This window comes from Gymnogyps californianus, chromosome Z (assembly GCF_018139145.2).
Source record: "Gymnogyps californianus isolate 813 chromosome Z, ASM1813914v2, whole genome shotgun sequence".
In the NCBI taxonomy this organism is placed as follows: Eukaryota; Metazoa; Chordata; class Aves; order Accipitriformes; family Cathartidae; genus Gymnogyps; species Gymnogyps californianus.
This window is the reverse complement of record NC_059500.1, coordinates 58,059,220-58,340,482: the sequence shown is the minus strand read 5'-3', so window position 1 is coordinate 58,340,482 and position 281,263 is coordinate 58,059,220. Positions and strand designations below refer to the sequence as shown.

The 281,263-nt window shown below is 42.4% G+C and overlaps 6 protein-coding genes across 8 annotated transcripts; 1 reads left to right on the top strand and 5 right to left on the bottom strand.

The window, feature by feature from the left end:
* Nucleotides 1-33,164: 33,164 nt before the first annotated feature.
* Nucleotides 33,165-41,627, bottom strand: CRHBP (corticotropin releasing hormone binding protein). The gene is made up of 7 exons (XM_050913419.1): nt 41,547-41,627; nt 40,995-41,088; nt 40,189-40,346; nt 37,894-38,104; nt 36,411-36,559; nt 34,909-35,026; nt 33,165-33,399 (listed from the first exon to the last, which is right to left on the bottom strand). The coding sequence occupies exons 1-7, from the start codon at nt 41,625-41,627 to the stop codon at nt 33,242-33,244; spliced, it is 969 nt and encodes a 322-aa protein (XP_050769376.1). The 3' UTR covers nt 33,165-33,241.
* A 13,462-nt stretch (nt 41,628-55,089) lies between these two features.
* Nucleotides 55,090-69,716, bottom strand: S100Z (S100 calcium binding protein Z). The gene is made up of 4 exons (XM_050913607.1): nt 69,637-69,716; nt 57,414-57,517; nt 56,441-56,598; nt 55,090-55,248 (listed from the first exon to the last, which is right to left on the bottom strand). Exons 1-4 carry the CDS (start codon nt 69,714-69,716, stop codon nt 55,090-55,092), a joined length of 501 nt encoding a protein of 166 aa, XP_050769564.1.
* A 10,158-nt stretch (nt 69,717-79,874) lies between these two features.
* F2RL1 (F2R like trypsin receptor 1) lies at nt 79,875-86,627 on the bottom strand. The gene is made up of 2 exons (XM_050913307.1): nt 86,552-86,627; nt 79,875-82,395 (listed from the first exon to the last, which is right to left on the bottom strand). Exons 1-2 carry the CDS (start codon nt 86,625-86,627, stop codon nt 81,290-81,292), a joined length of 1,182 nt encoding a protein of 393 aa, XP_050769264.1. The 3' UTR covers nt 79,875-81,289.
* Nucleotides 86,628-120,341: 33,714 nt separating this feature from the next.
* On the bottom strand, nt 120,342-128,861 carry F2R (coagulation factor II thrombin receptor). Its single transcript, XM_050913606.1, has 2 exons — nt 128,774-128,861; nt 120,342-121,794 (listed from the first exon to the last, which is right to left on the bottom strand). Exons 1-2 carry the CDS (start codon nt 128,859-128,861, stop codon nt 120,599-120,601), a joined length of 1,284 nt encoding a protein of 427 aa, XP_050769563.1. The 3' UTR covers nt 120,342-120,598.
* Nucleotides 128,862-133,169: 4,308 nt separating this feature from the next.
* On the bottom strand, nt 133,170-262,378 carry IQGAP2 (IQ motif containing GTPase activating protein 2). Of its 3 annotated transcripts, XM_050912721.1 has the most exons (38): nt 262,334-262,378; nt 240,348-240,447; nt 196,672-196,828; nt 195,296-195,373; nt 193,423-193,499; nt 188,193-188,260; nt 187,716-187,829; nt 183,568-183,746; nt 182,836-182,923; nt 182,115-182,278; nt 181,501-181,588; nt 178,864-179,027; nt 178,169-178,329; nt 175,661-175,785; nt 173,355-173,518; nt 164,846-164,936; nt 160,152-160,313; nt 158,794-158,936; nt 157,633-157,803; nt 155,999-156,082; nt 155,231-155,302; nt 154,998-155,067; nt 154,469-154,677; nt 153,575-153,724; nt 152,631-152,794; nt 151,759-151,983; nt 151,010-151,150; nt 150,588-150,672; nt 148,726-148,958; nt 146,427-146,559; nt 143,663-143,765; nt 142,621-142,762; nt 139,174-139,261; nt 138,100-138,312; nt 136,559-136,719; nt 135,582-135,725; nt 134,579-134,687; nt 133,170-134,098 (listed from the first exon to the last, which is right to left on the bottom strand). In XM_050912721.1, the coding sequence occupies exons 2-38, from the start codon at nt 240,410-240,412 to the stop codon at nt 133,985-133,987; spliced, it is 4,899 nt and encodes a 1,632-aa protein (XP_050768678.1). In that variant the 5' UTR covers nt 240,413-240,447; nt 262,334-262,378; the 3' UTR covers nt 133,170-133,984. The 3 variants fall into 3 exon arrangements, with proteins under 3 accessions (XP_050768678.1, XP_050768680.1, XP_050768679.1); XM_050912723.1 differs by lacking the exons at nt 181,501-181,588; nt 182,115-182,278; XM_050912722.1 differs by lacking the exons at nt 175,661-175,785; nt 178,169-178,329; nt 178,864-179,027; ... (1 more) ...; nt 182,115-182,278; nt 262,334-262,378 and having other exon boundaries at nt 240,348-240,439.
* On the top strand, nt 167,051-169,889 carry F2RL2 (coagulation factor II thrombin receptor like 2). The gene is made up of 2 exons (XM_050912724.1): nt 167,051-167,117; nt 168,802-169,889. Exons 1-2 carry the CDS (start codon nt 167,060-167,062, stop codon nt 169,887-169,889), a joined length of 1,146 nt encoding a protein of 381 aa, XP_050768681.1. The 5' UTR covers nt 167,051-167,059.
* Nucleotides 262,379-281,263: the final 18,885 nt, after the last annotated feature.

Genomic DNA, 281,263 nt, shown 5'->3' with positions numbered 1-281,263 from the left:
AGAGGGTGGCCTACATGAGCAGGCAAGAGGCAAATCTACATCTATTCATATCCTAACTGAAAGGAAATGGGCAAAAAAATATATGTGGCTTGTCTTCTTTAAAGCATTTTGTAAAGAGGGTAAAGCTCTAGTGTGGACTGTTGGTTGTAGGAGAGGTTAAAACAAAAAACACAGTTTCAGACCTCAGTTTTGCTCCTTCATAGTTTCTCATCGGAAAGGTATGTCTTATTGGCTGAGAATTAGTGTATTGTCTGTATCAAAAAGTGTTTCATTTCAGGTAATGCTTTTGTTTGTATCAAGATGGCTTCACTTAATGTATATAAATAAACAAGGACCTGAGTTGCAGGAAGATACTTTCTGAAAGAGCAGAGATTTCATCCACTGTCTTATATTAAATTGTATTAAGTTCAGGGAATCACACTATCTTCTTATTAAAAGATTGGCCTAATCTCAGGCCTTTGATCTGCAAGTCATATATTTCATTGTAAAAATAATGGATTATAAAGTTTAAGCAGAGAAACGAGGATGAAAAATGATGCCAGCACTTCAAACAGTTCATGTTCCTAAAGGTTTGCAGCAGATGAAAATGGAGGGGGTGGAGGAGATGTACATCCCTGCCAGCTGGGGGAAACATGTTGGGGTGCCTTGGCTGTCACCACAGGCTGTTGTTCCACCATGCCTTGCTGTCAGGAAGCAGCAGATGGGAATAGCAGCAGACCAGGTGGAGGAACAGGGTATGCAAAGTGTGATTTGCATCTCTGTGCAGTGGCGTTAAGTTTGAAGAAGAAGGAGGTGGCAGCTGTCACCACAACCAGTCAACTTCCAGACAGACCTCTTGGTTGGTGAATGGTTCAGCCACAGGTCTAAGGTCTCAGTTCTGCTCATGTTTGATCTCATGATAAAGCCAATCGGCTGGTGCCTCTGAATGTGCCCCTTTGCTGCTGTCCTGGTTTCGGCTGGGATAGAGTTAATTTCTTCTTAGTAGCTGGTACAGTGTGTTTTGGATGTAGTGTGAGAATAACATTGATAACACGCTGATGTTTTAGTTGTTCCTAAGTAGCGCTTATCCTAAGTTCAGGACTTTTCAGTTTCCCATGCTCTGCCAGCAAGCAGGTGTGCAAGAAGCTGGGAGGGAGCACAACCAGGACAGCTGACCTGAACTAGCCAAAGGCATATTCCATACCATGGAACATCATGCCCAGTATATATACAGGGGGGAGTTGGCTGGGGTGGGGGCAGATCCCTGCTCTGGCATCGGTCAGCAGGTGGTGAGCAATTGCATTGTGCATCACTTGTCTTTTCTTGGGGTTTATTTATTTTTCTTTTTGTTATATTCCTTTTCATTAGTACTATTATTATTATGTTTTATTATTATTATTGTTAGTATTATATTTTATTTTACTTTAGTTATTAAACTGTTCTTATCTCAGCCCACGAGTTTTACTTTTTTTTCCAATCCTCCTCCCCATCCTACTGGGAGGGGGCAGGGGGAAGCGGCTGCGTGGTGCTTAGTTGCTGGCTGGGGTTAAACCACAACAGCTGCCCATGTTCTTGGTGGGCCCTTGACATGGACTGATGAGCTGCTGTTGCAGCCTCCCCTGTCCATACTCCTTGCTCCTCTGGGATGGGGTAGTTTTATGCTTGCAAGTATAGGTGGCATCCCAGTCCAGCTAAACAGAGAACATATGCCTGGTTCTTGAACATTCTTCATTAAAGGGAGGGGAGGACTTCAGTTGCAGGGCGTTTGCCACCAAAGGGCAGGAGATAGTGGAAGGAAGATGAAATGGCTTGTAGGAGGCGTGGACAGCAAGGCTGCTGAAACACAGACTGTCTGGCTAAGGGCAAGCTCTCCAGGAGAGCTCTCGTCCCCACAGAGCTATCACAGGCCCAAACCTGCATGAAAGAAAATGCCACTGTGCATGCTGCATGAGCGAAGTACAGGAGCCCAAAGCCTGCAGGGAGGGCCTGGAGGGGTAGGAAGCATGAGGACACAGAGCTCTATCACTGCCTGTTCTTTCCCCAGGCTGATGCCATGCAGGAACAACCAAGAGCTGCAGGGAGATGTGCCAGCCCAGCATGCATGGCTCCGGAGTTGCTCTCCTTGCTCCCTCATTCCCCTACCCCAGTGGAGGATGTGGTCCTCATCTGTGGCTGTTTCCAGGTTCCTCCTTCTCCTGAGGGGCAGCACAAAGGGATGAAGGAGGTAGGGAGTGCTTGAAGCCATCTTTGCCATCACAGTCTTCATGGCCTGGTCAAACCACTGTCCTTTTACAGCAGCAAATCATTAAGGCCTTTCCATCTTCCTCTACAGTGAGTTGTAAAAATGGACCTGCTTGGCCCTCTCTTGCTGTCTGCCACTGCATGTCCCCTACAATCTGCCTTTGCCAGTGAACCGTGGAGCTCCCCCTACTCCCTCACAGCTCAGCTGCTTTGCTCAGCTTTCTGTCCTTCCACATGTTCTGTTCTCTCATCCAGATACAGCCTGCTTGACTGCATTAGCTGTCACTTTATGTGTAACATCAAATTAGCTGCCCTGACTGTGCTCTGTGCTGCTCTGGATGAACAAAATGAGGGAATCTTTGAAAAGAAATGGGTCTTTATGGTTTTGGTTGGTGTTTCAGTAGAGGGGTCATATGTCTGATCGAAAGTGCCTCTCTTGACTGAGGCAATTGCTTTGTCCCACGTCTGAGATGTTAAAGGCTTCTGTGAGTGTGATTTTATGTGTATGGCAATGCGGATGTTCTCTGTTGTAAAAGTGAGTTTAAACATAGCAATACTCAGTTTCATGCGATTTGTAGGCTTGATGCTCGTTATCCTGTATCCTTGTGCATCTCCTTCTCCATGTGGGTTGCTGGAGCCAGCCCCACTGCATTGAAGGTTTGGGGGTAGATCTCTGGCTGGTCTGTTCTGGTTTTGGGTTTCTTAGGAAGTGGTCATGATGGGCCTGACTGATACTTTTTTCTAGCCTTGTAACGACATGGAGATTCTCCAAAAAGTTCAGGTGGTGGTAAAATGCCTTGAGCTGTGCATTTTCACAGGGAAATCCTCAGAAGTCTTCCTGGAACTTAATGATTCTTGCATCAGCATATCACATTTGATCAGGCAATGACATATGCCAAGTTCAGTGCCCTGACAACCTATTTTAGTAATAGTAACACTACTGCACATGCCACCAGCTATGCGCGTGTCTTAAAGAGAACTCAGCTACAGGGAAAAGAAAGAGAAAACCAGCTGCAGCAGATCAAGCTGCAGCTCTCTTCAGCAGGGAATCGAGACTGGCTTGTTCTCCCCTCCCACCACCCTCCTTTTCATATGGATGTGCATTGCTTGAAAAATAGATGCCTCCAAAGCTGATCTAGACTCTCTGGTGATGTCCTAAGCTTTCTTAAGGGTGGGGGCATTGGCTAGAGTGGCACTGCTCGGACAACAAGTGCTTGACCTTAGTGCATCCACTGGGATCACGTTGTCTACCTCTTGCCATGGTGTAAGCGACTGAAAGAGCTAGCGCCTGCCAATGTCTCAAACATTGTAGCAAACTGAGGTGCGGTCAGCATAGCAACTGGGGACTTCAGTGAGGGTTCGGCCGGCATGGACACAGGGGCCGGGCCGGAGGGTGCGCAGATCGGTGTTCTGGCAGACCCTGCATGGCAACGTGGCCAGAGGTCACACAAAGTTTATTTGAGGAAGGGGCTTGCAGCTCTTGGAAAGTCCCAAAGACCACCACCCCAATAAGCCGCACATGCTCAGTAGATAAAGAACCAGCTGGAACACTACCATATATGTTGAGAACTGTCTAGAATGAACCCATATAAGTCTTCAAAAGGTGTGACTGCGGGGGGGAACACGCAGCAATTGGACTATAAAAGGCACAATTGCAAAGAGCCCGTGTGCGTGTGCACCCGCCACCGAGGAACTGAAGACTGAAGACCAACGGGATGTTGCTGGATCCATGGTGGTGACTATCCTTTGCTTATCTGCCTGAACGCTTGCTTAGATTGCTCTGTTTCTCTGTGTTTGTTCAATAAACAGCCTGATTGGCGGCATTTGACCTCGTTTGTGTCTTAATCTCACTCTTGGGATCAGCACGAACTTTCCCCAGTTCCGAAATCTAAACTGGAACCTGACACATGGTGCTGCCTTGGAGGAGGCAAATTGCCTGGGGATGGATTAAAGGCTGCTCTGCTGTAATATGGAGCTGAAAGTACAGGAGAGCAGTGTGTCTGTGTCGTGCCAGAGGACTCCACCCAGTTCCTCAAAGTATGGGCAGATCACTGGCCCAGCCTTGATCTGGTCTTGGGCTGGCCAGGGGTCCCAGCGGTGTCCTCTCAGAGACACAAGGAGTATTTCTGCAGAAATGCAGCCCCAAAACACTGTGTATCCAAACAGGAGGCAGTTGGTCAGTGACCTCTCTTCTGATAGGTACTGAGGACATTGGGGCACAGATTTTTTGCCAAGCAGGACCAGGAAGTGTTTGCGAAAGGCTGCAAGGTACCACCAAGGGGTCAGTAATTTTAGTTGGAATTCATCCTATGTACACAGCCAACGTTGACAGCTTGTTCTGAGCCAGCACAGGGATTTTAAATAGAATCGGTGAACTACATCTTGGTGCTTTGCTTGGTACTGCTTGCTACAGTCTTGCTGCAGCATCTTTGAACCAGTTTTAAGATACCATAAAGCATATCTTGGCTTTAAAGTTTCTGCATGTGAGGTTCCTTTTGTCCTTGCACAATGTGTAGCTGTCTCCTCTCCCAGTGTCCTGAGGCTTCTGGGTTCACATGCAGACCTGCTGCATGTAGGAGACCTACCTGTTGTCCTACTGCAAGGACAGGCTCATTTGCAACTAGGGATCCTGCTCCCGTGTCGAGGCACTTGAAAGTGAGACACCACAGTATACAGCACTGCAGATCTTAAGTCCTGTGAACGTATTTCCAATATTCCTAATGCTTCTGACCTTACGACATTCAAGGATAAGAATGTGAAGGAAATTCAAAAAATCCAAACAGGTCTAACCATGACTTTGCACAGTGCTCCTTTTCCAGTTGCGTTTCTCTCTAAAGTAGAAATGTTAAAAGAAAGTAGCTTTTACCACTAGATGGCATTTAAGGATTGTTTTTTTAAAATGCCCTGAAACACAGTCCTGAAAACTGCCTAACTAGGCAAAACGATGGATTTCTAACCTAATTTTCTTCCTCTCTCCATGCAATTTGGGCTTGGGCACACAAGTGAGTTATCGATACAGAAGCACACAAACAGGGCTATAAAGTTGACTTGAATGAGCTGTGGAAGCCTGCCTTACGCTCCTCAATCTCACCAAAGTTTTCTTAAAGAGCTGGACAAAAGCAGTGCATGCAAAAAAATAGCAAATCTTAGCGTTCTTGAATAAGCTGGTGCTGGAGACAGCCACCGAAAAGGGCTTGTTGCTGTCCCTTGAGATGATCTGATCTAAGGGCCACCAGCACAGTAATAGAACAAGGCTTGCCTGTTGCCTCTATAGTAATTGGTACCCTAGAGAGAGTGAGTCACCTGCGTTGAAGAGACAGTCAGCTTCTTTGTACTCTTCTCCTTAGGAATCGCTGCTGCTGGGATATCTGTACCTCTAGTGCTGTAGAGTGAACAGACACCTTAACACAGGTGCCAAAGTTGCTGCAAAGTTGGAATGCTCTTCTCTGAACTTATTATTGATGTTAACTGCAGAGGAATAAAGATGGATGCCCCTTTCTTGCTGTACAAGCGATAGTGTTGGCTGCATTTTCTCATTACCCGCCCCCCCCCAGCAGCTTGTGTCAAACAGCACATGCACATAAAGAGCTGTTGCCGTGAGTCGCCGTCCACCTGCCAGCAGGGGCAGGTCACAGAGGCAGCACCAACCTAAACTCCTTGGCTTAGATGCTAACTCTGCTTCCATGTTTTATAAAGGCTATTCAACTTTTTTCCAGTGGCATAAAGCTGCCAAACGTCTGGCATCTTCGCTTAGTGATTACAAATAAACTCTGACAACTTTGTGCAGTTGCAAAGGCAAAAATAGATAAATGCACGCAAGAGTCAAAGTAGTAAATGTAGGCTGTTCTCTGAAGAGAGCAGAGCTCAGTACCAGGCTGGAGATTCCAGAAAGAAGAACATCTGCTGCTAATGATGCCAAAATTATTGCAGCTAACCGTCTCTGGGATGCTACAGCCTCCTCTAACAAGGATGCCACTGGCATGACCATCATGGTGAATTTGTTAGCTTGTGTCATGCATGCCAGCAGCAGAAGAGATTGGTCTTTCCTTTCTTGGGGTATGCTGTTCTGGTGTCCAACGCCTGTGATACACTTGCACGCAAGGAACATGCCTTTCCACTCTGCTCTTTCCAGGTACCCATGTGCAGTCCCACTTCCATCCGCTCCATCTGCACTTCTGCACCAGCCCTGCTGACGCTCCTGCTCCTCACCCTGGCCTCTGGCAAGCCTGAAACTTACAAGGGCTGCTCAACCACATAAGTGTGTGGTTTGCCTGCACGCTGTGTACAGGGCCTTTCTCTGCCTGTAGCACGCCCCAGAAATCAAGATGCCTGTGGTTGTTAAAGGAAGAGAAACAGTCACACAGGCCAATATAGAAGCAGATGGCTCAAGAGCAAGAAAACTGCCTGTGACTTAGTTATCATGTGGCAGCGGGGCAGGAAAGTGTGCCCACCTCTCCGTGACCAATCACACTGTGAGAACATGTGGGTGTTACACCTATTTGATCAGCAATACTTAAATATTAGCTGTGCAAGTTGCAGTCTTCCCACTTCCCCCCATCATGGGTGGGAGATACAGGTTGCATAATTTGTAAGTTCTGGTTTTAATGAAGAATCGAAAGGAACACAGAAATATTGGATGGTGTGCAGGTGTGAATTTGTAACACATTGTAAACAAATTGGTGACAATGAAAAGGCTCTCTTTAAAGGAATTTTTCTTGCAAATGCAGTCCTTTTTTATCTGGGTCATTGTGGCAAAAAAAAAAAAGATGGTTTTGTGAGGAAAGGTAGGAAGCAACCTCATCACCGGGTTAATTAAACTGGCAGCTTTGTTCAGCTGACTCATATTTCATGAGAAATTCTATAGGTGTGTTGTCAGTTAGTTAAAAAATAACTGGAGCAGTGATCACAAAACTACTGTAGTCATTTATAGCCATGGAGAGATGCATGTAACTATTCATATTGCAATGTATTACGTTGAGACTCTAATTAAGAGCAAATCAGGTGTGACCTGTTTTAATAAGTATGCCATATGAATTACCTGATCTTCCACTGGAAGCCTGATGAATTAAAATGATCTCAGTAGCTTTATTATCTGAATAAGAGCCAAATTGGATTTAATCTAGTTAAAACAAAAATCAATTATTTTTCAATTTTTACTATTAATTATTAGATTATTAAATGAGATCCAAATGAAACTCAATGTCCAGGCTATCAGGGGTTTTGATATGAAGCCAGATTTTTAATTTTTACATTTCTTTGGGCTGAGACATAGGCAATACATCTGACTTCTATCTAGTATGTACTTTTTTTCTGCAAAAATTACTATCTTTTCTACTCTGGGGTAAAGTAACATTTAGGATTGTGGGTTTTTAGCTCTTTTTCATTCTCAGCAGCCTCTTGAGTCTGATTCATTCCTCACATCCAGAACAGCCTCCATCTCTTTGGAACGGAACAAAAGTTGTGTCAAATAAGCAATGTTCAACATGATATCCTGTTCCCAATTATGCCCCTGTGATTCTCCTGTGGTTTCTCCTCTGGGGGCTGGTGTGTCCTGGAAGAGAACATTCAGGCTGTAGTTATTTCAGTTTTTCATCTGAAACAGGGTCTTTCAGCATAAACTTTAGAAAGGTATTTGTGGATGAACTGTAGGAACTTGTCTCTGCATTTGACTGTAAAGTTGTATTTGCACGTCACACACACATTTGAATCTAAGAGAGTTTAGTGCTTTTATCATGCAAAATGCAATTTTTTGGAGGCATTCTACTTAGAGGGACATACCTTATTTCCCCCCTGTAATCCTCATTGGAAATATTTCTATCATCTTCCCCAAATATTCCATCAAGCTCTAAAACAAATCAGGAAGAGTATTTGTAGCAAGGAGGACATAAAGTGTCACTAGGAAGGCCATGCTCTCAAAGGGGCACAGCCTACTTTGGGTCAATAGCTGAGGTTCGGCTCACCTCTAAAAACACTGCTGAAGAGCCAGAGAAGGGAGGTGTAGCAGGTGTTTCAGAGGGATCGCTCTGCATTGTGGTGAAACTTGTGGTGTCTTTCTTTTCTCACCACCCTGCTTAGTGGGCTTCCTAAACATCAATAATCCACAAAAATCAGCGTTTCTTTAATATGAGCAGAGCCCCTGCAAAAGTTCTCTTCTTGCTGTCTGTTAGAAAAGCACAGCAAGTAAGCGGGAATGCATCTGTGTTTTGAAAGCAGGAAGGTTAGCAGTGAAAATTCCCCCAAGACCATGGTTTCAAAGCAGTTCTCAACTCAAACGTTTTTTCTCTGCCTCAGAAGCTATTATAATGGTTTCTTTCCACTTGGAGATCCTTCTTGCAAACCAGCTGCTTCCAAACCTTTGGTTTAACCAGGCCCTTCTCTTTAAATGGTATTTCTTGGCTACCTTTTTCTCAGGCACTTTTCCTGGGTTTTTCACAGAATCATAGAACAGCCCAGGTTGGAAAGGATATGGAAAGATCATCTGGTCCAACCTTTCGTGGGAAAGGGAGCCTAGATGAGATTATCCAGCAGCCTGACCAATTGCATCTTGAAAACCTCCAGCGACAGGGGCTCTACCGCGTCCCTGGGAGGTTGTTCCAGCGATTGATTGTTCTCAATCCATACTTACTAATATAGGTGGCTCTTACCTTGGGTATAGTGGGGTCCCTCACACCAGAACTTTGTAATCCTTGTTAAGTCTTCCTTTGTCATTCTGTCTTTTTGGTGACATACAGCAGAGGCATAGCACAGTGGAGGATTACTTCCAATGGAAAAAAGGAGGTGAATGCAAACTTTGTACAAATTTATTGCAACAGGTAATGAGTTTACCATAAATATATCTTTTTTTATTAAGACTTAATAAGTTAAGACTTAAATAAGCCACAGTTCTTGTGCAGATGTGTACTGTGCCGTAGCTCTCAGTGGAGATTTCATGGCCTCCAAGCTCGCAGAGAAGGGGACATGGCAACTCAGGGTGACTGTGAAAAGGAACATGTAGGAGAAAGCTGTTCCCCAGGTGGTAATGGACACTTTTCTCTCTTTTCCAACACAGATGCACTAAATTCCTTTGTTAGAATTATCTTCATAATGAATAGCCTATACTGCTTGTTTTCTACTATATTGTTCTCTTAAATCTCCATTGTGATTTACATATGCATATATACACACAAGTCACCACAAAATTTCTCTTAAGACCTCTGTCAGCTGAAAAGCATTATAGCTGCCTCTTGTTATTAACCACACCGAAACTCACTTTTTGGACTTGTTCAAATTCCAGAGTGCCAATTTGCATGCCCAGTTTTTGAAGGAGTATGAGACTGGCTGCAAGTGAGACCAACAGAAAACCAAACTTCTCACCGTTACTGATGTGTTTGATACCTGATCCAGCTACTGAATTAGTGATGATGAAACAGCTTTGAAATAGTACCAAAACTGAATGAAGGCCTAAATAATATACGACGCCGCTAGCTTTTTTCTCCCTCTTTCTTTACTCTCCTGTTCCCTGCTGCTAGTGTTGACTATGCCGACTCTTTCAGCAGCCCTCTTTTTCACTGCAGATGGAGCACAAACACTTCTAAAAGTTGCTATTCATGCCCGTAATGATGCTCATAACCCCGCTACTCATGTCAGGAATGCTGTAGTATGAAAGTGTAATGCCACTCACTGTCATGTCTCTGTTCAAATGGCTTCTTGGTCATTAACCAGTCCCAGCACCATAATTCTGGGGCAAACATCTATATTTTCCTCTGCCTAATGAGAGGGCTTAGGGGCGAGTTCTGTTACTACATTGCCAATACAAACTAATCACCTCTTCCCTGAGGAACATACTAATAGCTTTTCAGATGAGAGGAAAAAAAATCTGCTGTGCTAACTTGATTTTTCAAGATATTTTAGTAACAAATAATTTATCTTTTACCAGAGTAGCCATCAGGGACAGAGGTATAAAAATATTGCTTTACTTTTTGGGTAGTTTTGAATGTGAAACTGGGTAAGAATTAGGAACTTATTTCAACAGCTATAGTGTACTGAGAAATAAATATATTCTCAAGCCATTAAAACTCTCAGAGGGGCCAGAAGGCTGCCAGTGGCAAAGGTCTGTGACTTTGATACATGCACCCTTGTTTAATGACTCTTCAGAGAAGTCTGGAAAATCTCACAACACAAAAATTCTTCCTTATAATCAAGCCTCTCAGAGCACGTTGTGCCACGGGGTGGTGAAGTTTTCTCCTGACCACTTTGATCCTTTTTCTCTCTTCAGTCTTTCTGATACCCTACAAGGTTGTCTGAAGCAGTTGGAGATGGACTGCCAGGCCTGACTATAGGTGGTGACAACTAATGGAAAAGACCTTCTCTGAACTGCTCAGGGCTGATACCTGGGGCCAGGGGCTAGCTCTTTCAAAAATCATTGTCAGCAACTGGGAATCCTCAAGCTTGGATTTGGTGAATGAAAACTGGGTCTGAGACTGCCTGATAGGAAGAAGAAGGGGCCAGATGGGACATGGCATCTTCTGAGGTCAGGTCCTCGGTGAAACTGGTGCTACATGGAGGCAAGAAATATTCTTTAGGGTACGGGAAGGGGGACCTGTTATGCTCTCAAGTGACAGTGTCGCAGGGCTACAGTGGCAAGTAAAGCAGAAGTAGCAGGAGTGCATATTAGCATAGCAACTGACTGGAGCACAGGGCAAGTTGCCACCTTCCCAATCACTTTGTGGTTGGTCATAGCAAATGCAACAAAGTGCACAAGTCTGCTCACCAAGACTGACATCCTCCTCGATTGCTTCGCCAGTAGTGCCCAGGAAAGTGCCTGCAAGGAAAGGCAGTCCCTCTCGCAGCAGTAACGGGGCAGCTGACAGAGCAGGAGGAGGCCACAGCTGCAGCAGTGGCCACATCCTGCACAGCCTCAGCCCTCAGCCTCAGCACAATCCTGTGACTGCCTCTTGCACATGCAGAAATCAAATGGGGAAGGGAAGAGCAGCTCCTCGGTGGTTCTGTGCCCCTCATGCTCCCACCTCTGCCATGGCCAGAGCCGAGAGGCACCAGCTCCTCTGCCAGCTGCTCACCACCCTGGGACAAGGGTGGCCAGCAGAGTCCTGCTCTCTTGCGCAGGAGCAGTGGAGCCACAGGCACAATCGGTGCAATGTGCAAGGGTGCTGTCCTGGGGAATTGTGCTTCGGACTGTCCCTAGGTATGATTGAATTTATTAGGGTCAATGCAGCTGTGCTGTATTGCTCTTCAGCCTCCCACAGCTTCTCCTCAGCTTCTGGAGTTAGACAAGCAAGCCTTCTCCTTCCCTCCGCCTGCATAGCCATATGCAAATACTGAAGGTATGTGAGGGGACTCTTCAAGACTCTTGTGACTCTCCCTTCTTGACATCTGTTGTCTTGAGAGATTGTGGTAAAATTGAGAGTAATGAGAGTTTTTCAGGGATTTCTAACGAATACAATTTGTCAGGGGGGAGTGTTTGAGGACTCACATGGGCTGCTGAGATGCTCTGTCTCTCAGAGGAAAGTACATTGCTCCCTAAAGCTACAAGATCTTACCAGTAGGGTGATGTGCAGGATCTAGTAGCTATGAAGAACAGCAGCTAAGACCTGAGCATGGCAAGGTTGTGTATCTGGACTTAGGAAGTATCTGGTCTGCCTGCTTCGTCTGTGACTAACCCAAGCTTTTAAGTGAAGAACTGTAGTTCTTCCTAACTTTTTAACCTCAAAACATTACAGACATAACCAGTGACTAACTGGCTTTAAATAATTAGCATAGTCTTGTACACATATACTCCAGATCTTCATCCAGGGGAAAAAAAAATTATGTTTAGCTGAAATCCACATCCTTTAGTGACAGGTTTAAGGTAGAGATAGCTCTTGCTGCTGCCTGTAATGTGCCTGGACCTGGACCAAGCACAGAAATGTAATTTAACCTGGACAGGTATCACACTAACACAGCTGAGCCACTCCTAAGACTGGTAACAGACACCACCAGGGCTAGAACTGTGCTTTGTAAATAAACCTGCTTGCTAGCAACCACTATATAAATCGCTAATGCAAGACACACTGCACAGCACAGATAAAGCTTCAGAGGCAGATCTTACAGAGCATCCAACACACACAAGCAACAGCTGCAATACCCTTTCAGTTGCTCCCCTAATCAGATTAGAAAGCCCATGCTAAAGTATTGAAGACATGTGACAGAATGTGTGTCTGTCTTCTGCCTTTGCTTACCAGTTTAAGCACATTGTGAAAAGTTTTGCATACTTCTCTTCAGAACAGCAGATTAAGTATAAAGTTACATATATGGATCTTAATTCTTTAAGTTATCCCTACACAGAATTGATATGCAAAGGTGGTAATATTCACAAAGGACTGATGTTCAGAGTTGTCTTGTAAATAAAATAGAAACTTCTTTAGTGTGCAAGTACATGGTATTTCTTAAGATACCTCTGAGATACCTGACTATGGTGGTTGAAAATATGGTCATTCCAGGCAGTTCAGAAAGACCCTTTGATCCTGTTAGGTGCTGGTAGACTGCAGTCCAAGCACTTGCTGCTGACAGCATGATTTTCCAAGGTGATGTGAGCTTGCTTTGTCCCTCCGGGTAAACCCCAGCCCCTGGCCTGTAAGCCCAAGTAGGACTGCAGCAGTTCTCATGGGGTCACAACAGGGAGAGTCATTTGGTAGTCACGCTCGTATTTTCTATCATAGCCAGAAAATCTGGTAGTCACTAAATGAAAGAGGAAAAAAGAAGGCTGGGGCAGGGGTTGGAGGGAAAAGGAGGTTGCTATTCGTATGATCAGTGGCCTTTGATGTGCAAAGATCTCTCAGGTCACAAGAAATCAGAAAGACCAGTTCCCCTGAGATGCCCCACAGATGCAGGAGATGATTGGCAAAAACCCAACACGACAATATGTGGAAGAACACATCAGTGCTGAGTGAAGGTGTCAGTAGCTGAAAGCAAGCATGCTCTACGTGCGTAGGGCATGGCCAATCATTGCACACCTTGTACAAGCCCACACGAGCTGATGCAAACAATTCTGTATGTTCTAAGTTTCACTGAAAACATTTGTCTCCATTATGTAAGATTCCAGCTCCAGATTGGGTTTTTTTTCAAACTAAAAATGGAGGGCAGCTTGAAATCCATCTTTGCTATAAGAAGCTGCAAATCGTGAATGTTCAGTGCTCTGTGCCTTGTATTTTCAGCCATCATGGTAATGGGACATGGTAGTGTCCCACAAGTTATGTATTCTTTCCTATGGCTAAGAAGATGACTTCAGTAACTTTGCTAATAAAATGCTCCATAGACATAGTGGAAAATCCTGATCAAGCAGATGCCTACAAAGCCCTTTCCCTCAGTGATTTCTCTGTGAAATCCTTTGAAATAAAATTTTTTAAAATTGAGAGCCTCGGAGGGTTCTTTAGATGATGTTTCCCCTTGGAATCCAGTAAGGCAGCATCTGCATTTTTCTGAGAAGGTTTTCAGGTGAAGTGAACCATAAGATTGCTCCCAAGTAAACATTCATCTTTACCTAGAAATGGCCTCATTACTCAGCAGGTCATACATTCATTACTGGTTCTTGTCTCGAGAGCTTGCAGAGTCACCTGGCATCTCGTCTAAGTGTTTTAGCACTGGTAAAAATGGGTATTAATGATTGGCCCTAATAGGGCCACATTGTAAGATTTGATTTGAATGCCACAGAGTAACTGGGCCATCTAGAGTTGACCTGCCCGAAAATGTCAGCGCAGCATGCGACTATTGAGAGAGTTAGGCGCTGCTGGTTCGATTAGTCATTTTATGACTCTGTCCCTAAATCCATCCATTCAGCGTTTTTTTGGCTTAAAGCCAACACCAGCTGCTTAGGCTGGGAACTGCCTTCTCTTAGGAAGACCAAAGGAAATGTGGATTTGTGCTGTGTCTATTTGAACCAAAGATCAGCAGGGGGACTTTCTTCCAATCACAAGTGGATTTGAGGCTGTGGGTGACAGGTAGGCCACCGCTGTAGCTTATAATGACTCTAGTTAAATCCCCAGCTGCATACTTTAATTGCAAGTTAAATTAAGATATTGTACAAAGAGGGTTCCAAATGTAGGTGTCTTCCTTTCTTAAAATAATCCTTAAAAAGCAGTCACATGCCTAAAACCCTGTGATGTGGTAAAACTTTTCTGTCAAGCCATGACAGGTACTGATGGGCTATGCAGTATTTGAATGCAAATCTGACTCCAGCTCCGACATTAGCAAGATGCTGTCTGTTGAGGTAGCCATCACTGGAGTCGTCACTGTTCTCAGAAGTGTAGTTGCACGCTAGATTAAGTATAAAGATCACAATTATAAATACAGTGAAGTGGTTATCAATTGTGGTGACTGATTTAATAAAAATGTGATGCTCTCCACTTTTCAGCAAGGATATCCATATAGTCTGTGTCTGATTATAGCATCGTAGGATAATTCAAGTTGGAACGGACCTTCAGAGGTCTGTAGTGCAACCTCCTGCTCAGAGCAGGGTCAGCTATGAGGCCAAAGTAGGTTATGCAGGATTTGTCAATTTACTGCCATGTGCATCAGTCTCTGCAAGAGTTTTGTGCAGCTCCTCCTTAGTTTTGATGCTTGCCCTCACCTCTTTTCCTCCTGCCCAGTCTGGGAATCACATACAGATGTTACAGTCAGCAAGAGAGTCTCCTAAGTTTGCACTAAATTGTTTAATATACATGTTAGCAAAATACTGGAAAACACAACTCAAAATGCCTCTGTGCTCATTCATACCTAATTAAGTAAGTTTGGTTCATCCTTAGTTTTCATTCTTGCCTCGCCACCTTTCTTCAGGCTTAGGTAGGATCTCACACAGTAGCTTTCAATTTCTGCATTAAAAAATGTTTAGAAAAATGTACTATATTTCTTGGCATGTAGCTGTCACTTTAATATGAAAGTCTCAAAAGAAATATTTTTTTTTAATACAACATAATTATATTTCTGAGCTGCACACTAGCAGCAGGTCTGGAGCAATTGGCTTGACAGCTCTTTCACATGTCTTTTTTATGTCCTCAAATACAGACTTCCAGTTTATTTTCTATGTGATCAGAGGTGTCTGTTGTTGATACCACAGTCCAGCTTGGCAGTTGGCTACAGGATTGTATGAATTCGCTGCCCTATTTCCACCAGAGCCTGCCACATCATTGATTTTCCTTGGAAAGATCTTAAACAGATGATTTTATCCTTTTAGGCACTTCAGAGAGATACCTCCATTTATTAAGCTACAGATGGTACATCTTTAACATTATACCAGCACAAACATTTCCAATCAACACCAGTCCTTCCTGTCTGTGCAGGAATTGGTCTTTGAATAAACTGGGGAGGGAGCTTCACACTGAAGCAGCCTGGATGCCCTCCCCTCCCGCCTCAAAGAACTCGGCTCCTGTCTGCTTGCAAATGGTAGTGCTAATGCTGGAAGTTACCAATGCTGGAAGTTAGGAGAAAGCAGTCAGACAACTTCTTTTGCCTGTTCTTCAACTTCTGTATACCAAGCACACTCTCCTCTTGGGCTGAAAGTATGACTCAGACCCGTATGAGGAAATATTTCAAGATCCTCATGAGTCTTAATCATTATCCTCCACCAGATGTCAGGGAGCTTTCAAAGTTTTTCAGAGGCAAAACTCCAGTTCTTATCCATCTGCTCAGGACTAATTAAAATATGGTCTGGACAAGACCAAAATATACCTAGAATGACTTAGCACAGGAAGAAAAATTGATAGCAAGACAACTTCTATGAAACATTTACTGCTCTGCAGACCACAAATGTTCAGAGCTGACATTGCCACCCTTTTGCACAGTAACTTTAATAAGCCACCCTTTTGTCTCTGTGCTTATGAGGAATGTCTTTAAATGATGGAATTACCTTGAATATCTATCTACAGGCCCCACAAGGCCATTTTGTACAAACAAGGCTGAGCTGCACTGGTGGCTTTTGTGTAACTTTGCTGCATCCTGCTGCAGGCTGGTATGGAGAGGTGTGGTAGATTTGCTGTTGCGCAAACAAAGACTGCCTTTGCCACCATTCCCTAAAGTCAGGAAACGTAGGAACAGTGTCCAGGAAAAAAGAACAGTTGCTGAAACAAGTCATCTACAGCAATTGCATTCAACAACAGGATGTCTGAGGGATAAGGCTTTTCTCTAATCAGAGTTAGGAAGAGTTTTTTTGTCATGGTTTGTTGGTGAGAAATCAAAATTATACATTTTTATGGATACCCGAGAGACTTACTAATCATAATAGAAATCCTTACATAAAATCCAGCTTCTATGAGCGTTTAACTATTCAAAGTGAAAACAATATCTACATTATTCTGTACAGTGGGTAAAAAAGAAATGCAAATCACACAGGATTCAAGCTGAAATCTCATTCTGGTGACTAAGATAATTGTTTCCAGAAGAAGCCTGTACATAAGATGTATGATAACAGAAACATAACTAATAATTTTTAAAACCTGTAAATTGTAGAGACTCCTTTTCCCCCCCCTTATCTGCTTCACCAATGCCATCACAAAGTTATCATCCAGCCAGCAGAGGAGGTAGCACCGCAGCAAATATGTGCAAGGAATTGGTAAGCAGATACTATGATAAAATGTAATTATGCTATATAAAAAATATATTTATTTGGAGACATTCATATTGAAGTGACAGCTACATCCCAAGAAATACAGTACATTTTTCTAAATGCTTTTCTAATGTGGGAATTGAAAGTTACTGTGCAAGATCCTATCTAAACTTGAAGAAAACAGGCTCGATTTCAAACTAGCTGACGAGTGTATGTAGCGGTTTTCCAATTTGTTCTGTAGAATTGTGAGATTCTGGCATAAAAGAGCAAAAATGAAAGATGTATTCAGTAGCTCTTGGGAGAAGTTGGTGTGAGGGCCGAAGAAGGGAAGTAAGGGAAAAGCTCTCCATTCCTGATGTGAGCTCTGGGCCTTTTTCTTTGGATTCTGACTGAGCAGATTTCATACTTTCTACCTGATCCTTCATCTTAAGGTACAAGTTGCTAAACCCAAAGGCTTCACAAGGCAATATATGAGTAAATTATGCCTTCAGCCGTAGAACTTATGTGATATATTCAATTATGTGCAGTAATAGTCTTAGCTAATTAGTTGACAAAAATACCTTTTTTTAAGGCTTTTCCTCAGTATTTTTTCATGGAACTGAGGATGTTTGTTTCTTTTTTCTTTAGTCGCCTAGTAATAAAAGGCTTCAGAAAATGTTCACCAGGAGAATAATGACTATTTGGAATTTGCATTTTCCTTTTGAATGATCTTTTCAAGGGAGACTCACAAACATATTACCAAAACACTTCCCATGATTTCTCTTAGAGTAAGGTTCACTGCTGCATGTGCTGCCTGTAGACATTTGTTTGTGTTCGGCTCTTTAGGGAACTAAAACTGAACAGACCAATTTCAGGGATACCTTGATGACTGATAATGCCTGAATATCAATAAATAGTGGTCTGATTTAGTTTTTTTGTCTTAACACCTAAGGAAAGAAGCAGCTCTTAAAAAACCCAGACACTGTGAACTCATGAACAGTTAGTCTGCCGTGAACATTTGGGTGCATTCAAGGAAGGACGTCGGAGAAGTGGGCTCATATTATATTTGCAGCATGTTATTTCATTTCAGTCCTCATCAGTCCTTGATGCTTCAGAGAATGCAAAGACATGAGCTGGGATCTGAGGACTTTGTCATACCTACAGCTGAAGTTATTAATTTGAATTTTGGAAGGACTTTCTGGTTCAGTCATAGCTTCCAATGACAACTCTGCTGCAATGCCAGTGTAAAGCATTTCCATCTTCCACACGCAGCCACACATTATCATCCCATTGTGCACCCCCGTGTTTGAGACTGTCCAATCTTTTCTGGCAATAGGTAGGAAAAAAAAAAGGTTGCTTTTATCCTGCCTCGTTTTCCTGTTCTCCTGTACAGTGCCACCCCATGAAAACCTGTGTCAGCGCAGCTGGGTGGTGGGAAGTAACCGGGTGAGATCTTCAGTACTGCCATAGGTTTATGTCAGGGGTGATGAACTCAGTCAAACCCTCCCTCAGCAGAAAAAAGGGATTTCAAAATGATTTGCCCTAACAGCTGCTGCTGCTGTGATGCAGCTGGGCAGGAGCTCAGATATGTGGCTGGACCAATGGTTACAGGAAGCCCCAGAATATGCTCATGTTCCCCAGGAGAGGATTTGGATTTACTTCCGTAGCCTTGTGGGGGAAAGCAGGGGCAGGTGCAGTGGCTCTCAGCTCGGGGGGCCATGCCAATCATGAGGGGATTGGAGCCGGGAGCCGGGAGCCTGCCTTGCTTGCTGAGGGCGGGCAGGAACCTCCCAGAGACCTGGTGAGGCTGGGAAGAAACTGGGAAGTGCAGTGATTCTCAGCTCTCAGGAGCTGCCTCCAAATATCATCCCTAATTTCTTAAGGCTTGCCTGTTTGTTCAATAAACTAATTTTATTCAACTTTAAAGTGTATCTAATATTAAGATCTGTTTCAGGTGCAGAAGGTAGCAGGTCCCTGAAGTTGCCTTACTTGGGGAGGCATGATTCTGGAACAGAAAAGCTGGCTCCTCTCCATCACCAAGTGCTTCTCACTAAGTGCAAAGGTTGGTTTGCAACCCAGGAAGATGAGGTGTTGGTCAGAAAGAGGATAAAATGGCCAATTTCCCATCACTAGTGGCAAGGCCGCGGCTAACATTTCCCGTTCCAGGGTTATGGCTTATCTGTGTCCTGTTTCTTTTCTATGTCTGCTCTAGAACTATTAATGGTGATTTCTGGTACTCGATTAGTGACTCAGTGGCTTCAAAATGGGGCTTTTAACTACAGTGATGTTATACTGTAATCTAATTGAAAATGTTTTAATTCAGACCTGAATTGTGTTGGCTTTTTAACTCCACCTCTGACTAAAATAATTAATACAATAAATGGGCACTGAAATATCATGCACAGCCAATTTAGAAGTATTTTAAATTGAAAAAAAATAAGAGCTAATTGAACATGAAATATCTTTCAGCCATTTGAAGTAACAATTCAGATGCACTCAATACCAACCCTCTTCCTTCTCCTGAGCACAAAAAGTATTTGTTTCTTTTAAAGATCAAAATGTCATGAATGTGCCTTTCAACCACATTTGTTAAGAAACTCACTGAGGGGTGGTTAGAAAGAAACACAAGTTTTAAATGTTCTTCATTGTTTACGCTGCTCATTGTACTGGCTTGGAGCTCATTCACCCCAATTGAGTAAAAGAAACAACAGTTATTTCCATGACTCACAAGCAGTCAAACAAATATGGAGTGTTTAGGTACTAACCTGAGGTTTTCTTGCTCCTTAAAATAAAACATATTCACAACTGGTTAAAAAACCACTTTGGTCATAGCTCCAATAATAACGGAGTAGTAGTAATTGCGTTCAGGAACTCAAAATGTTGGCGCAGCAGTCAGCTGTCTCTGCTCTTTATCCCAGGCTTTATCTTCGCCAGGTACTGGACAAGACACAACCAAGTTTTTCAATAAGACAAATTAGCCTGACATAATCACCTCCTTTGAAAGTTAAGTAAGATTTAGCAGTTCAAGTAGAGACCTCTACCAGCTTTGTAATTTGAAAACAATTAAATTTAATGAACAGCTTTCCTATGAAAGACACAAAACACTTTCATTCCCATTGCCTATTCTGCCAGTGCAGTAAAAGGCATCTGAAATGTCAAGGATTGGTTTCATTTAATCAGCATTTGTACTTATTCATTGGTTAAGAGATTTATTAAGGAGCAGTCTGTTGTTGGCCACTCCCCAGAGTGGCAGTATGGGTGATACTGGGCATTTTTGAAGGAACTATTAGGGAGGCAGCTGATGCATCCTTTTGACTGTGAAGCCTGAGACAAGACAAACATGCAGAGACTGTGAGAGAAAAGAACAGCAAAGACAGAAACCCAAGCTCTGTTTCTAGTGATGAGTCTCTCACTCTCAGCTTCACTGCAAGCAAAATGCAGGTGTAAAACACTTAACTCTGTTAGACTTTCTGTGGTCTCTCAAGCTCATATGGAGCTTTTAAGGTCACCCATCTTACGGTCTTCTGGGTCACAGGCTCCCAGCTGACTGGCAAAAGATACAGACTAGGGCATGCTCAGAAGAAAAAAAAAAGTAGTAACATGATAAAGAAAAAAGATCTGTGAGGAGGAGGGTGACTCAGATAGATCTCCCACCCTGTTGAGGACACAGCTGTCTCCACAAGAGCTGGCAGCATCTTGCTGACCACAGCGGCCAGTTCTGGGTGGCTTTGTTTGGTCACTGAGGCCACCCCGGTGTGGGAGCTCCCAGGCTGGAGCAGGCCACCTGGGTCTCCAGATCTTGGGGCCCAGTGACTTCTCCAGAGCGTACCAGGTACCCCACCACCACATTTTACATACATGGCTCAGCACATGACATCAGCTGCTGCAGCGTTCTCAGCAAGGCTGGTATAAAGGGGACAGCGGAGATGGCACAGCATGGAGGTAGCACCTCTCACTGACCTCAGCTGGATGAGGTCTTTCAGCCACATGTTTGCTTTCTTTTTTACTACTGGGCATGTTAGTTTGGCCTGCAATCATAACATGGTTTTACAGCTCCCAAAGGTGGTGTCTGAGGGACATCTGAGGGTACAAATCCTGCTGGAGACTGATTTTTGGCAGAGTAAGCTAGTCCCATGCAGGCTGGTCCATGCTGCGTGGGGGGACGGGTCCCTGGAAGAAACTGTCCTCTGAAACATGCCTAGGTTTTGTACTGAAGAGATCTGGTCCAGAACAGAGGCCGGCAGCAGGTCAACAATTGCCCAGTGTGGATGGCAGATGGTTCATCACCCCCGTTTGGTCCCTGGCACCCTCTTATTAAATGATATAAATATTTCCAGTGAATCCCAAGAGTCAACATCCAGGATAACAAATCTATGCCATTCCATTCACATATCCTCCTGCTTTATGCACTTAACTGAATTTCCTAAAAAGGGAAAAATGGCTTCTCTGTGTTCTGCCCACCAAGGAATAGCTGTATTTCAGCATACAGTTTTGGCCCATAGGTTTTTCCATCTTGCAATTACCTTATTTGATGGAAGTGAACTCAGGCTTTGGCTTGAATTAATTCTATGTTATCTATCTGAAACATCTTTGCTATTAAAAATAAAGTCATGTACCATTGGACTCCAGTTCCTACATATATCTTAAAGTACTAGCTCCTTCCACTTCATCCAATTATCAGCAAAAATAAATGGACTGAAAAACCTAATACAGTTACAGCTAAAAGATGATCTCACTTTGTGTCCCTGAGCTCATTCTCTTTAAGTCAGCATGGAGGGAAGAAGGGTGGGAGATTTTGGACCCTTGCCAGGGTCCCTATTAAAGACCAATTTATTTTTCATTATTTAACAGACAATGTTGAAAATACAAATACCAGTGGGATAAAAAATGGTTTATGTAAGTAGCAGTGGGAAAACTCTGTGGTAAACCAGAGGTGGGACTAATCCCTTAACAGAGAGAAGTGAGTAATAGCAGCTGAGTCAGACAGAGCAAGGTCTCACTGGGTGCTGAGTATGTCCGTGAAGAGCTGAGTGTTTCTGCTGCCGTGACAGTGGTCACTACAGGCAGGCAGGACCTACGTGAACAGTGAATGCTCCATGCCCTGGAACCTATGAGGATGGTAAGAACTAATAAAGGCAATTTGGAGAAGACAAGAGAAGTGAAGGGACTGCTTGAATTTCTAATGAAAACTGACCAAGTGGCTTTTTAGCTATCTGTGTAATTAGAATTATCGCTGAGCAATATATTACTGGGGTTAAAAATACTCCATGGCAGTCCTGCAAAAAAGAAAAAGAATCATTACTATGCACTTATTTAAAAAGGCCAGATAACCTGTTCAAGAGTGCTATTAATCCAGAAACAACATTAGCTAGAACAAGAGACCTATTTTCAATGCTCAATTAAGATCGTGCAACTTGATAGCTCTTGTTGAAGGTGTGCAACATCAGGACAGAGTTAATATGCCGTGTCTCAGTGGAGCCATTTGCCTTACGGTATCTGCAGCTTGTAGCTTCAAGTTGCTCCTCATTTCTCCAGCTTTCCTGAGAAGGCCACATAAATAGAGGATGAGAGGGAAGTTGATTCTGAGTCTTTTTCCTAGATATTAATACTGAAGAAAACAAAACAGATGGATGGCTAATGCCCAGATTCTGCTCTGAGGCTTGCAAAGGGAAGTCATCTCCTTTAACATATTCCATTTACAACCTTCTGTCTCATGGGTTGTCCCTGGAAAGCAAAGGTTACCCACTGTGTGATCCCAAAGCACTATCAGATTGTTAATTAGCTATTGTTCCCTGTTCTTCCCAACAAACCAGGAAGGGCTCAGGCTATTCCAGTGACTTGCCACTGCCAGAAAGGGGAGATCAAGTCTCCACCCTCTCCCAGCCTCAGCTACCTGTGCCTGCCCCCAACTTGCAGTGGCTCACTGCGTCCTTCGCTGAGCTGAATCGTCCCCCTGGCTCAGCAGAGGACTGATGTGACAGGTTAGCCAGGCGAGTGGCACAGAGGAGGGTCAGACACACGCTGCAGAAGGCAGAAAGAGGAAGAGGAGGCAGAAGAGGAGAGGAGCAGTGTGACGCCAGCTGCAGTCACTAGCACCCTCTGACAGCTCAGCAGAGCAGTCAAAACTTACTCGTTTCCTGGCTTCTTTTATTTTTAGAGGAGAAGGAAACAGCTTTAGACCCTCCTTTCCCCCCTTGTCTCCACTGTCCTGAGGGGATGATGATAAGATGAACAAAACTCACCCGCCTCAGTTGCTGGTGTGTTTGTGCAGGCTCCTAGCACCTCACCTTGGGTGGTTTGGGGTCTCTGTGCTCCCCGGCAGAGTCCTGGTGCTCGCCTGCCTTCATACTGCTCTTGAGGCTTACCCGATCTCAGGAGGAAAAAGCAAAAGGGTGAAAATAAACCATGCTACAGATTCCAATCAGATGTTCCCTTTTAAACACAGACTTGACAAATAATGCTTTATCAGTATCAATGCACATCAGTGACCACATTGTTCAGTCTTGCATTTGGGAGTGCTTTCCAATTAAAAGCAAATCGCTGAAAGAGACTTTCAAATTGGTTTCATTGAAGAAGAAGAAATGAAGGGAAGCTACTTGAGATCTGACAATAGCTGAAGTGATTTGTAAGCATGAAGCACGCAAGATAACATTTAATTAACAGCAGCAAAAATAGAACATCGCTTTGAATTTACGTAAGTTCTCTTGTTCTATGTATGCGCAATGCCCTTTCTTTAAGTTTCTCTTCTCAGAAAACTGTATTAACCCTCCATTCCTATAGAAGATATACCAGTCGCAGGTTGGGCAGCATTTCCCATCCCTTTTTTGGACATTTCAATACTCACTTGTAGGGTTTGACCCAGGCAGTATTTTCCAAAAATCTCAATCTGGAATAATTTTCCTTAAAGCAGTGAAAGTGACTGTTTGTGTAGAAGAAATGACAAATAAATCCTTATATTTATTATGGCTGTGCAGAAGCTTACTTATCAACTGCTGCCTGAATTTGAAACATCTCTGTGGCTTAATCAAGTAATATCTTCAGAACACATGGAGAAGCTAGGATGCCTGCAACTCAGGTGATGATCCTGGGTCCTCTGGTCAGCAGAGCCAGACAGGTTTTTGGTGCCACTCACCTGATCCATTTTGGATGCCTGCTTCAGGGAGACCTGAACCGCAGTTCCTGGACTCCGCTTCTCCCTGCCAACCAGTGAGAGGGCCCTGGCACCGCGGATGGCTCCAATTGCAGATCATTCAGTGAGGCTGATCTTGAGAAGGTCTTGGCTCAGAGCACATCTCCCGACCCCAGCGTCACTCCAGTGGTCACTGCAGGTGGGAAACCCCTTCCCACAGCCTCTGCTCAGCCCATAGCGTGATGGTGTCACTGTCTGCATCCAGTTTCCCATCCTGCATCAGGATGCCAATGTTGAGATGCCACAGAAATGGTCATTATGTTTGCACTAGAGCCCTCTCCAACCCCTCTGTCAGACTGCCTCTCCCTTTGTCTTGAAGGTGGGCAAGTTGCCGCTCCCCAGGGACGCCATTGCTGCCCATCTGCTTTGAGACTCTATGGTGCTAGGCTGATGCGAGGATGGCAGCTGTCTGGTGGGATGCATGGTGTTGGCCAGGGTGCCTCATTCACTGGTGCCCCAGTCCCCTTGTGATGGAAAGGGTGTTTTAGACCCAGGAAACAACTGGAGGGGCCGTGTAATGCTGAGCAGCCAGGTTGTGGCCTCTCTGTCCGTGGGGTACTCCAGCCTCCACTGGCCAAGGCCCTGAGCAACTTGGTGCAACTATGAAGCAAGCGTCCGAATGATCTGCTGAGATCCTCTCCAACCAGAACAATTATGTCAGCCTGGGGACCACAGTGAGCACACAGCTGTTGTCCGTGGGGCCAGGCCCCCATGCAAGGCTCCCAGCAAGGGGCTGGCATTTGCACCTGACCCCATCTCACTGAAGGTAAAGGCTCCCCTTCCTCTTACATGAAGAACCAGGATTTCTCCATGGCTGTGATTCCCTCTTTCCCTGCTCCATCATAAACCTTCCCACTAGTCTGCCCTGCTGATGTTCTGCTGGAGTTTGTAAACCAGTATGCAATCTGCACACAGCATGTGCTGTGCCCGCTAGATCAGGCTGCTACTCTCTTGCTTTTATGGCAAACATATGCTAGTTTAGCTGTGGTGTCCGCTTTCGCTTTTTTGGTGAAGTTACCCTGCTTTTAGTTTTACTCCAGTTTTGAGTTTTACAAGCTTACTGCATACCATACTACACCACTGTGAATTAGAAAACATCAAAGAAACTGTATCCCAATATGAAAAATAGCAGAATTAATAGTAATAGTAAATTGTATAGGAATTAGTATTTAATCCACTAGTAATCAATAACTAATTACGCACAGCAATTAATCAATTGTACAAGAAACATGAGCATATGTACGATCTATTTATGTGATCTTATTATGCAGAGTTGAGCAGTGCTCCAGTTTTTGTGACAGTTGTTTTAAAGTCAGTGGGAGAACTGCAGGCTTTTCAATGATGGGGTCTCCTGCATCTGTGTAGTAATACAATCGTACCCCTGGGTTATGATGAACCAGCCTGGCCTTTTCCAATTGATTTTCCTTTTGTGTTTGATGCAATGCAGGCTCCAAAGTCTACTTGACTTTGGTGTGTCCTCTGTAAAGTATGTGAATACACACTTGCCAGAACTTTCCCCTCCTGCTCCACTTTTCCCTGCTAAGACAGTAAGAACAACTGTCCAAAAAAATCAAGAGATGGGAACAAACTCTGATGGATCATGTTCCTGAATTAAGCTGGTTTGGAATAAGAACAAGCCAAAACCACTGGGGCAAATCCCTCAGGATTCAGTCTAGCCCATTCTTCATTTTAGATTGGATCATCTAAACAGCATTTCCACTGCATCCTCAGCTCCTCAGAAAATTGTACCATCTACTGACTGTAGAGATTGACAGCTCAGATGGGCTGAGAATGAGCAGGTTTCTTATTTTTGTAATCCCCATTATCTGTGTTCAGACCAACCAAATTATGACAGTAACACAGAGCAATTTCCATGTTTTGTGAAGAATCTATTTCTAACATAAAAAATATTATATTCAGACAGGTAGGGCTGATACTGCTGTAGTGAAAAATGGATCAGCCAAAACCAATCTCCTTCCAAAGATAGCTATATGTTTTGATGTAATGAGATGATAAATATGTGTGTCAGCTGCATTAAGAATGGACTCTATTATGTGGGGATGGCTCTGTAAAGCTTCCCAGATTTACTTCTTCTCTGCCTCTTATTTTGAGGATCCAACTCTTACTGCCTCTAAACTGGTCTTTTCTAGTTTTTGTCATCTCCCCTGCTTAAAGGAACCCAAGTGTACTTTAACAGGAGTCTTTTCTCACCAGTAATGCCAGTAATGTTCCTTCTACTCAAAGCTTCAGCTCAACCCAGGAGCTTGCAGCAGCATGAAGACACAGGATGTTTTGTACGATAAGAAACTGCCTGCACATTCTCAAAGGTGAGGCTGGAACTTGACTGATTAAACAGTCAGAGACCCCATTTGGTTATCTCTTCATTTGGGACACTTCATTTTGGCTTCCAATTAATTGTTGTATCTGACGGGACTGAAGGAGAATTTACTGTAACTCTAATTAAATTATGGCAGAGTTAGAAGCATGCGGTATCGATCTCCTTTGCCTTGCAAAAGAGCCAGATTTCCAAACCAAAATATTTTTAAGAGAAACCAGAAACTTGGGTCTGTGTTCAGACCTCCTCCAAGAGGTGCCCAGTTTAAAGCTTAGTTACTACAGCACCTAAATTTGAGGGAGATTGAAACCAAGAGCTACTTAGAGATGTTGCTCATTTTGTCATGTCTTGTAGTATCCTCACAGAAGCTACAAAAAAATGCTTTAAACCTGCTTGTTGTGTTGTCTGCTGGATGTAGTCCTTGGGCCCACAAAACTCACTGGAAGAGTATCTTTTCCTTGTAAATATAGACTTCCTAATTCAAAAACTTGTGAAACCTTCCCAGAGAGTTTAGGTTTTAATGGTTTCCTCACACACCCAGCTCCATACTGAAGGGCTTTTTGGGATCTGCAAAATCCATGTCCAGCTACTTCTGATGTCAGGAGGTGCCTGGTTTGGCTTGCAGTTGGTGGCAGCTGCAGGCTGTGGAGCTGCATATCTCCAGCTCCTGTTGGGCCAGGCACCTCATGCGACTTACCACCGCCAGAAGTGGTCTGGGACCAAGGGCAGCAAGGTAGGATCAGCTGAAACTCTCAGCAAGTTCCCCCATCAGCCTAAGTGAAGCTCTGACATCTGAAACAAGAAGTAAGGAGTCATCATCACCCAGCTTTCGTGTCTGAGTTCAGCCAGCTCTACTGTGCTGGAGGTATTTGCTGATATCTGTGAGTTAATTAAAGCTGAGTTTTCCAAAGACAGAATAATTGTTCTTCAGACAAATTGTTATGATCTTTTATCACCTACCATTGTGATGATGCTGTAATTTTTATTTTTGTTGTGTGATAAATACTCAGTCATAGGCTTTACTATTGTCTCAGATTGTTTTAATAACTGAGCTTTACATAATGTTTTATTTAAATATATGCCAGTGCCTGCCTGCTGCATGTGTCCAAGGTAAGTGGAGTGGCCAGTGGGCCCTGATGGCCAGACTGGATGACAGAGCAGCTTCTGCTGCTCTCATGCACAAAGGAGAGCCCTCCCCAAGCACCTCATCACCACCAGCAGTCAGAAGTGTCCCAGGGCAGGGGGAGGCTCAGCCTGGACATTTCCTGTGGGAGAGGAGCCAAGATTGCCCTTGCTTGACAACAGTTTGCTCAGACTCACCAGGAGCACTGGGGAGCAGGAGGCTCTAATGCTGTAGCCTCCTACCGTGGGGCTCCAGGACCCTGGGCATGGCAGAGTCGGGGATGTGACAGCAGGGAAGGAGGAGAGCTGGGGGGCTGTGTCTGTGAGCTTGAAGGCCAGGAGGTGCTTCTCCTCCAGCTCTGGGGGTCTCAGCTCCTGGCAGGACGTGGTGCTGCTGAGCACCATGCTGCTTTGGAAAACCTCCAACCACCAGCCCCAGGGTGGGACTGTGAGTGGTGGGACATCCGTGAGCAACGTGTCCTGCATGAAACCGGCATTATGTGCTTGACCTGAAGGACATGCTTGGGTCCTTCAAAACGCTGTGTGAGTCCCGACAAGGGGCACTGAGTCCCAGTGTATAGATGAAAGGCAAATTTTGGTTATAAAACTGCTTGCTTTCCTGTTGAGGGGCAAAGTTATAAAAAAACTATTAGTCAACACTGTAATTGATGGTTTGATGGTAATTTGCAGCAGCACGGTACCATGAATATCAATTTTATTCAAAAGAACAGATAATGAAAACTTTTCATTTTGTAGTGACTCACGTGTAATACACTGCATTTCCTTTAATAGGAAATGATGTGCGTACAAAATCCATAGTTGCTATGATTAGTTGTTGCTGATCTTTAAAGATAAGAAGCAAAGTGGGGAAAAAAAGTGAAAACTGTGTCAATTTATCAACAAGAAAGTTACTCAGATACCAGAAGTAATGAGGCTCTGAATAAAAATGACTATAATGAATCACTTCCTTGAAGTATAATTTAGCTTGTGTTTAGAACTGAGTAAGTACAGCTTTGAGGTCCTAAGAAGTGTGCATTCCATGAAGGCAAGTGACATTTCTTTAAGCTCTTAAAAATTAGTTTGGTCCCTGTTGCATAATTGGTGCTGCATATATTCCAGTGTGGGATAACAGAGTTCAGAGCCTTTTGTACCCTATGTGCACAAAATAATGTGGTCCCTGTAGGTAGCATAAAATCTACTTGGTGTGTGAAGCCAGTGCAGTGTGATGGCCCTGGAGATGTATTTTAAATGTGCAGGAGTACATATTCAGTGGGAAGCAGGTTATATGCTCAAGCACCTAATGTGTTCTGCAAATCTGCTTCCCTTACTATTCAGCCTCCGGGCGACTCCTTCCTAGCTGTTGATCAGAACTCCACCACAGGGAAAGCAGGGCACGATTTCGTAGAATCAATGTTAGCAGAGCAGATATTTCAAAGATGTTTTAAAAGTCATTTAGACTACCATTCAGAAAGACCACACTTGTCTTGGTCTGAGGGTTTATTTTCATTGTCTGTCGTGAAAGATAAAAATCAACATTAGTTTAGCAGAACAACTCTACCTTAAAAAATGATTGCATATTGTTATGGGGAATTGCACATTACTGCCAAGAAGTCTGTGATTTTTTGTCACTGCTTTAAGAACAAAGAATCTAATTTTGGGAACAGACGGTCACCTCACAAAGCAAGAAATCATTGTAACATCTCACTATCATCAGTCTTTCTAAGTTACAATTGTTCTGCTGAGTTTTTACCTCCAAAGGCAGCAATTCTAACTTTAATAAAACATTCCTACTGCACCTTTACTTATTGAAAATAATCCTTAATTCCTGAACAGTTTTTTTGCTCTTAAAAATCCCAAAGAGCTTGAACAAGTCTGTATCTATTCCTGTATCAAGACCTATTTTACACAGCTCTTGGCACATGCTCTAAGTTGGTAGGTCCCATAACAATGTTCCCCCTCCCATTGCCAGAAAACTCTTGACAAACGTTGCTTCAGCTGACTGATTCTTTCAAATGCCCAGGGGTACTTCTACAGGGACAAGTGCTCTAGCTTTTCTCCTACTACCTCCAGAGTATTTCCATCTTCTCTTCTGGGTAATTTCAACAACAAAGACTTACCACTCTCCAATAAATCTCTGCAATTGTTATTAATTTATTTCATTTATACCTGGTAAAGATGGAAATAACATTTAAGCTGAAGATTTATTGCATGATCTTTAAGTAGAAGACTTTTAATCGTTAAATCTTAATTAAGGTGGGAAATTCAGCCTCTCTCTGGGCAACTCACTACATTAGTTTTTCTGAACAGCCACCCTGGATTTCATGTTAGTACAGAAATGCAGGAGTTGACTTGTGTCCTGTATCCCTGTGTTTTCCAAGGCTGAGATTCCAGTAAGAATTGCTGATTTTTCCCTTTCCCTGCAAACAATTTTTAACTGTAGGCTCCTTTGTAGTTTTTGTGGTGCTGAAGAGTTTTTCAGTTGTTCCTTGAGTGTTGGCTGACTCATCAGTTCAAGTTCAGTGGTTTTCTTTCTAAATCTAGTATGGTGCTCCTATGCTGTGTAGTGCTGTTGTGGTATCATGTCACCTTTTACATCACTTCTCTAGGGGAAAGTCAATGGTGATGCCAAATAAAAAATATGAAGAAAAGTGGTTCATTCTCAGACATCAGAGTCTGCACTAAGCCTGTCACTCACATCTTCTCCTGACAATTTTGTGGGTTTTAACATTAATTGCGAGTTTTAGTGATTTTGCCTACAATGACAGGTGTCAGAGTGTCTAAATCCTGGACGTACAAGTTCTTCTCAAAGCCAACATTTCCATACAGTGCCTCTTCAAAGACTTCTGTTCCGTTTTTATTGTTAGGAGCTTGATTTTTTTTAATTCTTAGGAGGCTTTCCAGCTCTTGTAAGCCTCCAGGCTACAACCTTGTTAGTTGATAAGTTCTTTTCTTGCTTCTTTCAACAGATATTCATGTTATTCGCATATTTCTTATCTTGCTTGCTTTTTTTTCCTTTCACAAATTTTCAATTGCCTTCCCCCCCCCCCCCCCCCCCCCCCCCCCCCCCCCCCCCCCCCCCCCCCCCTGCAGTGCTTTTATTGCCTTGGTTTCCTTTCTTTTCATTCACAAGGATACTTATTTTCTTACTTCTCCAGAACTAAACCCTGGAGGATTTGTGACATTTGACATCTATGAGCTGACTTCTTGTAGCTGAAGTTCTGCAACTCCTGAAATGACACGTGCCTCCATAAATACAGGTACACAGATTGAAGTGACTATTGATTTTCTGCATGAGGTAGAGCTTAAAGCACAGACCAAAGAATGCTTACCTGGCTGGGGTCTGGGTTTTTCCAAGACAGCCAACAGAGTGGAGTGATGTCATTGATGGTGCTGCCTGAATTTATGTTGATTAAAAGGAGTAGGTAAAGTAACAACCAGTTCTGGGAAAACCACAATGTGCTTGAGTATTACGCATGGAGCAATAGCAATAGATGGTGCTGTCCTATGCAGAGTGTTGTTTTTCATTCTCCTTCGTCTATAACAGTAAGTTTTCTTAGTAACGGAGTCCACTTCTGTATACTCTAGAAGAAGAAATCTCAAATCTCTGAACATTAAGTGTGTTTTCTATAAGGCCTTGGTGTTTTGGAGATATTTAAGTCATGTTAGGATTGAAAAACAAGTACCACATAAAGCTGAAATGTGGGAAGTCCCACTATGAAACTGCACCGGGCAAGAGATTGTGAGTTTATCTTCGTTGGTGATCTAGTCCTGAGCTGTTGGACCTGAAATCTGTTGTTGATGTTTCAACTCCTTCCGTGTTTCTTAGTGACCAAGGAGCAGCATTTTGAAGACCTCTACCTGTCCTGGTTTCGGCTGGGATAGAGTTAATTTTCTTCTTAGTAGCTGGTACAGTGCTGTGTTTTGGATTTAGTGTGAGAATACTGTTGATAACACACTAATGTTTTAGTTGTTGCTAAGTAGCATTTATCTTAAGTCAAGGATTTTTCAGTTTCCTATGCTCTGCCAGCAAGCAGGTGTGCAAGAAGCTGGGAAGGAGCATAGCCAGGAGAGCTGACCCGAACTAGCCAAAGGGGTATTCCATATGATAGAACATCATGCCCGGTATATAAACAGGGGGGAGCTGGCCGGGCGGGGCGGATCGCTGCTCTGGCATTGGTCAGCAGGTGGTGAACAATTGCATTGTGCATCACTTTTCTTTTCTTGGGTGTTATTTCTCTTTTTTTTTGTTATATTCCTTTTCATTACCATTGTCATTGTTTTTTATTATTATTATTATTATTATTATTATTATTATTATTTAGTAGTGTATTTTATTTTACTTTAGTTATTAAACTGTTCTTATTGCAAAAAAACCCAAAACCAAACAAAAACCCAAACACCCAAGGATGCCTCAGAGCAGCCAGCAATGGTTCTGTCTGATTTTTTTTTTGGAACAAAGCAAAACATTCCCACAATCCCCACCTTTTCCATAAACACAGCCCTGCAGGGTGGACGCACTTGCCTGAGTCTGACCAGGCTGCCAAACACATCCGTCTGTTCATGAGTCAGTCACCAAAACTGGGCTCCCAAAACCCTACAGAGAGAGAGTCTGAGGCATCCTGTAGTTTTCACCCGCTTCAGTTGGAGGGGATTAATTTCAGAGTTGCTGAATACTCAAAACACTTGATTTTTGGTGACTATGAGATTAAGAGCCAGAAATCAGCGCTGAACATCTCAGGCATACAGCTGGATTAATCAGTGTTGACCGCTAATTGAACATCAGAGGAGGAACAGTTTGCTCTCATTATTGCCAGGTAACACACCCAGAAAACATACGAATCAGTCCAGGTGCCTCCCTCTGAACTAGGACACAACTCTGGTCCTCTGCTGCGCTGTGCTTCCTAGAGCTCTCCAGGCTTACATTCCTCTTCTGGGTCACCAAAGGTCTGGCAAAAATTAATCTATATTTGTATATCCCTGCCTCCATGGGTCAGCAGGACATCTGACCAAAAATCTTAAACAGGGAAGGTGCCAGTAAATGGACAACTGGAACGTACTCCATGTGAAGGTGTATGCAACATTGGCAAACCAAATTTTCACCCATAATGTTACTTTAATAGTCCACAGTTTTACGGCAACATATGTTCAAAATTATCATTTCCAGAAAACTGCACAAGACTTAGGAAGTTTAACCAGAATGTCAAAAGAGCTCTTCAGAAAAATACAACATAATAACGTTTTGCCAACTCTTTGAATGTATTTATTTATGTTTGGATTTGTGTAAGGAAGTTTCCATGCTATAAATTTTTATTAAAAACATGTCATTAGAAATAAATAGTACATTTATAGTCATAAACAAACCAGTAGTTTTTACACACGCTAATGTTGGGTTTCCTCTTACAAAACTGGAAGTGTATTCCACCATCTAATTTTTTTGTTTACACCTGATATAAAGGGATAAAGTTTATGCTGTTTATACTTATTGTGGGTTTCATATATCCTCAGACTAGATACACAGAGGGTTTGTGTCTGTTTTCCTAATAATATTTATATGGGAAACATAGCCTTCTGTTCTTGCTATTGATTTTGGATGCGGTAAATGAGCTTAAATACTGCAGAAAAAATATAATGATAATAACAAAGATTAATATATTGGTTGCTTTTTTCTGCTTGCTCATGGGAATGACTGATTTGTATGAAAAAAGAAATATGCTTGTACCATAGAAAGGCTTGATAATGCCAGCTGGTTAAAAGAAAAATACATTTTTTTAATTCACCAGAACCTTATTTTCATTAGCTATGTGAAAATGTGTGGCCTGGTTTCTCAGATGCTAGGAAAGCAGAATTCCTCAATGCTGTTCTCCTTTCTGTTTTCTGTTTCCTGCAGATCAAGTTGATGATACTCAAATGTTACACGGTTGATGTGTTTGCCACTGGAGACCATTCGCAGCACAGTATTGTCACAGCCAATCTTCATTTGGGCTAGTTAGGGAAAAGAGATATAGATACACTTATATGAAAGTGACGGAAAAGAGATATATAGTGTTGGGAATTACAAAGCATTGATACATACAATTTTGGAAACAAAGCAAATTTGTGTGTAGTAATGACCAGCCAGTGGTGGTATTGCTGACTAAATACCTTCTTTTGTATTTGTTAGTTTTACTTTACAATGGCTTGGGTATTTAGTCAAGTATTGTAACTTTTACTCATGCAAATGCCACTCACTTCCCATCCACCTGCAGTCTCACATACGCATAGATAGACATGATGCAGAGGTCTGTACATGTTTGCACTTGGGAAGGTATGCTACTGTTAGATACCACGAGTGATGGGTAAAGGTAATGGCACCCTATCGTGGAGATATCAAAAATTAACAATATTGAAATGTTTCCTCTTAGAGAGATGAGTGGTTTTGTGCGTAAGGATGTTCTTCATAGTAACAAAGGCATATGAGAGTCCCACCAAGACAAACTAAAATGGCAGTGCCCAACACATGGACTCACTCTGGGGGAAATCAAGCATATCACTAACCACTGCTTTAGATGAGCCATTTGAGCAGGGTTTTGGCAAAGCCTGTTTCATTTGGGGAACTTGGAACACCTTCCTCACTGGAAGAGAAATCTGGTGGGTCATTGGGAGAGCAGGGGCTGCCGAGATGGCATTTTCCTTCTTTCACACTGCCAGGAAAGCACATTTTAATCTCATCGCAGTGCTGAGTATTCATTCGGCACCAGCGCTTGCCAGTTAAAGCTTTGAATAGTGCCTGGACCGTTAAGTTGTGGTGCGATGAAAGGCAAGGGAGACCGCAGGGGGGAAGTGCCAGGCACATTTCTGCTCTCCAGCCCTGCAGAAACACCACTTCTCTGGTGCACCCGTTCATAATCCCGAAGTACCACACATGTGCCACAGGGGCTAGTCTGTCACATCACTGCAACACTTCATACTTTGCTGTATTTAATATGAGGGAAACTAGGAATTCTTATTTTTATGGCAAGAAAGAGGTCACTGACCTGGCATGACAGTGACACAGGTTCAGAGCTCCTCCAGGATTCAAAGCAGAGAGTGGGAGCTCTGAGGCTTTTGGGGTATGTGTTACTCCTGCAGCAGAAAAGGAGGCTTTGGAAACACTGAGTACGTGCGAAAAAACTCCTTTTAACTGAAAATGTAACCACTCTGCCTTCATTTGTTATGAATTTCCAGGCTCATTTATCTGTTGACACTCTAATGACATGTGTCATAGGACAAGCATTTTAAAAATATGTATAACCCAACCTTGTTATAATGATTACTGCAGGGGCAAGTGAAGGTGGTCGTGGGTGTGCTGAACCACACAGCCCAGCTGCATGCTCGAATAGCTTTAGCTCTCATGTTCTGCTACACGTGAAGTTCGCCAGTCTAGCAGGAAATCTGGGTTTGGGGGAGCTCTGCACGATTCCTTCTGGTTAATTATTTTATCACGTGGAGGTAAGTGGAAGAAGGCGTTCTTACCAGACCCGTGAAAGGAGTGACAGAGATCAGCTAGTGGAAACATCTTGGACGGGTCTAAGCCGGTTCCTCCTAGCAGCTCTACAAAATCTCCCACTCCTGCACAGCCTGCTGATGGTTTCTAAAAAGGCATAGAATAAAAGTTATTTATCATTTATCTGCAAAAGGTAGCAGTTCTCTAGACATGAGTGCAGCCAACAGTAGGTTTTAGAAGTCCTCTGTGCTCAAACCTGTGTGAAATCAGACTGTTCTCACCCTGAGCAATACTACTTCAATTTGACGTTAGTCAGTTAATTTCCTTAAGGGACTCCAAAGAAAGGCCTAAGTAGGCTCTGAAAATTATTGACAAGTAGTTAAGGTGTTGATTCAACTGCTTTTAGTGCAGATAAGCAATCTGATTCTGGACACTTAGACATGTAATCTAATTAATACAGGCATGGGCTGCATGTGTGCCCACACTCAGCTGGCAGGCAGGAACTTAAGTTCCACTATACCATACTTATTCCTAAGCAAGAAGTGTTACTAAAATGCACTATTCTGGCAAAGTTTAATTAAAGTAGGAATTAACCAAAAGAGTAGTTTTGTATGTCGGCAATGGCTTAGTGTATATTAGACCCACAAGTGTTCTTTTCCTGAAAACTAATGCTGTCTGCCAAAATCAAAACATCTTACATGAACACCTTGTGCACCTTTGGGCTGTCACCCATATGCTGCTATTTCAGTGCCTGATTTCTTTATCATCCTCCTGCTGTTGTCCCTTTTCTGCCCACTGCTAAATAAGTCAACTCACTTGCCCATTTCTCAAAGCCTGGTTTGCTCAGACACTGGCAGTCCCCCGTGAACGACCTAGGCTGCCAGTTTCACTGGCAGCAGGAAACAAAACTTTCTTGTTCCTGTCCTTCTGGATATTTTGGAATTTGCACCTTCTTACACCTCCCAGGCACAGGGTGCCACCAATAGCTCTTGTCCTCTCCTGTCTGGTTGTCACCAAGCACCAAATGCTGTGGCCAAACCCCAGCCCCGTGCTGTGCATCAGAGCAGATGGAGCAGGGGATACTCAGCATGCTGAGCAGGAGATCAGTTGTGAGCACATTTGTATTTTCTCCATGCTACTACCTCACTATCTAACCCACGTCTCCTTTCTCTGTTCAGAGTGGTTTGCTGCTTTCATTAGTTTAAATACAGACAGATACCTCTCCAGGAGAGCACTCCTTTCTTTCTAATGAAATTCTTACCCTTTGTTATGGCAAGCAATATTTACATGCATTAATGGTACTTTGCATAATTTGATTGCCTCTGCAAGATTACAGAGACAATAGCAACAGAGACAGACACAGCTCTCGTCTCTGGGGGGAAACTAGAGCCCTCAGGATGCGTGCATGTGGTCTGGAGCGCACATGCACTAGCAGCCAATGCCAGAGGCTATCCCCGCTTCACCCCCTTCCCTCTCCTGTGCCCAGGAAAAGTGCATATGGTAGTAATTTCTTAGGAAACAAAGAACTCACCTTTAAAAAGAGGCCATTTAAATGTCCCAGGGTAAGATCAGATATTTTTATCACCACTGGGTAGATTATGGAGAAGCTGCAGTTTCTGTGCTGATGAGGAATGACCATGGTAAACCTTCCCGAGGGAGTCTGAGAGATGACATTGCAAGCTGGGGCATGGGAGAAGGTACAAGAGTTACTTGTGCAGTCATCACTGCATGTAGCAAAATGATGTACTTTCAGTACTAACAAAAACCAGATGATTTAACTACTGAGAGTTAAAACCAAATGCTGAAAAATATGCATATGGAATTTTCTGGGGTTCTTGCACAGCATTTGTTCCCTAAAAATTCCCTGCCCATTAGTTACCACGTAGCATGACGTCTGGCAGAACTGGAGGGTGAAGCGGTCAATAGGAGAGCTCACACCCCAAATCCATACATCAGGGGCTTATGTTGTCAAGGGCTTGTACTGTTTGCCAGTTTGAAGGAGGCTAAATATGGATGCAGGGCTTTTGTTTAGCTTTGACTGGTTTTGCCAGCCTGATTATTGCCAGCAAACCTCTAAGTCCTATTCTGCTTCTCTTAGCTGGAGTTCCTTACCCTGCGAAACATCCCATTGAAACTAGAGCGGGTACATGCTGATTTTATCTTTAAGTTCAAACTTAACAGCTCAGGTAAGGGAGTAGCTTATCATCTGCGTGTGTAACCCAAGGGATCCTCTACGCAGACCTGGATGCCTGCAGCTGCTTCAGCAGGCCGGTGAAGGACAAAAGCCACCTCCAGCAGCTGCACACAATAAACACATCAACGGGCAAGAAGCCACACCAGTGTGGAGACCCAGCTTGCAGGCTTGTGTCTGAACAACTCGGAGTAAGGACAGGGCAGACATGCCATCATCTTCATCCTTTGCATGGTGAGGCAGATAAATCAGGCTAGCCTGAACAATAATTGTTAAATGTCCTGTCCCCTCTTTGAAAAACGATGTAAGTGACCATTATTTGTGTCTTGCCAGCTCACAGGCTTAGGGAAATAACTTGCAAATAGATCCTTGGGATCATATATCACTCATAACTATCACATAACTATTAAATACACTGTTTTTGCTGTTGAACTTTTTCAAATATTTTTTCCTTATTGTTCACCCAGATCTAGAAATTACTGAGATTAAACTCTCTAAATTAATACTATTTGTTCTAGCTAAATGTGTTGGAACATGACAATATTACATTGGAGGAGATCTTCTTTGAAAGAAAGAGCCTTCTGGTCCTGAATATTGAAGCCATGCCTAAGTTAACTCTTACACCTCACGTACTTTTTTTCTCTTGAGCACACTGAACCTGAGTTAAATCCTCAGGCGTGCAGGTGTGCCTGGCTCCGCTGGCATTACTGGAGCCGTGTCAGCGTAGATAACGCCAGTGAGAGAATTCAATGCAAACCAACATGTTCATTTTGCTTCCCGCCCCAAATGCAAGCACATTTGACAGTATAAAACGCAGACTTACGAAAGAGGTTGGTGTTTTTCTTGACTGTGACGGTAAATCCATTGCCTGGCTGGTGAATCCTGAAGAAGATCATTGCCACATTCTGCGATGACCTGATGCTCCTCTGAATATTGCCGCTTTCACAAAAGTCTGCGTATCTTTGGGAAGTGGGGAGGGGATGGTCCAAGGAACTGGGAAATTTCTCTCCTTTGAGTATCCAGCCATCAAATACCTACAGGTGTTCAATAATTGAAAACAAGGCTTTTGCTTATCGCTCTGTTAGCAGAGAACAGAAACATGAAGTATTACAGACACTGTTTTATTTTGACACCAGATGGCCTGTTCAAAGCCACCAATTAAAAAAAAAATTCTTTGTATTTATCAATTTCCTAGCATTTAACTAATTATTCAAGCTTCAATCCATATTTAGGAAAGGATATATATAAATTTTAATGTTGTCTTTATTTCCTTCTGGTGAGAATTTTGGTGACCTTTTTTTGAGGGAAGCAGCTATTTTTGCTCCAGCATCGTAACATTGGCATCAATTTTTTTATTTCTTACTATTGCAATTTCATTGTTACTAAGAAGAGTTTTTGACCAGCTTAATTTGGAAGCCACATGAAACATAAGTCACCCTCTCAAACTCTGGGCATTAAGTCCATTATCTGGCCTGTAGTTTTCCACCATCCATGTTTTGCGGCTTGTCATTAATGGGCCCAGAGGCCTTCCAGAGGTATTGGAATATAATGAAGCTTTGGGGAGGAATTATTGGCAGAGGTATTGCTCTCTCCTGCATCTGTTCTTTCAGCTTGTCCTAACCAGTAGGAAGCAGAACAAATGCTGCCTGTTTGGCTGGACCTTAAGCAGCAACCTCTACACATCTTTTGTTCACAGCAAAGATAGCAACAATTTGCCCTCACCATCTTCAAGGAAATGTGTCAGAACTAGAAATCTGTATTAACTCTAGCATAGCTGTGCAGTTGCCTGCCTTGCCGTTTCAATTCCCTCCTAGCTGCTCTCACCCGGTAATTCATTCTGTGCTCCAGTCAATGCTTTGAAAATCCAAGGACTGGATCCTGCCATCGCTTCAGTGAGTAATCCTAATGTGAGCATGTGTGGGACTTCCTCATGGAAAAGCTGCAGGATCAGTCTCTGAATTTGCCAGAACTGTAAATTTTCTGAAGTAAGGAGACACGGGTGCTAAAATTACACCAGGGAAAAGCTGCCTGTATAAATACAATAGTATAATGCAGAAACTGGGGACCCCATGATCAAAGGAAGGAAGCCTTTATAAAGCCTCAAAGATCTCTTGGCATTTTTCTAGCCTCCATAAGTGGCTGTAAGTCTAGGTACAAAATCCTTGGACCCACAAGAGGCTGAAATCAGCCTCCTTGTGGCAACGTGGGGAGAGATCCCAGCCAGGGGTATGGGATGGAGGGACAGGATTCCCCAGGGTAAAGCGAGCAGGGGGACAGCATCTCTCCAAGAGAGGGAGACAAAGAAAGGGCTGAAGGGCAGCTTTCCTCTTCCTCCTCCCTGGAGCTCAGCTTACCACCGGGCAGGATGGGGTCTGTGCTGTGCTCAGCCACCACGATGCAAAGGGCAGAGCGCAAGGTGCGGGGAGCAGCCAGGGGCCGTTGAGCCTCCCCTTCTCTCCTGAACTGAGTTCAGATCTTGGTCAACGCTTCTGCCTGCTAGCAAAATGCGCTGGTAAAGTTTTTTGATACTGGAATATAAACGGCTCTGAGTCGTGAACCTCTTTCTGTTCAGAGCCAATGTCCTGAAAAGCTCTAGCGGGGCCATTTGAAAGGAAGCCTGCAACGATCCACTCGATAAGCTGATGCTAAGTGACCTGCAAGTGGAGGTCCTGGGGCAGTAACAACCGTTCAGCAAGCTGTATCATTATCTGCAGGACTCATGTGATTCATGCTTCAGTGAGAAAACCCTCCCAATGGGGCTGAGGGGCTCGGCTTGTACTGACCAAACTTTTCAGTCGGTCCCCCAGGTATGGACAATCAGTAGAGGTGCTCCTGGAAAAGTTCAGAAGAGCCAGTGCTGCAATTTGGAGAGGGATCTTCAGCCTGCATCCAACTTTGCTTTAGGGGGGTGGTGATGGGGGGGATGTACCCAAAGTGCCTCAGGGAGGAGGAACAGCCATCCCAGAAAAGGCTGCTTTGTGAAAGCCTGTTCTGCACACACAAACACACACATGCTCGTGCACACACACGTTCGCCTGCCTGTTCTACATGTAGCAAATGTCTCACGTCAGATGTGAGCAGGGAAGGGGAAGCACAGCAGGACTTGCCAGCTTCTTACCTTCAGGAAATCGCCCCCTTGGCAGTCGATATTTACAAAGTTGTAGTCTACCGTGATGAGCTCCTCAGGCTCTCCGATGAAGAAGGTTGCACAATGCAGCTGCGGTTGGTCTGCAGTGAAGGTGAACTGCCCCTCTATACTCAGCATGTCGATGCACCCTGGAGAAACAGAGACATGGGGCAGCTACCTCAGCCTGCTGGGGAGGGAGACACTGCACCAGCTCCCACGGTGCAGGGAAAGGGGGGAGCGAGGGGAGACCCCCACACTGAGACCCGGCTGGTGGTGAGGAAAGGGAGACCCAGCAGAAGCAATTAGGAGCCTGCTGAGCATTGGAGGATGAATAGTAACTCGCAGGTGTGTGCACAAGCGTGCGATGGGGGGTGCAGGGGGAGATGACATGCCGAAGCATCTCTGAGCAGAAAACTCCATGTGTGTGTATGTGCACAAGTGCACAAACACTCCATTCCTTCAGCTTTCTCTCTAATTACAGCTTTTCCACCTGCCCCATCCCCTGAAGATGTGACCCTTCCCAGGGACATGGGTGGATGATCCCGATCCTCCTCCCATTATTGGGGACCCTCAACTCTGAGCCCCAACCTCTTTTTGGAGCCCCGTTTCGATCCCTCTGCCTCAACCACAGTTTTTCTGAGATTTTAACACTTTGTCCCTCTTTCCCCTGCCTCCTTGCAAAAAGCACCTGCAGCGCTGTCACTCCCAAATAGCTCCTTTCCCCTTCCTCAGCCCGAGCTCCCCCCAGGACTCTTCCACCCACCGATGGTCCCCAGCAGAGCACCAAAGAAACTCACGGAGTGACCGTCGGTAGATCTGCCCTGCAGACAGCTCTCGCTTCAGATCTTCGCTGAGGAGTAGGAAGGGCTCATCTTCACCGGCATCCCTCACCTGGTGAATGAAAGAGGGCACGAAGAGGCTGAGGCAAAGTGAAATGCAGCCCTCTCCCTGCACCTCTCAAGAACAGGCACCAGCAGATTAAATCCCTCCTCCAGAAACAGTGCAGCCGTGGAAGAGCTCAGTCAGAAAGCTGCCAACCTGCAGTAGAGGGGAACGAACCTGGCACCTAAGAGGTGAGCCCAGCAGCTCAGTGCACAGTGAGTCTCTTAAATCCTCAGCAAAAATGCAAGTTTGAGAAAAGGAAGGATAAACAAATGGGGGGTGGGGGGTGGGGTGGACACGATGACACACTGTTGCATTAATGTTACCCAGGTGTAGGTTTAATGCAGGAGGAGTGGGAATAGGAGGGGAGAGAGAAAAAGCCTGATGCTCGAAAGCTGGGAGTACAAGTTAGAAGACAGCAGCTAAAAGCACAGCAAGGTGCTTTAGTCATCAGCCCCATTGCTCACCTCTAGGTACCTGGTTTCCCCCTTGGAGGCTGCCAGGAAGATGAGAACGAAGTGGCATTGAAACTGGAAAGCAGACGGCATGCTGACACCTCCTCTGGCAGCCCTCCCTCTCTCCCTGTGGCGAAGTTTCTCCCGGTCTGCGCCGGTAGGCAGGAGCCGCTGGGGTATCTTGGAGAGACTCTTTTTATAGAGCTGTTGGGAGGGGAGGCACTTGGTCCCCGTACTGATAGGGTAACCCATGGTAACTGAATTCCTCTCGCAGTGACACAGTACGTGGGCATGACAAGGGTCCAAATCACAGCCACAAATTTTCAGGCTGGTCAAACTCCCCTCGCTGGCAAATGTCTTTGCTACTTATCTGTCCGGTGGAGCTGAAAAGCTCTGAGGAGGAGACCCCCTTGCAGCTGGGGCACTTGTGCGGTGTGTTTATTTCCATTTACTCCAAAGCAAGGAACGAGGATCATCCCTCCCTCCTCCTCTTCTCGGTCTCAGGGCATTTCGGACCTGCAGGGCTCCCCGCCTCCCTCCTGCTGCTCCGTGACATGCAGCTCTCAGCAGCCCCTGTGCCAGGTGCTTCCCACTGGCCAGGCCTGGGTGGGCGTCCCTGCATCCCAGCCAGTCTTGCAGCCTGGGGCCAGCATCCCCCCAGGGTGGGGGAACACACTGGCTTCCAGGTCCTGCGCCTGCAGCTGGGGCACAAGGGCTCTGCAGCAAGTACACAGGCAAAACCAGACAGCTCTCCCCACCAGACACGACTTTCATATAGAAATTAGGAGAACTTCGGGTTCCCAAGGGCATATTCCCCACAGAACAGCTGATACTGCTCCAGCCCTGATCCTCAAGGGAAACCCGAGAAAGACCTTCAAAAGATGAACCTGGGAATGAAAATTTATAACTCTGCAGAGTACCAAAAATCAGGAACTCAGCAGAGATATTAGTTTTAGAGTATATTTTTGTTTTCCCCTGACCTGGAATGAACCATCAATACTCTGTAGACAATAACTACCCTTTCCCCATCTCAGGCTTCTTGCTAATGTCTCCTTCTGCTCTATGCTTTCCTGTCAAATTATCACTTTGGTTCAGCAAAACTTAGAAATAGTATGATCTGGACCTGCAAAGCTTTAAGTTTGCTGCTTCGGATTTCATTGTTAGGGCTTGTGGACAGAAACATTTGCTTGCTGTTTCACCCAACTTGTTGGTTGAACAACAAATAAATAAATCTTATTCTGTCTATACACCTGTGGCTCTGACCTTATTAAGCTGTAATTCTTATTCTTATGGTTTACTTTAATGTAAACTATAATATTGCTCCATATCTGCACGGCACTTCTGTGAATTTGCCATATATGTGTGTGTTTCAAGAGCATAAAAATACTAAGGAAATGGAAAACATTATTTTTTAACTTTGATATCAAGTTGCATTCAGAGGTTGTTAAAACTGCTTTGGAGAACTGAGTAGTTAATTACTGCATGAACCAAGACTGAATTAATTCATCTTCATGTACTTGCCTTGAATTGTTTAAATACTGTGATTTTAGGCAAGGATTATCAGAGGATTATCCAAGGGAGTTCGGAATCTGAAATCCATTGAAGTTCTTTGGGTATTACAAGTTTTGTTGGAAAACTGCAGAGTTTAGCCCCAACTTGCATTACAGGATGGCTGGGAGGTTAATCAGGGTGGTGAGAGGTGTCCTGGAGACCACTGGGATCCTGCGGGACCAGGAGGGGCTGCAGGGGAGCCCAGCCTCATTCGCTTTTCTTGTCACACGTTCACTTTCTGAAGAGATGAAGAAAGTTAGAATTATAGCATGACCCCTGCACTCCCCATCTTCAAGGCACTTTGCAGAACCCAGTCCCAGTTCTGGCTGGGGAGTCCCAGTTTGCCCTGCTGGCTCCCAACGTAGACCTCAGATGCGGAGTCCTTGAATAGCTTCAGTAAAGGAGAGAGAGTGTTTGATTGTGTGAGAATTTGACCAGTTACTGAAGATTTGGTTAAATTCAGCTCCAAAAATGAGCGAAGGACAAATGACACTGCAGCTAAATCAATATGACTGTCTGTTAAACCAGCTGCGAGGTGATCTATTCCAAATAAAACATACCAACAGTGATGTCAACATATTTTAAACTCTTGCCCATGAATAGCTGAGGTCTGGGCTAGCATAGTATTCGCTGGTGGAGGTGCCCAGACAAGCAGGTAGCCCCAGGGGCTGGAGAACGTCCCAGCAGATGAGGTGTGGGGACTGTCCTTCTCCAACCAACAAGGTGGTGGGAGGGAGGATAGGAGCCACCTCCACATCTGTTGCAATTTCTTACTCACGTGGGACCTAAGGCAGCTTTGCATTTCCTATGCAACACCTGCAGGAATTTGCTTTGAGCGTTACAAATATTCTGTATAACGTTAGTGCAAAACTTGAACTCAGATGGCCCTTGCTGTGGATGTGGAGCTTGATTTTAACAGAGGCGCTAAGGCAACCTGTCATCTACTCTGTGTCATCTTCTGCTTTGTCTTTCGGCTCTGGGCTCAGTAGGAGCTGATGAAGCACGATGACATCCTGCCCAGCTTCATTGCAAAGCCTCCCAGTGCCTGGGATAATTCCCTGTGTCCTCAAACACAGGGCTGCCCTCAGCCCCCAAACTTTTATATGCTTCTCTTTGCACAGCTCTAATGCCTATGGAAGGCAAGTATTTGGGATGTGGAACCACATGCAGAGAGGTGCAGCTGCTGCTACTGGCAGGGGCTCTGCCCTGCAGTGCCTCCATACCTTACTCAGGTGGAGCCTGGGCAGATAGACCCCCAAAGGGGACCACTCCCAGGTGAAGGAGGGAGCTCATCTCCCAGCCCTACATCCTGGCTGTCAGAGGGCAAGAGAGGATGGGGGACCACCTCCTCACTCAACGCTGCTGCATCCTCACAGTGTATCACAGGTCCCCTTCCCCTCTGCACCTCCCTTTGCCCACTCCAGCGCTGCTCTTTTTTAAGGCCGCTGGCAGCAACTGAGCTTTTCAGGAGATGAGATTGCAACTAACAAAGCAAAGAAAAATCAGCAGTTTAAACAGGGTTCAAAACATCCCTGCAGCATTTCAGAAGGGAAAAGCACCTTCAATGCCATACAAACCCTTGGGTGAATGAGGAGGGTGTCATTTTTCTTTCATGGGGTTGAGTCATGTTAAGACTTTGTAGGACAATTTTTTTCATTAATATCAAATTATATAACACAATAAAATGCATTCCCAGTCTGACCCTGCTAGGGGCTAGATAATCCAGTTGCTCTCATGCTATGACACCTTGACTCTGCTAGCAACTGTAATTCACCCTGGGAGCAGCTCCTTTCCCTGGCAGAAATGATGGGATGCCATCGTGCTGGTGAGAGGCTGGGCTGTGTGCAGGGTATCACCCACCTCACTCTGCTACAGCTCAGGGGGTTATTGCTGGGGCACTCCAGCCTTTGCAGAGCCTCAAGTTGTTAAAGCAGTGCTCATGGGTGGGTTTATTACGCCATTCAGCTACGTGCTTGGGAGGACCCACCTGCCCCATGGTGGAAATCCTCTGCCTCGCGCTCAGAGCTTGTAGGTGTCTTGTCAGCTATTATAGCAAAGAATAGATCCCAGCTGCAGTGAGAGGTGGAGAAAATACAGCTGAATACAGAGAGTAGTGAAACAAACCCCATTTACCCTCCTCCGTGGAGATCAAGCAATGCTCTGTGCTGTAATACATGGCAAATGTAGTTTCTTCTCCTCAAAGGTAAGGTAGTTGGTACAGGAAGATTGTGGATGATGCTCTTGGTAGTGAGATTTCTTAGTGAGCAGTGCTTGAGCTACAGACACTCCTTAGGGATCCCTTCCTGATGCGAAGAGGGGCCAGGTGTTATGAACCCTTTCTGCTCTCCAAAAGAGTCCCTTGAGTCCCCAGCTCATTAACACAGCACCCTGCCATGCTTTAATTCCTGCAAAAGATCATTTTACTTCAGTACTCACTTCACCGCAAACACACTGCAGGCTGTGGCCCCCATTCTCTCCACTCAACATGGAAATTTCACCTGCAGCACATCTCACCCTGCACCCAGGTATAGGGATGAACCTTGAGGCTTGCTGACTCTGGAGAGCCTGTACAAATGATAGCTTCTGGGCTTCCTACCAGCTACTTGTTGAAAAGTGCAATCTTCTGGTTCAGGCCGTATTTTAAGCCCACTATTTCTTCCCCTCTGGAGCACCTCTCTCCTCAGCTGCAGCCTGACCACTGGCATAAGCAGCCAGAGCAGACCAAACCTCCCTCTAGCACCAGGACCTTGAAGAAGAGTTAATTTTCCTGTATAGACACAACCCCATGCAGGCTCCGACTCCATGCCACAGGGAGCAGCCCAGCTGCTGCACATCCCACGGGAGCCCCTCTGCTTGTCTGTGCCCAGTGGTTTCTTGAACTGATAGGAGCAGCAGCGAGCCCGCAGTGCTACACCACTGACTGCTCAAGTGATGAGGATTTCTCCTGCCTCGGGCACTCCATCCTCAGCTGTTGATGCTGGTTTCTCACTGCTGCTCAGCGCTGGCTGAAGAGATGTGGTGTGGGGTGCTGCACAGTGTGAGACGTCTGGCTGGACTTTAAACTTCCTGCCATGTCAGCTGCTAAACATTGTGCTGAGCTACATTTATTTCCCTTACGCTCATCCCCACTGTAACTCAGAATTAATTCAGGGACTAGCTTTTCCTTTCCCCGACGGTGTCTGGGAGACATAGTACTAGCCAGTCCTTGCTTTTTATTGTGTAGCTGCAGGTCTCACACTGATGTCTATGTTTTTGCAAGGTAGGGGATTGCCGCATATAATTTGTATTTTATTATACATGTATGCCATTCAGCTGGTTGCAAATCCTTCAGTATGTTATTCCTGAACAGTGGGATCAGTTAGCCCAGATTAAGGCGAGAAAGAAATCTAGTGGCTCTGAAGTGTCACAAATGCTACAGTGAGGGCTAAATTTTTGATCCTGTCCTTGCTGAATTGTATGCTAGCAATCAGTTATTGCTCTGAAATAACACTACAGAAAAGGAAGCAAAGGGGAGGCTGTACAGCAAATGGCAGCCCTGAAGGTCATTAGGAAACCATATCCTCAATACAGACTCACACAAGACTTTGCTTCAAAAACTGTCTGAGAGATCAAGAAGCTAGAGTCAAATATGTTAGGAACTCCTGCTTCTGGTCTGGTTCCCTCATTCCATAAGTCACCACAGAAAACATTGGGGTAACTAAATCCATACTCAGTACTCGCAAACCGTTACTGAATACGTCAGTCATGAGGCACTTTGCAGCCACATCCCGTCAGTAACCATCAGGTCCCCTCTCCACTAAGAGGTTACACCATGCTTCATGTTATCATTGCAGATAAGGACAAATTAATTATCAAAGTACCCGCTGTGAAATCACCCTGTGTATCCAGCACACGCACTCACCACTGCATCCTTTTGCAATGGGACACCACCCTGCCCAGAACCCAGCCAGGAGGCAATACATAGTGTACACCCAGAAAAATTAATGTGGAGCTTATTAACATCTCCAAAGTCCCTGTTGTCTGGAGGACCCAAACTGTCACTGCCAGATTGTTCGGGACTGTAACTGTGGCTGTGATCCTGACTGCATTTGGGGAGTCTTTGTGGCATACGAGAAATGAGTTTGATTGTTGCCATACCAGTTATTGATGGGTAACCGCCCATTCTACAAAACGCATCAGCTAACTACTGGAAACACAGTTTAGCAGCGAGGCTGTGGACATACAATAGGAAAGGCAGAGTTCAACACGACTGAAGTAACCAAATTGGTCCTGTCAATGGTTGGATATGTTCCTTTTACAAGAACCCCATCAGAGTTGCAATGACGGCTGAAGGAGAGCATTCCCAGCAGCAGAAACATCAAGTCTGAGATCACATTTTGTGCTTCATTCCTTTACTCTTGTGCTGGTTTCAGCATCAGGCAGATTTCCTAACAGTCCATGATCCAACCCAAGCCCAGGACTTGTCCCTCTGCGGTCAGTGGGCATCTCCGTCACTGACTTCTGTCGCTCCGCATTTGCCCCAGCTCTGTGCTGGATATGGCAAGCCTCTTCCAAGCCTTGCCATACATCTCTTTGTAATGACACTTCTATTACTTCTTTGTGTGTGTCTAAATTGGCTTTAAATAGAGCTGAACTTTCCGTAAGGTGAAGAAAGTGTAGCTTGTTAACTCTGGGCAGTTTGACACAAGAGATGTGTGATTTGTTATGTTGAGTGGTTTAGAGAAATGACAAACGCATGTGATTTATGAACTGAAAGCCTATCAGCATCACGCAGGCTTGATGATAAGTGTTGCATTAACACTATTTATGGCATTGAATAAGAACAAGGACTGTGAAGCTCGCAGTTTAGCAGGTTACAAATAATCAAGCAAACATTATATTCAGACACCGAGATTACCCTGAGGGCGGTTATCACTACCAGCTCTGCCTGTGACTCAACCTGGTGTCTATACAAGGCAGTCAGGGCCAAGAAGTGGGAGCAGAGAAAAGTTTTCTCCCAGGAAGGAGATAAAAGATGTGGGAAGGGGTGACCAGTGAAGGTGCATGCCATCGCTGTGGCATTAGGACAGGCGCCAGACATGCGCTGAGCTGTTTAATTTTAGCCTGGATCCTCTATGGTTCCCCCATGTGGTACCTCCCCTCTCGAGAGCTGGTGCAGGAAGACCTCAACACCAGAGCCACATGCAGGTGACAGTGTGGCTCCCAGGCAAGGGACCTTGGTAGATGTGTCCTTCGGTCCATGTCTATCGACCAAAGTGGATCGTGTTTGCCTTTGCCAGCTGCAGCAGCTGCTCTGATCAGTCCCAGTGCCCTTGCAGAATAACAATCTCCTCTACAAAACATGGCACAGTTATTGCAGCTGGACTTTGCTTGGAGGCGTACGTCTCCTGGCCCAGGTCAGGTCCCGTGCCAGATCTGCAGAGAACACAGTGCTGCAGCCTCTTCCACTGCTGCAGCCTTCTCCCAGTGACACTGCCCCAAGCAACAACTCCTGTTCCTCCTCTCCCGAATATCCTGTTCAATTCTGGGTTACTAGAACATTTGTCACTTTATTTTCAATGCTGAGGCCACTTTATTATGCAGAATATAATTTTCAGATGTATTGAGAAATCTTAGTATTTACACGTCACGTTCCAAAATTCATTACATCTGGGTCACTATGAAGAACAAACTTTATCTTTGACAAAGCACCACTTTGATAAGTGATATTTTAAGATATTTTTCCTATCCAAGGACAAGTATTTCTCAGCTTAAGTGACTGTGTCCTTGATTGAGTCTTTCTCATCTGGGAAAAAACTGTGATTCAACACAATCGTCTCTGGTAGTGTTAGGCATCACAGTAATGGGCCCATTTCAGAAACACTGTGGAGTGTTACACTATTCAACTAGTCAGTATGAGTCAGATAAGAAATGCCAGCGTACCCAGCATAATGGTATATTTATCCTTTCAACTGCTCCTACCACTTAGTCCTTTATTTTTCACATGCATGTGATTCCTTACCAGTTACCCTTAGTACCATACAGGCTGCAGTGCCAAACACTTTGATCAGGTAGACTCCAAACACTTTCAGGTGAAAGTACTGGAATATTTTATGTCAGTGTAAAAATCATAAACATTGAAGGACTTTGAGATCACCTGGTCAGCATTTTTCAACCTCCTGAAGTCTAAAGACAGCTTCACCTTTGATAGCAATGTCACAGACCATTTTTACCTCAGGTGTGCCAATGGGCTTTTTCATTTCAAACAGAAACCATACTTGCCTTTCAAAGGCTGATGATTCTTCTTCAAGTAATATTATTCCTGGGGCACCAAAAATGACAAAAATAATTTCCCTCCTGAGTGAAAACTGCAGAATCAGGTCATTAGTGCAAGGACAAAAAGGGCTTTGGTTTCACCTAGCCAAGGCATTAATGGTTTAATGGGATGGAGCTCTCCAACCCTGCATCTCATCCAGCCACCCTTTGCTCAGCCACAGGGACATATTTGCTGCTGCCACTCGATGTCCCCAGCTAGAGCTGGGCAACCTACATCTTTCTGCAGCATTCTCAACTTCTTGCCATTTTCAGCTCCCAAAACACAACCTTAACTAATGCTCTGGGTGGTTTAGTTGCTTTTCTGCTCTTTGCAACATGTTCTACCCACCGTTTTTTTCCTGCAGTAGCTTTATTCCATGTTTCCACATAGCGCTTTCCAGGGTTCATGCAACTACTGGGAATGTAGAGTCAGAGCAATACACGGAGTTTTAAGGAAGACTCCACAGATAGGTATTTAAGAGCTACACTATGACAACTTGCTCTGCCACCCATGAAGTCAAACAGGACCTGAGAAGGCAGCTTAGATTTTAAAGCAGATGTATCACAGAAGCATTTTCCACTAATTTTCCCCCAAATACCTGTGCTCTGAGCAACTGCTTCTCCTGTCTTCCTCTTAGCTGCCTTGTTGCAACATCTGCAATTTTACAGACATGTCCTTATTTAGCCAACCAGCAAACAGAAACACAGCTTTCCATTGAAGGCTAATTTAAAGTCTCAAGCACATGTCCTCAGCTGTTGCAAAATTATGCCACTAAGTGCAATAGGCTCTGTCGTTTTACATCAGCTGAGAATCTACTTGCGAGGGCAAAATAAGTGGATGCAGCTGCAGTTCTCTTCCTTGGGAGTTGCCCCTCATACACAACAGATTGCAGATGGCTGAGAGTTGGTATTTAAAAAGGACAAGTTTTGGGGTTTTTTTGTTGTTTTTTTTAATGTATCTGATGAATTTCATTCATGTGCTCTCTCTGATGGCTGCCCAGGGCCTGTAACCCCCTATACCCCAACTCAGAGGAAAGGATGTGGATGGAGCTAGCTTAGAAAACAGATTACCAGATCATAAATGAAACGTTATATCTCATGCTGTATCATGTGGCAGAAGCAAGATAAAATTAAAAACGTGACCCCTTTTTTCTTCAAATAATACAGTGCTGTTCAACAGACTTAATTATCCTTAAAGACATATCTAATAATTGTTGGCCTGTCAATCAAACCCCTTATTAGACATGCGCGTGACGTCACATCACAGTCTAACAAATCTTCCTGCCAGTCAAAAACCTTTATATAGATTAATCTAATTTCAGAGGCAAGTTTTGTGTTTGACCTTTTACCCAACTTCTTCAGGGCTGAAATCAGAGAGGAGCTGAATGTTTTCTGTGTGCTGCCAAGCTGGGACGATGGGCTCTGGGCTGTCCCTGAGCGTTTCCCTCCTGGCCACGCTCTGCTTTATGCTGCAGCATGGAGCCTGGAAAGGGGCTCTGCCTTGCATGGCTGAGTGACTTGGGGTGGATCTGCATTGCTACAGCAAAGCTCTTCTTCCCCTTCTTCTGGTCTGTCTGTACCACAGCGTTAATTCCCTGGCTGCTTGGGATATCAGGAAGCCGTGCTTCACTGAGAAACCTGCACTATGTTTTGAGATGATACAGTCCATCCCATGCACACTGCGTACACCCACCATGTTCCTGTGGCCATGCACCTGTGGCAGTGATTGCTGTGCTGGGGGAGACCCTGGAGCCTTTGCCCCACGAGGAAATACCTGCTTTGCTAAGGGTAAAGTGTGCACGCCTGAACAGAGCAGGCACCGTACTGACAGCCCAGGGAGTTTGTCAGCCTGTGTGTTGGGGTGCCAAGGGTGAGAAGTAAATGCATTAATAACCACCAGGATTTGAAAGGCAGCCTCGTCCCGATTTCCAAGACCAAACAGGCGGGCATGTCAAACTGCTGTACTGTTGTGCCGCCCTGAGCAGCTCTGGGCTCTGTTACACGTGCTGCATGCACTGCTCTGTGCCTGCCCAGCAGTTGCGACAGGCTTTGGGGATGCTGGATTTCCTTTGCTAGTGAGTGCAGGTTAACACAGATACTGCATGTATTCAAGGCATCCCTGCAAGTGCAGCACCAGATTTGTATCCGTAAATATGAAACCATCACTGGCAATAACTTTCAATTCTTTCTCAAATGGCATTTGGTAGAAAGCAATTAATGACATTTCTGGCTGCTGGAAACATCACCTGTTCTGTTGGGATCTCCTAGTGTCACTTTTCTCTCCCTTCCCACAACCCCAGGCAACTTTGTTTCTCATCTTTACGAGGAGGAACTGATGTTGTAGGATGATGATTATCCCGTTGTGCTTGACACCTTCTACACTCCTGTGCCTTCCTAGTGGACCTGGCTGCTAAGTCAGAGCTTGGACGGACCGCTCCATTGCAAAGCATTTCTCATCACGGTGGTGTCATATGCAGCTCTCCGAGATCTGTAGTTGGATACCGAATCTGAAGAGGTTATAAATTTATTTACTGATTGATAGTGCATCAAGCTTTGTGTACCCAGTTTCTCTGGCACTTCAAGTATCTTTTGAACTGAAATAAAAGCAAATGGCAGAGGCTGAGGCTTTCAAGGTAATATCATTTATCTTCTGAAAATCTGCTTTTTAGATGTCAGGCAAAACAATTTCACAATAGCTAGAAAAGGTCTTGTCTAGCATTGCTGTATTTTTATTGGTCTTTAATGTAACTTGAAAATATTAGGCCATATTTTGGTGTTCAATTTTCTACCGATTTTTCAGACAGTCTGATAACACAAATGAAAAAAATGCCTGTAATTAGACATCATTCCTAAAGCTGAGGGGCTTTGGAGAAAGCCACACAGCAAGATTCCCCTGCATGTAAAACTTCAAAGTGCTTCCTAGATTCATGACCTACAGGCAAACTCGGTCAGCAGGAAAAGTGTCAGTAAACAATGAGAAAAAACCACTGCCTTCATGTTTGACGGAGATATTTTTCCCTTCTGAGAGAAGCTAAACCCCAAATGTTCACATCTGCAGGACAAAGTGGCCGTAGTGAGGTTAGCTGTGCGAGCACCATCTTGCACAGCCAGTGTTAAGTGGCTTCAAAACAGTTCTCCTTCCTGAGGATTGCTTATAGAAAAGAGAATTGCTCACAGCTTTTTATGATTCAGAGGCAATTCAAAACTTCCAGGTGATCTTCAGGTATCTTCCTTGGAAGTGATATCTACTAATGCAGCACTAGTTCACTCCTATGGGAGAGGAACGGCAGAGGAATGACTCACTGGTGCCGTGGGTCAGCCCACGGTTAGCCCAAGATTAGGATGGCAAGTCCCTTACCCCAGGACCCCAAATTGTGCCAAGGCTTTGTGTTTTCAAGCACCTGAATGTGCTTTGTAGCATTTTCTTCCTTTTCTGCTTGGTCTCCAGTCTTTGTGCAAACAGGTTTCTTCTTTAAAGTTGGTGGTTTAACAGTTGTCCTTGCAGTTAAAACAGCAACAAGAAAAACCTAACCAGCCAAGCCAAAAAGGGTGATTTATGAGGTTTTATAAAACTTTTGTTGGAATAAAGATCATTTGAGTCATTCTCCTCTGATTCACCCATAGCTCATGTGCAAGCAAGCCCCTTCCGCAGAGGAATTAGGCTGCACTTACAATCCCTAGTAAATTCAGCTGATGAGATGGCTCCACTGACCCTCTCCATCACGGCAGTAGCTCTCGCTGCCTGACCCCGGGGCATGTTGCTGCTGCCAGCTGTGACTTAGCATAATTCTGCTCAGCACACAGGCTGCTACGTGTCCAGGGGCTCGTCAGGGATGAGCAGGGTTTATGAACTTTCTGGAGCTTGTTTCCAAAAAGCCTCTTGCTTACTGGGACAATCTTACTCCTTTTAGCTCAGGGTTGAACCTTTAAGCTGCTCTTCTCTCCCTTCCCCTTGGGGGAAGGGGAAAGGCTTGGAGACTAGCAATAGTCTGCAGGACCTATGGGAAACCATAAAAGCAGTCTTACTTTTTCTGGCTGATACTTCTGCCATCCTGGTCCAACAACTGCCATGATATTGAGGTGCATGACATTGCAGGGAGCAAAAAGTTGTGCAATTGTTGTCAGCTTTACTTTAATACTTTTTGCTGTGTTCCCCTAGAAGATCTTCTGTGAATCCTATATAACTTCTGTCACTGAAGAGTTAAAGAGGCAGCACATTGTGGCTCTGCCACCACCACAAAGTCTCTTTTTTTCTGGGATAACATCATTTGGTGGTGGCCTCTTTCTTAGGACGATGTCTGCCCCTTGTTATATTTATTAGACCCTATAGAATCCCCTTCTTGTAACAAATTACATCTTCTTAATGATATATGATTTTACACAAATATTATAGTCTTTACTGAATGATGTCCAGGGGTCTGGGGAGGAGAGACAAGTGAAATACATTCTTCAAATGTTGCCTAGCAGGGCATGTCTTCATTGGGGGATGTTTTTTTATTAACCTCTTACACAAACAGAAAATCTTCATTTAATTCAGACGCCTTTTATTATAGTTTGAAGTTACCAAAAAAATAACAGGGAACAAAGAGAGCTCTCTGTGCAAGAAAAAAGCCACAACACCCTGCCACTGAGGATTCACAGGGCTTTGGAAGTATGCTTAATTCAAACAGGAGTGTAGAAGTACTCTTAATTCAACACAAGAGCAGGTTAACACTGAAAGGGATTGTCCTACTCTCTTCACGCCTGGCCATGGGGTCCCACTGCTCCTTTTGCACCGCTTCCACGCAGTGGGTTGGATCAGTGTGAGATGAAATCATTGTTCCATAAGATGACTCACATTACAAAGCTGTACCCTGGGATCCCGTCATTAAATCCCCCACAAGTGGTCCTCTAAAAGCCCTCCTCTTAAGGGTGCCAGAATAGTGAAAGCAGAAAGCATTTACATTTCCCCTGAAGACCCAGTCCTTCCATCAGCCCTCAGAGCAGTTTGCTGACTAAATCTTCTATGTATTGGAGTAATTTATCATATGAATAAATTAATTTATGCCAAACGAAGAGGTGGACTTCTGGGATGCAGTAAAGCCAACACAACAAAATTGAAGCTGGGGAGGTGGGGGAAATGAACTTGTAACAATGGCAAGCGGTACCGTCTGCTCAGGTGGCAGGAGACAGCTGTGACCACATCTGAAATATAAGAGTGTGGGGAGGTACAGAGCAGCATCTAAAAAGGGCTTTAGAATAATCAGAGCTGAGCAAAACCCAAGCTGCTCTTTTTGAGCTGCAAAAATATGGTTGTTATAGAATGACTGAAAACTAAATTGCAAGTTTTATGTCTCATTCCAAATTTTCCAATTCAGAAAGTATGCAAGTAACATTCCTGTGCCTTTTACTTCCCACTGACATTTAAGAAATAGAAGTCTCAACTCCTGCCAAACGATCTGTCACCCCAAGCCCTTGACCTGGGCAACTGATGAATGCATGTCACAGATGCATGAAGTGCAAAGACTGAAAATATTAAAAGCCAGATCTCAAGTAGTGTAAACTGGCTTTGGTCCAGCTTACACCAGCTGCTGATCTGCTCCATAAGTGTCTTACAGCAGTAACAGTTGGAGGGATGATGGTTTTTATTCACTAAACACTGATGAGGGCTACCTAACTAGGTGTGCTTTGCTCGCATCTGTGGCCAGGAAATTGATTGTATTGAGCATTTTTAAAAACCCTCTTTCTTTAGCTGTTCTTCAAAGAAATCATTACATGCCACAGTCAAAACAGCAACCAGAATGACAAATTCATTAAAATCCACTTCATTGTCTTTATTGGAGTCCAGATCTTTCATAATCTTATCCACCAGAAGGGGGTCCTTTTGGCCCTAAAGAGAAAGAAAAGTGACTTAGCTGTGCAGATTTTGAATGCATAATTCTGACACACCCGGTGGTGCAACCCACTGCTATGTCACAAGCCTCAGTGCTATTAAATAAAGGGCTGCATGAAATATGCACTTGAATAGTAATACACGACTAGCCACAGCATTAAAAACATAGGTCTGGAGTCCCAAAAGTGCACAGCAACAGAAACCGAACACAGTGCAGCTCTTAGAAAGAATACAGGTACTAAATAGGCACTGAAATGAATCAAACAGATTTTAGGAGCTGCTGCACACTGATTTCTTTTGACAAGATGGATTTATAATGTGCATTTCTCTGCATCATCCCTTAACAAACAGTACTTAGATTTTCAACAGGCTATTCATAAGTGGTCGTATTATACATCCATTCATCACATTCAGAAGACCTCTACTTAGCAAACAATACATTCTATTCAGTAGGAGTAAGAACAGTGAATCTCGTAGTAATAAATCAATAGCCAAGATTAAAAGAAAATCCAATTCAAGGAAATGGATACAATGTAAAAAAAATCCTGCTGGTGGTGATAGGGTCCACACAGTTTTTACAATTAAGAGGATACAGAAAAACAACTATGTATCTGGTTATCATTTCATAAAAAGCATCCATGCTGTGTAACGCAGAACATAACAAACATGCAAAGAGATATTCAGATCAGCAGCTTATCGCTGAAAGGATTTTCTTAGCATCTCTCTGCAGGGCACACAAGCAGCTGTACTGTGTCTGTGGCCGTTGTGCACAAGCTACTTTCTTGTCTCATGAGAACTGGTTGCTGGATTTAATTCTTCGAAGGACTTATCTATGCCCTATTATTAAAAATGAACAAACAAACAAAAAATTGATTAAAGCCTGATTTAGCATTGATTTTGCTACTGCTTCTAGGCTGCCCTTGTCCTCCTGCTCAAAAGCGCAGAGGAGTAAGCACAGGTACTGGTCTCTGCTGCTGATGACACATGGCAGGGCAGTGGGGCTGGACCACCCTCTGAATACACTCTTCTCAAATGGGACATCTAATCTCATCTCCTTCTGTCCGACTCCACAAAGATAACTGTCATCCGAGAGGCTGTGGCAGGATGTGCCTTGCAGAATGAACACTTGGATAGATGCTTATCCCGCCCAAGAAACAGTAACTCAAGAGGTTCAGGAGCTGTGTCTTACTGAAAGGAAGTCAGTGAGCTCACTGGTGAGGAGCTCCTTGAGTTCTCCTTTACTGAGCTTGTATCTGTCTCCTTCTTTGCCAGAGTAGTGATGGAAAATCCTGATCAAGGTGTCCATCGCGTCCTCCAGCGGTGTGGACATAGCAGTGAGCGGGAGAGCTGTGGAGCAAAGGTCCAGAGTCAGTGACATCGCACAGGAGCCAGACAAAAGGCTGGTCTCAGGGAAGGGATGGAGAGCTAGCTGAAGAAAGAAATTGTTACCAGTACTGAAGAAATGGGTTTTCAGTTGATCCATCCTGTTAGCTGTGTGTGAGCAAGGCTAGACTGTTATAAAATAAAACATTGTCCTGAACTCACTAGCAATAACTTTGAAAAGGTAAATGGAAAGGAAGTTCTTTCTTTAAGAAAGTGATCTACTGTGCATCCATTTTGCAAAGCTACTGCAAAAGGAAATGTCCCATACCCATAGCTGAAAACACAGGGAAAATGAAGGCACACCCTCCTACCTGTTCATGCAAAGGTTTTCTCAAGAAAATGAGATCAACAAATAACAGCGGCCAAAGTGGATGCGCATTTATACAGAAGGCTCCACACCAGTTTCTTAGGTGGTTAGAGGAAAGTCACCAACAACAAGGATAGAAACATGAGCTTTCAATTTATTCGGTCGTGTTTGCTTGGGCTGACATTTTTTCCTGTAAATTACCTGGAATAAACAAATGTGAGCTAGACACTCCCTAGGGTTTGCTTCATCAAGCATGCAGTAAGAAGGTACATAGGGAAGAACCACCAAGAAAAAAGATGGAAATGCAATTAGTTGCTGAGTAGCTGACTCAAAAAATAACTAAAAATAGAAATCAGGTGAAAGGGAAACATTATGTTGATTAAGCCCCGGGAGAGAAATTAAAAAAACAGAATGAAATTCAAGGTAAGACTGGAGTCCTGAACAATATCACCATGCAAAGGCTAACACTTACCTGCTGTACAGGCTAGCTGATGTGTATGCAAGAAAATACTCAGATCACAGAATGTGATGGTCACCTTCCTTTCAAAACCCATGCACAGGCTCTTGTTTATCAGGCTGAGAGGGTGGATTACACAAATAGAGACAGACGTATAATTGTCACAAGGATGACGGGGCTTCTGTTTCCCTCTGCATCTGCCTACTCTGTTCAATAAAAGCCACTTGCTGTAAATGGGTCACTAAAATATTCACTAGGCAGAGCAGAGGGCTGTGTGTGGAACATAGGAGATATTTTTTATCATTTGATCTTTTACAAATATGCCCATCCAGGGGCCTGAAGGTCAAAATTAGAAAACACTAACAATCACTAAGTCAATATAAAACAACTTGCCCCCATTTTCAAAAGAACTCTTTCTAATCTGTCTCTCTGCACTTCTACAGCTGAGAGTCTAAATGCCTCGGTGTTGGCAGCCAGTGTTCAAAGATTCTTGGGTATCTAGGGGTAGGCTTGTAGGTGTGTTTGCCGCAAATCCCTTGAGACATCTACCTTTATTGTCAGATGTCTCCGTAAGCCTAAAATGTTGGCCCTTGCTGAATGAAATTCTTGCTGTAGTACATGTGTCCTCAGGAGGAAATGAGGAAACCAGTTTCAGAGGAAAGTGTGCCTGAAGTTACAGTGTGCACTGATCAACAGGCTTGGCTTCATTTTTGTTAGTCCTGCACAACAACTGCAGTTCAGCATCTCTTTTTTAATAAGTGATCTTCCCCCAGGAGGCGTTCCCCTGCCCTGAGCCCCGGGACTCACTTACCCTGGGGGCAATGGCGGGGGATGCAAGAAACAGAATCTTGACCATGGTAGGACCCACTTACCACGCCAAATACCAAATAACCACAGTTTTCACGACAGCCACATGAAATGGAAAACTGCTTGCTTTGTGTTTGCTTTCCCTCAATAATGCCTTCCACCTGCTGCACACGCACATCCAGCGAGCACAACTGTGCAGATAAACAGCAAGAGGGCACACAGCTGCAACTCTTTCTCTCTTTTATTCCAGCCAGGGGGAAAGAGAATGAGATGGGCATTGTTTTCAGCTCTGAAAGCCTCCAGGCACTCCTGATTTTGAGTGGCACAGCAGATCTCAGCCCACACCTCTGCCCATCTCCTTTGCTTCCAGACATGATGTTTCTTCTGTCTGCGCCGTTGTGACAAGTCTCCAAAACCTGAGGGGTCTTGGCTGTGCCTCTGGGAGAAGGGGGAGGGAAGGGGAAGCCACATGAAAATGCTGGATCCCAGCAGTATGGGAGGTGACCCTGTGTAAAGCATTGTTTCCGAAACAGTAGGCAGGCTCTCCTGGTTAGAGGTCTCTGCAGACATGCACAATACTGCGTGCAGGGAGTACACCTTCACCTCCCATCACTGCGGTTGTGAGTGCTCGCCAGGGATGGGGGGAGCCAAAGCTCAGGTAAATTTTAGAAAAGGTCCAGGTGGAAACCAGCCTGGAAATGTTGATATGCAACAACAGGAACCTAATCCCTTCTGGAGTCACAGGAGAGTTGGGGAGGAGAGTTGCTCTCCATACCTCTTCTGTATTTGGGGATAGCTAATGGGTGCCCAGTTTTGTACAGAGGGAGTCCCTCTGCTCCAGCAAGCACAGGAGTCTAGCTAGACCATATGCAGTGTGTGGGAAAAGAACATGGGTGATACCAGGTGCAGCACAGCTCTTCCACTCAGATCCTGGGCATTCTCTGTGTCTTTGCATATGCTAAGAAAAAGCATGGAGTCTCTTATGTAGCTACAGCCATGCAGGGCTAAGCCTTGCCTGTGATTCATTAATGCTTATAACTATTGCTCAGAAATATTAACCAGATAAACATCAAAATGTTGGGGTTTTTTTGCCACTTATTCAACAACAGTTTCACCCACAACCAGAAAAAAAACCACGGCTGAGTCAATACATAAGTATAAAATCCTTCTGTTTGTCTATATATTACATTGATCCTCTGGCTGATAAATATTGCAAATTAATTATCTAAGCAGAGTCTACAGGAAGTACAACTTCCAGGAAGCAGGTATAAACTTTCGGAGTTGCCATCCTCAGGACAGAGAAGAAAGAAGGGTTTCCTCTATCATCTCCAGGACATCAGCTCAATAATTTATACAGTGACATAATCTGTGCAGTCTCTTTCAATAGCTACTTTCACTTCACCTAATTGTGTAAGAAACTCTCTATTCCATGCTAGTGGATTACATGTACATAGGGAACAGCTGCACTGAGCTTGTTTGTTAAGAGGTCCATCCAATTTGCTGTGTCCATCCCTTTCATCCCTGGTTAGTGAAATCCTGCCAGTGGATCCAGTGACAGCAGAGATCTCTTAATTCCTGTGAGGGCAGGTCCCAGAGGCTACTCAAAATTCATGATTATCCATCAACTGTTTTTAATCCTTCATTCAAAACTCCAGCACAATCTGGTTTTGTATGATATCTAATAAGCACTGAAGATAACTAAAGTCAACACAGCCTGCGAGCACTTCTGTATCAGGGCAAGACCTGATTCTGTGTCAGCAACCACCATTCCCCCATCAATCCTCCCCTGCACTCTGGTTTCCACCAGGGTAAACACAAGAGCAGCACCAGACGTGTGGTTGACAGAGGGAGTAGGACTGCAGCATGACTGTAGACATGGTGAAGATTGGCGCCTTCCTCATTCATGACCAAACTTTGTCTGTCACAACCTGCCAAATCACATCAGTGTTGGTGGGAAGGCACCTCTGGAGGTGCCTAATCCCACCTCCTGCTCAAAGCAGGATGATCACCAATGCCAGACCAGGTCAGCTATGGCTTTGTCTAGTTAAATCTTGAAAAACTCCAAGGATGGAGATTTCACAGGTTCTTGGATAATCTGCTCTAGTGCTGCACTACCTCCCTGGGGAAGATGTTTACGCTAATATCCAGTCTGAGCATCCCAAGCTGCAATCGTGGCCATTGGCCCTTTTTGCACCACCTACCACTACCACAAAGAGTTTGACTTTGTTGACTTCATAAATTCCCTTCAAATAGTGTTGGTTCCTCACTCAAACTCAAAAATAAACTTAAAAGCAGCCTGTCCCTTGACTCGCCCCCTCTAGTTCCATGTTTTAGTGTCCCCTTCACGTATGTGCTTGCCCCTTGCAGAATGTTCCAGCTGTGCCCTTCTCCTAATGAGTATTTCAATATTAAAATGTGCACTGCAAAATCAATGCCTGTCAGAAGCAGAAGGGCAGATTTTTCACCTGGCATGGCACGAATACTCTATAGGGCCGAATTCTGCCATCTTTGCTCAAGCAGTAATAGATGCTAGGCTTACAGAATGAGTCCGCCATCTGATTTCACTGGAGGCTGCTGAGAGAGGCAGAGGTTGTTACTTGACCTGTAGACCTGAGAAAGGACCCAACTAGCTATGACGGCGTCCTTTAATTTTAGTTGGGGTAATGTAGAGGTACACCCAGCTGGGAGGCTCTACGGGACTGCTCCTCCCCTCCTACATGGAGATGGGGCAGTCAGACCACAGGCAGAAAATCTTATGGCTGGTCTCTGCTCCTCAAAAAACTGAGCAGAGTTCTGCCCTGTGTGAAAGCACTCAGCCCTTGAATTAAGTCAGCAGCCTTCTTCCTCCACAGCTGGGAAGGAGAAGCTTTGGCTTCTTCACCAGGATTTTTCCTTGGTCTCTTCTTGAGACAACATAACACAGGCTGCCTTTAAGCCAGAGCAGCCTATAAAGTGACAGTCTAAGCCACAGTAAAATATTGCTCAGCTTAAGTGGGAGGATCTCATACTTAGGGCATCTGGTTTTCAACATTTGCCAGAATGCATGTGGGGAATATTTTCTCACAAATAATTATTGCGCTGGGAAAGGCAAGTCAGCCTCCCACCCACATCCTGTCATTATTTATTTTTCCCAAACTTGCACTGTTCTTGGGATGCACGTGTTTTGAATCAATGTTGTACCCCCAAAGTGGCAAAAGGTGTGACGGGAAGCAACAGGGAACACTGCAAGGCTCAGAAGGACAGATATACTATACACTAAAAAGCTTACATTAGATTAGAGCCTAGATTAGAGTAAAGAGCTTATGAATATAGACTAAAGAGCTTATAAGAGACTTACATTTGAACCCGTATTTCTTGTTAAGTTATACATTTTTTACATTTTTAGGATTGCATTTTTACAAGAGCATTTTTTACATTTTTAGGATTGTTAGCATGTTCATTTGTGTTTTGTTTCAATATCTGGGTGGTTGATTGATTTATCCCTTTACATCAGGCATGTCTCCCTTCCCCACAGGTTCCGGTTCACATCTTCAACCCTGTTTTAACTGCTGTGACCGCACAGGCAGCAGAATAGCAAAGAGCAATTAAAGCTCTTGCTAATAGCTTTTACCACCTAAATTTGGTGGTTTACTCTGTAGGTATCTTTTTTAATGGGTTACACTTCAAGGGCTGCCCAGCTGAAGTGTATCCTGATCTCATTCTCTGCTGAGTCCTGTTTTGGACAAGATTATACACTTCTTTTACAAATATGTAAATGACTTTTTTATTGAAATGTCCAGATCATTGAACTCTGCTTGTTCCCATAGTGGTCATTTCCCTTGTGATACTTGCTTAGGACAGAAATTGGACCATTGTCTGCACTTGAGGTACTGACTTGTGTTACCACCTACTGCTCCCTTCCCCTCCTCCCAGCCACCATTTCCTCCCTCTGTGAGCAACTACCCGTTACTAGGCTGTGAAGGCAACATCAAGTTGTATAGGAATGTACTGTTACCTGGAAAATAGCCTAGAAAGCCTTTATTAACCCTAAGCTGGAGTTTTGAAGTGATATTCTGGCTATACAATCCTTTCTTCCTTGTAAGCCTCTGAAGGAGACGTACCTATCCAGCCGTGTATCAGCCAAGCCATTTATTACTTTAATGCAGTCTATCTACACCAAGGAAGGATACCAAAATAGTGTAAAGCACCCCGATGTAGACACAGAGTCAGAGCCAGCTCTGCCTCAGGTAGCGGCAGGGGGTTCCGTTACAGAGCAGCTCTCCCCCCTGTAACCAGAGAACACGCACCCAGTGCCAGCTGGCTTTGGTAGCTCACGTTACAGCTAGTATTTGGCAATATATCATCTTCTGAACAAAGCCAAGACGGTAATTCCCTTTGTGTTAAATCCACTGATCGATAAGGCAAATCCAGCCTTTTGAGACACGCTGGTTCTGACCGACTCATGTTTCTTCCTAATTGGAACTCGTATGAATGTGCAGCAGCCTCTGTCCTAATTCACTTCAACATCCAGTTCCTTCCACAAGGTTTTTGCAGCTAGGTTCAGGTTATGCTTCATAACTACTGGGACCCCTCCTTGCAGGGGGTGATCCTGCGTCACAGGACGGTGACCAAGTCACCTACCAGGTTGTAGTGGTAGGAAAATCTTCCACAGGTTTTCCTTGGTCCTGAGTGGGATGTTGAGTGACTCCTGCCTCAGTTCCTCCTTCCTGGTCTCCAACTATCCACACAGCAGCTATTACTTTAGGAATGGGTTTCCTAGGGCTGGTGTGACTAGCTCTCTGGTGGCAATGAGTGCCTCTGAGCAGCAAAGGCCCCTGGCCCGTACAACTACATGCTTGTACATGCACTTGACCATGCCATGATACACAGGTGACCACCAAGGCTCCAGATGCAGAGCTCACTGCATCTTTTCCATCGTCTCTGCTCTGTCTGTGAGCCGTGTGCTCAAGTGGGCCCTTCTTGAGATAACTGGCAAATAAACTCACCTTCCTTATCACCAGTGCCAAAATAAATACCTACCAAAAGATGCAACGGAAAAAACCCACGCCAGACCAACTTGATTCAATATTCCTTGGCACTGCTGATGTTAAATCAATATAGAAAAATGAGGTAAATAAAGTTTTCTCTTAGTTTGTATGTATATAAAAAAATGCAGAAAACTTCTTTTGGTCTGGGGCTGCCCCTTAGTGTCCTGCTGAAGAACTGCTGCTTCCAGATCTCATGCTAGCAATGACTAGCTATGGTAACATGCTAGCTTTGGTAAAGCTGCAGGGCCCAAGGGAGACAGACTCCCACCTCACTGCTGCAGGACACACATAGATGTTTCCCCACTGCACTACTACAGCAAGCTCTGCATAAGGGTCTGCATTATCAACAACAAGCCAAACGAGAAGTAATATCATTAAAAATTACAGAGAAAAGAAATACGTGTTGCCCACAGCTTGCTAGTTAGAGCTATAAACTCTGCAGAGTATTTAAGTGCTGAACACAGGTCAGTGTTAAAATAATGGGATTTAGGCACACGCTTTGCTGAATTCAGGCTCTATATTCCACAAATGGCCCTTAATAATGTATCCCAAACTTACCCCCTGCTGTGGGAAAAAACGTTCAGAAGCACTTAAGGCCAATGCCACTGTCTGGAGGGTAAATGGAAGAAAAGACTAGAGTAATGTATTCTCCTCCAGAGCTGTTACAGGAGCAATCTGCAAGTAGCCATGAATTCTTGTTCAGATGCAATGGGATCAAGAAGCCTGAAGAGGGCATTGAGGGCCAGTAGATGGTCAGGGTATAGGAGGAGTGCTTAAAGAAGATAAGGCTGTAGCAGAAAACCTAAATAAATATTTTGCATATGTTTTCACTATGGTGGAGCTTGGGGAGGTTCCCACAGGACAGAGAAAGGGACATGCTGAAGGATCTGTCTCAAACTGAAGTATAGGTAGAAGATGTTGTAGGGCAGATCCTCAAAACAAGCCATAACAAGCCAGGACTGGATGGTATTCACTCCGGAGCTCTATAAGAACTTGAGGTGGACGAATGATGCGAGGCACTGGCTGAAATCTGCCTCAGGACCACAGTACAGAAGCCTGGCAGGTACAATGTCAAGTGGAGAGGTGCCAGGCAGTATCCAGAAAGCTCCTGAACATTAAGTCTGCTGTCCATATTGGGTAAAGAGGTAGAGACTAGCCTGAAAACCAGAAGGGTGGGAACATGACTAAACACAGTACACTGGGGAAAAGTAAAGAGGAGTCATAACGCAAATCTACTGGCATTCCATGAAGGAGTCCATGACGGGTGACCTCCCTGATTAGTGTCCACTTTCTTTCCAGAAAGCATTCCTCACTCTTAAAGAAACTAGGCTGCCATGGGATACAAGCAAAAGACTCACACCATAAATGGCTAACTGAAAGATAGGAAATAAAGAATAAATTATTGGGGTTTACAAGTGAACTGACATCATCAATGGGGTCCCACAGTAATCTGTCCTGGGGCCAGTGCTATTCAACATACTCATTGGTGATCTGGGAATGGGAATGAATAATGAAGGGATAAAGGTTTTTTTGTTGATATAAAGCTGTACAGAGAGAGGAAGTTAAAGTCCAGCTGTGAAGAATGCAGAAGGACCTCATGGAACTGAGTGACAGTGTCAGATAAATTCAGCATAGATGAACACAAAGTGACGTGGGGAAAATCAACTTTTTGTACACAGCTATGAGCTTTGAGTTGACTATTAGGATTCATGAATGAGATCTTCGGGTTACTGCAAGTGAAAATGTTGGTCCAGTAAGAATCTGAAAACAAACAGGATTAGGAAAGAAATAGAAAACAGAAAAACAGAAGTGTTTTTATGCCACTAAATAAGTCGAAGGAAAGCTCACTTCTTCCATATCATGCTGGTCCTCCTGCCTTCATCTTACAAACAGTATGGCAGGATTAGAAGAGATAAGGAGAAGAGCAGCAAAGAAGCAGCTTCTGTGTTAGAAACAACTAAATACACAGGGCATCTCAGTTTGCAGAAGGACATAACTGGGGATATGAAAGAAGTCCATACATTTGAAAGTGGCATGGAGAAAGTGAGTAAGAAGTAATTATCTATGGTCTTTACCAATACAAAAATAAGTAGGGAAAAAAAAACCCCATAGTTCAAAACAATCAGAAGACTGTTTTTAAGCTGCTAAACTACTTGCTGTGACAAATTCCTGAGAAATACTTATTGAGAGCTACTAATACAAAAGCTTGTGTCATCAAGACATCACCAAAACACAAATCACGAGAGATTGGGTTAGTATTCTGGGGAAGTACCAGCCTTGCCCCACTCTAGTCCTCTTTCCTACATACCTGCATCATCCACTGTTCCTAGCAGGTTACTAGGCGAGAACTCGCTTTTGCCTCGCATGAAAAGCCAGTTATATTCTTATGTTATCTGAAAAAAAAATTTCCCAACAATACTGTGGGAACAGCACTAGTTCTGACAAACAGTCTCTGCTTTCCTAGAGGACTGTGTGGTTTAAATGGTTGTCCCAGTACTATTGGAATAGGGAGAAAATTCATTGAAAAGTCCAAGGTAGACAAAACATTAATTTCCAGGACAAGGTTATAGGAAAGCAAAACTCTGAAAGCAGAAAGTGCTTGCAATCCTCCCTGGCTGTTCTCATGACTATTACAGCTGCAGTTGCTCTGAGGAATCTGCTCTAGAAAAGTGAATTTTTGATGGTACTAGGAATGGAGCTGGACCAATACTACAGCAGCAATGCATGTCTCAGCAGGAGCCAGCCTGAGTGCTAAAAGCTGATGTAAATTAAGAGCCAGAGGCAGACGTTGTTAATGTGCAATTGGTTTAATTGGCTTTAAAAGACAAGGAAATTAGGTGGTTGTTCCAAGTTTAATGAACACCATAAATGGCCCAGAGACATGTTGCACACATGTGCAAATCAAGAACAGCTGAGAAGGTGGGAGGAACAGAGAAAGCCAACAGGCATATTTTCCTCTTCACACCTTAGAGTTTACTTAGAATTTGGGGCTGCATGTTTTCTCTCCATTTGGAGGAGAAATGGAAAATACACTGCGCTGTGCAGATAACACTAAAGTGTATGAGCAAGACACAGCACCCTGCTGTGATGCCTCCACCCCTCACCTTTGCAGTGCAGTAGCAGGAACTGCTCGCTCCACCAGCTCTGGCAGGTACGTGGTCTAAGCCGCTGGCCAGTGCTTGGGTTCCTTCATGTCAAACAATGTGATGGTCCCATGGGCTTCATGCTGGTCCCCTGGTTCACACCGCGGTCACACACTCCCCTGTCTCATACCACAGTCCTATGTCACCTGGCATGTCAGACGCTGAGAGCCTAGATGTGAGCCCAGGACAGTGACAGAGAATACACTTGCACTGCTGTGACCCTGGACACAGCTCAAACAACGGCAAAATCCATTCTCCAGCCTTTGCTAGCGCTTGCCATGGAGTGTTGTTCTGATCCCTCTCTTTCTCTTCTCCTTGCCGCTTTTATCCTTGCTTCTGCACCTCCCAAGCATAACACTCGTGCAGCCTTTCAGCCCCTGTGTTTGCAGGAAGGGACTCCCTCAGCTCCAGCAGACCTCATCGGGTCTCACTCTGCAGCATGAGGTTCACTTATGAGGTTGTGCATCATTTCCCACGATCTTGCTATGGGAAGCCTGTTTTTTGTGGCTGATCAGTTAGCTCACTTTCAAGTCTGCTATATTAGATGCACAGAAGTAGTCTGAATGGAACTGGTTTCAGCAAACACCTCTAGTGCGCAAAAACAAAGACATTAGATGATAGATATTGGAAGAGAAGAAGTAGACACAAGTGACTGCAGAACTATTACTCAACCAACACACATCACAGTTAAAATATGTTATCAAAATTTGGAAATAAACTGGAATAAAATCACCAAAGTGAGTTAAAATGGGTGAGTAAAAGTTCTGACAGATAGAAAGCCCACAAAGCAATTAAGTACTTTGTCTATGTGCCACTAAAAATAGTCATCATTTCTGCTGTGGAAAACAGAGCGATAGCGCACAACTCCACTTAGAAATTTACTGCTCTGTTGCCTTCTAAAAGAATGAGTAATGTTTTATTGCCCTTACCCCGTTTTCCAAGTACCCCTATAACAAAGCCTTGAAAGAGCTGGTGTTACATTCACAGAGCTTCCTTCTCATCTCCTCCCTGCCATGCTGAACAATATTCCACCTTTGATCAGTGGGTCTTCTCTTTACTTCAGAGAGCCACATAACACTGTTTAAACCCTTTCTCAGCCACAGAATGTTGCACAGGTTGCATTCAAACTCTCTGATTCTGGTGAGCTTTCTACATTCGTTATCCCTAAGAGTTTAATAACATTTATATTGTACCTTCTAAGAGGCATATATCTCTCTGAAAAGAAATTCTTTCATAATCAGAACTATATGAATTTCTGTTATTTGCTTTTCAGATATTTGACCAAAGATCCTGAGCTATGAAAAGGAGAATGTCAGTGACTGATATCATGTGTAACATTTTTTAATTTAAGCTTTTGTTGCCTCTGTAAGTATTTTTCTGCCTTTTTTGCAGTGATTTTAGAGTGAAATCAGATTTTACCTTTACGGAAAGTCTTTTCCAAACTAACTCTTTTGCAATTGTTTAAAGGTTGTTTAAAAGTTCATCGTCCCTCTGGTATTTACAGAGAAAGCCCGACAATACACTGACACAAATGTTGTGACTAGTATTAAATGAGATTTCAGATGTACTTTTGCTAATACAAAGCACTGCCATCCCTGAACTAAAAAGCATGATGATGATATCACCATCCTTCCTTGCTCTCTTTTTCTAGAGAATTTCTGTTTCTTGGGCTAATTGGCAGATACAAAAGGCTGGCAGGTTCTCAGGAGCAAGTACATGCTACCATCTTGTTTCCATTGTGTTGAGTTGGGTGTTTAAATATGTTCATTTTGGTACAAAAGCGTAAGTATCCTTGTTTTCAGATAGAAAGCAGCAATCTCAAACACCTGAGGCTGTTAAGACTCCTTGGACTCATACCGTGGCAGAAGTATGGCAGAAACCAGTATCATATTAGTAGTGATTCCTGCCTTAACTGTATAGCCCTTTAATTATGGTACCTTTATTAATTACATGCACATGTGGTGTCTTCCAGTGGTCATTGAAACAACAAGTATAACAGGCATTGATGTCTTTTATTCTAAGGGCTATCTAAGTAAAATTATGCCAATCACAGAGCAAATGAACAATTACTTTCCAACAATGTTGCTGACTCATGGAAAGCTCCTAAATGATGATATTACAAAGTATCTAGATTTTTTTGTCAGGGGACTGAATCCAGGCATTCCCCATTCTTCATTCTTCAGTTCACTGTCGAGAGAAGTTTGCAGTAAAATGAAAGGCAGATGCTCTCACCATCTCCTCTAATGATGCAGCCCCACTGATGGGACAGGTCCAGTACTCTCAGCTGTTCCTGACTCACCTGACATGATGGGTTCCAGCTCCAGAGCTGCATCCCAGCCTCAGTCCTGCCTTTGATACCAAACAGAAGTGCACTTGCAGCATCTTGCAACAGTATTACAATTCCTCACTGAGGAAGATGAAAGGCTGGTAAAAAATGGTACAAATGGGACTCTGCCTTTGCTCAAAGGGTGGAGAAGATTCATTTCTTACTTAAGAAATACATCTATTACTTGAGTCCACTCTTGTGAAGCGGCCTGAGTCACCACCCTCACCAGCATGAAGTTATTTGTAGCTACAATGGCTGTGGTAAACATGCATTAAGTTACAGCCAGACATTTGCAGGTGAAGCAATATTTCCACGACGGCAAACTTCATGTGGACTCAGGCACTGCGAAAATAATGAAAAAAATCAGCTATCACTGACAATAAACTTCTGCATGTCATACTGTTTCAGAAACCTGGGGATTATAGGAAATAAATGACAACACCTCTTCTTGTTCAGATAAGATTATGCTTAGAAGACTTTGTTGTAACAGTGGTTTAGATCCAAGAAAAATGAAGGAGACTGCCTCAAAAGATAGTCTCCAGGAGCCCCATATCTCTCCTTAGCAATCTGCTTCCCTAACAAGCTTAGCAGGGATATTTAATATCATCTGTTAAATCCTTCTCTTTCCCTAACATCAGATATAGATGTGTGTTCTAAAATGGGGAATTACAAAACTATTTGCGCAGCACAGGGAAACCTGGATCAAGTCTTTCACATCTGTGTAGTGGTTAAAATGTGCAATAGCAGCTAGGAACAGAAGAGGGAGCCTTTAATCACAGTATCAGCTCTTTTTGCAGTTTTTCAGAAAATGAAACAAAACATGATTCTATATGTTCAATTCTTTCCCCAGCTGATGAATAGAGTCCTCAGCCAGCTCCTGAATACCACCGATCTCCCTGCTTGGGCAGACAGCTTGGTTGGTACATGACACGTACCTCTGCTCCTTCGCTGAGAAGCCACGCTCCCACGTCACGCTCTGTGCCCTTTGTCCGCTGAGATAGTACCATTTCCCCATACTGCAAGTCTCTTGAAGCTAGGAAGTTAATATGCAAAAGTGAGGATATGAATTCAAGGTGGACGCTCTACTCCACGGAAACACCAAGAGCCAAGGAGATGCTTGCAACTCTGACTTTAATGCAGCGGCTTTGGCTTCTCATGTAAGTGGTGGTGAAGTGGATGCTCTGGGAGGAAGGAGGGTGGCTAGGTTAGACATACTGAACTCTGCAGATGTCTGCCTACCCATACAGGACGCTTAGATGCCAAAACAGAGATGTGTGTCTTGAGTCCCCTCCCAAGTGCAAACTAACTGTGAGGAGCTCTCTCCTTTGAAGAGGGAATGAACTACCCAGCACAAAGGCACCATGAGTTTATGCTAAGGGAAGCTGTGCATTAGCTGGCATAGGATACGTGCCACGTGCACAATACAGTGACCCCACTAAGTGGACAAGCCCCCCGAATGGTCCTCAGGCCACAGTGCCCTGCGGAGCCCTTGTTGTTCCTGATCACATCTGACAGGTCTGGTTCAGTGTCTTTGGGTGCCTGAGACCAGCAGTGACTCTAGGGTTGGTATTCATACCAAACGTTGTTTAAACTTAAACCACACATGGAAGACAAAAGGATCTTGAAACAACAGGGCTGCTGACATCTCTCTTATCTAAAGCCCTGCTATCTTGATTTGAGGTGTAGGCAGTGGAAGCTGTGACCTTAGCAGCAGAGTCAGGCACTGCCATTTCTCCACTTCTGGCAGAGGTATCTCCACACCATGCTGTCCCATGTCCTAGAGCCAGGACCTTCCCTATCTGCCTGCCCATGCCCTGCCATAAGACAGTTACCAAAGTGAAGGTAGCTGTGGGAGGACTCTCTCTCCCCTCTCTCCTGCCATCTCTCCTTCTCCAGCCCCTTCTTGGCTCCTGCTGCAGAATTTAATTCTGCAGACCTCACCCTGGGCTGAGTTCTGTCGATGTTGGAGCCAGCTCCACATCCTTCAGCAGCAAACCCAAACAAAGCCATCTGCACTCTTCAGAGACATCAGACCAAACAGCACCCTGATGAACAGTTTACCAGCCGTCACTTTAGAGAGCTTCTTCATCCTCTCCATCACTGGCCCTGATAACCAAAAACTCACGTTGGTGGACTCTGGGCGTTGAGCAAGGCTCCTCGGTCTCGGCTACTCACCCAGGGTCTGGCAACAAATTGGACATTTACTGAGGATTGTCTTATTGGCTACTATTATAATATTCATGACTTTACCAATTTAATCACACGTAGTGACATGGGGAGCTTCCAGGCAACCAGCCTAACACTCACAACACAGTCTTCATAAGTTATGACAGAGCAGTTCCATAATTTCCTTTCAGCATTGCCTTTTACCATCAAATCACTCCTCACAGCAACAGCACCCTCCACCCCAGCTCACAAATAGCATCACCACAATACAGCCACCTCCAGCGTTTCCAGTGTGCTCCTGAAGTTAATGGAGAGACATAGTGATTTTGACCAAAAGCGGGCAACTTCATCTGAACGTGATACAGCACCACTTGCCTCCAACATGTCCTGAATTAGTGCTAAGGGCTCAACCTCGATATTTTTACACTGTGAACCATGTTGCTCAGTTCATCCACTCACAGGAAGCCAGACAGGTTTGCCTGACTGGGATTTGAAGATGAAATGTCAAGAGGTCATGATGTGTCAAACTGGAAGTATGCGCTAGTCCTGAGTCACTGCCAGCTAAATCCAGTGAGCACCAGAGCATGGTGTTCTCTCCCCAGCCAACACCGCTGTTTTGACTCATTGATTGCTTCTTGTGTTTTCTTCATATCCCCCCAGCTTTTGTAAATGCATGACACAGGAGGCTCTTCAGGACTTTCAGGAAACTCCCTCTACCCATTGCATCTTATTTTTTTAATTTGTGTTCTACAAGTTAATTATTTCCTTAATTTCCTCTTATTCAGTGGGTCAGCCTCTCCAAAGAAGCAGCATATCCTTTGTTTTCCCATGTTAAATTACTCCATTTTCACAAGTGCTCAGAAATATAGACACAGGCCCCATGCAAATGCGCTCTACCTGCCTGCATCCCGCAGTCCACAGGATTATGTGACAGCGCAGTCCCCATCACAGACATTCAGCCAGGGGAAACACGGACCCAGCTGCTAAACCACAGCACCAGGAGTACATATGGTCCTGAATTCAGACTCAATGCGGAGAAAGCATGAATACTGATGGTGTTCCCCGCTGCATCACATCCATGCATTACTTCCTTCCAGCAGCTGAGAGCTGGCAAGCACTATAATGGGGGGGTGAAATCAAACAAACTGCACTAAAGGTTCAATCTCAAACATGCTGAACACTCAATTCCCAGCAGTTTGCTTCTTGAAGGTGAGGCACAAAGCTGGAGTGCAGTCGCTGAACCAAATGTAGCTGTTAACTGCAACAGGGAGACATCCATTCATGTGCCGGCTCATGCTTGTTCTCAGCCAGAGCACTTGTCACTTGATGCATGCAAGGTTTGGCAATTAAAATCCTGCCAACCTTAAGAATTACTATACACTGATTTTTAGAATTGCCATAAAATACAGACAACATCCCTCTTGTCCACTCTTTCCACAGAGCCGTCTGCATTAACTGACACGTCACTGGGGCTGCAATACCCGGAGGTGACCAACTGACAGAGCTGAGAGCTGTTACTGGGGCATTTCTCTTAACTCCCAAATGCAGACTGGTTAAATGTAGGCTTTTCTTCTCCTCCCATACTTTGTTGTCTTGCTTCATTACACAAGTGCTCATTAATGCACATTACTGCATATTATTAACACCTTCAAAACAAACAAAGGAACAAGGCTTAGTCCATATGATGAGTGTGCTACCAGCAGACTGCACTGGTAAAGCACTCCAAACGCAGACATAACTTTAGCAGCAGGACTGTGCTTTACAACCAGTGTAATAATCCCATGGAGACCAGACGGAGCAAGTTTTACCAGTAAAGGTGCAGTCTCTGGGTTACAGCTACATTAGGGCTTTTGCTGACATGGCTCTGGTGATCAGAGATTGCACCGGTTCTCTCTCGTAGGCACTCTACACTGTGGCAAAATGCAATACCCAGGTGAGCATTAATCTGACACGGGTAGCACGCAGCATTCAACAGCTGGCAGCGTACGTGACAGAGAAGCAGGGTACCCGGAGAGATGGGAATGGACACATTTTAATTATCTTTGCATTTGTGAATGCAGCCTCTATATTGAAGCGTAGACACTGGAGCTTGGCTCTGACAGCATTTCACCAGAGATAATCGCAGGTAGACCTTGGTACCCTTGAGCTGGCTCTGTTCTGGTGTTTGCACCCCCTGAGCAAGCCCAGGTGGTTTATGAACTCCAGGGCAGCCATGAATCTACCTACCTCCACGTACACACAGACAGATATGCCTTTCCCCCTTTCCCTGGCCACCAAAGAGCCGGCTGGACCAGCAGGGAAACTGGTTGCAGACACACTTCAATGACTGTGAAGCCCAAGTCACACAAGCTAGCATTGGATCAGTGAGTGCTGATGGATCCAAGGGAGTTGTCACAGTGGCTCTGCACAGCACTCGATGCATCCTTCATAATCACTAGTCTTTTTTCCATAATCTGAAGCATCTCCACCTCCTTTGGCCTAGATGACAGAGAGCTGACTATGTAGTCAGCCTATTGCACTAGTCCTGCCAGCAAACAGTGCCTGGAGAATGTTTATCTGCAAGCCTACAGAAGGTTATCACTCCTGAAAAAAAACGTAGGTAACACATACTCTCCTGGCTGTTTCTGAATCAAAATGACCATGACTACTGTGTTCATGCTGAATTTAGCATTGATGCTGTATATTAACCGTGTTCAAAGTGCCCATGACAGATCAAACACATCCATAATGAAGCTCGGGTCCCAAAGGCCTGTTATGGTAGGTAGGCATTACACTGCTTGATTCCTAGGACAGCTACGCATCTAGACACATGCTACATGTCTTCAGTCATCACACCACAGTTAGTTAGACAAAATGAATGCTAACCTTGGTGGGCCCAGATGGTGTTCACTGAGGAGTTCTGAGAAAATTCAGGGACAAAACAGCTGAATTAGTAACTGTCCCGGTTTCGGCTAGGACAGAGTTAATTTTCTTCCTAGTAGCTGGTATAGTGCTGTGTTTTGGATTTAGTAGGAAAAGAATGTTGATAACACACTGATGTTTTCAGTTGTTGCTAAGTAGTGTTTATACTAAGTCAAGGATTTCTCAGCTTCTCGTGCCCAGCCAGCAAGAAGGCTGGAGGGGCACAAGAAGCTGGGAGGGGACACAGCCGGGACAGCTGACCCAAACTGGCCAAAGAGCTATTCCATACCATATGACATCATGCCCAGTATATAAACTGGGGAGAGTTAACTGGGAGGGCGGATCGTGGCTCGGGAGCTAACTGGGCATCGGTCAGCGGGTGGTGAGCAATTGCATTGTGCATTGTGCATCACTGGTGGTTTTTTTTTTTCCTTTTGTTGTTGTTTGTTTGGTTTTTTTCCCTTCCTCCCCCTCCTTTTTGTTATATTCCTTTTCATTACTATTATTATTATTGTATTTCATTATTACTATTGTTAGTATTATATTTTACTTTAGTTATTAAACTGTTCTTATCTCAACCCACGAGTTTTACTTTTTTTTTTTCCCTCTTTCCTCCTCCTCACCCCACTGGGAGGGGGAAGGGGGAAGCGGCTGTGTGGTGCTTAGTTGCTGGCTGGGGTTAAACCACGACAGTAACAAACAGAAGAGTGTTACCTCTTGCCAAAATTATACTTGAATACTGGGAGCCAATGCTGTAATCAATAATTAAAAGAAAGTTCTGAGGTGTCCAGGGAAATACGGTCCTGTGAGCCCAATATCTCTACTGAGCAATTAGTGAAGAGTCTAAGAAGGGACATCACTAAGGAACTTCTGGACCTTTCTGGGAAAAGCCACCACGGCTTTTGTAAGGAGAAGTCTGGGCTTAAGAACCTTGTGGAGTTCCTGGACAAGGCTAGATGCACGTGGCAATAAGGTGATCTAGGGGAACCAGTCTACCTGGATTTCCAGAAGGCTTTTGGCAAAATTCCTGATCAAAGGCTTTTAAAGAAAACCAGGCAGCCATGGAATAAGAAGGAAGGTCCTCTCATGGAAAAATAACTGATTACAAGAAAAGAAATGCAGGGTAGCAGAAAAATGGTCGGTTTTCACAATGCCAGTTACCCACCAGTGTGGTGCCGGACCTGTACTGTTCTGTATATTTGTAAGTGGTCTGAAGAGGGTTGAGCAGTGAGGAACAAAAGTTTGCTGGTAACACAAAGTTAGTCAAGACAGTAAGGACTTAGGCAGCCTGCAAAGAATTGCAGAAGAACCTTGTAAGACTGACTGAGCAATGAATTGGTGGATGAATTAAGTATAAATAACTGTAAAGTGAGGTACATGAGGGAAAAATATCCTAGCTTGACATACAGAACTATGGGTTGCAAAATGACTGTAACCACTCAGAAGAGAGATGTAGTTACAAGCAGCTGCATGAAAACATCAACTCAATGCTCAGGAGTGGGAAAAAAATAAAATAAAATTGAATGTTAGGGGCTATTGGGAAATTAACAGGGAGCAAAACAGAAGTCATCACTGTACCATCCATGGCTTGAATACTGCGTGTAGCTTGGTGACCGTGTATAGGAATGGGAAGGTGTCAGAGAAAGGAAACAGGATTATCACATCTTCAGTAGTGGCTGTACTGGAAGGACTGAATTGGCTAGGACTCCTCAACCTGGAAAGTAGCTGAGAGGGAATATGATACTGGCCTACAAAATTGCAAGTGGCTGGACAAGACATTTAGGGACTCATTCATATTGCCTTCTCCTTTAAGAACCAGGGGCCACCAAATGAGGATAGTGGATCCTGGTTCAAGGCAAATAAAATGAGGTTGATTTTCACAGCAAGACATCCAACAGGTGTTACTAATTAGACCAGCCAAATCAGACTTAAGGAAACTCTCATGCTGAAAATAGCTGGACATTGGGAGAGTACTGTGGGGGATATGATATGCGTCTGCATTGTTTTTAGTCCTCCCTGGGTACCTGCCTTTAACTTCTTTATGTTGCTGTTATGCATGCTCTTTGAGTTAGATTAGTGCTTCTCAGCAGCAGCTTTCCTCACAGATGCCAATGAGCTTAGCTCCCTGTGCTGGTTTTGGCTGGGATAGAGTTAATTTTCTTCATAGGAGCTAGTATGGGGCTAGGTTTTGGATTTGTGCTGAAAACAGTGTTGATAATACAAGGATGTTTTCGTTGTTGCTGAGCAGTGCCTACACAGAGTCAAGGCCTTTTCTGCTTCTCAACCCACCCCACCAGCGAGTAGGCTGGGGGTGCACAAGAAGTTGGGAGGGGACACAGCTGGGACAGCTGACCCCAACTGACCAAAGGGATATTCCATACCATATGGTGTCATGCTCAGCATATAAAGCTGGGGGTGAAGAAGAAGGAAGGGGGGATGTTTGGACTGATGGCTTTTTGTCTTCCCAAGTAACCATTACGTGTGATGGAGCCCTGCTTTCCTGGAGATGGTGGAACACCTGCCTGCCGATGGGAAGTAGTGAATGAATTCCTTGTTTTGCTTTGCTTGTGTGCACGGCTTTTGCTTTACCTATTAAACTGTCTTTATCTCAACCCACGAGTTTTCTCACTTATACTTTTCTGATTTTCTCCCCCATCCTATCGTGGGGGGAGTGAGCCACCGGCTGTGTGGGGCTTAGTTGCCAGCTGGGGTTAAACCACGACACTCCCCCAACCTTCATTTGTCTCCTTTTTTTCTGAACTTCAGAGCACTTTTCAACAGTCCCATAGCACAGTACTCACATGGCGCAAAGCAACAAACTTCCCCAGCCACATCTTTTGTGCAACTGGTATGTTGGCCAGGTGCCTTGTGCAGCAGTCCTACTATTTTTTGACACGTCCCTCAATACCTTGCTGTCTTGTTGACCTCCAAAGGCACGGGTGAGCAGATTACCCTAGCCAAGCTGTATGGACCCTTGGTCTGAGCCAGCAGAGCCATTCCTATGGTCATGGGTGGAGGCTCGCTCCCTGCTGCTTAGGAGGTTTGGCAGAGGCTTCACAGCTCCTGTGCTTCAACTTGCCTTGTAGTTATACAGTGCAAGCCAGTGTTGGTGGTGAAAGACGTAGTCTGACCCTCTCCCTTGTACTGAGCAAAGAGCTCATCCAGCAAACCAGCCAAATGCTGTTCCAAGTCAAAAGTAAACTCTCCTCCCTCCTCCTGGTTTAACTTTAATCCAGGACTGATCCAATCCACCCCAAGGTCACACATGCTTGTGACAGTACAAGGGAACAGTGTGATCAAGCAGTCGGCGTAGCGGAAAGACTAGTCTGCCTCTCTTAGCTGCAGCACATGCTTGAGCTGTTTGCGAAACCATGACACTGTGCACATAAATCACACTGACTTCCAGATCCCCGATGCTTTCATGGATGTTGCACTGATTATTTTTGTAGCATCCAAACCTTAAGTCAGCCATAGGTGGGAAGAGTTTTTTGTATCTCTTGGTGTTTGAATTGCAAAGTTGGTACTGTTCAGGAATATATTCATTGTTAGCTGATGTCCTGGTTTCAGCTGGGACAGAGTTAACTCTCTTGTTAGTAGCTGGTACAGTGCTGTGTTTTGGATTTAGTGTGAGAATAATGTTGATAACACTCTGATGTTTTAGTTGTTGCTAAGTAGCGCTTATGTTAAGCCAAGGACTCTTCAGTTTCCCATCCTCTGCCAGCAAGCAGGTGCACAAGAAGCTGGGAGGGAGCATAGCCAGGACAGCTGACCCAAACTAGCCAAAGAGGTATTCCACACTATGGAACGTCATGCCCAGTATATAAACAGGGGGGAATTGGCCTGGAAGCGCGGATCGGGCATCGATCGGTGAGCAATTGCATTGTGCATCACTTGTCTTTTCTTGGGTGGGGTTTTGGGGGTTTTTGTTGTTGTTGTTGTTGTATTCCTTTTAATTACAATTATTATTATTCTTAGTAGTGTATTTTATTTTTACTTTAGTTATTAAACTGTTCTTATCTCAGCCCACGAGTTTTACTTTTTTTCCTTTCCTCCTCCCCACCCCACAGGGAGGGGGGAGGGGGAAGCGGCTGCATGGTGCTTAGTTGCTGGCTGGGGTTAAACCACGACAGCTGAACATGACCACCTTTACACCAATCAATACTGCCTGAGGGTACAGTCCCAAAAAAGGTTAAGCAGCCAGCTCCACCCTCCTGGGCTACATGTTCTTGCCTCATCACTACCTGGCTGCGCAGGCACACAACTGTCAGTTCAAGGAACTGATTCAAATCAATTGAACAACCGGCCTGGTCCACCTGCTCTGTTAATTCGAGCAAAATAATTCATACTAAATTCAGGACGAGGATGTGCAATGCAGCTACAGGTGGCAAAAATTTCCCACAATTTGTCCTCATTTCAAGGACAAATAAAAGAACAAAGCAAAACAATTCTTATAAAGGTTCCTCCTCTTTATCTGCAGATTCGTTTAGTCTTCATTGCACTTGGGTTGCAGCAAAGAGACACACTTGCAGCATTGTATATCTAGAAGACACAAATCATAAAAGCAATTGGATGCTTGACTAAATTCTAAGTACCTGTTCTCTTCTTCCCCTCCTAACCACACAACAGTTAGATGCAGGGGAAGATGCCCCTTCCTACCCACACCCAAAGACACGAACCCAGATGATATCACTGAAACAGTGAAGGAAAAGCAAAAAGGACATCAGTAGTCTCTATTTTAAAAAGAAACTAGACTTAAAACATCTTTTCAGCTCCCAGTGAGCATAGTTTGAAGGAATAAGCTTCACTGAGATGACTGTGGGCTCCTTGAATACTATTCTCCAAAGTTTGTCACACATAGTACAACCTCCTTTTAAAATAAATCATTCTATTAATTAAAACTTTTTTCTCAAAAAGCTTTCAACAACACTGCAACAGTGTCTAACTCTTATGCGTGTCATTGGCAGACCTCCACTGCTGCTGCCGGTAGGAGATGAAAGATTCTTCCTTGCAACCTGCTTCGTCAATCCACAGATGAAGGAAGCTAGAAGGGAGAAGTGGTCAAGAGGATCAGCACTCCCCTTCACACGAGCTGCAGTGGAGTGGTCTGATTGCTTGTTTGACAGTCCCCAAGTCTGATCCCATCAATGACGGGAAAGGAAGAACAAAGAGTGAGAGTATAGACACAAGCATTATCTGGTGTGCTTCTGATTAAATAACGACAAGAAATAAATCTTGTCCCCCAAAAGCCTGGCTATATTAAGCATATTATTTTTCAGCCATTTAATAGTCATCCATGAATCATGAGCGCTTTGTTGTATTATATAGACACACAGAGACAATTCATCATCTTTACAACACATAACCCTTGGACTCCCGGCAGAACACAGGTAGTGCTATAATCACATGAACTGGATGCCCTTCCTCCATGTTATTCACTACCGTATACAGAGCAGGAAGCACCCTGGGCTGTTCAGCAAGATAAAGGACGTTCTCATATTCTGTTTATGACACACAGGCTAAGGGAAGAGTTCAGATGGCAGTTTGTGAAAACGGTGCAACCCCCTTCTTCCCAAATCCTCCCAGTGAACTATGGCCTTACATACAGTTATTTTCCAGTAAGGATGCTGCATTACACCTTCAGTTCAGTAATAAATAAGCAATTATTTCCCTGCATTTTTGTCAGGAAACGGGAAGAGCAAACTGTTAATGCCTGAGAAGCATTTGTGTTCCATGTCATCTAAAGAGCTGTAAATTGTCTGCTCCTCAATGAGACATTTGTTAATGTAAGTTGCTGTTTTAGCTTGGACCTCTGAAATAGCACCACAAAACATCCTACTTTCACGCTAAGCCCCTGCTAAGAGTTAGTAGACAAGACTGCAGCAGATAAAAGGAGAGATAAAGCTGAATTAATCCTTGAGATGAGAGATCAAACACATTAAACAAACCTTTTAGTCTTTATTATGTATGGGGAAAAAACCCTTGTTACCAAAGTAGGGGGAGAATGTGGAAGCCAAATAACAAGACAAGGGAAGGAACAGACTAGCACACAGAAAAAAATAATTTATTATATAAATACTTACAGCCTTTAAGCTGTACAAGACTGCTCAAATTCTTGCTACAGTTCAATCTACCCCCTTCTTTACTCTCCATATTTGAAATGGTAAATATTTCCTATCTATATACCATCTGTCTCAGAGTACTTTTTGGACTGAGGGCTTTTCCATTTGCTTGTGTTTGTAGGGACCCAGCTATGCCTAAGTCTCAGACAGGTCACCTGGATGTGAGTTCAATGTACAACTTGGTGAAACATATCAGGACTGCAAGATTTGAAAAAAATGCCTTTAAATCCTACCACGAAACATACACCCATCAGCTTTTCAGATTAAAAGTAAATGTGATTCCATATTCCTGAGTGGCCACAAATATTCTGGGTGAGGGAAGAGGACTTAAGATATTTCAGAAATCCACTGAGGCTGAAGTTTGTTATCTTGTTAATGTGTTTGTTTATTATTCCCCCCCAGTTCTGAACCATTTGGTTTTAGTTATCTGCTAATAAGATAAGGGAACAGTTTCACTCTAATGAAATGCGTCATTAGGTAAATTTTACTTAACCCATTTAGACATTACAGCTACAGTTGTCAGACTTCTAATTCACTGTTAGGAATAGTATCTTTGTTACCTGAAGCCAGGCAAGCTGAACTACTCAGCATTTTGAAGAGCATGTAAAAACATAAAAGAAAGCACCCAACTCAAATGTGTTATTAAAAACAAAAAAAAAATCTTATTTAGAGATCTTAAAAAATACAAGGCACATTATATAAAAATCAAATAGCTATTCATCAAAACTTTGTTAAATATCCCCATTTAAGATCATGTACTGGCAAGCATTAAGTAACGGTGTATAATCTCAACTAACATTTTATCTCAGTGCTAGCTGATAACAAGTTCAGCTTGTCAACTCAATAGCATAACCTTACAGGCTTCTGCCGTGTTAGTACTTACAGCATGATAACTTGGAAAACAATATAAAATTACATTATACTAAAGATAATAAGCAGTCTACACCAAGACAGTGAAATGGATTCTCCCTTCCTTCTCTCTACGGTTTCAAATAATGTTCAGTGTACACAATCTGTTCAGCTGTTTAATACATTACAGTTAAAGCCAAACAAAACAGATTTCTCTATTAAATATACTAGCAACACTACATAACTTTCCAGTCACATTTTGCTTTTTAACAACTTCAATATTGAACAAAAATGTCTTCAACCACAACTCACTTCCAAGTGAGCAGCATTTTTGCAGAGCATCTGAAATGTCATGATTTTTTTCCAGTCTACTGGGAAGATTTATCTGCTTACCATTTCTACACAGGGTAAGCAGCTGCCAGTTCCGAAATCCAGGCTTCAATGTAATTAAAAAGCAGAGATGTTTCTTCAGACTCTCTTGTACACAATAACTCTCTTGTCACTTACATCCTTTCAGCAGTAGTAATAAAAGTTCACTTTTCTAGGATTAAACTTAGTAGGTTGATTTAGTGGTCCCATTTGAGTTTGAAGAATAAGAATTTGATTTCTTGGGGTATCTGCTTGATGAGAGAGACACTTGCATCCTCCGTGTAGTTCGCACACTTCGGCAAAGAAGAGCATTTTTAAGGTTGTCTCTGAAGTCTTTTGAAATATAGTAATAGATGAATGGATCAATACAACTGTTCAAAGTAGAAAGACACAGTGCAGTTATGTACGACACATACAGATAGCTCTGGCTGTAGGTTTTGAGGAGCCAATAGTGCACAACAAGCAGCACATTGCTAGGTGTAAAACAGATGAGATACATGGAAAGGACAGCGATAATGAGTTTGATAGCTCTTTTTCGTTTCTTCCCAGTGCTTACATCTGAGATGGAAGCATTCAGAGTCTTAATCATTAGTATGTAAGCAACAGCAGTGAGGAGAGCTGGGATTAAGAAGAGTCCAATTGCAAGTGAGAGGAAATAATTGAACATATCATGAGCCAAAACATTTTCAGGCAACACATCATGGCAGGTGGTGATGTTAAGATTTGAAATATATGCTGTCTGATTAACAAGGTATAATGGAATGGTGCCCAAAAGAATCAGTATCCAGATAGCAAGGGAGATGCCCAAGGCAATTTCAGATTTCTTTCTTGAATGCACTATGGGGTTCACTACAACCCAATACCGTTGCACACTGAGACATGTCATAAAGAGAACGGAACAGTACATATTTCCATAGAAAAATCCAACAAGTACTTTGCAGAGACCTTCACCGAATAGCCAATTATTGCCATTTACATGGTATGCAATCTTCAGCGGGAACCAGACAACAAAAAGAAGGTCTGCCAATGCCAAGTTAACCATATAAATCACAGCCGGATGTTTCTTCTTTGTTCGGAAAAAAAAGACCCAGAGGGCCATGGCATTGCTTGGCAAACCAATGATAAAGACAATGATATAGACAATGGGAAGAAAAACTGTAGTCAGCTTTCCTGTGAGGGCTTTTGCTGCAAATTCATCCACTTCATATAACTCTTCAGAGGCATTATTTGTAGTTGGAACTTTCCGGCCAGCGAAACTTCTTCCTTTTGAACTGCTTGTTCCACTACTCTCTAAAATTAAAAAAATCAGAAGTTGCCGTTACTGAAGTACAGACTTTTTGTCCTTTTCAAAAATAAACTAGACATCATGATTTACTCTGAAGAATTAAAGAGGGCCTCATCAACAGAAAAATTAAGACTGGTTTTCAAACAGCTGACAATTTTTCTTCCCTTAAGTTTATTATCCAAAAGACAACCTATGTCCCTATTCAAGGATTGTACCAGCAACCAAAACGCTTTTCCACGTCACCAGTGATATTAAAAATACCTTGTTAAAATGGCTGTCAGGTGCTCCTACGATCTGAACAGTTACAATAGAAACTGCTTCAAGTACCCCAGTGCACCATTATCCTTTCACATGGCAGTGCCAGATTGCCCAAGTGCTGGGACTCATAAAACTTTGCAGCAGGCTAATGTAACTGCAGTAGAAGTTTCCTCAGTTTAGATGGCCTGAAAATCAGGTATGCAGTAAAAAAGAGCATGCTCCCCTCAGAGGAGCTAGAACTGAAACTCAGAATGTAATGCCAAAAGCTATGCACAAGTGATCTCTATGGAAAGAAAAATGCATGTTACACTGTATCTGAATTGAAACTCAAACAGACTAACCTTGTGCATGAAGATGCAAGAGGGCTAGTCATCTGGGATCTCCTTCCAATTCAAGGGCAAGACAGTCAGACAATCTCTGTAGTTTCTACTCAAAGTGCTAGGTGGTAGAGCTGACAGCTATGGCTTCTATTATTCACAGCTCAGGTTAGGGACCTGGGACTTCTGTATTATACAAATAAACTTTGCAGTCTTTAACAGTATTGCTGACATAATCATGTGGCTTGAAGATCTGAGAGCAGGATTTGTATAATTCTGCCCTGTTGTAATTATCCCACATATAGGCCAAAATGACTGTTTGGCATTTGAATTAATTTTCTTTAGGACTGTTGTTTTGTTGGTATAATTTAGACTTCAGTCTTCATGCAGTCTACTGCAAAGATTTGTCCGTGTCATTGTACTGGCAAAAAGTTTTCTTTCACCTCAGTTTTCCAGTGAAGCCTGCCTGTGCCTGGAGCTTGTCAAACACTTAAGTGGAGCTAGGGTAACTTAATTCAAAACTCTAAAGAGCACCAATATATTCTGTATTTCTGTACACCTCTTTAGGAGGTCACACATTCTAGACAGGACACTAATGCTGTACATCAGACTTCTGCAGTAACAACTTGAACAGCTATGTAAAGTTGTGCTACTTTTGAGAATCTACACTGAAAAACACACATACTTGTGTATTTACATATTTCTTGTGTGAGAATTCTTTTCTTATACTTTGAAATGTAAGATGTAAGCATTTTTCATTCTGGAACTGTATCAAAACTACTTATTGAATGACAAAGGGGCCATCCTTCAACACTGTTCACAGCTTATTGTACACAAACCTGCTTGCTCAAGAAGACTCTCCTTTATACCCCAGTTGGGGTTTTTTGTGGCTAAAATAATCCACAAATATTGATAGAAACTGAGATAAGGTTAAAAATAATTCTCCCACAGATAGCCAAGTTCCATGTCAATACAGTTTAGCTTGGCGGCTATCTGACTTTTTGGAACAGTGTGAGTTCATGGACAGTATCTGCTTGTGCAGTTTAACCTGTTAGTGTGAGAGGGCTGTGTTGGGTCTGGAGGGGTTCTGAACTGAGCCATCTGAAGGCTGGCGTGCAAGACAGAGCAGTCAGGAATGGCTGGCTTGCCCATGCGATTTTTAAGTTCCTGCGGCATTTGAAGAGGCAGAGCAAAGCTCGAAGTGATAGCTCTCTTGTGAATAACACCAGCTTGAACATAGCCTATATAGATACCAGATAATGTAAGTGATAATTAGCTAAGCAATGCCTCTTTTCTCAGGCTTATAGCTTAGCTGAGAAAGATGCTGGAGATGCTTGGAAGCAGACCCTTTATTCTAAGCTGACAGCAGTTCTCACAGTACTGTAATAAAGCACAGTGTACAGTGCTATGTTAAGCACCTGTCCATCAGTAAGTAGCTGATATTATCAAAGTGCAGTCATGTATTCCATTCCAAAGACTTAAATTATTGTAGAAAACTGGAAGAGCAAATACTACCACTTCATTCTTATTAATGTTTAGTGATCAGATATAAAGGAATGTTTTGCAATTGATGTTCATAGGTTGGGTTGGGGAAAAAAAAAAAATTCTCACCAAAAAGCCCTAAAGTGTTAGTGTGACACATTAGAGTAAGAGCTATAATAAAGTGGATTGACGGACACATGAACCACACACAGGACTTAGTATTGCAAGAGTGGCAGAATAGAGGCAAAGGTTTGTTTTATTCTATTTTTGAAGACATAGTCAAGCTAAATGGGTGATTTCAGAGACCAAGTCTTGCGTTTATGCTGACTTTAAGTAGTTCCAGCCTCAAAAGTTCTGATTGCAGACACTGGGCAGCTTTTGTTAGCCCAGCTGGCACCCATATAGGGAGACAGTTCAGTGTCCTGTTTGTCTTTGCAGTTAACACTCCCTCACCGAGCAACCAATCCTTTGTTAGGCATGTGCATTTTTTACATCCTTTTCTTACTCTTTCTGCACTTGCAGTTTTCCATAACAATTGAGTTATTTTCCAAGCCGAGTTTCACCCTGCCTGACTCACATACAGAGAATGCAGTTGACTTGCTAATCTGCCCACGGGAAAAGCTTCCTTGGCATCAGGGGAAAAACGTACTCTCCTCCCACAACAAAAGACTGTTTCAACACCTTTGCCATTTGTCCAGAAGATATAACCCACTGCATACCAAACAAAGGATTATGCCTACCCTGCAGACACAAAAGTGACAGCAGCACAGAGTATCCAAATTAACTAGCTTAGGTCATGGTAGTAATACCTACAGAGGACTACGGTTAAGGTTACCCTGGTTCTTGGATCTGCAGCCCAGATTCACCACAACCCCATAACGGCATTAGCCTGTTTGAAAACAGCCACAATAAGCCCCCGGCTTACAGTGCATCTCCCTTGGTTGGGATGGGATCACACTTGCAGCTCATTTCACCTCCCTGCTCCAGAAGATCAAGCACCCAGCTAAAACTTTTAAGCGTACTACTTTGCCGTCACCCCAAGATGATTCCAAATTCCTCCGCTGAGGTCAGACAACTAGGCTATTAAGAACCAGTTTAATTTCAGAAACTCCACTCTTAACAACAAAATTTGCAGCTATCTAGTATCTATTTGTTGAGAAAACAGGACCTACCATAAGCTTGGCTACAATATTTACACAATCTTTACTCATATGCTTTTATTATGTAAATAAGCCCAGGATGAACAAATACAGAAGTACACAGTGCAAAGGCATGCGTAGTATGGCAGTGGGGTTTACTATAAAAGGTAGTGAAACATGAACCTTAAGGCAGTGAAATATTAATATGAATGACTGTTTTTTCCCCCCAAACAGCACTTATGTTCAATAAGCAATAATATAAACCAATAAAGATAAGAATTAGGACAAAAAAAAAAATCCTAGCTTTTCAGAGTTGGGGAAAAAAGCGAGAACACGGTCTTTAAGGTTTTTTATGTTTATATGCAGCTTTTAGGCAGGTTGCTAGCCGAGAACCAGATTAGGTACAGCACCGATGCGGATGAAGCCAGGCCACACGTGCCCGGCAGCTCCCGCGGACGGCCCGCGCAGGACCTGCGGTCCCGCAGCCCTCCCCGCCGGCTCCGTGCACCCCGGAAGTCCAAAGGGGGCTGGAAGGCGAGCCCGGCTGCTTGCCCGTCGAGCTGCTTTCCCCCACCTGGCGGGGAGGCCGGCCGGCAGCGCCCTCCCCGCGGGTCCCGGCAGCTCTACAGCCACCGGCCCCAGTTTTCCGAACCCGTTCGACTCCGCGGGAACCTCGCCCAGTCCGCTCCGGGCTCCCCGCACCCCAGCCGGGGGCCCGAAACCTGCTCTTCGGCGCGGTTCAGCCCCGCCGCCCCCGCGCCTCGCCCGCCGAGAGCCCAGCCGTGCCTCCCGCACCGCTCCCCGCCTGCGGCGCCACCGCCCGCAGCCCAACCCGCAGCCGGGGGGCGCCGAGCAGCCAACGCGACACCCGCGGAGCCCTGGGAGGACCCGGCCGTCCCCAGCTGATCCCAGCCGAGCCGGCGGCTCTAGCACCCGTCGGCGGTAGCTCGCACTCCTCCTCTCACCTGCGGGAGTGGCGGCTCCCAGCAGCGCACAGAGCAGCAGTAGCAGTAGCAGGCACAGCCCGTGGCGCCCAGCCATCCTCCCGCTGCGCCCCGGCCACCACTGCCTCTCCTGCACGCCCGACCAGTTTCACCTGATACCTGACCTAGGAGGGGGCGGAGGGCGCGGTCTAGCCGGTACCAGCCTGGCGGCGGGCGGAGCCGGACTAGGCCACATCCCCCACCCCCGAAGGGCTGTGAGGGCTGCCCTTAAAATGGCGGGGTGAGCCTCGCCGGTGGGCCCCGTGCGTTCGCCTCAAAATGGCGGGGTTCCCCCTCCCGCCCCGGTGGAAGGGTACTTGGTCTCACGCCTCGCCTCACGCCCTGTGTTCCCGCTGCGTGGCTGCTGGGGCTGATCAGGCGCCGCGGGTCTCGGCCCTCCCTCTCTCCGTCTTAAGCTGGCCCTCCGGCGGTTACCCGGCCCTAAGGCCGCCGGTGGGATCGCGGCCGCTGGGCGGGGGCGGCTGTTGGCCGCGGCAGGTGCTCTCTTACCAGCTTGTAGCCGAGTAAAGCCGAGGCATCGTGTTTGAGCAGCCACGTATTTGGAGGTGATCGTGGTTCACGCCGAGCCGCTGCTGGAGCGGAGCAGGGTAGTTTTGGGACACGCGGCCTGGGGCCGGGGGCAAGCTGGGGACGAAGAGGGCTGGAGGGGCTGTTTTCGTGGGACAGCATTACTCCTGCTGACGCGCAATGTGTTGCTTTGTGTGTGCCAGGTTTCTTACTCTTCTTCATTACGTTGTCATATGACAGACGGGCAGGAAAATGTGTAATGGCTGCTTAACCCGAATGCATTTGTGGTACTGCGCTGGTGTGACCCAGGGTAAGAAAGGGGTGTTTTCACTTGTCAGCCTTGCTTAAACTTGGGGTACACCAACTTCCTTTTGGTTTTGCAAATAGGGATTGCAAGAACAAACTTAAGCACAATGCCATGCTTGCAGCGTTTTCCATTTATCCACACAAATATGAATTTAAGAAATGTTTTTAGGTTTGTAAAGTCAAGCACGCAACTTACCAAATTCCAAAATTGAAACTACATGTTCAGCCCTGGTTCACACCTCTAGACTAGTTCTCCAGTTACATCAGTAATGCTCCCTCTGCCTCAGTCTGCAAAATGCTTGCTGTTCAGTTGGTGATAAAATTGTTGGGTTTTTTTTCCTTTTTTGAATGAATATGTTATGAATATACTTTGTTCTATGTTGTTCTGAAGAGAAAATTGTTCTTTTGGGGGGCTTTCTGTGATGGCAGTGAAATATGGCTGTGAGTTGAGGAGGTCTGCATTGTTGCCATTTTACAGATGGAAAATAGAGTACAGAGAGATGAAGGTAAATGCACTTGGAAGTTTTGGGTGTCTGAGTCGACATCAAGGGCCTCTCTTTTTTTAAGTCTTTATTATAAGTTACTCCATACTCAGAGCACGGTTCCTGTTCGTCATCCAGCCAGCTAAGACTGTTTACAGATTTCTCATCTTAGTCTCAGCCTCCTTGCTAAGCACTGGGAAAGTCATAGCCCATCCCTCCAGACTCCCTCCCTGTCTCTTTCTGTCTCACTTGCAGTGCTGTTTTGTTTACTTTACCATTACAAACTGCTTCATGGGTACTTCATCTTGTGCTCCTAATCACCTTGTCCAGTGAGTTGTAGTCTTCTCACCTGGCTTTTTATCTAATCTCCCTTTCAAATAGGCATGTACATATGTGCTGGCTACCAATCTCTACAGTGTTTTCCCTCTCAGATCTCTAGTACTAAGGAGTGGTCAGTCCTTCTCTCATGCGGTTCTGCTGTAGTCAGTACTCTCCTGCCAGCACCCAGTCCCAGTTTTCACTGTTTGTTTTCCTTTATTTATTTCATCCAGTCTGTCTTTTTGTCCCTTTTACATTCAAAGCAGCCTGCTCCTTCCCTCTTTTGCTTGGATCCAGCAACAGTGGAAGGGACTGAGAATGCAAGGGAAAAGGACTCGGTGCTGTCACTAAACAAAATCTGCTCTAGCCTGTCCTGTGACAGGTCAGAGCTGCAACTGGAGAAGTCCTGTGCCTGTGTAGAAGCAAGTGTCACTGCAGGTGCGTCTTCTGGAAATGCAGCTCTGGACTTAGCCTCTGAGTGTAAGGAAACCATATTAACAGAGGTTTATAATTTGGCTAGGTTTTCATAGGGATGTCAGAAACATGTAATTGATATGAAGATCATCGCCCTTCAAAATCTTACAAACAATTCATTAGATTCCCAAGCAATTAAAAATGAGGCTTATAATAGGGGGTGTCAGGCAACTTTGATATCAGAGAACTCTATCAACATGCCTTATAGGAGAGACCTTATTGCAGCCTTTTAGTACTTAAAGGGGGCTTGTGAGAAAGGTGGGGAGAGACTTTTTACGAGGGCCTGTAGTGACAGGACAAGTGACAGGACCCTCTTAAATTAAAAAAGGGTAGATTTAGATAAGCTATAAGGAGGAAATTCTTTACTATGAGGGTGGTAAGACACTGGAACAGGTTGCCCAGAGAAGTTGTGGATGCCCCATCACTGGAAGTATTCAAGGTCGGGTTAGATGGGGATTTGAGCAACCTGGTCTAGTGGAAGGTGTCCCTGCCCATGGAATGGGGTTGGACTAGATGATCTTTAAAGGTCCCCTCCGACACAAACCACTCTATGATTCTATAACAAACTAATGATCTTTGGTACTTGTAAGCAGTAGTTCCTGGTGCTGTGTCTGTGCCTTGCTAACAAGGCTTTTGTTCTGGTTTTGTTCTGTTTACTTTTATTGGGCAGTTGGTGTTCCTAGCTAACATCTTCAGCAGGGATATTTGTTATGAAGATTCCCCATTTATAGTCTACAAATGAGTTCTGCCTCATGACTTAAAAAATATTTAATAGAAACTAGAAATGGTCTTGCCCTTGTTCAAATCAGTGGGACCTCTGTACAGATCAGTGTCAGGCCTTTGCAATTTTTAGTTGCCTTTATTGAAGACAACTGATTTGTCAAACCTATTTACAGTTCTAGTGTGCCATTTATCAAACAGTTGGAAAGAAAAGGTAACAATTTGTAAATAAACACAAAACAATTAGGTTCTTGGTCACACTTGTTTATCATTGGAAAATAATTGCAATCAATACAACTGCCACAAGAAGAATAAGTATATGACTATAGATGGTTATTAAACCTCAATTCTCCATTACAAATTGGTAGTTTCTTGGTTTTTCTGCTATACAATTTTTTCTGCTACATATACACACACATATATATATGTGTGTGTATATATATACTGCTATATTATACTATAATGAGTTGGGAAGAATCATCTTGCATGTTTATACAGTGGCTTGAAGGAAGCTTTGACCTTGCACGTCATTGGTTATTGGCTTTTGAAGCATACCCAAAACTGACAAAAAGGTAAGTGAGCATCAGCTCATAATTCCCTGCTCTAGCAATGTTTATCTGGGGCGTGTTATCAGGAAAGTCTTGTGCACCTTTGGGCAAAGGCCATCCTTGGAAATGTGCTCTCCCTTGCACTTTGAGTAATAGTGGGTGCGGTGCTATTAACACAGTTTAGTGCAGAGGCTCCAAAGGGGACCTTCCAGGGTATACCCCTTAGATCTTGATTCATTTTTAACAGCATAATCATGTGATGTAATCATGAAGATGTGTGACTGTCAGAGATACTCAGTACCCCTTTATGAAATGAGAAATGGATGTGGTTTCATTGCAAGGCACTTGTCAGTGTTTGTGCAGTTTGTGCTAGGATAAATGGGTGGGAGCATTTTCAATATACAGAGCTTGTCTTGTGTGCTTCATGTCTCCCTGGGAATTTCTGAATTCAGATGGCGAATTTGTTTTCCGTGTCTTATTGTAATTATATTATTGTAATCATACCACATGTCTGCTGGGGAGGAAGGTAAGGGATGACTGTTTGTGCCATATGTCTTACACAAATACATGGATTTATTTTTAAGATGCAAGAAGAGCTTGCTTTCGGAAGGGAGAGGAAATAAAAAATCTCCTAACTTTAAAAATCAACATGTCTGGTAGGGATGGCTTAAGCACTTAAAATATCGTTCAAACAATGCAGTTAGTGCAAGAGTTCAAGGAGGGAGGGTGAAGTTTGGTTCAAATGAAACTGTGAATAATTTCATTTTAAAAACTAATTTAGTTTTTGATTCAGAAGAAGCTGATGCATCATCTCTTGGTGCTTTAGCCTGTCCTCGGGGTAGCCACTTGGCATCTTGGAAACTAGGGGAGTACCTGGGTACTAAGTTACTGCAAGGCTCTGCTTTCGCAGTGCAAGACCAGGTGTATAATAAGCCTTTTTGATAACTCATTTCAACACAATGAAGCCCTCTGTCCTTTCTCCTTGTGTTTCTCATTCATTAAAGCCCCTGTGCCATCTTAAGCAGTCTCTCTTGCTTGTTTTCCTGAGCCTTTGAACAGGTCTCTGTATTTCCTACTCAGTTCTTGTTGGCCTTGCTGGCAGGCTTGTTAGGTACTACATAATGGTTGTCACTAAAGTCCTTGATGCTCTATGTGTGTCCAGCAAGGATCCTAGGAAATGAGGGGTTACAGGCAGCAGCTGTATATTGTTCTGTTTCTCTGGTAGCAAAGATTCATTTTATTTCACTGTGTATTTAAGAAGTCATTTCCATTCCCTCTTTTACCCCATCTACCCCAAGATTGTTGCAGTTTTTGGAAATTCTGGCCATGGCAAATATGTGCTTTATGAGCATGTCGTGCTGATGTGCTATTGTGTTGTGCTTTATGAGCATGTCGTGCTGATGTGCTATTGTGTTGTTACTACTTGGGGTGCCAGTGTGGGTAGCATATTAATTCATGGCATTTTGGGGTCACTGTGTTGGGGGAAGGGATAGGTAGTATGGGTTGTTTAAGGTGGTCCCTTAATGGTTATTGGGTGTCATCCTGATTTTTCTGAACTTTAGTCAGCAGTGTCCTGTGTTTGTTCCTGATGTTTGATCTTTAACTCTTGCTGTATTTTCACTTTGCACAAAAGCAAGGAGATCCAGGGCTTGAGGTGGAGGCATGACAAAGAGAAGTGGCAAAAGGTCTAGAACAAAATGTTAGGTATGCCCAGTGCCTGGGGGTAGAAACACAGGTGGCCCAAACCTGACTTCACACTGACATGGAAGTACAGCTGTGACTCGTGTTCACCATGACCTTGCAGTAATAGAGGACATGCAAATTTAACAAAAGGGCTTGGGCTAAGCAGGATATAAAGCAGCGCTTCTGCACTGGTCTTGACAGTTGCTTAACCTGTGGTACATCTGTCTTCAAGTGTGCCTACAGCTACATGAAAAAAAGCATGTTAAGGTGCCAAAATCAAGCAATTGAAAATTAGGAAATGCTATAATTTGGACTTCTTGTGCAATCTTAATTCAGTGTGCTTGTGCATATGCATTTTGAAAGGGGTTTAGTTATGACATCATATCCAATCTTTCCGTGGTGCACTGCATGGAGTGTGCTCATGAATAAACAGCTAATCTCGTACTTACACCTCTAGTTACATGTATAGGTATACTCAAGATACCACCATTAGCTAGTACTGACTTCTTATCCTGCTGCTGTTGTAAACTGGGGAAGTACTCTCTCTGCATAGATAGGAATGCAGAGAAAGGGATGTGCAGATTGCTTGCCACTCCTCAGTGCAACCACTAGTTTAGGCTGAGTTTGTATCTGTCTGATGTACATAGCACCATTCTCTTACCTGTGCTGAGGAAATGAAACAATGGATCATTATTAAGCTAGGATAAAAATATGTAATAGGTCAACAAAATGAAACATTGTTTTGTGTTGGCATGTTTGTTAGAGTGGGTGTTACTGTGTCCTTTGTAATAGCCAGCTAGTCTCCAGAGCTAACCACCTGCAAGCAGACAATGATCGATGGGAGCTTGCATCAACACATGGAGCTTAAAATAAGGTCAATATTACAACAATGGAAGCAAGATTATTAAAGAGCTGTATGCTTAGATATGCAACCTATTTGCAGTAGAAATATAGTGGGGAAGGTTGTGGTGGAAAATTAATCACAGTATTAGTTGTGATGAACTGGGTAAGGATTTCCCACATCTTTCTCTTTCAGAATGCTGTTGGTCCATCTCACATAGGAAGTTTATTGATGGCTTATCACGGAGATAACTCAGTTTGTATTGATGCTATGGGACTATCCAAACACCAAATTACTTTTAGGAATGGATCTTTATTAGGTAATCATTAAAAGTGATAACTGAAAATGTTGAAAGCATTCTGAAACATCTTAAAAGCCCATAACATTTCTCAGATAATTTCTACTCTCTATATTCCTTTTGGTAATATAATTAAACCATCCTAGTTCCAAGGAATGATTTAACTTAAATTTTACAACAAAACCTTTCTGATGCCAGGAAAAGGTTGCAAAGTCTGAGCATAGTGAACTGTTAGTCCTAGCCAGTGAGAAGAGATAAACTGGTTTTCCTTCTGGGGATTAATTAAATTAATATTGGGATACATTGACCAAACTGAGGAAGGATTTCTTTTTCCTTTTTTTCCTTCCATTTCAGTTGAGCTACTGTTTGTATGTACTGGTTTGTAAAACTGTTTTGAAGGGAGTTGAAAGTTATTTTCAGTATGGGTCTATTACAATTCTTGTTTAGTGTTTCTACATCTGCACTGGAAGGAACATAGGGTGGAGTGTATAAAATAACAATTCCTCTTAAGGTAATCTGAATCATTACAGTGAATCACAAACGCAATGGAAGTCAACAGTATTGTATTGCAGCGAAGAGGGTTGTTGTCTGTAATGTATGCAAAGAAGTCCTTCCTTCATTCAGCACCCGTAAGTTATTTGTTGGAGGATATTTTTAGCTCTTCCGTAAAGAAGACTGGACAAAGTCCAGAAAAGACGTGAACAGTTGGAACAATCTGGAGAATGTCTGGAGCAATTAATTTTGTTTGGTCTGAAGAAGATCGTGGAGAGACGTGATGACATACTCAAAGTATGTCCAGTGCTGCAGCGTGTTTTCCATGTTCACTGAGTAGGCTGAAATGTTAGCAAAGTTAGATATTAGGAAAAAGCTTCTAACAATTGGCACTAGTTTTACTGAGCTCTCACTTTCTAGGGAGTCTGTAGGACCTCCATCACTGGCAGTTTTAAAGCAGTTTAGACAAACAGAAATTATGTAGGTATGCGTAGTTCATCTTGGCAGGAGAAGTAGGTTATGCCTTGAGTAACTCTTCCAGCCTAGCTGTTGGTGACTCTACAACAATGTTCATAGCAGAATAAAAACCGAGTCCTTTATTACACTGACCTCAGTGGTCTTACTCTTGTTTGGGATCTGAATACAATAAGATTTGACATGGTGCTCTATGTTGTGAGTCAGCCTCAGTGGTTTTGCACTTGTGTACCTCTGTTCAAAAACAAATGCTACTGAAATGCTATCTTGGCCCTGTCTTATCTGATTCTAGCTAGGAAGAGTTCAGATCCTTAGGTCATGCTCATCATCACTGAGCAATCATGACTCCAGCAACAGCAAGGTCTCCTGCTGAGATCCATCGTGTTTTTGCCTCTGGGGAGGGGAGCTTGTTCAAGCTCCTCTGCATTCTTGCTTCCCCATCATACAGATGACAGCAGTTTTCCAACCAAATGAAGGACCAGGAGCCCAGAGGGACAAGCATCCAGGTGGGGCACTGAGGGAGGAGAACACCAGCTAGGTTTCAGGGTGACAGTAGACCTCTGGGAAACCGCATGGATTTGTACCCATTTTGAAGAGCTAGACAACAGGTGCGAAAAAATGCCAATCACAAACCACAGAGTTTGGTGGACACCGGGGAGAACTGTGCTTTGTGAGTCTGAGATAAAGAGCATGAAGAGAGTGACATTGAACCACACACCTGATCACCTTCAAAGAGCAGCATCGAGATGCGGTCTCAGAGACTTGGGAGCTGACTAAATCATAGCCAGATTTTGGAAAATGGGGAGACACAACCCAAAATCTGGGTAGAGGGCCATGGGCAGTCAGTGCTGCCAGACATTTCAGTAGTCCTCTGACAAGAAAGAGCTTTATAAGAAATTAATCCTGTGTACAAAATAGATGCAATTATAGTCATGTGTGACAATGTTTTTCCCCAGAGAGACAGGCAGTATATTATGGGGGGGGGTTTAACTACTGAAAAAAAAATTTGTTTTAGTGTTTGTTTATTTTACTCCTGCATTTAAAACACAAAAATGTCTAAAAAAGAAAGTGGTTATTAGGGCACTTAAGGGATACGATAACCTCTCCCCTCTCTTTCTGCGCAGTAAGATTAAATGCATCAATAATTTTTCAGTTAAGCAATGCAGTTCCAAAACAATCTCTAAGGATTGGTCCTTTTGCCTGTGTTGAACTACTCCAGGTTGGGAGAACACCATACAAGCAAACTGGAGTATGACACAATTTCCTGGTTTTATTATGACCTTTTTGAACTGATTCCTTCTCTGCCTTGTGGGCATATGTTTCAGATTATTAGCAATCTGTAGTAAGAGTAACCCACAGTAGAAATAACCTACAGATATGCTAATGCAGTTACTAGCCTGACTATTGGCTTCCCTACTGTCCTTGTTCATTTGCATTATTTCTCCTGCTCCTGCTAGCCTGCAGAATGGGATTGCCTACCTTATGCATCTGCTTTCACCAGCCCTTCTGTGTTTCCCAGTTTAGTAGAAGCATGCATATTTTTCTAGTGTTGTTCTGCTACCACAAAGTTACTACTCCTCACATCACAGTTCCCAGAACACCCTCAGAAGAGGATTTTTTCCTCCATCTTCTAGCTGACCTCTAGGGGATGCCTATGGCAAAGAAATCCACAAATCAAGGAAAAAAGCAATGATTTATGAGTGGTGACCTGGAAATAATTATTTTTCTTTCCCCCTCAAAATCCCTTCATCTGTTGAGGTCTTGCCAGAACTACAACATGCTGTGCAATGTTTAAGTAAATCCATGGCAAATCTACAGAGGAGAAAAGTGTATGTGGAGATGTAGGGATGGGTGGAGGAAGAGTTGTGTGAAAGGAAGAACAGTGTCCCTCAGAACAGTCTCGTGAAATGTACACCAAGTTAAAGCTGTAGGCTTACTCTAACCTAACCATAGTCAATAAAAGGTGGTGCTTTCACACATGCAGAATTGCTGAAGTGAACAGGCAATAGAATTAGAGCTGTGATTTGGCCAGTGCATTCTGCCTGTCTCAGTTTCAGAAGGTGTTGATTTCAATTACCTCAGTTTTACTGACATTATGTAAACATCTTGGTGTAGATAAGGCCTGGGACAGCTGTAGGGATGGATGAACTCTGGCTGAGAATTGTTGATGGCTCCCGAGGAACTTAGGATTTGCCCAAGCAGTAATGCCATTCTCAGTTGTGAATGGATGCCAAGAGTCAGCATCCAAGAAGTTATTTAATGGTAACAGTGAGATCCTGTCTGCACCATTCAGCACTTGCTAATGCTGAGATTTGTCTAATCAGAGTGTCTTTTTAGTTTCCAATTGATACGTGCAAAAAACAAAATGGAAATTAATTCTGAGAGCTTCACAGAAGGTTTCTATGCCAAGCTTTTAGTTTAGTTGAACAGTTAGACATGTGACATTCATTCACAACAGTGCCGACTTGTAAAAATTATATGAACAATTCCAGCATTGTAAAGGAGGACTTGAGAACAAAATTTCTAGATCTGGAAACCCTCTTACTCTAAATAGTATTTGTCTTTGTGATTTTATGATTGCTTAATCAAATTTCTATTTTTAGGACCTGTCTCTTAGTCTTCCTTGAAAATTGATACTTGTAATAATAAAAGTAATAACTGCTTTAATAGATAAGAAAATATGATTTATTGAATCACAATATCATCTTCCTAAATGGAAGGTGAACTTAATCTAAGGTTTGTGCAGTGTCAATCCATGTCCCCTTTTTTATTCTGCACTCTTTGGAATTTTATGATATGCTGCTAGTCTGAATTGCTCTGTGAGTTGCATGTATGAAATATGGCATTTTGACCACATTTCCTGACTAATTGTGGAAATTTTAACAGAATCATGCATTTCTTAACTTCTGACCATGAATTCCATTTCGAGCACTTGACCTGACTGTTTAGCTGATCTGTCAGTATCTGTGATGTGTTCTGGAATCTCACCCATGTTATATCCATATGTTCTTAATTAATCAGTGATCTAAATAAGAGATGAAAAATTATAACTTTTCTAGTCATCATGATAGTGAAATATTGCAACAGCTGTGTGACAGGAGTACGGGGGAAAAGGATGAATGCTTGTAAGGCCGTAGCTTTTTTTTCCTCACCATGTGCCTGGACCTGCACTATCTCACTCCACCCATGTGCTGGCCCATAGGTTGATACAGCCACACAAGGATCACGGGATGCTCATCCTAAAAGAGGCAGAATTTTAACAGGATCAGTTCTCCAGTCTAGTTGATGGCATGCCTGTGTCAATGTAAAAGAAGGAGTGTTTCTGAGACATGCACAAAATTCCAAGGGCACTGAGCAGGTCGGGCAGTTCATGTGGCAGCAGTCCTGGCTTATGACATTTAAATAGTACATGGCGTTAGGGTTCAAAAGGCAGCATGGCAAGAAGAAGGAATTATTGTTTTGGCATTGCCTGGTTTGGCAGGGACTAATATCTTGCCTATTGCAGTTTCACGCCAATAAATTAAAATGAACGAAGTTAAGCAACAGACACACGAATGTCTCTTAAAAGCTAGATTGAACAGGATTTAAGTTAATTTCTACTGCTGGGAATAATAGACAATATAGTGATTCAGTCACATTAACAATTTAGGCTCTGATAGAGTCCAACTATTTATGGCACATGATAGAAAGTATTGAATAACTTCTGTATGAGACCTGACTAAACAGCCGAGAACACTTCAGTCTGTCTGTTCACATGCTCTACTACACAACTAGGGGCTGGGGTCATCTGCTCAAATACCAGGAGTCAGGTTCAGACATAAAAAACATTGCACAAAGGATACCCAGCAGGTAGGAAACCTGTGGAGCTCCTTGCCAAAAGATGCTGGGGATACAAGAGGTTTCCATAAGTTCCTGGGAAGACTGGGCAACATTTGCAAGAGCGATCCAGTGAGGATTACTAAAGAGGCAAACCATAACTGACTTGGGAATTTCCCTGAGCAGAATGTAGTGTAAGAGGGAGAGAGTAATTGGGGAAATACCATTTATGTTTGTCCTCTTTTTCTTTTCTGTGCCTCTGCTTATGGTCGCTGTTGTGGCTGGTATCCCGGCCAGTGGGCCTTGCTTTGAATAGTGTGGTCATTTGCCCTAGTTCTTAGGCTCTTCTGAAATGTAGGTTAAACTTGAGTTAGCCAGTTTGTCAGCTGCTAATATGGCCGTGCGGCATTATGGATGTAATTTAGGTTCCACTCAGAGGTCCTCCAGTGCTTTTCTGTGTTTCCTCCTGCGCGCCTGGCAGAGATGCAGTTCGTTGATGGAGAGGACTCCTGGAGCAGCTCTGTGCTCTCCAGGGAGAACAACTGTGTCATGTGTTGGCAGGACCTGTGGGCTTGGCTGGGCGAGCACAGCTGAATCCCCCAGCAGTGGACTGCAGTAAAGCTCACAATTCAAGGGAGGTGCTGGCACCTCTTAACTTGCCTTTGCAGAGCTCCCTGCATCATAAATTATCCGAGGAAGGATAGAGCAGGTCTGTCCACACTACCTTGTGACATACCTTACCACTGGTTTGAGAACAGATACTGGTAGTTGTGGCTTGGGGACAGGAGAATTGGAAAAGCTGAAGGAGAAAAGATACCTGTGCTAGAAACTGGGCATCTCCCAGCTCTCTGACACGGAAGGGATGTGTCTGTCCAGTTTTGAGCATATATGGTCTTTTTATAGTTTCAATGTCACTCCTCTCTCTAGCTCCAATAAATGCTGCTTTACTATAGTTCAAGCGGTTTGCAAATTGCTTTTTTGGGAATTCCTGCCATCATTGTCATTGAGGTGAAAGGGGACTGCTTTTGTCCTACTTAGGGATTATTTGTTAAAAAGCACTGAGATTGGAACCATTTATCTAATTATTTTATTAGCAAGATTGTGGTCTGTCTAGAAGCAGAGCCCAGTGTCCACAAAGAAATGAGTTTAATGGAAAAAGTAGGCTAGTTGGCCAGGAATCCAGAAAATTATTTGGAAACTCCCCATGCTAAGAAAGGATGTGAGGAGGAGATCCATGCAGCTGTGCTGAGTCACACACTTTCAACACAGCCATCCTGTCTGTTCTTGCAGTGTTTATTCAGTGTGGCAGGATCCAGCCTCGTCCCCTCCCAGTGTCTCAGCCCACCTCCCACTGTCTGCACGATCAGGGGAAAAACCACAAACACTGTATCAGATCCAATGCTGTTATTTGGCCCAAAATTGAGGACTACCACGCTATCAAAAAAAGCTAGTCTTACGACCAAAAATAATTTTATTATTCCGTCATTACATTTTGAGGAGGGAGTTCTAATTTTGTAAAATAACTACTTGTGATTGAATTATTTAATTTGCGATTGGATTGTTTCATTTCAAGTTTAATGTACAACATAGCCATAGGTATTATTCACATTTAGAAAAATATTTTTTCTTCTACTTAGCTGAAACTTGTCAAACATTTGAACTCCAGATACATAACAGTCTCTGTGATCTAGATGCTGACTCTGAAAATGCTTAGGCAATGTGCATTTAGAAGTGAAGTGAATAGAGCTGTTAGGATTTGCAAGTTATTTGCTGCACATGCACAGCAGCCACTTTCACCGTTAAAGGGGTGAAAGTGAAAGACCGTGAGAGGATGGGAAGGACAGAAAAAGGTGCTTCCCTCTGCCTTGCTGCAGGGCCACGTAAGAACTTCACTGCAATGTCCGGATGCCATGTTGTCCCTGCTTGTGCCTGGGCTTCCTTTAGGGGTGGCAGGGAAAAGTGATTCCACACAATATTGTACCCCAAGAGCCCCACCCTGATCTCCTGAGCACAGCACAGCAGTACAGGAGCCCACCACAAATGTGGGGCTGTTGCTGCAAGGCACAGAATCTGGAAACCTTTCCTTTTCCCCTCTTTCTGCCCCAAACCGTTCAGTGTCTTTGGGGGATGCATAAGGTGGAAGCAAGATTTGGATTGTTAATCAGCTCCTAACGTGAGAAGCAAGCAGTTAATTCCTTCAGGAGGGGTGAAATATTTTCTTCTGACGGTTGTGCTTATTCCAGTTATGCTGGATTGCACCAGTCCCAGGCAATTTTCAACCCTCTGGTGGCCAGGTGACTGCTCCTTGCAGTCCTCAAGCCACAGGCATAACAACACTCAGTAAGAGCCAGTCCTTTGCCTGCTTCTTGTGAGGGATAATCCTCTTTTTGTGCTGGCCAGCTGTGCCCAGTTCCCAGGCGGTGGTGTACTTGGCAGCACACAGGGTCTCTTATGGAGGCTTCAGGTCCCTGCTGTTGCTGCGGTCCTGGCTTGGTGTCTGCTGTAAGCCAGAGCTTGGCTTCCACAGGCACAGCTCGTCCTGGGACCCTCTTTCTGCTGTGCTTAAGGCAACTAAGCTCACGATTCTGACTCTTGCTGAGTGAGGAGCTGTTTTCCCCTTTCTCTCCCTCCCTCCCAACCGAGCATTGCTCCGGCAGGGTGAGGTCTGAGATCTGCCAGATTCCCCCACAGCTGGGGGCAGCTCCCTCAAGCTTGGTTATGAACTCACACCCACCAGCTTCCTTTGCTAAATCCAAGTAAATTGTATTACACTACAGTTAATAATTTTACATTTAAACAATGTAATCTTACCTCTGTATAGTCTTCTAGCAGTCAAGGAATGTCTTTTTGCAAAACGATATAAAAGACTGAAGTGCAAGAACAGCAGTACTTGCATTTTAATTGTGTAAAAATTCTGCGTGGTTGTTAGAGGCAGTCAGTGTATTAGCTATCGTCGCTGGGTTTGATGGCAAATTAACTAGGAGTGTGGGCGTGAGAATTAAGAAAGTCTAAATGTTCCACAAATGTGTGCTCAGTAAAAGCTATATTCCTAGGGTTGCAAAGGTTAATTCCCCATTTTTAATTCAACATATCACTTGATGATGACAGCTTCAAGACTAGCCTTATTGCTGTGCATTTTCTGCAAAATGAAGTGCGATGATTTTCTACCTGTTTTTCTCTACTGCGGTACCAGGGATTTGAAACAAAGAAAATGTTGGATTTTATTCTCCCTGCTGTGTTTGGGTTCGTTTATGCTTTGGCAGAAAAGCTGGTTGATCTGGTTTTTCTAGGATGGAGTCATTACTGTATTAGCTTTCCTGACCTGGTGAAAGATCACTTTTTTTAAATAGCATGTATATCATGGCCTACACACAAAAATAATTGAAATATGATTAAATTACCTCTAGTTATAGAGATAAATTACATTTAAAATATGTAATTAAATACTCAGTACAGGTCATAGGAGACTACAATGAAGTATTGTATGAAGATTTGAAGGATTTATGAAAAGTAATTAGGTAGTTCAGGCTGAAGACCTGTTCCAAAGAGCTAAAACTCATGGTATCTGGCTTCCGACTCCCTGCAAAGAGTGTAGCCTTGTTCCTGCCAGCCTCCCATGCTGGGCAGAGCAGCAGGAGGCAGCCCCAGCAAGATTGGACATGAGCGCTGGTAACCTCTGGGTGAACTGCAGGTGCAGGCTGTCCCTGCTGGAGAAAACCAGCTTCCTTTGGCCTTATTGGGAGTTGTCTGTAACCTCTTGTGGAAGAGAGGTCAAGACAATTCATATGAGTGGAGCCGGGGGACAACGTGTCCTGCTGTCTCTGCTCTGTAAGAGCCTGACACCAGAGTAAACACCCTGACTGCCAAAAAAAAAGGGCAGGAAAAAGACCTGTGCTTTGGAGTGCGATTCCTGCAGGCACTGATCTAGGGCCCTTGGTGCCTAAGGGCTCAGGTGGAAACTGCTGCGGCGAAGGGTGCAGCCTGCTCCATGCCTAAGAGACATCAGGTGTCTAATCCAGAAAATCCTGTTTCTGCTTTGCCACTGGATGTGGCAAAACGAAGTTCTTCCTTGCTCTCAACCTTCTTCTCCCGAAAAGGAAGTCTACAGAGAAAGAGAAGGAAGAGGAGCAGTGCTCTTTTTTACTCATTACCTTAAGGACTGTGAAGATCTAGGATCAATGTGTAAAGGGGATTTCAGCTCATGTATCTCCTTGTCCTAAGACAGAGCTCCTGCCTCCAAGTTAAAAGATACTGTAGTGCTTGGACATTTTGATTTTCTCCTAGTGAAACTATTCCACTTTGCTTAAAGTACTTAGATGTTCATTGGCACACTGGCATCTTGCATCCTATTTATTAACAGTGACCTGGCAGGGTGTGACCTAACACCACAAAATCTTAAAAAATGTGAAAATAAAACACAAAGGGATGATCTCTGCATTGCTTTCCACATTCTCAGTGCCTACAACAATGATGTGAACAATTAACATGCAGAAAAACTTCACAAAATTTTCAGGTTCATCCCCAAGAGCACAGAATTCCCCTATTTCATTGCTGACTTTGTAACATAATGGTGAACACGACATGCCCGCACAGGACCAGCGTTTCTTAGAGTGCTTGGTTGTGGAGCTGTAAAATAATGCTTGCCTTTAATTTGAGCTTGATAGTTTATCGCTTTTTAACTAGTATGTATTTTCGCTTTTTTTAAGCCTCTCTAGTTCACAAAACACTACCACATACCAGGCTGTCGTGGTTTAACCCCAGTCAGCAACTAAGCACCATGCAGCCGCTTCCCCCTTCCCCCTCCCAGTGGGGTGGGGAGGAGGAAAGAGAAAAAAAGTAAAAACTCATGGGTTGAGATAAGAACAGTTTAATAACTAAAGTAAAATATAATACTAACAATAGTAATAATGAAATATTATAATAGTAATGAAAAGGAATATAACAAAAAAGGAAGGGAGGGAAGGAAAAAACAAAACAAAACAAAAAAACCACCAGTGATGCACAATGCAATTGCTCACCACCCGCTGACCAATGCCCAGTTAGTTCCCGAGCCGCGATCCGCGCTGCCTGGCCAATTCCCCCCTGTTTATATACTGGGCATGACATTCCATGGTATGGAATACCCCTTTGGCTAGTTGGGGTCAGCTGCCCCGGCTATGCTCCCTCCCAGCTTCTTGCACACCTGCTTGCTGGCAGAGCATGGGGAACTGAAAAGTCCTTGGCTTAAGATAAGCGCTGCTTAGCAACAACTAAAACATCGGAGTGTTATCAACATCATTCTCATACTAAATCCAAAACACAGCACTGTACCAGCTACTAAAAAGAAAGTTAACTCTGTCCCAGCCAAAACCAGGACACAGGCAACTGGAAAAAAATCACCTGTTGAAAACCAGACAGTGGTAACAGCGTGTCTGTAGTCAAGAGTTAAAAAGAAGGTGTTGAGAGTCCCCACCCAGGTTCGTATTACTTTGCAAGTAATAAGTGTCAACTTTTCATTTATTGTCTGTAGCTTGAGCCATTAGAATATACACAAGTTGAATTCTTAAAGGATTTTTATTTCTTCAGGGAAAGTCAGGACTTCTTTATTTTAAACAAAAGCTGGGTTCTCATGTAACTAAGTTCAGCATTAAAACTTTAAGAAAAAAGCAGTAGTTGTTATAATCCTCATAATAAAGCCTCTTGGATGGTAATTATCATCTCTTCAGGGCAAGGATTGTGTAGTGGCTTACTCAGTAGGTGCACTGTTTTTGTTGAGCTTTCTAGGTGCTATCAAAATATACGTTCAGCTCACTTATAAGGAAAAACCCAGCCTGAAGTGAAGAAATGAGGAGGTAGCCTGGAGTGATGCCAGCGTGTGCTGATGCCAACACTGAGCTGTTGGCACAAGAGCCCACTGTGCATGGAAGGCAACTGGGATACGTGTTGCTGCATATACCTTTTTCTTTTCTGTTTTCTGTTCCCCACCCATGTGTAAGTGTTCCTGTTACAGTAAAATGAGTCTGATGATACTATGCTGTATCTTCCGTTCCACAGGATACAGGATCCCTTCACCACCTAAAAGAAAGGACTTGAGGTTTCTCAGTTCACTCAGTAAGCCTGTGCCTGAGTACACTATCTGCGTCTTCTGTTGATTTTCAACAGTCAAATATGACTAAACAACGTATGCCGAAAGACAAGCTCGTGGGGAGGAAGACTGGCCTGGCTGAACAGAGAGCTTTGGCTGGAAAAAGGAGAGTTTATGACCTTTGGAAGGAGGGGCAGGCGACTCAAGAGGACTACAAAGATGCCATGAGGTTAGAAGGGCCAAAGCCTGACTAGAACTTAATTTGTCTACTGCAGTAAAAGACAATAAAAAATGTTTCTATAAATACATTCACACCAGAAGGAGGGCTAAGGAGAATCTCCATCCTTTATTGGATGCGGGTCCAAACATAGTGACAAAGGATGAAGAAAAGGCTGAGGTCCTTAATGCCTTCTTTGCCTTAGTCTTTAATAGTGAGACCAGTTATTGTCTGGGTACCCAGCCCCCTGAGCTGGAAGACAGGGACGGGGAGCAGAATGGAGCCCCTGTAATCCAAGGGGAAATGATTAGCCAGCTGCTACACCGCTTAGACACACACAAGTCTATGAGGCTGGGTGGGATCCACCCAAGGGTACTGAGGAAGCTGGTGGAAGTGCTCACTAAGCCACTTTCCATCATTTATCAGCAGTCCTGTCTAAATGGGGAGGTCCCAGCTGGCTGGAGGTTAGCAAATGTGATGCCCATCTACAAGAAGGGCCAGAAGGAGGATCTGGGGAACTACAGGCCTGTCAGTCTGACCTCAGTGCCAGAGAAGGTTATGGAGCAGATCATCTTGAGTGCCGTCATGCGGCATGTACAGGACAACCAGGTGACCAGGCCCAGTTAGCATGAGTTTATGAAAGGCAGGTCCTGCTTGACTAACCTGATCGCCTTCTATGACAAGGTGGCCCACTTAGTGGATGAGGGAAAGGCTCTGGATGCTGTCTAGCTGGACTTTAGTAAAGCCTTTGACACTGTTTCCCACAGCATTCTCCTGGAGAAACTGGCTGCTCATGGCTTGGTCCTCACTGGGTAAAAAAACTGGCTGGATGGCTGGGCCCTAAGAGTTGTGGTGAATGGAGTTAAATCCAGTTGGTGGCTGGTCACAAGTGGTGTTCCCCAGGGCTCAGTACTGGGGCCAGTTCTGTTTAATATCTTTATCAGTGATCTGGACAAGGGGATCAAGTGAACCCTCAGTAAGTTTGCGGATGACACCAAGTTGGGTGGGAGTGTTGATCTGCCTGAGGGTAGGAAGGCTTTGCAGAGGGATCTGGACAGGCTGGATTGATGGGCTGAGGCCAATTGTATGAGATTCAACAAGGCCAAGTGCCAGGTCCTGCACTTGGGTCACAACAACCCCATGCAACGTTACAGGCTTGGGGAAGAGTGGCTGGAGAGCTGCCTGGCGGAAAAGGGCCCGGGGGTGTCCGTTGACAGCTGGCTGAATATGAGCCAGCAGTGTGCCCAGATGGCCAAGAAGGCCAATGGCATCCTGGCTTGTGTCAGAAATAGTGTGGCCAGCAGGACTAGGGAAGTGATTGTCCCTTTGTACTTGGCACTGGTGAGGCTGCACCTTGAGTACTGTGTTCAGTTTTGAGCCCCTCACTGCAAGAAAGACATTGAGGTGCTGGAGTGTGTCCAAAGAAGAGCAACAAAGCTGGTGAAGGATCTAGAGAACAAGTCTTACAAGGAGCAGCTGAGGGAACTGGGGTTGTTTAGGCTGGAGAAAAGGAGGCTGAGGGGAGACCTTGTCACTCTCTACAGCTAATTGAAAGGAGGTTGTAGCGGGGTGCGTGTCAGTCTCTTCTCGCAAGTAACAAGCGATTGGACGAGAGGAAATGGCCTCAAGTTGCACCAGGGGAGGTTTAGATTGGATATTAGGAAAAATTTCTTCACTGAAAGGTTTATCAAGCACTGGAACAGGCTGCCCAGGGAAGTGGTTGAGTCACCATCCCTGGAGGTATTTAAAAGACATGTAGATGTGGTGTTTAGGCACATGGTTTAGTGGTGGACTTGGCAGTGTTAGGTTTACAGTTGGACTTGTTGATCTTAAGAGTATTTTCCAACCTAAATGATTCTATGATAGGCAGTTCTTTTATTTATATTTGTAAATTCTTAGATTTAAAAGAATAATCTTTTGTAGTTAGCGTTATCCCTCAGAATGGTTTATTATCTCACTGCTTTTGTCATAACGAATGTAAGGTTACAGTAGATGTTAATGGATAGTTTCCATCATCTGCATTTCCTGCGGTCCATATATTCTCAATTCATCATAACTGTGTTTGAAATAGGGATTGAGAACATGGCTAATGGGAGTTTTTCCTCTAACTTTCAAGGGATGAAAATATCACACTTGATCCTTTACTGGGGTTGGTCTCTAAGGAACTGAGCCTTATGGAGTAAGTGGCACACGTACCTATTAATTGCTTTCACAGGGCTTGAAAAGGATATTTTATTGTGCTTAAATTGGAAGACAGTTATCTCAAAGTGCTTCACAAAATTAAAGTACTAACTTTCAGATAATTCAGAAAAACCTTGCATTACTAAATTCTGATATACGACATGTTAAAAATTGTGATGAAATATTTTGGGGGATTAAATGGATCTCATTTGATCATGTGCTTTACCAGAGTGACCAGTTGTGACTAGAACTGTTTTTTAAAAAAAAAAAGGACAGACTTTTGAATTTGGCTGGGAAGCATAAGCCTGAATGATACTTACAGAATAAAAAGAGGAGAAGCATGAACAGTAGCTCCAGTTTATGCATCCAGTCCTTGAACAGTCTGTTGTCCTCCCAGAAGTTCAAAGGGACAGATCTCTGTCTTTCAGCGTATGTTTTTTTAATGCAGTTGATTTAATACTTGTGAAATGTTAAATCAAAACATAGAGATTAAGATATTTTAATTAGTCAGTTAAGATACACTACAAGTTTTCCCACCATTTTTTTCCCACCACGATTTTTAAGCCTGTGGTGTGTTGTCTGATTAGCGTAGTGGCCACTGGAAGTAGCTGTATTGTAAGAAGAAGCTACAATACAGTTACAGTGGTAAAAATGTCTTGGTCCCAATCATACTATGTGCTGTTGTTACAAGTAGAATGGCAAGACAGCGAAATTAAATAACTAGTTTTTGCTGGTAGACAAGTGTCGTGGTTGAGGCCCAGCCGGCAGCAAAGCACCAGGCAGCCGCTCGCTCACTCCTCCCCCGCAGCGGGACGGGGAGGAGAAAATACAACGGAAGGCCCGTGAGTCGAGACCAGGACAGGGAGGGATCACTCACCAGTTATGGTCACAGGCAAAACAGACTCGACTTTGGGAAAAAAAAAGAAACCAATTTAATTGGTTACCAATCAAATCAGAGTAGGGTAATGAGAAATAGAACCGTATCTTAAAAACACAACTTCCCCCCACCCCTCCCTTCTTCCCGGGCTCAGCTTTGCTCCTGATTCCTCTACCTCCTCCCCGCCCAGCAACGCAAGGGGACGGGAATGGGGGTTGTGGTCAGTTCATCACACGCTGTTTCTGTCGCTCCTTCCTCCTCAGGGGGAGCACACCTCACACTCTTCCCCTGCTCCAGCGTGGGGTCCCTTCCATGAGGGTCAGTCCTCCACGAGCTTCTCCAACACGAGTCCTTCCCACAAACTGCTCCAGTGTGGGCTTTCCCACAGAGTCACAGCCTTGTCCGGGCCCAGCCACCTGCTCCGGCGTGGGGTCCTCCACGGGCTGCAGGGGAATCTCTGCTCCACCGTTAACCTCCATGGGCTGCAGGGGGACAGCCTGCCGTCTCACCACGGGCTCAGGGGAATCTCTGCTCCGGCGCACCTCCTCCCTCTCCTTCTTCACTGACCTCGGGGTCTGCACAGTTGTTTCTCTCACATCCCACTCCTCTCTCTGATGCAGGTTTTTCAGCAGTCCTTTTTCCCCTTCTTAAATACGCTATCCCAGAGGTGTTACCACTGTTGCTGATGGGCTTGGCCTTTGCCAGTGGCAGGTCCGACTTGGAGCCAGGGAAGCTTCCAGCAGCTTCTCACAGGAGCCACCCCTGTAGCACCTCCCCCACTACCAAAACTCTGCCACACAAACCCAACACACCACGTGTCAAGAGAGATCAGCATAGTTTGGTTCCTCTGTTTGGTCACTGACAACACACACGAAGGCCATTGCAAACTACTGTCTATCGGCTTTCTTTTAAGGCAGCTGAATTCAGAAAATCTGTGGAACTGATGGTTAATTTGGGTCTGGATCCTACTACGGCTGGATTTCCTACACTGATGCTTGTACATAAGAAACTTGGTTAGGCTGCAGAGCTGCTTATGAAAAGGGCTGTCTGTGCTGAACTAGTTCTTCCCCCACTGAGCTTCCAAGTCCCAATTAGCATCAACTCCAGAGTGGAATGCAGAAGAACAAAAGCTGATTATCAGTCAGCTATGTCATGCTGTTGTGAAAAAAAAGACAAACACCATACTAGGTGTAGCAAGAAGAGCATAGGCTGGAAAATGAACCACATCAATATATTCAGCATCAACAAAACCTCAGCTGGAGTATGGTCCCAGCACCATGTTTCAGGAAAGATACAGACAGAACAGAGAAGCCAGGGAAGGAGAATGCAAGATCTAGAGAACAATCTGTTAAAGACAATTTGAAAGGATGGGAATTGTTTAATCTAGAAATGAGAAGACGAGTAGAAATCTTTAAACACACAAAAGATAATTGAAAAAAAAAAAAAAACCCAAAGCAAAAAAGAAAGAGAAATAAACAGGCCAGCATCAGATGCTGAGGGATGTTGTGGAGTCTCCATCGCTGAAGGTTTCTGGAAACCGGTTAGACAAGCATCAGTGAGGAGTGATGTAGGGACAGCTGATCCTGTCTTGTGGCAAGCCAATAGGCAAATGCTTTCCTGAAGAGCCTTCCTTCTGTCCTGTTTTTGGTGACTCTAGCACATGAACATTACTGTTCCTCTACACTTCTTAATTGAGATGGGAATATTGCCATGAGATACCAGGATAGTCTTTGCGAGCTCTGTCCGTCTCCTAGCTTTGTTCCTTTATGCTTCTTGTTGCCATACAGACTACAGAAATGGAATAGCTGAACCTGTCACTTGGCTATAGCAGGACTGAGTGACTCCTGACGCTGCTCAAAGCACATATTTAGCTATGGATCTATTTATTGTTTGTAGGCAGTTAGACATTTCTAAAACAGCTGGGCTCCAGACCCAGGAATCAATGCGGATAGAACTGGGGTGACTAAGCATTTATCAGAGGAGAAGGTTTTCATGGCTATTAACTTTGTTGTGTTACCATACATGTGAGTGATAGCTTTTCTGACTCATTAGGATAACTGCCGTTACACAATAGTCTGAGTAAGCCACTTATTTTGTCCGTGTTCTGGGTAACACCACTGTTAGAACAGATGAATTCATCGATATTTGGCTAGATGATAAAATAAGGACAGAATTGTGAATGCAGACTTGCTCCTACAGCATTTGAAGACAGGAGGGCTTCTTAAGAAATTGCACTCCTGTGTGCCTCCTGAGCACATGGTGAAAGAGTCCTCATATAACCAGTGTATGGTGACAGTCGAAGAGAGGCTCCACTTTTGGACAGGAGCCCTAAGGGCTGTCCTCTTTAGTTTAGGCATCTTGGTTGCTTCCAGAAACTTCAGTGGGAATGGGCTAAATAACGAAATGTCTCCCATCAGCAGAGGCACGCTTGCTTTTCTTCCTTTCACCCTGACTATGGAGGGACTTTGAGGTGTGTGCAGAGCACTGAGCTGGGCTCTGACATGGGGAGAGGCCTCCTAGAGTCTGTGCATTTAAGTAGGGGGAGAGTCTGTTTGTGGTACCAATTGAGAAACCTACAAAAGCTGCACTTCAGCGCATGGTTAAAAGCAGAGCAGACCATCAGCAGGTAAAAGGCTCTGCAGTCCTGCCCAAAACTGGGGAAAAGAAGGGAAAATCCCTTGAATGCAATAGTGAAAGTGAGTGGCAATCTCATGGTTATTAATGATTACCATATCCTTGATTTAGATCAAAAGATAGATTTGTTTTATGAACTGGTAGAGAGTGTTTCTCTACTACCTACTTTTCCTAGGCCTGCTTATTTGCGGAGTTGTAATACAATGACAAGAAACACAGCAAGAATAACGTGGAAGGAAGTAATCTGCAAAACAGCTTAGTGTTTCGATGGTTATGAAGTCATGCTTTCTACTTGGCAGTGAATTTTATGGTAGCTGTTACAGAGTGAGCATTTCTGACACACTTGGCAATGCTGGTCTGCATTGTGCTGAATCTCACTGAAATTGTAGGGTGTAACAACTTGCTTTTAATTAAAGAAACAGTTATACTTGATAGAACTGGCTGCTACACCCTACACACAAGCCCATAATACCAAAACCAAGATATGTGCAAAATGTATTGGTGGTGACTCCAACAGAAACCTCAGCAACAAAGTCTAGAAAGCTTTTCTGGATTGAACACGACTGCACAACAACGGGAGCTGTGAGCAGAGAAAAAGAACCCTGCTATTCTCTAGGTAATACCTTCAGTCTTTGTGCTATCAAAATTTTTAGTGCAATGAACAGGATTGCCACAGTAAACATCTAGCTTCATCATTTGTACCTTTCCAGATGAACTGCTCACGACACTGAGTAGGGTCTTAGAATAAGCAGCAAATGTCCTATATGCTGAAAGTTGATTATAAAACCAGGGCAGTGATAACAAGCTGCCCTGGTCATAGAACAAATCAAGCTGTCCTTACTATGCTCCAGTCAGAACCTGTTACAATTATAGTAGGTTCTTGTCCAATACAACAAGCAAGAGTAAAAAACTCTCTAAGCAAACTCTTACACAAAGGACAGTAATGCTATTTGTCTGTACTTTTGTCCCAAAACATTTGTTTGATGAGTTTAAGGAGCTACCACCACCTGCAAGGACCCTCACACATGATGTTTCAACTTTGCTTATAGACGTGAGGTCCAGATGTTTTTCTATGTGATATTTGTTCCCAGTGAACTATATTGGAAGATCATCCTTAAAAATTTCTTCCTTTTGGTGTGTGCAGACTCATTGCTGCAGAATGTAGCTTGTGGTTTGCTAAAGAAGCCCTGGTTTTAGTCTGTGTGGCTGGATGTGTTTATCAGTGTCATTATGAAAAATGATTGACCCTGGTTATGGCTCATAAAACATCTGATTTCTGTATTTGAGAAAGGAATACAGGAAATGCCTGCTTAATAGTGCTGTTGTCACAGTTACGGCAACGGATTAAAATAAAACTCTGATAAGTGACTAATACATACACATACACATATACATACACATATACATGCTGCGCACGGGGCTGTCAGGGTGGGTTCCCATCTTGCATATGGTCCAGCGTGGCTGCACCTTGTGCATCAGCAGCATTTGATAAGATTGCTCTGTAACCCCACGTGCCTGCAGGTCCCCAGCCAGCGGAGAGGCTATTCCAGTTCACTAACCCAAGGATGATGCCACCCCTAGCACCATGGTCCCACTGTCCTCACGTAGTTCCTTCCTCCTCCTCCCCCACTGTAAGGTCTGATGCAGGTTGTTCCTGTTAGGAGAGGAGTAAACCTGGGCTGTTTGTACATTGCTCACGCAGGAAGACAAGATGCTGAAGGAAAGCTGGAGGCAGCTAGGCTTTTTTCTTTGCCACCATGACCAGAGAGGTTATTCCTCAGTCAAAGGGAAGTCCTAAATTAGCCTATCCAAGGTCACTCACATGGGTAAAACCACACGATTTTAGGCAGGAGAAGATCATTTGCTGTCTCATTAAGCTAAGTCCTGTTTCCTCTCACCAGAGGTGGCTAAATCTTAATGAAGTCTTGTAAAACTCAAGAGCTGTGCCTGGTTTGTGGCACAGGCAAAGCTGGCACCTGACTATTAATGGGGGGCAGCAAAAATCCTTGCCCTGCGTATGCTAGAGGAAGCCCAGGCTCTGCCTGGCCCAAGCACCCTCAGGCATGGCTGTCCCTGTGCGTGGGGCCAGAGGCTGAGCAAGCTCCTGAGCCCCAGAAAAACGTGAGGCACAGACTTGCACCCCAGAGGTTGTACGCTGCTGCATGCGAAAGCCCAGGCTGTAGCAGAGAGCTTCAGTGGTGGGGATGGAGGAGGGTGGAGGCTGCCTTCATCCTGCCTGCCCCTCCTCCTCCTTCTCAGTTTTGGTATGCGACTGTGGTCATGAGAATTGGGCAGGTGAGCGATTGAAAGGCTGGGCCAGCCGGGCCACAGCTACAGAGGCACCCACTGCCACCCCAGCTGTCCCCAGGGACCTGGGGGCTCCTTGTCGCCAGCCTGAGCTTGGGGAGGTGATGCTGGGCTGGGTACACAAAGCTCTCAGCGTAGCTGCAGATTGTCTGCCTGCTCTGCTGAGAAGCATCTCACTAGTTTTGCAAGAACAGATTGGCCTTTCTTTAGTGGTTTTGCAAATTGTGACAATTAAAGAAAATTTAAAATCCCATTTAGATTCCAGTATCACTATCCAGCCACTACAGATACCCCTCTCCCTCGAGCACCTGGCTAAGCACGCAAAAGCTTAAAAGAAGATACTGTTAATACCTTTTCCTCGAGTTTCCCGTATATTCATAAGAGAACTGTAACCCTCATCTCTGGGCAGTGCTTCTACAGACCTCAGTTTACCCCCAGTCTCAACAAATAGCACTGAATGGAGAAGTGACTTCTCCTCGATGCTGCTCTTTGCTCAGTTTGGTTTTTTATGTGCTAGTCCGGAAGGAGGGGGTGTGGAAAGAAAAAAAAAAAACATCTTGTTTCATTAGAGTACAAACAGGAGATACTGTGATCAAGCAAAGATAAAATATTTTGCTCAAAATAGGAATAGCTCTTGATGACTGATTTTCAAGTTAGGAAATATTTTCACTGCTTCAACAGAATATGTCAGTAGTTGTACAGAGTCTGCTGCACTACTGATCTTAGTTTAGAAACTAAGATAAGAAAATACAAACCTGGAAAGCTACCCAGAATGGTTTAAAGTACCCAAAACATTGTCTTTTTTTCCCCACCACAATGTATCAGTTGGGCTAACAAAAGATAATATACCTTTAGACAAGCCTGTCTCTTAAACAGTCTTAACATTTTAAATGTAATTTTGAAAGAATTTTCATTAATAAAACTCAGTATCTCTGATGCAGAGATATAAAAGGCTTAGAAATATTCTAATTTAACCATTTAATGAAAAATGTCCATATAGTTCACAGCAAATTTACAAATATGTTTCATCTAGTGAGTGAAGTGCAATAAGTCCCTCCTTTCAAAAATTTTTACTAAAGATAACATGCAAATAAAAATAGGAAAAAAATGTTAAAGCAAAGTAAGAGATCTAAGCTGAATTTCAGAGCTTCTGTAAATACAGTTTTCAGTGGTAGGAGTACTATTTTCTTCGTCACCCCTAGCTTGTGTTTGAGTGATAGCAGAAATCTTCAGCATGTTTTTCATTTCCTTGGATATTAAAGCTGTGATAACTGACAAGATGTATTATATTCTTTGCTGGCTAGAATTGTGTGTATCTCTTAGAATCAGCAAAGGTGGAGACAAAAAAAAGCATGAAAATAAATTGAAAGAAATTCTACAAGTGGCACTGATATACAGGTTTATTCCTTATGTGACCTGTAGGAAAAGCATGCAAGATATTCCAGTATTCTTGGAATTACTCTCAAGGAGGGAGATTTATTAGCACTTGAATAGGCAGATAAAACAACGTAAAAGGTTGGGTAGCAAAGTTTCCTCCCTCCCTCTTTCTGTTCTTCCCCATCCAGGACTGAGTTCTCATTACTACGTGCTTTAGGCAGCTGTAAAGCTTTAGCCACGTACATGCTATGCAATTATTCTGGTTATGCTAGCTGACCCGATTTTTGAACTTAACAAATTTCTCGCATTTTATGGTTCCTGGAAAATATGTCAGATGTGAGTGATACCACTTTACAAATCCACAAGTTCACTGCAGGCAAGAACACATCTTCTTCTGTTTGGCTTTGCAACAATATTGATGAGCAATGAAAGATTGGAATAGGCAGTAAAAATTGTTTGTTGTAAAAGAGAAAAGAGAAGAGGAAAATCACAGGAATGACCATATCAGAAAAGAAACGTTTAAATCAGTGTGTTAAGTTGTAATGAGTAAAGACTAACTAGTTGACAGTAAAACCCGTGTGATTTGAAAGTAGATCCCCAAGGCACCTTGCTGTGTAAATGGTGAGGAGGACTGTGTGGGATATTGTCTTGGACAAGAAACACTCAGTGTTTAGAGAGGTTTCAGTAAACAGGACATTATAGTAGGAGGTGGCAGTGACAAAATGCACCCTCTGGAGCTGGACGCCTGTTTCCAGTTAAGTGCCGTTCCGTGGGAAAGGAAGCAGACTCCCACAGCATGTGTTCGGCAGCGTTGTTTCCTGTCAGTGGTACCACTGGCTTCTGTACCACTGTATCCCTTTCTAGCAGGTACACAGGGTCCAAGGGAGGCTCCACACCCACTGGAGTATAAATTGAGTAGATGGACTTCAGTGTGGCTGAAACAGAGATGTGAAAGGTTTGGTCTTAGGATCCTAACCTGCTTCCTGTATTGCTGGTGGTGATTGCTCTTTTCTGTTTATAAGCCAAAAAATTGAATTATTTGAACATATGTCTGAAAAAAAAAAAAGAACACTGTAAGGAGCCAATAGTGATAAAATATTTATAGATGATCTGGCTCTGAAAGCCTATTCAGTTATTTTCCTTTTCTGTGTTCACACTTCTGAGGGAAGCAGCAGTCTCCTGCCTGCCATCTCTAGCTGAGTTGAAGGGAGAAACATGGCAAGCCAGCGTGAGCAGGCTGTGAGCCCTGCGGGAGGATGAGATGGGAGAGCCCTGTGGCCAGGTGCTGTGGCACTGCCTTCACCAGTGCCTGGGCACACGCTGCCCCGTCCACAAGGATGAAAAAACACATGTTTTTTTCACACAGAACTTCCTGAGGATTGCTGCCTCTTGTATGTAACAGTGAGGCACAAAAACCCCCAAAGACCCCAAATTCCTAACACAAAACCCAAAACTGATTAAACAAATGCAAGGACAGTGACTTTCCCAGGCTTACTACGGAATGAAGATGAATTTGACTCAATGATGTCATTCATTTTTATTTTGGTGAGGGAACACCAAGCCAGATTTTCATTGTAGGTTTACTTTATCAGCTCTGACCCTGATGGAGTTATGTTGCTGTGTGCAATGCATTTGAGCTCAGTGCCATGCTTTAAATGTCAGGTCTTGCTTTTGAGGAGAGAGGCTTGTTGTGCTACAGGCACCACTATTGTAAGGCTGGTAGCACAAAGATAAGAAAAATTATTCCCCAAACCTCTGGTGAACCTTTTTACAGGTTCTGTTTAAAATAAAGTCACCCACTTTTCCAACACAATTCCAATACTTTTTCACCTTTCCAAATCCACGTTTGTTTAGAGGGCTAATCAGTATTTCGCAGTTCAGCGTGATGTTCAGATCTGATTCCTAATGGTCTCCTCTCCAACAAGCCAAATTACGACAGCCATACCTAGTTATTTTAATGCTCTCTAGTGTTGACTTGGATTATAGCATGTTATTTGCTCATCTTCTCCAGCTGTATTAGCTATCACTAAACCATTTCTATAGCACTTGCAAAATGCAAAATGCTGTGAAAAAGCACTTACGTGGGTCATTAATTTTAAACATGTGAGAGGTCTCATTCATTTTTTAATTTGCTCAGCATCTTGCAAGATCAAGCTGTGATCAGATCAAAAAAGATGAAAATGATAAAAAAAAAAGGCTTTATGCAGGAATTTACTTAAATATTGCACCCGGCACACCAGGCCCTTCTCTTTCCTTCCCCAGCTCTTGGAGAGCTCCGGTGCGAAGCCATAGCTAGTAATCTACTAGCCAGCTAGTACTCTTTCCATTTCTGGATCCCATCTCAAGTAGGGAGAGATCCAGTGGACTGATCCAGTTTGCCTGATGCAAAACAGTGTAAACACACTTTGCAGCCATGCTCACATTTCTGGCTAGGATCCAACTAAATAGGGGAACAGAGCTAACAGCCAGCAGACCGTACTTTGTCTGCAGTCAGGCTGCAGGGAGCAAGTTGTAAGGCAGATGTATGCTTGGCATTAACTGATAAAATGCTCCTAGCGTGAATGCACCAATCCCTGCAAAATCCTTGCCATGCTAAATTAAGCAAACCTTCCCCTGTGAAATAAGTTATACCAATGACAGCCACTATATGAGGTGTTTTGCCCACAGAAACCATGCTGATAACAAACCTTGCCCCTGCCAATATTGCCACAACATGAAGCTGGCATATCTGGAACATTAGCAAGCTTTCTTATGCATGTTTAGTGCCTAACACCTCCTCATCACCAAGTGTTATTTGGCACAAGTTTGTTAGCTTGCTTCATACCGAAAATGATGCAGCTTAACCCCAACATTATGAAAAAAAAGAAAGAACAAGGAGGAGAAGGTATGGGTGAAACAGCATGTAACATCGATGGGTTTCATTTCTTTTGGTCAGATTTTCATTCCTTCCCCTTCCCCCTGAAACCAGCTGTTCATTTTCTTTCCCAGCTAGCAGTGCAAGGGTGCATCAAGCATGAAGAGATGGTTAGCTTTTCCTGTTAGCTTAAGCATGTCAGTCAAAATTGCAGTACTTTTCTGGTTCAGTTTCCTCAAAAGGCTACCACATTGTGCTTTGCTGCATGGCCATGCTCAGCGGTTATAATCTGTTTTGCAAATGCTGTTTGTGCCTGAGGTTGGCTCCATAAACTGCTGCTGCTTGAGCAGGTCCTGCCCTTCTTCTTGTCATCAAATACAGCAGCAAAAGCAGACACTGAGAACTGTAGCATGTTCCAGCTAACCGGTTGCACAGAAATGCCAAATTCAGTAGGAGCTGAGCTGCCATTGCCTTGGTATGAGACTCCTCCAGTCACGTAACACTTATTTTTGCAATCTGATCAGGCTGCAGCCTCAACAAAATACAGACAGAAAGCAGAGGTGTGACACTAGCTGTGGGAGCTTAAAAGAAGGAATAACTGTTAATACTTCATTTGCTATGAAAAGGTGATATTTGCTGTATGTTTTAGAAAGTACTATGCTGTGTGGCAATTGACTTGTTAATCACCTGTCCGTGTGTAGCAGAAATATGCATTTGCAGGCTAGCAAGAAGCTTGCTAGGAGCACTTGCAGGGCATCAATATGAGTAGGATGCCTGTGCATGTATCATTGTGTGGTTTGGGTTCAAGGGACCTTTAAAGGTCATCTAGTCCAACCCCCCTGCGATGAGCAGGGACATTTTTCACTAGATCAGGTTGCTCAAAGCCCCGTCCAGCCTGGCCTTGAACACTTCCGGGGATGGGGTGTGAGGGACTGGAAGAGTTAATGTCTGTCAATGTCTCAAACATTGTAGCAACCAAGGTGCGGTCTGCGTAACAAAGAGGGCCTTTAGCAAGGCATGGGCACAGGGGGTGTGCCGGAGGGTGTGCAGTCCCGTGTTCTGGCAGAACCAGCCTGGTAACCGCATATGGCCAGAGGCCACACAAAGCTTATCTGAGGCGGGGGCTTGTAGCTCCTTGGCAAGTCTCCAAGACCACCACCCCAATAAATCGCACATACTCAGTAGATAAAGAACCCTCTGGAACACTACTATATATGTTGAGAACTGTCTGGAATGAACCCACATAAGTCTTCAAGAGGCGTGACTGTGGACGGAGATGTAGACTATAAAAGACACAACTGCAAAGAGCCACGTCGCGCGTGCGCCCATCATCGGAGGATTACCACGCTCGTCGCCGACATCGCGGGATCCAAGGGTGGTGACTATCTCTTTTCTTTTCCCCCTCTTTCTTTTTTTTCCTTATTCCTCTCTTTTCTCTCTTCTTGGGAACGTTTTGCTGCAACCCACGCTGCCTACCATTACGCCTTCCACAGTTTGTCTTCTCTCTTCTTGAGAACGTTTTGCTGCAACCCACGCTGCCCACCGTTATGCCTTCCACGGTTTGGATTGTTCGAATAAAGCGTTCAAAGTGATCGTTTGGTGTCGTTTGACCTTAATTTAGCCCGGGGGGATCCCAGAAGCTCTACGACCCTCTGGTCTGTCTGGTCTGGGTCGTAACATGGGGCATGTACCACCTCTCTGGGCAACTTGTTCCAGTGTCTCACTACCCTCATCGTAAAAAAGTTCTTCCTTATATCTGATCTAAACCTACCCTCTTTCAGTTCAAAGTCATTACCCCTTGTCATATCACTGCAGGCCCTGGTAAAAGTCTCCCTCTGTCGTTCTTATAAGCCCCCTTTAAGTATTGAAAGGCCACAATAATGTCTCCCTGGAGCCTTCTCTTCTCCAGGCTGAACAACCCCAACTCTCTCAGCCTGTCCTCATAGGAGAGATGTTCCATCCCTCTAATCATTTTTGTGGCCCTCCTCTGGACCCACTCCAACAACAGGTCCATGTCTCTTCTGTGCTGAGGACTCCAGAGCTGGATGCAGTACTCCAGGTGGGGTCTTACTAGAGCAGGTTAGAGCGGCAGAATCACCTCCCTCAGCCTGCTGGCCACACTTCTTTTGATGCAGCCCAGGATATGGTTCACTTTCTGGGCTGCGAGTGCACATTGCCGGCTCATGTCCAGCTTTTCATCCACCAGTACCCCCAAGTCCTTCTCGGCCGGGCTTCTCTCAATCCCTTCATCCCCAGCCTGTATTGATACCAGGGTCTGCCCTGACCCAGGTGCGGGACCTTGCACTTGGCCTTGTTGAACTTCATTAAGTTTGCATGGGCCCACTCCTCCAGCCTGTCAAGTGATGTGTTTTCAAACGTGCTTAGGCAACATAAAAATACTTTCCGAAGGCAACATTAGCACTCTAGCTAGTTACCAAGAAGTCGGGAAGTCTATTGAGGTTTGTGAGTCCTTTTTATTTAAGGGTTCTGTGCTGTAACTGCCTTTCCTGTTTCTCTTTTTCTTTCTTTTTTTTTTTTTTTCATTTGCATGCAAGCTGGAATCGTCAGCAAACCCAACTTCAGCAGTGTGCATGACAGGGCTGGGATACTAGTTTACTAGTTTACATAAAATCTTTTCTAGTCGTTCTTATTCAGGATCTTTGTTGATGCTCTTAGCCATGAGGATAAACAGTTGCGTTCACGCCTCTCATTTTTTCACCCTACAAGGTAGGAAGAAGTTGCTCATTTGCAAATGTTCTCAAGCACACAGAGGGTTACAAGGGAAACCACCCAACCACAGAGCAAGACAAAGTAAATAATCGCTATGATTGCCGAGCTGTTTTCCACGTACGTTTCCTTCCCTCCTAGCATGTAATACTGCCCCTTGCAAAGCAGACTGGATGGTCTCTTTGGGCTACCTAAAAATAAACCACTGTTGTGAAGCAAAATATCACAACATTGAAACAAATCCCAACTATGTAATAGATCTAAAAAGCAGTCCCCCAGCTTGGGAGGCACAGAGGTAATTTTTTCTGCCAGCAAGAAGCGGATGATCATAGTTTTAAGATGCATTTGGATTTTGCTGAAAACCAAAACCACCCCTAGTATGATATTAAACAAAACAAGAATGTAACTGAATGTTTCATAAACCTTTGCGGGGTTTTAGCCTTACAAGCTACATATACATACATTTTTAGCGCTCATGTACTTAGAAAGTGGGAAATACTTGAGAACAAGAATCTAGAGAGATCCTGGTAATGCAGTACTTCATTATGCTTAAGTCTGTTAAGGAACAGACACAAACTGGCAGAAGTTCATGGTTAGAAAGAAGCTTCTCACTGTCACACTGTATGCAGAAAGATTAGGTTTCTTATCACTTGTGCTGGACTGAAGACAGCTTTTATCCATTGCTGTACTTCTTGGCAGATTCCTATGGCAAATCCTACATTAACCAAACTCCTACTTAATTTGATTTCCATTTTCATGGACAGTCCTATTGCCTACACGCTCGTTTCTTAAACTGAATTCCTGTTATTTGGCTTTAGCATCCCTTGTAGTGAAAGAACGCTACACAGAATGAAGTTAGCTATTGTGCTCTACACCACAGCAATTTTAGCAGATGTGGATGCAATGTAACATATAAAAAACATCCAGACTTGGCAGGAATAAAGGATATTTCCAAGTCCTAAACACGTGCATGATGATTAATCACGTGCATGAAAGCACACATTTGCAAACTGTGTAACAAGATGACGAATACGGCTTTTTCAGTATATTTTCTGGAGCGCCATTTAACATTGATTTATTGTGAATAAAATTTCACATTTTTTTGTGACAGTAATTGTGAAAAATACCACATTCCTAACCAAGACACCTAGCGTACACTAATGGTAGGAACACCAAAAGAAAAGCTAGTTCTACCTGCTGAGAATTATTTCCCCTGACACACTGGACCAATCAATAGCTGGTTTTCAGTTGCTCACATTCCTAAAACTGTAGAGGCTGTTTTGAAGTGGAATATACAAAAGTGTAAAATAACAGTTTCAGTGTCCAAGATGCAAAATAATGCTAAGAAAATGAAGTTTACAGACAATTCCAGAAAAATTACAAGTAGGGAAAAAAAAAGCCTGGAAAGATATTTTCACTTTCTTCAGGAAGTACTGGATAGATGGAGTAGTTCCATAAGTAAGAATTTAATCAACCTGATACAGTTCAAAATCCTAAAATGGGATTTCATAAAAAAACCAAAAACTGAACTAACCATGCAAAGGATTTGTCTGAAAAAAGGGAGTTTATTTGAAAAACACTCAACAACTATTATTAAGAAATTACTTTTCCCCTCTACATTAACGTATTTACATATACTATATATATATACACACGGAGTTGTAATTTGAATTGTGCATTACTATAATGAATCCACAGAACTATGTCTTGTACAACAACTTGGTTTTAAGGTTTTGCATTTCTTGGATATAATACAGCCTTTTTTTTGTCTGAAATTGTCTAAAAATTAAGCTTGTGTAAGACACGTTATCTCAATGCATTGCTAGTAACTTCCTGTAGACACTGTTATTCACATTAGTAGAGCACGTAGCCCTTCTACTAGTGGTAGACATTGACTGGCCACTGCTGTTACTACTATTAGGATCGTAAGTCTTTTGACAATTGAAGAGACTGAAAAGTTGTCTCTGATACTGAGAAGAAGCATAGTAGTAAATAAAGGGGTCAATGCAACAGCTAACGCTGCTGATACAAACACAGAGTAGATAGGCAAAGTAGAGGTACTCTAAGCTGTTGTCATAAGTAAAATGGATATAATGAATTAATAGGAGGACATTTGTTGGTCCAAAGCAAATAACAAAAACAGAAAAAACAGCCACACACAAGAGCAATGCACGTGTCTTCTTATTTTGCTTTGCAACAATGGTAGAAGAACTAAGACATCGAATGATACACACGTAACAGACAGTAGAAATTATAAATGGCACCACAAAAAACACAGAAGAGAAGATGGAGAAGAAGTGGAGGTAATAGCCATGAAGTTCAGATTCTCTTAGCACATCGTGGCAAGTGGTTATATTTAACTTGGGTATTTCCATCGTTTGCTCTCTGATGAGAAAAGGTATAACCCCAGCTATTGCTACAAGCCATATGATGAAACAAATCAGTGAGGCACGTGTTAATGTACGCCACCCAAGAGACTGCATGGGATACACCACTGCTAAGAAGCGATCGAAGCTTATGCTCGTCATAAGCATTACTGAACAGTACATGTTACAGTAGAAGGCAGCAGTGATGAAACGGCACATTTGAGGTCCAAAAAGCCAGTTGTTTCCAGAAAAGTGATAAGCAATCTTAAAAGGAAGAACGCTTACAAACAGGACATCTGCAAGGGCCAAATTCAGCATGTATACTACAGCTGGCTTTTCAATTTTCATTTTCTTCAGAAACACGAGTATTGCTGTAATGTTCAGAGGGAGACTCAGCACAAGCACTAAGGTGTAAACTGAAGGAACAAAACGCGTCAGCCACGGACTGGTGAGGTATCTTGCTGTTTGCACTGACACTGTTCGTTGTTCACGTAGGAACGATCCAGTCTGATTGGTGGCTCCGGATCCAACTTCCAAGTCATCTTCAGTATCACCTTCAGCAGGTATAGGGTCATCCTGGTGACTTACAAAAGAAAGTACAAAACTTCTACCCTGTGGTATGGTGCCGTTATATGGGGAGGCTGAAAAATAAGAAAGTATGAACATTAATAAGCAAATAGTTACATGGGGAAGCGAAAACATCTTTCAAAAAGGAAAGCTAAGGTCATATTAGCAACACAAAATAATAAGGTTAATTCCTGATTCAAAGTGCAGACTGCCCACAGATGTTAGTCCAGCCCTTTTTACTTTAGCTCCTGTTACAAGTTTGGGTAAGACATCCTCCTTTGTCTCCCATCTCTTAGCTTGGAAGCTTTTTATGGTAGGGACTCTATCTGTGCTTAAGGACCCAATCTCATCTATGTTCTCATTGGGCTGCTTTAACACAAATACAACAGTAAATTTGCCACCCTTGAACTGTCTTTGCCAGACCTTGCATGCAGTTTGTAAGAAATGAGGTGCTGGGATAAATACTGGTATTCATACCCAAAATTCCCATGAGAAGTACTCATCACCAAAATAACAAAAATTTAGAAGTGCAATTAAAACATTAAGTTACTGAAATATTTCTGTGTGCTCTGGAGACATCTTACTCAACCTGATGGCCCCTGTGCAGACAGTCTGCGTGCAGTTTTCAAGGCAGACGTGGATCAACCTTTTACGTGTATCAGACAGGTAGCCACAGATTGCAGAAACACTTCCCCAGTTCTGCTTGTCCTACCCCACAGTGTGCATCATCGAGGACAGCATGTGTCCAGTGTGCCCTCAGGGCACTTCAGAAACCTGCCACTAGTGTTGCCTCTACAGCAGGGTCTTCTGTAGCATGGTTCGGTGGCTGTGACTGAGAAGAAAAATGTCAGGACAAGGTATCTCTGCTTTTTGAATGTAGCTGTAACGAGTTAGGAATTCAGTGTTACAAAGTGTTGAATGTGTGGTATGAGTTTACTTATGTAAAAAAACCCCAAAAAACAAAAGAGCTACTTTAGATGTTGTTTCAGAAAAGTTGTTTGTATGGAGACTTATTTTGGAAAACTGTCGTTTTCAGCTTCAGCTTAATCTAGTTAGGCATAGAATAACTGAAACATATTCTGGGCAGACAGAAGTGAGAGAGTTACTACTACTTCAGTAATTATTCATCTACTTAGCTGTGCAACTGATCTTTTGTTGAATCCTAGGCAACTAAAATAAAAAATCAGTGAGCTGAAAGTACACAGGCGTGATTCACCTGTCTACGATGCTACTCGTTAGAAGCAATTATTTGTTCTACAGTAATTCAAACCATTTTTTTATGCAGATGAGAACAAAAGCATCTGAAGGAGGCAGATGGCAAAGAGAGGAGTGGCTGCAGTTACCTCCCTTTGTGCGCAGGCTGTGCGAGAAGGGCCCTGCCTAGCTTGAATTTTGGTGAAATTCAGACTTGAATGTAGGGGAAGATCAGAGGAGTGGTAGGGAAATTTGGGGATTTTTTTAAAGCTGCTATGCTGTATCATGGTGTTTCACAGCAGCATTCTGGGGGCAGAGGGGACAAAAAAGGGGAAGTGTTTGAGATAATGGTTTTCATATGCAAAGTGACTAGATTGCAACCTCTGCAGGCCAGAAAAAAGATGCTGGATGAGAATTTCAGCCTGGGAGCTTGTTGCATAGACTGCAGTAGGAACACTTTAGTAATTTTGCTGAAACACAAATGCACAGAAGTACGTGAGGTTCAGTGTTTGCACAGAAGGGCACTAAACCAATTTATACGAGGGTCTATTCTGCCGTCTAAAAGAGAACACTAATGAAAGGCAAAACTATAGATCCTTAATCTTTAACCTTACTTTAAAAGTTTAGTCCAAGCAGTTGGATGGCTCACGGAGTCAGCTCCTAGTTCAGCAGTTCAGGTGCAGCACAAGTTATATTTAACACCTCTAACTTCAGCCTGTGGCTGACATCCAATAGTTAGGCGACTTCCAGCACTTAATGATCATCGCCATAGAAATCTGTCACAACTGACACCATTTGTATTCATCTCTTTTGGGAGGATTGTAATTATACTTGAATGAAAAAACCCTAATTTCTCATGCCCAGAGGCTTGTCTCCATGGTAAAGACATCAGTAAGAGTGACAAAAAGTCTTGAACAGTATCTCCAGCACATACGAGTTTTATGAATGCAAGTCTCTGAATGCTGTGAATATATACTTCTTCCACTGACATTTCTAAACCAGAAAATTTCTGAAACAGAAGACAATGATGATCCTAGTCCCTGAAGGTCTACATGTCCTTCATGGTTTCTCCACCACTGAAGAACAGTGTGGAAACCAAAGGAAGAGGTGACACGGTTTCATGTGAGGAAGGCGTGTTTTTGGGGAACAAAGATATAAATGGACTTGATGAGAGGGAGGGTAAACCTGTGTCTGGAGTCAGGAACTGTATTGCCAAGATGACCTCTGCATGATGTGGTAACTGAGGTGCTTCCAGCAAGCACCTCTCTCATCCCAGTATCCCTGAACTTTGAAGGGCTTTGCCTGCACTGCCTCACCTGAGCTAGCAGTGCTTCAGTGCCTCACTTTTTGAGGACTGGTGAGCAAACCAGTCCGAGCTACTGACCCTTAATGATTCAGGTTAAGTCCCTTAATGTGGAAGCCCTTGGTGGTAACCTGACCCATTTCTTGTCAGTGACTCCTAACTTAGAACAGTATGAAAATATGCTAAAGGAAAAAAATGATGATTGGGCCAGTTACCTTTTATCAGCTACTGACCTTTGTCTTAGCTATTGCTTATAGTTACTTGAACACTGCTAATAATTTTAATTATATCCTGAATTCTTGCAGCTAATTTACTCCTTTCTTAGATGAAAGGATTAAGAGTCTGCATTACTCCATTATCAAACTTTTCTAAAAGTAGAATCCTATTACAATAATTGAGGACAAAAACATTTCATAAATAATTTTAGTTTAGTGAAAATTCTCTGGAATAGTACTTTAACTTGGTGAAAACTATGTGTTCTTTGTTTAAGGAAAGACTTTCTAAGTTCAGAGTTGAACTCAACCTTGATGCCGTTAACACCACCTCCATGTTGTGTCCTGTGCTCAGTCCATGTCTCTACCTTGAACTTAGATGACGAGGTACTACTTGAAAGCCAGCTCTATGGAAAAATGCAATGAGACCTCAAACTTGCTATTTCTTTGCCACTTGATACTATAGAGAGTGGGAATTTAAACTTTCTTGATGAAATTCAATTTAATTTTAATTTAAAAGATTAATAGCCACATATCAGTTCTTTTCCTTTGCAAAGCTGCTTGTATGTTTGTATGACACAGCATCTGTGTATTATTAGAAAAAACAATAGTGCACTTCATGCTTTCTGACACAGAAAGGAAGATAGTTACTGCCATGAGGCTCTGGATTCCTTTTGTGTCAGTGTTTATTTGAAAAAGCCGATGATTAGAGATTTATTCACAGAAGAGAAGAGGATGAAATGATGTCATATTATTTCAAAGGATCTTAATGAACCTTGACAATAAACATAAAGGTCAGTAATGGGAAACAGGCATCACCTATAAGCTGGGATAGTACAAGACAGCCAATACAGTAGCTCTACATAAAAGATTTTAAAACTACTCTTACATAGCTACAGCTATACCAGAATCTGTCAGATGTTCCTTTCTAACTGTTTTAAAGCTGTAGATATGATTTGTCTAAAACATATTTCACTACAGCTTAAGTAATTTTTAATAATACAAATAATCTGTTCGGAAAACAGAGCTAAAGTTTCCATAATGATCATGAATGTTCAAACAGTCATCCTATTTTTGCTAGGCTGTCATCCGATTCCTTTTGGAAGAGGTCAAACCTGGTGCATTACTATTTTTATGACTAATAGTATTCTCACTGCTGATATGACAGAGTTAACAGCTATATCAAAGTACTTGTAAAATATAAATAGGTATGAAAGAACAGGAGTAAGAAACTAAGAACAAAGAAGGAGTGGGATAAAGCATTGAGGTTTTATCCTCGTGGTGTATAGTCAGGACACTGAACAATATACATACAGTCTTTTCTTTGCTTCCAATAAGGACTTTGAAAGGCAAAAATTACGTAGAATCAGTACAATACTGAAATTCTCTGAAGTTTTCTTTTACTGCCTGTGGTCTTTGCACTGATTCTCCAACAAGGACATAGAGAAATGATGTAGAAAGCTCAGTAAGTTTGGGATTGTTTGATTTTAACAATCTGTACTGTGCTGTTTTCCATCAAGTACCACATATTGTTGGCCTCATGATCAGCATATGCATATTCTGCTTACCCTGAAAGACACTGCTTTTTTTTTTACACAGATCTATTTTGGAATTTCCTTTTATGTATACTTTCATATGCAAGGCGCTACTGCGCAGACTGTTCTGTGAAAGGAGAATTAGAGAGCAAAAAATGTAACGGCTTCAACCAATCTTAAAAAGCACTCTTGAGGTCCAGAAGAAAATTTCAGAGTATTTCTGTAGACCCATAAATCTGGACAGGATGTCACAAACCGGCAATGTTCCATGTCCCAAGGGCTATCTTTGTGAGGTGGAAAACTAAAGAATAGGCTCCTACTCAAGCCAATTACGTATGTTCCCTATGTGCTGCTGGACAATTAATACTGATTTCTGGGCATTACTGATGACAGCTGCACCCATATCACTGGCTTATAACAAAAAGTTGGTTTCTCTTATCTTGCCTTTGTATAATCCGCAGTGATAAGCATCTAGAATCTAAATTACTCAGTGGCTCATAAATTAGGTACTCACAGGCAGAATGTGAAGTGCATGCCAGACACGTTTATAAACAAGGTAAGACACAGTCTTGTAGGACAGATGACAATTACTTGCTTTTGTAAAAATAAACACTGTATTGTCTTTAAAAAAATCTTCTTTAGCCCACATCTCCATTTATACAGAATTCATTATTGTATTACATGAGTGATGTAGTAACAATTTGAACACATTTTCCTCAAGTATGGTTTTCTTGCAACCAGATGTCTGCTCCTTTTTGCTTTCCTTTCTCAATCTCTTTCACCACAGGTGCTGGCTTCAAGCAATGATAACACCTCTCTATCCGGCTATCAGTGTCCCAACGGAGGGAAGTCCGGGCAGGTTCAGACCTCAGCCAGCCACCTCGGCAGGACCTGGTCAGTTAATCTGCAAGCACCTAGCGCCAACCCACTGCCAAGCTACTGCTTTTTCCCCTGCCCGCAGGACCAGCACAGGTCAGTAATATGATAACTGTGGATATTGAAGGACCAAGGGAAAAGCAGGGGAGAAGCCGCAGGTGCAAGGGCAGAGCAGACCTGGGGATACAGCAGTGCATGGGTGATGGGAATGAAGTACATTGTGGTGGAAACTGGGACGGTTATCCGGCACAGTGGGGAAATGATTATTATTACAGTGGGAGCGAGCACAAGGAAAACAGAAGATGTTCAGATGGCCAGGCTTTATTAGTTCTGCTGTGCGTAAAGTAACTTGTTTTGAATTTTTCTTTTCCTAGTGATGTAATACAGTAACTATTTCAATCATTATTTCCTAAGGAAGCAGCAAATAGTGTAATTCGGGGTGCTCTTTAATGAAGACTATAATTGCAAAAAGCAGGAAAACAAGTTTGAATGTTTCCATAAACTGGAAGAATAGCACCCAACAGTACAATCTTTTTTCTAGCATTAACATGTATAGTTTGTCTTTCACCCCCCTCCTTTTTTTTTTTATAAGGACATTTTCCTTAGACTTCCAATACGAACATGGTTGTGATCTCTTCATTCTCACTTGTCCTTGTGCCAGTTGTTTAGCCAAAATTATTTGCCCTCTCTGATACTTCCCTCCCAGCATAATTACAAACACTAGCTCTGTCTCCTTTCAGCCTTTATTTAGTAGTCAAAGTATGCCACGCTCTGAAATTTCCCTTAGCTGTTCCTCTAATCAGCCCTTTTCTGTATGTAGAGCTTGAACTGAGTCTTCCCAGCAGGCATGCCATGGGGCTAAGTTATTTGTACAGCAGCACTATGATCACTATGTGATTGAAAGAAATGTTAAACTGAATTTCACAGAAGAAAACGTTGCTAATCTCTAAAGGCATAATCTTGCCCTTTGTACTGTTGTACCTCTACCAGAAACTGGGAGGTTACAGGCATGCATGTCTTCTCTTACCTTCCTTCCCTCAACATCTGCATTGTCAGACAAGCTCTGGGCTAGACAGATCTGTGGTCTCGCCAGTTACAGTACTGATGTTGCTATTAGTGCTGCTTCTAATTGAATAACCATGAAGGTCATCTACTTGGGGCAGATATTCTGAACTATTTTGTGTTAGCAGATCTTCGAAACTTTGCGCTACCTACAAATTCAGCTGGCACTCTGTCTTCTGAAGTTGTTAACGAAAGGCAATGCCAGTTTTTTAAGGAAGTCCACCAGCACGTCTCGCCAGCCTGGTCCCTTCTTTCCATCATAACTTGCTATTGCCCGGCTGCCTCCTTGGCCATGGGACAACTGTAAACCATTGTTCACCGTCCATAACCTTACCTGTGGCATTGCGTCTGTCTCAGATCTATGTATTTCAGATCTATGACATTTCCTTTATTCAAAAAAATAGTTCTCCAAAAGTATCTGTCTGACGTTGCTTTACCCAGGCTAACTTTATGTTTTAGGCTGTTCTCTTGCTGGTGCTGCGAGAACAAACCCAGAGCAGGGTTTCACAACGCCGAAGAAAACTCGATCCTAAGCTCCAATTAAAACTTCAAAGCAGGAGACCCTTGACCTGGCTACGTGCCGGCCAAGGATGCTGTCCGCTAATGCATATTTTGTTTATTTTCCTCTGCCAAGGCGCACGGCTCCGGCCCCGCTGCCAAGGCAGGCGGCGGTGCCGCCGCCCGCAGCTCGCCGGACGGCCGCGCTCCTCGCTCGGCGCCCGCCCGGGCCGCCCGGCCACCGCTTCGCAGGGGACCCCACCAGGGACGGGAGCGCTCAGGCCCGGCAGGGCTGGGTGCCCCCCTCCCCTCCCGTCCCGTCCCCTCCCGTCCCCCGGCAGCTGCCCCGCACCGGGCGGGGGCGGCGACTCACCGAGGCGGGCCGCGGCGGCGGGCGGCGGGCGCGGGCAGCCCAGGAGCGCCAGGGCGCAGAGCAGCGCGGGCAGCGCCCGCGGCCCCATGGCCACCGCGCCGGGGGGAGCCGGGCCGCGGGGAGCTCCCTCCGCTCCGGCCAGCGCAGGGGGACGCGAGTGCAGCCGAGGCGCGGCGGCTGGCAACCGCCGGGAGGCTGGGGCTGGGGTAGGGCCGCCCCAGCTTCCTCCGGCGGCAGGGAAGGCGGGGGAGCCTTCCTGCCGCGCCGCCCCGGCGGAGGGGGGGCTGCGCGCCGGCCCCGCACCGCCCGCCGGTGGGGGGGGAAGAGTCGGGCCTCGGCGGCGCCGGGAGGGGAGGAGAGGGCAGAGCCTGCCGCCCCAGCAGCGCAACGGCCCAGCCCGCGGCCCCCCCGCTGCGAAAACGGCAGCGGAAAGCGCTGGCACCCAGCTGGGAAATGGGAAGGGGTCGTGGGCTCGGGCAGGGTGAGAGAGCAGGAGGTACAGAACAAAGGGTTATTCTCAAGGACTTATTCTAAGCTAAGTTTGCCAAATTTTGTTTGTGCAATCCAAATTGCTAATGTCCCACAGGAGCACAGTTACAAGGCTAGTTGAAATATCTGCATTACTCATAACTGAAAGATCATGCTCATTCAGAAAAGCTCCTTAATACATATATCTGCTTTGTGTAAAGTAGACAACATCAGAGCTTGCTTGTGTTGCACGGGTTCAGTAAGCTGACTCCTCTACAAATACAAAGCGATTCATTACCTTGCTTTGCAGTCCTCATGTCTGTTCTTGCAAGAGCCCTGAGGAAGTGGTGCCACTCCTGAAGTCCAGTGGCATGTGCCTTGAACAGGAAAGCTTGTTCTGTCCTTCAGGGCTGCTCACGAATCAAGAGCTGGTTGAACTGAAACCCATATGAAAGCTATAGAAGAAAATATTTTGGTAACTTTGCAGCTATTATTTAGGCTCTTTTCTTTGAAAATACTTATTCCACGGATGGTGTGACTGCTTTGTATTTCTTAGGCCTGTAACAGCCAAAAGCTTTACAAATGGACACTTTGGTTTGATAGGGTATGCTGTCCCATCCTCAACTGTATATCCTTCTGTTTACAGCAACACAGACAAAAAAAGCAGGGAGGGAAGCTCCATTTAGAACTTGTTCATATGTATGAAGTGCCTTTATTACTGCAGAAGCGCTGACCTTTGCTCTTAACTGAGAGTAAAAACCATGGAAAATAAATACTCCTGATCGCAAGTACTGGTTGCCAGTAAGTTCTACGTCTCTATAATGCTCTTCCCACAACCCTACCACTTGCTATGTTATAGCACTGTTAAGGCTGACTCCAGTTTGTGTAGAACAAGGGCAAGTAATAAATAAAAGTTTTACAGCTGGCCAGCCTTTCTACAGCTCTATCATCCCAAACACACTAGGGAACCCACACAAAACACCTTATACTTAATTATGAACTATTTTTCTTCATCTGTTTAGAAAATACCTTAATCAGAGATAATTTCTTTTCATCTATTTGGGAAGAGAAAGTTAAGCTATTCTTGGGCCTTCCTGTGGTCTCAGAGCTCTATAAACATACACAGAGATAACACTTAAAAATTTCTAAGCCCCAAATAGAAGTGAACTAAATATCAGTCTTTCTTAAAATAAATGTGTATTTGTAAATGTCATACAAGACCTTGGAAAAGCATGCATTTTCAGTATTTGTATTTCTTAAGTTTCAAGAACCCTTAACCAGTGGGCTGGTGCTTGAGGGATAAACCAGCCTACAGAATTTGTGAAAGATACGAAGGGAAACTCAAGACTGTATCTGCAGGGAGTACCTTAGTTGCAGATATAAGGAACAGTCATAAGGGCTATATCCTTTCATCTCTGTAAATTAGATTACCATAAATGTAGCGAGTGAATAAAAAAACCCCAGTGTTTGTTAAATTTTCTGTCTGCATATGGGAACCAAATTTAAGTTACTTTTTGTATCCTGTAGTTACGCAAGTCAGCTTGCTACTTTCTCTCTAGATAAACATTGTAACGGAGGGGAAGAGTTCATGACTTATAAAGCTTTTACCAGTTACCACTTTTTGATTCTACTTCTTGCATCTTTTTCAGAGCTTTGTTTTTTGGCAGAAGCCAAAAACTGGCAGAAAACTTCATTCCTGTTAAACACAGTAGATCTACCAAAAAAGCCTACAACTATCTAGTAAGACTGCTACATCATTACTGTTTGGGGAGGGAGCCATCTTTCTGCTGTTTAATACACAGATTACCCTAGTGCATGACTGGGGTGCGTAGTTACTGCTTCAAGAGGATGAGGTTAGAAGCATATCTCAGAGGCAAAATCAGTCCTCCAGGAAGAGGGCTGTCTATCTAGTTACAAACTTTTTGAAATCAGATGTGACTGTCACTCTTTAGATTTGCTGATAGAGGGAAGTTTGTTGTGTTGCTGCTGTGTTCTTTCAAAAAAAGACAACTAAAGACAAAGGTTTGCAGGTAAGTGCAAAGTGAAACAGAACAAAGCTATTGCTTGTAATGGTGTTTCTGTCTGCTTGGCCAAAGAAGAAAGATGTTGTTCTGCAATTTTGTGGATAGTTTTGGAGCTTCAGAGCCCCATCAGAAAGGATAAGTTCCAAAATAAACTGAGTTAGCTGCCAAGCACTCTTAGTCAACTCTAAAGACATACGGTAGAAAAATGCAAACTGCAGGGCTAACAGACTAAGACTGTTAGCTATTATAATTTCTTTTCACTACCACCGGTTAAGGAAGACAAAAGTTGAGAGAGGCAAGTCTTTCAAGGAAAGATGCATTTTCTCCTATGGTGACAACTGATACATAGGCTCTATTCAGCTGTACTGGCTTTTTCCTCAGGTTTTGCACCAGCAGTGCAAGTCTTTCCATAAGACCATTTCATGAATGAAGCTGGTTTCATCAAGTCCTATCTAACTTTGAAGACCCTAAATTGCAGCTTACAGCAGCCTCCAAAAAGCCTTTCTTTTTTGTTGTATTTAGTAGCTGTCAGCAGCATAGGACAGCAGTGAGTGGGCACAGAATTACTTTGCTCATTTGCATGGTGCTTGGTACTACCATCAGTCTTATATTTAGGTAGGAATCATTGTGGTCAGTCCTGTCTAGCAGGGTTCATTGTTTGCTCGGTGACAGGGCCCTAAACTGAACTAGTTAATTAAGAAAAAAGTTTCTAAAGGAGTTAAAGAAATTAAATGGAAATTACTCTTTGATGTGCACTAGAAGAGCAGGAAGCCCAGGAAATGGTTGGAAAAGGTGAGTGCTAGCACACAGACTGTACCTTTCATACCTATCATTACCTGGGAACCAAATAAGCTTTGCTAAGCTTGCGTACATCAGGAAAGAACTGAGGAACATGCTGTTTGCATTAGAACTAAGCAGTCACTAGATGTGTCAAGTGCGTTACACAGAACACCATATCCAGGAGTGACTTACTGCCACAAAGGCTGTGGGGCTTTAGTATGTCTCACCAGGAGAACTCCAGGCTTTTCATGCATTACCTCAAAGGTCTGGTCTTAGGATCAACATCCTGCCTGTGCAGACTTACCTGCTCCGCTAGAATTTCTCAAAAATATGTAGGGATTTGTCAAGTCTGTTACAAAAAAAGGGAAACAAAAGATTGTGAGTTTAATTCGTATTCAAGTACAATTCACTTCTCTCCTTTGGAAGTAAAAGTGGTGCTTTCAGCTTCCCATCCAGCTGGTTTAAGTGAACCAAGGTGTTAATACTGCAGCATTTATGTCATGTTAAAATGGCTTATACATAACTAGGTAGAAGAAAAATGGAAGCAAGTAGGAGCTGTTTTATCTTTTAATTAGAGATACTAGCTGTTTTAAAGTAGTCAGGTGTTCAAATTTAATGCCATGCATAAATGAATATCTCTAGTAAGTGTAATCATTTTTTCAGCTTGTATAATACCACATGTCAGTATACCAACTAAACTCGTAGTCTATATATCTCCCACTGACTTTACACTGTTTTATTGTACCTTCAGACTTAATACTTATTTAATATTTGCTTTTACAGTGCATTCCAGAATGCCTCACTGTCCATCTTTTAAAATGTTTGTCACGAGGAAAGTGAGAGTAGGAAATGTTTTCTCTTGGTTTATGTATTTATCACAGTACCTACTGTACACACTTCTGCTCTGTAGATATAATTGGTAGTTCATCAGCAAAATCATCATCACGTTCAATGGCATAAGGGCGTGAAGTCTTCACTGCTGAGCAACCTTCCCAAAGTGTATTGTGAGGACAATCAAGCTTAATTAGATTCAATTTTATAAGAGCACTGAAAGAAGTTCTTTCACTACCATCTGGATTGCTGCTTTAGCAACTCTTTTAAATGAAATTTAGGAACCAAGCCAGTTTAATTAGGTAATGTTTATTTTACATAGAACAATCTCCAAAGAATATTTAAAAAAACAATCTAAATACTGATTTTATTGCATTTATTTTCTTACAAAAAAGACAGACAGGCACAATTTACGTATTCAAACACTTAAAACTGAACAACTGTTCGCTATTCAGATTTCCCCAATGCCACTCCAAAGGCTGTGAAAGTAGAAAAATGTCATTTTACATGAGGCAGTAGTGCATTTAGTAGGAATGAATCACAAAATATATTTTTGTACAGTAAGACGTTATTGTCACTTTATAATTACCTATAAAATTTTTGAATTGCACAATAAGTTTGCTTTACAATTGACAACTGCCAGAAAATAGGCTTAGTATGTAACTAAATATTTGCCCAAACTATCCCTTAGAAACAAATTAGGATTTCTTTTGGTAAATACTTAAAGTCTAATAAGAACTATATTATATATCTGAGGTCATTCAAAAATGTTTTAATAGGAAGAGGTTTATATATTCAACTAAATTCAATTTCTGCCTACCTTAAAATCCATACAACCACAATAGCTGAGCGTCCTAAACAATATTTTGATTTGAAAGTACCAACACCAATGAAATCTGGAACTGTTAAATTAATCTATTTCCCATTTTTCCGCTTCATTATCAATGCTGAAAAGGCACTGTGTACATTCCTCTGAACATTTGGTGTTTTAAGGGTTTTTTTAAAGTTAAAAAGCATCCAACGACAAACTTCAAACAAATGTTTAAAAGCAAAAAAATACTGAATAGACTTCCCACTGATGGATGCAGTCCATGATATCTGAAGACACTCATTTTCCATAGAACTTCTTATTCAACAAGAATATGAGCAAATTCACATTCACTTTAGCTTTATCAAACATTTTCATTACAGCCACACCTTCATACTGCATCTGAAGCAAATCCTGTAATCGGAAATAAAATTATTAGTCTCTGAATCCATACCTTACAGCAACAAGATTGGGTCATTTTCATCATGTGATAACCATCTCAAACTCCAGGTCCTTCACAATTTAAACAATTACAAGCAACTATTGGACAGGTGTGGAAAACATTACATGTCCTCTAGATCCCAAATTGTAGACTGTCAGTAACAGCAAACCAGAAGAAATACTGTTTTCTGTGTATTTTTGTTTTCTCTTGGTATTTGCTGCTTGCCACTGAGATAATGTGGCATTTGGTTTCATGCAGTTGCCCAAATATAAACGTTAACCCAACTCAGTGCCCAGCATCCTACGGAAGTTATATAGTTGTTCCCCACATGATCTGCTGCTCTGTGCTGACTGAATAGTTCATGAATACATATAAAAAAAATCTAAAATAGTTCATATTTAAAGGAAACGCAACTGTGACTATATAGCAAAGTAACAAAATTCAAACTCTACCTGGAAATGGAGCTGCACTTTTTCCATCTCAACCCCCAAAAATTTTGCTTTGATTTCAAAGTCGCCCACTTCTTCTCCAGGTGTGATATCGAACATCACATTCTTAAACCTTGAAACAAAAAGAAGCATAATTGATTACATATGCTGTGCAGTTTTATATAGGCCAGGGACAGTTTTGGGGAAAAAGCCTGCAGAATGCAAAAGAACTTTGACCTTAAGCAGTGTGAATGGTGTCAAATGAACCACTCCATCCCTACTGCAGTGTTTTCTTGGAGACTTTCTGGTGTACGTACAGCATGGAATACAGAGCTCTCAAGTCTTTTATATTGGAAAAAAAATGGGCTGTGGGAAGTTCAGGGAGCAAAGACGACCAAGGGTCCACAGCATAGGAACAGGGCAACCAGATTTTCGTTCTGCTGCGGCCCAGTGTCTCCTTGCAGGTGCGTACACCCTCTTCTCTGGTTTCAGTTTGCCTCGTGTGGCTTTCTCTGCCTGATAAACTCACTTGGAACAAAATGGCAACCTGGTGCAGAAGATGGGTGGAAGGGTGCAGAGGATGGAAGATTTTCACTACAGCAGCCTCAAAATGGGTAGATACAAAAAGGATGTTAAACCACCATATCCATTCACCTTGCCATAATGAGGAAGTGCAGAAAACCAGGTGTTTACTCAGTTATATGAAAGTGATTGGTCAATAAATGAAAAAATAACTACTACAGCTGCTCAACAAGTCAGTCATGAGCAGTGAGCATGCTGCCGGACTTGTACTGGTTCCGTCTAAGCTAATGTCAAAATAGGCTCATTCAAATATTTTCCCGAAGTAATCATATAGCAAGGTACAAGGGGAAAAAATGGTTTATGACGATTAGGCTTTATCATTCTTCTGAATGTAAAATTCTGAGGTGTGGCACAGGAAATTGCAAAGATTTGTTTTAACAAAAGCCAGGCCCCTTAAGAAGCTGTTGATTGGAAAATGCTCTGAATTGTTTTAGACCATACTTACTGGTTGGTTTGAAGATCTTCAATTTCTAGGATGACACCTTTTTCATGCAGTCTTGCAGCTGTGTACTTTAATGAGGCCTGCTTCAGTTTTTTGCTTCCCTTCACGTCCTCTTTTCCATCTAGTTTAATTGACCTCCGTGAATTTCTGGGAAGAGAACAAGAAAAATGGCTTTTGATTTATCTACCAGGTCTTTTATACTTCAACTACTCTTCTAGCCATATTAACTTTCCTTCACTCTTTGCCTAGCTCCTATTAATGAGCAGAATTAACATTTGAAACAAATCTACGGATTAGAGGGATTTTTAGCACACGGTGAATAGTCTAAACATTTTGGCAATGATTTTAAATCAACTTTTTTTACAACTTGTTTAAACTCTGTTGTGAAATGCAACTCTGATCCAAAAGAGTCCACAATCACCACTTTAAAATAGCTATTTGTAAGCATACAGTGACATAGGTGTTAAATAAGATTGGCCATTAGATTTCATTTTTGGATCAATGAGGTATGCGTTGGGAAATGTCAGTAAAATGTTTTCGTTTTGACACTTCAGTGGCATTGGTAGGGGGGCTTGCTCTCGAGTAACTGCATCATACCTGAAAAATAAAATTCTTTAAGCATTTATTTCCCCCTTTTCCATTCTAAAGACAAAACCCAATCCTTTTAATGAAGGAAGAAAATCAATAATTACTTCCCAAAGCTGCATGACTTCAAAGGTTGCTAGTGGATTGGCAAAGTAGCACCAATTAAATATACTGAAAACACGTATACATCTCGGGCCTCTTTCTGTAAGGCAGCTTTAAATAAATACAAGACCACTTTCCAGGTTTTGACTCGGGTCACAGCAACAACTCCCATGGATTTTTAATCCGTGGATTGTCAATCTGTTGGAATGAAAACTTTCAACTACAGATTAACACCTGCTCTCCCTCCTGATAAAACACACTGAAATATTAACAGACAAGAAGACTCAACTCACTTTCTTGTTAAGTTGTCTAAACAAGTTTTTATATAGGTGTTGTAATAATTAATTTGTTCTTCATAAAATGCTGTCTTGGAGTTAAGTGCATTCAAAGTCTGCTGGAGTTTCACCAATTCAGCTTTTCGATGATGTCTGTATCTTCTTTGATTCCGGATATCCTAAATAAATTTAGTAATGTAATTGGTTTATTAATTTGATATTTTAGAAAGTCTCAGCTTATTACCATTCAAATCTGTAATTACACAACCCGACTTGATTACTGGGAGAAAGCATGAACTGTCGTGTTAGCTCTCACAAACACATTGCCAGTAGTGAGTACTACAGTTTACATGACTGTACAGAAGACATCACTCACAGTGCTACTCATGTATATAAGTGGTGGTAGCTTGAACTCTGCTATGGTCTCCAGAGCGTGACAGACACATAAGTCATAAGGAAGACATCGGCTTCATGCTATAAACAGAAGCTTTCTCACAGCTAGTTTCTGATGAGAGGCCTAAGAAATGAGAGCTTGGGCTTCTACTAAGAACTAGCCACTGCTAAACTAGAGCTTGGGTTGAAGGTAGTGGTTGAGTTGAGGTAGTCAAAAGTGAAATAAAAGCAATTTCCAGTCCTAAGGCTTATCCCAATTTTCAGATTGCCTTGATGGCTCAAAACAAAGCATCTGGGCGTATAGATAAGCAATAAAAAAGAATGGAGCACTGAATACATATGTAGAATGGTTTTGTCTCAAGTAGAAGCAGATGCAGACAGCTGAACCAAGCAGGGCTTTAAAATGGCACTTCAGAGTAGGTGCAACATGGCATACTTAATTATATTAGAGACTTAGTTCACATGAGTAGTTTACTCATTTATATATTAAAATATATTTACAACTTTAAAAAATGCATATTTATAATATGTAAATCACTCATGTGAGCTATGAGTAATTTACTCATGAGTAGTTAAAGGTAATCCAATATTACTCATGAGTAATTAAAGATAATCCAGTACACTAAGATTCTTACATCCAGTGTTGGGTGTGGATTTGTAACAGGATTTGCCAATTTGTACACAACAGGCCTGGTGCTTTATCAGCCCCGGGATGGGTACCGCATTGGCCCACTATTCTCCTTGTGTCCTGCCCAACCACTGCAAATCACTGTTAATACCAATCAGAGAATGTTTTGGATTTTTTTAAGTCTTTGTAAACCTTGCCAAGACTACGTTAAATGTTAATTGAAACACTGATGGGTAATTCTGGTTCCTTAAAAAGCTATATTGAAACACATTGTACTGGAGAAGTTAAAACAGCATCAATATCAGATCTGGATGACAAAGTCTACAGTTGTATGTTATTCAGTTCAGGTAGTTATGCATGAGACTGCTGTCTTTCACTTATTTTGTCAGCAAACAAAGATGATTTCTTTCATACGTGAATACTTCAGTGATTTAGTGTAGCATTCTCTGGAAAATATATATTGTACATCTCTAGCTGGAAGGGATTTAGGCTAGATGCCTAAAAACCATCAATATACAGAGAAGCATGTTCTATTTACCTTAGCGATCTCATTTATAATTTCTTGGTACTTAGTTGCTGAAGACACTAGTCCTGCTTGTTCCAATGTCCGGAGGTTTCTCTGAATTTTCCTTTTCTTTTGTTCTATTGGTAGCTGCCCATCTTCAAAAATAGACTGACTGTGCTTCATTTTCTCTGGAGTTCTGGAATCTAAGATGGCACGTTTTTCTACAAGTTTCAAGTGCTCAGATTCCTGGGTAAAAAAAGATCCAGAACAGTTATTTTCCAGCACATGATAACAGTTAAGTATTCAAGTACATTGAATTCTCAAAGGAGATTATCAAGAATCAAGGTGCAGGCTTTATTTATATCCTCTTGCCACATGGTTTGAAAATACTCCATTTACTATACCTTTTGACATACCTTAAGTAACTAATCACAACACCTAGACATGTATTTCAGTTAATCAAAACGTGTCTAAAATCAGCCAGATGACTCAATGGCTTCACTTAGTTGTGGGAAGACTCTCCAGATCCCACAGGTGTCCTCTACGTATGCACACAATGAGGTAACCTAAAATGTACACATTGAGATGTAGCTTTGTGCATTAGTATCTACAGGAAAGTCTTCAACTGGGAGCTCTTCCCACTCGGTTCCCATACCAAGGATAGCAGTAGTTCCCCAGGCAGATGTTTGCTTGTATTGCTTAAGCAAATAAACTAGATGTCAGGAAACTTCAGTTAAGATACTGGAGTTCATGAGAAAAAAAAAAAATCTAGCAGAAGGATTCACCTCAGACTATTTGATTGTATTATAACATAGGAGACAAAACACACTGTTTACAAAAAATGTAAAGAAAAATTATTCTAATTGTGCTAGTTGACAGCAAGACTTAATTTTTCTTTTCCTGTGAAGCTGTTACCAATTATACAGTAAAAGAAAATTTGCAAGTCTCACATTTTGTAGGCTCTAGATCTGAATAGTCTAAAACCAGCAACAATTATTTCATTGTTATAAAAGAGTGGAGAAAGCTGTCAGAGATCTGTTAAGGCTTTCGAATAGCTATAATAAAATACATACTTTCTTCCCTATTCAGGCACAGTATCGCACTTACCTGTTGTACAGTGGCTGGTGTTTCTAATATTTCTAAGAGCGTATCCCCTGGCTGTGTTCGTATCACATCCACAATAAGTCTTTTGGTCCTTTTAAAAAGCATATATGGATATTACAAAACAGTTGTCACTGGATCACTTGTGCATTTCATTTCTTCAACAGTAAAACTAGCAAGCTCCCTCTTTACTATGGATACTTGGTAATGTTTGTTTCCTAGCTTTTTATGTTTCAGAGCTTCCATTAATAATGTTGAACATCTGGCTTCTACACAGGTTTGAATAGAGAAATACACGCATACTTTTCCCCTTTTATTTTAGAAAACAGCTAACCAACTAGAACAGTAAAACAGATACTGTTAACATAATAAAAATCGAAGCAACAACTCACATGTGGATTTTAATAATGATCATGACAAACCAGGAGATAGGAATGTAATCTTTGCAAAGCCTGAGCTATGCATGGTTCCATTAAGGGTCATATTTACTGAATAAAGTGGAGATGCACTCAGAACTGCTGAACTTCTGAAGGAACTTTACATCTGACGCAGTGCATTTACACACACCACTTAAGGGCAGATATTTCTCTAGTGGCAACGGACAAGGAGCATTTCCTTGCTAAAAAGGGGAAGCTGCTACACCCTGATATGTAAACCAGTTCTTTTTTTGGTAAGAATCTCTCATTCCTGCTGCCTCTTCATCCATAGTACTTCCAAGAACATCCTGCTACAGAATTCTTTTAATTTAGAGGACACTGTTACAAATGAGATATAGCTTGTAATTCTTAAAAATTAACAGAAACTTGAAGATGCAGCTTAAGTTTCCCAGGAAAATGTCTAAATGTGATCAAGGCTTCTGTGATAAAACCTCATGACTTGGTTTAAAATGATAGTTTACCTACATAAAGTTGGGGGTTTTGTTGATGATTTCAGGACTAGAAGTTCTCATAAAAATGCAATGAAATGGGACAAAAGATTTATTCATATATGGGCAACATTATCCAAAACCACTGAGTATTTGAGTATGATCCAAACTTCCATGGAAGGGGCAGCAAGGTAGGAATTACTGACAGCACAGGCAGACCTGAAGCACTGCTCCTCCCGTGTTAAGAGGCAACCTGCTAAACCTCCTGGAAACTAGTTTGCTCATCCAGAGCTGGTGTTAACCGCACTGAGGAGTTCTAGCACATTCAACAGCTTCTGAAGGACTGCTGTTAAATGTATTTTTCTTCCACAAACCAAAACACAACCAGAAAGGTTTCCTAAAGTTGATTCTTGGGCTACATCAACACATTGCTGGCTTTCTCTGCCTGACACAACCTTTTGTCAGTCTTTGGTGGTCACCACCACAGTCTACATTAACATACGTGGGATGGCGTTATTGTTTTGTGCACTGCCTTAGAAACAGGTGCTGATACGGCCGATAAGACACGAGGCTTATTTCCACTTCCTCTCCCCACATACCAAACCTGCCTCAGCTCTGTTGTTTTCCAGAAACACCCCACTTAGGGCTGGATGCCTCCCCCTTCACCTGCCACTTGGCATACAGCCACCGGTACACTCAAACAATGAAGAGCAGGCACCTTACAGAGAGTCCTTTAGACAGGGGTACCAGAAAATCTTAGGGTTCCTCACAGAAGCCTTAAAGCCATTTAAAAAGCAAATATATCAATATTTCTATAGAAGAGGCATGTCACTTGCAGAGAAACAAAGACCATTCAGTGAATCAGCTGTGACTTGAATTTTAGCCAGGTGCCTGACATTTCACAGTTGCAGTAAAAGACTTCTCTGCAGCTAAGGTAGGAAAGCTAAGCATCTGTATTTGCATGTCTTGTATAAGAGGTAATGGTAAGTATTTTAACTTTTGATATTGCTGCAATTTAACACAGGTTGCTAATTATTCTTCTGTTAGATGATTTACTAAATCTCCTCAAAATGAGGAATGCTACTTGAAAGCACTTCTGCAATAGAGAAGTTAAATTCTTTCGTTAATTCTCATGCTATTGTTTCAACATATTTCCACATAGTGTAGAGGATTAAAGACATTTCTTTTGGCCTTGATTTTGCATATTTTTAGGGATTCCATTAAGGGGTAACATTTTACTCCTACACAGAGGGAAAAAAGGACAGGAAGCACAATTTTATTTATTTATTTTTTTTTTTAAAGGGACAGAGGCAGGCATATCCTTATTACAAAACCAGCCTGGGAACAGCTCTAGAGCAACAGTCTCTGGAATACCAAGTGACTAACACAGTTTTGATTTGACATTGTCATTGCAGTCCCTTTACTTTAGATCTCAAATTTTATTTGATAATAAGTTACAGAAAAACCTCAGTGTTTTCTTGTTTAATATTCAGAACAAATATGCACAATTACAGTGGAAAAACTTCTCTTCCTTTTAGGATAAATAGTAAGAGTTTCCTTGCACTTAAAATCAGATTTTTTTCCAGACTTTAAACAGGCATTTATGGCTCTTATAGACGTTGCACTACTTACTACAGACATTATAGCTAAGAACTTTCGTCAGGAGTAAAACTTCACATATTACCTAATAAATTCCGTTTACTGATTTTTGATTTGGAAAAAGAATACGAATAGATTAGAGTTGAATTACAGCCTGTATCTACACTCCTAGTGCTTGCAAAGGTGTAAAATCCTTATGCTGTATTTCCCTTTAAAGTGAAGTTCTAACCTTCACACTTGTGGGGTAAAAATAAGCATAGTAATAGAGGAGAGCAGCATCCCATTCTCTCCCTTGTTCAGGAAGCACCAGGATCTTAAATAAGCAAATCCTTATTCTGGACAGCTTGAAATAACTTCAAGAGAGAGATGCCAATAGTTTGATACTAAGCACTTTTTAAAAAAATATTTTCGACTGTAAAGTAGCCTATGTCCCCGGGTATCCCAGTAGCCATTTCTTAATTTGCTCATCAAATAGAATAAACATAATTTTCTTTCCTTGGATAAAAGCATGCAGTATTCCTGCTGAAGTGACAGTCACATCCTGTTCAAATGCCTGATGGCAGTATGTCAGGGAAGTGTTTTCCTTTGAGGGGGAAGAGAGGACAGTGTGATACTGTCCGTCCCTTACAAGGCTCGTCGGCTTTTGATCTCTGCTTTCTCAAGGCTATGGTGTTTTAAAGCAGAATGCTTTTACAACTTCATGGAAAAGCACTTACTAGGTTAGATAATGATCCAGTCAGACTCCAAAATACAAGTGACAGTATGTTTATCTTTCTGTAAGCTTTCTGGAAGAATTGACAGTTTCTCTGACTTTTGGAAAAGTTTGAGTAGGACTGAACACAAACTGGCTTTTGAAAACTGAGTGCACTCAGCACCTCAAAAATGCACTTAGGCAGGGCAGCAGGGTGGAAGCAACTTTTTTTTTTTAAAAAAAAACCACCAAAACCCAAAAAGCATTGCCAGAATATAGATTTTTGAGAAAAACTTACTTTATCATCAGGCTTTTGAGATCCTGATCTTCTCCTTCTCGTAACTCGTATTTGCTTGTTAGAGACAGTGAAATCTCTGTTTTTGCAAGTTGATTCAGCGCGCTTTCCCTGTTGGGGTCATTGGGATCAACAGCTCCTTCCCCTGTAAGGAAACATCTTTTACTTCAAGTTTGCCAACTTTCCCGTGATTCAATGCATGAAGCAAACAAGAACCTAGATAATCACTGTAAATCATCAGAAATATTAAGTTTATTAAATAGCACACCCATTCCTACCATTTAGAAGCAGTCTCTTTTTGGTCATTGAACAATCAAAACCATAAGCCAGCTATTTATAAGCCCAGTTAGAATATTTTGGAAATGCCACCAATTCTTGCTTTTCAAGCTACTGATGTGCAAGAGACTCACAAGTCGTCTTCTTGAAGAATACAAACAATTTAACATCCTTTGTCCTAACATGCAGTTACAGTGAAAAATGGAAGAGTAGCAGCTATGTTAACAGGCTGTTCACTTGGAAGCTAGTATTATCCATGACATCCTAGCTACTTTCTAAACAGTTCACATCTTACTACAATTAAGGCAAATTAAATATCAGTCACATTTATTCCTTATAACTTTATTATAAATTTGCATAAATTTTAAAACTTCATTTTTATTTGGATAATTAAGTCTCAAAATAAAAAATGGCTGTTTTCAGAATTCTCTGTGCACTTTTTCTAAGTTTCTAGCCAACACTACCAAATCTCAAGGTCAGGTTATTAAAAATCACTTGTTTTCTGTCTGCAATTTGAGCACAAATGGATCGTTCAGCTTGAAACATCATTAATGTTTGGATTTTGAATTGCATCATTAATCTTGAGTGAATATTGCAGTTAGAAGAAGATTCAACTATAAGGAGCGATGTTACAAAAAGTGTTCAGAAAAGAATTCTATTAGTAAATGAAGAAGCTGTCACAATGAGAGACACAAGAGTATTTAAATCAAGTCCCCATTTAATTCTGTCTCTAGAGTGAAGTTAACCATAATGACGAAGAACAGCATACCAAGGAAAGACTCTACATCAGGAACAGGTCCCAGCCCTTCCAGCAGTTCGTTCAGCAGGTCATTTGGCTCAGTGGCAATGGCATCCTGGTGTTCTAATAGTAGCTATAAACAAATGTAAGTGAAGTCACCATCCAAAAAAACCATTCCCAGTGTATTTATACTTGTAAAGAAATCTGGAGACTAAATGCTGAAAAACACAGACCTAGTGTGATCAGGATTATGGAGGACCCAAGGTGGGGAAGCATGCTCAGTTCTGGCCTACAAATTGCTCTTGCTGTAAGACAGCTTGCCATGCTTCTCTGGCAATTGTCTCCAGAGTGCTGAACATTACAGCTGAGCAGAAGTTTAAGATTTGCCTTTAGGACTAACAAAGTATCACAGAGTAAAGGATGATAATCCCAAGCAGAGCATTTCAGTGCTGCATCCTGAACTAAGCACACAAAGGAATGAAGACAGGATTGGTGGTCCATAGAAAGATACCTATTTTCTGTAAATCCATTCCAGTAGCTTACAATAGCATCAGTGATACAAAATATAGTCATTTCTGAAAGGTAAGTGAGAAACCAGCTGTGCAGCACCTGCTGCACAATTTCTAATAGAATTTGCAGGAGATTTGTGAACGTATTCACAATAACTTCCATTGTGCTTGGGCACATTCTCAAAACTTTAAGCCACAAAAATACTGGTAAGCTAAGTTAATAAAGAGCACGGACAGGGCAGTAACATTTTCTTGAAAACAGGCTCTTGCTATCTGTGAGAAAAGTAACCTCATGCTGAGTTAGTTAAAGCCAGCAGCATTAGTGACCACTAGATTCAACAGTCCATTCCCCATAGAAGCAATATTCCTTACTTGGAGGACTGATGGAAAGACATAGTGTCACCAAGCTTCACTGAAATTTAGCTACAGCAAAGCATGCACAGTAGGCAAACTTTCCAGGATTCTAAGTATTTTAAACACTGCAAGTTATAGTCAGTCAAAAGTTACTGGTTACTAGAAACTTACGGACAACTAAAAAGCCTATGTCCAGATAAGAAAAGCGTTTCAGATGCACTCACAAGACAGAAGTGAGCAATATAAGCCCATAACCATTAAGTTGTTTAAAACAAGTTTCTCTCTTACATGTGGTGGCTACCCCACACTGTACGTAATGTTGACTATGATACTGTGAGAACTGCACCATGCTTGATGCTATACAAGCACAGAACGACAGACATTCGCAGGACAAATTCTTTGTGGCAAAGGCAAGAGATACATGGGGAAGCACCAAAAACCAAAGCTAATGAATGCAACAGATCCCTCATTCTGGCTACATCCTACAGAGATATGCAATGAAAATTAAGCTTAGTCAAGTGCCGTGGGAGATGATGACAGAGAGCAGATTTGAGAAGTTTTTGTGAAGCTGAGCTATGCATGACAACAGACAAATGTTTATGGATCTCCTGTTATTCAAACTGGGTTTTTTTGGAGCTGTATGACCAGAATGGAAAGTTTAATTTACACTTACAGGGAAGGTGCAGTGGGAAAAGACAACTCAGATGAAGGTTCAGGCTCTCAGAGGAGGTTTAATGGAAGAGGTGGCACGGGACAAGGACGATCACCTGGTAAACATACTGCACGCAGATAATGTACGGTCTTCAGACCCAATTGCTTGCTTCCTCTTGGCGGGCAAGTGTGCAAAGTGATGTTATCAAAAAAGACCATCTCCTTGACCTCCTTTGTTTGTCAATTTACCTTCATTAAATTACTTCATATTTTGTAGAGTATTTTATCAGCTAATATAAAATTGCATAGTAATACTTTGTCACATTAGCATCAAATAACATATTAGACATGCAACAGACCCACTAAAAAGAATACTTGACCAAGACTAGTGTTTAAATGTAACCACTGATCATAAACATGCAGGCATAGGTCTGTGCCTTAAAAAATTAAAAGAAATAATAGGGACAAAGACAATCCAGCAAATAAGTTTTTAGCAGACTAGGCTATTAGTTTTCACTTGAATAAAGCTAACTTGTAATGTGGCGTACTGGGAATTGGGTATTCTACCTTTTCCATAGTGTATCTGACAATATTTGTGGGAGGTTCTTTGTGGGCTTTTTTTGGGGGTGTGTGTTGGGGTTTTTTTGGGGCTTGGGGCAGGGGGGCGGAGGGGGAGAGGCAGGGGACAGTTTGCAAGCCAGGAAACAGATAGTAATATTCCAGCTTTAGGAGGACCATGTAGCAGACATTTAACTTGCACCCTAATGAGTCATACTACAGACTGCAGTTAATCTGTTCTTTACCCACGATAAAGAACGGGCAGGATGCCACAGCTTCAGTCCTTCTAAATCGGACGTTTGCATCTGCTTCCAACAAAACATATGACAGAATGCCAGAGTCATGAAATACACTGAATTTCCCTCTGTCCCAGAGTCAAAGGGGCTTTTTCAAGTCGGTGTCACTTTCTTAGCCAAGACAGGAAAGTATTTGTAAGTATAAATAAGTTAGAAATGTCACACTAGATTAGAATAAAAATGTTCCTCCCTCCCATCAGAAAATGTTATATTCTAATTGTTATTCAAGATGGTGCTTTTACATGGAAGCAGTCTTCTAGGAAAAACACAGTCTAATACTCAATTCCAGACCATTTCAGAGATGAACTGAAGAAATTATTTCAGAAGGAAGAATGAACACTAAGCCTTTCCCAGGGACTGTTTATGGCAAGTATTTCATAATCTATACATTTTAGTCTGTTGACTGGTATAATTTCATTGACTTACTGAATGGGTATTGATAATTTCTTCAATGGAGATATATATGACAGGTTTGCTAAGGGTCACCATGTCAGAGTATTCATCAATATTGAATTTCTCCTCTGGTTCAGGAACATCACATGCTGCTTGAAAAAAATTCCTAAGAGAGAATACGAAAGACTTCAGTAATTGTCCCCTATAAACTCACTTTAGTTAGCCTGTATAAAAAAACCACAACGAAGTCTTTGACATACATTGTATTTCTCTTATAATCTGCAGTCTACACTTAGCGTTTGAAGAAACGTTTTGGAGGCAATGCGTTTACACGTCAATACAGATGACAAAGCATTCTATCTTTCCTGGACAGCTGGAAGATTGTTTTAAAGGTAAATTTTTTTCTCCTTATTCAACAAGGAGTGATAACTTGGTAAATTTTAAACACTTAGAGAAGTCTGCATTTAATGCTCTAGAAGTTACAAAAGGATTTCCACAGAAAGAGCCTCTGATTTTATGAAGGGACTTTGTAGTATGAAGTGTGCTGAGAAGAAATTATTTGAAATAGCTGCAGAAAATTACCACTTGGCCTACAAATATTTACATCACTGAAACTGAGCTGCTTGAAATGACAGAAAATGTGGTATTGTTTACAAATGCAAGAATCTTGAGAGGAAAAAAATGGGAAGTATGGTTGAAGTGTTACTTCGACATGACTAGCACATACATGGAGAGTTGAGACCTGCTTCCCAAGACGACAATGGGTGTGTCTCCAAGCTACTGACAGCTTCAGGGATGTGCACAGACAACCAAGAAACAGCAAGGTCCTCCTGTCAGAGAACCACTTCGTTTTCCAAAGTAAGAGGACCTGAACTGGAGCAGCTGGGAGAAACAGGGGTTTAGATGAGGCCTACAGGGATGCTGCAGGTGCCATCCTGCCTTCACTGTGCCAGCCCTGGGCTGTTCAGGAGGGTGCACATTTCAGGCTCAGAGGACCTTTAAAGTTGGTATTAGGGAAAAAAAAAAAGGGGGGGGGGCGCTGGGATTCCTCAGTTTGGAGAGGAAAAGCTGAGGGATTTGATCAAGTTGTACAAAATCACAGTGACATTGCATGAGATGGGTGCAGAATTCATTCATCAAATCCCACAACAATGGGAGAAGGGGCTATGCAGTGAAACGAGCAGGAAAATATTAATTCCAAATAAAAGAAAGGAAGTACTGTTTTAACCGACAGCTAGCAAACTTCTGAATATTGCTACAAGAGGAGGTTGTTGAGGCAGACGATCTCAAAGCTTTAAGAAGGGTTTGGACAAATTCCTGCCCAAGTTTGTAAATGCACCGTAAAAAAATCTAGGCAGGCCTCGTAGCTTTTAACATAGCTAATGTTGCAATTGCAGTTGCTGGGTGAGTACAAGGGAAACAGGCAGCTGAGAGCAGCCATTGTTGGTGTCTAAGGAGGGTTTAGTTAAAGTACAGGGCGCAGTCACCCAGAGCCTCAGTTTAGTATAGTTAGCTTAATTAGTAGAGGGATTCTACCTTTTGTAGGGATCAAAGGGACGACTACAGTAGGCTTGCTCTCATTAGCTTTTGTTATTCTTGCTATAACATTTTCTACCCTATTGTTTCTTCATGTTTGTCATGCCCTTAAATACTTCAATAAACAGAATGACTAAGTTTAAGGATCTTTGTGTTCATAGCTGATCTCTCAAGGAAACCCATTACATGAACAGTGCATTTGCTTTCATGAAAGGCAGACACTAAAGATAGAAGTTCTGAAAGTGAGTCTGTCACAAGACTCAACAACACTTCAAGCTAATAATAGCAATCACCCAAAAAGATGGGCAATAATCCCAAAGAACTTGCATCCCAGAGTGTAGCAAAACATGCAATTTCCTGTGACTGTGCAAGATGAAAGAATAAAATCTGTGTGGAATCTCTCAGCAAAGATGAAAGAATAAAAACAAAACCCACGACTTCTTCATGATCAATAAGTGTTTTCCTCAGACAAAACATTCAGCTGTCCTCCCAACCCAAAGAACACATTATTTGTGCTGGATAATGAATCATTCCACACTGCTCTCACAATCTGTTTTTGCAGTAAGGAAGCCTTACTGCAACCAAGCCAGCAGAGTTGATGCGTTCTTAAAGTAATGCTCAAGCAGAAATACAACCTGTTACTGCTGCTTCAACTTCAGTTAGAATTTTTCTATGGCAGATCACTCAACAATTTTAACTCTGAGCCAGGAATTCCTATAAAAAAAGGAGTCCACCTGCCTTACTCATCCTAGAGGAGAGCTCTTACTGTGTATGTATTTGTGAAGGCTTTGCGTACCTGAACTTCTGGTATGTCTGTGAGAGGTAAGTGTTCATAGATGATAGATGTTCACTCTCCCCTTCAAAGAGTTTGTTAGAAGCAGCATGCTGAAGGACTTTTGCCACACAACCTAGGTTCCTCCTCTGGTCAGGGTGTATCTGGCCCCCAGCTGTCATATCAATTATATCAAAACCATCAGGAGCAACAATGGCAGGGTTCATGTAGCGATAGTACAGGAGGTTGCCGACAATCTAAGAGAAAAAATGAAGAGATCTTCCCTTTGCATACAGTAATTACATTTTACAAAACATGATCAATCGTTTTGACTTCTGAATTAGACCACAGGAACTGATGCTAGAACCACCCCTAAAACTTATGTGTTACCTATGTGGCTAACTGAAAATGCCTGTGATCTTTTATAAGATGCGCCTTTTACAAAACCTCTGTGAACATCAGTTATGGACTTTTCCAACCACATTTCAATTTGGTGCTGGCTTTGGGTCAGCTCATGCAAGGCACTGAGTTGAACACAAAGACAAACACAACTCTTCTTTCTTCTAGATTTTGCAAGGTTCAGCTCCAGAGGCTCATTCTCTGAAGTGCTACAGATATCTGCCAGCATTTAATGCATTCATTGACAAGGAATGCATTGTTTCTCACAAGCACTGCATGCAGCCCTAAAAGACTAGAGAACAGATTTTCCGAACAGCAATTTCTATAATGATGTTACAGTAACTTGTATGGCGCAGATGGTGGCTTCAAATCACTCCTGATCTCAGAAACAGGCAGGGCTTTTCTTTCTGCATTTTGCCTCAGCTTATGTGTAGTCACCTGCAGAACTTCCAACGTACACATTTAAAGGCTTTCAGTTGGGTACCTTATGCACCATTTGCTACTTTTTTTTTTCCCCCATAAGTTGAGCAATGCCTTAAACTGTATTGCTGGAGTGATGGACAGAAGTACCCCATAAATACTGCTTGCAAGGATTTCCAATGCATTGTTAAAACACACAAAAGCAGAATTACTTTTTTCAGCTGAGGAGTTTGAAGTTCTCTAGGCACCAGGATATATATATACATGTTTTTTTTAAAACACTGAACAGTATCTTTTTGAAGAATAATAGGGAAGTCCTATTGAAATTAATAGCTTGTAATTTTAGAACCATTTCATTAAACACTAAAGAAAACATCTTTTTTGAACTGCAAATTGTTCTAATTTAAGAGAGTTGTCAGTCTCTCAGCTGGCTGGAAGGCTCATGGAGCAATTCCCCTAAGCCCTCTGAAGAGGCACCATGGCTGTGGTAGGTTAGCGATGGCCAGTGTGCTGGTACCATGCTTATCACTCACGCTTTACTTTTCAGTCTGTATAAATGTCATTCCTACAACTTTTACAAGCATCTTAAATAAGTGTAACAATGATCCACTTGCAATTAATTTTTAGAGCCCTTCCTCATTGTATTTAAATTACAATATTAATGCATTTTTAAAAATAAGTTATTTTTTAATATGTTAACAACTTCAGGTGGGGGTGGGGGGTGGGGCGGGGGAAGACCACAGTGTTGTCCATGAGAGGATTGCTGGTGGTAAGGACCACAGTACAAAACCAAACCCCAAGATGATTCAGATAAACTCCACCCTTCTAAGAATAGTTGCTCTCCAAAACAGGTTAAGCACTGTCTTCTGTAAGAATTGCTGAGTACCCAGATTAAGATAGAAGCAGAGTTCCCTTCTCCCCTTCCACCACCACTTTGCAACCCAAGAAGTGCCAAATCCCTTCAGTAAATGCTGGTGTTCTCAATTCCTTAGAATGCTTAGTGTCAATAAAAATCCCCTTTGGCATTAAAAGAACAAGCTGCTGGCAGTTTGCCCTCAGAAGTCTACCTTTAATAGTTCATCTTCTGTTGCTTCTGGGAATTTCTCATGGAGCGAGCTCTTCAGAACTTTGGCTATATATCTCATTCCATAACTACATGTAGAACAGATGAAAAGGAAAGATATTGGAGAGACTTAGATGAAACACAAAACAATCATTCTAGTCAGCCAAGTTATTGGCTTTTTTCCCCAGCCACTTAAAACACAGAACAAGATGATAATGGAAAATAAAGTTTCAAGTACAGGGAGACGGTTCATGAGGCTGCTAAAGCAGAGTGGAAGTGGAGAAACCACTCCCTCTACTGGGGAAGTCATTCGAGAGGCACATATCGCAAGCCATGTAGTTTGAAAGGATCTCCATCACTGAGTTTCAAGTAAAGCTTCACTGTGCACATGAACTGCAGCTTGGAGAGTCCTAACTCAGCACTTACGGCATCATATTGAGAGAAGAGAATATGGATGCAAGAACTTTGTCAGTTACTGCTCGCAAACTCTGAATCGATGATTCCAGTTTATTGACCACTTCTGTGTGTGTTAATGCTTGTTCTGTGGTTACATCATATGGCAATTTGCTGCAAAGCAAACAGATATTAAACCAGGCTAAACTTATTTGAGAATAAAATACTTTTTTTTTCCTTCGTAACAGCCATCAGTGAACAGGAAAAAAAAAATCAGACAAATACACCTGAAGTTGTCTAAGTAACAAAAGTCTCAGAAGCATTAGCTTCCTTTTTTGGAGGGGGGCAGTTTGTTTAGGTGAGGGTGCACATGCCATCATGTACCTTCCCTTAATTACAAAAGGGGAATTCTAATTTAAGGCATGCATCTCCACATCCCAGTCGCAGCATAGCTCCTCAAAAGCCTGGGACACTACTGATGTGGTTATAAAACCTGGGAAAAAGGCTATAAATTCTTCCATAGCATAGTCTGCTACACTTGTAAAGATTAAACAATTGACTTTTGAAGTTCATGACCAGGAAAGTGATCCCTTTGTTGTTCAGAACAGGTTAAAGTACCTGTTTTTCAAGCACCTCTCCCCAAAACCTCTCATTGTGCTGCAGGAAGATGGGGAAGGGATGCATGGGCGCAAGTGCAATTTGTCAGAGAAGGAAAGGGAGAGCAGAACTGAGGGATCCCTCAAGTATTTAAGTGGCACAATATGTCCAGCTTCCTCACTCACCTGGCCTCACCAGTCTGCATTTCTAGCTGGTTTACCCATGACTTGTACACATCCACAGGACTAGTGTTGATTATGAGGGACTTGTCCTCCATGATTTCCTTCACCACTGGGGCCAGGAGCTGGCGCAGAGTGTTCTGTCCACGAGCACCTCGATTGAAGCTGACGACCATCTTAATGACGGTGGGGTTTCCAGTAACAATATCCTGTATCTGGTCTACCTTAGAGCTGTATGAAGAACAGAAGAGTTCTCAGATCTGACTTAGGTATGCACTTATCCATGTTTTCAAAACCCACACTTTTTAAATGATCCTATTTCTATGTTGAAACATGTTTATACAGTCTATTTCTTAGGCTTTCATATAAAACAAGATTATAGAAACTACTACCTGAATTCTATACGTGTTATAATAATGTCCCTGGAACATAGCATAGTTAGTGGCAGCTAATATATACCTGATTCAGGCCCAAATACCTGTTCAGCAAATACCTGTTAAGGGCATAAAATAAGATTTTATTATTTCAGGATAAGCCACCACTCTCCACTTACAGAACGTACATTTACATGGAGAAAGAAAAGACTTTCTCCACCCTTAAATATTCAAACACAAAAGCAGGAAACCCTAGTGTCTATTTTTTTTCAAGTGATTTTTTCATAAAAAAATATTGTCTACCATAGAAAGATTTTTTTCTGAATTGGAAATAGCTTGAGTTAACGAATAAGTTACCCTGAAAACAAATTTCTCTAGTAACAAAAATATGTATACAATTTTATAGCAGTTTAAAGATTAACCATCAAATTCTTCTAGGTATGAAGTAGTCATTGAACCGTCTGCAACACAAATTAACTAAAGTCTTCTTATGAGTGCACATACTTTATCTCCTCTTCTAGAGCAGTTTTGAAGAGTTTGAGAAGCAGATATTCTTCTCGTTGATTGGAGGCGTAGTTGTATAGAGTGAAGATGACAGTATCCATAAACTTGGTTGATTTGTTTTGTGGCATCTGGAAAATCAGCTTTGCCAGATATGTGGGATTAGTCTACAAAACAAACAAATGACTTAAATACTATTGTCCAGGACAAACTACCCCCATTTGGGGGGCAGTGCTCTCTACATTTCCGTTAACACCAAAAGCCTTTATGTTGATTCCCATATATGTAGCTTTTCCACACTGGCTTTACTTTTTACCAAATCCTAGTGCATAAGAAACTCTGAATACTGCACAATTAGATATCTGTGAGTAGCACCAGTAAAGATTTTATTTGTAGTCCCCAAACAGTACCTCTGTGCATTAGGTCTATGTATCTGATGACAATGACAATTTACCAAATGACAATGGCTATCTACCAAGAAGACTTTGCATACTACATATCCACTTAAGTATTAGAGGGCATCTGCCCTGGGAAGATCTAAAATTCTTCTGGAAAAACTTCAGTGAGATGAGATAAAGAGCTCAAGAACAGATGCATTACATGCTGGGAGCTGCATAGCAGGCAACTTCCTTTCCACCACATATAATGCACAGTAAGTGACAGTAATTTACATGGACTAAAAGATACATGGAGGAAAATATTTCTCTTGGGCTTCAGTACGGACTGAAGTTATTCTCAAGAAAAAAAACACCCATATTTCTTGCACAGTTTAAAGACAGCAAGGATTTTCTCAATTACAGGTAATATTAGAAGTTGATCATAGTATTTGCTGCAGTCTGCATACTACTTTGGAAGTCTTTTCATAGTCACTAAAACAAAGCAAGCAATATATTTCTAGTTTTTCTTTAGCAATTTGCTGCCATTTTAATTTTTGCATTAAGATTTACCTGTAAAAGGTAGAATAAGTGTTGATAAGCCTCCAGTTTTTTTCTTCTCTCTTTACTCAAACCTTTGATGCCCTGTTTGTCAACCATAACCATCTCTTCCAGCTGACTTTTGCTCTTTTTGTTAAGTTTCTTACTGTGCAGCACCACATCCTGCAGACAAATGATCAAAAGTCTAGATTATATATTCACAAAAAAGGCAAATTGGAAAAATTAACATTTTCCCAACCATGTTAAATGTGGTATTCCTCCAAGGGCCTTTATTAGCAACTATGTATATTTTGCTGCTCTATTCACTAACCAGTCTTTTGAACATTTTTATCTTATCACCAGTATGGCTTGCCAACAATGACTGTCTGCAAAACCTGATCTCATGTATAGACTCATTCATCATTTAGTTAACGTACAAGCTCTCAAATATGATCAGAAGTCTACTCCGTTCTACCATTAAGAAAAGATGCTTAAAATCTGCCAATCAATTACTATTGTCCACAAGTAGCAAAACAAAGAGTGACATTCAGTAGCAAACTGACATACCACTCAGGACAACAGAACCACCTCTACCACAAGGTATTTTGACAAGACTACTTAAGACGCACAAAGAAAGTGCTTAATTTACCAGGAGTATTACAACTAATTGAGGATGACCAAGCGCTGGCACGGGTTGCTCAGAGAGGTTGTGGAATCTCCACCCTTGGAGATATTCAAAAGCTGTCTGGACATGGTCCTGGGCAACTTGCTCTGGGTGGCCCTGCTTGGGCAGAGGCGTTAGACCAGATGACTTCTGGAGGTCCCTTCCAGCCTCAGTCATGCTGTGATGATGTAATCCTGAGCTCCTTCAACACACAGAAGCTCTCAGTGCATGCTACCAAGGGAGCCTGAACAGAGCCTACTGACCTGAAGAGTGATTCTATTTTTCACCAGCAGTCCAATCTTTATATCCATTAAGTTCAAGTCCTTCTCCAGCTGTTGATTGGATCGAATTTTTGTAACCACTTCTTCCCTTAACCTTGTTACTTCTAGTTCTTCTTGAAAATCTAAGTCACTTTGGTCCAAGAGGTAGGCAAATTTGCGCAGAACAGTCAAGGGTGGATTTTCAGCACCAACTATAGTTGAAGTAAACAGGCTTGTTAGTTGACATTATACTGAACACCCCTAAAACCCTCAGGAAACTGATCACTGTGCAGAAAATTTTGGAACTGCAGAAAGAAGTTTATGCCAGTTAGAGCAATATTTTTGTCATACTGTGTAAGTACAGGTATCCAAAATAGTTTCAGCTGTAAAACAATTGGTTTACCAACGCTTGCACCTGTTTTTGAAGGGGAATAGGAGACTGAGAAATCCCAGGTGAAAGTTTTAAAAACAATGACTGAACACAGTAACATACTTCTCCACAAACATAAAACATTCAACTGTTACCACTTACTTAGTGTTCTGTAGTCCTCCCTGGCTTTGTTTGCTCTGAGAAATGCTTGTATCTTCACAATTTCATCATTCTGGAAGGGACCAAGATTAGGCAAAAGAATCTAGTTAAGACACATTTCTGCTCAGAAACACACTGCGGAACCGGCACCCTTTTCCCTGAGATACCCAAAACTGCCCGTGCAGTCATATTACCCTATTTTAACACTTCATCTTCAAAATGGAGAAAGGACTTACATGATCCTTGAAGTATTGCAGCCGTTTCCTGTAAGCTCTCTTTGCTAGCCACATTTTGACCCATGACTGAATCTGAAAATAAAATAAATAAAAACTTAACAGACACTGCACAAACTATTTTGTTTGTGTGTGTTTTAAACTCGCTTCTGACAGTCCTCTTCTGCAGGCTTGCTGTTTTCACATGCTTGGGGCCATAGATGACTGTACCACTGGGCTCCTACAGTCCAGTGACCAGATTAATGGGCTTCAACTGAAATAGCAAGTTGAGTTCAAGGCTCTACCACCCGTGTGTAGCATTATCTTTGGAAGTCATTTCTACCTTCAAGTCTCAGCTCTCAGTTGTAAACCAGTCTCCTTCAGAGACAGGAGATCAATATCCCATCTGCTATCTATGATCTACTCATGACAATAGTATCCCATTAGAATCTCAGAAAAGTGAACATTTTTCAGACAGATAGATTTGACAGCTTTTAATGGAATAATAACACACTGTCAGATCAAATATTTTCTAGTTTAGTATTATGGAAAGGGAAGTGTAAGGAAATCTCTATTATAAGCCACTGAAGTTCAGCAAAGCCTGATAGAAGTCAAACAGAGCTTTCAAGAAGCAATTTACTTAAGCTGTCAATTAAACAACTTTCAACACTACGCAAATTTCTGGAGCACAAGTCCTTCCAGTTTGTGTTCCTAGTCTCTGATTCCTAGGTGGTAGAGGACCAAGTCAAGGGATAAAGCATACTCAGGCCCCAAAACATGGTGGGATCTTACCTTAACAATAGCAGCAACATTGCCTTGAAGCACCTTTAATCTGTCAACATAGCTTTTCCTTTGTTTGAATCCTCTCCAGAAAGCCTATTTTATAAAAGGCAGGAGACCATTATTACTGATAAGAAACTCATATTTATTAGAATCTACATATATACACTAAAGTAATTAACAACGTTTATCTTGTAAAGAAAAACTGCCATTGTGGCAAAAAGATAACTAAGGTGTAAGCAAGCTTGCCCCTATATTTTTAAGGTGCCCTGATACATTTCATGTTTATTTTGGCTGATGGCAGCACAAACATTTTGTTGTCCAATGCCATTTCCTTCCCTCCCTGAAGCCATCCTTACTCTTATCACCTGCACACCCACATCCTTTAGCATCCCAGTCACTGGCTTCATCCCACACAGGGAAGACCCTGCCAGCTTTTGCCCATTACATCCAAAAGCTGTCCGCTACCTAGCTGGACCCCCACTGTTCTTGGCCTGGCCTCCTTCCCAAGTCTCTGGTCCTCCAGAGTCACTCAGGATCATCTTGTGCCACAGAAAACAACCTCCCAATTCCCTCACTTGGCTCTCCCTTTGCTAGCTCAGAAGTAAACTCTTGGCAAGGAACCCAACGACAGGGATAACCCAGCCACTCTCACCGCATTTACCATATTTTGCCTTTCATCTCTATTCAGACAGTGACACCAGCCTTGTCCTCTACTTATTGTCTTTTCACAAGTCATTTCTAATTTAATGCCCATAGAAAACAATCAGAGAACAACTTTATTTACCTACATTTCTCCATATTTTTGAGCCTGTTCACAGACCCTGAATTCCTCAAAGAACAGTACAGTCCTTTACCGGGCTCAGACACCATGCCAAAAAAAGCCAATCCCAATGGCAGCTGCTGAGTTGTTAAATTAAGTTACTATAGATTAAAAAAAATCAGTTGTACATTTTTCTATAATGGTGTGTGTGGGGGGGAGTTGACTGATTGTTTGTCAAGGCTGGAGTAAATTGCTTCTAACAGGAGGTGGCTATTTCACCATTTAAAACCAGTGTGCACGCATTTGTCAGTGTTCACACCCTCAGCAGAAAGTTTCCTTTATCTCCTTTTGGAGTTCAGTAAACTGAAGACATCCAAGAAATACTGCCAGAGCCCGAGAACACTAGGGTGGCTGCCACTCCCTACCCAGCTATGACTTCATGGAGCAGAGGCAAATCACTTCCAAATGGGGATAGTCTAGAAAGGAATGTATTTCTTAAGTCATGCTTTGCAAAGGAATTTTTGCTTCAATACTCAACAAATATCTTCTGATCTTGTACTGTGCATTGTTAGGTGTACCACACAAAACCTGAGCACCTCAGAGTAAAGCCAGGGCTATGTATTTCTGAGCTTCTCCCAGGGAAGTAACTTAGACTGCAGGTCGATATGATCCATTCATTTAAAAATGGATATTTGCTAATTAAAAGCACAATTACACCAATGAATAAGAACATATTTGCAGATGTAGAAGTTTGAACTGCTGCTAATGAAAAGAGGGAGAGAGACCTATTTGAGAATTTTATCAGTGGTAGTAATCAGCCACATCACCTGTCACATGCAGAAAGTTGCCCAAGCCATGTTACCTTCTTGTTCTAAAACAGTACCTGTATTTTGATGGCAGATGGTTCCTGGTTTTGAAGGTATGCTTTTCTCTCCTGATAATTTTTTCTGACTAAGAAGCCCCTTGCTCGGGCTTGCAGCTGAACAATCAGATTTTCATTAGCAAGCCACAGCTGCTCTCGCTTGTAATCTGCTGTAACTTGCCCAACAATGCTCTGTTAAGAGATCATGGAAAAAGGTCATTTAAAAGCAAAAAACCTCAAACCAAAGCCATCCTGGAATTTGGTCTATATTCTCTCCATCATCTGTACAGCTTAAGTTCATCCTAACCAAGCCCCTCTGATTTAGCCTTAGATTTTAATCAGTATGAAGGAAAAGCTACTTTGCTACCACTGAATTTTATGTGAAGGGTAACTGAACTTTAAAACCTCCTTTCAGCTGGATATGCTATTTTGAAAGAGGTTTTTTAGTACTTTGGGAGAGTTCTGCTTTCCTAATACTTACAAGTTTTTTGTGGAAGTCAGACATCTAGAAATACTAACTGAACCAGGGAGCTCTCTAGAGAGAAGCACACTCAAGTATTGCTGCAGTCAATTTCAGAAGGACCTACACCACGACTTGAGCTGTTTGTGCAGCAGAGTAAACCTGTAACCTAGATGGGCTACATCAGCATAAAACCACCAAATTGCGCAGAAGCTTGTGTGGTCTACTTTGTTCTAAGTTATATTTCATGCGAACACAAAACCTCTACAGTAAGGGAGTTCAAGTATCACACTCATCCTATTGAACTTGAAGATACAAGAATGCTGTCAGATGATTAGATTTAAACACAAAACTGTGCTTCCACCTGCCCCCAAATACATCATGGAATTCCTTGTCATAGGCCAATGCAAAGTCCAAAAAATATAAAAGTATATGAAAGCAATCAGACTTTCCTGCATCTGTGTCTGCTGCTGGCCATTAAAAAGAATGCTGTAACTTCCACTTAGGAAGTCCCTGAATCATTGTCAGACATCAGACAGGAGGCTATACTATCACTGTCTGCTTAGACTTAAGTTGCTGCGATTGTCAGAAGCATATACTGAACTAAAGTGATCTTCAGTCTCACCCAGCACAGCCTCTTCCCTTGATACTGCCATGTCTTGCTATCTCTCTCTAATGTTTATGCTACATTTGCAATAAAAGCAAACGTTTCAGCCACCTACCTGGATTTCTTCACCAGTTAACCATGAAGTTTTTGGTACAACTCCTTCAGGGGCAACACAGGTACCTTCCTCAGTTTCCACATTGTAATAGTAATCATACATGTTTTTCATTACAAGTTTAATCCATGGACTTTCATTAGAATCTAAAAGCAATACATACCATTAGTACACATTGTGCCCTGTTACACTGATTACAGCTCTCCCTACCCATTTCCCATCTCTACATTTGCTACAAAGCCATTTTACATGCAAAGTCACTGTATATCTTGGGCTAGTTTGTAGAAAGGATGTTTTCAAAATATGCTGTTAAGTGGATCAGGATCATTCTTCCAGAACGAAACAGCTATGAGGTTAATACAGATCCACTGCCAACTTCTCCAAACCCCAACATGCCAAGTTAGTGCTTGCTCCTGAAACAGAGTGTGCTACGTCTTCCATCATCACTCACATAAGTGGAACTGAGACAGTGTTTATAAAAAAATGTTGTTCTTGTCTTCTGGCCAAATGCTGGCCTTATTGACACTTAGCTCACACAGGATATTTCCTTTATCCACATCATTGTCTTGTTTAGTGCTTTGGTAAACAAGGCTGTATCCTGACAGGCAGGAAAAGCCTCATTTCCTCACGGACAAAAGGCCCCAAGGTAAAGCTGATAGGGTCAGTTGTGCAAAATGCCCTCTCGAAACTCATGTTGCAGGATGAAACATGCCCGTCTACTGTGGGAAAGTATACTACATTCACAGTAACTTTTTTTTAATTGTTAGCTGATCTTGGCTGCATTAGCTATGACCAGCTTGCAGCTCTAACATGACAAAACATCCCATTGTCTTGCCATGGGCAGATTCTAGCCCCAGCTTTTGCTGATAACCTGCTGCTGTGGCAATGCACAGGGACCGTAAATGGGCCATGGACACTCTGGCAAAGCCTGGCTTGATCTTTGACAGTAACCCATAACGCTGAAGTGTGCAGCCTAACACTTCTCTGCATCTGCTAGCAGGCAGGAAAAAAAAAAAAATCAGAGAGTAATATTGTTTTCTGAGAGGATGGACTAGCATATTGACAGTCACAGAGGAGCTGTCCTAAATTCACTCAGAGGCTAGTTTGAGACTCTAGAAAGTCTTAGACTCTGGAAATAGCTAGACTCATTTCTCAGCATATACTGTGGTCTGGATGATGTGTGCAACAGTTCAGCATCACGTAAAAAGCACTTGGGGAAGTATAACATTTCTCAAAAGATTTAAAACCAGCAACGCTCTTCCTCATTTTACAGTGATTTTAGGTAAGCCTTCTGTGCTAGTTTTCCCAGTTACCTCAGTGATACGGATACATAGAACTGTCCTGTTCAGGGAGGTTTTTACCTTCTCTAGTTTTCAGGTTCTTGGCTTCAGAGAGGTTCCTGAAGTAGGTTTCAGCACACTCAGGAATGACTCGTAATCCAAACTTGGACTGCAGTATCATCAGGATTGCCTGTGAATCACCCTTTTCCAAGCTCTTGTTAATCATTGATGTTCCAACAGCCACTAGGGTAAAATAATGACACAGAAAATTAAGTGGTTTGTAGTCTATGTACCCACAACTCTAGCCTCCAGCAACTTTGATAAACGACTTCTAAGGCTGGCACACACAGACAGCATGACATAAACAGCAATTCAGTGCTTCACCCATTTGCAGCCTCCTTCATGCTTGTAAGGACAAGTATTTCAGAGAACAGCAAGCTTGTTAGATAGAAAGCGTGCACTCCGCCCAGGCTGGGATGCAGCCACAGCACAACTGAGAGCGGTCTGAGGGCATAGCTGCTCCCCCATCAAGTGACGCACCAGATGACACCAGGGCAGGGGCTGAGGATGGCAGGTACCCCCCCACTCAGCCTGCCCTAACAGACAGGTCGTCGTCTGCTGATCACTTGGGAGCCTTCTAGAGGTGCATGAAGTCATTAGGTTACAAGCTATAAACCTTAACATTCACTTCTACTGTACAAAATGGGAATAAAAACTGATTGCCTTGAGCAAAGTCTTGCAACACTAACAGCATCCTAGCTGGGATCCTGAAGCAACTCTTTCTTGTCCTTACCCCCTGGGAGCTTGTTTAAAGCTGATGCAGCAAATTCATGCCCTTGAGTTTGCCAGAGATGCAGCTTTTGCTTCCAGGGCACATAAAAGTGCCCTGAGAGGTGATACTGTGAAGCATGTTCAAACTTTGAGGTTATACAACATTACCCATACTCTGATTCAGGACTTCCTAAGCGTCCTTTGCTTTGTGCAGGTCCCACCATCACCGAAGGAGCTGATACCACCACGCCTGACAGCATGTAGCAGCACACGCCACTTCAAAGTGCCTTACACGCTAGAGGTATATGCTGCTTTAGAAACTGCTGCTCTGGTCTTTAATGGTGTTCCTTCACATCTAAATTCAAGATCCATGCACAGAGGAACAAGTGAATAGACATATGGCTAGAACATATACATTATATACTGTCTTAAGTGAACCTGGCTACCTTTGCATCCCACAGCTGCACTTCACGCTGCAACACCAAACACTTTTCTTATCTTGTGTATATCCAGATCAATACAAAAAAGGTCCCCCATACTCAGTGCTCTGCCTACACAGAGCTGACCCAAAAGGTGCTCAGTATCAGGAGCCTACGTACAAGAGGCACTGCATGAGACTAAGCTAGCAGGAGAGCACTTCAGCAAGAGAAACAGTTTTTCTTTGTAGTTAGTTTGACTAAGGTGGAATGGGTAGCTTTGGCTAGACAGTAACAAATCAATCTCCAAATACATTGGCCGCCAGCTGAGAAAAAAAGTGAATGCACAACACCACACCACCACCTGGATTTCTACCGGATAGTATCCTGCTATTTTTCCGTGCTTTGAAACAGACCCCTGCCAAGCATGGACGTGCTGCCCACAAGACTGGAGGTGACTTTGTACCACAGCTGTGGTATCGTGATGCCTAGGCATCCGGCCTCAGCAGCAATGAAGCAGGAAAAACCTGGGAAGTCACACATTACCAGCTTGCTGCTGCTGGCCCAGGTGACTCTGGGGGCTCAGCCCTACTCCTACGTGGTCCCATGTGCGTCATCAACTCTGGTCACTGGTGTTTGAATGCTTTTCTTCCTCCTTTTCATCCTATAGTTATGGGCACTGGAAGCTGTTGTTATAAAGACAAAAAAGCACACAACCTAGCTAAGAGTTGTCTCTGTAGGTCCCCTGCTGCCTGGCTTTTTCTCATCTTTTAATTAATGATGTTTTTATTTTTGAAGGACAATGTAAGAAAAATGTTTAGTAGGGAAAAAACCCAATTCAACAGAAATTATTCCTTTCCATTGAAGTGCTAGCAATTAATACTGCGGCTGTTGCTCTAAAGAAGGGCCACGTGAATGCTGTAAAATTATGAGCTAAACAGAGCCTGGTCATCCCCAGCTGCAGGATAACTCTGGGCTCCAGTCTGCTCCTGCAGCAGCTGGGATGCCAGTATCAGACCAACACTCCAAAGGGCTCTTTACCACATCCATCCTCCCTTCAAACAGCTACAATATACAAAGATGCAGCTGTCTCGTGTGATAAGCCTGAACTCTCAACAGGGCCAAAGATCAGCTTTTTGCTATAATATGGACTCCTTCATGACAGATCCTGCTTTGACAGACAGACTCTTCCTGTGCAAGACTAAGGTCAGTATTGGTGTCTGTTCCTGAAGGCTTTACAGCTGATATGTGGCCAATTTCATTTTGTTTTCCACTTAGATAAGGTGTACAATGATTGAACTGATTCAAGAAGTGAAGCAAGGTGACACAAACTGCACAGCAAACATCACAAAGAATTAGGAAACACACCAGCGTTTACTGAACACATCTTCCTAAATGAAGATGCAAGATACAGAGTTCTTCACTGACAGGGAAGACAGTGTGTTAAAGCCTTTTAAAATTTTATTACTGTAGTATTCAGTATTTATATAAGGCATAAAAATTTGTTTGGAAGGGATCAAGACTGTTTCAGTACAGCTGCCAGGACCTTCTCTTATTTTACTGCTTGTTTTATTGCCATTACTGCAGCAATCTCAAAAATACACTTTGTTCTGACTAAAAAATAAATCTTTGACTGCCTTGCAGAAGTTTGAGTGGGACGTGGGGAGTTGTTTGCCTTTCAAAAACAGCATCTCTGAGATAGATCAAAATAAAAGTTCATTTCCAAGTTGTGATCAAGCTGAGCTTTAAGTTTAGACTACATGAACACAACATGCTAACTTCCTGAGACAGGATGTGTCTGTTATAGGAAGTATCAGGGGGAAGTTTTAAATCCCAGTTTTTAGCTGCAAAACCTTAGAGCTCTTCTGAACAATGTGCTGTGCTGACACTGCTTTCTTTGACCCCAGAGGGCAGAGTACAGGAGATTAGTAGTTATTTCCACAAGTGACTTGTTAAAACAGTTCCACTGATCATACTTGATTGTGAAAAGCTGTGCATTTACTACAAACACAGTTCATATGAAAAGATTTTACTACAACAACTAGCTTGTGGATGGAGCAGTGGCCTATCATTAGCAACATTGTATGGTATTGGTATATGGATAATGCTGTGCTAATTTCTGCAGGCCATTTATGAGTTTATATTCTTAATGCTTTTACACCAGTGGACACAAAAGAGGATGTTTTCAAGTCGCTCTTTAGCTTTAACTTACATCTGTTAATAAGCCATGCATTTCCTTCCCTTCTCTGCGCTTGGATGTTTCCTCATACCTTTGGGTGGCATTGATGGGAAGCTGGTTTTGTCCACAAAAGAAGGTATCAGCACTCCTGAGTACAAGAGCTTATTTGGGACAATGTGTGTGCGTCTGACCCTGTCTCAGAAAACACAAGCCAGGTGCTTTTCACTACAGATACACGACCTACAAAAACACTCCAAGTATCTTCAGTGTATCTGACTCGTTACATTAAGACTGTATTAATTGATTAAATCAATTCTAAAGTAACAGTAACACTAAATGCAACATTTCTGTAGCAAAGATAGAAGATTTTGTAATTGCTAGTTGCGTTTGTTTTCTTCCACCCACAACTTCCCAAGCACTAACTACTGACATAGCCTGCCTATAAGTAAACAGGCTGCTGCGCTGCACTGCACTGCACTAATGAAGGCTGAATGCAGCACTGCAGGAATGCACCGACTTCAGCAGTTGTATTCACAAGCTCTTAGGGTGCAAAAGAAGGCGACACTGACTCACCCGAAGCCAAGTCAAGCAGAAAGTGAACCAATACCCAACGCCAAGCTGACAGCCTTGGCTGGTCTGTGCTGGCCCCAGGCAGGAACAGGTAGGGATGCCACCATGCTCTCCAGTGTGCCCCATACACCCAGCTACATTCAATTGTACATTACTTGCCAAAGTTTATTACATATGAATATTTTTCTAAAATTGTTATATTCAGTCCAAGCTTCGACAGAAGGTGTTGAGTGCATCCAGTACACAGTGCTCTGACAGGATAAGCCTCAGCGTTTTTCCTACAGATTTCCTCCTCTTTACAGATTGGAAGAGCATGCACTTCACCAAAAAGCCTGAGTGCTCTTTTTACACTGCATTTAAAGTTAATATGTTCCTAATTTTTCTTTGTTAGCACTTAATAAAAGGCATTACAATGAAATAGGAATAATCTAAGTTGTAAACATATTAGATTTTGCTTTTATAACATGCATCAAGACTTTAGCCTTATATAGGCAAAATAACTCCTGAACAGTATATCCCTTCTCATTCACATAGCTTTCTGTTTCACCAGCTATGTGAAGATACACTTACACTAGAAATCTCTGTCATGATGTTAACCTATATAACTAAATACATCACATTATTAGCCAAGCCTTAAGAATTACCACTTTAGATAAAACCAACACCACTCCTGGAGATTTAAGTCACCCTAATTTCAGTATGACAAAGGACATGCATTCATTTCTTTTAATGTATTTAAAGGGCTGCCACACTTCCCTGAAGTGGAAAAATAAATTACCAATTTCAGTTTTTCAAGACTAAGAAAAACAAGAGCAATGCAGATGCAGGTTAATACTTACAGACTGCTGCTTCTTTTATATTGTTATTGGCATCACTGATTCCTTTTTGTATTTCATCCAGCCACAAAAGCGCTGAGTCATCCTGGGATTCCTGGAAAAAGGATAGAGAAAAGCCTTGAAAAAACTGAATTATAACAGAAGTTGTCTGAACATACTGATAGAGCTCCAATATACAGTCTCCTCTTGCGAAGCCCTTGGACACTAAAAAGAATTTGACTGCTTAAAGTCAGCGATAAAACATATTCACATTCTATTTACTGACTTAAATAAACTCCTGTTCAAATACAAAACTCTGAAAGTTTTCATGTATGGAAGACACTGTCCTGCTAAAGAGCAATAAAAATTTTGAGCGAAGCTAGAGACGTTTTCATTTCCATGATATGTAGGCAAAGTAATCTGAGTGTCAAATAAAACCACACATTATTGGGCAGCACTGTGATAGCAGCATAAAGAGCACAAAGCAGAAGCCTGCAGGAAGTTGGCTTGCTTTCAGAATCCCTTATTTGGAAAGGATCCGTGCTTACACCTGATCACACATTACATTAGAAAATAACAGCGAAAACTGACATAGAAAGACAGCTCAGGTTTAGTAATGATGACTTAGCTCAGGTGGTGAATGTTTCAGGAATTAAGCAGCAGAGCAGGTCTCACTTTTCCTACAGGCTAACAGTGCATGGCATTAAACTCAAGTTAAAACAGAAGGTGCAGGAAAGTGGGCTGAGCATTACCAGCCTTGCTCTGGCTGCCCAGGTTCACAGGTGAACCAACACCTCAGCTAAGAAAAAGTTTTGGAGCTAAAGTGACACTTAAAATCTAATCCAGTAGGTGGGGGAACAAAATTCATTCTAAGGAGGAAATACGAGTGCCAGGTCTATAATAGATTAATGATAAGAGAAACTGGAATGTATTCGATAAAGATCTAGGCGTATATACACACAAATATTTCAGGATAAAAACCTCCAGAAACTCTCTCAAGCTAAAAGAGTGTGGACAAAAAACCAGCTTTGCAATGAATATCCCTGGTTTTTGCGCCCAACTCCAGGCCAAAAATCCAATAAATCTGTTATCTGCAGAAATTACAAAGAGAAAACAGGGTAAAAACCCCTAAAGACAGACTCTTCAGTTTACATCATACATGTAAACAAGGTAGCAGAATATCTAAATAAAATCAAGTAGTGTCAGGCAATCACATGACAGTGGACACACACCACAAAATTTTCTAACAAGAAAGTTAGAGTTAACACTTGAGAAAGTATATACTAAATTCCCAAAATAAAGCTGACAATGTTGAGAAAAGGATTGAGAAACTGAAAAGAATTCCTTATCTGGTGTCCAGCTTTTACACACTAAATACAAGAACAGACACAATTACTGCTCTGGAGCCAAGCACAGCTTATGCCGAGCCTCACTGCTAGCTTGGAAGCCAGACCAAGACTTGGGCTAATTTTGTCTGTTGAAGCAAGTCATTGTTATTTGGCATTCAAGGAAAAAAAGCCAGGGAGAGAAAACGGAAGGGATCAACAAAACAGCAGATGAAAATAGGGGAAAGGTTTTAGAGGCTGCAGGCTGTGGAGGGGTGGGAACTGTCTGAACAGAGCCAGCAGCCAGATCGAAGGAGCACAGACAGCTAACAGTGGGTAGGGAGGTAGAGGGCAAAGCAGAACACAATTTTCTTAAGGCATGTTTGTATGTGTGGCTTGCTTTCACCTTTGCATTTGCTAAACTGAGATCACCACACTCTTCTCGAAGCCTGGCTTCTTCCTTGAGAAGGGTACAGAGTTCAGCAACGTGGCATTTCAGTCTGTGGATGAGACCCTTGAGGATTTACTAAACACACCTTGTGATTTTTCCAGAAAACACCTTTTTACCCCATACGTATCTGTATGTACAAATTCCAGTAGAGACCCCCACATCGGCTTCAGGCTCGTGGTAAATTAGGAGTTAAATTGCTGCTGTAAAGCAATTTTATCTCTGTGTCGGGCAGAGGCTGAAACTGAGTCATGTGTGCATATTTGGATACGTCACACCCTCTTGCTGTAGTAGACAAAGAACAAACTAGCTCCTTACCATAAACCTCATGCCTACAGGATGCTTCTAGAGGACAGATCAATCATTCTTTAGTCCCTTACAGAGGGGAAGAAAATCCCCCACAAAACACCTCGAGATGAACTAGAGGGGCATCATTGTTTGGCTAGCTGGATTTCACGTACTACAATGAAGATACTGGTTCTCACCGGACTGCTCTCTCTTACCTCCAGTCTTTTCACAACAGGTGAGTCCTCCGTTCTGTATTTATTCCTTTTTGACAGTGTTTGCATTTTGCCGGCTTAAATAGGTTGTACATGCATCATAACAGAAAACTGTACTCTAGGAAGTCTCACTTAAGTCAGATTTTTATTCTTCCATTTCAGTGACAGCTTACCTCCCCCCCAGTTACTTTCTATAAGGAATTTTATTTAAAGGATCTTTCTGCGCTTACTGAAGACGCATCTTCTCTCTAGTATTTCTGTAGTGATATAATCTTAAACCTGTAGAGTCTTGTTCTTTCTGCTTTAAAACGTTCAACAGAATTATGACTTCACAGATGGTGCTATTAGAAGGAAATGCTCAGACAACTATTGTGACAAAAATAACCAAAGGAAATTATAAAATAATAAGCCCATTTTTTTTCCTCACTAGAATTAAAGCTGTTTTCAAATGAAGCTCATTTTTAAAAGCTATTTTATATATATACAATATATATGTGCATGCATGTGCGTGTATATGTCTTCTAAAGAATGACTAAAATTCATTTTCTGGATTAACCATCCAGAAAATTACTAAAAGGGATGCAGTCTACTAATTATAATTTCAAAACATTCTACCATAAATCTGCCAGTAAGCATTGATAAAACTGTTTTCCATATTTTATTCCAGTATGGAAGGGTAAAAGAAACCCACAGGTTTTCATCCAAATTTCAGTTAGCTTCTGAATTGCAGTTTCAAGATGCATAGTCTAAGCTTTAGACTAAGTCTTTTTGCATTAAACACAGCTAAGAAAATTTGTAAATGACAAAATTAATTACACAGCTGTTTACGAAATCTATTTTGCAACACATGGTTTTAGAAAGTATTTTAAACACATTTGTGCTTCATCTGGAAATATCAATGTCTCTACAAAGTTGTCTACTAAAGACTGAGGAACAGGCATTAATAAAAGTGGCATCGTTGGCTTTGCCCACATGCTAATGATATTTACTCACTGAAAATTTTCCTGCTGCATAAGAAGTTTTATTCATTTACCAATAAATTTGATCTAATATCAGCCCAAGCATTTGTTTTCAGTTCTCAAGACTAACTACCCTTCCTTACATAAGAGAAGCTGAAAAGATCTGGTTTGCTTTAGTCAGAAGTTGAAGATGACATTAATTTGATATGTGAGACCAAAAAAATGAGGGTTATTTCAACTTTCCAATTGAAAAATTTCAGCCTGTGTTAGGCAAGATAGCGCCTTTTGCATCTTTTGCAGTCATGCATTTCATCCATGAAGTGACAAGGATAGTACCACTGTTTGCTTTAGAAATTCTGATCAAGCTTAGACCAAGGCTGCTGCTTGTACGATGATTTACCAACATTGCTACTACTGAGAAAAACCCTCTACAGGTGATAAACATTACACAAGTGTCTGATATTTTTTGCCAAAGATTACTGAAAACATGCAAAAGGCAGAAAGATCAGCTTAACACTAAATTCATGCTAAATTTTCAAGGTTGGGTGTGAGATGACAAATAAAGTGAAGATTATCCTTGAATACATTTGATATGAACACACAAAGCAAAGGAGAATGCCACCACACCTTTTAAACATATTTTGCTCTTCATATGGAGATGTTTACCTTTCTCTGTACCTGAAGGTGAATTATATTGCCAATCCAGTAGTTTACCCTTTTTAACAATTTTAACTTCTTTTTTTTTAAGCTTCAGAATTTTCACTGAATGGCTCTGCAATTAAAACCGTGTCTCTTATCAAGACTTTCCGTGGAATTTCAGCAAGAGACTATGATTACATCCCCCCTTATGCTATAGAAGGGGAGACAACGACCATCCATATCAGAGAACACAAATGCTCTTCAAAAATGTCAAATGACTCCACTTTAACAGAAGTGAACAACACCACGCTGGAGTACCTGACCAGTTCTCTGAGCACCAAGCTAATGCCTGCCGTCTACCTCAGTGCTGTTTTATTGGGTGTACCATCTAATGCCATCATTTTGTGGATGCTGCTCTTCAGGATCCGGTCTGTGTGCACTGCCATCCTCTACACAAACTTGGCAGTTTCAGATCTGCTCTTCTGCATCATGCTGCCCTTCAAAATAGCATACCACATCAACGGGAACAACTGGATTTTTGGGGAAATGATGTGTCGAACTACCACTGCAGTGTTTTATGGCAACATGTACTGCTCCATTCTGCTGCTCATGTGCATCAGCGTGAGCCGCTATGTGGCCATCGTTCACCCCTTCACCTACAAGAGCCTGCCTAAACGTGCCTATGCCATTGCGGTCTGTGCTACTGTGTGGACCATCATCTTCTTGTACATGCTCCCGCTTTGCATAATGCAGCAAAGCTATTACGTGAAACAACTGGACATTTATACCTGCCATGATGTGCACAATGCCTGTGAAACGATATCTTCCTTCCAGTTCTACTACTATGTTTCTTTAGCTATCTTTGGGTTTTTAATACCTCTTGCAACTATCATTTTCTGCTATGTCTCAATTATACGAACACTCAAGACTCATGAATGGTTCTGGTACGTTAAAGTCAGTCTTTTGATCCTTACCATCTTTGCTATTTGCTTTGTGCCAAGCAATATTATCCTTATTATCCATCACATCAACTATTACTATTACAACACAGATGGGTTGTATTCTTTTTATCTGATTGCTTTATGCCTTAGCAGCTTAAACAGTTGTCTTGATCCTTTCCTTTATTTTCTGATGTCGAAAATTAGAAGTCAATCCAATATTTACCTAACAATGGTTAAAATATCCAGGGAAAAATGAATTTAGTTCTATATTTATATTACTAGAATTATGATTTTGTATAGCATTAACCCAGGCAGAAACAAACCTCAGGTGCAACAACTAAACTTAAAAAATTAAAAAGTGTTAAAAAACACCATCTCAGTAAAATTTACTTCCTTCCACACACCACACAAAGAATATCTTCAGAAATACACGTCTCCAGCTCTATAATTATCATGCATATTGCAACATCTGGTGTACCTAGACTCAGGGAAGTGGCTCCACACCTCCATTTCCTTCTGAGATCACCACTTTCATGGCCATGGAGAAGAAACCAGAATATCAGTCACCACAGCCTCTGAATACCAGAGGAGGAATCAATATCTGAACAGCACTTTTAGGCCCATTCGTGATTTCCAAATACTTCAACTTAGCTATCAGCCCACAATCACTGCAGGAACAGTGATGTGAAAACAAGTTTTTAGCCCAGTGGAAATGGGAACAAGTAAGAGGACTTTCTACATGCCCGGGAGCTGTCGAGCTTTGCAGAAGCTCCCTATCACATAGCCAAGAACAAATACTGCCCTGGATGTTGGAAATAAACAGCCAGAGTCCCTGTAAGTTCAAGGAACAGTAAATCTACAGCTGTAGACACAGAGCCTGACACTTCCAAGGCAGCATCTCCTATGAGGCTGCTTAAGCACCTTTGCACTTCAGACTTGTTCTTCCACTTTGTCAGCGCCTGCACTCCTCTAGCCCATGAGGATTGCTGGGAGCTAACTCTTATCAGTGTGAATCCAGGCATGTATTATTCTTGCTTGTTAAGCAAAACAGGGAAGCTATTTTGTAGTATTCTCTATTTCCACATCCTCACAGGAAATACCTATAGTGTTACAAGTACTGAAGCTAGTTATGATTGATTGTCCACGTTAATAAAGCAAAGGGTCAGCTTTTACGTTTACAGAAACTCAAAAGCTGCTGACTAAGTTCCTACAAAATGAGCTCAGTCATTTGTGTTTGTATTTGTAACTGCAGCGTGTAAGAGTGATGAGAAAAAGTGTTTTACATCAGTTTGATAATAGTATTGTAAAAAAAACCTTAAATAAAATCATTTGCACTGGAAAATGTCTTCAAGGAATTTGCAGCCTGGTAAGACTCCCCCTCTTCAATTTCTTCTGGCTCTTAATTTAAGTTAGTTTTAATCATGTCATTCCCTCAATATGCACAAGAACAGATTTTAAAGATAACTTTAAAATAATCCAGACGTTATGCAACTATAGTAAATATAAAAAGCGTGAACCTAACTGTAACACCTGTGCGCCAATCACTCAAAAAATAAAATAACGCAGGAACCATTTCAAAGTTTGACACATCTGTTTAACTTCTCAGGTATCCGTAACACACTCCCTAAACATATGGTTTCTCTTCACTGGGACCTGAATACACTTGCTTTGAAATGGTCTTGAGAACTGTTAGAAGATGTGGTTTAAGATTACAGGAATAAATAAATTCCAGGTTTGCTTTTTCAATTTCAAGCAAGGAACAAGTGTAATCTGAGATTAAGACCTGTAACGGGTACTGGGAGATTTGGGTGTAGACTCTACTTCCCCAAAGTCACCACAGCCACAGGGACGTGACAGCAGGCTGGTTAGAAAAAGCGAGCAGGTTTGACCCATATGTTTTTCCAGACGCTGGGGAACACAGGAAGCTCGCAGGCAGACCTATCTGATCCTTGTAAATCAAATACTTCCTTTTACCACAGCTCACTCTTAAAACATGCTAAATATAATTGAAGGCAGATCTGCTTTATAAACAGGGCTCAGAAAAAGTTGGGAATATAGAGACTTTAGACATTGCACTATCTTTTCAGATGTTTGGATTTTTTTTTTTTAAAGGAAAGTTCAATCTAAGTCACATCTTTACCTAAAGAATGGTGATGTCCAGGTGATTGACCAGCACAGAGAGTAAGTCAGATTAATGCATCTGAGTATTTCTTTTGGGAGCATATGTAGTACAGTGTCTGTTTACAGAGGAGATGTTTTAAGTAGTTGTCAAGGGAGTGCAAAACCAAAATACCTCAGGAGAGAAAGGCCAGCAGAAGTCTCTAGGAACATCACAAATTTTTGAACGAGAAGATTTCAAAGAGATTGCACAATTTTTGTTTCAAAACCTGGAGATGCCCATTTGTTTCCTATCAGCACATTCACACAGGGACAAGAGTAGGCATCAGGTTTGCACCCGGGGAGCACAGTGGCAGCTGGCAGGTATGAGCCAGGGCAGGGCTACTGTGTGCAGGCATGTGGGTGCCGGTGGGCTGTAGGTCTCTGCCTCAGGGACATCCCGGCTCGCTACGCATGCACAAAGGGTTTGGCATATCCCAGGCCAGCACTGTGCAGCCACCACCTGCACAGACGCTCTCTGCATGCAAATACCAACCTTGGCCCTTCCAGGACAGGTAAGGTAGTCAGCATGTACTGAACCCTCCCCAGCACACATGGCAAGGGACAAGGCTTTTCAGGATCCAGGGCTCAGTGAAACCAGCCCTTATCTGGGAACCCAAGTAAGAAATTGAGACGTGCAAGTGCCTTTTGAAAGCTCTGACAGTGGATTGCAGAAACACACCGTTTCACAGCAGGTACCACAGGTGAGGCGGCAAGGTAGCTGGAAGATATTTCTACAAGCCAAATTTCAGGGACTTACTCCAGCTGACCATATTACTTTAGGAATGCATTATGTGAATTTTAAGTGTCTTTTCCAAATGCAGGACATTTTAGATGCTGTGCTAGTAGCTTTAGCTAATCTTGTGTTCGGTCACATCCTGGAAGCTGTTAGGCTGATCTTTGTTTATGCTTTCCTCAGCTGAGATGCTAACCAAGGCACTGCTTGTGGGGAAGCAGATAGCAATATCCTGCTGAGATAGGTTTAAACTGAAGGCACATACAAGGCAGCCAGCTTGTTGTTGCATGATAAAGCCAGAACAAACATGTACAAAACTCTGCTATTATAAGCCACCAGATTTAAACAACTGAGACTCCTCAAAGTACTTCCCAGAGGTTTGTTAAGGAACACCACGTCTCCTTCAGCATGACTATGACTCCTTTCTGGCAAAAACCTCAAGTCCCATCCATATAGTAACTACCTGCCTCACACAGTCCAGTAGCTAGATCCTTGCACAAATTCATAACTGTGTCAGGGCTGCTGCTGCCCATGCTTTGTAATAGCTGCAGCTACTTAGTAGAATTAAAAATAAGAAAGGTTACGTCAAGTCAGTAGTGACACATATGCAGAATATGTCTTAGTATTAATACATTGAGAATTAATCCCTTTTGCCAGTCAGAATAAGTTGTAGTGGAAAATTACTTAGTGCCAGTTTGTTGTCATTGGCTTATTTACGACCCCATTAGCACGGCTAATCCAAACATCGGGGGAACAGGACAGGGACATGTGTAAGTGAAAAGAATTGGCATTTCAGTTCTGACAAACATCAACAGTCAAAGCTCTAACCTTGCATTTCTGTGCTTTGGCGTGGTGCAGAACATCCTGATAATGCCTTGCATTTACTGGTCTCACATCTTGCAGCTTGGCTGTGGGCAACAGTAGGGTTTCTAGAGTTTTCTCAGGATTTCCTTGGTCAATTGCTTCATTAATGTGGCCAATTGCAATGATTCCTATGAGACGGAAAAGTTATTAAAGACCTAGTTATCAAAGAAAAATGCAACTTATCCTATATCAAGTACAAACAAAGCAGTAACATGAAGAACAGAAAAATCAAGTGACAAGAAGCAGAGGCAGCAGCAGCTGATTTAAAATTATTTTTGCTCAAGTATTCATGTGAAGCTATTAAGTTGCAGAGTTTTCCTTTCTGCCACAGTTATTGATTCATATGAACCTACCTCGTCATAAAAATCAAATTTATTCCTACTGAAAAAAGGAAAACAGACTTCCCTACTTTCAGGGCAGGAGTATCTACGTGAAGCTTAAGGAAAGGCTGGGAGTCGCATCTAAATATGGTCACCTACATATTGGCTCACAGTGCTGAAAGACTTATTTTCAAGTGATTTCAGACCAGATTACTTGAAACCCTGATTTGGACAAATACATACATACTAACCTCCCAGCTACAGCATTACATAGCAACTTAACCTCATTTCTTTAAATTTCACCTTAAATAACCAATCTAATGATGTTGGCCTTATGAGAAATCACTTGATTGTTCAGACCAGTGGCATTCAGGACTTCAGTCAGCAAGTAACATGGCCCAATGTATTTAATAAAACCTCTTGCTCATTTTCTTCAGACTGGTCTCAACATTTTAAAATCAATTTCCTCCTACCCCCAAACAATGCTGAAATGTGCTGCTCAGGGTACTTTCTCCCTAAAGCCACCACAGAAAGGCACCAGCCAAGGGCTTTCCCATCACCTGTGAGGGATAGCATCCCTGCCGGCAGTGGATCATCTCTCACCAAGTCTCTCCCAGATCCACTACAGCCCAGCTGGCAGGGTGACGGATCCATTCCCTCATAAGGATTTGGAAATGAGCAATTTTTCTGGGGTTCAGCCAAGGAGGGACCGTGCAGACATGTGGGCTTGCTTATGGAAACAAAGGCTGCCCTTCTTCCTCCCCTCTCTGCCCCAAAGAACCATCCCCAGCAGAGGCCAGTGTCACTGAAACCAAGTGCAGCTGTTTTAGTGTTAAAGACTGACTCTCCTAATGCAAGACCACCTTTCTTAAGGCCTGTTTCAACTCCTTGTGACTGCAGAGATTCAGGAAAAAAGTGATTATGTCAGTCAAATGAACTGCTCAGCATCCCACCAGGCCGGAGGGCTCACATGGCAAGCAAGCTGCGAGGGTCCGCAGCAACCACTTGACTAGATTTAGGAAGCAACAATCCACTCAGTTTTAGTATTTCTGTAATACAAAGCTTCTCTTACCCATATGAAACAGTAGCATGCACAACACTGATGGCAGTGCGGGAAAGGGCACATGCACCATGCATCAGTGCCACCCTGGAAACAGCCTGCACCTTACAAAGGCTCTCAAAATATACTCCAGACTGCTTCCCAAATGGCAAGCAGTCTGAAAGCTGCCCTCTCCTTTCCTTGCTCCAGCAAATTGGGCATAACTTGATAGCCTCAAATTTTAGTAAAAAAAAAAAATCATACTTCTATATCCAGTGGAGAAACTTGGTCCTTTAGCATTTTTGAAGCCCAAATGACCAGCTATCACATTTAATATAACACCACTCTTTTTGGGCAATGCATTTACATTCAGCCTCAAAAATAAACTCTAAATCCATTTATATTAGAAAAGGTAGGCATTAGAAGCTACTCTCAGATAGGAAATAGAGTTACCTAAAAGTAGAGCAGGACAGATAATTGCACTGCATAACTTCTTACCAGCTCCCTTGTGAAAAACAAGGCCTTGGAAATAATTTAACATTAAAACCCTCTTTGCCACAGGACACCGCCTGTAATTTCTTCCCCTATCCTCTAATATGCTCTTTGCTTACAATTTCCTCAACATCCCCAAAACAAGACTATGTAGTGCAAATATAGAAAGATACTGCAAAGTGGGCAGAACCATGGCACTTGTAACACTGCAGAAGGCAGGCACCCTATGACAGATTTCAGCCAGCCAAAACATAACCAGGAATACTTCAAGGACATTTAAAGACCAACAGATATTCAAAATTATTTAAACACTCTTCTTTCTTGAAGAGGGTCTGTACAAGGCCATTTGGCACAGAAATTTATGTACCAAGAACCAGATCATCATCTCTGTTGGGCGATGTAGAGGAAGAATTACTTACTTTCATTTTCTTCTTGAATTTGCATATTAACCATATCAATGCAGTTTTGGATATCATTCCAGCTTAAATAATCTTGGCCTTGAGTTGAAGCCTCTGACTTAATAGACAATAGTGTATCAGCATAACTATAGGAAGATATAAAATACATAAGTGTATTTCATATACAAGATAAACTGCCATAAAGAATTAGTCAGATGTATCATCCATCATTTAATGCCTAGTATTTTTTTTATTGAATGAATTTCAGACAAACTCATCTCTTGCCAGAAATTATAAAGACATGCAAGCTGCCTTGCTAGTTCTACACATGCATTTCAGGGTCTGAAAAAATGGCCCTGTGCACTAATTCAGAGCACTTTTCATGGCAATGTGGGATGATGGTAATACATGCACAGGACATACACTTTGCTGTATGGCACTACAGATAAATTTGGGAGAAACTATGGTTAGCTTCTTGCTACACTAAGTCAAAGACCAGAATTTCTGCCCTAGCATCAGGTAGCAGCACCTCCTGCTACCTCCATACTCCCCCCATGTGGAGGATGATGGGCCATGGGCAGAGAAAGGGAATAAAAAGTGATGCTCCTCTCCCCACAACTCAAAGTCCTCCAAGCACAGGCTCTGTAGCTTGTGTCTACTCTTCTTAGAGGGATCACAGATCAAGATGAGCTGGAAACCTTCACAGTAGTGTAAACTCACATATACATAAGTTAAATTTTCGTATTCCTGAATCAAGCATACAACTGCCACAATACGTCAGATCAAATAGCTGTCTTCTACTTCCAGCAGAAGCCTGAGAAATGAATGGTTGCCAGAAAAAATACAGGAAAGAATAACCATTTCCTGCTCTGATTTGCCCTTCCAGCATTCAACAGCTTGCGCTTAAGGGCTTCCCGAGCTGGAGGCTGCGTATCATTTTAATAGTTGCAAATAATGCTGTGTTCCATTAATTTATCTACTCTAATTTGAAATCTTATATGTTCTGGAGGAATGAGTCCCACTAAGTGTTTTGTGAGTTGGCACTTACTTATGAAAATTTTAAACTTGATATTTGGTAGCGTCCAATCTTTTCTCGCTCCAATTCTCATAAGAAAATAAAAGCTAAAGGTATAAGAGAAGCTAGCAACTTTTATTAACCTTCCCCACAACATGCGCACTTTTGCAGATTTATGTCGTATTTCCCCTAAACTCTCTTTTCTAAGAAAGACATTCCTAACAAGTTCATCTCTTCTGGTAGAAAGCCATTGAACACCACCTCCCTCACTGAACTTTTTCTAGCTCTACTGTATTCCTTCTGGTATTGTGCAATCAAAGCTTCCTGCAATATTCAACATGCAGTTGGCAGCACAGATCTACATAATGGCGTAATACAATTTTATTTTATTCTCTACTCCAACTAATTCCTAGTGTTTTATTTTTATTGACTGGCAGCTTAATCTAAAGATCAGGTCACAGTAACACCAGCCAAAAATGCTACACTTGGACACTTTGGGGCCTATTTCTGTATATCCATAACGTTGCTTCTCTTGCCCACAAGCACTACCTCATATTAGCAGAGGCCAGGTGGCAGATTAATTTAGCTCTACCTTATGGCATTCTGCTCCCTCTCACCAAAACACTGGCCTCATTCCTATCCCGACGGCCCTCCTTCTAGCTTTGAGACACCTAGCAAGCGCCGCTCTCAGATTCATGTCCCCTGGCAGCCTGGTGAAGATCTTCAGCCACTGCTGTAGCTTTTGCCTAGTAATGCCTTCCAGCAGCACACAGAGGTTTCCACCACCTGTGATAGAGAGGCAAGAAGCAGCCCATGCCCGCACACTCTCCCCCACATGCTGGGGGCTCAGGTCTCACACAGATTGTACTGTGGCCTGATATTTTTTGCAGATACACAAAAGAGTGCAGAGGTCGCAGCCCATGGCTGTGACAAGTCAGGCACATGGCAGTGCAAGCAGCTGGCAGCTGAATGAAGGCTATAATTGAATGTTGAACATGCACATGTGCCACAGCATTGTACTAAGCTTTTTAGCAAGCAGGACTGTGCTACATTTTTCAGACCTTTGCAATTCTCTAGCAAAAAAAGAGGTCAGCCGTGGTTTAAGGGACCTGCTGGACCTTAAGGCATTAAACACTACCTCATTCCAAAGATCTTCTTTCAGTATTACAGAGAAGTTACTGGTTAACAGTTTCCAGCTACAGTTGGTTCGTGTTTTAGTGTCTGCAAAAATTCTTGTTAGATTTTAATGTTTGCTTTCCCAGGATATTTTCCCTGCACCTCACACATCCTCTGCCCTCAAACATCTGAGGTTGTGCGATTGCTTGTACTTATGGATACACAACTAGTTCAACAATTGTCACATTATCCCTTATTAACTTATAATGCAGATGTTTATCTTGCGGCTCTTTCAACATCGTGGCCACAACACGGGACAGCCCACCTAGTAAAATGCCTACTTGTCCTTTTGCAGAAGTTGCCAAGTCTCATCCGGACAAGACAAAATAAACCTTTACCGTTGAAAGTTTTCCTCTTCCAGATTATTGAAGCCAATGCATGGGTTTCTGAGATGATTCTTTATCACTAGGATGTCCGTATTTTCCAAGGCCTGGTTTAGCAACACAACAGCTGACAACATTTCTACTGCAATAGACAGTTCATCATGTGCCAGGTAGTTCTGTAGGACAATAATGTACTGCAGTCAGGAAGCTAAATAAGCAGAGTAATGAATTTGAGTTACACAGTCTAGATACCATCAAGGAGATGGACTTGATTTAAAAAGCCTGGCAAGTTTCCTAGTCACAGGCACGTCAGATTAACACAACACTGGTGGTAGAGCTTACTGGGTTTGCTACACACCCTTTCAGCTTTTCCTCCTTTTGCCCCACAATCCCATCTATTCTGGTCTTACCCTCATAGCAGGCGATTACTTTTCTACACAATATATAAAACAGAGTTAGTCCTCATTAAGAGCATGCAACAATTAAAAAAATGTCAGTCTATTCGTTGCAACACAATAGCTCAGCCAGAGCAAAGTGTGTCAAGAAACAAATTCTGTAATTCAATATTGCCTATTCAACCATTCATGCAATATGTAACACCATGGCAAGAGAATTAAGTCTGATTTTACACAACAACATGCTATGTTTGTGCTCTTTCATGGTTTGACTAAGTAACATCATTGAGCTGGTTGTAAGCTTTTCACTCTTACCACAGCATTCTGTTGTTGGAGGTTGAACAGCTCAGTCTGATAGACAGCAGCAGCAAATGAGTGAACAACAGGCAGCTGTGCCTCCGGTTTCATCAGTGCAACCAGTGTTTTACTAGGATCACAGTTACGAATTGCAGTATTGATATTGTCAACTGCTATAAGTTCTAGAGAACAGCAGGGAAAGAAAAGCCTATTAATTTTCATATGCCATTTGCTTTTTATGCCATGCAGATGACAATTAGGTTATTCCAAAGAATATCATTTGTTGTCATTAGAGAAAAAACATACTTGTGTGAGATTCTTGAAGACACAACTGCTGAATGTTGCAAAACCACTAACTATTCAAAGGTATGCAGCAAATAATTGACTGCAGGACTTCAAAGTTTCTGGACTTTCAGGTATTAGAGACTGCTTATTGTACCTTTAACCCAAACCAAGGGGCTGACCCCATCCTAGCATAGAGCAAGACGTAACATCCTTCCTGGGTTTGCTTGCGGCAGGTACTGCTGGGTATGTCAGCTCCAGCGCCTCAGTCTTGCTTCACCCCAAACACTCCTTTCCTTCTGTGCCACGTTTCCTCCCTCGGCTCCTCTTGGCAGAACCTAACTCAGCTAGCTAAAAAAAGCCTGTCCTGCAACACCAATGACATTTTTATTGTGCATTTCAGGAGGCTTGGTAGAGATGAGCCAAATATTTTGGGGGATTGGGATTTTCAGTAGTTGAACTGATGGAAAACCACATGCTATGGCTTCTAGGACTTCCTCTGCATGCCATCACCTGTTCATTTGTCTAACAGTGTAGAAGGTCATTCCTCACAAGCACTGTCATCTAGAAATTATCCCCTTCTCTACAGCTCAGATTTCAAATTAAACAGACCACCATAGAGGAGTATGAGCGTAACCCTTTTTGGTACCTGAACAACTCGCCTGTTTTGCTTTTTGCTGAACTGACTTCAGCAGAGGTTTGAACCCCAGCAGAAAAATACTGAAAAACACTTCCCACTTGGGCAGCTGCAGAAACCTTACAACACCCCTTAGCTTAGTCACAGCCACCGTAATTGCACACCTGGAGGAGCCAACTCTGAAGAAACCCGGGCCAGGACACACCCAGGAACATGTTGTACAAGGAACTGCTCTGGTCTTGCACAAAGGGAAACAACCTTGAAGGTTAGAGCACATGTGGCAGAGCAAGGAATGACAATTATGTAAATGTCTTCTCCATCAGCAAAATAACCCCCACCTCCTCCACCTTATCTTACAGCTTTTCTGTATACTATTATCCGAGGAATGTTTTTAGTCACCACTGACTGCTCAAGTCTGTACAAGACTGCTTGTGCAGCAGACACCATCCACAGTTCATGCATGCAGCAACACTCAGATCTTATTATACAACACAAAGACTTTGAAAACCTTTCTAAGTAACCAGGCCCACCTAAACAAGCCCCTCGCCTCTCATTTCAATTGCTCTGAAGCATGGTCATGTCGGGCCATGTTGTTCTTGAAGGCTATCTGTATTGGCTATTCCTGAGGTTAGAAAAAGGAAAGACTCTCAAAGCTACGGCGTGCATGCTTTTTTAGAGAAAAGAGCAAAGAAGAAAAGAGTCAGAGTCCACAAGTGGACTAGACTAGCTCTGTAGTCAATAGCCAAGCTACTGATTTCTAATTCAGGAACTGAGCATGCAACTTGCAAAACACACTTTACATTGTTCACATTCCAATAACAAAACCCACTTTTTTCCTTTTCAAACCAAACATAAGAAATAAGTTGCTCCCTGGATTGCTGTTACTGCTTTTCATACATCACATTTTTCCTCCTCATTTCCTTTACCAAGGAGCAACTCTCAGAGAAAGTACTGCTCACCATGCCTAACCAATCTAAAATAGGCTAACATTTGAGGCAGCAAGTCAAACTTATCTTCTGGCTTATGTTGACCTCACAGTACAGCCTTTAGGTCATATTACAAAAGCAATCAGCCTGGATTCAAAGCATTGGAAATAATACCAGAGACAAAACAGCCACTAAGCCATGCCCAGATGTAGCATGAAATGACAGCAGTTTAACCAAAGCTGAACTTCCTAGCAAAGAAGTTTCCAGTCAAAAGCAGCAATACATGCACCGCAAATTTAGATCCCCTTTACTATATTTTTTTACAAACTATAATTGTGCTGTGTGACATTCTTAGCAGGCTAAGAACAGATTCAATTTAGATGTGTGTGTCTAAAAGAATAATTTTCCTCTGTGATGTAATTGCAAAATATTCTTCCATGTGATCATTCTATTTTAATTCTACAAGGATGGTCATTGCTCCCAAGTGAGGATTAATACTGCACTGATAAATATTTGTTCAAGCCATCAAGCCATGCATTGTCTTCAGTTTTAGCCAATGTGTTCACCAGTGGCTGAAGTCATTCAAAGAAAAAAGTGTTAGCTACCTCAGATAAGAGTATATCCAATGCAGCACAGATTGGTGACTTGGCAATTGTGACACTGAGACAAACAGTTACCGAAATAAAATGCAACACATATGGTTTCAGTTTGAGAAATCATGTTTACATGCAAGAAATGGTGGATTCAATTCATCAGCTTAACATAATTAAAAGGTGATGGTAAAAAATGAGTATTAAAACAGTTACTCACTAAGCTTGTGAGCCTCAGCTTCTGCATTGGCAACACTAACTTCTTTCTGTATTTCACTTTTGTCGAGCATATTTGGAACCCCTGCTATCTAACAGATCAGAAAAAAAGATTTAATTATGCTTTTATGTTTGATGGGAGATAAGGGATAAAACCCCTTGATGGGACACTAGGATTTGATTGTACTATCCCCTGTGCATCAAATACAATGTCACAGTAAACACGGCATTAATCTTTCCCTGTGATTTTCATCTTACTCAAAATGATGGATTTTCTCCTTAAAACCCAGTTGGTTCTTTCATTTGCTGTTAATGATTCAATAATTACCTTTTGTTATACTCAAGTTATAACTCATTTTCAAAGCAAACATAGTATTAGGGGCTGCATGCTATATCCCAAATTTTCTTCTTGTATCTTAGTAACTACTTATGAGGGCATCATGCTCTTTAGAGCAAATGCAGCTACTTTGGTGTCAATTAGTACATCAATTATTCTAAAGCCTTTATAAAACTGTTTCATAAGTGATGCTGAGGTCAGAGTAAAGGCAATTTCTCTCTGGATTAAAATCAACTAAAAAAACCGCAAACTGATGCATAGTACCTGTTCCATTCAATTACCTGCATTTTCTGTTCTTTAGAATCACACAATTGCAATAGGTACCATGAGGAATTTTGCGGCAGAACTTCAAGTAGGCTCAAAGCAGGACGGTTCAAACCTGCCATCAGTGCCACTTCATCTTGCCCGTCAATAGCCTCATTCACTTGGACTAAAGCTATGTGAGCTGAAATGAAAGCAATGCTTATAAACAGCAAATATGCTTTTGCGAAAAAGAGTCCATTGCTGTCAGCATCTCACTTTTTGTAAAAGCCAGCTAAGGTGGCAATCTTTATCCAGCAGAGGATTATCTATTTTAAGAACAATCCTACAAAGGGAGTCTCTGGCTTTGTGTGAACCTGTGTGGGAGCCGTTCAACCACAGCTAACTGGAAGCTTATGAATTAATTTCAGCTCTATATAGAAGAGGGGGTCAAAATTTACAGTATTCTGCACACAAAAGGAACTCAAACGTAAGGAAACAGAGCAGGCAATAAATGATTTGATTCTGAACTGAGGAATCCTTACAGCAAAAAAACACAAACACAGACATTATCCCCCCAAAAGATTAGTAGAGAAGGACCAGCAAGATAAAACTGTTGTAGACAGACATTAACTACTTCTGCATATTTTATAAGTTTCCACAGAAATATTGTTTGTTCATGTGGATTCAAGTTGTGTTCAGCTGGAATCTGGGAGATCATGTGTTATGTGCACACTTCCATAAGGATCCGGAATGGCTTACTGTTTATCTTATTGATATTGCCTTGAATCTCAGCTTGTGTCAGCAGCTCCTCGTAGACATCTCTCTCTTCTTCAGAGATTGTGCCGTTCTAAGAAAACAAAATTGTTGCTAGTACGCACAAAATCTTTGCAGAGAGAAAAGCTATTAGTGGGAATCATTAAAACTGCATCAGCTGCAATATTTGCTGGATGTATTTGCAAAGGAATTTGTTGACCACATGAACTAAAGAAATTAGCACTTGTGGTAACCGGCTGAGCAATATTTAAAGCATTTTCTGCTTCCTGTAAAATAGCCATGTAAATATAATGTAGCATTTTTCAACTACAGAAAGCATTAGCTCTCAAATAAAAAACAAAACAGTTTCACATTAAAGATCTGTGGCAGAGGCTATACTTCATGCTCAAAAAGGGTATCATTCTTTTTGTAACCTTTTAAACAGAAAATTTGTTTTTTTCTAAAGAAATTGATAGAGGAAAACCAGTCTTTTTTTGTTTTTAGTCTTCCGGTATTTTATCCTTTGGTCAAAGTTAAGTTACTTCATACTCATACTAATCATATTCTTATAAAATTGGCTGTCAGCTTGTTGCATTACCATTATTTATCTTATTTAGCTTAAAAGTGTTTTTTCCTAATTGTGCTAATTTTTAAAATTAATTTAAAATTATAATATTACAGCATGGGAAGCAACATGAATAAACATGTGTACTAGGAGTGTTAATAAAATACCACTACCTTAAGTCTTGCATTTGATTCTTTTCTCCTTTTAGCTTCAAAGAGTTCATTCTGATAGTCCTGTGCAAGTTCCTCATCCACGTTTAGCAACATTGCGTTTGGGTTCCTCAGAGTTGCAATGGTTTGCTCAGCTATTCCCTTCTCAATAGCTTCATTAATTGCTATTACTGCTGCATGCACTAAAATTAAAAGCACAATCTTAAGTTTCAGGAAGCAAAACATATTCCAAACTGTCACTGTTTCTTCTGATTTATTTGAAATGAGTATTTAATGTATGTTCAACAATTTACATATTCCCCTTCAAACACCTCACTCCTAATGCTTCCCCTAGACTGCAGCAACAAAAACACTGTGTTTGCTCAAAGGTGGCACATTGCTTCCTGTCCCATGTTCGCCCTTCTCCCAACTAGGGGTTACTATTTTACTGACAGAAAATAAAATGAGAGTTACATTTTACTGTTCAAGTCCCATGTCATTTAGAAGGCAATTATATGCAGGAATTGAAAGTATTTTTGGTAGTTTTTCTCTTAAAGCTGCTTTCGTGTCCATAGAGATACAAGACACTGAAAGTATTGTCTAAACTAACTGTACTTGAAAGATACTACACAAGAATAAGGAAATCCAAACCCCATGAAACTTGTCCTCCAGAAAAAATAGTGAGTCCCCAGGTAGGGTGCAGCCCTGCACACCACATCTAAGCCTGCCTGGGATGAACTGGCTTCTTTCCTAACTGAGGATCTCCATGAGCAGCTGGGGAACTAGAGAGACAGTGATGTAATGGTCCCTACTTCCATCCCCTGCAAAGCCACAGGACAGCAAACTTCAAATGGGGAGAAAGAACACCCAAAGAGCTTTACAGGATTCCCAAAATGTTGTTGCACAGGAAAAGGGGAAAAAGTGCCCTAGGACTCGCTACAGCCACTGACCAGTGTAAGTGTTAAACCTTTCCTTTGAGAACACAAGAAAACTTCAACTACTAAACAAATGCTTGACTCCAAGATTTTTAAGAGTCAGAAAGGCTCTTGTTTTTCCACACAGTAAATTCACATGAATGTACAAAATTAAAACCACTTGCAGCTGAATTAGGTGTAGAGCAATGGCTAACATCCCCCTCCCAGGTATTCCCTGCACACATTTGGCCCTAGGATCAGTCTAGATGAAGGACTTTCTCTAGAGCTACAGTTTATCTGGACATTCGTGCCACAAAGAGACCCCAACGACTGTCTGGTGGCACATTAATCTCAAAGATTTTACAGACATTACTGTATAAAATGTAATTCCTGATAAATGTTTATCTAGATCTTACCCCAAAGGAGGAACACAGCAGCTCCCCATTTATCACCACAGCAGTTTGTCTAGGATTTACTTTCATGCCACCAATGAGATGTGTGAGGGAAAACATGAATGCCATCTTTCCTTATTCTATCAGTATTTACTTGCTACATGGCCTTGCATGGTTTTGCTAAACTGGAAAAAAAGCATTCAGTAAAAAGCACTTTTTTGGATTAAGTTTAACTGAGGGTCTATATATCTGAGTTTAGAGCCTTCAGTTTCCTTCAGTATATGAAGAAAATGAAAGATGCTTGTCAATTATTAGGAAATTCGAGTTTTTGGAAAAACAAAGGGGTGTACAAATTTAGGGAAGTAGAACAAGAGCAGACCATTGGAAACTCAACATGGGCAAATGAAGCATGAAGTGAAGCTATACATTCTCAGAGAGGGCAGTTACTGGAACAACTTGACTAGCTGTTGGTGGATAATCCATTGCTTAACATTAAATTCATACTAGAAAGTTGTTCTAAAATGATTTCGCTCTAGGTCAGTTCAGCACAGCATCAGATAGGAAACAAGAAGCTGGCATGGCGGAGGAGAAGCAAGCAGAGACACACACTGGTTCCTTTGACATAGAACTTTACGAACAGGGGAAGTTCAGATTGGACATTAGGAAAAGGTTCTTCACTGAGAGGGTGGTCGGTCACTGGAACAGGCTCCCCAGGGAAGTGGTCACGGCACCAAGCCTGTCAGAGTTCAAGGAGCATCTGGATGACACTCTTAGTCATATAGTTTAATTTTAGGTCATCCTATGAGGAGCAGGGAGTTGGACTCGATGATCCTTATGGGCCCCTTCCAACTTGAGATATGCTCTGATTCTATGAACACCCAGATCAACTTCAAGGGCTAAGAGAAGACTGCCGTTCTTAGACGTACATATCACCCCCGCATCCTCATATAACAAAACACATAGGAAGGAAGTAATCTCTTCCACAGTTGTGTAAGAGGCCTCACTGACGTACGTGGAGTTAGCAAACAGCAGTCAAAAGATAGGTTCAAGGTCAGGAGAGATGTGAACAGGTATTAGTGGATGTTGTGAACCCATTTACGAAGAGAAACAGTGAGAAGCCTGATTGGACTTGAAAGAGTAGTCTGGAGGCATGGAATAACAGAGAGGGTTACTTGCAGAATAAGCTTGCTTTGAAAGTACTTAAGCTTACTCTTTGCACACTAGTTTCTACTATTGCTGATAGCACAGCAGGAGTCATCAGCAGTTGTTTCACTTCATCTGCTTTTGCTTACTCCATTTCGGAAGCAGGGTGGTAGACCCTTTCTTCCGGCAGGATCTCCGTGTCCAACCTCACTAGTGCATGAGGGTTTCCATAGCAGATGTTTCCTGTTCTGGTGCAGGGCATGTTATCTACAGCACACTCCTTGCCCAAAGGGACAGAACCAGCATCAGGAAAACCTGCTTTTCTATGGAAGACTGAAAACACTTCAGAAGTTAAAGGAAACCCTACACACACTATAATAAGCTTTCAGAGAAGGAAGTTGCAGCCTTTTCATCTTCAGGGAAGGAAGGAAGCTCCTGGAAAAGCGCTTGGTAGTCACTAAATCTCTGAAAATTTGCTAAAAAAGGAGACAAACTACTCCCACTTCCAAAAGCGGTATTTTAAGAGCTAGCTTTGCAGAAGCATGCACATATTAAGCTATAGCAGGCTCCAAAATATACAACACGGACAAAGCGAATCAACATGAGGAAGCGTGTTTTAGGTTAAGGTCTGGAAATTTCAGCACACTAAGTAACATCATGAATCAGCTTGTTTCAATTATGCTACTTTGCAAGGTTTAACAAAGTTGCAATGGAACTTAGTTATAATGGAGCCTTTATTCCCCCACCTCCCTGTGTACAGCCTGTGGTACTGTTACTGGTTTGTTTCAATGACCCACTGTGCCATTGAACATACTCAAGCCAGCCCTTCTGTTCTTCAGTTTGCCCCTCTGAAAAAGGCTAGGATTCTGAACAAAATACCTAGAGCTCAAGTGTGGATTTAAGTGGACACACTTCACTTCATGTCATTTAAGTTCAAGCAATTTTTTTTTTTTTCTTCATTTTTAAATATATGACTTCATTCGACAAAAAACTGGAATGGAGAAAAAACAGATTTACAGATGGATAGGCTCGGGCAGCAAAAAAAAAAATTAATTTTGTTTTTGAGTGGAAGCTGTTCAAGACAGACTCAAAAGGACCTTAACTGTGCATCAATCCCCTGGAAAGGAAAAGCTTATTTTGGATGCACCAGCAGGATGCACCCTCCAGCCGGGTTCTACCATGCTGTGGGTCACAGGCCAGTGGTCAGACAGATCGAAAGCTGCCCGTGGAGGCAAGTGGTTCCTCCACGTATGCACCACCATATGTGAGAGAGTTGTCCATCTGGAATGGTGACTTGTCCTCTCAGCAACCTGATTGGGTGTTTGAGGAAAACTGCAAGAGCCCAACGCAGGAAGGACACGGAGAGAAGACACCTTGTTCCCACGGCCGTCTCCATTGTACCCCCTGTGTGCAGAGGCACACACAGGACTCAATTCATCATTCTAGAGGAGCACTGGCTACCAAAACATTAAACCCATGCAAAAGATTGTAAGAAATCTTTGTTTCTGGTAGCACTTCCTATGGTTCAATGGAGATGCTCAAAAATGCAGACTGAAAAATTGCAAGAGGTCTTGTAACAATGATGCAGTGCAATAGTCAGTGAAAACTTGCTTGCTTTTCTTGTTATTTAAGAGGTGGCAAACTAGGTGAATTAAAACACAGAAAATATTTCATTAGCATTCTATCAAATTATCCAGTAGAAAACAGCAAGAGCCACACTTACATGCAGCTTCATCGACTGATAGTTCACTGGCCAGAATCCCACCAATTTTACTAAAAGATGGCATCTGTATACCGTACTTCTCTAGCTCCTTTCGCATGTTGCTGATTTCTTCCTCTGTTCACATAAAAAAAGAAGTATTATCAGAACAAAAGCATAAAAATTTCATTATGAATCACCATACCTGCAAATATGGGTGCAATGTTTTTGAAAGCACTTGTGGCCAGGGCTTCTTAGCAGTTTTTCCTCCCTATTTTGAAGGAATCTAAGATATGACAAGTATTCCATGCAAATTCACTCCCTTCTGTCCTTCAGAGACCGACATTCATTAAAAATAGCAGCCTCCCACCTATTTAATTAGGATGTGTTCAAAACAACCTTGCGGGAGGAGAAAAACCATAATAGAAAATATGTACAATGTTAGCAGATTTAATGGGTGAAGAAACCATCTAACATATGATTAGATAAGCAGTTCATTACCTGTGAAGTCTACTTTTCCCAGTAGGTCCTGGATCTGTGGTGCTAATCCTAGTTTGAACAGATATAAACTGCAAAGAAGAAAATTAGAATTTAAAAGTCCTACATGTGGTTGAGGTGTTCACTTTCTGTACAAGAGAAAAGCGCTTTTATGAAGCTTGTCCTTTAACCCTTGACTTTCATGGGCTGATACAGAATAAATTGACCCTACAGTTTTCTTTATGCTATATTTTTAAGTCTTACAGAAAGAGAAATCCTTTTTGACTTGATGTTTCAAGGAAGCATTTCTAAGCAAGAGGCACTGTCTGTGTATCTCATATCACAGGGGTTGTGTAAACAAGTAGAAAACCTTAGTTGAAAACAGTTAAAGAAATTCAAAAGCTAGTATTGGGAAAAAAAAAAAATCAAGATGTGAATGCATTTTAGTACAGCTTGTAGCTTTGGATATATGTACTGTTTTGACTTGTGTTATTACATCCCTGTAATTAAAAGCTGAAGACACACAAATCACTGACACCCTTCTTAAGTGTAGAGGAACAAGGACCTGTAAGTCCATCCAAGCCCATCCCAAATATATTTGTGTCATTAGCTATTTAGCTTTTGGAAAATGAAGAAAGCTCAATTTAAAGTTCTATCCAGGAACTAATATTTTTGTTTCAATATAGCATGAAAAATATCTGTACTTATTATTCCTAGAGCTCTGGGGAGATATCTGAAAAAACAGCTGAGTACATTTGTATTTTCTCAATATCTTCCAAACAAGGCACATATTTATCTACAAAAGACTGACATTTCTATAATTTATCAGTGAAATTCAATAAACAAGTGAGTTTTGCAAGCAGGGATCAAAAAGGTAGGTTTTAAAAACAAGGCTTAAATAATGCATTCCTCCAAAAGGATTATTTTGCGTCTCTTTTTAAAATTATTTCACCCCAACTTCATACATTGCAAATGTGCATTGTGGCTTGGGGTTTTTGTTTCAAGAGGGGCACATTTCCCTTTTGTGTTTTGTTGTTGGCTTTTTTTGCTATTAGCAAATTACAGGATGAGATTTCAAGGCGAGTATTTGTAGCTGTCACATTTATTTCAGAGCACAGAATCAGCATTTCATCTTCCATGCTACCACAGCTACTCCTCTGGCCTGTCACGACCTGGATGGACACAATAGCACATCTCATGTAGGTCGACACTCTTGACTGCTGCAGCCCCTCAAAATCATTGCCACTGCCATTCTCACCTTTCAAAGCAGTCTTAAATGCAGGCTAGCCATAGCAGGAAAAAACCCACATGACTATAGTAATGAACCAGGTTGCTCTGTTACCCTGATCTGCCTGCCAGTCCTTCCTTGTGGGCTTTCAAAGAGATTTTACTCTAAGTTTGAGACAGGGACACAGTCCTGGCTGAAGCGCTAGGTGTCATACAACAAGTTATGGAGATCAGCAGCATCATGGGACTATGTTGGCTTTTTGGGGGTCACCACAATAAAAAGACAGAGGAAGAAAAAGTGGTATGAACATTAGAAACTCATATTTTTGCTGTTCAGCACTTCCAGGAGGATATTGAGCCATGTGCGTTACTTCCTATGCTCCTTTGTTTGGATAAACTTATTAACCACCAGGTGGTGCTGAAAACGTGCTTCGAGTCTTGCAGGGAACACAGACACTTCTACTCTGTATTAAGATATAATTTCACTTGAAACAGCTTGCTTAATGCTTTTATAGCATAACTTGAACCTCAGGAAACCCACATAAAATCAAAAGCAGGGGGTCTTGGGGTTAAGAAAGCTGGATATGAGGCATCAAGAGCAGAGGAGAAACAAAGGGGAAAGGGCAGTTCCCCGGTGAAGTTCCCTTCGCATCACCCACGCAGAACTGCAGTTCATATCAGGCAGAGGTTCCTGGGCCTTGTTTTATGCTTAGCTCATGTATAACATGCTGTAAAAAACAGATCTGAAAATAGTGTGCTGCTTTTTTTTTTTTTTAAGATACATGCTTGTTATTCTACTGCTTCCTAGGAAAACAATGTTTTGAAGCTGTCCAGCTTCAGAGGGATAGTTTGTCCAGGATGTAGCAGTGATCTGCTTGCAAAGATCATTTGAAAACTAAATTTTTCAGGGAAAAAAATCTCTCATTAGCACTGCTATTTATGAACAAGAATCACTGTTAGCATCTTAATTTAAATGAAGCTGTTCTTAACCTCATTTAGTCCAGGAAGAAATCCAAATCGGCTTTCGCAAGAAAAATGGTGCAAGAAATGAGACCTATGCCTTTGTATTTTTCAAGCCAGGCTTTAAGTACTGATGTTCAACAGGAGAAAAGCAAGAGGGTAATTATATTCAACAGGAGTCTAGAAATTGTTTGCCAAGTCACTCCTTCCTGGTCAGAGCAGTGCTGTACTTGACAATGCAAGTTGTTCCACATACTGTAAGTGCAATGGTCTTCATTTCAGCCTTGAACCAGGACATATCCTAAAAATATATTTAAACCATCTTACTTAGAGTCATTGTCTATCTTAAGGCCCTCTAGCAGCTCAAAGATCAGCAAACCCCCAAATAACCAAAGACTTCCGCTGTGAAATGTTAACATTTCAGATGTCAAATAGATCCTTTGGATAGATAGAACTTTTTGCTCCTATTACCTACAGTTAAGGCTATTTCATGCTTAAAGGGGCAACTAAAAATAATCTTATCAATTTTAAGCACTTAAATTATGCACACTGACTCTGTATAAATTAATTCACCTAGGGAAAATCTCAACTAAAGATGGCTTCAGGATTTCCAACAATGAGAATAAGAAAATATCCTATCTGTGTTAAATTTACGTAGTTTTGTTGGAAAGCTCAAGAATCATGTTGCTTTGGAGTAATGACCTGGTAACAACTAAGAAAGAATGGGAAGTAGGTCAACTCCTCAAATCTCTGAGAAAGTGCTCAATATTCCCAAGTTACAAGCTTTTGAAATTTGAGCATGTGCTCCAAGATGCATTAGAATTTAACATTTAAACCCAATGGTGATTCTTCATATAGTGGTCATGTGCATACGCTACAGCTGCAAAGGTGAAAAGCCTGCTTGCAATTGCTGTTTCTAGATGCTGTGGTGCTGGACCCTGAGAACAACAGGGACATGGACTTCTCCAGGATCAGTGAACCCTGTACTGATTCCCTGGAAAGGATGATCTGACAAGCCCAGAGAGAAGAGCGGGTGGGGTGCACAGTGTGGAGCCAGCGGGGACAGGCACCAGCAGGTCAGTAGCTACAACAGCAGAAGGGGAACAGAACTGGACTCCTGCAGCTCAGTGTTCCTCTGACACCAACCCAACTGGGAACACTGCTGGCCAGGCAAGTGCCCTGTCCTTAATTCAGTTGTTTCCCAGTCTGCTTTCCATGTAGGCTGTGTGCCATTCAATACTGACACTGGAATTTGGTTTGAAAGGCTCCAGTGAAGGACTTACAACATTCATTTTAGGAAAAGGCATGGAAATCAATGAAGCTCAACAACTGTTTCTTCGATTCTTACATCCTGCATGGGATGCAGGCACAAGGCCCTACGCTTCCATGGGAAGGCATCATAAGCAAAAGCATTTCAGGCCTATTCCCCTTCAGTGTGGCATGATGCATTTGATACGAAGTCCATTTCTAAAATAATAGCTTGTAAGTACAGAGTTACAGCTTTGTGTTCATATGCAACAAGGAAAGGTAATTTAAATAAAACAACATTGGAAGCTAAAGCTGAGACAACACAGACTAATTCTGTAAATTTCTGCATAAATCCTGGGGCACATCAAGATGGAGAAAAGAAAACTTCTACCAAAGGTCAACCCATTGCAAAATTCAGTTCAAGATGAAAAGAGTGATTGCCATTGCAACGATTAGGCAGATCTTAAGAAGGTATCTAACTTATGGGCTTATTGTTCATGTAGCATTTAAATCCACAGTTGATAAAGTCCTCCTCCATACATGAGGAAGAAAATATCAGAAAACTTCATTGTGTTCTTCCACCTCCTGCAAAACATCTGAGCCGGCTCATAATGTGGCTGGAAGGGCATGCAGACCACCATGTCAGCCTGAGCTGGTTAACATTAGAGCCCCATGCATCCACTTCAGGAAATCACTTCAAGTTTACATGAGACACTCCCTGACAGAACAGACCACACTACCAAGTTTTAGGTGAGAGCTACCCTCAAACAGGCCTGTTGATTCTGTCCAGTTAATATTACACCAGGCATAATAATTTCAAGTGGCAATATTCGTCAAAGATGACAAAAAATACCACAGCCATCAGTTCTGAACACCTAGCATTTGAAAGAAATATGATGAACTTTGGCGGTATGCCTTACTTATTGGCAGTGAGTGCACATAGAGTGCAAGAGTAGGCACATCATTTCAAGGATTAGACCTTAAAAAAATTTCAGTTACAGCATGTATTGAATAGTTTCTGACCTATAGTCCTGGAGCAGCTGATGTGCCTTTGAACACCATTAGGACAGTAGAAGAGAGTTTGGGGCATAAGTTAATTATGTTCTCTGCAAGCCTAGTTGCAAGAAAGTAATGAAAAGAAAAGGTCTCCATGTGCAGGAAATGAGCTAGGAGTGCCATAAGAGGGAGGAGCTGTCTGCCAACAGCACTGCCCCTCACACCAGGGACAGCATGAGGCAAATGTTCATTACTTTTAGTGCTAAACATCAAGAAAATCCTTAAGGCAGGACATAAAAAAGTTTTAAGCTCTATCTTCAGTGGTGTGGTCAAAGCCTTCCTGACTTTACATTCAAAATCAAGTTGCTCAGAACTTTAACATCTTGGAAAACGTTAATTTTCACATGAATGACCTCAGAACACAGTAATTATTTGCTCCTCTTGTGGGACAGAAAGATGTCAGTTCATCATCATTTTCATTCCGATCAGCACATCTGCCCCATGGTTATAGTAATATTCTGCTAAGTTTTTGTTCATTTATTTGGTTTGTTGCAGTATGTGTTTTGAAATTGTATGTGCACTTTGTGAGGGGGTGTACTGATTGAGAGAGGGATGTCTGCACCAAATTCAGTAGTCCTTCATTTCTATTTTGAAAATAATTTGGCCAATAGTCCTGACAAAGTTGGACTTCTGTCTCCAACTTTAAATTAATGAACTTGCAAATTCTGACAGATTTTGATATACTGGTTACCCTAAAGCCATTTCAAGACTTACACTCCTAGTTTTGGCAGTTACTTTAACTTTTACTCCCATCACCAGTTACCTCAGAGCGTGAATGCAATATATCATCCTAGGGATGTTTTTCCTATCATAGACATCCGTAGTCTCTGGATAAAAGATCTAAAAAACAAAGAGCACAGAGTTAAAGGAAGACATATTACTGAGCAGAGAAGCAGCTAAAATGAGCTCCCTGCAGAACCATACCTTAAACTTATAGAATTTCAGCTGTTACTTCTATACAGTTATGAAACAAGTCTCTTCTGATGTTATTTTAACTTTATCAGTAGTTTTCATAAAGAAAAATTTAATAAAGCACAAAAGTTACTTAAGAGGGGAAAAAAAGGAAGATAAGGACACAGCATTTCAGCAAGATTTTTGGAAAAGGTCCTTTGGCACAAGCTCAGCCAGTAGGGCTTGTCCTCCTACAGACACCCAAAACCTGGGATGCAGTTACAATTTGCAAAGCCTCATTGAGAACCAAGCCTATCAAGTATGGTTTAAAAATGCAAAATTCTAATTGCCAGGAACCTTAACTTTGTGAATACATCATTTACAGAGAAAGATATTCAGAGAGAGGAATATTAAGCAATTTAGCCAGAAAGTCACATCATAAGTTCCAATTCTGGTTCTACCACTAATTTGTTCCTGGCGTCGGTCCCAGTTACTAAACACTGTTTCTCCACAAAAATAAAATAAAAGACTTAGCTAACCATGAGAGTTGGCAGCATGCTTCCAGCCCAGGCCAGGCACTCGGGGCTACGCCGTCCCATGGTTAATAGGACAAGACCGAGTAAGTCAGGAGCACAGTGCCCTCTTCATCGTTTGCTCACAACAGCTTCGGGAGGGTGACTCGGGAAAGCTTTTGGCTGTGACCATCCTCCACAACAGAAGCGAAAACTTTCAGAGGAGGGATGGCAGGGTGGAAATCAGCCAGCTGAACAGAGGACTCAAGTTAGATTAAAAAAAGCCTGACTTGGGAATGGCAGGACCCTCCTCATCTCTACGGCATTTCTGATGGCAGTCATGGGTGCCCTTTTCTGCTTATAGGCACCTGCAGAGTGTTTGCCCACAGTGACTGGCCACTAGTCCCTGCAGCCCTTCAGGCAGCTGTCTGAGCATCCCCGCTGTGCCTGATCACAGTGCATTGGGCAGCGCCGGGGCTGCCCTGGCCCAGGCACCCCGGGGCGGCTACTGGGCAGCCTGGGTGAAGGAGTACTTGTCCCATGCTGTGTGTGGGTGCCAAAATGTCCAAACAAGCAAAGTGTTTCCATGCAGACCTTTCTTAAAGGATTTTCATCCAAAAAAGACTCACTGGTGCCCAGAAACAGCAGCAGAGAGGGGAGATGACAAGCGAAGACCCACAAGGAGGAAGATAAATATGAGAGATGACCCAAGAAAGCAGCTGGCGGAAGAGGAGCAACAGCATAGCCACGCAGATGCACTGGAGCATGCAAGGACAGTCTGGAAACAGGGTAGAGGCAAAGAAACTGGGATGTACATTAAGAGGAAGAGGCAGCAAGAGACATGGTGAGAGGTACTAACCTAAAGGAAGCAAATATTTAAGCTTTCTGGTTTAAACCATATTCCTTTCAGGGCCCCACAGAGGCTGTAGTAGCAATAAGATATAGCTAAAACACTGCTAGCATCCCTGTTTGTCTTCCCACAGGAGAAGCACCCTGAGCATTTCAACCCACAGCACTCATCCATAGCAGCCTCAGCCCACGCACACTGGCAGCAGCAGCACATAACTGACACTCCCACCGCTTTCAGCATTACCTTCTCTTCAGCTTTGTTTCCTGAACTACCTCTTCCCCATAGACTTACTGTAAGCAACCACTTATGCTCAAGCAGATGAAAGGGGATCTCAGTGAGTCAGTGCTTTGAGCCAGTTTCTTTGCTAAAATTTAAAGGCTTACCTTAGGCAGACCAATGGACTCCATTGCTCTTAACCACTGCACAGTGTTGTCAGTGTGCCGAAAATGAAGGCCAGATCTCTATTAGAAACATAGAAGGAAAACATGATAAAAATCATATAAAGCAAAAATCTCTAATTATTGATCCTCCTGTTGCTTCCCAATTTTATATCCTGAAGTCGAGTTCAGGGAATTTTCCCTTGTTTGAACACGGAGACCAAAGCGTCACAGCCACAATCCTGCTAAAGGAGCATCCTAACACATCAACAGCCTCACACTGTCCAGCTCAATCTTTTATGTAACATAAGCCACTTTTGTACCCATCTGAGTGGACTGTGACTGAAGTGGCCATTTGTACAGCCCTTCAGTAGTCTTTGGGAGTAAAGGCTGGCTGTCAAAGACCAGGAACCACTACCTCCAAAATACAGAAGTGGTAACACTGCTCAGCACTACTGTGAAGGAGAGCAGATAAGGAGCTCTCAGTCACTCTTCAGATCAACCTGAATACCTGACCCTCCCTACAGCCTATGCAAGCAGCAGTTAAAAGAGCAAAGCGGGAAAGTATTTTAATTTTTTTTTTTTTTTTTTAATTTTTAAAGAGTCAGGGTAAAGGGGGAAAAGAAGCCTGAACTCAAGTTTTGGAGATTTTCAAGAGAAACATTTAAATGTAACCAGGATTCTTAACAATGGTTCTGTTAACCATACGGGACCTAGAACAGCTGAATTTCTCAACTCTCAAACAACAGCCAGTGATTACACCTTAGAAATGTCCATTTCAATTTTTTTCTGCCCCCTCTACATGTTGCGATAATGCATTCCATAGTGAGACTGCTGCATATGCATGTCTGTATTTCTATATTATTGAGGATCTTGGAGTTAATGAACAGCTCACACAGGTAGCAAGCTTAATCAGTGGTAGCTTGTTTTTTGCTTCTCAGTGTTAAATTTGGTAAAATAAACACACAGATCTAATGAAGTGAATGTCCTCCCATACAAGAAGAGGAAAATTTGGAATAGTTATTAAGTTTAATTACTGACTTGCTTTTGGCTCCTACTCCTAATGAGAAATAATTGTCTAAATGGTAAAGCTCATGTTCTTTGGACATGACATTGTCTAAATGGTAAAGGTCATGTTCTTCTGGAGCCAGAAGTGTAATTTGTTCAGCTTTAAAAACATTAATTGACACTAACAGTTTTTGTAAGGGTAAAACATCTCTAACATCATGCTGGCTTCTTAGTGCTGTGTGTCTTCCATCTAGTCCCGACAGTCTTAAAGAGATACAGAAAGTTAACCAACCATGCTTGGGTATCTTTAAGAGTTGGAAGACAGACACTACATTTTTTTGTCTTGGCGGTGAGAGAACTGAAAATGTTATTACCTTATAGCGTGCCTGCTCCACATCGTAGATCTTTTTGTCTGACACCACATTAGGGGCAAAGAATTTTGCAAGCTTGGCAAGGTAAACACCGTTTCTTAAGCCTTCCTCCAGCTCTGTAGTCGGGGGCAGCTCTTCTTCCAAGCAGACCTCCATCCACCTACAGAGACATCATTTGAGAAACTTCGTTATTTGTGATTTTAATAGAAGTGACACCTTTCACCCACAAACATCGTACTTTTAATGTCACTGCCACAACACAATCATAAGAGAAAAGGGTGCAGGCTAAGGAGAAAATCCTTGTATTCCTTCACATGGCAGATCAAAATGACTAGAGAATCATATCTGCACTGCATGGTTGTGACCTATCAATAACCAAATAACATACTTTGAAGTACACATCCCCTAAGGGGTCTAACTCAGATCTTTTGAGCAGCACTAGGCTTTTAAATAAACAGTAATTTAAGCTGAAACCAGAAGAAAATAGAGTGCTGTGTATTATTGGTGTTTGCATTTAAAAAACTCTGTGATAGCTATGCCAGGGCTGAACCTCAAAAGCATTGAGGCCAGCAATGTACTGTACGAGGCTGATTCCTGCAGCTGATGTGTTCCACAACCCAAGCTTGCAGCAATGCTCATCTCAGTACAGAGCACTCCTACAGCTCATCCTCCTCCTGCAACACACGGCAGCTCTCCACCTTCACCTGTGAAACACATGGTGCCAGTGCTGGAGGAAGGAGTGAAGCTTTTTGTTGAAATAGCCCGAGGTACTTTATGCATTTGAGGTCTGCCTGGCAGTGAGTTGGCTAAAACGTTGCTGCTGCCCATCAGATGGGATGGCTTCTCGTCAAACAGTGACTAAATCTTTCAAGGTGGTAAACTAGTTAAGTTTTTGAGACTTAGATGTGATAGATATGGTACTAGATAGAAAACAGTAATTATTAAATACATAACCAGTTCAGAAGGCCAGTAACATACATAAAACCATATTATCCAGTATGTTTATACTGAGTAGCCAAGAGAAACTGCTACCAAAGCACTCCTGAGAAAGGTTAGCATCCTAGTCACTGGACCAGAAGTTCCTTACATTGGTGGTCTAAGTGTTTTGGCCCTGTGATATTATTCTCATTTCTAGCAGCTAAATCACATTGCAAGAGCTGTAAATCTAGTTAGTTCTTTCCCAGTATCTTTTTTTCTTTTTGCTTAGCCAATCTCTGCTGTTCGAAGGACATTAATACCATTACAAATGGACAAGAACAAAGCTGAAGACATTAGTTCGCTTTACTTACTGTCACTAAGGCAGCGTTACTGTATGCTGCGTGAGACAGCATTACAAATCTAACATCACCTCCACAGGGGTGACTTCAGAAACCAGAAAGCTAGGATCCAAGTTGAAAATGAGCCAGTTTTTGCCCCACCACAGAGAAGAAAAAAGCCCACTATATCATTTTATTTCACATTAAAACTCAAGACAAATTACCTACTCCATTGCACTTTTGGATTTGTTACAGGACATATGAAAGTTGTTTCACTGAAGCACGGACTACCCATATAGCTCTTCAGGAAACCACCAGCCATAAATCTGGGACAATATCACACAAAACTGCATGGAGTGAGTGTCATTAGGAGAACTGTAGTTTGCAGTATAAAAGCTGCTTTGGTGAGGAGAACTGTATCCCTGACAAGTTTCCCTGCTCCATCTGGCATTGCAAGTTCATGTTATGGACCCATGCCAAGGGACCCAAAAGTCATCCTTATTAATGACATTTTATAGACTAAATAGATACACACTAAGGCAAAATGTCACAAAAACGTCACAACATTTGTCTTCTCCAAAACAGACAACAAGGAAGAATAAACAAAGAATGTGTACTCCCAGCAAATGTGGGTTTCACCTGAGTCAGTTAGCTCTTTCTATAGAATTTATTTCCTAAAATGTGTCTTCTAGAAAAAGAGTTGTACGGATAGCAGGAGGAGCTTGCTGAGTCACGGGAGGCATTCACCATGAGCTGAAGCTGACCCTGTTGTCCAAAGGACCATCTCCAGCGAGATAAACTCTGTGCCCCCAGAGCAGCGTTTGGTACCTCACACTAGATCCTTTACACTTCTAATTCTCAGTTTTCTTATGAAAACATTTTTCTGACATCTTCAGTCCAGGGCTCCAAAAAAAAGATTACATTGGAACTGCCTTTGAAGATACACACATGTGCCCCCCCAAATTGCTTTTCTCCCTTCTGGTACAAAAATTTGCTACTTAGAGGTAACTTTCCCCTGGCCCAAATATCAGCTGGTGCAGGAGCTCCCCCTAAAAGCCAGCCAAGCCCTGCTATTTGCCCTAACATCACAAGCAGCTCTTCCTCGGGCTTTCCTTCACCATACAATAGGTTCGCCAGCCGAAAGAGCTCCATGTGTCAGTGTTGATCCAGGTATTACATTTAATAGCCTTATTGTTGAATGTCCATTAGCAAGGCATTGCTTAGTGCTAGGAAGGAACGGCTAATAGCAACCTGGGCACGACACTAGGAGAGAATGGCAGCCTTCAGAGCAGGTCTAGGTTATAATTTATAACCTCCCAAATTCCTGTTCTTGTGACACAAAGCGCTTGCTATTCATAACCTGCTGCTGGGTTTGGGAGGCAGGGGAAAGGATGCATTTGGGTGGGTTGGATCTGGTTTTATAAAAGGGTCCATATAAAGTTGAGTCATTTTCCAAGCTCTAAATGACATGCTGATCCAAGGTGAAAGCTACTCCTCAGCTTTTCAAACCTCCTGTTATTCAACAACAGCAAAACTGTTTTGGATTTGTTTCCAGCATGGTGATGAGCCTTTAAGATTAATCTGGAACCGTCCTGTTCTGGACAGGGAGGCTACCCTGTCTAGTGGGTAAATGCAATACACTGAGGAACAAACAGGAAACAGTATGAGGAAGCAAAGAAACCAGAGGGAAAAAAAAGGGTAATGAAGAACACAGCTGTCAATCCAACAAGTCCAGATAAACATACAGGCAAACAAGTCTCTTTTTAGAAGGAAAATGTTAGTAACTCAGTGGAAAAAAGGAAAAAAAAGTAGAGAGAAGTAAATGGAGCGGACCTGAAAGATGCAAAGAGTTTCTTTCCATTTATAGCTAAAAATCTGTAAGTGATATCCATTCTAGAAAAACTCACAGGTCTGCAATAGGGCAACTGTAACTTACAGCTTTTGAGAATCAGTCTCCAAGACTGAGAACACAGCTACAGCTGTATTACATATAAGACAGGGTTTACCAATGTCTGAAAGTTGCAGAACTTAGCTACAACAAGATCTACTGTGAAAGGATTTACTCCATTTTGCACATGTTTAATCTGAGGAAGGAAAAACCTCAGGATTTGCATAAAATCCTGCAAATATACAAACAACTTTGTAAGTTTTAGTTATGCAAAAAGCTGCCCAACTCTGTTACTCTCTCTACTAGTGTTTATTGAGACATCTGTAGCACTTTTCTCCCCAATGCTGGCAATTACAGTAGTTTTCTTCCCTTTACACTGATTCAGTTAAAGGGGAATTGTGGTTTTAAACAGAAAGAAGCATTACTTTAAGGTTGTGATGTTCTGCTTTTTAAGACACAGTTTGGTGAGTTTATGAAAGTTATTATATGACATGGTGCCGACAGCAGGAGTAGACTGGACTGAAAAAAACAGAAACCCTTCTACTTCTGTTTCTTTCAGTGAAACAGAGAATATCTACCTGACAATAAGGATTTATAGGTACCTTTGGAGCAATTTATTTTTCTTTGGGGCTAAAAAAGCACCATTGCCTTTGGCTCACCCACTGTTTTCCTGAGCACAGAGTACTGCTGCATCAGCATCAGATTTAAGTCTGTTGCAGAAACTATTCCCCACAAAAACTAGTTAATACTGTGGCTACAAGAGGAAGGGCCTATAACTCAATATTAGATGGTATGTTTTTCTTCAGTAAGAAGCTTCTGGAATAGGACTATTATAGCTATCAAATGTGCACATGCATTTCTGCCATTTCTTTTTCTACAATGCAATCCCATAACTAATACTGTGTTTTTAACAACCTTAACTTACTCACAGATGTATGCCAGGAAAAACTGCCACAGTGGTGAACATGGTGGTTGACTTGGTCACTCATTACAGCTAAACCCAAACCCCACTCCATGGTGGAGAGACAAAAGGCAATCTCAGGAAGCAGACCAAAACATGCAACATCACTGAAGTCCTGGGTAGCACCATCAAAAATTAGCTATCATTAGAACAGCCCTGCAGAGCTACCCATACCAGTTTTAGTCTTATCATTTGGGTCCAAACATACATAAACAGATGTTTTACTGAAGAGAGATACTTGGGATCATACACCAGTATGAATAAATACAGCCTGCTTTTATTTTCATAATACTGCAGTACTTGCCAGCACAGAAACTAAGGATTTGCCTTAGACAAAATCCCAAACCCAGACCTGATCAATGGAAATATATCTCCAAAACTTTAATTCCAATACATAATACTGGAAAGCCTGCCAGGAGCAAGTATTGAGGTACAATTTCCTTTTGCTTTGCTCAATTCTATTTTGACTCTTGGCAATCCGAAGCAGAGCAGTTCAGCAGTGAATTTCTGGCAAGATAACAATGATGACTTCTGTGCCAGACCCACGAGCAGTAAACAGCACGCTGCTCACCAAGAGATTCCAGTTTCCACATTTGACCGCACAAAACAGCAGCAGTATAATGAGCTCAGGCTTGCACTTTAAAAGCAAAAAAACCCCCCTGAATCTCATTTGAGGCAAAGGTCAAGGGAACTGGAAACACCAGTGCTGCACTATGAACTTAGCCAGTTATGAAGTTGTCATTGACAGTCTGTGTGGTCAGCAAAGCACACATGGCTTGCTAAGGGACTGGAAATGCTGGAGCCAGCGTTCAACTGAGAAGAGAGAATACATTGTATAACCCACCCAAAGCCCATCGCATTTGGCACACACTGGATGTTGCAGCAAAATTTATACTTGCACTGCCCTGACCTTTTGGATTTATGCTAGAAGATGTGGATCCAAGGGCACCAGGTTTTTACCTCCTGGGAAGCAGACCTTTGGAGAAGCAAAGACAGGACTCCAGAGCCAAAGCTCAGAACACTGGATGCCGCTATGAAAAAGGTATATTGAAGACAAAGTAACGATAAGTTACCACCCATTTACTACCTCCCCAGCTCACAACCACAGCCTTTCAGTCTGGTTCAGCACACACATACTATGGGGAAGTGAAACAGATTGTTGACCTAGAGATTACAATACAGCCATCTCATTCCAAACAAAGGGTAAAAAAAATCTTGTTGCTAGAAAATAAGAGTAACAACAATCAGTCCCAAAACAAAATGTCAGATTCTAACTTTAAATGTCTGTGAAGTGATTATTTTTAAGTTAAAATTTTTTTTGAAGATACTTAGAAATATACAAGTCTGAAGCATGAGAACACACCATTTAGAGTTCCACATTATTATGTCTCTAGTTTCAGAATCTAAAGATCTGTTAGGAAATCTCAGCTCTTAACTCTTCATTTACTTTTGTTTTTTAATGCAAAAAAGATATTTTTTTCCCCCACCAACAGTCCCATAAATATTGCTTTAAAAAGGAGGGTGAGAGCAGCACAAGCAAACTAGGTGGGTTGCTTGGCAGAGCAAAAGTGGTTGTTGTGGCATTGATTTGTTTATAAGGAAAGACTGCGTGTTAACTTTGAAATTTGTTCTCATTAGACTGCAAGCTTTAGCATGATACATCTCCTAAACCAGAAACCTTAGAAAAAGGTGGTTTCACAAACAGCCACAGCCTATTTCCAGAGCAAATGCATGCAAAGCTTCCAGCCATTCCATGAAAATAGATACAGACAATTTGAACACTATCATGGCAAAAAGTACGAGTTATACAAAAAACTGCACAAGCTTGGAGGCTCTACTTAGAGGCTGTGGAGCGCAGTGACAGAGCAGGCAGCTGAGAAAACTGCTTTCTTCAGACCTTTTTTTCCTCATATTCTGGTGCATTCAGCCCCAAATCTTACAGCTAGGAGCCTTGGCTCAAGTCAGAGCTACAGCCCTCTGCTGCCAACTTACTCCTGGAGTCAGACACCCTGGAAATATTGTCTTCTAAATTTGAGGCTCATATGAGATTCATACTCCAGTGACAGTCTCTACTGAATCTCAAGTTTTATCCATCCTAAAAACATACTCTGTTAGAAAGAAGTCAATGTTTTGTGATCGTGGGTCACCAGAGCAGTACGGGGAAGGAAGGCATGATGCAGGTCATTCCGATCACCACTTCTCTTATGTTGCATACAAGAAGTAACATGAAGATAGCGTTGTGAAGGACATCGTGAATCACTTGGCTACACAAGATTTCAGAAATTCAGCACGTAAAATGAGCGTCAAATCCTTCAGCAAGAGATTTTGGATTTACTTGTAGTGCTCTAATTTTTTACCCTTCCGTAAGTCAGTTCAAATTCGAAGTTGCATATCTACAGCTAGTGTTAGATTTAGCAGCATCTCAGCTTATTTTTATGGTTATGATTTCAGTAGGGAGGATACTGACTTTCAGCAAGAGCTACACTGAAAACTATGAAACATTCATGTGTGGATACTTTGTGCATAAGTATTAAAATAATATGGATCTCACTGTGCATTACTGTACTTTGTTGAGTTGTGCACACCTGCATGAAGTTTGTTGCAACATTCATTTCCCTGAATAAAGCCCTTCCGATGCACTTCATATTCAATTTACATGAGGAGAAACGAACAGCAGTGACAACTTGCCCACCCTGTACAGCACACTACACCAGCAATAAATCATTTCAGCAACATTTTTCCACACTAGATTTCAGCTGCCATGGCAACATGGCCATATTTACAAAATAACCTTAAAGGTGTTATAAAATTCTGGTTCACAAGATGGCAGCACAGATACTATTTGTTGTTTTAATCTGTTTTATTCCAACCATCCTTTATGTGGGTTAATCAGTGATTAGAGTCCACAAGGCAAGGTGGTGTTCCAGAAACCCGCTTTGGAGCCCCCGCATGGCCCCATGGCCACTGCAGGCTGCTGGGCACCCAGCAGCAGCCAACTCCTGTTTACTCAGCACTTCTGCGGTGAGGGAAAAAACCAGTTAGAGACTCTCCAGTAACACCCCAACAGGCAACAGCAGCACACGCACCTGTGTTTCCTTACAGCCCCCAATCTTTGCAATTGGAAAGGCTTTGTTTTGCTGTCTTCTCTGTTTGCAGAGACATTAAGATTTAGCACCGGGTATCAACCACAAACTAGACGACTGCTCTGCAAGATAACATGCTGAGCAGGGGCCAATGCTAACAAAGACCAAGTTGATGGTCACAGGGATGCCTCATCTTATCCTCCTGCTCTTGGCCTGGCTCCAAGCTGCCAGGGACCGGGGACAAATGCTGAAGAGGCAGGAGAGAAAGTGGTACGGGGAAGGGACCTCGCCATGCTGGTGGAGGCTGAATAGCCACAGCGAGTATTTCTCCCAAAGAAACCTCACCTAATTCTTCTCAACAGAAAGAACAGTACCCAACAGGTTACCTGAGCAAATGAGGTAGAAATACTAAGTCACTGTTCAAACTTCTCAGGGGAAAAAAGTATCTGGGGAAGGTATGGTCTAAAGTATCCCTTTTTACAGGAGGAATTGGTTTTTCATTTGGATGAAAAGGGGAAAAAGGATGAAACAGAGCAGTCCTCTCCTAAAAACCTTGCAAAGTCTGTGCGATTAAGTTAACACGACTCAGATTGACATGCTTATCCAGTTGCAGAGTCTAGACCTGTTTTAACAGCCTTCACTCCAACAGGCAGCAGAGACCAAAGCGGCAGAAATGCAAGTCTTTCCTGTGTTAGTCTGGCAGTGGTGGCTCAGTGGCCCCTGGAAAGCATAATTTCAGACAGATGACAGACTCAAACCACTAATGATATTTTAGGTAGTGCAGAAACGAACTCCATAGCAAGTCCCGCATGCAAACACAAAGGGTCTCCCTCCCACACTACAAATCAAATAATGCTTTTATCTGAAAAGGAGGGAAGCCGAATTTGGCATGTGAATTTATCTAAACTTAGTATTTTGCCAGTCTGTATAGACATTGATTTCATAAACAGAAGGAGACACAGCAATAAAAGCATTTTTATGCAGTACAGCATTTGTTGGTGTGGAAATGTTGCAAAACAAGTTATTCCCCCAAACACACAATGTTTGCTTTAGAAAAACACTGTGACTGCAGACTCCAAGACCATAGTTTAGACTTGCACATTATACTGCCTTGCTACACGCTACTGCAGTTTGCTTTGCTCTATTATGTCTTCTGCAGCTGCAGTATGGTAAGACAGTTGAAGGCACCCTCTCAAAAAACCCAGTGTATGGTATTTCAGATTTACCAATTTAAAGGGTTCTGGCCTGGCACAATCTAATAGTCCTCCAAGGAACCCACTTGAGCAGAAAAGTAGCAGAAGATACGTGCCCCTTGCAAGCTACAAAAATATTACAGTAAAATAGCCAATAATAGGTCCCTCAGACAACCTTCATACTTTCATCACACAGTAGCCCTACTAATCTTAGTCACAGTTACAGTAAGTCTTTAACCCAAAGTCTACACGCTGTCATGGCAGTAATTACTCTCCAAATCCATAGAAAAGAGAGCAGTAGTCTCTACAAAGTGATCTATCCAACAGTGACTTTGATGAAGCTACTACTAAAACTAAACCAAACTTGCCCATCAGGGAACCTGCATCTTTTGTTCACTGTCTCCCAAACTCCAGTGCATCACCAGATGTGCTATTTCTAGCAGCTGTCAAGCTAGCCACACATGGAAGGACAGCTAAAGAAACATCAAAACAACACAGTCATTTTTACATCAAAATCTGGTATTTTATGTGTTTGCCCATTACTACTGCACAGTGCCTTCCATGCAAGTATTAGTCCTCAGCTGTCCAGAGGGATATGCTATTACCTTTCTTCACAGGCAAGATGACAGGCATAAACATTACCATCATGTCTATAATCGATACACTTTTCTAGGGTAGAAAAGTGACCAAGGGAAGTACCTCTAGTGTAGATTCAGCATGAAAGCTTGTATGTTGTACGGATGTTAAAGCCAAGTCCATTATTCAAGACCAGCAACAGTAAGACACAGCTCCACCTGCAGACCTGCGTATTTACTTGGCAACTGATACAGCTGGGTCAGCAGAAACCCCCAAAGGAGGTGCAGACTAAAGTGTGTGTCGAGGCCACACAGAAGACCTATGGCAGAGCAAGAAAACAAACTCAAGCGTGGCAGGATGCAGGGTGCTGTTTTGACTCCTTGACCAGTTCACATCCACTGGATCAGATTCAGGTATTTATATTTTACTAACATCTGACAAAGGTTACTTTTGTAAAAGCAACTAGCAGCAAGTATGCAGGTACAGAAACCACAAAAAGGATCCAAGAAGTACATCTACTAGACAGGCAGCTGGGACTCTTAAAGAAAGGTGCAGGACAGCAGCCAAGTAAGAATTAAAGGACACGGATGAGAGAACAAGATGTTAAAGAAGTGAAAAGACTGAAAGAGCCAGGTTGTGAAAGGCTGAACTGTTGTTAAAAGCATTTAGTGTTATGTAAACACTGCAAAACAGCAACAAGAGGGATTTTGCAAAGTTTAAACTTTGTCCCATGTCAAAAAGAAACACAAGACAGAGGAACAAAGTTAAAACCAAGGCATTTAGGTAAGGAACTCCATGCACAGCACCTACAGTTACCTTTTTCTGTTTTCTTCTTCCTATGGTTATGCTCTCCATTTCAGTGGCTGGAGGGACAGTACTCCCCTAAGTATAACTCCCCTATTCAATAACAATCTGTAAAATTTTGAGAAGCATATGCGTACAAATCAGGCCTGCAGTAGATGAGAAAAACATAGGCAGCAGCATAACAGCATTTAATAATCCACAAAGAAATAAAAACCCAAGAAATTCATGGTATTACTTTATACTGGTGAGAATAAGCAGCCTTTCTATAACAGAAAGCAGCAAAAAAAAAAAAAAAAAAATCACAAATGCTCTGCAGCTTGACCTTTATCGTCAGAACAAACTAAGAATTGTTGAACAAAGCTTTGGATCCTCCAGGACCATATCATCATCCCAGTTTTAAAACTACATAGTGTTTTCTACAGAGAGCTGAGGCAGCCAGTTGACATCAATTTACACTAAGGGCAATATCCAAAATTTCTATACGATATGTAGATATGAGCTCTTGGTGAAGACCTGGCTACAATTTTGTCAGTGCAAGTTGGAATTTTTATTGAGGACATATGACTAAAAGCTGCATGAAATACTCACAGGCATCTCAAAAACATCTTTCTAGACAGTATTTAAGAGTCAGGAATAAAACCATTCCTTTAAGAAAATGGACCTGAGAAGCTAAGTGTTAGAACAAGCTGATTTAGCTGCAAAACTCAAAAATCTTCCCTTGGAACAGCTTATATTAATGCACTTAGGTAGCAATAGGACAGAGTGAAAGTGGAGCTGTAATTCAAAGACGAAGCTAGGAAGAAAAAACTGATTGTGATCACTATGGTAAAAATTTAACGGTGCAATTAATAGTATCTCATGCAACAAATACCCAGTGTCTGGTGACAGCACTTCAATTTAAGGGTTTTGAGATCACCATTCCCAACATCTGTGCACACAAGACAATCTCATCTCTAAGAACAAGCTGTGAAATATCCCTGTCATTCTGAGTAATCACCAAGTGAAAAAAGCCTACCGTCTATGCCCTAGTATTCAGGTTACACAAGACAGTAAGAAAGGTTCAAGAAATACTTAATCAGCTAAGCCTGCCTGTCACCTGACAAGATATTAGGCACTGGCAAAAGTGAGGTACCAGGACATCACTTGATTTAAAGGCAACAAACAGGTCAATGGTATATCAAGTCTGGCTTATGGTACCTAGCATCAACCAAGAACCCTACCACCACATGACTTAAAGTATCAGTGCATAAAAATATTTTCTTCTATCCAGCCAAAAAAAACCACCCCTGTTTTTCAATAATTTGAAAGGGCAAACCACCTATCAGCATCTATGTCGTTGGCTGATTCCCCCCAGCCAACCCACATGCTCTGGCTAATGTACCCTGTAACACAACCACCGCTCCTCCACGGCTGACCCAGGCGCTGCTGCCTTGTGACACCTTTCCCACTGTGGCTGCCAGTCAGGGCAAGCTGTGAATGCCTCTGGATATTCAGCGTCATCACGTCAACCACCAGCAGAAAAGCGACTCCTTGCCAGTGGTACCCCAAGCCAACAGCGTTGCACACAGCAGCTGCACAACCCCAGCCAGAATGCTATAGCCATTACCGGTCACCTCGTTTAAACACGAGATGCCATGTGCATGAAAAGTCTTATTAAACCCATTTTTGGATGTTTAAGACTACTTATGGGAAACCTCAGTGGTTTACACAAAGTGGCAAATGTAAAACAAAGTGCTCCTTTGTTTCGTTGTTCATGCATGAAGAGGAAATAAAAATGGAAGAAATTTAAAATCAGAAGGAAAAACTGGACAGGTTTTAGAGACTATTTCAAACTAGTTATAGAGCTTATGTACTACAGCAACTGTGTTTCCAGGGAGATTTCAGCTTGCTTTAACCCTCTAGCAAACCTTTAGGTGCACGAAGCCTAGAGAATGGTTTGCTCATTGATTTCTATAGAAGTTGTTTCTCTGAAAAACAAAAACTACAGAGAAGCTCAATGGAAAAAAAGCTGGTGCAAACTGCTTTAACCGACACAGTGCCCTATTTGGAAATAATGCTGTACCACCTCCCCCACGATCTCCAAGTGCCTTCAGGCTCAGGAATTAACGTAAAAACCTCTGTATTAGAAGACGGAAGTAGCACCAGTCATTTTTATTTTGAAATCACCAAAGTGAAACACAAGACAGGCACCCAGGCATCCTGATCAGTCCCCTTTCATTAGGAAAGTAATTCTTAGGCTGGTAAAGCTTACTTTACTATTGCTGCAAAAAAATTACTCTATCTTAAAAAGGCTTAAGGGGCTGCCATGCAATTTCACATTAAAAAGATGACACGTTACTATTATACTGAGAGTCCTCCAAAGATACTTAGTACAACTGTGTTTACTGAAGTGGAAATTAATAGGACAAGAGAGAACAAACATTAAAATGCTTTACAGGAGCACTCTTGATTTTCTTAATAAACAGCAGTTAACTCAGGGTCTCTGATCCACAGTTAGCCAACAATTTAACACAGCAAAAAAATCCCCTACACCCATGAACTTGAACCAAGAAATATTTTAAGTCAATTTACCTCGCTGCCAAGCCTACTAGTGACCTAGATACTTCTATCAAGTTAATCAGCAAACTATCACAGCTTGTTAACTCTCAGCCCTACACTGAGACCTAAGCAACTTAGGTTGTTATTTTGACCTGCGAATTTGCCCCTCCTTTTTCTCTTCCCATTTCTCTGCACTTTATCCCAAGTGCGTACAACGCCTGCACAGTGCTGGTCATGGAGGCTGGGAAGATGCTGCTGCAGTTACAGACAGAAGCCGCACAACCCTAAAACTGGATCCCCACTTTTCCCTATCACTTGTAGGCCATGTTTTTGTATGGTTTAGGAGGGCTTGTGTATTTTGAGCTACTGGTAGTTGTAGCCTGCAGAGCCTGACTATTGCGGGCAGTACAAGTCCTCCTGTAAAAGAGGGCCACGGAGATCCTACTAGCTTTCACGGCAATCTCTCCTGCAGCATGCTGAAAGCTTAGCTAAGAATATTAAAAAAACAATACAAATAATGAATTGACCAGCCTGCTCAGTGGCAGGCAAGGCGGCAATGGAGAGCATGGAGATGCTAGTCATCCACCAATGCTGGGAAAGCAACTGCCACAGGGGAGAGGAAGAGGAGCGCAACTGTCACCATGCCACACGGTTCCTGTCAACAAGAGAAATGGGCAGGAAGAGCCGACCACAGCAGCAGCCAGATAAGGGGGACCAGCAGGATGGACGCCAGGAGAGCAAGATTTACAGTGGGGGAAGAGAAAGCCCAGTAGACAATGTTGACAGAGGTCTGAAAGGGGGTGTGGAGGTGTGGTGTACCTTAGCCCAGGTCAAGAACAAGATGCAGCAGTACCCCAGCAAGAGGAAGATTTTCACAACTATAAGGAATGCACAAGATCCATACGGGCAGATCAACTCAACTGGTATTATCAGGAGTCTGGACATGAGCACTGGAAGCGGTGCTTGACCAAGGGAGGGAAGTTGCTTATGGTCACAGCAGATTTTGCTGAAGTATTGAACCTAAAATTGCTCAAGAAATTCTTACAAAAAAAAGAGGGAGAGCCCGAAAGAGAGCATTGGAGTATGTGTACAATTACGCTAACAGATAGAACTTGAAACTAAGGAATACACAGTTCTAACTGACACAGAGCGCCTTCGTTCTTAGACATTTGCCTTAATCTTTTTAAAAAGTATGTCTTGCAGAACTTCTGCACACTTCCTTTGATACCCAGCCAAATCCTTAAACAGCATATTTTACTTCAGCTTTCCATATGAAGATGCAACATAATCAAAATGTCTCCATACTGCTCTCTTCCTCCTCAGGAAAACTAATATGTATATTCAAAGAAACTTAACAGCCCAGTTGCTCCTAATTTTGAACATGAGCATTACACTCTAAAACTGCCTCTCAGTAGTACAAATGTTCTTGCAATGAAATGAGAAGCCCAGCTGAAGTCCCATGTCCACAGATGCAGATTTTTCCTGTGCAGAGATGCAAGTTGTTTTTTCTCACTAGGCTGCAAAAACCCCTGAAGACTCTCACAACAACTTTCCTCTACTTCAAATGGAAAAAAGGGAATGAGCATGGTCTTCTTGCCATTCTTGGTCCCTCATAACAGAGTCAGCCACTAAAACTTCAGCTGCTTCTAGTACCAGCTTACATGCAGGAGGCATTTCTGGAGACAGACTTTTCCAAGTTGCCTAGATTGGTGGTGTGTTTTCATCACCACACTACAGTAAGGGGAATTTCTCCAAAGTGGAAAAGCAGATCTCCATCTGGTTGCCAAGTCATATATCGCCCCCAGGCAAAGTGACCCTATCTCCCATGGCATCACATTCTCAAACAAACCAAACCTTTGCAACAGAATCCAAGCTTACAATTAAGCATTCAGCTACTTTCAACATATTTGCTATCAGAGGACTGTGGGTTTGTCCTAGTGTCAAACGTCCAGTCCCTTGAAATTCAAAAACTGTGTTCAGAAGATACCTGCATGTGTCCTTCCTCATACCACCCCGCCTCAACACTGCATATAGCTTAAGCCCTACTGAGACCAATGCAGTAGCATGCTGAAAGCTTCATCTAAAAAAAAAAAATCAAACCCACATTTCAGCTGTTATGGATCTGTCAGAAGTAGGCTGCTCATGAAGGGAACTAATAGGCATTCATACAGAAGAAACCAAAACCAGCATTACCAAATTCTTTAAGGTAACCTGAAAATCCAGTATCTAGTTGGGAAAGATGTTTATAGATATACACATATAGGCGTTTGAGGAATTTTGATGCCAACATACAAGACAAGCATCTGAGGCATGATAGTCAAGCAGAGCAAGTGGCTGGGCAAAGGGCATTCAAGAGCTGAGCAAAAACCCAAGTGTTGCCCACCCAGTGACTCAACATCTGACCAACATCTGTCACTCATACTATACCTCTGCTGGGCACTGCTGTGAGGAGCAGGCAGTCTGCAAGCACATCAAGGTGACAGTTTAAGGTGGGGGGCAGGAGAAGCATATGAAAGTAAAACAAAACATACACCCAGCCTAAAGAACCAAACGGGGATGGGAAATAAGTAGGCTGGATGAGATGTACACAGCTCCTGCCTGAGCAGCAAGTTTGATGAACTCACTTGATAGCTACTGGAAACCAAAGTATTTAACAGCAATTGTTTTTCTACTCATACTGTTAGAGCTTATGCTGTTATTCAACAAGCATAAATTATGTTAATGCACAGTAACAGACAGTGAACCTGGCAATGAGAGAAATCCCAGACTAATTCTTTCGTCCATCAACTGATCACTGCAACTACATAGTCTTTACTTCTCTTAGCTCTACTGAAAAATAGCAGAATGTGCCCAGCATACACACAGCGTAATGTCCTAACTCAAAGATATACCACTCGCTCAAAGAGCTGGAAATTATTCTTTTCTAGATATCTGCACAAAAGTGCTTTGTGTTCAGTGTGGCTGGCCAGGGAAAGAGCGTAAGCATTTATCCTTCAGAAATAAGGTTTTCCTTGCCAATTGATTCTCCTACAAACGTGTTAAATGAAAGATAAGCTGTTCTTTTCAATACCACTCTGGTGGCAGATGTAGTCTTAAGATACGAATAGCTTGTTAGCAAAGTCCTGAGTAACTTAATTCTACATTTATAAATATATATATTATTCTTGAATTATAGCACACTTCTTTCACACAGCTTACTTTACATAAACACTGCCTCTCTGCTCCATTCTGGCTTGCTTTGAAAAAAATACCCTCCTGCTACCACAGCACTGTACGACAAGCACACATCTCAGGCTGAAGTATTTACCACAACTGAACAGAGAAACACCAACTGTGTGGAGCAAGAAACAGGGTCAAGGAAACACTAGATTTAGAGGGAAACTAAACTTAGGTTTTTTCAGAAAGTTTTCAGGTTTTTTTTAATGCATTGCATTTTTAAACAATTTTACAGTTAATTAGACCTTCCTATATGCAAATTTTTGCAGCATTTCTACGGGGCTCCTAATCAAACATAAACATTACATGCACTTTTTTTTAAATTAAAATGAAGATATTTGCTTACTTAAGGGGCAGCGCCAAACATTAGAGTAATTGCTATATAGCAGTAACCACACATCTGCCTTTACTTTGAGGAATTTTATTAGAAAATGATGGTGAGCAAAACTGAAACACTGTCTTTATATTGCCAATTACCACCATTCAACAGTGGCCAGAACTCAAACACTGCTTTTGTATTATTTGTATTGTATCCATTTCTGCTATTTAAATGAAACAGCAGCACTGTATTTAAGAACAAAAACTAACCTGTAAAGAATTGTAGTTCTTTGGTTCAAGGAAGTCTTTCAGTCTGTCCTTGGTCCTCTGTCAAAGTGACTTAGTTTTCTATGACAAAATACCTGCATGACAAATCTTAATCCTATCTGTTTTCTTAGTTTTCAGCAATTGCCACTGCCTTCATCTTGCATCTTCTCAAAAAGCTAAAAGTTTGGGTTGGTTTGGTTTTTTATTTTTAGAATTTTTGACTCATTCTATTTCTATTTTACCAAGACTAAAAATAAATTTATATTATTGTAGTAACTTCCATTAGTAGCATGTATGCTTACAAGCACATGCATAAGGCTGCCCAACAGCCTTGCAGTTACCCAGTTTTGGATCCACAAATCTCACAGTGAAGCTCCAGTCTAAGTGTTGGAATTGTTTCAACTCTGTTCAACACATGTGAGTTTGCACTGCCAGAGTTTTCAGAGAGGAGACTATACATGTCAAAGGAAAGCAGAGTGTTTACTGACACTCAAAAACATCTAGAAATACTGAAGTAATGTGGATGCAACTCAGGGTCAGGGCTTGAAACAAATGACTGAGGAGTGCATTGCAACCCGTTTTAGTTTTGCAGAAATTGTATCAAGTAGTTCAGTATTTTGCTCTCCTAATGCCTAACACATTTGATTTATGGGTTTGTTTGGGTTTTTTACACCTATTTAAAACTGTGCACTGTGGACATCTCTTGGGTAACGCATTTCTGACCTCTGAAGAACAATTATCTGCATCAGGATGAATAATATCTGATACTCAATGCTCTCTAGTTGCAGGCTGGTGGCAGAGTAATCTTTTCTGATGGCACCTGTCACATCAGTGCGTAAATAGGAAATCCCACTCCAGAAGTGGAAGGCAGTCAAATAATGACCCCTTCTAACTCCTTTTAAGTTACAGGCCCAAGACATGATCTGAGTTAGGGACAGTCAAAGGGCAAAGACCTCTTTCAGAAAGAGTTTTAAATTATGATGAATTTGAGTTCAATGCTGTATTTAATAGTCTTACCAGGAACATCTGTTTGTATTCTGGTTGCAATAACCAGGAGCAGCAGGAGCAGCAAAGCACACTGCTCTAGGAGGCAAAGCCAGCACTATATCACACAGGGAAACGAAGCGCACCGGCTGTAGGTGTAGACTTATCTTGCTTAGTGCTGTGCTTAATACAGGTGGGTCAGTTTACATGCCAGTTTTTATTCACTGTTTAGTTTTTAATACAGAACACAGAGACAGAGATGAAGTAATAAGAAACATGCTGCTCAGTCCATTTATCTTCAAGATACACCGTATACTATATTTCCAGGCCAGGGTCAGACATCTGAAAGCGTGATGGTTAGTAGCAAATGAAATTCCATGTACGTTCTCAAAGCAGCAGAACTCAAGTTGATACATCTGCCAGTGACAGGAGAACAAAAGGAGAAGGAAAAAAAAGAGCTTATAAGACTGTTTATTTTTCTACCAAATCTTACCTGTTGGCCTCTTTTGCCTTTGCCATTTTACAAAGGAAAACACTTTGGTCCCAGCCTTATTCGATGCAGGATCACAGCACTTCACCTGCCCGTGCCAGGCACTGGCCAGGACCCCCATCCGCTGTGTGTCAGGGTTAGACCACCCTGAGCTACTGCAGCAAAGGAGTCCTGGGATGGCAAGTTACTCCCCAGGGCAGCCCTTCCCTGGGTCCCACCAACAGCACAAGGGCCATCAGCAAACATCGGCTTTTTGGACCATGTGGCAAGATGGGTAAGGGGACACAAAGAAACATCTCATGTTAATACATTAGACATTTGCATCTGAAATTATGTCAAGCCACTCTAGTGAGGCTAAGGCCATTATTTCAGGGTTCCTTTAAGGTACAGATAGATGACCACGGGACAAGTTAACATGCTTCCCTCCTTCCCTTCCCATTCTCCGCTGCTCATTCTTGCCTGCATTTTCCCTCCAGTTTTTGGCCACACTAGTGCCCCAGGGGCTGTGGGGAGTGGGACCAGGGAACTGATCCTGCCGAGAACTAATGCAACACCACAAGATACATAAGTTAGTGCTTCACCAGACCAATTCCCTGGTCTGACACAGCTTGGCTGCATGAACTACTGCTGGCACAAGGCAGACAGCAGGAGAACAGGATTACCCATCCTGCAGTCATCTGAAAACGTGGTTCAAGGAACACTGCAGCTTTTCTTTATGCCTTTTGCACTACCTCTGTATTTAATAAGCGCACACACAATTATACTGATTTAAAAATTGAGATATGCATCTGATATGCAGCTATTTCCTTTTCGTTCTTGTCAGCCCGATTTCTAAATAGCCTTTGGTTTGTACGTGGGATATTACATTATCCAAATTACATCATTTTCTGGCAACTATGGCAGGCTTAGCCTGTGACTCACTTTCCAAAACGAGGGGAGAGCCACATTAGGGAAGAATGCGCAATTCAAAGGTTTCTATTGTTCTAGTGGACCATGGGGTCCACACAAGTTCAGTTGCTGCTCAGTACAGAAGAGCAGCTAAAAATCTCATTATTGACTTAAATGAAAAAGAGCATCTTAGAGAAGTGAACAGGCAGATACAACTATACAGTCCCAAAAACTGGAGCTATGTGATCATGTGCTTGCACATATTGGTTTATTAATGGTCAATGCATAGCAGGTATGTGAGCGCACATTGAGCTGCAAGTTACTTTACCTGCATTTGCCAGCTGAGAGTTTCCACAGCTGTTAGCAGCAGTTTCACTAACCCTGTGCACAAGGCAGGGCTATGGGACTACAATAAGCCTTCTCTACTCAACCCCGTCCAACCCTTCAATCAGAGAAATAGATGGAAAGAGACCCAAAGGACTATGGAAACAATTTCTCATTACAGACTGTCTTGAGGAATAATGCTAATTATCACAGAAGTGTTTCCAGTTCTTCACTGAATCCAGACACTTATCCACCCTGAGAAGAATGTTTCCTCTTTAGTCACTAATTGGATCTTATTTGTAGAGCCAATCTTTGTTTCAGAGTCTGACACAGTTTGGGAACTAGGGTACTATGGGGGCAGAAGATTAAAATGCCTCTCCACAGCTGACAAAGACACTAGAAACATTGTCCGTACATAAAAGGATGGGACACGTTAACGTACGTTATTTTCCTTTTTGCTTTTATTTTGTAGCTTAGGTAAGATCTAACACTAACTCTTTTCAAGGTATATTGGAAGCCTCTGATCTTGCACAACTGCAGAGTCTCATTTAAAGTATTTACTAACCAGAAAGGCTAACTGCACACTGAATCAGTCACTTTACATGCTAAGCTATGCAAATGATGGATTTATTAATTGCTTAAGTTTGGGAAGTTTAAGAGACAGCTACTCCAAGAAAGAACGACCACTGCTCATTGAAGGCAGTGGTGCCTAAAGGAGCAAGACACAGGTTTGCTGTACTGATGTTTCCCCACTTCAGACTCAAACCACCATTTCTCCCCTCCCAAATAATGGGGATAGCTGAAAACACCAGAAATGCTGTGACTATATTCACTGCCTGTGTACATCTTCATGTGACACCAAAAACTCAAAACTTTTTCCAGAAGTTGCTACCTCTGGTCACTAAAGTAATAATGACTGTTTAAAATTAACCACAATTTTGATGATTTATATCCAACTTATGTACTTTGCATGTGGTTCTGCTCTTCATGACATAAACAAACCAACACAATTACCATTAAAAAAGCCTCCCCCATGTTACAGTATTGTACAGTGTGCTCTACTTTCTTTTAGGTCATCTGCTACTTCACTTTCCTGACCTCTAGTCAAGAAGCAGAAGGTGGTTACGGAGCAAAGCTGGTGCTAAGCCAGCTCTGCTCTGTCCCATCTCCACCCTCCCCGAGTCAGTCCACACTAGTCACTGAGGCATCATTCAGATGGTCTCAACCTCTCGCCTCTGCTGCAGCTGTGCTTCTGACAGCAGAAGAGCAGTGGAGGGACGTCATTATCTGCGCCTTTAGACCCACATAGAAGAGAAAACTCGCATGTGCTAAGCTGTCACATCAACCACAGCACCACTCTGCAGAAGTGCAAAGCTGCCACATTGCAACAGGACCAGCAGCCCAATGTCCCCCACTGGCTACTAACACCACTTCACATTTAGTCACTGAAAGCACAGAGGCCTTCAGCAAGTTTTGGTTTTTGTATCATGTTCAACTAACAAAAAACGTCCTCAGTTCCACCTCTTGGTTTTTGCTATGCTGGTGGCATGCTACCTTAGCAGTACATTTCTTTTAAAAAGAGAGTCACAAAGAAGGCTCTCCAAGCTAAGCTGTTCTACATTTAGATGTTTTTAAAGCTCTGTTTTTGAATGTTAGAAAAAATTTATTCTATCAAGCCGTGATGGTGCGTTTTCATGCAGTGGTGGAACAGGCTTACCAATGTACTGTTTGCCTTTTAACAAAAATGTTAATGAGGATTTCTGAACATTAATAATTTTAATGCCAGGAAACCCTACTGGTTCCTGTATTTTACATCAAATTATTCAAAGCAAAATGCTTCAATACAGACAAATTCAGAGTTGGTTTTCTATCTGCTTTTTTAAAATGGAAGACCACTGCTTGTGGCTATAACCCAATGCACTAAAATCGCATGGTGAATTAAAAGCAGTCAGATAGACCTTAACTTCTCAAAAAGGTGGAAAAACAGGTCTTCTCCGCACCTGTGAAGGTGGTAGAAGATGAGAGGGGAGCATGGCTCTCAAAGGACCAGAGGAAAGGCTTTGTCTAATTCCTGTGCTCACTGAATCTGGGTGCAGCAATCACTTCTGTTCTTACTAGGCAGATCAGGTCTTTGATTAAAGAGCAATTTCCCCACAGAATGCTTGACTGGCTGGAGAAGGAGCAGTAACCAATGCCCACCTGGGTGAGTCGAGTGTAATCGGTCATATCTATCATACCTGTATGCAAGTTAAAACCATAAGAGGAAAGCACTATATTTCTGATGAAAAACTGGAGATCTAAAAAAGATAGTCAGCGGTACCATTTTGGGTTTTGTCAGCCAGAATAAGATGTTGCACAGTTTTGTATGTACTCTTTATCCTTACACTCAAGGACCAGTACTCAAGTCAAACCACTGGAGTAGCCAGATCTGTTACCTGCTTTAAATCCTCTCCAAATACTTACAAAAGCACTTTCTGTCTGACTACATCTGAAATTATTACTCTTCGGAACAGGTTCTCATCTACTTACGTGAGCAAGTATCTTAATTTCATATTGCTCCTAAGCCACTCTCAGAGAAGGGTTTGTCATCATGATTAAGTGTATTGGGCTCTCAGTATCCAAAGGTGAAAGTTAATTGCACACTTTACAGAGCAAGTCCAATGCAGTGCAGTTTCCTCCTGCCATCAGGACAAGGCAGGTACACTGTCAGTAGACTCAAAGGAAATAGTTTAAGATAATTCCAGTTCTGTTTCTAAAAGCATGCCTTCTGAATGGGATATGTTTGTGTTAATTTCAAACTTTATTATGAAAAACAGCCTGAATATCAGAAGCATGCCAGAGAATATAAATTGGAGTGACAGTTATGCTGGCTGGACAACAGATCCCATAGCTCTATACTTTGCTCCCCAGCATGTTCAACACAAAGATGTGCAAATATGTTTACTAAGTAGTCTCAAAACCCTTTGAGTCTCAATTTCTCAGAACTTAACAGAGTAATTTATTTTTTAACCATGTCATTTCTCTGAACTACCTACTTCAGAGGATGGACTCATAAAACCTATAGACAACTTGTGGGTGCAGGCTTGCAGAAATGCAGCAGGTTTGTAACTAGCTTTGGTTCTGAGTACTGTTAGCCCTAAATTTAAGGTACAACAATTCAGGCTTCTTTGCACACAAACAGTATTGGACACTATTCAAACAGCTGTTAGAGAGCACAGTCATTTATTCCAGCATTGCACTCTGAGAACAGACAGGTGTGTACAGATGGTGCACAAGAAAAACAGCATTCCCAAGGACTGAAGGCTCAAAGTTACTCAGTTGCTTCCAAAGGCATTGAAACACAGCACTTACAGCCATGTCAGGCTAGAATTCAATCAATATTTTTTATAAATGTGTCTAGACATTTTTCTGTGCATTTACATGGAACATACAAACGACTAAGAGGGACTAGTCTAATTATCCGTAGGAGAGTTGAACTGCTGCTTGATTTTTTTTGGCTAGTGCAACAGATGAGAACTCCTCAGCTCCATGGAGAACAAAGGCTGTCTCACCAAATTATAGGTCACTACCCCAACATCTTAAAGAAGATTTACATGCCTGCTCTTTGTTGAGCAGGGGCATCATCAGGATGTGAATATATCAGGAGATATATTCACAAGTCAGCTGTTTTACCTGATTTGAATACTTGTTCTATGTATGCTTGCTATTAGCATCTCTTCCACAAACTTAGGCATTGCCATGAGCCTGAGGACAGTGGTACTGATAACCTTCTGAAAATGCTTTACTCTGCTTTAAAGGCACAAATGGCCAGAGCCAGCTAAGCTATTGTGCAGCTCAAGGTAAGTTTACATTCTTGCCTGAATTCTTAGCCTGGGATTTATGGGCCATATCTGGATTATTAACAAAAAAGTGGCACCACATACACAGCATCTGAAGTCGACCATCTGGACGCAGCAAGTTAGATGCTACAGCTGCATAACCCATCCACCCTTAGCAGTGAGAACAAGCACAGAAAGGCTGTGTGTCCCTGTCACTACCCCTTAAAGTGACAAGCACACTGACCTGCAAAGGCTGCTTTCCAATAAAATGGCTCAGCACTATCACTGAACACTCCAGATATATCGCTCTTTTTATGCTTAACATGTATTTAAACCTTTTTTTTGTAACTAAGCAGTATTTAATGGCATCCTGGATGGGAATCATTTCAAAACAACAAGAAATATTTTCTTAAGAACCCAAAGCTGATACTTTGGAATCATTTAAGATTGAGAAGGAGAATATGGGTGGGATTTTTTGCTTCTTTTCAAAGCCCTGACCCAACCCCTTCATGATAATTTTTCATCTGCTCAATAGTGCTTGCACAGAGGTCTTCTCTAATATATCTATTTCATCAGCAGAAATGAATCTTGGGCAGAAAGGAGCTTGGCAACCATCTCTAAGTGTGGTTACTGAACTAAACTAAAGCAACTAAGCCTAACCCATTCTGATCCAGAACAGGCTACTACAACTGCTGAGATTCCTCCAGATCTCCACAAGTATCCTGATGGAAGCACCAATAACCTCAAACAAGTGATTAGTACCTAGAGAGCAACCTTGGTGTCTAGCAGAAAGCTATTTTCATAAAGTTTCATTATTGCTTTTCAACATATTATTACCAGCCTTTGACTCACTACTGTCATTTCTAGTACTGATCTCCACTGTACCAGAGAGTTCCCTAGTAAAAGGGAAGCCAAACATCTCCTTTCATTATTTGAGATAACACTTATGAGTAAGAATAGTTAGGCCATGAATACTGGGATTTATTTACACACTTCCTACTTAATTGTGACAATGTCTTATCAGCAAGTCAGTGATGGGTATGTGGACTTAAGCATATGTGCACTCCTGGGGAGAATCAGATGGGACCATAACCTAGAAATATTGAATGCTAATTTGATTTCTAGATGCAATGAAAGCCACAGCCAGCACTATTTTTCTTCACTGCCCAACACACTAACAGTATCACACAGCTCACCATTCCTACATCAAATGCTGAACTGAAATACCAAGTGAGTTGCAATAGCTTCCAAATTCAAGGATAAAAGGCAATCATTGTTTTAATGCCTGGAACTTGTGGGATGACGATTAACAATGACTAACATCTGGCTACCATCAAATCACCCTTTGAGGATCAGAGGAGAGCACTGGCTGAACAAAAAGTATCTGGTGTTTCTACCTTCAAGCACAACAATTGGAAAAATCAGTCATCAATAAAACTTCCCTTCTGCTCTCCACAATAGAGCCAAAAGGTGTTGCAGGGATTAAAAATCAACAGGACAGATATAAAGGAACATTGCAACAACAAAGAACAAAGAGCAGGTGTAATTTGACTCTGGATTTCCATCTCAGGATGTTTTCCTAGCTAAAAATAAATTCCAGGTAACTAGCAACAGATCTCTTATCCCTCCTCGACAAGGCTGCTCACAGCAGGAAGGAGGGAAACAGGAATGGCACAAGCAGAAGTGAAGCTAGCGTGCATCTCTATTGTAAGGAGGACTACATATGGCTTACACCTTTACTTTAGCAAGGGTTTCCCTTGCCAGAATATATTGCTACCACCACAGCAATAGTATCTGCCCTGTACAAAATAACAAACATGCCTGTACTGAAGCCAAATCAATTCTCTTTTCCAAGGATAAAGAGCTTCAGCCAGCAAGGAGCATGGCGCACGAGCCGCAGCCGTGCCATGGCAGCCGCTTCCTTCCCCAGGACCCAGCAGCTGGAGCCAGGAGAAGAAAACCTCTCCTAGGTTGCATCACAGCTGCTGGGGTTCAACTCTGAAAGAGGAGGGAAGCTGTTCAGGCCAGGGAGGCTTAGGCTGTAACAAGAGTCATTTGCATGAGAAAGAAACCTCATGCAAACAGACTACACCAAGGGGTAGACACATGCTTATCAATAAACCAAATGTCTAGATGACTTTTGACAAATTTTGCACCTATTAAGCCCCAGTCTGAACATCAAGTGAGAATCAAAAGATGCAGATCTGTTTTCCATGTCATTATGCTTGTTCTCATGTAAAAAGCAGCATTCTTGAGTTGATAGCACGCAGTTATGGGGTAGGATGGCTTAAAAGGACAAATACTGCACAATGATTCCTTTCAAGCACAGCATATTGGCAAACCTCCATCCCTTGCAAACAAGAAGCTTGACCTGGGGGAATGAACTTTCCTAGAATTTAAGATCTCATTAAAATATATAGTTACTGTTTCTCATTACAGCAAAAAAGCTTAAGAAGTGAAGGCAACATAAAAGTATCACTAAGTTTCTGAACATGCAGACTGCTACAGTACTTTAGTCATCATTTACTGTCTTTACAAAACCAGAGAGATGATACTGATTCTGTACACTTTTGCTCCTGACATTCAGGATAAAGAAAGACCCATACCTGTTTGAGGCAAAGCAGGGAACACCAGTAAAGGGTGGGAGGTTACTTGTCAGTTATAAACAGGCAGCAGGTCTCTTAACGCTCCCAAAAGGAAAGGTTGAAGAAGATGCAATAGTGGGAAGATGCAGAACTGGGTTTGGATGTAAGAGAGAATAGTAGGAAGGGAGCCAGGAAAAACACTCCTCTTTCTTAAACCAAAATGAAGAGGCAGAACAGGAGTTAGAAAACTTCAGGAGGTTTGGGTTTTGGAGGGTTTTGGCTGGTTTTTTTGTTTGCCTCCAAAAAATAGAAAGACACTAGGTAGACTTCATCTAGGGTTGGGAACAAAACCTGTTGAAAAAAAACAAGATCTCACCCCTACAGCCACCTTCCTTCCATGTGATGATGTGTGCTTCTTAAAAAGATATTTCCCTGAGCACACTTCAATTTTCATGCTTGCCACTGGCTAGCAAGCAGCTTTTAAAATATTGCTCAGACTACCCAAATAGTCAAGGATTTTCAGCTTGCTTTAGATCAGGCATACCAATTTGAGGCAGATGGGAAAGACAGCAGCAAGGGAAAGCCTTTGAAGCAGGGATACAGCAGGCAATGTTGTGCTTACAGGGGAATAAAACTGCATCAGTTAGTAAATGGCAAGTGAGAAACAAAAGGTCTTGGATTTTAGGATTTCTTAAAAACATGAAAGCATAGAAAAATAGAAACAGCAAAAAGAAATGCTCAATACTCTTGCACAGATTACATTTCTGCTTCTCAGTGTTAAGAATAACTGGTATAATCCTATATTTTACTCAGGAAGCATTGCTCGAGTTTGCACAAGATACATCTGCAGTAAGCCAAATGCTTAAAGTTTTCCTCCCATGCAAAGTCGAAGTAAGAGAAGACAAAAACTACAGGAGAGGAATTGGAACATAAGTTTCACATTCACTTCTTGGAGATGACAAATAGCAAGTCAGGAGCAGATTTAAAGTTAAGCAGGAGGCAATGAGTGATTCTGAACAGCTGACCCAGGGAATACATCACACAAGGCTTTGTCTGGCTGAGTTTTCCTTTTAGAAAATTCACAGGTCACAGATTTTACCAGGACAGTACAAAATACTGGCCAAGCAGACTTCATTCATCCCAAGAATGATCCTTATCCCAAGTTTTGATGACTCCTTAGGTTTTGTCATCTCTCCCCATTCCCAGACTAATTTATTGGTTTGATGGCTTTTTAACTGTGCCTCTATAAACCGCCCAAGTCTCCATCTTTTAAGCGCTATTTTGGTAAATGTCTTGTTTTGTTCACTTTAAGTGTTTGGCTATTCAACCCTTGACTATAAGTATAATGCACATCTTCAAAACAAAAAACACCGCCAGAAAACACTTTTGCATTAAGTACATTAACACAGTGTTTTTAACTGTCAAAATTACTATAGCAAATTACCATTTGATTGTCAGATATCTTGGTTATAGAAATTGTTTAATCTGACATGTTCAGAAGTTGTTTAATCTAGGGATCAGTGACTATCAGGTCTTATGCACCCCAAGAAATGCAAGCTAGAGACCCACTGCCCAGGATACGCAGACCTTGTCCCCTCTCTGTAGCTAAACGCCCTAACAAGTACATAGCTATTATCCCTAACAACCACATAGCTAGCATAAATGTGTTGATAGTTAAAGCACATCTAAGCTACTTTAAAAGAGCAAGGAACACAGTGTGCTTTAGTAATTCATTATTAGATGCAAATCATTGTTTACAACATGAGTAGACAAAGTTTACAACTCAATATTTGGATGGAGCCGAACAAAGATCTTCTTATCCCTACAGAAGTGAGCACTCATTAGCACTTGTTCTGAGGGAGGAGCAATGTTTGAGCTGTACTAATTCAGAATTTCCAAAATCACAAAGAATTTAAAAAAAAAATCAAGACTAGTATCACTGTTCATAGCATTACATAAAATATTCCCACCCCGGCTGCTAAACTGAGAGAGGGTTCCAGTAAAACTATGTTCTGGCAACCACCACAAGCCCACCGTGAGGCAAGCCTGCTTCACCTGACGATCCTCCAGGCTGCCATCTCCCTGTACACCATGTTAACCCCTGAGTCTTTATCCATGCCTTTCATGGCAACTCCAACCAGACCAGGTGGAGAAAAATGACAAAGTTTCATCACACTAAACACCAACCCTTTCTGCCCACTCCTCAACAGCACAGCCTTGCACTGCTGTCTGTCCACCTCCCGCCTGCCTTTTTAAGGCAGAGAAGGAACAATCTATTTTCATCCGCTGAGGGAGCTTCTCTCCTCATCCAAAAAGCCATCCTCAGGCCCCCATCCCCTCCTTCACTGCTATTCCAGCTTCTCGGACTGCTTGACTGTGATCCTGTTGGGACAGGCTCTTGGGAGAGGCTTGCAGAGTTAGCTGCAGCTGTTCTCTGCTCCTTGCATGGGCCACCCCTACCCCCACACGCCATCAGCCCACATGTTTGCCTCTGCTCTTCGTCTGTTTCCTCTCCTTCAAGCTCACACTTCAGTTTGTCTGATGTCATCCTGGTCTGATTTCTGCCATGAAGACCATTCACGACTTTGGCTGCTGATTTTTCCAGGACATACTCTGAGGCTAAAGCAGATGAACAGTGAGACAAACTTTCTTAAAACTCAGGAACAGGCTTTATCAACAGTGGCTAGGGAACTGCGACTCCTGACTCTGTCCCCAACCCGCAGATCCAGCTGATGGGACAGAAGTACCCAATCAAGCCTCACACCCAGAACATCTCTTCATTTTTCTCTTCCCTCCTTCACCATTGACAAAACCATTTGGTTGCAATATCATCAGAGGGAACATCTAAACATCTTTCACCTGTTTCTTTTACCAACGCACATCCAGTCTAAGTATTGTTATTTCCTTCTTCAAATCTCATGCTTTGACACACACAATGACAGCAGTAAACCATCTGCACTGCACCGTGTTCAAAAGTTTTCATTCTCCGCCTGCCTAGCAGAAAGCCATGTGCTTTACAGTAGTGCCATACTTACTGTACAATGTCTTTTATAGATACTGAGACAGGATATTCACTGTATTCATCCCTGATCTGTTCAAATAGGTCACTCAAAGTTCAGCGTTGCACACACCACTGCCAGACAGGGTATCTGGAATACAGTATTTTTTCAAGTACTCTGAAAAAGCATGACAAAGACAGACCTCAAACAATGTGACTACCTGTAAAAAAGCAGATTTAATCAATGCAATAACTATGTCAAAGTCTGAACCTTTAGCTCTCCTGATCTGTAGATTTATATCTTCAGTTGTAATATAGTGTTAGTGAAGCACTTTTCTAATATGAGACCTAAAGGGAGTGGAAGGAAAGAAGTGGCGGAAAAAGAGATTGTGAAATATTTCAGCAGCTAGCATCAGGTCTGTATTAAAAATATTTTAGTCCCTCCAACACACATGATCACGAGTAAAGACTTGCCAGCTGTAATTCTTCCACGCCAGAAGAACAGAGCCGCTGCTGACTTTAACAGGGCAGGCACAGAGATGAACATGTAAACAGTTAAGCCTAAGAGATTGCATTTTTTAAGTTTTAGAAAAGAGCTATTAATGGGCTCCTTAGTGACTTGGGTGCCTGTTTCTTTACCATTCACATCATGGAAAACTGTCAAGCCTGCTGAATACATGAACAAGTCAAACAGAACAAAGCTATTGGTCCCCTCATGAATCCCGGCACTTTCCCAGGGCAAGAGGAAGAACAGGTCAGGTTCACTACAAAGCACCTACTGAGTGTTTCTCACGCAGTTTCGCTCAGGGAAGCAGCAGGAGTCCATCTTTGACTCCTGCACAGGTATGCCAATTTTATAATTCGAAACACTTCTTCCAGTCTCCACCTTGAAAATCCACTGTGGGACTTAAGATATTTCACCTATTATTTGCAGCTGTTTAACAAAACACTTCTGCAGATCAAGAAATAAGTCTTTAATCTGTCTTGACAGGTTTGCATCAATTAATAAATTCTAGTTAGAAGTCTTACTTCTAGAAAAACGCAGTACAGTTCACTTGTAACACCATAAGCCAGTGTAGCTAACAGAAGTGAATTACAACAAAGGCTCATTTTTATCACCAGCTCAAGCACTTTTGACCTTTAAAACATGACCTCTGTTCAAGTCAGAATTGCACTTTAAACTCATTAAGCCACTTTCTAGGACATACTATGTCAAGGTACTTCATCACAATTTCTGAATGCGTGCCTTGAGAGAAAGTTTCCAATAGATGATGCAGCAGGAGAAAAAATGCCTGAGGTTATTCAGTTTTTTGGCTCCTTGATCAGACTCCTTGGAGTAATATGGTCATCATGAAAACATTCTGCAACACTGACTCAATAGTATTTCAACGTTCAAATGTCAGAAGTGGATGAAAGCGGTATTGTGCAAAAGCTCTAACAACTGTTATTTTAGAAAGTGCTTTATCAGACATTACCAAAGCTGTACTTGTAAACAAAGCAGTTTTCTTGTTTTACTTGCATGCTCTAAAGCTCCCCAGACAGAAGTTTTACTAGTAGGCAGCCATGTGAAAGGATTCACAGCTTCAAGGTGATAGCCATTTTAGACTAGCCACATGCTTATTTTAATAGCAGCACTCAAAAAGCTGAATGCCTCATGTTAAATATTTGGATGCCTAGTTCAGCTAACAAATTTGCACATCCTTTTCCCAAATACTTGCTCAGGCAGTCTTGAGAAGAACAGATGTTCCTCTTCTGTAGCAGGAGGAGGAAGACTCCAGCTGCAGCTTCTTCTGCTATATCTGCTCTGCTACAGATGCTCAAGCAAACCCATACTATCCCTGCGAGGTGCCTGCTCCATCATACTGCTGCATGTCCCAGCACAATTCTCTGGCCTGAAACAAATGGCTAAAAGAAGAAAGTGACCAGCAGAGAAAGGTCAGGAACTTTGTTTGCTCGCTTCTTAAAATGAAACTGAGAAGTGGGAGACCTAAAACCAACAAGAGAAGTCATTCCTTCGGTGCCTTCTTAGCACAGACATCATCCAAGAGCTCAAAATTTTTTTCTTCAAAGAACTGGACTAGTTTTCATGCCTGCCAAAAGCACAAGAAGCTGTCATAGCATTTAGTTTACAAAAATTATTTGTTTCATCTTATTCTGTCACTCTCTTGGTTAAAAAAAAAAAGAGGGCTGTTTTGGTGTACTGTTCTTAAAGCCTTCTGGAAGGTCAGAAAGCCGTTTTCATATGAATTTTATTTTCATCAATTGCAGGACAACCACAAAAAAAGGTACCAAAAGGAATTTGCTCTTCCTTGAAAACTCCCAAGTGGTCCTCACGCTTTCTCTCAGCCCTACTCCCTGCCATTCCTGTAAGCAATAGAAAGTTGAAGACTCAGATAGAAACAAAACATTCTACAAATTTCTTGTTATGCTTTTTTTGTTGCTGGTGAACCGTAAGCCTTTGGTATGCTGCAGGCAGAGAAAATTTTTAATAACAGGCACCTGCTTATTCACATCCTGGGTTACATGAAAGGCCACACAGCACGCTCAGCATTAATTATTAATCTAATCATATTATCAAAGTACCAGCTAAGCAGGATCTTCACAGAAGATACGCTTCCTCCAGTGACACTCAGTTCACAGCACAGAAACAGACTAAGCAGAGAGCCCTGCGAACTCTGCCTTGAGAAAGTGGCTTCTTTTGCAATGCACGGGTCTTAACACTGGTATAAGTCAGAAGCATTGCGTGCAGGTTTCATCTTTGAACTTGCTGGAAACTAAGGGATTGATGAAAACTCTGTACTGCAATGTAGGTATAAATGTTTTTAGGAAGCCTGTGAAGCAACAGCAGAGTTCAACCCTATATTTTTTGAAATCTAATGGCAAGCCACAAGAAAGAAAAAGTCCTTCGAGATGAACAGATCCAATTCTTTTTGCACTAAAGAAGAATCCAAACAAAAACTGCATCAAATACAATCTTTTGCCAACATACAGATTTTGGCCTCACTTTCAGAAAGCAGAGCAAATACAAATAACAGCTTTGCTGACCCCAGTGAACACTCAGTACATCAGAGCCCTTTACAGATTTCAGAGGAGGTCTCAATTCAGCAGCTGCAGTCTATTGGCTCTTCCTTAGCATCTCAGGTTATTAAAGGTCAGTCTTGTTAAATCCTCCAGTTACCCCTGCTTTCCTTGTCTTCTTTTGCACTGCAATGGACAAGTTCAATCTTTTGTCAGATGTCTTTACAAAGGTCTGAAAATGCTGTTTAACATGTCTTCCTAAGAAGCAAAATAATTACTGTTGACATTAAAAATACCATTGTAATCTCAGCCAGTAAGCATCACAGCAAATGGGTTAGTCCCTGCCAGTTTCAGGCACTCAAGCAAGTGCCTGAGAAAACTCAAGCAGACACCATCTTTCTTACTTGCCTTACAGCCTTCTCTGACAATAAACAACTTAAAAGGAATGCAAGATGCTAGAAAAATATCGAGAAGCCTCCCTGTACTCCTAGTTGCTCCTTAGCATAGTAAGAGTGCATAGCCCACGAGTAAATACTTTCTGGAATAAATTCCTGTTTTGAAGTATGTTCTTTGTTATTAATTCTCACTAAGGAAAATAGTACGTGCTACTAACCATCATGTGATACCACTTTGACCTTGAGGAAGTGGAGAAAATGTTGAAATTGGAATCACAACAGAAGTATATTTATTTAGCAGCAACAGATCAAGGTCTCTGTGTGAGGACAGAAAGCAGCAGGAATATTCAAAAAGTATCCGCCAGCTTTATAAACTGAACACAAAAATATGCCAATACCTTTCAATACTTTACTCTTGCATTTACCAAGACTTCAATTAAAGTATAAGCTCTCCCAAAAAAAGATAGTAGCCATCCCAGTATTAAGTATTAAGCTAATCATAAGGTTAGATCAGTGTTCTTGGGGAGGAAAACAAGGGAAGGGGGACATGAACAGGAGATGTGAAAATACTGCAAAACCATGCTATTAAAAATCCAGAAACCTGCAAACACACATCTCTTTCAATGTCATCAATACTTCAAAAAAAACCAAACACTTTTTCCTCCTCTCCCAACAGCTCATGTTCAACATGAAGTGTAGAGTTTTGATTTCTGTTTTTGAAAGCAGCCAAAGAAAGCGTGCCTCAAGAGTCACTGGGTGTATCAAGTTGACTCTTCCCTATTCTGTAGATGTTCATCAGAAAAATGGGAAGCCCTAAAACCCGACTTTAGTCACGAATCCCATTGAACTCTGTTCCAGCAAAGAGAGTGCAGCTGAGATCAAGGGCTGGCACTCCCCCAAACGTGCTGCAAAGCAAATCCCACATGACCGAGTCTGTACGCCATGTAAATGCAGACACGCTTGAGTAAAGCGCGCTGTGTTTTCCTTGGGCCATGGCAAGAGAGGCAATGCAATCTGCAGCTTGGAAGCTGTCAGGAAAGGAAGTTGTTCCAGCTTTTAACGTCCACCGATGCCACATTATTTCATTACTTTGTTTCTTTAACAGAGAAAAAGAGGTTTGGTACAACGTGTAGATAGATGATGTAAATCATGCTATTTACCCATCTTAGACAAGCTTGTTTGACAGCCAGGCTTTAAGACACTCCTGCCACAGAGCATGACTTATGATGCATTTGATGTTCTGACGCTTTCTGTAAGACCAGTGACAGGGTGCCCTGTGGGCAAGTGTGGCTGGCACCCACCCAGCCTCGCAGCCCAGGAGCAGCAGCCATGGTCCATACCCTGCATTCAATGGCCCTTTACAAATTCCTCCCACTTTTAAGCCTCCAGTCTGGGGTACTTTTTGCACAACTCCAGTGAACCATTCCCCTTTCTTTCCTTGCTCCCACTGCTTTTCCCTATTCCCTCCACTGGGAAACAAACACACCAGTGCCCTGAGTGTAACTACGCCATAGCAGGGCAATTCCTGTGCAGTGAGGGGTGCTTGGCTGCAGGAACCACTGCAGCTTTTATTGCCTTCATACTGCCTTTGGCCCTACAACAGGCAGACTGTTAGGGAGCAGGATGATTGGGGTAATGAAAAGCATTGGTTTTAAGGCAAATTCATTCATTACAAGAGTTCCTCTTACACTCTTACTTACTGCACCAAATTTTATAATATTCCCATGCACTTTGACGGTAACCAGGTTTTAAAAATAGTTATACACTATAGATAGCAGAAAAGCTTGAGTTTTCCGACTAGCTTTATCACTTCCCTTGCAGGGTGAATGCACCACCAATAACCTAAGAGCTTTAACAACCCAGGTGGGAGCAATAAGAGCCAGGATTAGAATCCGGGCTCTTGTCTCTGCTGCCTCGCAAAATGAGTAGGGTACTCCTACACTGCAGACATTTATAGCACATCTTTACAACTGCAAATCTGTGAGCTCTCATCCCAAGGCAGGCTAGCTGTTTGTCCTCTGGGTAGCTGGAAAATTATGCATGCAGTTAACCATCGTCCTGCCAGAATAAATCTGTACTCAATGCCACAATAACAACTCACTTGTCAACACTTCTGAATTAAACTCGAATAAAAACAAAAACCTGTAAGATCCTCTCCCCTTCAAGCTGGTAGAGCTGTTACACTTGCAACTAGTGGAGGTCTCTGCTTCCAAGCCAGAACCTGCCTAGCATTTATAGTCACTGGAAGCCATGTGAAATCCTTCCTACTTCGAGCTCGAGAGCAGTTCCATTCATTGACTTGAGAGGATTCATTCACAGCCCTTCCCCCAGACTCAAATTTGTCAGGCTCAAAACCCATTCACAGCTCTCAGTCTCTACTTCTGAAACCAATTTCAGGCCTTAGTTGTCAAGAATGATGCTAGCATGCAGTAGAAACACTGGAATACATTAAGCGTTCAAGGCCATGTCCTGCTGCTGCTGCGGAAACAGACAACCACTATCTCACCTCTTCATTTTGCGGCTAACACAAGGCTAATTCTGAATGCATACACTGTGGGCAATTACAGCAAGAATATTTTGGGCTACCATTTCTCTTTTTACAAACAGAAACAGGTAACTCCAAGGATTGTTTTCTCATCTACACATGCACTGGTATGTAAGAGGTCCTCTGACCACCTCATGTGATTTGGAACTGCAAAATAAAAACCTTGGCAAGGAATATTTTTTCTTTGGGTTTTAAAGAAAACATTCCTTTGCACATATGACTGAATTTGTTTAAGTTGTACTAATAAAAGAATGCATGGCAATTCCTGAACTCGACTGAAAAACAGATACATCACTTAAATTTTCCACAGAATAGCTTGGCTTAAAGAACCTTTTCCCGTCAGTGTTAAATATGGTATTGAAGGGATTACCCTGAAATCTCTTTTCCTGTGCACTATAGAAAGTGTATAAACAATTGGAAGAAATATGGGCAGCTGGAAAACAAGCAAACAGTGAAGCACCGAGAGCCATTTTGACAGCCCTCCCTACCTCAAGTGAGGTGGAGAGAATTTGAGGGTTTTACCTGGCCCCACACAGAGGCCGGCACACGCCTGTCTCTACATCTATCAGCAAAAATAGCAAAAGCAATTATGGGAGGCTATCACACTATCAGCTTCAAATGATGGTGGCTCCAGAACATCAAGAAGAGGTGGTCTCACAAATACCCGAGCTCCTGCAAGGTGCATATGTGCTCTTAGCGACTCTGGGACACTGCTATACCCCACCTCTTAATAGATCCTTGAATTTAAATGCAGGTGAGTAGAAAATTATCTTTCTTAAAGCATGTGAAACACTGAGACCAACAGCAATCAAAAGAACCATACAGTACACACACTGAGCCACACAACCCCGCTACTTAACCAGCTTAGTTATAAGTCTGACCACGTGTTGCTTTAAAAAGCATCTTCCCAAGTCCTAACTGTCAGCAACCAAGTCCCTCACAGAGGACTGCCACTCATCGCGTGGTGGGGAACACTCTGAGTTTTGCAATGGCTGTATCTACTAACACAGGATTCACATGGTCTGTAGTAAGCAACATCAACAGCCAAAGCACTTTCTAGCATTACTCTATACCTAAAGATAGGAGGTAAAAACTGTCACAATACTCCTCCTCCAGTCAGTGAATTGTTGAGATATTTGCACCAAAAGTGATTTTTAAGGGAACCCAGACTTATATCCCTCAGCAGCTGCCTTATCCTATAAAGTGCTTGCCTGCAGTAGCTGGAGGCAAAAGCCAGGTGCAAGATCACACCTACACATTCAGTGAGCACTGACCCCTCCACTCCCTGGGTTGTTTTTCCAATCCAGAACTGGAGGTATACAGGCACATTGATTCTTTTGAAGATCTCAACAACTACTGAACCGATTTTAGGATCTCCTGTCCCTAAGCGGTAGCTCAGCAAGTCATAGGGACCTGGATTTCTAGCATTCACAAAGCTATAGCAAAAGCCTCCTGCTCTAGAAGCATGTTTATTGTGAACACTCAATTTCTTGTTTCCAATACAGTGAGATCCCACCAGCACAAGCCTGTGAGCTCCTCAACAGCAGCAATTGTCTACACAAAGTAGTGCTTTAAAGGTCACCAAGTAAAGTTGCTGGCTCATCTCTTCTGATCTATGAAAAGCCATTCGCATCTCCCCACAGCAGTTTCTGCAAGAGCCTGAATAAACACTTCTTCCAAAGATCAACAGCTCTCCAGGACATGGCAGTTGGGAAAGGAGGATCTCAGCATGTGAAAACTACACTCCTGCAAGGGAGCTGTTAAAAAGCAGATTCCATCAGCCCAGGTAATTTTCTCCTCCAATCCAAAGCAAACAGACACATGAACACATACGAAAGCTTTTTGAATGCTACACTAGAGTTACAGCACAGTGGAATATATGCCAGTCAGAATGCACCACTTGCTGGTCAGCTATACCAGCAGTGTGGCATGCAACCGTCGCAGCCCGCAGTCCAGCGTGGGTGGCATGGACACACAGCACTCATGCCCTGGCACACATGCCATGATTTATTCCATCATTAACACACAGGGAAGCAAAGGCCTTGGCTGCTCCCAGATGAATAGGAACTACACCCTGACTTACTGACCAGAGTCCAAACAGTGCAGAAGGACCTACTCAAATGTTAAGAGCAACACTTGAGCCCTTCAACACTAAGCAAAGGATAAAACAGTGCCCTTCCATCCCACAGTTACTGTCACAGGTTCTTCCCAACAGCAACTTCATATGAATCCGTTAGGCAGGGTGCAAACCTCAAGTCCCTCTGCTACTTCTAATACCCACAGCTGTGTTTCTCCTTGCACAACTCAGCCTCAAGCTTTCTTTTACCATCCTTCCAAATGTGTAAGTTTTGGTCAGTGATGTGCAAGAATCCCTGCTAGCCTCCCCTGGTAGCCTGCTTCCCTACTCTTTGGTGTGCTCCATACAGTACCTTAATGACTCAGCTACTACTGATACCTTAGTGAGGCCACCTAAGGTTATACTTAATATTAACAAGAAGCTACTCAGGGTGCAGAATGAAGCCATGTCCTGGTTTTGGCTGGGATAGAATTAATTTTCTTCTTAGTAGCTGGTACAGTGCTGTGTTTTGGATTTAGTGTGAGAATACTGTTGATAACACACTGATGTTTTAGTTGTTGCTAAGTAGCGCTTATCCTAAGTTAAGGATTTTTCAGTTTCCCATGCTCTGCCAGCAAGCGGGTGTGCAAGAAGCTGGGAGGCGGCATAGCCAGGAGAGCTGACCCCAACTAGCTAAAGGGGTATTCCATACCATTGAACATCATGCTCAGTATATAAACTGGGGGGAGCTGGCTGGGAGGGGCGGATTGCTGCTCAGGTATCAGCCAGTGGGTAGTGAGCAATTGCATTGTGCATCACTTGTCTTTTCTTGGGTATTATTTCTCTTTTTTGTTATATTCCTTTTCATTACAATTATTATATTTTTATTATTATTAGTTAGTAGTGTATTTTATTTTACTATAGTTATTAAACTGCTCTTATCTCAACCCATGAGTTTTACTTTTTTTTTGCAATCCTTCTCCCCACCCCACTGGGAGGGGGGAGGGGGGAGTGGCTGCATGGTGCTTAGTTGCTTGCTGGGGTTAAACCATGACAAGCCATCAATTTGATCTGACAAGCAGCCAGTGTTATGGGTGGAGTATAAAGTCGAACAGGCTTTCGAGTTGCACCGCAGATAATCCAAGTTGCAAAGGGGAAAGTGAAGGAGAAATGAAAGTGCTGTGTGCTATCTTAGTGAAGCTGAACCTACAGACTACGCCAATATGAGGGCATCAGAGCATGAACTAGCTTCAAATTTGTCACTCTTCTAATAAAAAAAGTCACAATTCCTTTTACAAGAGAGTGGTGCCTAAAAGAAAGGTGGAAAACTTTGGGAAAGGGAACTGGCTCTGAAGTGACTGTACTGTTAGCTTCAGTGCATGCTATGGGATGAGGGCCATATGGTTTAGTCTCCAAAAATAAAGGTCACATCCATCATTACTCAGCAGCATTATTCTGCAACTATACACACTGAGCAATGACCCATAACGTGCCCAAATTACCTCAACATCCCAGTGAGCAGGTCAATGCATCCTGTACCGGAACTAGCACAAAGGTTTCTCTCTCCTTCAGATCTTACTTTTAAGACTTTTCATATGCAAATATCACTAGCCAAGCAATTATTGGATTGATTGATATCACTGACAATTGCATATGAGAACTCTGACATATCTGCACAATTGTATAACTATCTGGAACAAAAAACTCTTCAGCTTAATAGTTGGCAGCCTGTCTGCTAGGTAAGTACCCTTGAGGATCAAGACATGAAGCAGCAAGTATGCTTGCTGATCAATACCTCTGTGCAGATTGAGCTACTTCAGGGATGGGTATATCCCAGCTAAGTAGGATTCTTCCAAGAATTTCATCTCATGAAGCACCCTAATTTCAAACTTTTGGCCTTTACAGAGCTGCAGCCAGCCATGTTCACTGGTGCTTTATTAGGCTTAAGGCAGGCAGAAGGGGGAGATGAGCCAAAATTCATAATCTACAATGTGTCAGTAGACTACCACTCCCAGAAGAATTATTTTTTTGACAAACCCATACAAAACAGGTTACCAAGAAGTATCTTAACTTTTGCTGCTTATAGTCGGCTAGTTGTACAGATATGTTACAATTTTATGCATTTACCTCTAAGCACAAAGGTTTAAAGATTTCCTGTAGTCTGAAAGAAATGGACTTAAAATGGAGCATTTGAGTGGCGTTAATTTACTCATGAGCTGCCAGGGCTGCATGGTTGCCACAACTTTGCTCATGGAGAAACAGCAGCATGAAACCTGGCAGAATTCACTTGTAGTACCAAGCCGTCGTAGGACCCCACTACACCACCAGGAATAGGGTGGGCTCCAAAGCAACCCTCCATGGTCCCATAGTCCTGACAACTGGAGCAACTTGAGCTTTCTATGGTGCTATGGTACTGCAAAACTGCTAGCTTTAACTGAAGCCAATTAAGCACTTCAGGGTTTGACCTTTCAAGTATATTAAACTGCATGTACATTTTTACACAGCAGCTTCCAACTGTGATCTCATCAGTGATCAACACCGCAACTAGCCATTGCAAACCAATTTAGTAAAAACCAATACAATGAAGGAGGCAGGTTTTGGAACCTAAAATGGTTGATCTGATTTTCTATTGTAAAGAAATTGGAAAAGAATGAGGATTCACATTTTCAAAGTAAAATTGACTTCTCGGAAGAAATTTCCTGGATAGTTTTCCTTCACTGTGTCTTCATTGTCCTACCATTGAAGCTAAAGCTTCAGTGTTTCACACCAGTTCCTGTCCTATTGAACGACAGAGTAAGAAAAGTAAAAAGAAATAAGACAAATACTGGCAGTTCTGGCTATGAAATTGCAGCATATACTTTGTGAAGCAAAGTGTGTTCCATTTCATGCAGAGAGACAAGGTTAGTAAAAGGAGGCCTCCCATGGTTCAATTTCAAGCTTAGCATAAGAAGGTGTAATTTCCAAGAAGCCAAGAGAAAGTGTTTGCTTAATTATGGATGATTACAATCCTAGCCAGCCACAACAGGTTTACTGTAAACTTGATTTGCATTATATGCCAAAGCTTCAATCATGGTTTAAAACCCCTCAAATCTATATTATCACTTACAACACGGTAATTGCACATCTGCAAAGAGACAAGCAACAGCAAAAGCGAAACTCAAGGCAGAATCTGATGTTCTGGGTATTACAAAGATAATCTTTGGAAAAGACGATGTTGTGGTAAATTTTATCTATTATAGTTAACCTAACCCAATAAAACATTAGGGCTTGTGAGCCAGCTGTTCATGCCTAACTTAAGCCTTTGTTATTTGACAGAAGAATTTCCCAAGCGATACTGGAAATGCATTGGTGTAATGTCTGGAGAGCTTCTGTTAGAGGCATCCATGGCTACATCGTTTGAAGTGAGAAAATCCCTACCCCTAAATCACTTATTCTTGATCTTGTTCTTCTCAGGAGTTCAAGGATACTGGATACTATCCATTTTTCTCTACTTTTTTTAATATGCAATAAACTTTCCTTAAAGACAAATGTAATAAACCAAAAGACATATACGACCAACCAAAAACTTGATTTATCAGATGTGTGATTTTGGGGAGAAAGGGGCCAGCAATCTAACAGAACAAAGTGGTTTTTCTCCAATATCAAATATAACACCCTATTCAAACATTACCAACCTCTGCAGATATTACAAGCCTGCTCATTGTGTTTAAAAAAAACATTTCCTATGCTATACAGATATAATAAATACTGTGCCTAGCACAGAAGGTGTTTGCAGACGCATCAGCTACCAGTGGCAGGATTCTTCATGTTAAACTTGGAAAGTTTTTATTAAAGCTCAGTAATGTAACTGAGTGTAAACAGTGGTTTGAAAAGCAGCTGAAAGTACACATTCTTCACACATTTAATTAACTCTGGCATTTCAAAATGCACAGCTACTATAAAATAGTATTTTGATTACAAATATGGTGAGAAAAAACATAACTCCTGCCATAGTACTGTCCCAGCCATGCTCTGCCCCAATCTTTTGCTATTTATTGCTTATTTCAGTATTTATTACTCTTCAATATAGGCCAAAACACATTGTGTTTGCACACTGCTGATTAGCTGAAACAGTATTTGCTGTCATTTCAGCAGTTGCCAACTGAATGGAACAACTCATCTTGCTTCACCCATTTCAGTCTATTTATTGTCATTGCAATCCATAGGGTCCCGAATACTAAAAAATCCTCTCTGTGCATTCAAGGTTTTATAGAAACAAAAAAAGCTTGCAACTGTAAACAGAAATCAAAGGTCAGAGAGGTAGTTCCCACTCTGAGGTTTCGCCCAGGAGGGCACTGCTGGGAGCAAGCAGGCAGCAGCCACAGCTCCAGGCGGTTTCACAACCAGCTGCCACACCTGGGGCCGAAGGCACCATCCTGCCTGCTCTGACCCAGTCCCACTGCTACAAACACACAGCTGGGGAGGGAGCCCTGTGCATTCCACAGGGGCTGCTCCAGCGCTGGGGAGCAGGGGCAAGCATCCAGCTGGGACCCCTCCATTCAGCAGCAGCAAAAGCCGATACATCAGCTGGCACCTCCTGTGAAACTGCACCCCGAGCATGGCTGAAGGGCAGGACCCACTGTGTGCTGTCGAGGTAGCCTGCGCACTACACCCAAGCCTCCCAAGCTTGTGCTGGTCTTGTTTTGCCAGTTTGAACTATGACCCCCATTACTCCCTCTGAGGCTGCTGTCTCGCTTTCCAGAGTCCCCAGTTTTGTTTAGGCTCTGCTGTAACAAAGAAAATGCTATAACCGTGCAAGTACAGAATAGAGACCTCACGTCAACATGTTTCACCCCTAATTAAGTACACAGAGAGGGTGATAACTGTGCAGTGAGAAGAGATAAGGCGTTTTCTCATGTTGCTGTTTCGCCAGGTCGGGGCTGGGGAGAACATGGCCACACACCTTTGCCACCCCAGTCTGTCCCTGCCGCCAACCCAGCCCACCCAGACGGCACTACTCACCTCCTGAGGAAGCAGGGCTAGCGGTTACACAGCTATAAGACACAGGCATTTCTGCTTGGTTCTGCAAGTTTTTTTGTACATGTTCGTCACCAGGTTGTTTTCACATTAGTAAGAGTCCATCTCAGGGCAAAGTCTCATGGTGCAACTGAATTATCCCAACAGTTCTCTGAAGGGAGAAGTTTCCCTTGTACTCCCTTTTCCCCCACAGCAGCTCTGTCCAACTGAAAGCACCCCCAGAGCCTTCACCACCCCCTCCTCCCTAAAGAGCACTGGGGCCAGTGCACTGAGGCACAGGAGAAGGACATCCAGCAGCACTGGGCTGCTGCATCAGCTCCACCTGTGACAACCCAGCCCCTTGCTGGGGGAAGCACAAGGCTCCTTACACTGCAGCACTCATCCCCATCTCATGCAGTAGCAAGCATCGCCATGAACATTACCAGTAAATTCCAATTTTCCAAATGGAGATCCAGAAATGCTTCCAGGTACCTAACAGCCCTGGGAGTGACCTTTCTGGCTGCAAACTCCCATCACCTGCTGGCAGAGCTAAGGAGTGTTTCTTCTAGAAAACTGCTAATGGCATGAATCCGTATGAAAATAAATACAAGGAAGAGGAGGGAGTTACTCATAGCAGATGCTAATTCAAGTCATTAATTGTAAAAATAACTTCACATTTCCTTATGAAATATCAAGGGAGATGCTTCAAATGAACTAGGGGACTTGAGTTCAAAGTGGCAAGTAGCCCCGGGAAGGGGGGAGGGTAAAAAAACCAGGAAGATAAATTAATAATAATAGTAATAGAAGAAAAAAGGCTGCATTTGGAGACTATTTGTTACTCCTATCTTGCCAGAAGCCAGCAGGTGGGTGAGTTGCAACAAACCAAGGAAGAACCTTGAGTAAAATCAAAGCTTGACTCACTGAGGTTTCCTGAGATGGTGGAGCTGATCCAACCTCTCAGCAAGCGAGGTGGAGACCTGCTCCCTCCCCTCTCTCAAGTGTGGGGCTGCACCCCAGCCCCTTCCTCTTGCCAGCACTGATTCTCCTCTGACCCCTTGATTAGACCAGTCAGCTCACTAAACCACTGGAAAACTAACTCAGCAAGAGCTACCAATTTCCTGCCAGCACAGCGAGATGACTCAGCTGACCAAGCGCAATCTCTTGCAACTGCATGATGGAGGCAACAGGAGTGTGCAGAGCAGGACAGTCCTCACTGGCAGCAGTAAGACACTTGCCATCTTAAATATGTGAACAGGGAAGCACTCTGCAGTGGAAAGAGGAAGAGCAAAGAAGGTAATGTTTGCTACAGCAAATGGGACAGCATAGTGAACAGGAAGTAAGAATGGCTGATTTTTATAACAATGCCCCTAGGACAAGACCATTGGCAGCTAGCTGCCCCACTACTGCTAAATAGGTAACTGTCAGTGCCACGCAATGATGGTGAAGGGAACAGTGAAGAAAAAGCCCAGGGCACTGTTTTACAGTTGATTCCTGACTGAAGTACACTGGGTTACTCCATTCTAAAGATCCTATGGTTTGTCATCGTACTGACGTTTCCCAGCTTGCACTACCAATCACAAGAGTTCAGGTTTCCTTTTCTCTACAGAAATTCCTAGGAAAGTCATCCAACTAAAGTTTAGGACTAAAACCACCACCATCAACAAATGCAGAGTAGAAGGGCAAATAATTGAGTACAACAAGCATCTATGAAAAATTCTGACCAGACTGAATGTAAAATAGGTTTTTACATACAATAATAGCAGCACTTCAAGCTACTCCAAAAGCACAAGGATATTGTACCTTGTTTCCTTGCTCAGTAATTATGAAAATATTGTTGAATATTTGTTTTGAGAATGAAGTGTACACAGCACTGTACATTTGCACAAAGGTGATAAAATCCCTGTGCGTTTGCAAATCTGTGCTTCATCACAGGCTGTTGCTTCAAGAGATGAGTACTCCTGACCAAGGGGTTAGAGGAACTAAAAGAAGAGCAGACTCCAGGTTATTTTATTGCCTTGCCTGTACTTACGACTGAAACACTGAGATATGGATCATTAACCCAGCAAAAGCCCAGGTGATTTTCTGCCATCTTAGCAACCTGAGTCGCTCCACAAACACTAGCACCAAGAAGGGTGCACAACCATGCAGCCAGGAACAAAAGACTTTCCCCAGTTAGTCGCATCAGCCTGACTCAACTTCTCACAAAACCACAGCCTTAGGTTTCAGTACCCAGCTGCTACTTTCATTGAAGATGGTCACCACAGTAACTCCAAGGAGATTGTCTTGATTATTTCTAAATCCTTCTTTGAATTAAGCCTTTTGTATTGGGCATTAGTTTCTCATACTGAATGCTATAAAATTCCAACATTAAGTTAATCCAAGTAATTCAAGAAGTTGAACTAAAAGTTACAATGCTCAAGAACACAACAGGACTGAACTTCTGTATTTAAAGGCCAGGTATAGGTGTGCTTTTGTTTACTTACCTTTTTGCTTCTTCTAAGTGGCACAGATACTCATAAGCAATGTTCTGACGCCTCCTCTCATCCATTTCCTCCGCTGAAAGCCTTTCATCATCCACAATAGCTGCAAACAGAAACCCATATCAAGTTACACGAGGCAGGGGTGATTCTTAGAGCAATTTTACTGAGACCTATGCAAATTACTGCAGAAGAGAAATTAAAATAGCCATCCCTCCTCCTCTAAAGAGGAGGTATAGCATGGTGCACAAAGGTATTTAGATCACCAAGAAGATGCTGTTCTCTACATGGTGAATTCCTCAAGTTTCACTTGTTCAAAACCAAGTGTGTATTGCTCTTTGTCTATCACCTGGTTTGGGGGCAGGATGCAGCACTCAAACACGTGGAACTGAGGTTGGGATCAAGCAGAGTTTCAGCTTATACGTCCTCAGAGGAGTTTGAGGACTCCCATATGTAAGCTCAAAGCAAGCAGCAGGTGGAGCAGCCCTGTGTTAAGCAGAGCCTTAACAGTAAAGATGAACACAACGCACTGCAAACGTATCTCAAGGGCAACTTGGGAACCAGCTGCAGCTTCAGAAACCTGTGAGACTGACAGACAGAGCTGCCTCTCACTGGTGGGGGTGATGAGGGCTGTAATCAAATGAACAAGCTGTGGTATTCACACCCCTACTTACCGCTGCAACCACATCACCTCCCATAAAGCACTCTCCCAGCCTATTAAGGATGACTCTGTGCACATCTCCAGCTGCAAATGGCCCTGATTATTAACAGCTACTACCCCATGACTAGTCTCCCTCTTTGTAGGGTACAGAGGACCTCTGTGAGCAAATCTGCAATTCTTCCAAGTGTTTCTAGCAGTGAATCTGAAGGACCATACAGTAGTGCTGACTTCTGGCTGAATTTCAGTCACAGCATGTGAGGCTTTTGGAAACAGCTCTCAGCATAAACCAGTTGCCAAAATGACACCCTATTTGTGCTAGCGGCTGCCAAAAGAGCTGCCCCTGCCCTTGCTCGTGTTTCTTAGCCACGTACTCCTGTCACCTCTTAAGTTAGAGCCAGCAACCCTGCAGCAGTGTCAGTGAACCAGAACAAGGGGCAGCCCTCGCCGAAGAGCAACAGCTATGAAAAGACCCACTTCTAGGAAGATTAGGTCCCTGATCTGAGCTGCTGCACACCTGCGGGCACGCTGGCACAGGCACAAGGGAGGGGACGGAAACACAGGGCTGGGCCAGCCACTTTCTGCGGCAGCCCACGAGCCAGTTAGCTGAGAACATCAAGACACTTCCTCGGTAAAAAAAAAAACACGGCCCCCTCTCCTGCTAAAATGCATTGTGAGATGCTTTGTTAGTTTGACTGCCACACAGATTGTGCATGCCACGAGCAAGTTTTCAGTGTTTCCCCAATGCAACTGCCTCATATAGTGGGTAAACACCTTCCAGCAGCTGATACAAACAACTCAAGTAAAAGGTACTATAATAAAGCAAGAAGCTGGACTTTACAAGTACATGCATACAATGAAGGCTGTGCCTTAAAAAAACCCCACAGAAATTGTCCCACATGCATTTACTGAGAACATAAAACAAATGACACTACTCGCCCACATTTTGGTCTGATGCTACCACACATTTGTTAACGTATCATATAGCTGCTTTAAGCTTTGTAGTTTCAGTTTTAAATCATCACAAGCATTGATATCTCTCATCTTCCTTTGCTTTTAAGATGGCTCTTCCTTATTACCCAGAAGTTTCATACACCGATAATATAAGTGTCTTGCTCTGAGTCCCTTTTAAGTCTGGTAGTTCTAATAAGCATGACTCACTCTAAAATGAGCTCTCAGATACCGTAATCAGGTCATCACTTGCTATGAACCAAAACAAGAGTTTGGAGGCAAACATGAGATGCAGGTGGTAAAACACTCAGCCTGGCAAACTGGCCATGGAGGCTGCTCTACTGCTGCTCTTGCCCATGCCACCGTCAACACATTCAGGACAGGCTGCTCCCGCTCCCTGACACAGCCCCTCCACTGCAGAGGGGTCCTGGCTCCCCAGAGCGAGGGAGAAGTATTGATGAGTCAACGCTGAAATTTAATATATCACTTTACTTGTGACATTGAGCTCTGGGGCCACTTTTCAAACATCATAGCTCTCTCTCAGCTATGAGAGCCCCACAGATGAAGACAAATGCCGTCACAGGAATGCAGCGGACCATCCTAGTGGGCTATGGCCCTGTCAGCCAGGATGGGACAGCTGATACCGGACCAAGCCTTCGTCCCCCACAACACAGCTCCCATGCCCTGCTCCTGTTAGCTCATTAAATAGCCATTTACTCCTGCCCTCCAAACACAACTCACCATAGCCATAAACAAAGCAGCAAAAAAGGCAGCTTGTCTGAAAGCAGGAGTAAGAAAATCACACAACCCAATTGATAAGTATCAGTCTAGGAATTTACCTGAATAACACTAATGTTTTACAATCTAGTCCTGGATCTACACATCCACACTAATTCTTCACAATATAGTCCTGAATCTACACATCCACAGGTCCCTCCCATCCTCAACAAGGACATCCCAAGTCGAGCAGCCCTAGCCAGCCTCAAATCCCTCATTAAAATTATTTGCAAAGATTGGTTCAGAGGGTGGCCAAAGGCACTGACAGATATCATGGGTTTGTAATAGTTGTTCTACTTAGGAAACCCTCCATTAATGAGAGAAAAGGGCAAGAGGCAAGAACAAGTAACTTGTAGACACTGAAAACTGGAAATCCCAGATCCTTTCTAGAAGAGATACTGTATCAGCAGCTCACAGGTAGGAAGTCGGGCTTCTTTCCTGCCAGGGACAAAGCCACTGTTTCTGGGCTGAATATCTGAGCACCAAAAAGGCAGAGCACAGGGAGTGCCAACACCTACAGTGCTTATACTGGGAGGAGTCTCTTGCAACACCGGCTTCTGATAAGACTCATTACATGCTTTCCCCCTCCAGCACACAGTGGCTTCAAAGCAACAGTGCTATCACATCAAATAAGCTGTTACAGACACTTTTAGAAACAGCAATGACAACAGGCAAGATAGAGGTGGCCACAGGACTGAGCTGCAGAGGAAACTACTTTGAAGACTTGCATTCTTAAAGTCTAGTCTACTATAAAATATTTTGGCAAAGGCTTCAGTCTTTGACTAGAGTCCTGCATATAGCTTTCCACAACTTCAAACACCCTATAAGTGCATCCATCAGTCCAGCCACACCAAGATCAACACACAAACAAGCTTGGTTTGAAGACAGAAAACTCAGTCTTTCTACCTAATAGGGCAAGCATTAGTCAGAAGACTGGGAAGATTGATGAAAGAATAAACACGTTTCTGCTGTATCAGTAACTTCTTGATAGTGCTCAGCTCACAAGGGAAGAGAGTGCTGCGATAAAGGATGTTACGGGGCAAAATAAGCAGGGCTGGGCTTCACCTGAAGACCTGCAGCCCACTGGTAAGGGGCTAGAGGATCCAGGCAGATGCAAAATGTTGCAGGTGAAAAGATCCAAATACCACAGAACAAGGAACATGCACACTACATAGAAGCTATACAAGAAAAAAGGCATCTAAAATAACAACTTATGATTTAATTCATCAATTTTGTGACTTTTGATTTGGAATTAAGAGAAAAATATCAAATGTTCCCTCAAAGAGGGAATGTTAAGAGTATGTCTGGACTACTGACAAGAACTAATAAAAATGCCAGTGTAGCTAGCCTAAAAGCTCTCCATTTCATTTTAGATGTTGCCACCCTGTTAGCCAACAGTCAATACATACAAAGCATGTGTGCTAAGACACCAAGTTCCCTCATTATAGATATTCCTTCATGGAAAAACACTAAAGGAAGAGTGTGTACGAAACACTGCATGGAGCAGCGAGCCATACTAAAGCTTAAATTGCCACACCTAGTTTTGAACAAACACAAGAACAGACTTATTCTGGCACTCGGTATGATACAACAATTGTCTAAGCAAATTCTTCCCACAATTGATTCAATGGAAATAAAGTCACATTCTACTAGCAACTTCCTACATATTCTCATTCCACATATTTCTCACAAAAATAAGTCTGTTTACCAGGGAGTGTTCACAAATTGAGAGACCTGAGCATCTTCCATCAGCTGACATATTGCACTTACATCCACCCTCATTTTTGTCTGAAATATTTGTCCTGTGTACCACCATCATGGAAGAAGCAGAAGAACAGGCAAGGCAGTAGCTAGGACTAGTGGATGTTTGGGGTTTGGTTATGGATTGCAAAAACTTTCTGATGCTCCCTGATGCAAGACAGCCATTCCAGTCGTTGGCAAATACTTGGAGCTCTATCAGCTGTCAACCACAGGGCTGCCAATGTATCCCAAGGTACTCCCTGTGCCTACAGTCAACATGGGACAAGCAGCATTTACTAAGTCTGACTCAGCATTAGTAGACCACATAAAAGCATTTCAACCTTCTGGATTTGAGTAAGTTTTCAGAAATAGGGACACCACTTCTGAGGCTGCAATATAATTACTGAAACTAGTAATCAGCCCAGGTACGCAAGAGCCACTGGAGCCATGACCTTACTAACAGTGCCTGGAAAGAGATTCAAAACTTCAGGTTCACATAAGATATGCTCAGTTTATACAAGAATTTTAAGAACAAGTACTGGCTGTGTAAATGTTGCCCAAGTTCAGAGTTAAGTTGTTAACCCTCTTATCACAACCATGGCAAGGATTTTGGAGGTCCCAGGGTCAGAGATAATCCACACCAACACTGAGCTTACCGGGTCTCTCCCATTAATATGTTTGTACTTGAGATGACATTAAATAAGAGGCGTTTTACGGGTCTACTTTGCAACAGTTTTCAAATGAACCCATAGATCCATGGATTGTATTTTCAAATGAAGCTAAACTTGAAACTTCTACAGTATGTAACCAAAGAACATGCAAGGAAAAGTAACATTTGTTTTAATTTATGAATGCAAATTTATGCAACACTTTACAAGGCATAATTCTAAGTTACTCAGGGATAACAATTCCCCAAACAGACAGTTTTTGTTATCTTAAAAAACTGAGGCTGGAAAAACCCCTGCAAAACCTACAGCAGCATTTAAGGCTTCCTGGTCATTGATTTGCACTCAGACATATGACTATCTGCAGTAGTTCAAGAACAGCACGTGGCTGCTTCTAGCAGGCAGACCCTTTAATAAGGCATTTGCCACAGACATACCAAAAGACTTCTTATGCTGAAGAAGGCAAAGAAAGAAACAGAGGCTTTTATTTCCCAGGGCCATTCCCCCTCAATCTCCTGCCACCAGAGACTTTCCCACGGAAAGTGAGACATGAGCGAGGAGGAGGGCTCTTTTGGCACCACGACAGGGAAGCACAATACACAGGACATAACAGAGGATGGAGAGAACAAAATCCTCTTATGGTGACAGAAAAGAATTTGTAAAGTCAGGATTGACGGAGAAGAAAAGAGATACATGAGTGAATACAGTAAAATGCTAGAATAAAAACTTTTCACCATAGTATTTGAATTAAACATTAGCTAAACCACATTTGGCAGTCCCAGCTGTGTGCCATCCTGGCCAAGCAGTCGGCAAGGCAAGGCAGTACTCTGGTCCACTGGTGAGAAATTCTGCAAATTCTGTGCATCCCCCCACACACCTTCCTGCCTCCTCCACCCGAGCCCATCCCCACGTCCTTGGTATTAGCACACTGAAAAGCATTTAACAGAGCCATGCTGTAACAGTTGAAAACACAAAAACAAAAGCCAAGCCCGTCTTGCACAAAAACTCCTGACTGACACTTTGCTGGCCATAGCTAGCCCCAGTGAAAGCTGAGCCCAGTACAACAGGCTCTAGGCAGCACCCCATTTATGTCTGCCTGTACAATGAGGACAAGCTGTGAACGTGAAGCATTTGCCATCACACTTCAGTGCTGTAGTTTCAAGAAAAAGCTAGTTGCATTTTAGATAGTCAAGGTGACTTAAAACCTCAGGTTATACGAGAGCATATAACTATTTTGTCCTGGTATGAAAGAGGCCAGTAAATTCTGCGCCATCTTTTTATTCCTAGTCAAATTTGTACTTTCAGGTACACAGCACCCCAGGAGTGTCTGCCCAGGACAGTTCAGCTCCGCGGTCACTCCTAGGTTGGCAATTCAGGTGCTGCAACTGCACCAATGCAGCACCAGCCAACCCCCATAACCAGAGCAGGTCTGAGCTGGCGGTGCTCTGAGCCAGGCTCGCTGCTACCTGACCTTCCCTCACTGCAGTGGGGCAGGAGCTTACAGCACTGCCAGGCAGCTGGAAAAATAGGTGGAGAGGATTACATGTGCAGATATCAGAAAAACACTGCTCAGAGCTACAGAGACATAAGGAATTCCTTCCCAAGCCTCCACTCCCAATATCAACTCGTAGGTATCTAATGCAACAGTTCATTAAATATGCAGAAGAAAATATGCCAACTTTAACTATGTGAACAGAGATGATTCAATAGGCTACTAAGAAAAAAGGCTTTACAGCACCAAATACCTGTTACAGGTCTTCTGTTGTTAAGGTATTTAGTACCTGCAGGTCTATTGTTATGCTGGAAGACATGTATCTTTGGACAAAAAAGTTTAAGACTCTTATCAAAACAGCTTTCTATAGACTTCCTCTGTCAAAGAGCACAGTCACAAGCAGCTAGCACATGTCCCACAGTAATGATACCAGATGGCCCGAGCCTTTTTCTATGGCTCCAGTTAAGGGAATTCAGTCCATTCTCCAAACATTTGCTCCAAGAAAGGGCTCTGGACAAAGGCTGACACTGCAAGTGCTCAAAAACCTACCACAGCTGTGAACTTGGAGGGCAGATTCACTTGAGATAGTAGACTAATATACTTTATTAAATTATGAGGATCTTCAGTATGGCATTTTTCAAATCTTTCCAACATTGAACTACCATCCCCCTCCCTTAAAAATGGCTATATCTCTCCTAATCTAGTTATTACATTGTCCGAAGCATGCAGGCTCAGATTTTCATACAGAAATACACACACATCTTCTGGCCAGCAGACAGACATTATCTACTCTCACAAATTGTGTCTCACACAGGATCTACAGGGCCACTGTTCTGGACCAGATCTCAATGCCAGATACTGCACAAACAAGGAAAACAAACACCAGTAGCATGGGAGTATTGACAACAGAAGTCCAGTAAAAAGACATCCTGATGTAAAATTAAAAGTGTTTTCTAAACCAGTCTTTCCCTTGAGCTTTCTCATAGAGCCTCATCCCTGGGCATTCACTTTCCCGAGTTTTTCTCCCCCCATGTCCTTGAAAAAGGGCTTGTTTCAGTCTTATATATCTGCTACCACAAGTCCAACCACATCCATTTACAGAGACTGAGCGCTGTTACAATACATGGACCTTAGGACTATCATACCAAGGGGATGGTGATGCAACAGCAACCACAGCCTATGCTCCTGGAGGCAAGTGTCAAAACTGCTTGATTTCAGTCTGTCAAGTGCTAACACTGGCAGAAGGCTGTAGGACTCCTCAGACATGTCTCAAGATACTTGAATTCCCACAAGTTTAGAAGAAGTCTTCTTTAACCACACAGACACAAGATAGCTTTGGCATTCAGCAAGTAAATACATGTGCTGCCAGAACATTCAACATTCATTTTTCTGCTTATAGGTATACACACCCTTTACTCTTAAACCTCAGGCTTTCTACAGTAACATCAAATGAGACTTTAGTAGAGGCAATACATTAAAAGACATTAAGTAGTTCTGACATTGTCTTATTGTATAATGACACCAGAGCACGGCCATCTCTTTTCTGGTAGGGTCCTTTAACCTTGTGCAGAAAAATAACATGGGTCATTTTGCCTTAACTTCAGTATAATTGTTCTGTACGTTTGGAAGAACAAGGAGACAGAGTAAGGGAGTTGAAGGAAGTATATGAAAATCCAACTCCAAACAATTTCAGTTAGCTTCAAGTGTTGCCATCTACAATTACAGACATGAAATGCAATTTATCAGCCTATTGCCCAACCACTTCCACCTACATTTAACTGCCAGTCTCACTGTCTTCAGCAATACTTCATGTAACTCCTTAATAAAATTGTAACTGTTTATCTTTGCATACTTTGCTAGCTGGACATCTCAAGGCACAAGAGGTTTCCCCAAGGTTCAGGTGCTCAAAGAACGCCTTTAAAACTCTAGCTCCTTTCTATGAACTACCCAGTTGACCTTAAAACTCTTTGCTAATAAGCCCTCAGTCTATGCTCCTGAAAAAGTTGCAAGCCTGAGGAAGCACTCATACTGATGGATTCTGAAGAGGCAGTGAACACCAATTACAAGTTATTTCTTTCCCTTACAGGCCATCCTATCTCCACTTGCCTAGTCCAAAAGCCATTAACACGGCCTTGAAGGCAGCTTGGAAAAGGCTACATTGGCAAGTAGCTGGTCTGGTTGGAAGGTTTGCTCAGTTTCCACACACTTACTGCAAGAATGACATTTTTCATGTGGGCTTTAAAAAAAGCAATTTTTTGAAAAGGCTGGTTGGTCAGATTAGCACATTACTGGAGGCTCGAGGAATTCAAAATAATATTGCACATTCCAGCAGGAATTTCCAACAGGCTTTCCTTCTCCAGAGGTTAATTCATGATGAAACAAACAGTAAAGCATGAAAGGTTCCTCTGTCAGCTTTATACATTCATTGCTTTCTTAAATAAAGGACTTGTGATTTGAATTCCGTGTATTTTGACACATTTACCATTTGCTCTGTTCATTTCACTGGAATTACTTTAACCTGTTTGCTTTTTATTAGCAATATACATTAACAATCCTCAATAAAAGAATCAAAACTTTACCATATGGATTCAATTTCCTTACATTTTACCTACTGTGACCTCGGTTCAACTTAACACAAGCAGAAAGTAAACGAAATAATGAAAAGGACAGTTTAATATTGTCAGGCTAGTAAAATACACTGGTCGACTATGAAAGACATAGAAAAACTTTAGCGACCACAGCATGCCTCGGTATCAACCCTGCAATTGGGTTTAGTCAGAAGAAAAATGCGAAGTCTCTTGCCTACAAATGCCATCAAATTTATTTCTAGCATTAGAAAGTTTATATTTCATCTTTCTCTAAAAAAATTGCAGGTATATCAATAAGTCAAATGCATACGCACACCTACATAAAAGGAGGAGTGACTTGTGGAGGGTAAAAAACTTTGAAGATTACCCAAAAAGGGGGAAAAGCTCATCCAAAAGGCATTCATCCCTACGCAAGGAGCTGGAAGCAGAGGCACAACAAGTTAACAGCAGGAGATGTGCCTGCAGCCTTCTGCTGAACCCCAAAGGCAACTTTCATTATACATAGTCACACCAGCACTGCCTGTGGCCACAACCCCACCCATAAACATTTCTGGATCAAGCATGGGGCAGAAAGCCACTGCAGAAGTGGAGTGGAAGAACAGGAAAGAGGGCTGGAGACCATCGGGAGGAAGGGCAGGGCATAGACTGAACTCACCACGGTGGCAGCAGGAAACCCAAATTCAGGTTTGTCCACCCCTCGTCTGTTCGCACATGTTGATGTTGACCCACGGCTCTATTGCACTCCTACTACTGCCAGTTTAGATGCTCTGCTGTGCAAACAGCAGCTAGGATCACCCTAATTAAGTTGTTTGAGACATCTTAGCCAACACGCAGGACCAGAATAAAGTACGAGGCTTACTGTGGCAAAGGGGAACCCTAGGGACTGAAGAAGCTAAGCATGTCTGACAAGAGCTATTGATGCTTCACCAAAAGACAAACTAGTTGAAGTCCACAAGGAAGAGCATAACACTAAGGTTTTCAGTCACTGTCATTATTCTTCGATAGAAATTCAAAAGACTGATGGCCACTTAAACGGTAACCAGTTAAGATAACACCCTGCAAATACTGCACAGGATTTTTGGCTAAATCAGAGCCTTGTCTGATTTTGTTTTCAATCTGGAAGTGTCAAAAACTCATCTGCATTACAGTCTGAAACCAGAGCAGTGATTTATAGATATGCTTGCAGTAAACCCCTACTACCTGGAGGCTGGTTAGGGCGGGGCTACTCTTGGCAGTGAGAAAAGAGGAAGACAAGAACAACAGGGACACAGGGAGTGAGAGAGAGGGGAAGGAAAGAGCCCCTCACACCTCCTGAAAAAAAGTCCAGCATGATATTCTGTTTGAGAGGGAACAGTTGCCAAATGGATTCAATATTCAGATCACTGGGAGGCTGACATCAAAAAGCTTCCTACCAGCAAACTTACAGTACAGTAACGAGCCAGAAGAAATGTGGTAAGGTGTAGCTTAAAGAACAGAAAAGGAGGATGACAAGCAGGAATACTGGAGTGAAAGACAAAGAGAACCTGAGGAGAAGGCTGTGTCTGAGTGTCACTGAGTAACTCGGACAAGAGCTACATGAGTCTCAGGGTCCAAACCATAAGACTCAGGAGGACTGAAATACCTGTCTAGGAAAAGCCATAAGCAAAAACATCACTTAAGCACTGAGTAAATTTGAAATCACCAAGAGAAAGACTGCAGTGTAGAAATGCTCAGCCCTGACATCTGGTTTTAATTCTTTCTTTGACAATTCATCATCTCCTGCTCCTTCCCCAGCCAGTCCGTTGCAGAGTCCTTCTATCAAGGTCTGAACAAATCATCTGCTTCACTCTCTCCATACTTTGAAAGGAGCTCCAGAAAACACCTGAAACATTGCAGCACATTTTTCCTTCAAGATACAAACACAAACATGTGAATAAAAAAGAAAAGTATGCATGCCATGAGGTTTGCAGCCTTGAACTTGGAGAACACATTTCCCTCTGATTGCCTTCCTTTTTGTTCCTAAATAATTATTACACTCACAGTATCTTTGAAGTTTGTAATTCAAATTCTTTGATTTACAGACACAACGGCTTTTTTTAATCTTAGTGAGGAGAAAAAGACCTAAGCATTAGGGATAATACATCTGAAAATTTAGTTTTCATCTACAGACACATAGAATGAGATTGAACAATTTTAATACAAAAAAAGGCTTAACATTCACAAGAATGTAAAGAAACGCTGTATGATGCAGAATATCAGCATATAGGTATGGTAAATTTTGGTGACGAGCAGAACCCCTGGGCACCCAGAAGCAGAGCCTGAACAGAGCCATGGCAGTTCCTGCCCTCCCTCCAACATTCCTGGCTCCCCTGGGAAGGCAGCTGAGCTGCTTGTGAAACAACTCCCAAAACTGCTGTGCACTCAGCAGCTGTTTCTGCAGCTGAGATGGCCCAGCACAAGTAGGACCCACAAAAAAAGGATGGAGGTGCAGCGTCAGGCTCACAAGCCAGGTTCTTACCCTAAAACCTCTTGGCCTTGCCAACTGTGTTGGTCCCCACAGGTGCAGAAAGGCACAGGGGATGGAGATGCACCTTCTTTTTTCCTGCTTCATGGGTGAGAAGATACATTCTTGCAGGAAGAAGGCAAACTCAGTGTATCCATGCAGGTAACCAGTTCAGAGGCGGTCCCATGTCAGCAATGACCTCACTTATCACTTGAAGCCTGCTTGGCTGCCTCCACTCCACAGTGGGCAAGCAAGTGCTTGCAGAGTTATTGGAGCTGGCACCACTGGCTCCAGGGTAACCTCCTCCCAGTGCTCCCTGCTAGGTCACTTTGGGAGCGCACCACACAGGCAGGCAGACATTGCTTGCAGGGCAATTGCCCACACTGCCTCTGGACAACTCCGGCCCTTATTTCTCATTTACTTACATACCCAGTAATAAGAATTAATTTTTCCTTCATCATCAGGAGTTAGAACCATAGGACAAAAGCACAAAAGATTGAAGTCTCTAATCACAGACCTTTGAGCAAGGTTTGAAAAGAGCAGACAAAACGCCACCCTTTCACTCTGTGCATCCAGCACCTAAATATTGAGACTCAAAACTGCTCTGAGTGACAATGACACATCTACCATTGTACGTATCACTGCAAAATCATCAGATATGGAGTGAGCCAGATGTTCCTCCTAACTTGTCAATAAATAGAGTACTTCCATTTCCAGAACGAGTCACTGACAGCTGCACTTACAAGATATGATTTCACCCAAATCGTACACTCACAAGTTTCTAAGTAAGGCTGTATTAGTTCTACTAAATTGGTATTTCCTCTAAACTGACACAAAACTTTGTCAATCTCACCTTGAAGCACTTAATTTTTCAGGTTACTTGCTTGTGTCTACTCCACAGCCCACTCCAAAAAGTAAAGTGTGGATTAATGCAGCAAGTACTGACCACAGGACAGCCTCTTTGCTGCCTTGAATCCATTTCCACTAATGAAAGCACCACAGTGACAATGCTAAATATCAATCATGAATAAAATATCAGAAGCGTATTGGAAGCATTGTGTAAACACCTCAAAACAAGCATTCTGCTTGAAACAGCAATACCAAGACCACCAAAATAAAGGAAGTGTAACTAGCTTTCAATCACTATTATGGCAACCATAGTACAAGCACCACACAAACTTAACATCCAACTAAGGTATGTGTTTGCAAGTTTTGAAGTCTCTACCCAACAAGGAATTCACATGCTCAGGGGCTGAGCACTGACTTTTATCATCTTTTAAGTAGCTGCAGTCTGTTTCCTTTGTTGAAACACTACTTCAAAAATCAAGACTTTTGCTAGGACTTGTAATGGTTCTTCCTCCAAGCTTTGCCCTGGTTTCCAGCTCACACTCTGTGCTCAGCCTCCTTATAATAAGGCATTCACAGCTGCTAGAGGGAGCAGAGCAGTCTGAAAAAATAGCTACTCCATCAGCACTGTCTTGCCCAGGTGAGTCTCTGCCATTCCTCTTCTATATGGGAACTATTTCTGTAGAGACCCAGTGTCACAAACAGCCTTGTTCATCAGCAGTATTTCTGCTTCTCCTGGCCTGCACAAGTAAAATGTGCCTGGTGAGCACAAGTAAAATGCTTCTACCTAATTGGTAACAGTTTTCATGTAAATGATCAACTGCCAAGAAAGTCTATACTTTATAACTTGAGGAAACTAAATTGAAATAACTTGATCAGATGTAAATTTGCATCTCAAATGTGCCCAAGAAGCTAGTGCAGAACAATTCTGCTACTGCTAATGGAGCCCAAAATCTCAACTGCTCATTTCTTCATCCTTTTGGGGAGTCCAGATAGGCCTGTCAATGGCCAGCATTTGCAGCCTGGACAGAAGCAGCCTACCAGTCAGCACCCTCCCACCATAGTTACAGGAAAAAGGATACAGATGGATGTTATAGAAATCAACCTCTATTTTTATCGGAAGCCTCTGTAAATGTTTATGGAGCTACTTAATTTTGTTTAAGTGTGGCAAAAAAAAAGGGGAAACTACTGAGTGTTATTGCCATGGTTCAGTGTTATAGGAAACACCAGCCCTTGTTTTGCCTGTTACTACCCACAATACTAAGAAACTTGATTCATTTTGTTCTTGTTCTAAAATAACTCACTTTAGTGAAATCTTCAGCAAAACCATGTGGTCTTACTTCTCGTGATCTGTATGAAGATAGAAGTTGGAGCACAAGCAAGGAGCTTGCTTTACATGTGATAAAAGCTGTGTGTTTTCTGGGCCATTCTAACCCATTTGTTAAACATCGTTACCATAGTCAGAGGTGATATAAATCAAAGCAGCAGGCAGTCACATCCAATCCTTGCAGGTAAGCTGTCTACCCACCTTCATTAGTCTGCTGCCATGCAACTTGAAATGCCAAACCAAGGCCGGTTCATCTCCCAGCCTCCACTAAATCACAGTGAAGAAATCTGTGCTCTGCTGTAGTCTGAAAAGCAGTATTCAAAACAACTTCTGAGCTCAGATGTAGTGAAATCACGTTTACTGTGCGCCCGGTTTTGTAAAAAGAGCTGACCATTTTTCCTTGGTAAAAGCTCTGTCCCAGATTCATCTAAACATAACCCCTGCTTTCCCCAGGACTCCTTCATGTTCCTTTTCAGTTACACCACCACATATCCATGCTGATATTTCAATATGTTATTTATTCTGCTATACTGTATTAAGAACATATGGAATTTAAGACTTGTTTACAACTGAACAGAGGCCAGCCAGCTATTGATTGGGTAAATCAGTGGGGCTCAAAAACCTAAAAATCCCAGAAACAAGCAGTACATACTGCAAGCCACATCTCATCCCTACAGTTTTGAGGCCCTGCAAGTCAAGAATAATTTTACTAGCAGAAAAGGGTTGGAAAAGCATCTTGAATCTTTTTATGTACAAAAAGCATTTATTTTTCTTTCTTGTTCAAGTAGTCTAGTATTTAGACAGTTTCTTACAGTTTTCTTACCACTGTGGCATTGCCTGGCAAACACTGCCATGCCTTTACTGACACTTACGGATTTATGAAACTACAGCGCTAGAGATGAAATTCCCTCAAAAATATTTCTGTAATTCAAAACTGCCTGGGGGGCAGGAGAGCTGAGAGCAGCCCCAGCCCTGGTAGGCAGCCAGGGCACCAGGGTAGCAGTGGCACTGCAGCAGAGGCACCCAGGGGGAGATCATGGTGATGCACGCTGCTCCTTCCCGTGTGCCCCAGGCCACACTCATGTGCTGCCTGCACTTTTTGCTGCCCCACCACACACACACTTTCCAGATCTCTAGTAACACAACTTAAATCAACTCGACCTGCCGTTCCCCCAACTGCTTGTGCTCATCACTGCTCCAGCTACTACATCATTTTGGCAGACCTGCCTGTGGGTTCATGCTGTGAGCCAGACTGGGGACCTAATCCAGCCAAAAATAATCCTGTAGAAGGAGTCGAGGTTGCTTCTTCCACCAGCAGAGCTGACTGAAAGCACACGCAAAACCACAGCTTCAAGGTGCGGTTCCAGAGCAATTTAAACACATTTAAATTCTGGCTGCCACAGTCCCACCTGGCCAGAAAGTCCCCCCCCGCCTCAGGCCGGCAAGCACAGCTGTGAGATCTGCAGCCAGCCCTTGCAGAGGCCTGAAGTGACTGCAAATCCAGCAATGCAAATCAGCTCTGCAAGGAGAGATTATCTTCCTGACAGATTAGGCCTCCACGCTATCGCATGGGCGTTGGTGAGAGGTGAAGACCACAGCAGCCTGACAGAGCAGTTGAAGGCACCTCAGCAAGTTCAGGCTGCTGAAACCTCACCAGTTGCAACAGTCTGCAGCAAGGCAGGAGCTGGGATCCCAGTGTAATTAACATCAGTTAAAAACAGCAACTTCTCTCATGAAAGAAGATGACCCTAGATACAGAATCATGTTTTCAAAGCAAACCTGTGTCCTTGTTTAGTTTTCAAGCTTTTTACCTTGTTTCTAATCACTTCAGCCAGACTATTAGACACAGATATCCCCTGTACTTATTTATGATTCCCCAAAACACCTTTGAAACATCCCTTTAAAAACACAAGTAAAACATTTACTGGCCTATAGTTCGACATTACAACCCTGTGAAAGAGTGGTTGTCTTGATGAAGCACATTTCTGTACAGAGATTGGGCATTTTCCATTCCAACTGCTCCTGGATTAATCTCTGCTGTGCTCCTAGAAGTTGTGAGGCTCTGATCCTGCAAATATAATCAGTTTACTGAGCAGCTTTACAAATCAAGCACAAATGCAGGAGGATACCCTTAATTTTCAGGAGGAACAGCCAGCAGAGGATGGATAGTATGCATGACTATATATTTCCCATCAGACTTTGGAGCCTGGTAAGAATTGGTTTAAATACCTTGCTAGATGCCACAAGAGCTTTTACCGCACCTTGAAAGAAGCAGGTCAGAGTCCACAGGGGAGGACTGGCAGAGACCAAATCCTTCATCACCCACTTTAGCTGAAGCCGCAGACTACTTAGCCTGATACACCCAAGCCAAGAGAAGCACCTGGGATGAGGACAGTAGTTTCTGCCAGCTTTGGAGCCTGGTTGGCAGGCAGGGCAGGCACCACATCTTGAGGCAGCAGGTCCTTAGGGACTGGCAGCAGTTTGCCAGCAGTTGCGAGTCAGAGCTCTAAGGTGCTCCTTGAATCTGACTCCTGAAGGATTTATACCTGGCTGACCTCTTACCTTGGGCAATAAGTGATAACAAAGAACTGACATAATTCCTCCAGGTGTTTCTTGCTAGTGCATAGTCATTTGAACAAAACAGTGATTTAACACTGAAATCAGCCACCAGCACAGGTTCTTAATGGCCATTTATTTGCTTGCACATTTCAAAAGGTATTTAGGAGCCGTGCAGAGTTTGTATGAACACCACCTGATTTAGTATCTCCCTTGATGGGTAGCAGGGAAGTTGATCTCCAAACCAAAGCATCCTTTTTCTCTGCTCCGAAGACCTCCATGTGAGGACCATGGCCCCATCCCCTCCCTCTCCTGCCACATGGCCCACGCCAACACCCTACCAAGGCCCTTGGCCACCACAGAGCACTCTGCAGGCACTGCCTGCCCCACCAGCCCATCACCACCATGGACTAGGGTGTCCTCTGCCAGTGCCACAGCAACTGGCAAAACACAACTGGAGCAGTGCCAGGGGCAAGGTGTTGGTCTCCACACCAGCACAAATCTGCCCCTGTGCCAGGCACTCAGCAGCCCCCTTCTTCCCCCTGCTGTGAAGATAAGGCAGTACACGTCCTGCGGACAACCCTCTTCAAAGCCCAGCTGGCACCAGGCTGAAGAGGACGTTGTTGTCTTCTGAAGATGAATGCAAGTGCCAAGGTGCAGGAAGTGCTGACCCATGAATGAGCCACCCAGGGCCCAACTCGTGTCCCAGCCCATCTCATCAAGGATCGGCAAATGAGGTGCCCACAGCAGGCACTCCTCCCTGCTTGCCTCCCCTCCCCAGGATGGGGGCACCCGGCCCCTGCCCTCCCTGGTGCTCCCCAGGCAAGGGTGGGCACCGCTTCTCTCCCGTCCAGCACCTGTGCTTTCATTCCTCAACATGCAGCAGTTCAAGGATATCTGTTTCAAAAAACCACTGAAACAGCCTGAACAAGTGAAGCAAACACAGCAGGTTAATCATTTCCTGCAAGGAGCAGAGCACAGGAGAGCACGCTCGCTTATCATCCCACTGAAATATGACCCACCAGTCCTGCCTATCACTGCCAGGCATTTTTTTTTTCCACCTTACATGTAACATTATTCCTAGTAAATCATAGTCAGCTTGAATCAGCAACAGTATCAAGCAAATCTTGAGCTAGAAAAACTACGTAACTGAAACACCACTTAACAGAAGAGGCGAGCTGGAAATCCGCATACTTCCTATTCCCTGACTCAAGTATTGGACTTGATCTAGCACACTCGCGTGTGCTATAAATCCCGTTTCCAGAACAATATTAATATTTCCTGTTTCAAGTAGCTTTAAGCATGCTGTAACATAGCTCCGTCCTTTCTTTAGCAAGAGACTTCAGGGGAGATGAGCCTGCTTTGTACAAAAAGCACAGAGAACCACTCCTACCAAATGAATTATGTGCACTTGGTTAAACAAAGCAGTTAAACTTTTCAAGTTCTCATTCAGCAGTTTAATTATTAGCAACCTACAAAAGAGTGGAAGAGATAAACAGTGTATTTGGTTGCCAAATTACACCCATCAATAAAAAAAAGGGAGAAGAGAAGTGTTCTCATAAGCCACAAGTACTACAAGAAAGTATACACCCAAAAGAATATATATGCATAGGATACAGTTAAGCTTTTTTTTTTTTTTTAGCTTTAAAAAATCCATCTGTTTTCACTTAGAAAAATCCTATGGAACTTTTACCAAAAGATTTTCCCCTCTTAAATTGAAAAATAGCCATTTGTTTCCCTGCACTTAATAGACATGGAGACAAATTTATAGTTTCTGAAGTTAAACACTTTTCGAAAAGCCACTGGTTTGCAAGCTTTCGCATCCTGCTGAAGAAAGAAGCTAGATGCAGTTTCATAGAGAGGCGTAGGCTGTGTTTCACTTTAGGTTTGCCCTGCCTGTCTCCACAGGCAGGGCAGCTTTCCCTCACAAAGCTTTGTGCTGCTTATTTGTCTCATCTCCTAACTCCTAGTGCCAAACAGAAGCAGTTCTGGGAGCCAGGACCAGAAGTACAAGCCACACCCTCACCACTGGATATCAAGGTCAAGTTTCCCCCGTATTTACCCATCTATGCCCAGTGAAGCTGGCTTTCCAGCTTCAGCAGGAGAGATGAAGTCTTGTTTAGTTGCTTGTCTCCAGTAGACATGTTTGATGATGTTGAAGCACCTAGTTTTTCTCCTACCCAGTATACAGGGACCTGGGGCATACGTTAATTCAGCTACTCTGAGCATGGAAATGCCTGAAATCCTTTGCAGATCCAGACACTCATAGCCTCACTCGCTGTAGCTTTATTACATTCCTGGAAGTGTGGTGAAGCCACTCAGACATTTCTTAAAAGCTCAAGTATTTGTTTCTGCACACAGGTTTCAGTGAGAACTAGCTATAAAGGACCTGAGAGTGTTAGAAAAAAGGCATTCTCAAAGATACACCGCTGCCTGATTCACTATCTTCCTATGTTCAAAACTTCATATTTAATATGTGAGGCATATTCAAGATTTATACTTTTTCTCTTTGTAATCTTCAACAGCACCAAGCATTTTTGTTGTAAAAATGGCTCATACCTCGAGTTGTAATACAAGTCCCAATTCTCTGCTGTTCTGTGAACCTCTGCATCTGATTGTGCTGTGATTGAGAAATAAACCAGGCAACAGCTGTAGCCAGACTGGAAACCAACTACGTAAATTCAGTTGCAGTGCGCCTGTTAACATGGTTTCTGCTGTATAAGTTGCTTCCTTCTACTTGTATGATCTCACTTGATTTGGTGCTGGACATGAATATCTGAAAGCCTCAAAGGAGCACCAACAGAAATCTCTTCCACATCTTTTTTAAGCTATTGACAGCATGCAGAGTTGGAGGCACCTTTCAATAAATGGTCCAGGAAGCCACAAGGCTTTGGCCCTAGTAGGCTAAGAGAAGGCTCAAAGACTTTGCTCTGAACTCCTGTTTCTCCCATGAACCATGTTCATCCTGAACTAGCACCCACCCAGAAAGGGATCCTCTTACTTGGTTTCATTCAGCTATTTCCTGACTTTAAAGATGAAAATGATCAGCTCTAAGAATTTTTTCTAGATGTGTATCTTCGAGTTACATCAGCAAAACTTGTAATGCAAAGCTAGCTTTTAAGTTGGGGATATGTCTTCCCAGTTACTCAGTTTGTGCTACAAGGTCTTATGCTCAGGGACATTTTTTTCCCCGGTGATATCCACCAGGCTACAAAATGTAGCCAAGATTTGCATATGGCTTTCCCTCCAGTGCTCAGAATGAAATGGTACTGATAACCACGCACTGGTTCATATGGTTCCTAGCAGAGAATTATCATAGCAAAATGCTTACCTTCTTCAGAGCAACACACAAACTCTGCCAGGAGCCTGAAGCCAAAGTCAAAAGTCCAAGTTCAGTTAAATGTTTAAAAGAGTACTAGGTCACTAAAGCAAGGAGTCTTAGCAATTTGATAGCCTAATTTGGACAACTTATTAACTCTTCTAGGAAATCCAGCATAAATGTGGTGTTCCACATAGGGAACTGTTTGCCAGTGATCCAAAGTGCAGTTTTAGTTAGGCAGAGAACTTACAACTTATGATGAGCTTCATAAGAGCTCAGATAATGCTGGTGTAAGTTTTCTAGTTAGGGAGCTTTTTCTTTATTTTTGCTTTTTAAGATGCTGCTTCTCTCCTCATCCCAAAATGGCAGGCAAATACAGTGCAGATAAAGCACATTTGGTTTTCTAGACACAGGCTGAAAAAACCAAACATGCACCCATACTTGTGATATCACTACAGACAAGGCTATGGTTTGTTCTTTGGCATATGGAGTCCTCTATGGAGTTCTTTGGTGTATTTTTTTTAAATATAGGCATGAGCCTGGCATATTTGAGGAGCCTTTGCCCAGTCCCATGAAAGGAAGGTTATGTCAAAGGTTCCTGCAGCAAAGAAAGTCTGTCCTAAAAAAAGAGAATGCAGTGTGGTACAGCAGCCACAGCCTCTCACTCAGGGAAGAACAGAATAACCACTGGAGCCTGAGCAAGCAGGCAACATCGATCAGAGGGGAGGTCACATCAGAAAAGCCAAGAAGGATGCTGTCATCCACTCCTGTCCCTGAGACAGGAGACCAAACGCCAAGAGAGTTGCTACAACTCAAAACACCCTGGTCACTGCAGCAAAAAGCTCTGAACTATCATAGCAAAGCATAAATACTGAGAGGACAGACCGTATCTTCAAAACTATATTCAGCATCCTTAAAGTGGTTGTTCCTTCCCCACGATAAATAAGGCCTGAGATTCTTAAAATATTCTGAGTAGCTCTGGCAATAAGGTAAATCATCCTCAGTGCCCAGGCAGGAACCAAGGCACAAAGGACGAGCCCTTTGCTTTAAGTCAAAGCCTCGTTTTTGACCGTATTGGACTTTACAGTAGACTAGCAAGTGCCACATGTCCAGACTCACGTGTTCTGATACCAGCCAGACCAGATCTCCACAGGAAAGCCCCTGTTGCTGGGGGCCTGATGGGCACACCATGTACATTTGAGGAGCTTCTACCTGTCAGGCAAGTGTACAAAGTGCCAACCTGGGGCTGGAGCACCATGCAGCACACTGCCTGGACACTGCCCTACCATGCGGGCAATGGCACAGCAATCTGAGATGACTGGGAGATTGGCTTCACAAGCAAAATATTCACCTTTGCTAACACACTAGCATGGCTACCCAACTTATGTCTGTAGTAACCACTCAAAAAAATGTTATCAGTACTGACAACTGTGAACACGCCTTCAAATGTCTCTCAGCCACCTACTAGGTAGTGCAAATGAAAAATGAAACCTACTGGCAGGTTCCACAGACTGCCCTAACTAGCAGGCATCAATAGAGGAAAATGCTCAGGGGGGCACAGCATCCTCCAAGCTGAAAGTCTTGCTGCCAAGCGCCAGCTTTTCTGTCTGCCCTGGGTGGAAGTGAGGTGACGTCTAACATTGTCAAGGGGTTTTGTGCCTCTTTCAAAAAAAGAGGTTTCAGAACCGGTTTTAAACAAAGCTGCTATGCTAAGACCTGGGAAGCTGCTCATCAGACCACAGGATGGCAGGGTTGTTGTGAGCTTTGCAAACAATTTGCATGTTCACGTTTTGCAATGCCTGAAATATCAGAGGCATTTCTTATAGGGATGGCAAAGCCCAGGGCTTGCACCGCTCTGCCCACAGGGACCGGGAGAAAGCACAGCCCGGTGCAGGATCCCAGCACGGCACAGCAATGCTGAGAGAGCCCTGCAGCAGGAGGAGGGAAGGTACTTCAGGGCTTTTCTTAAATACATGTTTGGGAAGTAAATACACCTCCTCTGAAAAGAGATGCCTGGTACCTGCACTGCTTCTCGCCTCACCCGAGTTATTATTTAAAGTTACAAAGTTCTAAGCCAAACTTACAAAATTAGAAAGCAAATTTTTAATTTTACAAGCTGAAATTCCGACGTGAAAATCCAAAGGTTACAAAGTTACAACCCGAAGCTATAGTCACGACTCAAGTTATAAAGTTACAACCCAAAGCGATACCTATAACACCAAGTTACGAAGTTAAAACCCAAAGCTCTAGCGCTAACCTAAAACTCCCAAGCTGCAATGCGGAGTTAACAGCTATAATCCATTCAGAAAGTTTCAGAACAAAACCCAGCCCCATGAAAACCTGTTCGAAACCCAGCCGGAGCTCGCTGCGAGCTAACCTAAAGCAAGCCGGAGCGCTGCGCGCTGCAACAGAGTCTGCTGCTGGGCGGGTGTTATTTTCCCTCAAGCCCCTCTTTTAATATTAAACAGAGAAAGCCGGCAAGGGAGGGGGGCCAAAAAAAAAAAACAAACCAAAAAAAAAACCCCAAACCCCATACAAACAAAACGCCAGAAAAGCCTGAAGCGGCCCCCGCTCCCCCCGACCCCACTCACAGCCGTAGCGGGGCCGCTGCAGGGACGCCAGCTCCTCATGGTGCATCCTGCCGCCGCCGGGAGGGACGGCGCCGGCCCCCGCCCGCCCTTCTTATGCGCGGCCTGGGCCCCGCTGATTTGCTGCCGCCCGCCGCCGCCACCGCCCCGCGCGGGGCCGGGGCCACCCGGGGCGGCTCCGCGCGGGGCCTCGGGGCGCCGCCGGCCGGGAGACGCGCCGGTGCCGCGGGCGAGGCACAGCCCAGAGGAAAAAAGAAAAGAGAGGGAGAGAAACCCAGGAAAAAGGAAGAAAGGGAAAGAAACAAAAAAAAAAAAAAGGGGGGGCGGGGGGGCGGGAGACAAAAAAAAAAAAGGTCAAAAAGCAGAAAAAGAAAAAAAAAATCCACAAACCAAAAAGCAAAGAAAAGCAAAAAAAGCAAAGCAAAGCAAAGCAAAACAAAACCGAAAAGCTAAAAAAAAAAAAAAAAAAAAAAAGAAATAAAACCACCCCAAAATCAAAAAGCCCCCAAACCAAAAAGCAAAAAGAAGGGAAAAAACCCAAAAAAAGCAAAAAAAAGAGAGAGAGAGAAAAAGCAATCCCCTCAACAGAAAAAAAAAGGCAATTAAAAAGGGGAAAAAAAAGGCAATTAAAAAATCTCAGTCCCACAATGTGAAAGGCCAAGGCGCTTCTTGTGGGCTGTGAAGAGGGGTGAAAAACGAAGCCCCGGACGCCCTCCTGCAATTTCGCTCTTTTGAAGAACTCTCGCCCTCCACAAGCAGCGTTTTTGCCAGGCTGGGAAGCCGCAATCTGCATGGCGCATTTGGAGTGGGGTGCGCCCGCGCGGGCCTGTCCCATGTTAGTGCCACTTTCTGAGGGGTTTTGTGAGGGAGCGGGGCATGTGCCTGCGTTCATGGCTTCCCTGCCACGATAGCACGTGGCTTCCCTGGTGTCCTCAGAGAGGGCTTGATTTCGGACAGCAGAGCAACAAGTCCATGGGTCAAAGGTTCATGTTTTGTGGCCACAGGCTCCCAGGTGACATCTGAAATGCACCTGGAGATGGGCAGGGGCAGGGGTTTCTCAAATGGAGGTGTGTTATAGGGCAGGACCATATCTTCCTGGCAGTCTCTAAGCCCCTGACATGAAGTTTGCTGGAAGATGGAGAGTGAAACGCTGTCTGTGCACAGCCACAACCTGCCTCGCAGAGCCTGTGGGACACAATGCACCTGAGCATGCTTGTGGTTTAATGCATAGCCAGGTGCCAGGTGGCTCTCAATGGATGTTTGCAGATTGTCTGGAAGATTTCAGTCATTTCTTTTTCAAAATAAAACTGTGCTGGATCTGTAGTCTCCTCTGTGGTTTTCCACAGGTTTGAAGATGTCTGTAGGTTGTTTGCAAGGCCTTCATTTTGCTCATTCCCTGTCTATGGCTGTGCTGGGTATGGCTCACAGGTTGAAAACATGCTGGGGCGGGGGGAGACACTCTTGATAGTAATTAAAACATGGATTATTCGGGAGGAAAGGACTGAAAGGGTACAGGAGAAAAAAGATGCCCAGCAGGAAACATCGTTACTTTTCTTGAGGTCATTTTGATTTTTTTCTGCTCCCTTTTCCTGCATCCCTAGAGCCCAGGGATGATGACTTACTGTAAAGGTATGTAATGGAGGCACCAGGAGAGCTGCAGTCCACACTTCACTTTCTGAATGCTTTCTTGAATTTTAAACAATCACCCATCTACTCGCTTCTCCTCTTATAAAAGAAAGAAAGTGGGTGACCAAACCCAACATGGAAATGAAGAAATTGGCTTCCACAGTTTAAAGTGCATTTGAGTTGATTGAAAAAATTGCCTTTGCTTTAAATGACCATTTTTACTGCCTTTTACACTGTTGTACTCAACGTAAGTCAAGAAAATACTGAAGAACACTGTCTCCATTTCTTTTATTCTTTAGTCAAAATCAGACACGTCAAAGTTTTCTTTAAAATATTTTTTCTGACTAAAATCAAGTGGCCTGAAAAGCTTATTTTTGACAGAGCTGCATCACACATTTTAGATGACAACACTTCTCTCTTGAAAAGCGCTTGGCCTGGTCTGCAGGGTGCGCAGACGTGGTGTGACATGGTGGCAGGGGTTCTCTCTCCTGGAGGAAACATCTGGCAAAATCTCAGAGGGTCTCTGTGAGATAGTGCCAGTCTTTGGTGTGTTTTCTTGCTCCCTCACTCACGGTGGTTGGAAAGACAAGGGTGTGTGCAGCCGTGCTGTCACATGCACGTATGTTGACACCACTGCTGAGAAAACGTTCATCCTTGTCTCTCAGCCTCTGTACCTGCAACATGTCCTCTCCCTCCTCCTCCCCATGGCTCCCCTTGCTCTGGGCTGGCACTGGCATTTTTGTCACCACGTGGGGACTCAGCCAGTTGATCCAGATGAGAAACTAACTTTTTTCTTTCAGTGGGGTTATTTCTTAGGCCAGTAGTTCCTCCATCACTTTCACCCAGCTGCCTCTTGAATGCGAGTGCCAGCACAGCCTGTGGGGGAGAAATGAAAGGCCAGGGTAGGGAGAAGTGAGAGTGATTTTTCGGCAGCAGTAACCTCTGTAATGCTTGCAGAACAACAGGCATGACAGGAACCAAATGCTCTCAGCAGGAGATGAGACAGGTAAAAGAATATTGGAGTAACAAGCGGCAGCCACGCGGGTCTGCTCACGACCTTTTGCGTCAGATCTGTTAATCCCTGGTTTTCTGACTTGAAATGCAAACTCCATCAGCTGTTCGTGGCATGAAGATTTAGACAACTCTGGCAGGCACCAGGCAGAGGGGTTGCAGCCTGCCCCTGCAAGCTGCCGGGTGCTGCATGTCCGGCGGGGGAGCAGCCCCTCTGCACCTCCCTCCTCTCCTTCGTCCTTCTTCCCCTTCCAAAGCACCACTGCAGCTGCACCCAGCGCCTGCTCGGCTGGCCGGAAAGTTTCCCTGCAAGAAAGGCAGCACACCATGCATTCTCCCACTGTCTTACGGGAACCTGATTGAAGTAAATCATGTAAAATAAACAACAGGCTTTTAGTCAGCCTACACCAGACCTAAGGCTATGGACCATATTCTCTTTTAAGTACTCAAGCGCTCCGCTTTTATGGTTACTAAGAAACACACACTTAAGAAATCAGTGTAGTCAGCTATCTAGAGTAAATGTTTGAATGTGAACATTTCCTGTTCACACTCTGGGTCCTTTAATGGAGCTTAAGATCAATGTCCTCACCATATTATCAAGGACATTGTGCTGTGGATAACGTGTTTCCCACTGCATTCTTGCTAACAGTCCTGCTCCAGCCTCCACACCTGCCCATGAGCAAAGCAACACACCCCCGTAGGGAGAGAACATGGGAGCAAGCTTGGGGTAAAGGGACTGTGTTTAAACACACCGACTGTATTTTCAGAGGCAGCTATGGACTGCTCCAGATCTAACAGGGAAACAAGCTGATGGAAAACTAAGAGGAGGGAGGGATGAAAATGTACCCTTCCTACATCTCATTGCCTGCACTTGGATCAAAAAAACTGCAGAGGCCTCTGCTACTTCGTGTTTCCTCACAGTCTTGTTGTGTACAAAGGGATTTTATATGGCGAAGAATAGCGATATTTGAAATTCTTGGATGGTTTATGTAGCAGTGACGCAAGTATATGCAGGTAATTAGAGACACTAGGCTTTTTGTTGGAAACAGCAGCTTTAATGTCACTTTTTCTGTGACAATATTTTATTGTTAAATTGTGCGTCTTGGCTGGCTGCATTTGTCCTACAGAAAGGAAAACTACATTTACTAATTTAAAAGAGGGTTTTTTTCTATTAGGTGTTGCAGAGAAAGATCATATTGTTTTTATTTTCACAGGAGAGAAAGTCTGGGCTGGAGAGATCGCCCTGGTAAGTGGGAGCAGGGAGCTGCTCCTTGGGTGGATCAGCCTGAATCTGTGCAGCACAATGTGGAAGGAGATTAGCTCCAGGCAGGTTCCCAGTTACTACAATGACCTTTTTGATCATTTCCTTCAGGCAGCCAATAGAAGACTGACAAACTCAAGCTGGACTTGCCACACTGGCGCTTGTGCAGACTCAATAACAGTGTGTTGTAACCAAAAAAGTCCAACTGTCCTTTACACTCCCCGTGCAGCCAGCAGATCTTTCCCTGACTGGTGGGATGGACCCTGGGTGCCTCAGCGTGGTAGGAGGGCCCCCTCAGCCCTGCTGGATACCAGAGGTGGCAGAAGGGACAGTGACCCATGGGGGCTGCAGTGGCAGAGCGGGTCCTCCCGTACACTGACGAGGATTTCAGTGGGAAAGCCAGGTGAATCCAGATTAATAATTTTGCATAAATTGCAGTGAAAAGGCCATGACTGCTGTGTTTATGAATCCAACCCAAAGGTCAAGAGATGCTCAAGGCAATGTTAGGAAACACAAAACTGGGAGGTGCAGCTGCCTCTGTGATCTGCTGTGGGTCTTGCAAGCGGCTGCCTCCACGGGGAAGGGGATCAGCTGCGGGGATCAGCACTAGGAACCTGGCTGGGTTACAGCCTCCCCATCAGCATGATATTCATGTTATGCATTATTTATTGTTGTGAGGTAAGTAAACAAATAAGTCATCACATAACTGTCCACAGGGATCCCTGAAAAAACACAGCTAGTGTCAGTGGGGAGGCTGTAACTCCCCTGCTTGGGGAAAGCAAGTGAGGAACATTGCTTGCCTCTGCTCCCTGCCTTGTGCACCCAGAGAGGAGAGGCGATGGTGCAACCCTACCACACCCCCGATTCCCCTCTCAGCTCTTCCCTTCCAATGAGTGAGGGCCTGTGGTCACAGCAGAAACCCTAATTAAAAAAGTATATTAAGCTCAAGCTAGACCAGAGCTATGTCAGTCAAAGCATCCTAAAGAAATGTATGATTTCACAAATTCAAAATACCGTGGCAAACTGAATGGGCAGGTAAAAAGGAGACCAGAAACAGAAGTGCTGAAGTGCTTTTCTCTCTCAGCAGCAACGGTTCCTTCCTGTTGAGGAAGTGATTTTAACTTCTGAACTGTCGTGGCATACAGTCAGAGGCAACACTGAATACCAAACTCAATGTCTAGAGGAACATGTTCCTCAGATTTTATAACAGATGCCAGGGCAAGCCAAGGTAGTTGGAAATATGCCTAACTTAGCTCTGTTGGGCACCAATCTAAATAAAAAATAATAATTATGTTGTTATTTATCTTGAAATTGAAAATACAGTTTTTAAAATCAAAAGAAATAGTTCATGGTATAGAGGGAAAACAAATGTGGGTAACTTTGAGTCAAACTTGTAGAGAAAGAAACCAGAAGATGTGTACTAAAATGTGCACAAAAGAGTGTTTTGTAGCACAAACACCTGAAAAAGAACATGATTAGAGAAATTACTTCAGTGTCAGAAATCTGTCATCTTTCTACCACTTGCAAATCTCATGTTTGCGTTAAAGCTGCAGCTACCAAAGAAGGTGCTTAAGCACCTGCACTTAAATTGTTCCAAGGAAAAGAGCCTTTCTAGACCTTGTGTTTTGGGGGAAAACCTGCAAATACTGTCCTGAAAATATCAAAAGCCATATATCCTCCAGCATTTTCATCAGTAAAACCTCATGATTTCCAAGTTAGTGCCATGAATCCAAGTATTTTGATTTCAAACACTGACCCGCTGGCAACAGCTATACTGTGACTCTGCAGTGCCTCTTCCCAGGTCCCAAATTGCATGTTACAGACCAGAGAAGCACCACTCACACTGATGCTGTTGTGCTTGTGGGGCTGTCTGTAGGGTCACACCATTATCTCAGTCATGGGACAGAGCTGACTTAATGTTCCTCTTCCCTGCCCAAAAGCTGTGGTTTTTTTCAGAAGCCAGCTCAGCTCCCAAAGAGCTGCTTAAGTATAAATGAGGGCAGAGTGATGTGTCCTGTGCTGAAAGCGAGAAGCAGTGGTGGGGTGGGAATACCATCTTATACCATAGCTTGCTGCATCTACTTCTAATTGCTTCATGTTATGCATCCCAGCCTTACCTAAGGTGCATTTCTAAGGTGTAATTTCGTATGTCCTTTCCTATCAGGTGAGGGTCCCTCCACTTTTCACATCCTGGCAAGACTTGGTTAAATCCTGCCTGCCAAGGTACCTAAGAAACCAGTTTCTCTGCTTGAACAGGTTTTAAAAAAAAGAAGTATTTGTTCAAAATGTCTTGGACAAATGCCCTAGTTCCTGCAAAAGTGGCAAGAGTTTAGCAAGACAGCTATGGAAATCTTTCTGCAAGAACTCTGCCAGAAAAGAGCTTTTTCCATTTGTCTGTTGGAATAAATATTTATTCATTTAACAGGGTACTTCGGAGTGGAGTGACCCTCCTTGTCTAGACATAATGAACGACCATAAAAATGAATTCAGAACTGTTTGAAAGTAGGGAACATCTGTGCTCAGCTGCAGCTCGCAAATTCAGCAAAAAAAACATTCTTTATCGGGTTGGGTGTAGCAAAAGTAAAATCTTGATTGTTTCCTCACATGTTATCCACAAGCTGTAAGTGGTCTGCTTGTGGCAGTGTTTCTTTTTTGGGGGAATTTTTTGGGGTTTTGGGGTGGGTTTTTTTCGGTTTTGTAATACAGCATCTGTGTGCTTCTTTGTGATTGCATGTGCTTAGCAATGTTTCCACTCCGCTAAAAGTCTATGCATTATTCACTCATTAATGTATTATTTATTTATTACTGTCGAGGCAGAGCGCTAGGAGCTTTGCATTTACAGTGTACTGAGTGACAGCTAAGGCAACCCTACAACTATTTCTTGCCTGCCAACAGTTGCCCCACAGATAAAGCACAGGCTGAACTCCCATGGATTTCCACTAGACTAATTCTGGTGTTCTTATTTCCACCACTTTTCCACTGGCATGTCTCCAGTCTTTTGAAAAGCTCCTCATTATTCACATTAGCGTAAAAAAATGAAGAATGTGTCTAAAAGACTGACAAATTCGAGCTCGAGGAGGCTCAGCAAGGAAAGCTAATTCCACCGACCAGGACCCTTCACAAGGAACACAGTGTCAGCAGCCTCCTCTTATTTAAATCAAAATGGCTTCAGTTTGAGTTACACTCCTGGAAGTGGCTTTGTTGTTTTCCTAAGGGAAAAGGGGTATTCCTTCAGATAACTAGATCCCAAATCAGTTGCGGCTGTAGCATTAAAATCAGTATGTGAAATTCCAGGTAAAAATGAACCAGAAGCCTGTGTAGGTTGGGGAGCGCTGGGATCCCGACGCTGGTTCGTTGCGTTGTGGCAGCACGCCTTGCGGAGAGGCCCGGAGCTGCCCTCCGCTCGAGGCTTGTCCCACCAAAACGTGTGGCAGCGGTGAGCCGGTCCCCGGCTCAGGACCCTTTGCTCACCCAAATCACGAGGCGCGTGGTACCCGGGCAGTGGGTTGACCCGCAAGCGAACCGTCTCAGCCCGCTGCTGGGCAATGATAGCTGAAACTCTGTGCGAGCTTTACATTAATGAAGTCTTCCCTGATCCTTTCCATTAGTTATTTTTCCTACTCCACCTGTAGGTCAGATTGGCAATTGCACTCTTTCAACGTGGATCTGTTCATTTTCTACAACCGGATTACTGGCAGTAAAATATGCTCCCCTGACATGGCCAGAGTTATGTTTCCACATAGGGAGGGTCCTGTGTCATCGTGAACAGATATTTTTCCTTGGTTTCAACATTCATGTAACTATAACAATGCAAAGTAACATATTTAATTGCAGATGACTTCTTAAACAGATGTGTGCTCTTATCCACCTTTTTTTTCTTTCGGTTTATGAGCAGTTAATAGCTCTGATATGCTTTTGCCAGGCAAAGACCAGAGTTTTTCCCTGGGAATTGGGCTTTGTATGCCCATGTATTCTGGCCTTTAACAATTATGTATTTTATATGTATTTTAGCTCACAAAACACAGTATGACAGCCCTACCAAAGACTGGTTAGAGTTCACACTAGCAGCGTAATACTGATATTGCTGTAAGTCAAGAGTATAGCAACATCTTACTGTTCCTTGGTCCTACCCCAACATCTTTACTAATAGCTAGTGACCTCTTTTTTTTCTGAACAGATTCACCATTTATACAAATTTAAAAAGCTCTGATTTTAGCTAAGGACTGAAAGGACAAACTCATACTCCTCCTGCATACTGAGAACTGGGCTGCTGAGTAATTGCTATCAAGGTTTCTGAGCTTATTTTCCATATAATTTTACTGGACAGTAACAAAACAATCACTTCTGTAACTCCTTATGGACAGAATGGGAGGGAGGGAGGAATGTATTCATAGACAGCAGTTCACCAAGGGCCCAGACCTGCTCCATGGGAAATAAACCTGGGGAAAAAAATCCTAACTGATATGTAATTGTACAGATTCAATTTCAGATACTCTAGGTCTACCACCAATGCTGCAAAGCTGTTTGTAGGCAGAATCTGGAGTTTGCAAGGGAGTCCTCGGAGCAGTGTGTGCAAGGACAGCCACTCAAAGGTAAATGATGTAGCATATATTCTGGATCGAATAGTGTAGGCATTTCCAGATGTAGTTTGTTCAGGCATTACCACTGATGGCAGCAGCTGCAGCTTCTGCCTCTAGGTCTAAATGTAGGGACAGCATTTGGCTTTCTGAGCAGAAGTCATACAGCACTTTGAAGACAGCAGTGTACCCTAGTGCAGTCAATAGCAGTACACAGATCACAGCTGACAGACCTTTGTGGTTGCATAATTCAGCAACTGATGTGGTCAGGCCCTTACTTCAGGCTCTGTCCTCCTCTCCCAGGAATTCTCTCCGTAATACGGTTTTTGGTTTTTTTCCCAAGCTATTTTGCATGTACAGCTTTAGTCTGCAATAGTAATACAAAATCATTACTGAAGTCCTAATCAGACCAGTTAGGTCCACTCTGAGAGTCAGAAGTAACATGACGTGAAATGCATCTGCAGAAAGAGTAGATTCACCTGTATACTGTGAAAGTTTACGTATAGTGCCACCAGAAAACATACAGAATGGTAAGATTTTTAGTTCAGCTTATTATTTTTAGGGAAGTCTATGAGTCTATTTAAGCCAATGTTTCTTTTCTCTGCTGTCAATCTAAAGTGCTATAAAAAAGTTCCAGAGATGACTAAACAGGATGGGGAGAGGTTCAGGTTAGATACTGATCTCACATCAGCCTAAGATATCACGTGCATAACTTTACAATTGCAATGGATTAAGGAATAATCACAGTCTACCTGGCATCCTAGTGGAAAGCAAAGCATATGGAGGATGCACATGATATATTTTAAAATTTGATCTCTACTATACACAGTGCTGGATACCACAAAATGCCTCCTCCTCTTACATTTGCATCCACAGTCTCTATGTACTTGTCTTGTCTCACACTATATATATATATATATAGACAGACAGACAGACAGACACACACACACACACACACTGTGCTCTGAATTAAGCATCACCTTTTTGCTAACATAACTGTGTCAGCCAGGAGTATATACACTTATACTTGCAAAATTCTTCAGAGAAATGCAGTCCTACAAGCCAAAGTGTACTTTTTGCAGGATGATGTGCTCCAACACAAGATTCCCTGCTACTGAAGGTTTTCTAGAGATTAGGTGAAGTTTCTGAAAGGTAGCTGTGAAGAATATGTGCAAATGTTCTCCCACACTCCCTTTTCGATTGCTATCTTCTGCACAAAAGAGGTTGATTTCTTCCCAGAATGAGACTAGGAGACATAAGCATAAAAGCTGCATCTCCACTAGAGGATGAGAGCAGTGTAGTTATACTACCAATCCCCTTCAGGTACCCTGCAGGTACATGAGGGTGTACATCTAAGGAGACTTAAAATATGGATTAGTACTTCTGTTGGTTGTACTTAATAAACAGAGAAAGTTTTGTCTGTAGTGTACCACAAAAAACTCCAGTTGTCAAAGGACAGTCAGAAAATCATACATGTCCTTGGTTGTTGGGTTTGCAGACAGTGCTCTTGCATGGGCTGAAAAATGCTTCAATTCACATGTAGCTTAACTTTTCCCTATTGGTGACACAGCTGAAGAGGCCCATGTGTTTTGTTTAGTCCATCATCTGTTTGGAATAACCTATATTTGGAAATGTATTTCTGATCCAGCCATGGAGATGGCAGAATATAAATAAATCAGCAGTTTTTTGTTATTTCAAAGCTACCACACTTGATCTGTTGAAGATTTTCAGAGGCCCTTAGTGCACAAATGCAATGAAGAACTAATGTTGTTGCAGTGCTGCTTCAGTTTTTTGGGTTTGGGTTTTTTTTGGTGAATACCAAGTTCTTATGGAACCACAGTTTATTGTATAAATTCCCATTGGCCTTTCGGATGCATGGATCATCATACCTTGCAGCAGTATGCTTTTCACATAGAGCTAGATTAGACCCTTCAGGTGATAACATACCCCTGCAGTGCAGTTCTGTAGTGAAAGGCCAGATGTCTCTTTTGTGCAATTATGTACCATAAAAATATGAATCCCATATGGTTAACTAAAGAACTTTGTCTCTTGCAAGCATAGCAACTTTTACTCTGTCGTTTTTTACGGTCATCTACATCTCTTTAACTTTATTAACTTGTTCCATGTTTTCTTTTAATACATGTTCAACCTCTATTACAGGCAATAAAGATGAGATACATAGAGAGCCTTTATAAAAGAACTAATTAAGGTAAAACAACTGTTTTCAGTATTTTGTGGGTAGTGAAGAATGATGTTCTGGCTATCATCACACCTGATATGTATTGCAGAGAACAAATCTTTATTTGAATATAGTGGAGCAAAAAATGCCCCTTTATTAATCTGATGTACACTAAATAACTTTGCATTTGTTACATGGATGATAAATATTTGGCAGATAAGTTTATAAACACTTCCATGTTTTATAGATTTATACTGTATACAGTCATCCTACACAGAGCATGCCCTTTCACAAGTATACAGACAGCTTTCCTCAGGGGACTTAATCAAAACACTTGGTCAAACATTTTGGAAGTTGGCAGTCTGACACAGAGGAGCATACTGGAAAGATGAGTTCACATTTGTACCAGCTGGACTTGAAATGAAAAATTCAGAACTCCAAAAGAGAGAATTTATCAAGGCACACATGCAAACACATATATACAATAGTGATGACTGTAACCTGCTTCACAGGAGATCACACACAGCAGTAAAGAAAACAAACAAAGAAAGAAACAAAGGGGTCAGGACCATTGCCAAGATCTTGTTGCAGATTAGCAGATTTGGAAGTAAACAAGTATAAAGGGGAATTCAACTTCAAAGTAGCTCATTACTGTATATACAATATGTACATGTTTCCTTGCATTAAGAAATGGAGACCGCTAGAAATGGTTATGATTTTCTTGACAACATACGCACACTAAAATGCCTGTGCTTTTGTACACTAAAGACAGTTTGAAAAATTGTACTTCCAGTTGGCTTAGAGCAGTTGGCAATTTGAGTGGAAGTTTAGTAGGAGAAACCGGGAGCAGAAAATAGCTCAGGAAAAACTAGGAAAGAGTACATCTTTTCCTTCTGTTGCTCAGCATTAGAAAATGCTAACAAGTTTTTAAGATAATCAGTAACCTGACAATGCCAGTAAACTACAGTGAAGGCAAAGAGCTCTACTTTCAGTACCTCACCCTTGATGCCTGGCTTCTGCACAGATGTCATTACACTGCAAAGGAAAATACCCACTTAAAAAAATATCTAATTATGTATAGTACATTGTCACATATATTTGAGGCCAAGTATGAGACACAATTTAGTTGTCACAACATTTTGCAGCTGAGGGTGATACAGGAATTTTTTTGAAAGTTTTAATTGGGATTTTTAATACAATGTTCTACAGAAAATGGCTAAAATAAGCTGTCAGTTGATTCATTAGGCTTGCAGCATGAGATGCTATTAAAAATCATTTTACTGTTTGGGAAACGTTACATTCGTAAGAAAAAGCCAGGCTAAAATTATTCATGTTAAAAATAAGGGCTGAAAGAACATATTTCTCTCACAACAGCAATACCAGCATGACAGTATACACAATAATGTATTTAATATTTTTGAAAGAGAAAGCTAAGATCCCGATCCTGCAAATTGCTTCACTGATTTGAACAGGGATCAGTTTACACACACAATACTAGTTTCATGTAACACTTTGTAGGATCCTAAACCACTAGGAAGACAATAAATGCAGTCACTAGCAGCTTGGTGCATTTTTTTTTAACTCTTTAGAAATGAGCTAGCTTTCCTACATGGCTAATTTCATGCCTGCTCTCATTTTTGTTGCAAATGCCAGTAAAAATTTCATTTCACTAGTGAAGCACTAACGAAATCAGTCACCATATCAGAAGTGATCTGTGGCAGGACGAAACAGGAAAGAGCTGTAAGGTTTGTCCGAAAGAGGTGATGGGAGGTTGTGTTTTGTCAGTCACTCTCCAAATCTTAATATTCTCTTTTTCCTTCTAAACTATTGACTTTAATCTATGTTTACAAATTTCCACTCAGAAGGTGGTATTATCTACTGTTACTTTGAAGCTGAACGGCAATTTTCTACTTAAAACTGTCTATTCATGATTACAATTAAAAACTATATGCTATAGTCTCACTCAGTGAGTATGTTTTCCTTTTGGAAAGACCCACTACTTTCCAAAAGTACTATCCTGTGAGCATTGCTACCCTTTCATAGTCTCCTCCCAAAGGTTTATTATAGACTGGTATTCAGTTTATCAACTCATAGAACACATGGGAAAAAAGAAGAATTGCAAGCTGCTTGGGTTGGTTTGTTTGTTTGTTTGATTCTTAGTATAGAGTTGGCTTTCCTATAACAAATATACATTGTTAAGTCCTGTGGAAAGAATGCACCCTTTCTTCTGCTGCTTTCTTAGTTCTGTGGCATGTGTTGATGTCCCCCACCAGAGGAAGCACACTGCAAAGAGTGAACATCCTGCAAAGAGGGAAGGAGAAATGTAGCAGATGCCAGAGCTTTTGAAAGAGCTCTCTCCACCCTCACTGCTCTGTGTGCATGTGCTGCTATTTTCACCCTGGATTTGCTCGAATTATAGCTGCATTTATTTTTTACAGCACTAATTACTGTAGAAGATCTTCATGAGTGTTAATCATTAATTGAAAGACACCCTGGCAATGGCTCTGTTTCAGGCTGGTCAAAGATTGCTGATAAGAGCAGCAGCAAACAATTGTTTAGCCACATTACTAGAAGGACAGCAGCTATGTATGCAGAAGCAATGAAAAGCATACAATACAGGAAGACACAGACATATTCTAATATGTTACACAGAAGTTAACATGTTGAGATCCACATGGAACATTTTGAAGGACTTCTGGTTGAATAAGACAAAATTCATAGCTTTTAGGATTTTACGTATCTAAGAGTGCTGTCTCCTAGTCACTGGAACGTGACCAGTGCCTTTGCATGATGTGCTGTCTTGCTGTTTGGCACAGTGTGGTGGGGGAGGTCATTTTTCAGACCATTTCAGGAGTTCCCTTCCAATGATCGAAAGCTAATGGCCAGCTAATATGAATCTTGGCATCCAACAATTTTGCGCATGAATAAGCAAAGGGTTCTGCACAAGGAATGGAGCAGGATGTTATTTGTGTTCAAAGCATAATGCACAATGCAGAAAGTAACACGTAGTGTCATTGAGAATGAGATGAGAATATGGTTTGTAAGTCTTACATCAATCTGTGTTATAGGGAGGTGTGTGTGTGTATATGTGTGTATACTCACCCACACGTGTGTCTGTATATGTATTCACCTCTAACTGTGTAATACTTCTTTACAATATACAGTATTATATAGCTGCAGGCTAGGATTTAAGGAAAACAGATGATAAAAATAAAAGTAGTTGAACCCTAGGCTTTGAAATCTTACTCTTCATGGTTTGCATTTAATTTGATTTCATTTCATTATTTTTTCCCAACCCTCTTCTTTTGAAGGATCACCTTTTAACTGGGTAAGACAGGCCTACATGAGATTCACAAATGGCTTTTATCACATAGCCAGTGGGGGACAGGCATATATTTACAAGGCAGACATTAAGAGGAGAGAAGACAGGTCTTATAGGTTAGAAAACATGCAGTATTACCAGAGAGAAATGCTAGGTGACAACTCTAGCTCTACACAACAGATGAAACTGGAACAACAGATAAGACATCGGACTCTTGCAAAGTACTGTGCTTGTGATGAGTTACGAGCGCTGTCCGTTAGCAGCAAGTAGCTTCAACTTGCTTGGTCAGAACTACTGGTGAAAACTGAGTGGCAGGTGGTAGATGTTCAAAACTAGAAAGTATGAGGCTGAGCAAAAAACCAGATCCTTAGGATCCAAGTGAAATGAGCTTAGGTGGCTAGCTGTGGAGAGAGTGATGAAAGCCAGCCTGCCAGCAATTTCTCTCTCTCACTTGCAAACCAACGTGTCTGGCTACAGCTCAGAAGTGTTGATGGCCAGAGTAGGGGCAAGATCTCTACAAATCTTCTCGGTTATGTGGCATTAAAATGTATATTCATGAATACCCTGGGTGGAAAGGACAATACTTTTGGCTCAGGTCATCCTCATCCAAATACTTCTGGTGTTAAGTAATCTCCAGTCTTTGGTTATTGGACTGTGTACTGGTCAGAAACAAGCAATCTGTTCTAGACCTTTGTCAAGCAGGGAAGATCATTTACCCCAGAAAGCAACTACACCTATATTTTTCCCCATTCTTTTCCTAAGTATTTTGGTCCTAGTCAATGTAGCTTGTGTGTATGTTGTGGGAGGAGACTGACAATAATTACTGCTTGATTCATTTTTAGTTGGGCAGGATGTACTCCAAGGGTTAGAAAGCATGGCTGCATATTACAGGCCAGCATCTTTGGAGATAATTCAACCTACTATCAAATAAGAAAAGTAAATCAATCAGGCCCATTTTGTTTTTTTCCTGTTTCTGACATGCTAAGTCACTACATCAAAGAAAGGTCCTGAATGTGGATGAAGTCCTGTACAATAATCTTACACATCTAGAGTAGGACTAAATATTGAAAGATCCTTCCTTTGCAGGAAGAAGTAGGATATTCACCACTGCAACAAAAATAAAGAATGCGGATAATGATAATGGATCCAAAAATATTTTGTATCACTTTGTTGAAATTACAAACATTAGAAGAAAGCAAATGAGGTTGATTTCAGCATATGGACTGGTTGTAGACTGGGTGAGGGTAAGTGAAGGTAAGGGAGATCTGCAAGTAGCATTATAAATTGATGCTTTCTATTTAATTCAGGTACTGAACTGAGTTCCAGATTTTCTGGCTAACATGTCTCTGCTAATTTCACATCACTGCCTGATCGCTGTCTTGCCTCCAAACTGCAGGCAAAAGTCTGTCTTTTCATGCTGCATTTCCTGAACTAACAGCATTGGAAAGTACTAATTCAGGCAAATACCTAATATTTTACAGTAAGTTTAATGAACAAGAAGGCAGGAAAAGCAGAGGAAAAGCAGTCTCTCAGACGTGTTTTCTTCTGGAATATGATTACCGAACATGTGTTTTCTTTCAAGACTCCAGAGGAAGTGGAACATTTCTGTTTTCACTTCTTGTGTCTTTGACCCCCTGAGTGCAAGGATTCATTTTTTAACATTGTGATTGAAATTTCAATTGCATTTCCAGGTTATTAAACAGGAAACATGGCTTGTAGGTTATATTAGCATGATATCATCTTGTTTAGGTAAAGAGGTGCGACTGGATGTAAACATCTTTCTCTGACTAATGAAGATCATTTTAAAACACACAACGGGGAAGAGAGTTAAAGCCCAGCACACAGAGGCTGTCCATATGAGGGTCTGAGGACTATATCATATTGCTAAGAATTGGAATCAGCAGTTGTGCCTCGAGCAGTTACAGGAAGATAAGACTCCATAGTGGTAGAAAAAGAAAACAAGAACGGAGAATAATATTTCCTCCAAATGGAGCTGAGCTAGGTGCACAGACAAGAAGATTCCCCCATATCTGCACCCACAGCAGAAGGAACCCAACAAGGGCCATTCTGAGAGGAGACTTGTATTAGTTCAGCCTTCTGGATATGTAGGGAAATGCGGAGGCTGGCTGCCTCAAAAGGGTAAGATTGTCTGAAAGGCTTTTGAGCTTGCTTTCCATCTTGGTTTAAAAAGGGATGGCCAAAGTGCAAAAGATATGTGGCAAACCTTCTTATTGAATGTTACTATGAAGTCAGAAGCAAGTGAAAGGACAAGCAGCGAGTTTTGACTTTCTTTAAGATTGGCCTTCTGGTAAGAAAAGCAATTTGGGATGGAATGAATGGAATGGCATGAAGAGAAAAAAAGCAGAGCTTCAGTTAGCAGTCTTACTTTGCCCCAATTTTCTAAGATAACGAACAAAGAGTAGACTACTGGAGACATCAGGAAGGAGGGCTAACACTTTTTCACCTGTGTTGAAGTTTTGTAGTATACATCTGTGGAATGGCACTGGCTGAAATCAAGCATAGAGGAAGAAGGCTTCCCAATACATCATTCATTAGCAATCCCCTTCAGTGTTCCAGAAACCATGAACAGCTAGTCCTGGTTCCCTTGTTAGGAGTCCATACTCAACCATCAATGCAATGCAGACCGAATGTTGTAGTGCATGCTTCCAACCAACAAGGTGCTATCATGAATATAGCCAATGAGTAAAATGCTTTCAAGAAATAAGTCTGCTAAGTCAAGCTCTACTATCAGACAACCTGTAAGGAGTAAAACTAATTAAAATAATTTTTTTTTGCCAAAAATGAAAGCATGTGGTCTCTTTTGCAGACAGTTTTCAAATTTTGAAGTAGTTGATCACCATGGTTAATACCATTCTAAATGCTGTCAGTCTTCCCTGTCTTCAGGGGCCATTGTACTTACTGTCATTGCTGTCGTTGAGATGAACCTTTTGGCTTTACAGGAGAAGAGTACTAGACCTTATATCCTACTTCAGTTTAGACTGAAAGGAGTTTCCAATTAGTAGTCAGTCAGTTCAGTGGCCAAAACAGACAAATAAGCAGTTTTGATTATATATGTTTGATAGCTCTGATACACAAATGTTATAAAGTTCGGTTCTCTGTGGTGTATCAGGGATCTAACCAGGCCGCTAAGTGATTCTTTGTGTGACATATAACTGAATAGACATAGAAAGAAGTGCAATTCCTACTGTCCAATATTTATTACCTGAGATTGCTTTGGAAGCTGCAAAAAAAGACAGATTCACTAAAGACCAGCCAAATCACTTTTGCTTATAACGTAAGTAACATTTGTGTCCAGATCTCCATAAATTAAGTATTTTTGTCCCAGCCTGCGGATTGTACCTATCTAACCAAGTATTTATAGCTTGAAATTGCATTAACTTCTTTTGTCTTTATGAGATAAATCTTTGCTGCATTGAAGCCCAAACAATTGATTGTTCAAACAGCTTGGATGCTGGCTTGCACACTAGTTCAAATCTGTTGAGTGAACTGGCTCACCAGCTAGGGAAATTCTAGTTTTAGATTTTGTTTAGTATGTTGGAAACGTTCATGGATTTTTCTTTGTTCATCTCTTCCATTTACTTTTTCTCCTCTTTTGTACCCACTATTCTTCTTTTTCCCTTTTCCTGCCTTAGAACTTTCACTCTAATTCTGGACCATGCAAGGTTCATGTAGTTGGGAATTTTGTTCATCTTTATTAATTCCTGTTGTTGCTATATTCCACCTCATCCAGACTTAATCACATACTTATGACATAGACAGGATTTACAATAAGAACCAACATTGAAATCAGCATAATTTTATATGTAATGAGATTTTGGTGTGTTAGCCTTGAACCGTAGCCCTCAAAAGTTGAACCTCATTTTTCTGTGGCCCATTTCCTCCACACTGGTCAGGTGGCATGAAGTGTTGGATCTGGATGTTTTTCGGAATTACATACAGAGATGGACAGAATGTTCTACTTCAAGCGGACAGTGCATAGCAAGACAATGTAATCTTTTACCATTGCTGTTGATGTTTACTCCAAACATGTACAGAGGCTTCAGATTTCAAAATAAGTTGTGCAGTAAGTACAAGGAGGTGGACACATGCTACTAATGAATGGCACAGAGAAAGAGGGCTCAAATATAATTCTCATTGGAGAAAACAGCCTTGAAATAATACTAAGGCTATGACCAGTGGACAAAAGCCACAGATGTAAAACTAAGGCCAGCATTTTGTTCTTAACCTGGAACTTGGTGAAAAATAATTCTTCCTCCTTTTTTTTTTAACATAGTTTAGAAATTTAAAAGACATGTTTAAGTCAGATTTAAATATAAAATATTTAATCTCCAATATCTTGATGTTGTATATTCCAAAATAAACACACTTCCTAAACTTTGTTTCTTACTATATCGTATTTAAATTATAAAATGCCCACTAGTTTTCCATGCTCATGCTTTTTTAATTCAGCCACTTTTCTCATTTGTTAATAGCTGAAAACCACATCTTGGGCTAACATTCTGGTGCTACAATGTGTAGCACAGGCTTTTGTTAGTAACTGAAAAATGTAACTTCTAGAATCAGTAAATAGTGAACTTTAAATGTAATGAATGATCTTCTTATGTGGACTTTTACCGACTCTTCCAATATGACTAAGATGATGACTGACACAGAGTGCAGTGATAGATATTACTACCCAAAGCTAAGTTCACATATATGAGCAAGAGAAAAACTAATGAAAAAAAAATCTATCTTCCTACACGATGACCTTATCTGAGAATCTAATTTCTTTGGTAATGATTCAATTGCCTAATAAACGTTGTCAGACATAATTAGAAAAAATACTGATACTTTTTTCCTTGTGTTTTATACCAAGTTTGTTCTTTGAAACTTGAAACTGCAAATAGTTCATCAGCTGATACAAGTTGTCTTAGCTCCACTGAAAGCAATGTCAGTT

What these genes read in the sequence shown, in the direction of transcription:
- CRHBP (XM_050913419.1), bottom strand. Translation starts at nt 41,627, where the DNA reads ATGCCGTCTGCTTTCCAGTTTCAATGCCACTTCGTTCTCATCTTCCTG. An exon ending in GGGAAACCAGGTACCTAGAG is followed by an intron (nt 41,089 to 41,546) that starts GTGAGCAATGGG and finishes TTCATTCACCAG; the next exon opens with GTGAGGGATGCCGGTGAAGA. An exon ending in GAAAAACACCAACCTCTTTC is followed by an intron (nt 36,560 to 37,893) that starts GTAAGTCTGCGT and finishes CCCATGCCCCAG; the next exon opens with CTTGCAATGTCATCTCTCAG.
- S100Z (XM_050913607.1), bottom strand. Translation starts at nt 69,716, where the DNA reads ATGGGGAAATGGTACTATCTCAGCGGACAAAGGGCACAGAGCGTGACG. An exon ending in TTCTCAGCGAAGGAGCAGAG is followed by an intron (nt 57,518 to 69,636) that starts GTACGTGTCATG and finishes CCACCCTCTCAG; the next exon opens with CCTGATAAACAAGAGCCTGT. An exon ending in TCAGCTAGCCTGTACAGCAG is followed by an intron (nt 56,599 to 57,413) that starts GTAAGTGTTAGC and finishes TTTGCTCCACAG; the next exon opens with CTCTCCCGCTCACTGCTATG.
- F2RL1 (XM_050913307.1), bottom strand. Translation starts at nt 86,627, where the DNA reads ATGGCTGGGCGCCACGGGCTGTGCCTGCTACTGCTACTGCTGCTCTGT. An exon ending in GGGAGCCGCCACTCCCGCAG is followed by an intron (nt 82,396 to 86,551) that starts GTGAGAGGAGGA and finishes TTTTAATTTTAG; the next exon opens with AGAGTAGTGGAACAAGCAGT.
- F2R (XM_050913606.1), bottom strand. Translation starts at nt 128,861, where the DNA reads ATGGGGCCGCGGGCGCTGCCCGCGCTGCTCTGCGCCCTGGCGCTCCTG. An exon ending in CGCCGCCGCGGCCCGCCTCG is followed by an intron (nt 121,795 to 128,773) that starts GTGAGTCGCCGC and finishes CTTATTTTTCAG; the next exon opens with CCTCCCCATATAACGGCACC.
- F2RL2 (XM_050912724.1), top strand. Translation starts at nt 167,060, where the DNA reads ATGAAGATACTGGTTCTCACCGGACTGCTCTCTCTTACCTCCAGTCTT. An exon ending in CTCCAGTCTTTTCACAACAG is followed by an intron (nt 167,118 to 168,801) that starts GTGAGTCCTCCG and finishes TTTTTTTTTAAG; the next exon opens with CTTCAGAATTTTCACTGAAT.
- IQGAP2 (XM_050912721.1), bottom strand. Translation starts at nt 240,412, where the DNA reads ATGGATGAGAGGAGGCGTCAGAACATTGCTTATGAGTATCTGTGCCAC. An exon ending in AATCAAATGCAAGACTTAAG is followed by an intron (nt 182,924 to 183,567) that starts GTAGTGGTATTT and finishes TTGTTTTCTTAG; the next exon opens with AACGGCACAATCTCTGAAGA. An exon ending in CATCTGCCATCAAAATACAG is followed by an intron (nt 156,083 to 157,632) that starts GTACTGTTTTAG and finishes TTTATAAAATAG; the next exon opens with GCTTTCTGGAGAGGATTCAA.